The sequence below is a fragment of the Lissotriton vulgaris genome, chromosome 12 (genome assembly GCF_964263255.1).
Source record: "Lissotriton vulgaris chromosome 12, aLisVul1.2, whole genome shotgun sequence".
NCBI lineage: Eukaryota > Metazoa > Chordata > Amphibia > Caudata > Salamandridae > Lissotriton > Lissotriton vulgaris.
Genome location: NC_141700.1, coordinates 728,694,305 through 728,982,662, shown reverse-complemented (window position 1 = coordinate 728,982,662; position 288,358 = coordinate 728,694,305). Strand labels below are relative to the sequence as shown.

Sequence of the window (288,358 nt, the reverse complement as noted above, 5' to 3'; positions counted from 1 at the left end):
CCCCCCACCCCCCGACACCCTGGGGGCCCGCAAGGGCCCTCCAGAAGCTAATGTCCACATGCTTTTCCACGGCGGAAAATCTGCTGCGGAAAAGCATATTTACAAACCTATCGTAATTTGGCTGGCGGTGTCTTGCAGACACCGCCACCAAATTGCGGCCAACACCCCACGGATCAGCGGCGGACGGACCTGCCGTCCACCACTGATCCCACCGCCATCATAATCTGGCGGTGGGTGTTTTGAAGGTCCGCAACGGTGAGTCTGCATCCTCCGGGCCGGCGGTGGCTTCCACCGGCCCGGAGGATGCGGAATCACCACAATCATAATCGACCCCTTTGTTTGTGAATGGATGTACTTAGAAATGAAGTCTGAGCTGACGTGGGGGAAGGCTGCAATGTTGCCGCCTGAGCTGCCCTTGGAAATGGTAACTGTGGGGCTCAAAGGAATAGGTAATCCCTTGATTTTTGTATTCCTCGAGAAGACGGCTGACCCTGCGTCTTTTAAAAAGGTAAATTTAGATGTTATTTTTGGTTGAATGCTGGATGATTTGTAGTGAGCGGAGCCAGCTTCTTGCAAGTGCAAGTGGGAGGTGCTGACTATAATACTTCCAGATACGCTTGGCGACAGATCGAGTATCCGATCTGTGTCAACCGTGGATAACTCTAGCTTTACTCTCTGTTTTCTTTTCTTTTGTGGAACCGCGCCCCTTGGTTTCCCTGATCGCATCCTTTGTTTTGTCCGGTTTTCTGGCAAAAAGCCAAGGTACTGGGTCTTGGGGCTTCAAAAAGCCCGTAAAGACAGCGTTATGGTCAGCGTGGAAGTTTCGAGTGGACCAGGCGCTCTGGAGTGCTGAAGGGATGAGGATGAGGATGAAAGCAATGTTCACTACTGATTGGCTGATTAGCTGACCACGTGCGTGTAGGGAAGCCAATAATCACGCAGGAAACTTGTCAAGACGTCAGACGTCGCGCTGGTGAACGTTGATTGAAATGCTCATGCGCGAACCCTTGCGCGCGTACACTGGGAAAACAACACTCCTCGCGAGTCGAAGTTGGCAATTTCAAATAATGCCACCACACAAAAGTGAGTAATTTCCTGCCTTTTTTAAATAAATAAAACTTCCGCTTCCCAAGGAATTGTAGTAGTCTTACGCTGTTCTGTAGAAATCCTGAAAGCGCAATATCAATCTCAGAGAGGTAAAATTCAAGAAAGAAGAAAAAAAAATAATTCTCGTTCTTCTGATATCCTTGATGATGCAGGTAACGAATCCCGCCCGTCGCCAGTGTAGGGAAGCCAATAATCACGCAGGAAACTTGTCAAAGTTGGACGTGAGTTTATTCAGATCCTCTCGTCTCAAGTTGCAGGCTAGTAATGCCAATAACAGTTCACCACTCTTAACACCCCCACATTCTACATATTCAAAAGGAAACACAGTATCCCACTACACGAGCTTGTCACGAGCCACAGACATCTGTGATCGCTCGTGACCGCTCCCATGAACATATGTACATACCCAACAGTGCGGCTCACACTGGGTCGGTTGGGTTGGCTGCTCTCTCTTTTGTTTCTCTTTTCCCCCCGCTGGCTGCTTCCTGCACCCTGGCAGCTCTCTGTTGCTTGGCTATTCGCTATCAGTCACTGTCTGTTGCTATCAATTGCTGCTTCTGCTGCTGCTAGGTGGTTTCTTCCTTATCTGCGCACAAAGGCATATGCCTTCCACCAATCGCCACTTCACTCACCAATGGCTGGGTATCTAAGCTCTGAGTTCACAGTGATACTTAGAACAGATGGATTGACACCAGCCTTCTAAAAGCTAAAAGGCTCTTGTGAAGAGAATGGACTGCAGTAGAGTGTCCCACAGACGACATTTAAAAACTATCAACAAATTGCATTATGGAACTTGTAGTTTAACACTTTGCATTTTAAGTAGGAGTTGAAAAACACTCCAGCAAGCAAGGGTAGTTGGTTAAAAGGCCACGGCTGTGTGAATGTAAAACACTTGGCACAGGGCTGCTTGACAGATGTGCCTTTGCAGATTATATGTAAACATTAACAAAACATTGTAGATCATTTATGCCACTTACAGACTGCTGCATGCACAGAGAAACTAAATGTCCTGAAGCAGAATAGGAGGTTGTGACAACTGAGCGCTTACAGCGTAAATGAAAACATGTTACGGAGCAACACACAAGAGATACACGAGATGGGTAATAATAACTTAAGGAATATAAGAAGACGAGACAATACGTAATAACTCAAGCCATCCAATGACTAATGGGCCCAACCAGAGTTCTAGAGTGTCCTAGGGCAGGGACATTCGAGAGTAGTTCATCCAGCTCAGGGTATTTGCATTGCATTCTGGGATTTGTACTCCTAATGTTTTAATGGGCTCGACTGAACTACAAATCAGAATGCAAAGTTAAAGACCAGACTGGCTGAGCTATTCGCGCATGAAAGTAGAAGCCTTTGATCCGCAAATTAGTCTTGGTTTTTTGATTTGCATTCTGCAGGTACTTGTAGTACTGCATTTAACCCCTTCGATGCTGATGACGAGCTCAGCTCGTCATCACCCACGGGTGGCGTGTGCTGATGACGAGCTTAGCTCGTCATGTATCGCGGTAATTTTAAAATTGCCGCACAGCGCAAAAATCGCCGCAGCAGCGATGCGGTTAAACCGGAAAAATTCAAACTAAAGGCACCAGAATAAAAATAAATAAACGTTGGGTTCTATGGGTGACCTACTCGCACCACAGGTAGAAGCCCTAGGGGTAAACAAATTGGTATTACGTGCTCCTGTTATGAGGAACATGGCACTTGCCTTTGGCTGGGCACAATCTGAGCTGGCACCCACCACAACCCACATGCCCCTCTTACCTTTCACTGTGCTCTGCAGCTGTGGCCAGCACAGGACTCCCACAGCCAGGAGACACAGAGCTCTCATGGTAGCCGAGGCAATGGAACAGGTCCCATGGCTACCTGGCTGCTGCACTGGAAGTCATTTCTGGCCCCCACTGAGCTGCGCCAGGGACTAGGAGGGGAAGAGGAGGGACTGCGGAGGGAGAGGTAAGCAACAGCAAGCCTTTCTCAAACACAGCAAACAGACTCTAGTTGCAGGCACATAATACCCCTAGTAGCCACACTTCTAATAAATTAATAATCCAGACCTTTCCTGCTGCATTCAAAAATTGTCCTGAAGCTTTCCTATATTTCATTTCAAACAATCTGACTCATCGTCTGGCAAAGGACTCCACTCCTGCTCTGCCTCTTGGCCAGTGCACCAGAGGCCTAATCGCGTCTCTTTAGCTAACCCAGATGCTGCTTTCTTGTGGTTATGTTACCAATACATCATGAGAGCAGCGCCGGGATTGGCTCGGGCAGGCCAACTCAGCGGTCATTAGGAGACTGGGGGGAGGGGGGCTGGTGTGATTCCCCCTAGTTCACTAACAGCGCAGGTTGAGATAGGTTTCCAGTGCGCATGTTGGGCTGACCACAAAATAGCAGCTGGGACTGGGGAGGGAGAGGTAAGTAACTGCATGCCTTTCACAAATACAGCAAACAGAGACAAGTTGCAGGCATAAAATACCCCTAGTAGCCACGCTTCTAATAAATGAATCATCCAGACCTTTCCAGTTGCCTTTAAATATTGGCCCAAAGGACCTTCTCCCCCTGCTGCTGGATCTGGCTGTCGAGGCGGCGCTGCCTCCGCATTTTCTGGCGTCGGAATGGGACCTGACCCGCCAGGCGTTACTCCGGCGGTTTTCCGAGCCCGGGTGACGGAGATGTGTTTTCCCAGTCGGCGCGGCCTGTGAGGGTCCCAGAGCCGGGACCTCGCGTTAGGGTGCCGCCGACCGTGAGCGGAGCAACAACGGCTAGGAGGACCCGGATGTGCCGGTCACCCACCGGGGCGTATCAGCCTGCCCCTTATCGGAACCCTGGATCCCGCCACTTCATGCCTTTCCCCCCCTCGTGCTGGATGGACCCCCCACTTCTCTCCCTAAAGCTGCCTCGCGGAATGGAGGCTCTTTGTCTCCCTGCCCTTTGTCTTCCTGCTGCAGTCTGGCGCTGCCCGCCTGCGGCGGACGGGACCTCGCGCCTCCAGGGATTGGAGCCAGTTGGCCTTAGGTGATTTGGCACTGTTTGGCTACGCTGGGCACAATGTTTGAGACCATCGGCTGGCCAGTTTGGGACGGCTATCACGCTATATGCAAGAGGGGGTGCGACCGCTCGGTGCACAAGATGGCGGCTCCGATGAGGGCTCCGGCAGCTCTTGCACCCGCCGGGTGGTTCACCCCCCTGAAGGAGTTTTGTCCGCCCGCATGCTGCATGTATGGCGATGCACATCTCAGGAGGAGTGGTGGGATCGGACGCCCTCCCCCAGTATTCGGGCAGTACAACTTGAGGACTAAGTGTACATGGATATCAGACCCCTGCACTAGTGGATATAAGAGCGTGTATGATGTTGACGGCCTTTTTCACGTGACTTTGGTTCAGTGCCCTCTTCTCCAATTCCTGGTAAGGCCCGGATGGGTTTTTTCTACGAATCCCTTCATTTCGCTGATAAGCGTGTACTGTACGTGGAGCCTTCCCAGTCAACGTGGACTGACCATTCGTCCCGAACTGGACTTCGTCGAGCTGTGCGGGAGGCTGTTGTGGGCGATGATCGGCCCTCGGAGCGTGTGGGGACCTAGTGTTCTGCAAGATATCCTGCCTTCTTTTGGACATCCCCTATTAATGTACTTTCGGTACCTTACTAGCTGGGCCATGTACTGTATGAACTGAGACTCCCCCTTTTTTGACTCTGACCGGGTGGGTCTGGATGGTAGTGGGGCGTTCTCTTTCATTTGCTGCGGAGCGGGTGGGTTCATGTCGTAAGTAGGTGTCTGGGTGAACTGGCGCAACGACTGCTGCTTTGATACGGCGGGTGTCCTGAATATTTTGAAACAGCGCTGCTAGAATCGTATGTTATGCAGGGGGAGGGGGGGGCCGGGGGCCTGCACTGGGGCCCCCCAATATATCTTTTCCCTTTCTATTTCCCTCTACTACTATATTTCGGGTTCTACATTGGGCGACAGGCACGCTGCTAAGGGGGAGGCCGTAGCCGTAGGCAGGGGTGCAGGGTGGGGGGTCAGGGGGGGGGGGGTAATAATGTTTTTTCTTTTTCTGTTCCTAGGGCCTCTTTTTCTTTTCTTTCTTTCCTTTGGCTTTCTCTTTATTCTTTCTTCTTTTTCCTTTTTTGGGAACCGAGTGACGGGTTGCTCTCCGTGAGTTCGGGTGGTGCACATTGCAGGGGCGATTGCTTTTAAAATGTTTGTGTAATGGCATATACTGTACTGGTGGGCGAAATGTTTAGCTTATTGTCTATCCTGATTACTGTGTGTTCATACTTTCCCCTGCCTGCAGTGGTCCTGTCCGTAAATATCCTGGTCTTTGTTAACCCCTTGCTTTGGTATCACTTGACTATGCTGCAACAGATTCTGTTTCTCTTACAATTTTAAAAATGAAACCTCATTAATCCTGGTGCCGATTTGGTACGGACATTATCCTGAGCTACAATGAGCGTTTGGGGGGCGGACTGTTGACCTTTTATGGCTTGCCTGACTTATTTCGACCGCCTCTGTATTATTGGCTGGCTGTGCTGGTCTACGACCTGTGATTGTGACTGCTCTTTGTGACAATAAAGGTTTACCAAAAATTAAAAAAAAAAATTAAAAAAAAAAAAATTGGCCCAAAGCTTTCCTATATTTCATTTTATATAATCTGGGAAAGAACTCCACTCCCACTCTGCCTCAGGGCCACTGCACCAGAGGCCTAATCGCGTCTATTTAGTCAATCCAGATGCTGCTCTCTTGCTGTTATGTTACCAACACATCATGAAAGCAGTGCCTGCATTGGCTCGGCAGGCCGCCTTAGCATTCATTAGAACACCGGGGGGCAGCTATGATTCCCCCTAACTCACTAACCGCGCAGGTCGAGATAGGTTTCCAGTGCACATGTTGGGCTGACCACAGAAAAGCAGCTGGACAAACAGACATGCGCACTTTCAAGAGTGTGGAACTAGCTGAGCTTGAACATGACAGAGGAGTGTCTGCTGCTGTCAATTATGTTTAAGCCCCACCCCACAGGCCCCCACGCACTGCCCAACTCAGGACCTATAACTGACTGTCCCGCAGCTGCAAAATAACTGACTGCCGTGGCTAGAATAAAACACTTTATTATTACATATTTATTTACGTTCAATACAGAAGGTGCCAGGCGGGGGCACAAATATGGTGGGGCAATGCCTCCAAACCCTAATAAAGGAGCTGCCCCTGCCTCTAACACACACAAAGGGACCTGACATGAGTCTTTTTCTTGTTCCTTAGAGGACTGCCCTGCTGCTTGAGGCCTGACTTGTTACCCAGAGGACTGCCCTGCTGCTTGAGGCCGTCTTTGGAGTTCAGACGTTTGCTCTGCTGCTTGAGGCCTGACTTGTTTCCCAGAGGACTGCCCTGCTGCTTGATGCCTGCCCCGCTCTCTGAGAAAGAAGTCTGGACCTGCTCCCTTAATTCCAGACTAACCTGAATGACTCCAAGAGTCAGTCAGCTGACCTCCTGTTCTGAGCTACAAGGACACAAGCGTCAGATGCCTCCCTTCAACTGCTCAGCTGACTTTCTGCAACTGGACTTGCCTGGACCTTAAACTGGACCTGTCTGAGCCCCACTGGCCTCTGCTAGAGTTTGTCCCTGATCCCCAAGAGATACCAACCCAGGTACTAGAACCTCGGCTGGCATCAGTATTGAGCTTTTCATGAACGGGTCAGTTCACACAAAAGAATCTGCCGCCAGCGATGACCATCAACATGAAGCTCCAGTGAACCAGACTCTTCAGACTACAGCAATGACCGGCAATGCAAGATCTGCACTTCGCACTATAGCAACGACCTTCCGTGATGCCCGACTGGATCTTTGTGCTACAGTGATGGCCATCCTCAATGCCAGGCCTGGTCTTCATGCTGCAGTGATCACCATCTGTGATGCTCTCCCTGCTTCTCACTGCCTCCTCTACCAAGAACTTGACTCTTCGTGCCGGACTTTGAGAAGGCAACTTTTTCAGCGGGACATACCTGGCCACTATATCCGGCCCGCACTCCATCGTGGTCAACTTGAACTTGTGACTTTCCCCTGGTCTAGAATGACCAGATGACTGCAAGTGGTGCTTGGTGCGTTTAGGTGCTATACTTACCTAGAGATTTAAATTCAATATCTCTGGTTAAATTGATTGGAGTTTTGTTGTTTTGATTTCACTTTATTTATTAAGAATTACCCTAGTTTTCTAAGTGGTTTGGGGATTATTCTTGTGTTGTGTTTTCACTTTATTTATGTGCTTCATAAACTCTTTACACATTGCCTCTAAGGTACGCCTGACTGCATTTGTGCCAAGCTCCCAGAGTGTTGTGTAGTTCATAGGACTCCTCCAGGACATGCGCATTTTGGATGACCTAAACTGAGGGCTTGGTATTCAGACAGACTCTGGACACCACCACAGTATGAGTCAGCCGTTAGATCATCTAGCTCTTTGATGCCACTACCACCCCCCTTTATTCTACAGTGGTGTATGTAGTTTCTGGCAACCACTGAGCATGACAACCCTGAATCCTCAGGTATCATGGAAATCAATACGGTATCTTTTGCTAAGTCACTCGTGCTTACTTTTCTCAGAATACACATAGAATGACGATTGGAACGGTCTCAATAATTATTTATTGATCCAGTGTCAGTCTAGTGTGAAACATATTAGCTTCAACAATCAACCGACGGGAGCAGATAAATGTGATCACTAGCACCAAAACATCATAAATAGCAGATACATTTCTACCATAGTGCTAATAAAATGGATAAAACCAGATTAGATAAAACAATAGCATTGGGGTACTCCTATGATGCGTATCCTACCTAAATGTACCTAGCCTAGATCTGTAGGTGAAGCATGTGTATGTAAGTGCTAGGATATATCCTAATGGAGCCAAGAATCACCCAGAGAAGTGCTAACCTGATGGTTCTGAATGAAGGACCCCAACTCTGCGTTGAGGATGGCACCCTGCAAGAAATGTAAGGTGTCGAAGGATCAGCCTGCAGAGTCTTGGTCCAGCCTGGAAGGAATTCTCCTCTCTGTTGTGCGGGGGAGTGAGGATCTTTTATACTAAAGTGGTCACTCCAGGGTTTCTTTTAGAATTGATATGTTTTGAAAACATTCACTAATCCTTTGGTAATCATTTTCTAACGAAACATGATCATGCACAGCTGGCTGTTGGCCATGGATGAAAAAAGTGGTGAGCCTTATACAGAATAAATCTGCCTTGCCTGGAGACATGTTTGTGTTCGTCAGGTACAGGGATTAAGATAGGGTACCAAGAGCCTGATGTCTGAGAGAAAGAAGTAAGCTACTAGGTAAAAGGTCACCTGTGTAGGACCGTTATGTTGTGTAGATGGGCCAAAATGTATATAATTGGTATGTACATGAAAGGACTATCCTAAAGGGCATGACAAGAGGGCGCAAATTCATTTACTGTCTTTTGTGGTTCACCCTGACGAAGATTGTGGTTGTAGCTTGAGTATGATTTTCACCCCCCTCAACCAATAACCCAATTTCTTACACCGCAAAAAAATACCCTACAGTCATTTTCTACCACTTTGCTTGGTTTGAGGTGTTTCTACCTAAATTCTCCTTTGCTTTTTTACCCATGCCCATTCTTCCAAAGCTCTTTCTAAGTCCTTCACCCACACTCAAACCAATTTCAATGTAAAATGCTTTCATTGTTCAGGTTTGTTAAAAACGTAACACAGTACCTATACAATTTTAGTACATTTATATAAACACTTGACACATAGTGCCAGAGGGAACAGATAGTCCTAGTACAATAGGATGCAAAAAGGTCACATTTCCTCTTGTGGCACATCACACAACAAATATGTTTGAATGTCTTATATTTGCTTGATAACTGTCTAATAAGTAAAACTCTTAAGTCCTGGAACTTTGCACAAAATCAAGAGCATGTCCACCCGGCTCTACAGTGCACATTCGTATAAAAAACTTTATCAACAGTTTACTAGATTGTCCATTTTGGAAACATAAAAGGAATCTATAGTAAAAGAAAGATTTTTGGGAAGTGGGAATAGGATACATAAACTAAAAAGTGTTAATCATCATTCGCCTTGCTGTTCAATAACCTTCTGTAAACAATGTGCATAAAATATACAGTTTTGATACATATTTCATTAGTACATCCATCAATGTCTTTACCTTTAGAAACAGCACTTAATAGTGCTGTATCGTATTGCAGCAGCAACGTGACCATCCTATAACATAGTGATCCTCAAAGAATGGTCCTTTTGACTTTTACATGCGGCACCCTGGTCGACACCAGCACCGGTCTGCTGTTTACTTGACTATAAACGGGCTAGCATTTATTTATAGGTGAACCAAAGTAAAAGAAAAGAAGGAGTCCTACACCACTAAACTTTAAAAACACCTACATTTTTAGTGACATCTTTCAGTAAAAATATGATAATATGATAATATCACTTCAAAATTCAAAAAAAGTATGTCATTAACATTTGAAACTTTTCACCTTAGTACATCAGATTATACAGTGCATTGGAAAATATTTTTTAAGTGTTTTCAAACATGATTTTAGAAGCATTCATGCTTCTCCACACCCTGACAACAATGGCAACAGTGAACTAAGAGGCAAGTCAGTTTGGGTGGCCTGGTTTGCTATTATACATAACATTTATTTATTTATAAGTTTTATATAGCGCTGGCTAGACCCTAAGGTATCAGAGAGCAAGGCAATAACCCAGTCACTAAGTAAATGACGTGCAACAATCTTAGGTTCAAGTACCAAACAATGATAAATACACATAAAACGTATTAGGCAAAGCAGGTGGAATACATTGTGTACACAGAACAGAAGTTTAGCCCGGAGGTTACTGATTGCGGTCAAGTCACACATTTTAAACATTATAGTTTATTATATCAAAGATAGGGGCAGGTTTTGTACAGTGCCCATCCTGAAGGCATGCATTTTGATGTTCTCTTATATGTTATGATGATGAAAAAGGAGAGAAAGTGAAATAAAACAACTGCCTAGTATCACACAGTTTGGGTAAGTGGGATGTCAGGGATTGATAAAGGTTTTCTGGTTTCACATTATGCAATTCAGTCACTAGATGTACACGCTGCGCATCACTTACATTCTCCTTATAGTCCCCTGACCGCTCGACAGCCCCCATGCTGGCATCAATACGGCCCCCAGTAAAATCACAGACCAAACTTTTTGGCCCCTGGGAAAATGTTTATGAGTACCCATGTTACAATGGAATGAGGTGTATAGTTTCTGAGCCGAAAGATTCATTGTATTCCTTTCCATTTTGTTCAAGAGCTCTTTGCACTCCCCACAGGAGTAACTAAACTTTCACCTAAGATAGAATTAATTTTTGTTCAAAATACTTTTTGAACTTCTACTGGGGAAATAGCATTAATTCTGTAGAATTTCCCAATGCTACAGGCAACTCTTGAGCACTTTTCAATCAGTTCACTTATAGAGCGCACTACATACCTGCGAGGGTCTCAAGGCGCTAGGATGGGGGTGCTGCTACTGATCGAAGACCAGGTCTTGAGGAGTCTTCTGAAGGCCAGTAGGTCTTGGGTCTGCCGTAGGTTAGTGGGCAGGGTGCCCCAGGTCTTGGCGGCGAGGTGGGAGAAGGATCAGCCGCCCTAGGTCGTTCTTCGGATGCGGGGGATTGTGGAGAGGGCGAGGTCGGCGAAGGGAAGCTGGCGGGGATGGGGTGTAGAAATAGAGTCGTCTGTTAAGGTAGGCTGGTCCGGTGTTATGGAGAGCCTTGTGTGCGTGGATGAGGAGCTTGAAGGTTATTCTCTTGTTGACGGGGAGCCAGTGCAGGTCTCTCAGGTGGGGTGTGATGTGGCTTCGGGAGGGGATGTCGAGGATCAGACGTGCAGAGGCGTTCTGGATATGCTGTAGCCGTCTTAGGAACTTGGCCGAGGTTCCTGTTGTGCGTAAGGTGTCATCGGCATAGGAGATAATGTTGAGGTTGTGCTGTCGGGCGACGTGGGCGAGGGGTGCCTTGTAAATGTTGAACAGCATTGGGCTGAGGGATGAGCCCTGGGGTACGCCGCAGATGATCTCGGTGGCCTTGGATCAGAAGGGTGGGAGGTGGACACTCTGAGTTCTGAAGGAGAGGAAGGCTGTGGTACAATCCAGGGCCTTCTCTTTGATTCCGGCGTCGTGAAGGGGTGTTCGTGGAGTGCGGTGGCAGACCGCGTCGAAGGCGGCTGACAGGTCTAGGAGGATGAGGACCACTGTTTATCCGTTGTCCAGCAAGGTCCAGATGTCATCGGTGGCGGCGATGAGGGCTGTTTCAGTACAGTTATTGCTGCTAAACCCGGACTGGGATGGGTCCAGGATGTTGTTCTCCTCGGGGTAGCTGGTCAGTTGTTTGTTGACGATTTTCTCAGTAACCTTCGCTGTAAACGGGAGCATGGAGATGGGTCGGAAGTTCTTGAGGTCCTTGGGGTCCGCCTTGGGTTTCTTGAGTAAGGCGTTGATCTCTGCGTGCTTCCAGCTTGCCGGGAAGGTTGCTGTTTCAAAGGAGATGTTGATTACTTTCCGGAGATGGGGTGCGATGGCTTTGCTGGCTCTGTTGAAGATGTGGTGGGGGCATGGGTCTAACGGTGATCTGGAGTGGATGTGTTCATGATCTCGCGGGTGTCCTCGTCGTTCTGGTGCTGGGCATGGTCCAGGCGCGGATGGGTGCTGACGGGCTTGCCAAAGGCGCGCCAGGGGCACGCCCGCTGCGCGGGCCGCTATGCAGCCACCATAAGAAGGGGAGGTGGGAGCGAGGAACAGCTGGGTGGAGGGAAATGGGCAAATGGGAGCGGGGGCGGGAGGGCCTTCAAGTTTAATATATCTCAATAGATAATTCCAGGTACTCATAATGTCTAATGCACAACAATGGTCCTAGTTCTCATGGCAATATTCATTTGCTGGACTGTAAACATTCATGGTCGAAATTCGTTACCCACGGGATCTCTTAAGTCTAAAGAAAATCCTAAGATGTTTCAATCTATTGCCCTTTTAAAATAACAACCACTCTGATTAATACAAACAAGACAGCACAGACAGAAAATGTGTGAGAAAGCGAGATGGCACCTCACGGGCGCACCACCAATGGGGCCCCTGGTTGGTACTCACCAGGACGGCCCTGTTCTCATCATCGGTGCCATCAAGCTAAAACCAAAAAACGTGTCTCGAACCTCAAAATTAAAAAGACAGTGGATGGTGCAGTGGACACAACTTATATGTGACAAAACTAACAACATATAACATTTAACATATAAGTCACTGAGCAACTGGGGCCATAAACTTTATTCTCATTCCCTTCTCTGTTGCAAAACAGTGAACACACATATACTAAAAAAGAAGAGAGTAAATACTGCCTATCGATTCACTCTCTACTTACAGCCGACATGTTTCATTGCCTTGGTTTCTATCAGGCAATTTCTTCAGGGCAATACATTTTAAATGCCACTGCAAGAGACACTGAGGCTTGGGTGCTGTAACATAAAAAACAAACAAAAGTATGGTCACCTGGTATCCCTCTCTATGTTCTGCATATCAAATTGTATATCAAACCACCACGCTGTATTGGAAAATAAAGGTAAGTATTCCATTATTACCCTGCATGCAGCTATGCCTCTCATACCAGTGAAGAAGTAGTGCTAAAAACGGAATCCAGCTCCCTTAGGTGAGCATGGTCCTTACTCCCCGTTTCGAGAAAGTTACTAGAATGAAAAAACACAGCGCGTTCAAGTATTTCAGTGTTAGAACCCATTCCTACCTGGCGCTTTGTCTACAGCCTAAATACAATTAAGGTGGAAGTTACCGGTGTCAGAGTAGCGGTCGGCGTCCTCTCAACCCTCGAGCGCCGACCGAGTGAATCGATGTTTATTTACCGGCTTAGTGGGCGGGTGTTTGCACGCTGCGATTGGTCCATGATGTTCTATCACGTGGGCCAATACTGCCGGTTTCCCAGGACTCGGATTGGTTCCTAGGGTCGACTAACGCGTGTTTCCATTGGTCCCCAGTGTCAGGTGACACGGGGCACCGGCTGCCGATTTTCGGCAACTGTGATTGGATCTGGGTTCTATTGATACTCACTGCCGGTCTTCGAAGGAATGGCACGGCCATTTGTAAATGGATAAATAAGCCTGGAAGGGGCTGATATATGGCAATTGAATCGATGTATATTATTCAATCTGCCAATATTTATAGTTAATACTGTGCTTTTGAAATGACTCGACTTTCGAGAAACCGGTACAGTTAGAAGTGTCCCATGTTTACCTAAAACAAAATGTAAATGTTGACAATTTACACAGAATTGTAATGTATTTATAGGGGCGTCTTGCACCCTGTAGTGGGAGTGTGACGGTCCATGGGCGAGTCAGATAGTTGTAGGCTGATAAGGGCTTATTATATGATTAGCCTAGTCGGTGAGGTGAGGCATATATGTTCCTCCCTACGAGAGAGCTTAGAGGGACGACCGGTGCACCGACGGAGAGGTGAGTTCTATGCAGATCCTTTAACTATCGGGCTGCTTGTCTCTCGGGGTCGGACGGTGATCGGCTAATGTGTGAGCCGTGTGGGTCCGGTATTGAGTGACTACTGAGTTAGCAAGTCCGAAATAATTGGCAACACTGCCCCTGAGGCAGTGAACATAAATCAGGTGTAGTGTCCTGACATTTGCGGGCATGTGGCGTCAGGTGTGGCGCATGTTGAGACTGGTCAGACTAGGGGTGTGTATAGGTGTAGATACATCTATTTATTTGTTGTTTTTTTCATAGTGCGGTGCATCCACTACCTGAGCTCGTGCCAGGTGAGGTGGAGTTGTTCCTTCCCATCAAGTGGGTGAGTGAATTTAAACTTACAAATTTACTAAACAGTGGTTTGTGACCAACTTGGACGGTCTTGATGTTGGTCAGTAATCAGTTATGACTAGCATATAATACATAACTATAACTATGGCACATTGAGCATGTTATGTAATTTGTTGCATTTTCAAACATTGTACCCTTATATATACTTTTTCCTCCTATTTTTAGGATGAGAAGATGATCATACATACACTTTTCAGGTGATATGGTTTATGTTTGTTTTCTAATTTAGCAGTAGCACTAATGGTCCTGATGAAGCAGCAGGAGATCTCTAGACTCCGTCCGTCTGCAGAAACATGTCGACCGTACATCTTGTTTTAGTGGCCATTTGTTATACCACTAACTTGCACTGTTTTTATTAATTTAGGAGTGTGATGGTATATTAAATAGAGTTTTTCCTGATCACGACCTAATTTTAGAGCTTTCTTCTCTTTCTTTTCACATTACACCCTTTTCTAAGCACTGCTATTCAGTTCTCCACTAGACACGTCATTAGTTTCACATCGGCATCAATACTGTGGCTGCTTCTGTGTATGGTGTACCATCTGCCAGCACAGGCGTTTGACTCATGTATGTGATATACATATATCTGCATAAGAGATCCCAGATGATGAAGGGCGGTCTCGATGGAGGACTGATGGGAACTCGTTTTTGTTAAAACTACTCCCTGTTGTATTACTAGTGTATTCGGGTACATTGTTTGTTTGTCCAGACTCACTGTTAATCATAGTTGGTGTCAATTCTGTTCAGGGGGCTTAACAGTCAGGGTCTTAAAACTTACCTCTGGGGCCTTTTTTTGTGTTTCGTATACAACAACTTTACACATTGCCTCTTGGGTTAAGCCTCTCTGCTCTGTGCCAAGCTACCAGAGGGCGGGTACAGGACCCAGAAGGTGGTCTGGGCCTCGCTCTGAATAGTATGGTGGTCGCTGCTTGGCCAAGGGTGCATATCCCTGCCAATCAGAGACCCAATTTCTAACAGTGTGAATTTGATTTATGGGGAGAATGTGCCTGCTGGGTATTCTTTCTGCAGGGTCGCACTGGATTCTCAATAGCCATTAGCTCTTAAAATCAGAGTGGAATATGCGAACATAATTGTTTTAACATTCAATCCGTGTAATGACAATTATAGCTAGATATATGCGACCCATTTTCACAATCTCCATCCACTGCTGTTGGCACTCTGCAGTGTGCTAAAGAAGTGCTTTATGCACCCATCCTACCATACACATATCCATCCATTCAACCTTCCATCAAGAATCCATTCACCCTTCCGTTGAGGATCCATCCATGAATCCACCTCTTCCATCATCCTGTCCATCCATCTTGCCACCAAAACTATTTGTTTGACCATACATTCACTCATCATTCCATATGTCATCTTTTCATTCACCTAGTTACCCATCCTTCCTCAACACCATCTGTTCTTCTAATTCATCTATCCACCCACCCATCCACCCCTTTCTTCCCGCCGCCATCTATTTGCCCCACAACCTCATCCAGCCACCCATCCATCGATAACTCACACATCCATTTATTCACCTATCAGCATATTTGCCCATTCATCCTCCTCAAACACATTCATCCACTCACCCATCAATCCATCCACATCACAAGTCATCCATACATACATACATACATACCTGCATACATGCATCCACTAATCGACCCATCCACAACTGGCAAAGATCAAGTCAAGTTTATTGTATTTGATTTGGTTCTCCACTGAGAACCACAAATATTAAATGTACAATTTCAATTTAAACAGTTTAGTATAAAAAATGTCATTCTAATACAAAGTTAAAAATGGTTTTAAACATTTGTAAAAATTGTAACATACATATTCATTTGGCGGAGCTTTACATAAAATAATCAGTTCCTGTACTGAGTTAATTCTACATTTCAAATAGATTGGTTGAATAAACCTTTTCCTAGCTTTTACCACTCTCGCATTTGGGCAGGTAAACAGTAAATGCTCCAAGTCCTGCTCTCCGCCATTACACAAGTTACATATAACACTTTCTTTTAAGTACCACCTAGATGTAATGGTTTATACCGGAAGTATTCCGAATCGGAGCAAAACAATGGATCTCCTAGCTCCATGGTTTAGGTTAAAATTAATGTACTGTTGAGGTTTCTTATACTCTATAGATTTGGTGATATTTTTATATAAAGACAGTTTAAAACAGTGCTGAGAGTCAAGGTCAAAGCTGAGTCTTGAGGTAAAGTGCTTTAGAAAAAGTTTCAACTGGGCAGGAGTCCAAGAAAGTAACAGCTTGATATTAACCTCTGATAACTTAAAAGCAAATAGGATTTTTCTTGAAAATACATTCTTTGATGCTTCACATTCAAATGTTTCTATTGTTAGTAGGGATCGGAGCGTTCCTTTTTCAGCATGGAGGAGATTGTACGCCCACCTGATGATATTGGCGATTGCTCGGGCATAGGAGCTGGTTAGTGAAAACTCAAGGCGGAGAGCTTGCACTGGTACCGCCTGGGACAACTTCATTAGTTTTCGTAGGATCTTTCCTTCTTTTAAGTCTAGAAAGCTCCATTGAGTTATTGGTACATATTCAAGAGCGTATGACAGTACTGATGGAACCTTGGCACTGTATACCTTAAGCATAGCCGAAAAATGTCTTTGTCCAGATGCAGCGTAAAACTGTGAATGTGCTCCCACATGCACATCAGATTTCCGAGTCAAATTCAGAATATGGGGCCTATTTTGCAAAGTCTTGGTGAAGATTCTTCCCAAGTAGGTATATTCATTTACCACTTCCACTGTTTTTCCAACTAGTGACCAGATGAATTGAATGCTCCTTTTCTTGCCAGAGAATGGTACTATTTTTGTTTTCGAGATGTTCAGTATTAGATAATTTTCCTCTGCATAGTTGTGGAGTGCCCGAAGGCTTCTTTGCAGACCAAATGGAGTTAGATCTAATATAATAACATCATCTGCATACAGCAAAGTATGTATTTTGTGGGAAGCAATTTTTGGTGGAAAGTTGCAAATCTGCTGAAAACATTGAGGCAAGGCTAATCAACCCACCCACAACTGGCAAAGATCACTGATCGATTTCTGAACAATCAATGTATAAAACATTAAGGTATACCATGCCAGTGATTTAGTTCCTGTTTATATTTCCATGTTTTACTTAATTTTGATAGTGCTGAAACTCAAAGCTTTCAAACACTGTAAATGTATGTGCTTAAGTCCAAGGTGGTAGGTTAAGAGCAGTGATGCCTTAAGGCCTGCGAGGCAGTGGCAACTAGAAACCCCCTGCCCTACCCGTGTACCGCGAACCTGCTCCTGGGCCTGAGACGCTATCAATATATTCCTGCACAAGACAACTTCCTCTCACAGCTATTACAACGTTTAAATGACTTTCTAACTTGCCCTTCCCTCTTCTTTCATTCCTTTATCTTTGTCACCCATTTCTCTCTTTCTCCTTTCATTCTTCCTGTCCACCAATCACCTCACTTCTCTCCCTCATCTCTGAATCTTATTCTCACTCAGTCTCCCTTTCTCTCCCTCCATATTTCTTGTCTCTCTGTCACTGGTCTTTTTTCTTCTCCCACATATCTCAATGTTCCTTCTGTTTTCTTTCGTTTTATCTCCCACTTTATTTTATTTCTCTTCGCCATTGCTCCGTATCATACTCTTGATACAGTTTCCTTTCATACCTATTCCCTGGCATCTCCTCAGTGTTGCCCCCATACCCACGGTCCCCTGCCCCAATGCCTAGCCTACCTTGAGAACACCTCCATGCAAAGGCCCCTAGCTAACTTCAAAGAACTCTGGGGCACCAACCACCCTGCACATGCCGGGCACAAGTGACTGGTGCGGCAAGGGATGGTACAGCCTTTCGCTATTATAAGCCCCACTGTTGCCCAAATTAAGCAACCAACCAGCCATGTATGTAGCACCGACTAGTGCCAGGCACCGCTACGCTCAACCCTCCACCGCCTCCCCTCACCAGTAGTGAAGGACAGAGATCACTGGAAGGCCCCGCCCGTCCTCCTCCTCCCTATGTCAAGGGGAGGGGGGGCACCGTTTCATCCAGCCTCAACAAAACTTTGATAGGCACATTCTCCAGGCCTTTAAGACTGAGACAGGTGGGTTGTGGACAATGTAGCCTTCCGCCTCACATGCTCTGACCAATGTGAATCTTGCTCATTAGCGAGTCTGCACCCTGAAGCTACAGGCCGTACAATGTGCTGCATTGCTGAATCCTTATAAGGTCCCAAAGGTGAGACCCATTGCATTGCAAATGCTTGTTAAACTTTGTAACACTGTCTGGGTATTGGTTGCACCTCATTACTAACAGTTTAATACCCAAATATAGCAATAAGCAACAGGAAGTTGCCCAGATGAGCTTTGCAAAGGGCCTTTCACTGCTGTTTTGTACCATTTGAACGGCTTGAGCTATAAACAATTGTAGTTGCTGCTAATGAGGCAGATATTGGATTATGTGGCAAATACGGCAAATCTATAATCATGCGAAAATCACATAAGTCACACTGATGCATACTTCCAATGGCCTTACATATAGGGTAATCGGGCAGTGCCCGAAGGGCTAGTGTGACAGATCAATGTAATTATTTTTGCTGTTTTATGGTCTGGCGGACCGGTTTTCTCTGATATTACCTCATTACAGCATTGTCTGCCACAAGCACCAATGCAAAACACCTACAAAGGTTGACTTCACAAGTTTAAAACTATCCTCATTGGCGAATGTGGGTCCCTTTTTCAGCCATGTTGTTTTTTTACAGAGTTTTATATAGCACAAACTGGATCCAAATTGGGTATCAGAACGCTTTACATAGCACCAGTTGCATTACATGAGGACACGATTCATTAATGGTTTCCAGGTCCAATTTCCTGTCCCAGTCCGACTATGGATATGTCTCCTACTAACCCAGACTTGCCAACACTCTCTGATCAAAAGAGATAAGATTTAAAAAAAATTGTTAATTTAGTAAAACAATCACATGGAGACAAAGGGCCTCTGTCCATTAGCAAACCTGTGAGTGCGGTGTCAGTAACTCCAGGGGCCGTATTACAGATGGTACCCAGGGGGCGCAACGCGCGTTTGCGCCTACTCAAGTCAAGTCAAATAGTGCTTTATTCGAGTTATTACTCATAAAAGCATAGTACACACAGAAATGCAAAAGTGAATTAAATTTTTCAGGCAATCACAATGACACAGCACTATTGGATCTATAAAAATACATTCAGTTAAAAAAATTTTCATTTCAACAGTTGATAAATGGTTAAAAAAAAGATTAATACATTTAGTAAAAAGTTTTTTAAAGATATAGAATGTTGGCGATCTAAAAACAGTAGTAAAAAATTCAGAAAAACAAATATTACAGACAGAGAATAGTTATCTAACTAGCAGTCTCTGGCTGAATACAAAGTCATTAATAGATAAAGAGCAATAATATCAAATTCATGGGGACCAATTTTTCAGACAGAGAATAGTTATTTAACTAGCAGTCTCTGTCTGATCGCCCACGCCCAACCAACATATTTTGCTGTGGCTATCAAAATCCAAGTAACTGGGCTCGTACATATGATACGCATAGCTACAGAACTACATGTTGTCCCAAGGTTCCTGCACATAGGTGCTAACCAGACGCGTCTTGGCACAGAGTAAACTTTACAAGAAAACAAAAAGTGGCCCAATGTCTCCTTCCCCGTCCCACAAGCTGGGCAGATGTCACTTCCCCCTGTACCCCATTTAACAGTCAATGCTCTTATAGGGAGTGCACCAGCTCTCAGTTGAAATAAGAGCTTCCTGTCACCCGGCTTTGAGATGGTATCCCAATATGATTCCAAGGCTGGATACATTTTAGCCTCAAGGAAGCACATGGACATGGACCCAGTGCTAGAAGTGCTTAAGGTTTTGTTAGCAAAATTTTCCCCAAAAATATTTTTTAAGACAAGCTTGGAGGGGAATAATGCACCAGCAGGGTCCAGCCATAGAGAACTCAACCCAAGCTCAAATAATATAGCTTTCAGTGAATTAAGCCAGCTAATTTTGTGGAAGCCATCAGCCTTGATGACATCTACGAAACCCGCGGCATAATGTGAGAGCTCGGGAGTAGTCCAGAGTCTACGCCAGTACAAAATCGGGCGTAATCTGGCCAGATCCTTGATTTGTTTCCTGCCAAGATCATATCGGAGAGGTAACAACGGAGTGCTTTTAGGTGTACCAGTAAGTGCCCGTAGGAATTTGTTTTCTGAGGCTTGCAAAGAATTAAGATTTTCAAAGCCCCACATTTCTGCGCCGTAAAGTGCAGACCCAATTGCCTTGGCTTCATAAACTAACAAGGCTGGTTTAACTGGTTTAGTTAGGGACTTCCTATGTTCTGAGTTGATGGCGCCCGCTAATTGCTTATGTCGCAATATAGCAATATTTAAGTGCTGACTCCACCTGTTGTTATCAGCAATTTGGATACCCAAATATGTAAATGAGTTGACTAACTCTAGAGGCCGACCGCTCATCATGATTTTGGACTTAAAGCTGCGATGCGGCTTAAAAATCTTGAGTTTAGTTTTAGTAGTATTCACCTCAAGTCCATGCTCCCCACAAAAGTTCTCAAAAATCGACAGAGCACGCTGCAGACCACTAGGGGTTTTAGATAAAATTAGCGTGTCGTCCGCAAACATTAATATGGGGATTTTTAGGCCTGAAAGAGAAGGAGCATCAACTGGCGCAGGTACCAAACGGGAGACGACACCGTTTATGAACAAAGTAAACAAGGTAGGAGCCATTGAGCACCCTTGTCTAACTCCTCGCTCAACGGGGAAATCAGCTGTGACCATCCCGTGGCCGCCCCACTGAATTTTAGCAAAATAAACTCGTGGAGGCGCAATATCATGGTTAGCAGTTCCTTCGGGACCCCCAAACTATGCAAAACTTGCCACAGTTTGGCCCGCGGAACCAGGTCGAAGGCAGCCCGCAAATCGACGAATGCCGCATACAGGCTGCCCCCCCCCCAGCACCACGGTCTTCCACTGTAGCAATTGGAAGCGAAACACTTGGTCAACCGTGCTTGTTGCCCTTCTAAAACCCGCTTGGAAGGGAGATAAGATGTTATTATCCTCTGCCCATTCGAGGAGCCTATTAACGACCACACGACAGACAATTTTTTGCACAGTGTCAATGAGGCTAATAGGCCTGTAGTTACATGGCTGAGCACGGTCACCCTTTTTGAACACGGGGAGGATCACTGCACCTCTCCATGAAACAGGGACGTCAGCTCCCTTAGCAATAGAATTAATAAGCAAATAAATATATTTGCACCAGCGTTCCCTATCATTTAAAAAGATGTCAGCGGGTACTCCATCTAAACCAGGAGCACGCCCTCTTTTTACTGCACAAATAGCAGACATAATCTCTTTATAAGTGAAGAGGCTACCTTCGGAAAACTTCATAATAAAACTATCTTCATCTGTAGCCAGGGTATTAAGAGTATATTGTGAGCTAAAGAATTTTACCCAGGCCTCTTGTGAGACATTGTTATTTGGAGACTCTTCAGCTCTCTCAGTACCCCATTTTACAATATTCCAGAATACTCTGGAATCCTTCCTGTCGCTAGCCTTTTTCAATTTGCACCAATGTTGCTCATCCCACTCTCTCTTGGCTTTTACTATACATGCTTTATAATCCTTTCTGGCAAGACAAATAGATACGGGGTCTCTCCTCCTAATGGCATGACCAAGGGCGAGTCGTGCCTTCCTACAATCGGTATTATACCATCTTGCATCTTTGCGGACCATTGCCCCCTTTCTCTTATCAGGTTTTAAAAAGTGCACCTTGATCTTGGCGAAGAGGGTGTCGTGAATTTTAACCACGTCCCCCAAGCCAGAAGAAGAGGCACTAATCAATTCCATAGCTGAAATAGCTTGGTCAGTTTCGTTATTAATAGTATCAATAGCCTGTTGATTGTTAACTACAATATCCCATCTTAGCCTGCGCATATTATTCTCTGGGATGATCAGCGGTGGAACAAGATCATTCATACAGGTAGAATTTGTCTCAGCAGACCACCATTTATGTGTCACACATAAGGGGTTGTGGTCACTCTCTGGTCTCACGACAACCTCCATGTCACAGAGAGTTGGCCACAAAGGCAAACTACAGATTACATAGTCAATTCTGCTTTTGTGCCTCCCATTATCAAAAGTCGCAGAGCCACTTTTATCCCTCGTTGTTCTTCCATTCATAGCTCTCAGACCTTTTTCAAGACACATTGCATTGATGGCTATTATGTCCTCAGACCAGCGAGTAACTGGTTTCAGTTGTAACTCAGGAATACTCCAGAGAGAGTCCTCTTCAGCTCCGGTGGAGGCCTCTCCCGCAACCAAAGGCTCAAACATCCGGTTAAGGTCACCTGCTATAACAATGTTGTTCTCCTACTTTGCACGCCCGGGGTCACTTTGGTATTGTAGAAGGAGACCCAGACGCTAGTGCGTCCCCTTCTATTATACCAATAGCGCGGGCGCACTCAAAGCACCAGCGCTATCAACAGAGGGTGTTCCCTCTTTTGCATAGGGGTGTGCCCTTTGCAAATGAAGGAATTCCTTTGACTCTGCACCCGCACCCGATTAAAGATGCTGGCACAGAATCAAAGAAGCCCTCAGGAGGCACACTGACAGTGCACCATCCTGACAGCAGCACTCTGCAAGGGGTAAAGGGAATCCCATGGACCCCCAGACATCGCCTTGCAGGCAGGTGCAGTCACTGACTGCACCTGCTTGCAAGGGGATCTCTAAATCCCTTTAAAATTGTGAAAACACGTTGCGGCTGCTCCGTGTTTTCACATGAATGCACTGCCACCAGAGCAGCTAGAGTTTGTGGCTGCCCTGGGGGCAGTGCATACAGCATAATGGGGCGCATTCTCACTGTTTGCACCCGGCACACCTTTTGAAACAGTGATAATGTGGTATACTGCCCCAGGAGCTGCTGCAGGGCAGGCCTTTTAGCAGAGCTCTCAAAGTCTAAATACCAGCCCAGGTGTTTTAATTTGCATTCTGGGATTAGTAGTCCTTTTAGCCCGTTATAGACTCAGGACTAGAAGACCCAGAATGCAAACAAAATATCTGTACAGGATGAGCTACTCACACAAGAGCCTGTCAAACTGAACAGTAATCTGGTTCCTGCTCATGGGAAATCCTCCTCAGGATTGGCTCACTCCTACCAAAACATTCCACCCATTCAGAATTACTGCTTGGTATTGCTGTGCAGTCAAGTAGACACCTCAATTGTATATGTGTGAATTTGTGTGTTTTTTCGAAGACCATATTTAAAAACTGTGAGACCTTCTTTGTCTACTTACAGAAAAAGTTGTACTGAGATGATGACCACAGCCTGGCAAGGAGGCCTTCACAAGATGTAATGTGATGTCAAATGATTTGTAGAGTTCAGACTAATCACCCATGAGGGTCTCTAGGCGTTGAGTAGGTGCGGAAGTCCGGAGCATCAGTCGAAATGTAGAAACATGGGGCAAAATCGGTAGACAGTAGGGATAGATTTTCCATAGATTTTCAAAATCCTGCAAACTACAACTTAAGTGAAAGCAGAGGAAAAATAAAACCACCACACAAGAAAGTAAAGAGGGGTAGTTTCGGAGGGAGTGTCCAACAGTATTAATTTCTGTACTTAGGAGTCCCCGGGAGATGTCAGATGCAACTCAAAGTCAACATTGTAAAGCAACCTGATGCAATGAGAGGTGAGATGGAGAGAGTAGAATCCACAGGTCTTACAGCTCTGCAGAGATGGCAGCTGATGCAGGCTTGAAGGAATCTGACCAGGCTGGTGAGTCTGTGTGGTGGGGTGTCCATCACTTGTCTGCAAATTGATCCCAATTAAAGAAGAGTGCACATTAGCTTCTACACATGTCCTGTTTAATTTGCTTACCAAAGTTTGCCACAAGGTCCACCATGGAGGGGATTGTATTCGCCAGATACCACAGAGTTCTTTTCTAGGAGGATGTCACAGAAAATTGATGAAAAAGAAAATCAAGAGTTGCTAAGACAACTCACGCAACAAATTCATCCATTGCAGATACCTGTATGTGAGCTGAAGGTTTGAACATAGGCAGGTCCAACCAGCTGCTCGCCTATTTCAAGTCTTTGACCCAGTTGTTATTAAGTCAGGAAATATAAACAACTCTTTCTAAAGTACTTTGAGATTTGAGATAGCAAACCTTCTTAGCATCATCTGGCAACAAGATACTCATCAATGGTAGTGACAATATCATGCAGTCACTGCATTCCAACCTTCCTTTATTCTACTACTAGCCATGGACATATTGACGCCCATCATACAAGTCCGCTCTTAAAATATCAGTGTCATCTTCTAAGTGCTTACAATGTTCAGGTTTCCTTTTCAGAGACCAGCTGCTTTTTATTCCAATAGCTGGAGAGAGAGAGAAAAAAACCCTTCACGAGTCCATGACCTTTCTGTGGTATTATCAAAACGTTTGGTTCTCATCTTGACCTAATAGTCACTTGGGACAGATGAAAGAAAGGAACATGTCTACTTCATTTTGGATGATGATCTTCCCAGGATGGATGTCTTCCTTCAGATAGTGACAGGAGGTCATGTCCCACGCATCCACTATGGCCACGGGGAGCTCGGAGAAAATCTTCCTCAGGATGATGTCTAGCTGGAGGGACAGCCAGTCACTCCCATATATTGACTTATAGCTTGTGTTGGCAGTTTTGATGATCACTGTGGTCTTGGGGCTCCTCTGCAAGAGTTCTGCGATTGCCCTTCGGATGTTCCTCACCCGACGGATGTACACCTCCACTGGGTAAGTAGTGAAATGAGCCCAGATGGTGAACACGATGACCACGTTGGGCCCACCACCAATATTAGCGATGTCATTCGCCATGTAGTGGAGGTTGGCCGTCATGGTCTTATCTGTCCGTAGTGGGTTACCATGGGCTCTCCAGTGAATCATTAAGCCGTTGTCTGGGTCGACGGCCAAGAGGGGTCCAGAACTGTATCCCACGTGCAAGTCCATTTGCTTCAGAGCTATGGAATGAACAAAAAGAACTTTCAGAGCAAAGGCAAGAGAGAGCGAGTCACAGATAGAAAACTTCAGGGGAAGGAAATCAGAGAGGTTGGAGGTAAGGGAAGAAGAGGTTAAAGTGGAAAACTTTGAGTTGGACGGTAACAGAGGGGGATATGATAGCAAATTGATGCTGGAATGTCAAATTGATAGCGGCAAGATTCAGGGTATTAGATCAGAGCGGCAAAAGTTCACAGAGATAGCTCAGCGGCTATCTGTGTGAACCAGAGTTTGGTTTGTTTTAACCTTATATGGGGTCCTTTTCTAGTTTCACGAAGACTTTGATTATATTTTGTACTTGAGAAGTTAATGGATTTACACATTTCCTTTAATTTCTGAATGCATATGATTTTTTATTTTCTGGTAATACTGCTTTATTTTGTTATGTCATTCATTTGTCTATGTATGCAACTCTGGTATAGGCACTAATTTGTTTTTATTTTGTTTTGCTTTATTCTGCTCATATCTTCTAATGTATCCTTCACAGTTTCTTTGTTTACATGAGGATATTTGAATGTTCATCATTGCTCATGTAATTTTGAAAAAACTTAAATATAGAATTGAGATACAAAAAAAAGAAGAGAGGAAACCTTGGTGTATTTAGTGGGCAAGCCAGAGTGCCTGGAGAGGAGATGCCAAGGATACTAGAGAGGATGATAGCAAGGAAAAGGACTCACCTAAACGGGAGGAATGAGGCCAGGGGGTGGGATGTTAGAGCAAAAGTGGAGTAGCAGGTGAGATAGGAAGGAATTCAGAGACTGGAGTGAGGTCTTACTGAAAGGTCACAGAATGAGACAGGGTCACAAGAGGTGGTAAGGTAAAGTAAGTCCTCCAGTGAAAAGGTGTGAGTAGCTGGCGGTCTAAGGACAGAGGTCAGATAATAAAGACTTCCAAGATTATAGAGAGCCAGAGGAAGAGAAGCTTGAGAGGGAGGCGATCAGAATGGGAGGAAGTCACAGAGGTTGGCGTCAGATTATTCGGATCTTAAAAGGGAAGGAGGAGAGAAAGGGAGGGTATCAGATAAGGAGAATGTTAAAAGCTCAGAATGGAGATCAACGAGGAAGGGGAGAAGAAGGACAATAGGTCAAACAGGTGAGGTACCAGAAAATGGGAATAAATGAGAAAAGGATAGAAAATAAGGCACAACAGTGTTAAGTTTGCGGGGTCCCAGAGGGCATAGGTGCAGTTGAAATGCTTCAGAAGGTCTGAGTAAGGGGTTGTTACATGTGTGACATGATCATGTTTAGCAACATGTAATGTATGGCAGAACTGAGTGACATGTGATTATGTTTCACATCTACTGCTCAGAAAAATTTATATTTTGGAGACAAACCAAAGTTGTTAGAAGGGAGACAGAGGAAAACTTCTCCCTAAGCCCGCACATTTTTTGAGCCAAGCGCCTGGTTCCAAGATGCTTGTTTCTGGTTCAGGGAAAACCTGGCCTGGCAGTTTGGACTGGACTGTTCCGATGGGGAGCAGGGTCAAGACTGATTTGCATAAGGCTGGGTCCAAACTGGGGTGGCGTGGTGAGCAAAATAACTATGGCTTAAGCTCAGATCTGTGACTGGGGGTGAATGTTTGATTTGTTCGGCATTCCTTCCATCATGTGTTCCTTTTGCACTTGTGGAAAGTTGGCATTTTCTTGCCCTAAATATTTGGTGCCTCCAGCCTGTGTCATGGGTTAAATGGCCAGGTGCAGCTGGCAGATGGTCTTTGTGATTTGCTCCCATACAGTGAGACAAAGAGGGAATAGATGTTGGCAGGATGGGCCATATCTGACATGATGGGGGGGAAAAGCTGTCACCTGTTACATTTGTACATTACAAAGACTCTGCATCAGTGCACTGACAAAGGGTTTCACACCAGTCTATTGTGCTCCCAGACAAGCTGGGGCCAGGGCTGGGAGGCAGGAAATTCCAAACACCACTTGGGATGGAAGCCTCTAGAAACCTCTGAAACTTTGAAATTGGCACCCAGTATAAATTATGGACCCTCTGACTCAGCTCTTCTGGACAAATCTGGACCTGTGGAAGACTCTGAAGAAGGACTGCCGTGCTGCTCTGCAGCAAGAAGGACTGCTACTCTGATGCGCTGTTATACTGCTGCCAGAGTCAAAAGGACTGGGCCTGCATCTTGAACCCAGGACCACCAGAGTGGCTCCAAGGGTCTATTTGTCTGACCTCCTGATTAAAGCATCAGAGATAGAAAAAGCTCCAACCAGTTTGAACCCAGCACCTTGACTCTGTCTGCTAAGAGTTCTGCCCCCCCCAAAGTGGTTCCCCCAGTCCTGGACCCTTGGAAGTGGACCTGAAGGTGGTCTGCCAGCCCAGCTATGGTTCTAGTTGAATTGGCGCATCGCTCTGCAGCTCTCCAGAACTGCTGCTGCATGATGCATCTTGGCGAGGGACTTCGCATCACAGCCCTGCAGCTCCTTGGAACCGTCATTGTGTGATGCATCTCAATGCAGTACATCTAAGCCCATCGGAACCGCCGATGCACAATGCGTCCTCTACGTGGAATCTCACAACGCTTTGCAACCTGGATTTAAGGTATTTTGTTCTGCGGGTCTAACTTGGTCCCAATATCTGGCCCACACTCCATCGCAGTCGGCCTGAACTTGTGACTGTGTCCTGGTCCAGTGAGACCAGATATCCACAGTTTACATTATGTGCTTTCAAGCACTATTTTCACCTAAATATTTAAAGTTGATATATCTCCAGCCCTACTGATTGGATTTTAGTCATTTGAGGTCAAATAATTTATGAAAATGTACTCTATTTTTGTAAATCGGAGTGTGATTTTTCAGATGTGTTTTCACTTTATTACTGTTTGAATTGCTGAATACATACTTTACATATTTCCCCTAAGTTAAGCCAGCCTGCTTTTGTGTGAAGCTACCAGAGGGTTGAGTACAGGTTAATTTAAGGTTTCCTTGTGTCTAACCCAAACTAGAATTGCAGTTGCATTTGAGTAGGGTTTCACCTCTCTCAGCCAGTAACCTGTTTTCCTACAGTGGAGAAAATATCAATCAGCCTTGTTGTGGAAGGCAGCCTGTATGCCTCCTCTCTGTCTGAACAGCCAGGTGAGGTCAAACACATGTTGAGTTCTGGTTGAACTGTGCAGGCATCAGCTTGACCTGTTACAATAAGAATACTACCAGAATATGGTAGCAAAATATGGTGTGAAATGTTGTAGCCAAAATATTGACTACAAACAGTTTATGATGGTAAGTATACGTAGGTTTACTATTTTAACCCCACATGTATGTACCTTGACAATATACATATCTTCAGTTTACATGACTGTGGAATTAAGTGTTGTAAATCTAAAATTATCTTCACAATATTTCGTTCTCGATATTTAGGCCACAATATATTTGTGTTGCGATGTATCTAACCTTGATATGGTATACGCTTGAAGGGCGTAGTGAAGCATCCAATACACCTTCTTGGTCAGGGGTGAAAGTGGATATATTAAAATGTTTTATATGGCTCTTCTTTTTTTTTTTAAAACATCTTTTTATTGGCATTTGGATAGGACATCACCCAAAGGTGAACATGACTTCCTTGTAATAACAAAAAATGCCTTGTAAAAGCTCCACAATTGTGTAGTATAAGAACAAAGGTTATCCAGCAAGCAAAACAGGTTCGCATACAGCATGTATTGAAGTACAACCAACATCACATGTCAAATACAACCATGAGACATTCAGTTGAGCAAATAAATGAAATATGATGCCCATCCATAAGGAGTCAAACAATGAAGGATGACAGGCCCCCCAAATATAACAGGGGAAGGAAAGATGTAGGAAAGCCAAAAAAGCATTTAAACTAATCAAACCTGTGCAGGGATTACCCAAGATTGGTATTCTAAGGAACGCGAAAAAGGAATGTAAGGTAGGGAAGGGGAGGACTGTTTCATCTGATTGACAGCCTCAGGCATATGGGGGTGGTTCCCCTGTGATGGAAGCAGTGTGACAGGTCTGACGGTAAGGGGGGTGGGTTGGCTTAGTTCATCATATGGCAGAAGCAGGATACCTCAGTATGGGTCTCAGTGCCAACAGGAATCAATGAACATCCTCTTTTCTAATGGTAGGCCCCGGGGTCCATCACTATTTCCCCTTGGTGGGTTCTCCGTCTCATAAGAACCCCCCAAAATGCTCCATCTGGGTGTTCCCATGTATTCAGAATCTCAGCCCATTATCCTGCTATTGGACGTCCCCGCAGTCCCTGTGACTGCTCCTCAAGCAGCACTCTTGCCTCAGCCTGGGCCCACGGAGTAACATCAGTCACCCAAGTCCCTATCACTGCCCCCGTCCCAGACTTCCAAGCCAGTGCTATCTGCCAAGTCGAGAAATCTGGTACCCACCTTTCTTTTAGGTGGTCTAGGGAAGAGTCCCAACAAGCACACCTCTAAAGAGGAATCAACGGGACGTTCCAGTGTGTTGTCAAATGCAGACAGGACTGCATCCTAGAAGGGGCGCGGTCCGGGGCAACTCCAGGACTTATGCATGAAGTCTGCATTTAAATGTCTACACCTGGGGCAGCCCGTGGTACACCACCATTACAACCTGGAGTTGATGGTGAAGTCATATATCATATACAAATAATTTAACTGTATATTCCAGTCTTGTGATTCTCAAGACATTTTTGGGTATGCCAGGAGCTTATGCCAGTTGAGTCAGGAACTTTCCACCCAAGTATTTTATATGGCTCTTCTTTACTTTGAACTATGACTTTCAGGTCACAAGACTGAAGCAGAAATTAATAAATAACACTGCAAAAAGAACCTGACAAAAATGTGTGGTGGAGCCGTGGGGTGCCAAAGGAACCACAAGCTGTTACAGAAAGAAAAAGAAATGATGAAAATCATAAAGCAAATGTAAGTGAGAGACCAATAGAGCTATAACACAAAAGGAGACAAGAGGGAATGCAAAGAAAGAAATAAAGATGAAAAGGAAAAAGAAAGCAGGAAACAAAGAAGGTTGTAAGCAATGAAAGAAAAATGCAAAGGAGAAAAGAGAAAGAAAAGAAGACAGAAGAAAGGAAACTTTCGTTTTTAGGGAACAATTCCTGCAGACCTTCCTTATAAGGGCTGAGATGGCATATTTTGCTCACTCAGCAGAAGCCTTATAGTTCAAAGTGGAGAGTATGTTCTTTCTCTGGTTATTCCCTTTATACAGCCCTTACAATATGCGTTGAGTGGGTTTTGGGCTATATGGGGTTGCCCGGCGAACCATCTTAACTCATATGAATGCTTAGATAGAAATCTTTTATTCCTCAGATTTTTTCTTAAGGTATAATGGTGTGCTTTCCCTGGTAAAGAATTCATAGGTTTCGCTCACATCAGATCATTACCTCACCTCCAGTCTCTTCCCCTGGATTCTCTTTCCTGTACCATTGAGAAGAAGGCCAATCAATTCTCATTGCTCTGCATCTCCCTTTGAGTCTTCCTCAATTCCCCTGCACTCTACTTATTTGCAACATAGAGATTGAGGGTTTGCCAGTCTCCACTGCACTAGGTCCACAACTGAGCCTTTCTTCTCCTCTTTTACACACCCTGCAGGACCACCTATTTTCCCTCTCGTATTTCTCATTGGTCCAAGTCACATTGTATTCTGAGTCTTTTCCTCTCCATTGACTTGCTGGTCTGTTGGGTGGTCACCTCCACATAAGGATGTCACTCTGTACCCGGCCATTCCCCCATTTTCTGCATTGTTGGATGCTCTTTCTTTGGCCACCACTATTGAGGAACGTCTTATCCTGTTTTTCTTGTGCCTGATAAGGTAGGGTATTAACCACCCTATGACCATTGGCTTCTTGGACTGCCTCTCCTAACTTTCTTTCCTTGTTCTGCCGCACCAGTATGTGCAGAGTGTCATTCTTCCTTTTGATCCCAGACTGCTGCTTGAACCTCATCATGTTGCCTCGTTCCCTGACTGCAGTGTTAGTATGTAAACCTGTGCCCAAACTACTTAGGGCCTTATTATGACTTTGGTGGTGTGGCAGCGAGCAGCCATGCCAGAGCTCCGCTGCCAAACCACCAAAGCCTTATTGAGACGGCCTGCCAGATTCCGACTCATACTTGAGCCTTATCAAGGCACCACAATGGAAATGCCATGGCACACTCCTGCAGGGCATGGACTGTCAAGTCCATGCTTTTCAGGAACTGGGGTGCATGCATACAGGGGGTACACCATGTGCCCCGCTGCTTGCATCCCCTGGTGCAGAGGCAACAGGGCCCCCTTTGTTTTTTCACTGCCAAAGTTTTCGTGGTGGGCTCACCTTCATGAAAACTGTGGCAGTGAGGAAACTCCTAATATGCTTGGCAGTGCAGCAGCGGCACCACCAATATAAGAGGGGACTCAGACCACTGCAAGACCGCCAGGGATAACGGATCCCTGGCAGCAGCAGCAATCCCATGGTGGCTTGACCGCCCTACTTGTAAAAGGACTCCCAAACTCATAATAAGACCTAATACCAACATCAATGCAACAAATGCCATAACCACCAGCAGCACAAATATCACACCACCATCGCTACCAACATCACCACTAAGGATAGATGAATTTTGAACTGGAGACACCATTGACAGGGTATACAACGTTTACAACTAAGTTTTTACAACGCACTACAATTACAACGCAGGCATTACCACGCATACCATTACAACGCATTGGGCTGGGGGGGCGCTCTAGGATAGGGAATAAGTTTAATTTTCTATCCAACACCTTCCCTAGTGTCCACGGGGACTGGAGTTGGAATAGAAAATTATACTTACCACTATCCAGCACCTCTAAGCGCTATGCGTTGTAACGGTATTCGTTGTAAATACCGCGTTGTAAAGGTATGCGTGGTAAAAGTATGCGTTGTAACGTCATACATTCATTGACAGATCAAGAATGGAACCTAACCTGCGTGCGCGTACAGTTGTTAAGTATTAATACCCAATTACAATTGACACACTTTAGTTTCCTACACTATAGATAACTGACACCGTTGAAACTGTCAGAATATACCCAGGCAGAATGTGAAAATGCCCAAAATGCCGAGAGCAGAGCTGACTTTCCGAGTTCCTATGCGATTGCCCATTCCACAAGATCCTTCTCCCAGGAGTCCCTAGTTAGGCTCTGTGCATTAAGCGAAGCAATTGCTATCAGGCACTTTACTAAAACAAGTCCCAACAGAGCAAATGTATAGGCGATTTTCCCCGTCTTAGGTAGAGGTACTATATTGAGAATACTTTGCTTAATTGACAATTCAGTAGGTTTGCTTACAGTAACACCGTTTAGAGATTACATCATTTCGATATACTTGTAATTGGGCACAATTCGAAACCATTTGAAGAAAGTCAGCTCTGCTCTAATAGGAACTTGATGACAGGCAGCGACACATCTTCATTCATCCCCACATGAACAAGGACGGAAGTTTTTTAAAACATTTTTTTAAATTATTTTTTTATTTATTGCTTTGGTACATATCAAAAACCACACTTCTTGTTACATCTTGGTCAAAGGTTACATTGGTACAGCATAGTACAGCCTTATGTAGCAGCAAAGACATAATCACATTTATACATTCCTTAAATCTGCACGAGCTGACATCTGTCCTTGATATCATATCAATTTGAACAGTGCATTTCCCAGGTGCTCTCCCTTTGGCCTTCACAGCTATTTTCTATTGCTCCCCAGGGTCAGATCTTAAGTACTGTGCAAATGGGTTCTAGAACTCCCTTGGACAGGAGGATCGGTTAGCATTACTCCTATTGTGTTAGTTACGTCCTGCTAGTACCTGTACCTATGGACATGCCCAAGCTACATGCAGGAAATCTGCTTGTGCAGCATTACAACATAGACACCCATCAGTGTCACGAAGGCCACTGTGCTGGTGTGTAGTATGCCTATTGCAGGAACTTGAAGTGAATGATTCTAAGATTGGGTGTAAGTATCTGCAGGAGCACACAACAATATTCCCAGTCTTTGGTCAGTGCTATGCTTAGTATATTGTTCCAAATCTCCACTGCACGTTCATTTTGCCGGTGTTGTTCTCACTAAGCTGCGTTATAAAGTTTGGTTATTAGGCGATGTTGTGTAGATGATACTAGCAGTGTCTGCGGTGTATTATGTGTAAGGGGTTCTTGAGGAAATATAGGATAGGCGTCCTTTATTGCAGACCGCAATCTAAAAAAAGCAAACACCATTAGCGGTGTGCAGACGATAGCTGGCAGGGGATGGTGTCATAATGGCAACGCAGGGGCGTAAGTGGGGGACCTGTATGCCATGCCATTGTTGTAGTGGCTATTGGGTTTAACACAGCACGCTGTGTCCACCGCTTTAGTTGTGTCACCAGCGTAACTAATGGTGTTGGGTGGGCTATATCCGTCTCTACCACCACATGTGGAATATAATTGTGTGGCTGTAGCCAGTAGTGCGCATATTGTGCTTGAGCACACAAATATTAGAGTTGTAAGTCTGGTGCCCCAAACCCAAATTGCATATATGGTCGAGTAAGCTTCTCCCATCCCACGCTGGGTTGTTTTACCTGCCCATGTGAGTGTGGTCAGGCAAGAATGCAACTTTATGAAAAACTGTTGTGTAAGGACAATCGGTATGTTTGCAAATAGATAGAGAAACTGCGGCAAGACCACCATTTTTTTAATCGCAATTCTGTCGGCTAGTGACAGTGGCAGCCGGATCCATCTAGCCACCTGGGTTTTCAGCTTTTCAAGGGCTTTACCATTGATCACCCACACCACCAATTCAGGGTCACGATGTATCCAAATACACAAGTATTTTATTGGCTCCGTTTGCCATTGCAGAGGGAAATCCAATGGGATTTTTGCGTGGCTAGTGTTAGCCGAATTACCACTGATTTGGCCAAATTTATACTTAGTCCGGAGTAGTATTCAAATCTTGTTTATTCTCGTATTAGAATTTAGATTATCTTCTGGATATCGGTATATAGTACCATATCATCTGGCTATAGTGATATGCTAATAGAGCACAGTTGAAACTGCAAAGCTGTGCATGCATGTGTTTGTCTAATCTTGCACGCTAGTAGTTTAAGTGCTAGTGTGAATAATAAGATCGATAGTGGGCATCCCTGCCATGTTCCTCTAAGTATATATATATAGGGGGGCCATGGTACCATTTATCTGCACAGAAAGGGGTGGAGAGGAAAGAAAAGCATATACAGAGGTGAATGCAGAACTAAACGAATATAGGGACTACCTGATGAACTCAAAAATATCCAAACTAACCAAGGACCTTAAGAAGTTCTCTAGGGAAAAGGTCTACCCATACACATCAGATGCGTATGCCCAACAAAAAATACAGGAGAACATCAAGGGTACCCGACAGGGTAAACCGAGACCTTACACCACAAGTAGCTCAAGTGAAGGGAGTGATAATGAATATCCCCAAAGGAGGAGAGGGAGTGGACGGGGCTACTGGCGGGGGCCCAGACCACCGATGTTTCACCAACCCTTTCCACAATATCAGAACCAAGGTTACAACTGGCCAGCCACGGGATATCCCCCCCAACCTACTTTTAACAATGCAGCCTTTGAGGACCCCAGATTCCAGGGCCCCAGCTTCCAGCCCGCTCAATTTCAAAACTTTCAGGGGCCTTTTTCTAGGGAGGGGTCACGGCAAGGGGAAGGGCAAACAAAAAGGACAACAGGTCACCTGGAACAACCAGGACCAGGAGATTACACAACGTGTAACCAGGAGCATGGCCACAATCAACAACCGGGCACCAGCAGCAACAATCTTTAGTGGTTAATTTATCATCAGTTACACTTTCCCCACTTTCCCCAGTCCAGGAACAACTACTGAATAAGGGACTTGGATTTGTTCCTACAAATCATTTGAACCCGTTCCAACTACGCCAAGACCTTGCAGTATTTTTCCGCAAATTGCGGCTGAAAGTTTTCTTTGAAGATCAAGAATTTGTGGATCCCCGTCGTGGAGATACCCCGTTTCGCCCTAAGTCCACATTTATCCCTCAACTTTCATTTCTCTCCCCTGAAGTGGCAACCTTTGAGCAGGCGGTGACAAAAGATCTGGAGATACTCAGTGTATCCCAGCCCGGCAGTTCTTTCTCTAACATCTCGAATCTGGAGAAAAAGGCTTTGAGAGAATTAATGGAATGCACAGAAATCATGCTGAAGCCAGCAGACAAAGGTGGTGCAACAGTGGTGCTGGATAGGATCACCTACAATGACGAGTGCACCCGCCTCCAAGCAGATGAGCGAAACTATTCGAGACTGGCAGGGGATCCAACGGAGGATATTACTAGGGAGATTATGACAGTGGTGGAAGAAGCTAGATCCAACGATTGGATCTCAGAACATGAGGCGGAGTTTCTGATTAACAAACAACTGAAAACCCCTCAGTTCTACATTCTCCCTAAGATCCATAAACCAGTGAGACCCCCTCCCGGGAGACCCATTGTCTCCGGGATGGGGTCTCTACTGGAACCCCTGTCACAATTCTGTGACTTCTTTTTGAAACCCTTGGTACAAAAACTTCCAGCGTACCTGAGGGATACCTTGGATATCCTTAACTATCTCAAAGAGGTGCTGAGAACTATCCGTAGCATACAATCAGGTTCATCCAAAGACGTAGCTCGCCCCAATATTTTTAAAAACCAGGCTGAATTACTGGTAAACCATATAAGCCATATGGCTAAATTATCATTCCAAACGAGCTGCATTCCACAAGACTGGAAAACAGCGCAGGTTATCCCTATTAAGAAAAAGGCCAACCTCAGCATAACCCAACTGGACAACTATCGTCCCGTATCGCTCCTACCATTCTGCGCTAAAGTGGTGGAAAAGATAGTCAATGCCCAATTGATGAAGCATCTAGAAGCAGTCCACCATCTCCACCCTACGCAGTCAGGATTCAGAACATTCCATGCTACTGAATCAGCTCTTCTTTTTTCCACAGAGCTATTAAGAGGCAGAGTAGATGAGGGGATGACAGCTGCGCTCCTTCTATTAGATCTGAGCACGGCATTCAACACCGTCTCCCATCCCATACTACTCTCACGCCTTAGCGAGGCGGGAATTGATAGCTTGGCTCACGAATGGATGCGCGCATTCCTGGCTAATAGACAATTCCAAGTTAATTGCCCTCCCTTTAAATCGGAAGTTCGAGCACTCAGACATGGGGTGCCGCAGGGCTCTATATTGAGCCCCACATTATTCAACCTGTACATGGCACCCCTGGCTAAGATGGTTGAAGCATATGGGGTCGAGATAGTGTCATACGTGGATGACACCCAGCTAATAGTGACACTATCTCGACCGCCCGAGGAAGCCTCAGCTAGTTTCTCGGCATGCCTCAGCGACCTAGCCAGATGGATGAATACCAACTGTCTATGCCTAAATGCAAATAAAACTGAGCTTCTTGTGTTGGGGAAGACTCCGTCCATCTGGTCGTCTGCATGGTGGCCATCTGAACTTGGCGCCATACCAAAACCCTCCGAGCAGGTGAAAAATCTAGGGGTCAGGTTAGACTCTACTCTGTCTCTTGAACACCACACCAGAGGAATTGCAGGCAAGTGTTACGGAATCCTTAAGACTCTACGCAAAACCCTGGACTCCCTCCCCGCAACTAATAGGAAAACTCTTATCCATGCTCTAGTTACACCCCATCTCGATTACAGCAACTCACTGTACATAGGTTTAAGCAAAAAAGACCTTCAGCGTCTGCAGTGCGTCCAAAACGCAGCATTCCGACTGGCACTCAATCTATCTAGAAGGTCCTCAGGGAAACGTGCCTTAGCCACCCTTCATTGGTTACCCATACGTGAACGTATTACATTTAAAACAATGTGCATGACTCACCGTATTGCCCAAGAAAAAGGACCAATATACCTTCAAAAACTACTGACCAAGTACCAACCCAAACGACTCTTAAGATCCCAAGGCAGTATGCTATTTCAAGTGCCCAGATTTTACCGGTAGATCCTTCAAATACTTGGCCAGTAAACAATGGAACTCACTACCTACTGAACTCAGAATGTAACCATCAGAAAAAAAAATTCGCCAAACACTAAAAACATATCTATTCCCGAAAATATGAACCTTTTCTTTCTCCCTCCATCAGTTTTTCTCCCCCTAGTTTTCCCAGTCCAGCCCAGTCCTTGTTCATAAAGCGCGGGGACACACTGTTTTCTAGTGTAACCAGGCGCTATATAAAAGGCTTTTATTATTATTATTTCCCTCCATCGCCACAGGTGTCTACTGTTCCGTCAGTCTTAACACCTACGGCGGAGCTGTCAGCTGCTCCTTTTGTGCCTCCACCACCTGCATTTACTCAGAGACATACATCCATTCAGGTGCTCGCAACTGTGTATCCGGATGATGAGGAGGAGCACCCACCTGATCGAGAATATGGGGAGGTTACGGATGTGGATGCTGATGAGAATATGGTGGAGTGGGATGACTATAGGGCTCAAACACCGTCCCCATCTGAAGTGCCGCAAGGGGATTCTCCTCCAGTTGATATTGCGAGTTTCCATCAACTAATGGACAGAGCGGCTCAATGTTTTAAGCTACCACGTGTCCAAAGAGAGGAGGATTGTTACCTCTATGATTTTAAAAGTCAGCCATTCAAACAGGTTCATACTGTTCCAATTATTGATTTCATCTAGGCTGAAGGAGAAAAATTGATGAAAACACCAAATTCCTTGCCTGCTCAATTGCCAAGATTGGAAAAGAAGTATAAGGTGCCTGTAAGAACCCCAGCATGCCTCATTGGCCAGTCGAAGCCGGATTTGGTTGTTACACAGGCAGCCCAGCGGGGATCCCGGAATCCTGCATCCACTATCACTGCGCCACCAGACTGTGAGGGCTGTTGCCTTGACTCTATAGGCCGCAAGTTCTCCACGATGTCTTCCACCACAGTAAGGGGGGCTAATGCGATGGCCATTTTGGGTCGATACGACCGCCAGATATGGGCAGACATGTCGGCTTATGTGGCTATGCTTCCGGATGATTCTAAGAAGAAGGCGTTGCAACTTCTCCAGGAAGGCGAAAGGACATCAGAAGAACTGATTGATTGTGCAGTGGATGTAGCCTGCACTGATTTCCGACAGCTTGCGGGAGCAGCTGTCTTACGAAGACAAGGCTGGCTGTGCTCCACCTCCTTCTGTCAGGAGGTTCAAGCAAATATTCTGGACATGCCGTATGATGGCGAATCGCTCTTTGGGGCTCACATTGATGAGGCACTACAGTCCATTAAAAAGGATACAGACACCGCACGTGCCTTAGGAACCCTACAATTTGAGAAGCAGCCCTTTCGGGGTGCTCGAGGACGAGGCACCAACTCTAATTTTTGAGGAGGAAGCAATCAATATCGCTCCTATAATCAAACCAACCAGCGTTACTCCAATAACCGACAACAGTCGTGTCACCAACCGCCAGCCAAGACCTATAGAGGAAAATCCTCCTACAGGGGATCCTCTAACAAACGACAATGACTTGCCTTTAACCCAGCAGATTGGAGGTCGAATCTCCCTGTTTGGTTCTCAATGGTCCTCCATCACCTCGGACCGTTGGGTTCTAGACATCGTAGACAAGGGCCATGCGTTGGAATTCATTACCATCCCTCCTCCAACTCCACCTTCCGGACCGCCACCCCCTCACATCAAGGAACTTTTCCACCAAGTTCATCTTCTGATTCAGAAGGGTGCAGTAGAAGTGGTGCCCAGGACTCAAAGAGGGAAGGGGTTTTATTCCTGTTTTTTCCTTATCGTAAAGAAGAACAGGGATTGGCGCCCAATATTGGACTTGAGAGCGCTAAACAAGTATCTCAAGAGTCAATCATTTCGCATGATAACGCTTACAGAGATCTTGCGTTTGCTCTTAGTCGGAGATTTCATGGCAACTATCGACCTCCGAGATGCTTATTTCCATGTCCCAATACTCCAGCGTCATCGGACGTTTCTACGTTTTCGGGTGGGGCAGAAACATTTCCAGTTCAAGGTCTTGCCATTCGGCCTTCGTTCTGCCCCCGAGTCTTTACAAAGATGTTGGCGCCTGTAATGGCTTATTTACGTCTCCAAGGTGTCCACTTATTTCCGTATCTTGACGATTGCCTCCTGAAGTCGCAGCCTCGCACACAACTGATTCAGCATGCATCCCTTTGCCAGAGGGTGTTTCGTTCCTTGAGCCTGTCTCTCAATCTGGAGAAATCCCAATTGTGTCCAGCTCTTTCAAAAGATTTTCTAGGATCCACATTGGATACAACTTTGGCGAAAGCATTTGTGTCCCTGGAACGTCAACAACGGATTCTGCGTCTAGTGTCACTTCTACTGTCAAAACTGTGCGTTTCAGTCCGACTACTGAAGTCATTTCTGGGAATGGCGTCATCGTGCATCGCACTCATTCCTCATTGCAGATTAAGGACATGTCCCATTCAAGAAGAATTAAACAGACAGTGGCCTCAAATCACAGGTTTCTTCAACAACCTGATTTGCGTCACGTCTCGCATGAAAAGGGCGCTCCGATGGTGGGCACAGCCAGTGCACCTTGCAGCAGGGACATCATTCCTAGCCGTCAATCCAGATCTCACACTCACGACGGATGCCTCTCTGGAGGGATGGGGAGCGCACCTCCAAGACCTCTCTGTAAAAGGAAAATGGACTTTGCCACAGAAAGCCTGGCACATCAACAGGTTGGAGCTCATGGCTATATTTCTAGCGCTCAAGTCGTTTCAGCCCATGCTTTGAGGAGAGTCAGTTCTGATACAAACGGACAACACAACCTGCATGCATTACATAAACAAGCAGGGCGGAACAAAATCTCCAGTGCTGTCTCGACTAGCACAGTCAATTTGGGACTGGGCCCTCACGCACCAAATCACAATCACCGCAGTTCATCTCCCAGGAGTGTCCAACTCCTGGCGGATTCCCTCAGCAGCTCCCAGTCATCGACTCACGAGTGGGAGCTGCACCAACCAACTCTCAAAATGATTTTTCGGCGGTGGGGGCACCCGACGCAGGATCTCTTCGCAACACCAGAGAATCGAAAATGCCCATCTTACGCAAGTTGGCATCCCAACAGAGGGTCTCAGGGCAATGCCCTTTTGATGAACTGGTCCAATCTGTTTGCTTACGCCTTTCCTCCGATCCCTCTGGTGCCTCGGGTGCTCTGGAAGATGCGGAGAGAACCCTGCCACATCCTTCTAATAGCTCCCAGGTGGCCTCATCAAGCATGGTTCTCGGAGTTGCTTCTACTGTCCCAATGCGAGCCCATCCTTCTACATCCGCGGATGGATCTGCTCACCATTGACAGGGGTCTCATTTACCATCCGGACCCCTCTTCTCTGAGTTTATCAGCTTGGAGCCTGAACACTGTGAATTTGCCCATCTAGCCATTCCGCAAGATTGCCGAGAAGTCCTTGCTCAAGCCAGAGCTCCTTCAACTATAAAGACCTACAAGTTGAAATGGAAAAGGTTCTGCCATTGGTGTGCTGCTGCTGGTGTTCACCCCATTCGTGCAATGCCTGCTCAGCTCCTCCCTTTCTTCTTGCAATTGGCTCAGTCCGGACTGTCTCATGCCACTTTAAGGGTTTTTCTGACGGCAATTTCATGCTTCCGCCAAGATGGCTCCACCTCCCTCTGCTCTTCTAGAATCATACGTCAATTTTTCAAGGGACTATTCAGTAAATTTCCACCTATTCGGCGCCCTCCCCCTACTTGGCGCCTTAATATTGTCTTGGCACAACTAATGAAGTCACCATTCGAACCAATCCATAGTGCTGACTTAAAGTATCTCACCTGGAAGGTGGCTCTACTCCTTGCATTAACATCTGCACGTCGCGTGAGTGACATTCATGCATTCACGATCAATCCTACGTTTCTGCAGTTTCAACCGGATTGTGTGGCGCTTCGCACCAACCCTACCTTTTTACCTAAGGTGCCTTCAGATTTCCACATCAATGATCCTGTTCTTCTGAAGACTTTCTTTGCAGACCCACAGTCTCCTGCGGAACAGCGCTTACATTCCTTAGACATTCAGCGGTGCTTGAAGTTCTATATCAACAGAACTACTCCGTTTCGAAAATCTGATCAGCTCTTCGTGGTTTAGGGGCGTCCAGTTACCAAACCTACTATAGCACGTTCGGTGTCTTCGGCCATTGTTTTCTGCCATCAGAGGGCAGGTAAACCTCTGCAGTCTTCGATGAGAGCCCACTCTACCAGATCGATGGCGTCCTCAACGGCCTTATTTGCTGGTGTCCCGTTGCATCAAATTTGCAGAGCAGCCACGTTGTCCAGCAGGCACACGTTTACGAAACACTACTGTCTGGGTGCCATGAATGAAGCGGAGACCGCAATTGGACAAGCTGTGCTTCGTAATCTTTTTCAATAAGGTGAGCCTCTGTTTCTACCCTCCTCCTATTGTTTTCCAAGTATTTATTGACTGTTGCTATATATATGGCCAAATCTTTACCTTTGCACGAAAATATAACGCTACTAAAAGACAACAATATAGTAACAAGGGCAACAAAGATAAAGGAAACCAGGCTCAACAATCCACCTCAGTCACAGAATTGGGGGCGAATCAGGATGTGATCAATACAAGTTCTGATTCAATTTCATCCTACAGCACATCAAGTGGGCCAAATGATGATTTAGCTGCAACTGTCCAGACAGCACCCATTCTAAATGTGGAACAAGAGCTTGATTTTTTAGTAGAGGAAAGACTACGCACATTGAGGCCACGCCAAAAAAACGAGGCAATGTCCGCAGAAACAAAAAGAGACGCGAAAGAAGAAGCAAGCAAAAACAACGCTGTGCAAAAACAGAAGACAAAAAAACACTGGCAGAAGAGGAATTAATCAATGAAAGATCAGTTATTAACCTCTCTAATATAGTCCTCTCCAAAGCAGAACAACAACTTCTAGCTTTAGGCCTTAATTTCTGCCCTGCACAAAATTTCAAATATGCTTCTACAAGAATAGATGTATATTGCTATATTCGCAAATTAAAACTCAAAAAATTCTTTGCGTTACAACATCTGAAATCAAGTACGGATATTGCCAATCCAGCCAAGGCTAAAAGTTCAACCAACTATCCCCAGTTGGTTGCAGCAGATATTCCAACGCTCCTTGTTTGCCACGATCTTAATCAGGCAACGGACTCTCAACCTATGGGTTTGGAACAAGATCTTAACACCCAGAGACGATTGGAAAAAATCAACCTGGCACAGAAAGGAGCTGGTTTAACCCCCTTCAAGGGCAAATCTGACTTTGTACCACTCTTGACTAGAGATGCGGTAGATGTTTTTCAAGATTGCATCATCTCAGAAATGAAAGACTTATACAGGAACACCAACAACCGGAAAAAACAAAAGTTCAATCAAAATAAAGCCAACTATCATAAACTGATCAAAAAACTCAATGATAACCCTGATGTGGTGGTGAAAACTGCTGATAAAGGCGGCAACCTTGTTATCTGGCCTAAAGCCGACTACATCCAGGAGGCACAAAGACAGCTACAAGATAGTGTATGCTATGAAAAAACCAACTTGTGAGAATACAAAAATGCCAATGAGATCTTAAAAAAATTATTACTCAAATGGCACAGGGAAGGCCTCATCTCCGGTGATGAACTTAAATTCATGCTCAATGAATGTCCTGCCTTACCGGTCTTCTATCTAATACCCAAAGTGCATAAAGGAATATTACCGATACCCGGCAGGCCAATCATCTCTGCTATTAACAGCAGTGGGGAAAATGTTGGACGCTTTATAGATTTTTTCCTTCAAAATTTGGTAAGCGAACTGCCCAGCTATGTTCGCGACACAAGTGACTTTTTGGATAAAATAGAGGACCTGGAGTGGCAGGAGGACATGCTACTCATAACTTTAGACGTTGAGCAACTCTACACCAGTATTGCCCACAGTTGTGGTTTAAATGCAACTGCACATTTTTTGGGACAAAGGCCATCTGAATTTCACCAGCATAACAAAATGATTTTGAGTTTAATTGAATGGTGTTTACTTAATAACTACTTTTCGTTTGGAAAGGATGTATGGAGACAACTCCGAGGTGTGGCGATGGGGGCTTGCTTCTCCCCCAGCTACGCGTGTTTACACGTGGGCTGGTGGGAGGAGCGGGTCCTCAACGTCACACACCGGACTTGGGTCAAGGAAAAAATGGTTAAATTTTTACGTTACATCGATGACATCTTTATAGTTTGGCAGGGAGACGAAAAAGAAGCCCTACAATTCATTGATGAAATTAATGATAACACTCTCAATTTAAAATTCACGTCCCATATCAGTGCTAAACAAATAGAATTCTTGGATGTCAGTGTCTATGTAGATACAGACAATCGACTACAAACGACCCTACATAGAAAAGCAACTGCAGGTAATACAACCCTGCACGCTTCCAGTCTCCATCCCATGCACACCATTGACAATATACCTTTAGGAGAAATTCTCAGAATCAAAAGAATTTGTAGCTCCAATGAAAACTTTCTCAAATGCGTTAAAGATTTGAGGATACGGCTTAAAGCTCGAGGGTATTCTGATAGGGTGTTTGATCGGGCTCTGGCGAGAGCCGACAAAAGACCTAGATCCTCATTATTTCCTCAATCTACTGAAAATGTTTCTGACATTGTCAATTCTAATGCGGAAATCTCCAATGAATGCCCGAGATTCATCACTGCATTTAGCTGTCAGGAGAGAAAGATCAGACAAATAATCAACCGTAATTGGCCCACTATTCTGACTGACACAGTGCTAGGAAATATGTTACCAAGCAAACCATTGGTAACGTTCCGCAGAGCACACAGCATGGGGAAAGTACTGGATCAAAGTAGTCCTGAATTAAAACAAAAGGCAGTTTGGTTACAACCAACGCCGGGGTTTCGTAAGTGTTCCTCGTGTAGGGCTTGCCAATTTGGCACCAATAAAACCCACTACAGTACTCCATTTACATCAGTGGAGACTCCTATTGTTGGCAACCATACTTGCAAGACCGAGTATGCTGTATATGTCCTGACGTGCACCTGCGGCCTTAATTATATAGGCAGTACCAAGCAGCAGGTGCACGTCAGGATTTTGCAGCATATTAGGGCCATCTTACACTGTGACCAATCCTATCCGGTGGCTCGTCATTTTCAAAGCATACATAATAAAGATGTCAACAATCTATCTTATTATGTAGTAGCCTCAGTTCCCCCTCTCAGGCGCGGGGGTAATCGAGAACTCAAACTGAGGCAACTAGAATCTCGATTCATTCTTGAATATGACAGCAAATGGCCCAACGGTCTCAACAATACTGAAGACTTGAGAAACTTTCTCTAAAATCTCTTCCCCTGCTCATATACACCTTTGTTTTTTCCTCAGGTAGTCAGGTTCCCTGTTACCTAGAGTTGATTGCTCCATGAGCCTTGAGTTTTTGCTAACTGTTCCTTATTTTGTGCAGACTATTCCTATGTCCTAAATCTCCTGTATTCCGTGGCTAGTCAAGTTCCTTGTTAGCCTCGGACACAGCAGTTAATTACTCTTCACCTCCACATTTTAATCCACTTTTATCACTATTTAGAATTTTAGCACTTTTTATGGGTGTTGTTTATCTCTTTTTAACATGATAAAGTATTTTATACCTGCATAAAATGTTTTAAATTATGCTTTTTTTAAAAAAAGACAAAATTGTGATTTTTCCTAATTGTCAAATTAAGCATTAATGCATTTTTTTACACAGGTTCTTTTTATCATGTTTTTACAATATTTTATATTGTGGTTATTCCCTGTAGCACGTGTGTTGGCACTTTATGTACAGTTAGACACTGTTCTAGTTCAGCACTGTTATTTGCACTTTATCTTCAGCCTATTCCAATAACATTTAAATATTTTTACTACAGACTTAGAAATTTTGCATTATATGGATTTATCCAGTCATATTTTTCAAGATAACTGCTTTTAGTGACATTTTCATAAAAAGATTTTCAATGATGAAATGTCAATTTGCTATGGTTAAGTATTTAACTGGCATGTGTAAAATTTGTGTTTAAACTTACTTTGCGTATTTGCACGAAGAATGAGTATTTATACAAGATTTTTTCTGTCTATAGTCATATGACCGTTGGAAGGGCGGAGCTTATGTCACTCACCTAAAAACATTTAAAAACAAAAATGCTGCACTAGTTCTTTGCATGTGAACCAAGGCTCTTGAAGCCCGAAACGCGTATTGCCCTCCTGTTGTATCAACTGCAATAAAGCCAAGAACCTGTGAATTTCGTGGTCCGTCTCCTTCTCTGCCTGCCTCGCCGTTCTTGTGTAGTTCTGGAAGTGGCGTTTGTGGAGCTTCTATATATATATATATATATATATATATATATATATATATATATATATATATATATATATGTAGAAGCTCCACAAACGCCAGTGGCGTTTGTGGAGCTTCTACATATATATATATATATATATATATATATATATATATATATATATATATATATATATATATATCCCATATATATGCTTTTCAGTCTTCTATTATGCTTTGTAACTTGGAAAACTTTTGCTTGGTGCTGACTGCTCTCTATTCTATATTCAAGCATGTGAATCTATGAAAGACACCCTAAAACTGGAGAAGAACAATTGTTACTTACCTGTAAACAGGTGGTTCTCCAGTATTCGTGTCTTTCATAGATTCACATGCGACCCTCCCTCCTCCCCTCAGAGGCTCTCTTCTCCTCATAGACTCTTTGGTCACTCTTGTGCTACGAAAATCTGAGGTGCTGAGCTCTGAGTAGAAGGTTCTAGAGGGTTGCTGACGCCTGATTGGCTGCAGTTTGGACCAACATAATGACAAGGATAGACTGCATATGGTCTTTTCCTTTTCCCATGCATTCCTATGTAGAAATGTGGTTAGGCTGTTTATGCCTTTTTTCTAGTACATATTTCAGGTTTTATGCTATTACATATATATATTATATATATATATATATATATATATATATATATATATATATATATATATATATATATATATATATATATATAGTATATGATTGCTATTTTATTTACCGTGGGACTCCCACTCCGACGACAGAGAATATTCAAGCATGTGAATCTATGAAAGACACCAATACTGGAGAACCACCTGTTTACAGGTAAGTAACAATTGTTCTTTTGTTCAGTGTTACAGGTAATGGCTGCAAACACTGATGCTGAGTTGTTCATGTGCAACATCAGGGTTTTGAAGGGTATTTTCAACTCACTTTTCTTTTAGGTGGGGTTTTACATCTCTGGGGTCGATAAGCACACACACCACCAGGATTTCAGTACTCCGTCCTCAGGTTGTGGACAGCTTCACACTGCTCAGTTTCTCTCACCAGCTAGCATGAAAGTGTTAATTGTACAGTGTTGGACTTGTTTCATATAATCAGTGTTCCTGTGTACCCACCAGCATAGTGTATATAAAACAATACATCATGTGTGAACCTGTGCAGTACGCACAAAGTCCCACCAAATATGTATCATACATATACCAATGCATTTGCTATGGGAACCACTATGATTGATATCAACCAATTTGCCACATATGAAGGATTTTAAATCTGTCCTGTTTTTCACCTCGCGGACCAGGGCTGCCAGTGTAGCCTACAATGTATAGAAAATGTTGGGCATGGTGCTTGGGACTGCAAGACTTACTCATGCCTGTTATGAAAACCAAGCAAGGCCCCTAGCGCTATCTCTGAGAGACACCTCAAAGGTTGCAAATAGGAAGTTAAAGAGCATTGTCAAAAATTAAAACTACTCGATAGCATATTGTGAAGGCATATTTCCTTGTTTTTCAACCTTTCAATTTCCACCAGTTCTCAATCAGCTATGACTCAGACGTTGAGGCTTCTTTTGCCAACATGTTTACATCCATTATCTGCTTCAGAGGTTATTACATTTAAATACACTTAAGTTAGAGTGTAACTAAATATACAAGCTTCTTGATGAACATCAACTGATGGTTTGCGATAAGTGTCCAGGTTTGGACTGACCTATAGGCAGGGCCACTGGAATTTTTCAGCAGGTGAGGGCCAAATTATGTGACAGGGTTGAGTACATTTAGGGGCAAGAAAATGCAAATTAAGCAGCATAATGCAGCACATGTTATAATAGAATTACTCCATTATTTCAATTTTTTTAGGTTGAGCCTAGACAGCGCATGCGCTATCTGCAATTCATGCTGTATCTCTTCTGTGGGCTTTTGGCACGCCCGTAGATTGCCATTGTGTTTTTTTCCTGTGGCATTCTGAAATGCTTGCTGTTAATTGGTCTATTACTGCAATTGGCCCTCCTTTGTGTGGCTCGTACCTCCCATGGCGATTTCACTAATGGTTCTTTTTGGTTGTTCCACAGGAGGAAGAACTGCCTGGTGGGCGGGCAGTTTACTGTTTTTGGTGCTTCCCCTGTCGTCACTCCTCGCCACTCCCCCTCTGAATCCCAGTTCCTCCTGGTCGCCCCGATGGCGCAGCTCCCAGCTGCTCCTGCTTTTGTCTTAGCTTAATATTACAGACAGTAATATAACTGTCCTCCTGCCTCTTCTAGTAAAGTGCACACTGAAAAAGAGAACTGCCTCTGGGCACCCACATGATTTACAGATAAGGGACTGATGTAAATAGATTCGTCAAGGATGACGTGAGTTGATAAAGGGGTTCAGACAACGTTCTATTCATTGCATAGGTAGAAGTCTGGTCTTCTTAGTGTACCAGTATTTTGGAGACCGGTGTGTGTACATATCAGTGTCTAGAGAAGCAGGTCGTGTGTTGTATGTGGGGTTGTATACAGCAGCCTGGTCCACAGTATTTGTCTCTGTGTGTCAGTGCCTTTGGGTAGGAGCCTGGCTGCTCTTGCATTTTGCCGGAAGCAGAGTGAGGTCAGGGGGTGCGTCTGTAGGCAAGCAAGTGGGGTGCTGCGTGAGTCCCTAGGCTGTAAGCAAGCAGTTGTGGTAGTTATTTTGTTTTGTCTCTGTAGGCAGGAGGATGGGGTGCTACTGTAAACGAGTGTCTCTTGGATTACCCAGGTGCCTGTCACTTTCATTCATTCAAAAGTCTTTATTTCGATTGAATTTTTTACAATCATAAAAAGTACTTAGTAAAAAACATTACATCGGAACATGTAAAAAACAAATTGTCACATACACATTTCTGTCAAATGAGTTAAAAACATTTCGGAATAAGAAAAGACAGATTGATATCTATTAGATAAAAATTACGCAGTTAACTCAGGTAATTGTAAACGGATTTTCAAGCATGCTTTTAAAAAACAGGCTATTGACTTAGCAACAAATTGGGTTTCTAACAACTGTAAAGCCAAAAGCGCAGACCTACATCTTCTCAGGCCCATTTGCCGGAGAAGAGGAATGATCCAACGTTTGCGTGGGGTCTCATAGTAGCTACAAAACATTGTTACATGTAAGGTTGACTGGTGAGCAATTCCATCACAGGGACATCTAGTCAATTCGTGAGACCAGTTTGAAACCCCGGGAAAAGAAACAAGGCGAAAGAAGGTATCAAAACGAAATATAGTTAGGACGAACTTTTCGTGATTTGACAGAAAGAAAGACAAATATAACTGAATGCCAGGTGAAGTTTGTAACATTAAAACGTGGGTGTTTGTACGTTTTCCTATCTCTGAGCATAAGCGTAAATCTCTAAGATGATTTACACATAAGTTCTTCAAGGCCTTCCTAGATAAATCAGAAAGTGAAGAGGGGTCTGTAAAAAATGTTAAGCAGTTTAAATCTTTCAGAAAGTTAAAAACATACAATAACCATGGAATCTTTTTCCAATGAGCCAAAGATAAGCAATAGGTTATTAAAGACCGTGTAAGGTGGCATTGCTATTTAGTCCAAATACGGTGCCATAAGAGGATCGGCTGGTAACTGATGGTATCCGATAGATAATCCAAGCCGAGCTCAATATGACAACCGTAAATTGGGGCGCTTTGAGGGAGCGCGAGGATGTATTTTAGGAACCCATTTTGAATTTTTTGGAGCTCGTGAGAAGGGACGTAACCCCAGACTCCCGCGCCATAAGTTGCTACGCTGTGGCATTTAGCGTGGTAAATTTTGAGCAACTCGGCGGGAGCGGGTTTGCCCAGTTTTCTCGAGAAAGAAGGCAGCGCGGCAGTTGTTCGCTGGAATAACAACTTTTTACTCACAATGGCAGGTTTCCAGGTTATTCGGTCATCAATGAGGATGCCCAGGTAAGGATATTCCCTAGCATAATCTCGTCTAACATTTTCTACAAAAAGAGGTTTCGGTTTCTTCACTTTCGGGTCGATATGCATCACGAAAGTCTTGCTCTTATTAACTTTTAATCCCAAGGAGAGCATAAACTGGCAGTACTTATCCAGTTGTAATTGGAGCTGTTTTAATGTTCTCGCTAGGATGACAGAGTCATCGGCGTACAATAGGGCTGGGATAGGCCGAGTGTTAATGCATGGAAGGTCCTGGCTACCTTCCAGCAATGCCTGTTCTAACCCGTTAGTGTAGATATTAAATAAAAACGGGGCGAGAACGCACCCCTGTCTAACACCTTTTGTTACGCTAAATGACTGAGTTAGTTCACCGTTTGTACCATACCTCACGCACGCATTGGCGTCGGTGTAAAGTTCTCGGAGGAATTTTAAGAGGGGTGGTTCAACCCCCAGGTCTCTCAAAATTTCCCACAATTTGGAGTGTATCATGCAATCAAATGCGGCACTGAGGTCAACGTAAACTAAATACAAATTGCCTCCTTTTGCCCCTGCGTACTTGCCCATTAAGAGAGTCAGGTTGAGAGCCTGTTCTACGGTGCCCAATCCCTCTTGGAACCCATACTGGAGATCGGTTAGGATGTTCTTCTCTGAGGCCCAATGCTGGAGGCGCTCCAGGATTAATCGCCCGGCAGCCTTCCCCAGTGAGTCCAAGAGGGAAATGGGCCTGTAGCAGGCTGGGTTGTCTCGTTCACCCTTTTTAAAAATTGGTAGCAATACTGATGAGGACCAGGATTCTATTAGACCAGCCTGTGAGACTGCAAACATAACCTGTGTGACTATTGGGGACCAAAGATCGAGATTGCTCACAAAAATGTCGAGTGGTACCCCATCGGGGCCAGGCGCTTTGCCTGTCTTTGAAGAGGTTAGTGCAGCTATGACCTCTTTAAGGTCGAAGAAGATGTCAATTGGATAAATATTATCCTCAGTGGGGGCTTCTTCGTGGAAGTGTGCGTTTGAGGCTTCAGCGGAGGGGTCATCAAATATTAGCGAATAGTGAGCCACCCATTTATCAGCTGGGATCGCCACGTCTAAGTGGCGGACGGCTGAGGGATCTAATAAAAAGGGGGACTTCACTGTCCGCCAGAACAGCGAGCAGTCTTTACTCCTTGTGCTCTCATGCAATTGGGCCCATAAGTTTTTCTTTATTTCTCATTTCCGATTTTGTTGGGCCAGTTTATACTTCGTTCTGAGCATGGCTATTTCTACTACATCCCTGTCTTGTTTGTGTAATGCTCTTTTTAGCGCAGAGAGAGCTTTCCGGCAAGGGGCGTCGAATCACCCCAGCGAGTCCTTATCATGAGATTTATGGTTTCTGGTTAACTCATGTCGGATAACTTTTAGTATTTCCGAAAAGCTGGAAAGGATCAGCTGGGGGGATGAGGTCTCTGTTAAACAGGTATTTATAAAGGGGAGGGTTTTTTGGATGACCTTCCTAGTAATGTCTGCAGGGTTTATTTTAGACCATTTAACGGTGAAGCCGTTTTGTTTGGCTAGGGCCAGTGATTGCTGGTTTAACAAACTAGTCCTGTGGTGAGGTTGTGATGCAGAATTAATTGTAGTGCTAATGCTGTTCGAATAGTGATCACTGGAAATATCTGTGCCTGTTGTAAAGGACTTCAGGTGACCTTTCAAAGTTTGTGAGCACAAAATATAGTCAATAGTGCTGGAGAGGCCTCTGCCGTGGAAGGTCGGCTTAAAATCAACGGGGGGAATCACTAGTTCGTTGGCATACTCAAGTTCCAGTGAAAAAAGACATTCATTTAGAATATTACCAGTACTGGTGTGGGTAAAATGCGTCATAGGAGAATCGGATTCGTCTTGAAGGCCACATATACCTTTCTCATACTTATTGCACAAAGGAATGTTAAAATCGACCCCCCCCCACACAACATAACATAGCAACTGGGAGTGCTTTGCCCGCTGGTCATGGATAAATAAAGAAATTTCAGACAAGGTCGTTACACACTCAGCAGGTGAAAGGTTTTTGGCACGCCCATAGATTGCCATTGTGTTTTTTTCCTGTGGCATTCTGAAATGCTTGCTGTTAATTGGTCTATTACTGCAATTGGCCCTCCTTTGTGTGGCTCATACCTCCCATGGCGATTTCACTAATGGTTCTTTTTGGTTGTCCCACAGGAGGAGGCACTGCCTGGTGGGCGGGCAGTTTACTGTTTTTGGTGCTTCCCCTGTCGTCACTCCTCGCCACTCCCCCTCTGAATCCCAGTTCCTCCTGGTCGCCCCGATGGCGCAGCTCCCAGCTGCTCTTGCTTTTGTCTTAGCTTAATATTACAGTCAGTAATATAACTGTCCTCCTGCCTCTTCTAGTAAAGCGCACACTGAAAAAGAGAACTGCCTCTGGGCACCCACATGATTTACAGATAAGGGACTGATGTAAATAGATTCGTCAAGGATGACGTGAGTTGATAAAGGGGTTCAGACAACGTTCTATTCATTGCATAGGTAGAAGTCTGGTCTTCTTAGTGTACCGGTATTTTGGAGACCGGTGTGTGTACATATCAGTGTCTAGAGAGGCAGGACGTGTGGTGTGTTGTATGTCGGGTTGGGCAGGACGTGTGTTGTATGTGGGGTTGGGCAGGACGTGTGTTGTATGTGGGGTTGTATACAGCAGCCTGGTCCACAGTATTTGTCCCTGTGTGTCAGTGTCTTTGGGTAGGCGCCTGGCTGCTCTTGCATTTTGCCGGTAGCAGAGTGAGGTCAGGGGGTGAGTCTGTAGGCAAGCAAGTGGGGTGCTGCGTGAGTCCCTAGGCTGTAAGCAAGCAGTTGTGGTAGTTATTTTTTTTTGTCTCTGTAGGCAGGAGGATGGGGTGCTGCTGTGAACGTTTGTCTCCTGGATTACCCAGGTGCCTGTCACTTATGTTTCAGGAGAGGCAAGGTGGCTCTTGGCAAGCACAGCGTGACCATGCAAGGCAGACAGCAGCAGGTATAAGGCAGTTTGTGAGGGAGGAATCCAAGGGCAGACAAGTAAACTGTGGACTCTTCAAAGAGATTTCTCAGAAAAAGTATGCGCAATAGGGACATCATAAAAGACACAGCAGGAACCAGGCAGCGAGGGACAGGAGCCATTTAGAGTGGGCATGGTCAGTGTGTGAATTAAGAGAAATGTTTGCAAGCTACAGGCCTTCAGGTTTGTGGGTCCAAATTGTACATGTACACGGACTGCAGGTGGTGCATTAGCTCTTAAGCATATATTACTAGATTTGGATATGAAATAGTCGGGTTACACAGAGCTTTATACAGTCAGTGGCGCACTAACCCACTGACTTTGAAATTAACCTTTGACCTGCTCTGAAAACAGGTGTCTTTTGTTTAGTTTGGCTCGGTGAACATAAAAGTGCTTCGCTGCAGCAGGAAATGTGTCCAGGTTACAAATATGTTTTTGATGGGCAGGCATGTTAGAAGCTGCTTGCCAATTTGGTTTAAAGGAGTGAAGGTGAGACACAGCACCATTTTAGATGCCTGAGAGCGTGTGTCTGAATTTGATGGGGGGGGGGGGGGGGGGGGCTGGGACTGCTGGGTGTTCTTTCTGCAGGATCGGACTGCATTCTCAATAGCCAGCAGTTATTAAAATCGCAAAGTGCACTATGCGAACATAATTGTTTTAACATCCAATCAGATTAATGACTACTATAACTAGATACATGGTACAAGTTTTCACAATCTCCATCCACTGCTCTTGGCACTGTGCAGTGTGCTAATGAATTGCTTTATGCACCCATCCCACCATACACATATCCATCCATTCAACCTTCCATCAAGAATGCATCCACCCTTCCTTTGGGGATCCATCCATGAATCCACCTCTTCCATCATCCTGTCCATCCATCTTGCCACCAAAACTATTTGTTTGACCATACATTCACTCATCCATCCATGTGTCATCCTTCCATTCACCTAGTTACCCATCCTTCCTCAACGCCATCTGTTCTTCTAATTCATCTATCCACCCACCCATCCACCCCTTTCTTCCTGCCTCCATCTATTCACTCCACAACCTCATCCAGCCACCAATCCATCCATAACTCACACATCCATTCATTCACCTATCAGCATATTTGCCCATTCATCCTCCTGAAACACATTCATCCACTCACCCATCAATCCATCCACATCACAAGTCATCCATACATACATACATACCTGCATACATGCATCCACTAATCGACCCATCCACAACTGGCAAATAACACTGATCGATTTCTGAACAATCAATGTATAAAACTTTAAGGTATACCATGCCAGTGATTTAGTTTCTGTTTATATTTCCATGTTTTACTGAATTTTGATAGTGCTGAAACTCAAAGCTTTCAAACACTGTAAATGTAGGTGCTTAAGTCCAAGGTGGTAGGTTAAGAGCAGTGATGCCTTAAGGCCTGCGAGGCAGTGGCAACTAGAAACCCCCTGCCCTACCCGTGTACCGCGAACCTGCTCCTGGGCCTGAGACGCTATCAATATATTCCTGCACAAGACAACTTCCTCCCACAGCTATTGCAACGTTTAAATTACTTTCTAACTTGCCCTTCCCTCTTCTTACATTCCTTTATCTTTGTCACCCATTTCTCTCTTTCTCCTTTCATTCTTCCTGTCCACCAATCACCTCACTTCTCTCCCTCATCTCTGAATCTTATTCTCACTCAGTCTCCCTTTCTCTCCCTCCATATTTCTTGTCTCTCTGTCACTGGTCTTTTTTCTTCTCCCCACGTATCTCAATGTTCCTTCTGTTTTCTTTCGTTTTATCTCCCACTTTATTCTATTTCTCTTCGCCATTGCTCCGTATCATACTCTTGATACGGTTTCCTTTCATACCTATTCCCTGGCATCTCCTCTGTGTTGCCCCCATACCCACGGTCCCCTGCCCCAATGCCTAGCCTACCTTGAGAACACCTCCATGCAAAGGCCCCTAGCTAACTTCAAAGAACTCTGGGGCACCAACCACCCTGCACATGCCGGGCACAAGTGACTGGTGCGGCAAGGGATGGTGCAGCCTTTCGCTATTATAAGGCCCACTGTTGCCCAAATTACGCAACCAACCAGCCATGTATGTAGCACCGACTAGTGCCAGGCACCGCCACTCTCAGCCCTCCCTCGCCTCCCCTACCCAGATGTGAAGGACAGAGATCACTGGGAGGCCCCGTCCTCCTCCTCCCGATGTCAAGGGGAGGGGGTGGGGGGGCACCATTCCATCCAGCCTCATCAAAACTTTGATAGGCGCATTCTCCAGGCCTTTAAGGATGCCATTAGGTGGGTTGTGGACAATGCTCTTAGTTTAACAGCGCCTTCTGCCTCACATGCTCTGACCAGTGTGAATCTTGCTCATCAGTGACTCCTCACCCTGAAAGCTCATGGGCCGCGCAATGAGTTGCATTGCTAAATCCTTATAAGGTCCCAAAGGTGAGACCAATTGCATCACAAATGCTTCTTAAACTTGGTAACACTGTCTGGGCATTGGTTGCACCTCATTACTACTAGTTGGATATTAAACTACCAGTTTACTACCCAATACCGAAATATAGCAATAAGCCATAGAAAGTGGCTCAGATGAGCTTTGCAAAGGGCCTTTCTCTACATTTGTAGTAACTTTTGAACCGTTTGAGCTATAAACAATTTTATTTTGTTAAAATATGCTGATTATGAGGCAGATGATGGATTAAGTGGGAAATACAGCAAATCTATAATTATGCGGAAATACAGCAGCCACACAGTCGCATAATTCCAGTGGCCTAGTCTATACCGCAATCGGGCAGTGCCCGAGGGCTGGTGTGACAGATCAATGTATGTACTGGTTTCTTGGCTATTTTATCGTCTAATGGACTGGTTACTCCGATACTACCACATTACAAGCATTGCTTGCTGCGAGCGGATGTATGACGTTATAACGCATACCATTACAACTACCTACCATTACAACGCGACCATTACAACGCATACCATTACAACGCATAGCGCTTAGAGGTGCTGGATAGTGGTAAGTATAATTTACTATTCCAACTCCAGTCCCCGTGGACACTAGGGAAGGTGTTGGATAGTAAATTAAACTTATTCCCTATCCTAGAGCGCCCCCCAGCGCAATGCGTTGTAATGGTATGCGTTGTAAAAGTTGCGTTGTAATGGTAGGTAGTTGTAAAAGTTACGTTGTAACAGGTGTATACCGCTGCGAGCACCAATGCAAAACACCTACACAGGTTTGCTTTACAAGTTTACAAGTTTACAAGTTTAAAACTACTCTCATTTGCAAATGTGGGTGCCTTTTTCACCTATCTGATTTATTTATGGAGACCAGTTTTAATTGGTTCCCAGGGCTAATTGTCTGTCCCAGTACGACTAGGATATGTCTACTACTAACCCAGGCTTGCCAACACTCTCTGACCAATCAGAAGTAGGATTTTTTCATATTTTTAAGCTAACAATTAGTATAACAATTACATGGAGTCAAAGGACATGTATTCATTAGCAAGTGTGAGTGTGGTGTCAGTAACTCCAGTAGCTGCTGCAGGTCAGGCTTTAGAAGAGCTCTCAAGTGTCCCAGTTCCAGGCCAAGTGTTTTGCATTGCATTCTGGGATTAGCAGTCCTTTTTAGCCCGTTATAGAATCAGAACTAGAAGTCCCAGAATGACAAAATATCTGTACAGGATGAGCTTATCACGCACGATCCTGTGAAACTGAACAGTAATCTGCTTCCTGCTCATGGGAAATCCTCCTCTGGATTGGCTCTTCCTTTCCAGAACATTTCACTCATTTGGAATTACCATGGGGTATTCCTGTGCAGTCTCTCGCTGAATCTGAATCTGTACTGTATGATTACTTAAAATCTTACACAAGGCAATAGCATAAAAGCACAATAGATCTAAAAGCTGAAAGATAGCATAAGCTATGCCATAAAATTGTGTGATATAAATTTTGAAAAATTATCGTTACGTTTATCGCCAGGGGAAATTAACACGGTCAAAGGTGGGTTGTACATGCCGAGTGTGAGGGGGGACGACGCTTGCACCAAGTCCGAACTATGAGGTGCACGAGCATGCAATGTTATAACGTGCAAACATGCATAAGGTTAAGATGTACAGAGCAGGTGTCGACGATTGGTTCGACCAATAAAAAACGGTGCTCTACCTGACTTAATAAAAGACGAATGGTAAAATCGCCAATTCCATGCTCAGTAGAGTGTCGGTCCGTTTGGTGCATGGTTGTGCAGAAGGCCCCACCGTGAGATTATATAGGATTGCTATATCGGAACAGAACTGTGTGAGGGCCCCTAGAATGGTAAAATCGCCAATTCCGTGCTCAGTGGAGTGTAGAGTTGTCTGACGCGTGGTTGTGCAGACGGCACCAACAAGAGATTGTGTAAGATTACTAGATGGAAACGTAACCGTGTGCGGGCTCCTAGAGGGGTAAGACCTTTATCCGTGCAGGTATGTGCCAGTGCGTGCCCCGTGAGGTGTTGGACTTATTTGGTGAAAAAGGGCCTCGCAAAAGGTAGTCTGAGGAGCTTGATAGGAAGTCTCAACCATGTGCGGGCCTTTAGGGTAATCCGTGCCCCATGCAGGCCAATGTACACCTTCGGTATCAGAAGTGAATCGTGCGTAGCTAAGGTCGTCGTGACCAGTGCCTGTTGGGTGCAGCTCCATTTGATGGTCCCATGGCCATTAGTGGGCTGCGGACTATGAGTTATGGGCTTTGTCTCCGTTGGTTTGGTAGTTCTTAAGGTCCCTGCTACATTTGTGTGGGACTTGCCCTCGTGCGAGGGCCATTGGCTCTGTGATGGCAAAAATAAGCCTTAGGGCCTCTTTGCACGTTCTCACGCCGTTTTGCAAACACAGAGATCTTGGATATGGTCGTCTTTCACCCTGCACCAAATTACATGGTCTGGGACTGCCGGCCACCCCCGCCATATCATGCCAACAATAGTAAACAAAACTTATCAATGGAGAAACAAAATTCTTTGGAAGGCAGGGGGTCTCGCGACCCCCCCGGCCGTATTTATTAAAATATAAAACAAATCAAAAATTTTTAAAAATGACATTATTTACATAATTATTAAATGCAAAATTCAGACATTAGATTTACAGCTAGTTAGACAGGTATGATGGGCTAACCTTAACACATGACTAATACAGCGTGTTTCCTAACCGAATCTAGCATCCTACATATCAATTTTGCATTCTAATAATTTCTGGTCCTACGGCAAGGTCGTTAACTGGTGTCAAATCCTTTACGCAGCTACGCCCTCATGTCTGAGTGCGCATGCGCGACAAGGGCCTGGTTACCGGGAGAGTACGTACCTCTCCTGGTTACCCTCGTACGCACCGTGAACTCCATTAACCATAACAGGAGGGCCCTTACACTCGTGCCATTTGATGACATCATAGTGTATGTGCGGGGTGGGTACCAGCCTGAGGAAAGCGTGACTCCCTCCCCGCACCCTTCCAAGCAAGCAGACATCCTGCCCCTGAAGTTCTGGGAGAGACCAATGGCCCCTCCCCCTGGGCGACCTCATTCGATGAATGGTGCCGCCCCCTAAGGACCTTTAATTGCTGCTCACCGATTATGACCTTACCGCCACAGGCCAGCATAGTTGACCGACTATCTGGCCCCCCCAACTGCCTACACTGAAAGGTCATATCTTCCTAATAAAACCTTCTACCCCTGCTAGTATGTTCCCTATCAATAGGGCATTCCCTGACTCTGTCAAATGGACCCCATCCTGCAAGTAGAAACAACCCCTCCAACCATGGCCAACTATTCTTTGTCAGTAGCTCAGTACCTGTTCCCTTCAAGTGAACCCCACCCTGCTAATCGAAATTCTCCCTCTCAGTTGCACCCATGTGGAATATACTGCAATTGAGGTGTTTGAAATAATTTCTCAATCCAAGTGTTGATACTCTTTACCGAGTGATTCTTTACCGAGTGATTCAGTGCACTAACAGCGTCCTCCCCCCCTTTTCTGCAGCCTAGGAAACAAATGAGACCCTCCATGGTGCAGTCTGAGTTTATATTTTGCTAACCTGCTTACTACTGGGATTATCCCTTCCACCAGGACCCCCTTGCCCAGTTAAACCAAATCGTTGCTACCCGCATGTCAGATAATGACTGAGGGTGGTGGGGTGTGCCTATCGAGTACCTCTCCCTCCCCACTCTGGACGGACAGACCTCATCTTTGGGGTGCCTGTAGTTGCTGTGACTGGGGGTATCCTGGCCCTAGACGTGTACACCCGACCTACCTCAGTATCCTGTTCAAGTTGCAGGGTCTAAAGCTGGGGCTGGCTTACTCATAGGCACTTAACACCCCCTCTCGGTGCCGCTACCTGGCCTCCGGCGTCCGCATCATGGTGCACCGGACTTTACACTTCCCACGTCAATGCTAATTGCTGTTGATGCAACACTGTCATTGTTAGGCTAAGCCCTGCGCCAGCCTACCTTCTTATCATGGAGCCTCCTAACCCCACGCAGTGTTATTTATGAAAAAAGGCGCCTGCGAGCCCAGGCGCCCCCCTAGCCGTATCCATTTCCCAACGAGGGTGATGTTGTTACGCCCCCTCCGTGATTTGTGTTCCTGGTCAAACTGCGACGGCATACAGCTGACATGCATTGCCCTGCCCCTGGCAACCCAAATGAGTGACCATCACACACTACAATTATGATACATGGGTAGCACCTTTACCCGCCGGCACCGCTTTAACCGTTGAAATGGCCGCTCATCACACTTGATGCTTTTCTTTGACACACCCGATCCAGGTGTAACGATCCTCTTGGCTGCCCACCTCTTGCAGTTGTGGTGTGGAGCCCTTCCCAGGTATCAACCATGGGTCCGGTAACACATAAAATGAAAAAAACAAACACAGACGATTAGTGCTTCTGGCTTCCGGACGAAAGATACAGTACACATGCCCATACTATGTTGTTGTCACACGTTAAGCCTTAGCTAAGGTCTGCCCCGGGATGCATTTCCATCCAACCTGCAACCGCCAGTGTGTCGCATAGCATCCGTCTTGTGTCACCTGCGGAACATTTACATTAGGGCTACCGTAATGGTGCCTGGTAGTATGACCTTCATGAAAGCCTACACCTGTAGTCCACAGTGAATGCAATAGCCCATCCATGATTACTTCAGGACAATACACAGTGTGAAATGCCGTGCAATAGTGCTGTATGGTTAGGTAAGGTTTCTGGCTTCCTAACGAAAGCTGCCCCACACATGTCTGCATTCATCGTCCTCAGATGCTAAGCCTTAGCTGAGATTAACCCTAGATGCATTTCCCTCATTACTCGCCGCTGCGAGTGGTCAACATAGCATCAGTTTGTGACACATGTAGCGCATTTAGCTCAATGCTACCGTGGGGTGCCTATTAGTATAACCTTGCCTAAGAATAAGCCTGTAGGCTACAGTGAATGCCATAGCCCATCCATGATTACTTACTACTGTCAATACCAAAGCACACTACCAGCACATGGAGCCTAGGGCTTTAGACACCGGCCCCCCACTGCCTATGTGATGCCGCAATAGGGCGCCAGGACACCTTTGAAGGTATGACAACAGGGGCCAGGGTGTGTAGGAATATCAGGACCCTAAGAAAGAGGTCATTAGCGTGGAGAAGTTCCCACGCTTGTTGTAACTATCAGTTTGGTTGATGCCATTGATAGTAGTTCTAAAATGAGATGAACTTGTGAGATAAAAGCTTTTCCTTTGCGTGGGTCCCCATGTGTCACTACCTTGGGTGATTCCTGGTGGCCCCAGCAGTTCTACAGGCTCTAGGCCTTGTCTGTATGCTCATCGTTGTTCTTATACCACTTTCTTGATATATGGTTTGGTACGCCCCTAGGGCTCAACGTATATTGTGCTAATTTACTGTGTGTTAAATAAGTTTACTGGCTGTAATCTTTTACCTCTAGCCTCATAAAGGGACTAGAAGGATGTGTTTAGAATAAATACATATATTTTATATACACCTGGTGTGGTTCTCCTTTCATTTACTCATTCATGAGATTATAGACTGGTAAAACAAGCTGCTTTACATTCCTCCAAGACTTAGCCTGAAGGCTGCTCTCCACAGCTAACATTAGGATAGCTTTCTAATAAGGTTGTCTTTAACCTACCATCAATAAGGGTCGTTTGGACTGGTGCAATGTGCCCACTAGAATAGTGGACCGCATATGCCAGGCAACCTTCTCACACTATGCTCACATAATTTTCCCCAAGAACAAATGACACCAATTCCACAAGCACCTCAATGGCTACCTGGTCTGGCTAGATGATCAATGTTTAAGGCAATCTGCACCATCTACAGAGCATCCCAAGCAAAAGGAGTACCACTACAAACAAAATGTAAGCAATGCAGACAAAAACAGGGCTCTTCGCTCAGGGGTAGCACCTCAGATTCTCAAATCAGGTTTCAATAAGAAATCCACTGGAGGATTCACTTTCTTGGTCCAAGTGGCCAAGCACTGGAAGTCCTTGCCACCTAAGAATTGTTGCATTCAGTAATGCATAAAGTTCAGAAGAGAAAAGAAAAGTTGGATGTTCATGAGATAACCATGTGACTCACCCACCACAGGAATGAGCAATAATTCAAATATCAATACAAGAGCCATCCTGAGCTCTGGGCCCGTCCCAACTAGTAGACGAAGCAAGAAAACCAACACAGGGACTTGCTGCTGTTGTTGTTTCTAAAAATCCAATAAACTAACACTCCACAGCAGAATGCTAATCCATACTGATGAGAAGGGGGGCCTAAATGACAGTCCCTACCCATAGATCAACATCATAGTATATATCTGCGCTACTTCCTTCTTTCAACCGAATGAGGAAGGCGAGGAACTTAACATTTCAATGGTCCTCCTTGTCTCAATCTATTATAATCTCGGTGATATCACATACCAAATTGCTACTGGATCTCAATTGTTAAGAGGAAAGATGCCTGGCAATTTAAGGACACTGATACAACTAATAACTCAATAGCATTTAAGCAGGTTTTCTATGACTAGAAAGCTGGTACCAGCTGGTCACAGAAGGAAACTAACATAGTCCATCATGCAAGTTCCAAATAGTCACATACGCTAAGCACTGACGTCTTAAAACATCAGTGATATAAAGGATGAACACAATGCAGCGTTTCTTGGCAAATCATACAACTTGACTCCCATTATGCAATCAGATATTTGAGGACTGTAACACAGTCCTTCTAGGCAGCTCTCTGACTCACTGCCTACTTTCTCCACAACTCTTACTTCACCAAAATACAAAGGATCTCAGTGTGAATAATCTCTTGTAACAACTTGCAGAGGACACTGGATTGAGAACATAAATAAAGCTCCTCAGAGATAATAACAGGAGCTTTAGAGCCAACCAGAGCTACCAGCATTCCATCCCACAAAATCATAAATGCAGGCATATTTTACGCTAATGCATCGCAATGCCAAGCACCGAAACCCATACACGAGAACCGCACCTCAGTGCTCTTTCTAGACAACATGAAACACTTTTCACCTATCTCAAAACAAAGATAGCACCCTTAAAGTTGTGTAGTTTGCTCTCCATGCAGGCAAACGCCTCAGTCTCACCCAGGGGTAGTTAGCGCTATTGAAATATCTTCATAAAATACAAAACAACCACAGTACCATACTCTGTAACGAAAATGCTAAAAGTCCAATTATGAGTGGTGCGCTATATATAACCGCATATCATAATGAGGTGAGCAGGTTATCTGCCCAAGATCATACTGTTTGACAAATGATTTAAAAACAAGGTCTTAACTGCAGTACTAACCAAAGTACTTGTCCCTCTTTTATTACCAGGTTTGTGCTGTGCTCATCAAACCTTGAAAATACAACCAGTGCCTGGCCAGGTGATGCACAGAATCGAACTCTATTCAGAATCTAATCCTTCAGCGTTAATGATTCAATGTTTTTATAGCAGTAAAATATTTGATTAGGGAATTTCTCCTTAGCACGAATCTAGAAAGTCGACGAACTAATGGCGCCAGGCAGTGACTAGACCGCATCAAGTTGCACTGTTGCAGTGTACTTCCCCTTGTGTGACTCATTTAGACATTTTCTCAGCACTTCCTCCTTCTGATAGAGGGATTCATCCCCGCCCTACTTCTCCTTGTTTGGTAAGAGCCGCCACAGAATGTACACACAACACACAGGCGAACACGGCTGAAATTGATTTATAACATGGCTGCCGTCGGCATATAACAGCACTATACTGTGCCTGCCCTTTGAACTCTACGAAACCACCTTTACCCTCAAACTTTATCTCGTTAAAGTTAAGGAGTGGAAATTAATCCTGAAAGGGAAAGGAGATAAGCGTAAGGATGACGCTGACCACCGCCACGGCAATTATCATCCATTTTGCAGAACAGTCCTCTTTCATCTGATGGGCTGTGACGTTCCCTTCTAGAAGTATTTCGGGTTGATGCCCCATCTCTGCACTACTCACGCGAGGCTGTTTACAAAGTGCACTCCCTTATTTCACGTGCTGCCCCACAATCCGGGGGCTACTTCGTGATTACAGGGGGTGATTCAGATTGTCATTGTCGCGTCTCGCGCAGCATCAGCCGTGTTAGGAAAAGGGGGGGGGGGCACCGCTTGTTCTGCCTCGCACGTTCAACCGGCCGACCTCTACCACCAATTAAATGAGGCAACGCACAAAGTGCCCATAAACTAAAATGCCTGCCCCATGGCAGTATAATGCCCGGCAAATACGTGCAGCAGTATCCCTAACCCGTATGAGGATATTTACACTCCGGTCGCCACCCCAGGTATCGAGTACAGCTGGTGAACGAAGCTTCACGCGTAGTAACAGAGCCTCCCGATGTAATCTCCATTCCGAGACTGCTTCTCACCAAAACCTTCTCCTGACGCCGATGTTGATTGCGGGTCGGGCTCCCTCCTTGATCCGACGACGTACACCAGGCCCCTCTGCTCCACGAAACCGCGCCGACGGTCAACGCGAACTGCACCTAAAATAGAAACTAGAGAAAATTACAAGCCCCACGATGGGGCGAGGATGAGCCTGGGAAGCGCGGGACACAAAGAGGACGCCTCCCGCGCTCCCAAGGCTCTTAAACCCCCCCTTTGCTACGGGTCCCACCCCCTTGACCCGGAAGCGTAAAACCGCCTCCGGGTCAATGGCGGGACCCATGGACCAATCGGGGCGGGCGAAGGGGGCCGGCCCCAGCCGTGTGTGCATGGGGGCCGAGAGGCCCCCCCTTTCCTTGTGCACTGCTGTGAGGAGCCTAATTTTCAATATGCTTTCTAGGGCTGTCCTCCCCCGCCCTGCTTTCAAATAAGGTTGACTTACTGTGGTTTTGTATGACTGGATTTTTAAACTAAAAATTAGTATAACAATCACATGGAGGCAAAGGACATCTATTCATTAGCAAATGTAAGGGTGGTGTCAGTAACTCCAGGAGCTGCTGCAGGGCAGGCTTTTTAGAAGAGCTCTCGAGTGCCCCAGTTCCAGTCCAGGTGTTTTGCTTTGCATTCTGGGATTAGTAGTCCTTTTTAGCCCATTTTTTTTGTTGAAAATCTTTATTGTCAAGAAGGCATAAAAGTTATTCACATTGATACATTCGGTTGCCAGTTACACATCATCACAGGCTAATTTTAAGAGAGACGGATAAAACATATTACATTCTGGCAAGCGGCATTTATCTTTTCACTATGGAAATGGACGAAGTATTAGCAACCATTTCGCACAGACTCTAACTCACTTTCATACCATACCCTGTTTTCATTTCGTAATCTGCCCACTTATGGTACAGTTGTCAGTTTCCAGCAAGTTCAACTTAACAGAAAAAAATACAACAATAAAACCCAACTAATGTCATCACTCAATATAATGTTGTACCCGTTCATAGTCAGTTGTTAGCCATTGCACATGATCAGCACATTGTCAAAGGTAATGTCATTTTCTTGCTCCACCCCATCACAAACCAGAGTTCATTATGCAAGCCCGCCCTCCCTAATCTTCTTCCTCCTCTGACTCCAAGTCCTCGTCTTCCGGTAAGGGTTCACATGGTTCTCCCCTGTATTTGTTCCATGGCATCCACACCTTATTCCATTTACGGGGACAGGCCCGTAGCACGTATACCGCCCTTTCCTTCACCATTAGGAGGTCCATATTCCTAATCCATCCAGCCACCGTAGGTAACTCTGGGGCACCCCATTTTTGTGCAATGTCCCGCTTGGCCACTGTCACAGCCAGCGTGACCCACAGTTGTCCATATCTGTTCAGGTCATTAGGGTCCCAAATGTTCAACAGGCACTTACGGGGTTCAGGCAGGATTGACACCTCAAGGGCTTGGGAGACTGTGCGCATAATTTGCCTCCAGACGTCTTGGATCAATGGGCAATCCCATAGTGTGTGGAGTAGAGTGCCCTCCTCCCCGCAGCCTCTTAGACAGAAGGGGTGTGGTGCCCTCTGTATCCTGTGTAGAAGCGTTCTGATGTAATAAGTGCGGTGTAAAATCTTGAGCTGCACTAACCTGAACCTAGCCGAAATGCCCACTTTTTTAGCCCATTTTTGAATCAGGACTAGAAGTCCCAGAATGACAAAATATCTATACAGGATGAGCTTATCACGCACGATCCTGTGAAACTGAACAGTAATCTGCTTCCTGCTCATGAACAATCCTCCTCGAGATTGGCTCACTCTTTTCAGAACGTTTCACCCATTTGGAATTACCGTAGGGTATGTCTGTGCAGTCAAGTAGACACTTCCACTGTGTATGTGTGAATTTGTGTTTTTTTCCGCAGACAATAGTTAAAAACTGTGAGACCTTCTGTGTCTACTTACAGAACAAGCATTTGCAATGCAATAGGTCTTGCATTACTGAAAGTTTGAGCTATTGGCATTGCATTATTATTTGCAACACCAATAGGTCAAACTTGCATTAATGCGAGACCTATTGCGTTGCAAATGTTTAATCTTGATCTTACCTCCGGGATCTCATGATGTTTTTCAGCCGGCCAGTGGCCTGTAGAAAAGGGCCTAAATGATACTCCTCCAGATAACGACATGGATGGATGCTGCATTTGCAGAGGGGGGAGGGTATGCAAGCAAGGAGTCAAGAGATGACCAGAACTGGCCAAACAAAAGAATCAATTGGTGGTGTCCTCTTGGAGGGAATCAAGCACCGAAAGGGGGGACAGATGCACAATATTAACCAACCAGAGAAAAGGAATGTTCAATTCAATTCAGTTTTATTAAAGTTTTGGAACTCCAATGAGGTCCACTTAAAAAGATGCATACCAATTAATACATAAAATACAATAAAACCATGTAAAAATACAGAATGACAAGGTGGTCCAAGAACAACATTTTTCAGCATATAGCAGTATCGAAGGATAAAATTTAGAATTTAGCAGCCAACATGAGTAAACAGCAGTATCAAGGGATAAAATTTAGAATTTAGCAGCCAACAATAAAAAAGCAGATCATATCATGAATTGTGGAAGTAACAATTAGGAAGCAGCCGGGACACCATAGAGCACCTTCATGGATCAAAGTTTACAATTAGCAGCAGAAAATGATAGAATAGGGCATATCCAGAAATATGCAAATGACATGTAGAAAGCAACCAGTTCATGTGCAAAATTACAAATTAAAATTTTTAAATTAGATGAACACAGAACCTTTAGATTAGAAGACACAATAGTGCAAAATACGTTAAAAATTTGGATAAGATAAACCATCTACATAGAAGGTCAATGATTCAGAAATTAAACCCCACTAGGGAAATATACAGTTATAAAATGTACATAAATTCCTTTAAAAAGTTAACCAGTCACAGATCTGGGTTGAATCCATCATCCTTCTTTAGCTCACTTCGCCACCCCAGTTCATCTACAGCTATCAACCCATGCACTGTCGGGAGCTAGGTTTGAATCCTGATCTCTGCTCAGCAGAAGAATCCCCCCATAAGTGGCAAGGGAATGCCCAGACGTGGGTCCCATGCGCACCGTGCCACTGGAACCATGCTTCGACACCCTGCATTAAGAGGCCCAACAAGGCGAAACAGCCTTAAATTGCTTGTGTTCTGGTTCAGAGAGGACCTGACTTGGCAGGCCTCTTCCTGTTCAAGGCTGATCAAATCTGAAGTGGCATGGTGGGCAAAAGAACGATGGATTGGAATGCTAATAACCACCTTACCATTTCTCTAATTTGCTGGCATTTGTCCTGTCACTGCTCACTTGTAACTATTTTTTTGTCCATTTGCTTAAGCAAGGCATGAGGCTACATGTGTTTTCCAGCTCTGTACGTCATGTCATTCTATCCCACTGCCAAATACCCGCCCCAAGCTCCATATTGCTCTTTCCCTTGCGTTGCAAGCTCTCCCTTGAGTGTTTCCTCTCCAACAAACTCTCTTCCCCCTTGTACTCTGTGTTGCTTTCTAGCGCTTGTACTTTTTCTCCATGTTGCTCTCCCCTGTCAGCTGTTTTCCCCCTCCCCTCACCCACTCCACATTGCTTCTACCACCCACTCCTCTGTTGCCCCTCATTGCCACTGTCTTTTTTTTTATTTACATTTTTGTCATGGGAAGAACCAGGCAGCAAATTGATACAGTGAGCTGCACCTTAAAAAAAAATGTTTTAATGACTTTTTAATTTTTAAATTTTAATAAATGTATCAGTTCATCATGAACTACTAATTTTAAAAAATGGCACACGCCATTTTACAGGCATGCATGCGTAATGGTGCTTGCGTGTGCTTACAAAATGACACGATCACTGCAGCCACCTTATTGCGTCTTTTTTGCCCTTTCTTTTTGGCTATACTACACATTTTGCCAACGCTGTATTGCATTGCCAAAAGGCAATGCAAAGCCAAGAGGTCCCAAAAGCGAGACCTGTTGGCTTTGATGATGCCTTTATATACGGACAATAGTCATTCTCCATTTGGCAAAACATGCATTAAATGGACGGACATGTTTGTTATCCTTTACTGTACAAGCAAAAGGGGTATTTGCTATCATTCCCCCATACACAGTCCATACAGGGCTTTTTGGAGGGGTTAGCACCCCTCTGAGGTGTTGATATTGGATTGTATTTGGGCTAGTGTGCCAATAATGTCAGATCTACCCAGCGGCGCCCCCCCCCCCTCCCCCATTAGGGCAGAGGAGTGTTGCCCCCTGCTGCCAGTGCATCAAAAGTGAAAAATCAATCCATCAATTATTCTTTTTTGATCATATATATATATAGCATATATCATAATCATAAAAGATAAAAAATACATACATAAAAGCCATGTTAAAACCTTAAAATGCCCTATTAAACATTATACAGTACAGTTCATTCCAAGAAACAATGTGTGAGCATTTAAGGACCCTATAAACTTTTTATAAGAATTTGCAACCCAACCTAACCTAGGCACACATTATTTTATGCGCCAGTGTAAGGCACCTTTTAAATACTTAAAAACCACCAACATCACCTCCTGATCCGATAATAGCTGTAAATATAAAAAGGCATGGTGAAACTGAATAAAACCCCTCACTTTTAAAAGTGGTAATAAGTTCCTTCTATGTAAGAATTCATAATATTTACAGAATAAAACCAGCTGAATCAAGGTCTGGGGTGAACTGTCATCACAAGGGCAGGTTAAAAGAGCAATACAAATTTTACTGGCCCAGAGGGACACAGATCATTGAAGGTATAGAACCCAGACAGAATCTAGTAAGCAAAGGTCTATCCCTTGGATGTTTGACTGCTGTGAGATAAGGTTCAACACCAACAACGGATTTCAGCAGTAAATAGGCTCTATTGGAGTTTTTCTCCAGCGCCCAGACTTCCCTCTCAGTTTTAACTTATTTAAAATAAGTTCCTTAGAGAGACCACGTCGACCATTTTAAGTAGATATATCCGGTTAAAAAGATCCATGCAGTCTAAAGACCGGGCAACATATTTCATATAGGTAATCCATGGTATCTCATGGCCATATGTGCATTCCATGCAATCCTCAATCACACTCCTGTTGAACCTCAGTCTTCCATCTAAGTGAGAAATAAAATGGTAATAAAATGAATTACTGTTTTATTTTTTACTTTTCCTAGCCAGAGCAGTGTTTGGGGGCGGGGCATCGCTGCTGACTAGTAGCACCATAGAAGTGGCAGCGGGGACGGAAGCTTCATTTCGATTACTGCAGCGAAAAGCTGCTATACTATTAACCGATACTCCGGTTACAAAACGGATGAACGGACCAAAATACGTGCAACATCCCCATACAGAACCCCTTTGAGGGTTGGAATTATCACCTCAAGAAATAGAGAACGACATTTCGGAGAATAGTCTTGAGAAAGTCGTGGGTTGCATTCCCTAAAACGACGAAACACGTGTCGGCTGTGACGCCTCCAGAAATAAAACACCAACGACAACCCTGAATAAAAGGAACGGAAATTATTTCGAATGTATGGCTGATGTATGGTGGAAACACATGTATATTGATGAAACTGTAATACAAAACGTGTGCTAAGGAGTATCAAGCCTTGTCTTCTGACCTGGATGTTGTAGGCCAGCACTTCATGAAACCATCTTGGATGATTGGTGAGTAACATGGACGTGTATTAGACTGAAGGGTGCCCGTGTTTCTCCTGCTGTTCGCATGAATAAATTGACACTTTGATCTCAGACGTCTTGGTCTGGTGGCGGGGTCACGGACAGACCAATAAAATTGAGCGTTGATAATATTTCGTAGATCTTCCCTGGCAGCTTTTGTTATTGCAAATTTGATGTCTCCTTGACGAATAGGTGGTGAAGGGATAATGCGTACATCTCTGCATTACACGTGAATTATAGCCCATGGCACTTGTAATAAAGCGGACGGGGTATCTGCTAAGCATGGGCGAATTTTGTGAATTCGCAATTCGGGAATTTGCGGATTTGCGAATTTGCAATCCGCAAAATTCGCGAATTTGTGCGAATTTGCTGATTTTTCATTTTTAGGCGTGTTCGCGGGGCGATTTGCGTGTTCGCTGGTTTTTTTTTGCGAGACCGCTCGTTGTTGTGCCCTTCTGCCCTCTGCCCCACTCGTTTTTGTGCCATTCTGCCCTCTGCCCCACTCGTTTTTGTGCCCTTCTGCCCTCTGCCCCAATCGTTTTTGTGCCCTTCTGCCCTCTGCCCCTCTCCTGTTTTATTTTAGAATGGCGCCGGCAAGCTGCCAGCGCCATTCTAAAATAGTTACAAAGTTAGCTTCATCAGGAAGCACTAATAGATAAAATAAAGCAGGTGCTCGAATTCAGTTAAACTCGAGCACCTGCTTCAATTAGTGCTTCCTGTTGAAGCTAACTTAGTAACTATTTTAGAATGGCGCTGGCAGCTTGCCGGCGCCATTCTAAAATAGTTACAAGCTTGAAGCTTGAACTTTTGCACCCCGAATCCGTTCCACTTGCGGATTCGCGGATTTTCGGCAAATTCGCGGGAGTTCGCGGATTGCGAATTTGCCGAAAATCCGCAAAATCCGCGAGCGGAACGGATTTTGCACGCATGCTTAGTATCTGCCATGTTTGACAGAGTAACCTGTCTGTCAAACTGTACATCAGGCTCTTAATACCTTTCAGATGAAAGAGGCCGTTGATGATATCATGAGGTTTTGTGTCAGTGATGTGCAGTGCACTCCCACTGCGTGAAGCTCACACTTGGATTCCAAGAAGGAAGAAGGCGCTATCCATCACAGGACATGGCACTACATAGCGCCTGAATGTGTATCTGATAGCCCCAGGTCGGCAGGAGGGGCTTGTGGGGGTGGGGGGCTCTCCTGACTCGGACTCGACACGCTGTCCGAGCAGTGAGGAAGATGAAGGCGCCAGCGGGGCCGGCCAGTCAAACAGTAGCAGCCTCCTCGGAGGGCACCACGGAGGGTCTGTCCCCACTGTCACTAGTCAGGAGAACTGAGGCCCGCAGGGGGACAACTGCGCTCCCTGACGCCGGCGCGCACACCTGCACGCACACGGACACAGAGATACCGCGGCTACTGTTTATATCCAGTTACTGGCACAAGAAAGAGGGAAGGAGGCTTAAAATAGGGACTCGGAGCAAGCACGAGCAGATACACTGACAAGAAACAAAGGGGCAGATTTACAAGCCCATCGCGCCACTTTTGCGTCACTTTTCCCATGTTAAAAGTGATGCAAAAGTGGCGCAAGGGGCTTGTAAATCTGCCCCAAAGAGTCCTGCTGAGGGTGTATGCAAAGAGGGATACAGGCAGGGGCGGTCTTAGGCATGTGCAAGTTGTGCACCTGCACAGGGTCACCAAACTCCAGGGGCCACAACACCAATATATATTCTTAATATAATAATCCTCTGAGGATGGATACATATTTGCATGGCGGCCCCTGGCAGGGATTTGGCGGCCTCCGGCTCTGTTCCACTTCCAAACACCCTGACCCGCCCCCCCCCCTCTTCACTGGCCTCCGCGCTCTGCCCCGCCCAGACCCCCTCTTCCAGGGTCCCTACCTATGCTTACTGCCCAGGGCCACCAAGAGCTTAGAGCCGCCCCTGAATACAGGGAGGGCATCGCACGCACACACACACACACCACAGGACAGGCAGCACAAAGGCAAGCCGCCCATGAGGATGGGTTTCTATCACACGTTTGTTGGGTTAGAAGTGTAGAGCAATTGGTTTGGGCACAGTAGATTTGTGTCCTAACTGTGTCCTTTTTCTACACTATAGAGCGGGGCCTCATACTCCCGAGCCGTTGCCGGGTGAGGTGAGGTCTTCACCTACATAAAGCTGGGTGAGTATCACTGTGAGGAAATGCCTCTGTGTGATACAGCTAATATGCTTCCTTTGTAATGCAGAATGTAAACTATTCATGCAGGTGTTTTTCTACGCGGTTTCTGTGTATTCATGCGGTTGTATGTGTGTAACCTGGTGTTGTTGAAAGAAATCTTTTGTTTTTTGATAGGAAGAAGACATGCTTCTCTCCCTCCAGTGGACACATAATCGTTAAAGTTCCTGGTAGATATGTGACTTTTTCTTAGTACATTTTTTCTCACTATACACAATTTTTGTAGTTGCAGTAGCCATTCCATGTCTAAGGTCCTGAAGAAAGCCGGGGTAGCTCCCCAATTGGCTGAAACATGTCGACAGTCCTGCACAGCGCCAGAGGGTACTACTTGGCGTATTTTTAATCTTTGACACACAGACTTCTATCCGAACTTTTTTCTGAGTAAGAGTAGTCAATTTTATTCATCACTACCACTCGAGCACTGCACTTTATCAATACCACTCTACGATGGGTTTCATGGCTAGAGTACTGACATTCATTCCCGCACCGGCAATATATGGTCGGATGAGGTGTTGAATGATCAGCAAACCCCCACATGACGTAAACTCCAGCAAAAGGTTGGGCTGATGGGATTGGTTCTAGCTTATGTTTCTCAACGGCATTCGCTCACACATGCATCCAACTGTTTCACAGTTACTAGTATAGTTACACACCATCCCTAGACATGGTCTGCTCTGTTGTGTGTTTTGCATCTTGACAGTAGGGGAGCGAGCAGACAGGTCGTAAAATATTCCCCATGACCCTCCACACACTTGTTTGTTTTATTAGTATTAAGAGCAACTTTCAGTTGCGGGTCTGTTGTTATGGATACAAACGCATCTTTTGTTTTGTACCCCTATAGCTCACCCAACCTAATTGTGCATGCTGCCCCTATGCCTATCTCGCCTTACCCACTCCCCTTCCTTTTTGAAAATAACATCATACTTACTCTCTAGCAACATGTGGAGATATCCCATGGTAATAACCGTGATAATCACGCAGCTAGATTCGGTCTACCGCACACTGACTAATTACGATTTTTGGACCCTTGCTAATAATAAATGATCCTTTATGAGGTCGAGGCAATTTCCTTTATATAGTGACCCTTGCTGACTTTTCTAATTCCAAGTTTCAATTTCGGAGTATAGCCATAGCTACACCTCCTGTTTTCCTCCATATAAGCAGTTGATGTGGAGTTACTTCAGAATTAACGCCTCTTGACATACATGATTCTAGAAGAACGGCTAGGATGAACTCCATGTTTATATAATGAGACCATAAGATGTATCTCTTGTACTTCATGTAAATGTTGTAAAACACAATTAACTTTATGGTACCATTTTTGGTTTCGTAAGCTGGAGAGGCGCACTATTGATATTTTAAGATATGGAGCCTGGCTTAAGTGTTCTTTCGTGCGCATGCCAAGGGAACAGTGTTTCCTGTTTCGTCATGCGTGCGACTCCACGGTGGATGTTAGATCTAGAAGTTCGTAATATTTTATACGCGCGCCCCATCATTAACCTGGACTCCTTTATTAGCCGGGTTTTTCTGTATCGTTTTCAGCGACCCGGTAGGGTAGCTTTTGAAAGTCTTTCTTCAATAGCGAGGGCGATATGTGCAGAAACAAGATGCCACTATTCTTCGGCTCTTAGTTTCACTGCACATGCGCGAAGGAGCAGTGGTCTTCATCGCGCCTACATCCTCATTTTTACTTCACGTAAAAAACGCCCCTTATGGCTCATGATCTAATTGACGGTCGGTATTAAAGGGCGAAGGGCGGTACAAAGAGTTCCTCCCCTTCCGCTTGGTTCAGAATCGGGGGTACCGGCGGACAGGTGAGCCGCCTGTCAGCCTTTCTGTTCTCTCTTAGTTCTTGTTGAGGGGATATGACAAGAAGGAGTCTAGAGTGCCCTCTAACTTTATAGACTTTGCTGTTCATCTGGGACTCTGTTGATTCATGGTCCTTGACATCCAAGGGACTTGATGAATATCGCAGGATGTGTGTTCTCTAAGTGTCCTATGAGAACCCTGCTGTGGGTTAGTCTTAAGTTTTGGCGGATGGGTTTCTATCACACGTTTGTTGGGTTAGATGTGTAGAGCAATTGGTTTGGGCACAGTAGATTTGTGTGCTAACTGTGTCTTTTTTCTACACTATAGAGCGGGGCCTCATACTCCCGAGCGGTTGCCGGGTGAGGTGAGGTCTTCACCCACATAAAGCTGGGTGAGTATCACTGTGAGGAAATGCCTCTGTGTGATAAAGCTAATATGCTTCCTTTGTAATGCAGAATGTAAATTATTCATGCAGGTGGTTTTCTACGCGGTTTCTGTGTATTCATGCGGTTGTATATGTGTAGCCTGGTGTTGTTGAAAGAAATCTTTTGTTTTTTGATAGGAAGAAGACATGCTTCTCTCCCTCCAGTGGACACATAATCGTTAAAGTTCCTGGTAGATATGTGACTTTTTCTTAGTACATTTTTTCTCACTAGACACAATTTTTGTAGTTGCAGTAGTTATTCCATGTCTAAGGTCCTGAAGAAAGCCGGGATAACTCCCCAATTGGCTGAAACATGTCGACCGTCCTGCACAGCGCCAGAGGGTACTACTTGGCGTGTTTTTAATCTTTGACACATAGACTTCTATCCGAACTTTTTTCTGAGTCTGAGTAGTCAATTTTATTCATCACTACCACTCGAGCACTGCACTTTATCAATACCACTCTACAATGGGTTTCATGGCTAGAGTACTGACATTCATTCCCGCACCGGCAATATATGGTCGGATGAGGTGTTGAATGATCAGCAAACCCCCACATGACGTAAACTCCAACAAAAGGTTGGGCTGATGGGATTGGTTCTAGCTTATGTTTCTCAACGGCATTTGCTCACACATGCATCCAACTGTTTCACAGTTACTAGTATAGTTACACACCATCCCTAGACATGGTCTGCTCTGTTGTGTGTTTTGCAAGCCGCCCATGCCGACAGCAAACATCACACACAGACCGCTGCACTACTGCATCGGAGGTGAAACACACACACAGATCTGAGCTCTTGCGGGGCCCCGGGCCCCACACATGACCGACCCCTGCCTCTCCCTGGCACAGGTGGCTCCGCCCAGGGGCAGTTGGGGGAACTCCTTAACCCAGAAAGGATGGTTCTGGGAGGATGCGGCGTGGTGAAATCAGAGGATGTGAGAGGCTGGACCCGGAGTAACCAACCCTGCCTGCAGCTGAGAAGCCTTCTTCACCCCGCAAGGAAGAGCTGTCTGTCTGTTCAAAGATCCACGACCGGCTCTGGAGGTGCCTCAAGGCAGAAAGTGCCACAGAACACATTGTACGCGTTGCATCACGCACTGAATCTTCTTTTACAGCCAGTGCCTGAGACTGACAGAGGAAATGCAAAATGTTTTATTTCTAATGGTTGGCAATATTATCACCAAGCATAAAAGAGCTCTCACGGATGGGGGGTCGCAGTTCTCCCCCTGAAGTGAGATGTCAGTCCAGCCATCAGTGAGACAAGGAAGAGGTGCGAGAGACAGTCCGTGAAAAGTAGGCACTTGGGAGAAGAAGACGGGTGCTGCAACGCTAGGTTCGACCTAAAAAGTTGTAATGAGATGATAACCACAGGGATCACTGACATAATATAGAATGACAAAATATAGACTTACCAAAATATAGTCACCAAAATATAGAATGCCAAAATATCGAATTCCTATCTACAAACAGGTAAGTACAAAAATATCTAATCCAAAATATAGTCTGTAAAAAATATAGTCAGTCAAAATATCGAATTTTTTTAAATGTCTTAAAAGTAATTTAAAATTAATGAAATGCTAAATATAATTAACTAAAACATACTTAAAAATACTCAAATAACCTTAAAATTAAGATATAATTAATTTAGGTTATTAATAAAAAATGTACAATATTTTACCGTAGGATAGCAGGAGGGTAACATTTAATATTACCACTCCAGTGAGTGCAACAGTAGGGAAAGCGTTGGATAGCGTAGGGGTAAAAATTACTATTCCCACTCAAGAGAGTGCAACAGTAGGGAAAGCGTTGGATAGCGTAGGGGTAAAAAATACTATTCCCACTCCAGTGAGTGCAACAGTAGGGAAAGCGTTGGATAGCGTAAGGGTAAAAATTACTATTCCCACTCCAGAGAGTGCAACAGTAGGGAAAGCGTTGGATAGCGTAGGGGTAAAAATTAATATTCCCACTCCAGAGAGTGCAACAGTAGGGAAAGCGTTGGATAGCATAGGGGTAAAAAATACTATTCCCACTCCAGTGAGTGCAACAGTAGGGAAAGCGTTGTATAGCATAAGGGTAAAAATTACTATTCCCACTCCAGAGAGTGCAACAGTAGGGAAAGCGTTGGATAGCGGGAGGGTAAAAATTACTATTCCAACTCCAGAGCGTGCAACAGTAGGGAAAGCGTTGGATAGCGTAGTGATAAAAATTACTATTCCCACTCCAGAGAGTGCAACAGTAGGGAAAGCGTTGGATATTCGAAGGGTAAAAATTACTATTTCCACTCCAGAGAGTACAACAGTAGGGAAAGCATTGGATAGCGTAGGGGTAAAAATTACTATTCCCACTCCAGAGAGTGCAACAGTAGGAAAAGCGTTGGATAGCGTAGGGGTAAAAAATACTATTCCCACTCCAGAGAGTGCAGCAGTAGGGAAAGCGTTGGATAACGGGAGTGTGAAAATTACTATTCCCACTCCAGATAGTGCAACAGTAGGGAAAGCTTTGGATAGCGTAGGGGTAAAAATTACTATTCCCACTCCAGAGAGTGCAACAGTAGGGAAAGCATTGGATAGCATAGGGGTAAAAAATACTATTCCCACTCCAGAGAGTGCAACAGTAGGGAAAGCGTTGGACCGCGGGAGGGTGAAAATTACTATTCCCACTCCAGTGAGTTTAACATAAGGGAAAGTAATGATTTAATATATTATTAAAAATAAATTAAATATCAATCCCAATAAAAATTAATTGAAATTAATAACAAATTTAATATTATGTAATAATTAATTAGAAATACAACTACATATTAGTTATTAAAAATTAATAACATATTCATAATTATTTAACAACTAATTAATTTTCAATAACAAAAACTAATTAATAATACAAATTAATACCAATTAAAAATTAACAGTAAATTAATTATCAATACACAAAAAGTATTTTTAACATGTAATTAATTACAATTACATTACTTCCCACCCTATTCCCCTATAAACCCACATCCCACTACAGAAAATACATTAATACAATTATCATAATTATCAAATATTTAATTAATACAAAAAAAATACCAATTAATAAAAATTAATTGCCAATGAATAGAAATTAATTGCCAATTAATAGAAATTAATTACCAATTAAAAATTAATTAACAATAAATTTAAAATCAATACCAATGAATGAAAACAATTATTTACTTAATTACAATTAAATTACTTCCCACCCTATTCCCCTAGAAACGCACAACACGCTACAGAAAATACATTTAGAAAATTAACATAATTAACAATTAATCAATTAATACAAATTAATTGGCAATTAATAAAAATTAATTACCAATTAAAAAATAACAATAAATTCAAAATGAATACCAATAAATAAATAAAAATATTTAATTCATTGCAATTAAATGACTTCCCACCCTATTCCCCTATAAACCCACAACCCGCTACAGAATTAAAAAGCATAATTTAATTAAAAATTAATAATAATTGCTAAAAATTAATATTTCATTTAATATAATTAAATTACTTCCCACCCTATTCCCCTATATACCCACAACCCGCTACAGAATTAAATTACGCACAAATTAAATAACATAAAATTCATTACTTAAAATACATTAAACATACATTACAAAAATTAATATACACTTTTCACACATATACTAACATACAAAACACTTTAAAAAAATTGATATTATTAAAAAATCGATATATTTAATGCCTATATTGTATACTTCGATATTTTGACTTCTATATTTTGAAAATCGATATTACTTACCTTAAATTCGATATTTTTAACCACTATATTGTGTCCATTCGATATTTTGTCCATTCTATATTTTTACTTCGATATTATGTCCATTCTATATTTTGGAATCGATATTATGACTGTTTACCAACCACAGGCTGGCAGGAGGCCTTAACAACGTGTGAAGTGATGTAATGTAATGTAAAAGGATTTGTAGAATGCAGACTATTCCCTCATGAGGGTCTATAGGCGCTGAGTAGATGTGAAATGTCCGGAGCATCAGTCGAAATGTAAAAACGTGGGGCAAAATCTGTAGTCAGTAGGCATACATTTTCCATAGATTTCCAAAATCCTGCAAATTACAAATTTAGTGGAAGCAAAAGAAAAATAAACCTACCACACAAGAAAGAACAGCAGGGTAGTTTGGGAAGAAGTCTCCCACAGTATTAATTTGTTTCCTTTAGGAGTCCCCGGGAGATGTCAGGTGTAACTCAAAGTCAACATTGTAAAGCAACTTTATGCTATGAGATCAGAGAGAGAGTGGAATGCACAGGTCTTACAGCTCTGCAGAGATGGCAGCTGATGCAGGCTTGAAGGAGTCTGACCAGGCTGGTGAGTCTGTGTGATGTTGAGTCCATCACTTGTCTGCAAATTGATCCCAATTAAAGAAGAGTTCACATGTCCTGTTTAATTTGCTTACCAAAGATTGCCACAAAGTATATCATGGAGGGGATTGCATTCACCAGATTCCACAGAGTTCTTTTCTTGGAGGAGGTCACAGAAAACTGATTAAGAAGAAAATCAAGAGTTGCTGAAACAAATCACGCAACAAATTCATCCATTGCAGATATCTGTATGTGAGCCACAGGTTTGAACATTGGCAGGTCCAACCAACTGCTCGCCTATTACAGGTCTTTGACCCAGTTGTTATTAAGTCAGGAAATATAAACAACTCTTTCTAAAGTGCTTTGAGACTAGCAAACCATCTTAGAATCATCTGGTAACAGGACACTCAACAAAGGTAGTGACAAAATCATGCAGTCATTGTATTCCACCCTTCCTTAACTCTACTACTAGCCCCGGACATATTGACGCTCATCATACAAGCCGGCTCTTAAAATATCAGTGTCATCTTCTGTGTGCTTACAATTCTCTGATCTCCTTTTCAAAGACAAACTGCTCTTTTCCAATAGCTGGAGACCGGGAGAAAAAAACACCTTCACTTGTCCATGACCTCCCTGTGGTATTATCAGAAAGTTTGGTTCTCATCTTCACCTCACAGTCACTTGGGACAGATGAAAGAAAGGAACATGTCTACTTCATTTTGGATGATGATCTTCCCAGGATGGATGTCTTCCTTAAGATAGTGACTGGCGGTCATGTCCCACGCATCCACTATGGCCACGGGGAGCTCAGAGAACATCTTCCTCAGGATGATGTCTAGCTGGAGGGACAGCCAGTCACTCCCATATATTGACTTGTAGCTTGTGTTGGCAGTTTTGATGATCACTGTAGTCTTGGGGCTCCTCTGCAAGAGTTCTGTGATTGCCCTTCGGATGTTTCTCACTCGACGGATGTACACCTCCACTGGGTAAGTAGTGAAATGAGCCCAAATGGTGAACACAATGACCACCTCAGGCCCACCACCAATTTTAGTGATGTCATTCGCCATGTAGTGGATGTCTGCCATCATGGTTTTTTCTGTCCGTAGTGGGTTGCCATGGGCTCTCCAGTGAATCATTAAGCCGTTGTCTGGGTCCACGGCCAAGAGGGGACCTGACTTGTGTCTCACATGCAGGTCGATTTGCCTGATGGCTGTGGAATGAACAAAAAGGACTTTCAGAACAAGGGTGAGAGAGAGCGAGCCAGTCATAGATAGAAAACTTCAGGTGAAGGAAATCAGAGGGCAAGGAGAGGTTAAAGTGGGAACATGTTAGAGTTGGACTGTAACAGAGGGGATATGGTAGCAAATGGAGGCTCGAGTGTCAAAGTGAGAGCGGCAAGCGTCAAAGAAGGACTATGTCAGGGTATTAGGTCAGAGCAGCAAAAGTTCACACAGATAGGCCAGAGGCTGAGGAGGACAATACAATTTGGCTAATTTTAACCATATATGGAGTCCTTTTCTCAATTCACGATGATTTGAATATATTTTGTACATTTGCTGTTGATGGGTATACATATTTCCTTTTTTTGCCTTTAATTTTTTAATGCATATGATTCTTTATTCTCTGTAATAATACTGCTATATTTTGTTATGTCATTCATTTGTCTATGTATGCAACTGTGGTACTGGTACTAATTTGTTTTTATTTTGTTTTTATTTATTCGGTTCATAACTTTTAATTTATCCTTTACAGTTTCTTTATTTCTTTGTTAATATGAGGATATTTGAATGTTGATCATTGTTCATATAATTTTGAAAAAACTTTAATAAAGAATTGAGATTTTTTTTTTAAAAGAGAGGAAACCTCGATGGGTTTAGTGGGCAATCCAGAGTGTATGAAGAGAAGACGCCAAGGATATCAGAGAGGATGATTAAAGAAAAAGGTCTCACATAAACGAGAATGAGGCCAGGGGGTGGGATGTTAGAGGTAAAGAGGAGCAGCAGGTGAGATAGGAAGGAATTCAGAGGCTAAGGTGAGGTCTTACTGGAAGGTCAGAGATAGAGATTGGGTCACAAGAGGTTGTAAGGTAAAGTAAGTCCTCCAGTGAAAAGGTGTGAGTAGCTGGCGGTCTGAGGACAGAGGTCAGAAAATAAAGACGTCCAAGGGTATGGAGAGCCAGAGGAAGAGAAGCTCGAGAGGGAGGCGATCAGAATGGGAGGAAGTCACAGAGGTTGGGCGTCTGAATATTCGGATCTTAGAAGGGGAACGGGAGAGAAAGCGAGGGTCTCAGATAGGGAGAAGGTTAATAGCTCAGAATGGAGATCAAAGAGGAGGGGGAGCAGAGGGACAATAGGTCAAACAGGTGAGAGAAAAGAAAATGGAAATTGAGGAGAAAAGGTCGAAAATTAGGCACAAAAGTGTTAAGAGGGTGGGGTCTCAGAGGGCATAGGTGTAGTTGGAATGTTGCTGAAGGTCTGAGTAAGTGGTTGTTACAGGCATGACAAGATTATGTTTAGCAATATGGATTGTATGGCAGAACTGTGTGACATATAATTATGTTTCACACCCACTTCTCAGAAAAATGTCCATTTTGGGGACAAACCGAAGCCGTTAGAAGGGTATCAGAGGCCCAGCACATTTTCAGTTCCAAGTAATTGTGTTGTAACATTTATTTTTACCTCCTAAGGAAACCTGCCCTGTTTTTTAGTGATGGGCAGCTGTATCACCAGACGGTGTAAGATGCTGGCGCTGCTGTTTTCCTTTTCCCTGCAGGGTACGTTTTTATGCTAGAAACAGGTGATTATGCAATGTGCCCCACATGACATTTTGAACTGTGCGCTGCAAAAACCTGTGAAATGCCTGGGACACAATGAACACCAAACCCAATATGAGAACCATCCCTATATCTGTTCAAGCAGGTCGGGTGCTGGATGTGCAGGTAGAAGTGTAAAGGTGGAGAGAAGGGGATGTACATGTAAAACCAGACAAGACCAGGCGCAAAGCAGCAAAACACTATACACTAAAAACTTTAAAGTACCTGGCATTGCAGAGTAATACATTGCTCCACACTAAAACAACAAGGGGCACATGCACAAGCCCCTATCACCACCAGAATGTCACTTTTAGCTAAGTTCTGTTGGCGATACTCCCTTCTCCTTATTTACAAAGCAGAGTTAAGCCACTTAATGTGGCTTACCGCTGCCTTTTAATAAAGGCCCCTTTTGACGCTTCACTTAGCGTGAAAGGGGTGTGCAATGGGTGTTGCAATAGGTATTCCGCTGCAATCCCACTGCTTTTTGATGCTGCCCCATTTTTACAAGGCTGGGGCAGAGCCAAAAACTAAGACCATGAACAACCTGGGCTAAGACTGGTGATATTTTTTTCTCTTTCGCAGCACACATAGAAAGAGCAAATCACCTTTCAAGATTGATTATGTGCAGGAAGGTGTCCCTTCCTGCACATAATCATTATGCACATAAGACATTTTAACAATTCTGTAATCTCTTCCGATTGTGTCAATATTGTTACAGTAATTGTTTGTCTGAACTTGCTTTACAATTGTGTTAATGATGCAAGGGACAGTTGGCTCCCACTTTCTTTTTGCCTGATATTCTTTAATTTTTCTCTCTTTCCTATTTCTCTCACCTCTGAACCTTGTTCAAGTGTGCTCTGGATAGGTACAGGCTTGTACCCTATCAGCTTCTGAATCGGACCCCTCTGGTGGTCTCTCCTACCTTGGCTTATATATTTTGATTAAAAAGATTCAGGCCCGGCTGGGTACTGAAAAACTTTCTGATATAGTACTGATTCGAGTCTATATTCCATTGTATTGTTTTGAATTTCTAATCCTAAGGACCGTTGTTCTCCTTAATAATGTATTTTTTTTGTATAAGCATTGTTTATGGTTTTAATATATGTGTTACATTTTTAGTACTGATGAATTTTTGGTTCCGTAGTGGGTTGTGGGTGTATAGGGTGGTAAGTAATTTAAATATAATAAATTAATGATTATTTTTCATTTATTTAATTTAGATTTTATAGTTTTAATTGTGGGAAGTAATTTATGTGTTCTTATTAATTGTTTGTTAATTAATATTAATTGATTGATAATAATTATGGTAATTGCGTAATAAAGTAGGTGCGGGTTGTGGGATTTATAGGGGTAAAGGGTGGGAAGTAATTTATTTTTGATTAATTAATAATTTGTTTTTAATTTATATTAATTGATTGAAAATTAATTATGGAAATTGTGTAATTATTTTAGGTGTAGGTTGTGGGGTGTATAGGGGTAAAGGGTGGGAAGTAATTTATGTCTAATTAATTATTAATTCGTTATTAATTTATATTAACTAATTGATAATAAAATATGGTAACTGTTATTTTATTTCAGGTGTGGATTGTGGGGTTTATGGAGTAAAGGGTGGGAAATAGTTTATTTCTAATGAATAATTAGTTCTTAATTATTATTAATTAATTGAAAATTAATTATGGAAATTGTGAAACTAATTTAGGTGTGCATTGCTATGTTTATAGGGGTAAAGGGTGGGAAAAATGTATGTTTAATTATTTAGAAATGAGTTGATCATTGATATTAATTAATTAATTTATATTTAATTATGGTATTTGCATGTATTTGTTTGTGTGTTCGTTTTACTGTTATAGGGATACAGTGTGGGGAGTAAATTAATTGTACTTACTTTATAATTATTTGTTAAATACTATTAGTTTTTTAGTTGAAAATAAGTTTTAATTGTGTAATACATTTTTTTACAGTTTAATTTTAGCTGGGTTGTGGGGTTATATGGGTTAAGTGTGGGAAGTTAAATAATTGTATGAGGTTTAATTTGTTTTTTTAATTAATAATATTTATTTAATTGGTAATTAATTATGTTAATTAAGGAAGTACATTTTTTTTAAATTAGATGTGGGTTGTGAATTGTGCGGTGTTATAGGGTAGGAAACAAAAAAAGTAAATTTATGTCACAATTAATTATTTTGTTTAGTAAATATTTTTGTTAATATTTTGTTTGTTTTTAATTTTGAACTGACTGGAGTGGGAATATTTAATGTTACTCCTCAGCAATCCAACACGTTACCTACTGTTGCACTCACTGGAGTGGGAATTGTAATTTTTACCCCTTCACTATCCAACACTTTCCCTTTTCCCTACCATTGCACTCACTGGAGTGGGAATAGTAATCTTTACCCCTCAGCTATCCAACACTTTCCTTACTGTTGCACTCCGCTATCCAACACTTTCTCTACTGTTGACTCACTGGAGTGGGAATAATAATTTTCCCAGATTGCAGAGCAGACTGGATGCCAGTAAATTCTAAGATTTCATACACTGGGGAAGTGGCAGTATGAATATTTTACTACACAAAAGAGGGGGGGACGAGGAGCTTTTTATAAGGTCCAGGGTCCATGCTCCTTATACCAACGTCTATATCAACAAGAGGACACTGTTCCTATAGCAGGGTACAAAAAGTCACCCATGCATGAGGGTGCAAAAAGTCACCCGTGCATTTAAAAAAGAGGAGTGAAGAGGAAAGAAAGAAAAAAAGAAAAAAGGGGGGATTCTAGGTGACGGGGACCCACACATGAAGATGAAAGACCACTATGTGTCCTCTGATGCCCCCACACACCCCAAAGGGTGTTATGCTTCATTATTGTGCAGTTTCTCCTCGTAGGGCCGGCGCTGCAATCCCCTATGGGTCCCCCGAAGGGTCTCTTTATCCGAGATCTTTTATAGGACTACCAGATGGTGCATGTGGGTGTGTGGGGTGGGGGTCCAATGAGGGTGATGGAAGTGCGTGCAAGTGTAATGTAGAAGTTAATAAAGGGTATACATGCAGCGAATGTCTCAATTGTGTACTCTTAGCAGACTCAACTGCTAAACAAAATCTAGCCCCAACGGCATACTATGCCTGGGTTTTAAAGGTCATAGGTCAACATGTTTCGCGCCTGGGTCGCCTTAAGGGTTATTGGCGCTTCTTCAGGACCAGAACTATAAAATGTAAGGTGCACGTGAGAAAATTTAATTAAAATACCCTCTAATTCGAACAGGGCGGACAGTGCCCTGTATACAAATAATCTGGCTACAGCTGCATGATGTAAACCGCTCCTGAGTATGAATATTTTGCCACTGCCACACCCGGCCTATTAATTGTGTTGTCAGAGGATAGCGGAAACGTATAGGGTAATGCTTTCTCCATAGCACGCATGATATGTTTTGTGTAAGACGAACATTATAATGGGTATCACAAATTCAAAATGAGGGCAATGATGAAAAAATTTGGAGAGGACAAATTAATAGTAATTATAGTATATATAATCTATATTATCCGTTTACTATTTCAACAGATTGAGATGCCAACATAGGCCAAAACTTGGGAAGATGTTAACTCAGGCTTGAGACATACACCTAGTGGAATCGGGATTCACACCATCAGACGCGATAACAAAGGATAAAAAGGTACATTATGGGATCACTATCTCTACTCATGTAAATATATGAGCACCGCAAATTTAATTAAAATAATGAGTGATTAATGATTTTACTCTAGATCTTCATTGGAGCATATTCTGTAAAACAGAAGGAACACAGAGCATGCAATCACACAGACATGTCCGGCGCTAAATGATGTAAACATCCAATTAGGGTACCATTGTAAAAAATTGTTAAATTAAACACCCTAATATTTATGGGAAGGAAATTCCACATGTATGTAAATTAGAAGAATTTTACTTTTCTTATAATATCACTATGAAGGAATTTCTAGCTTCAATAGAAATGGTGAAGGGATAAGAAGGGTAACAAGAATATATATCTAAAGTTATTTGACTTAATATGTAATGATTATGGAGGAGACTGCTACATTTTTTATACTAGTAGTGGTCCTTCTAAGTATCATCAATCATATGCCAATAATGCAATGCTCCTTTCTCAATTGTGTAAATACATAACAATGTATGATGCAATTCATACAGTCACTATGTGGAGGTCCTCGCTTTCTCCTTTCTTCTGACCGTCAACCTGAATGGCATTACCTATAACCTGAATTGCTTAGCTTGCCCCATGATAATATAACTTTTTATTTTTATTTTGAAATATTTCACATATTGGTTGCACCCATTGAACTAACATTTAGATGAATTTGATAATGACCATGAAATATTTAAATATGTTGGTGATAATCATGTACTGGATTTTCATTTAATAGGTATTTTCTATTGTGAGACTTTTTTTAATAGGCAACAAGAATTGTACCTCGTGTTCTGGTTCTCGGTTTTAATGCTTTGTATATAATTTGTCTTGTAACCCTGAAGAAGTTTCTAGATTAGAGACAAAATGCATTGGCTACTCTTAAAAATTTGATCTTATAAAGATTTAAATAAAAAGTTTTAAGACACAAACAAGAATCTGTGGATGAATAATGTGCTACTAACATGTCTGAAACATTGAAGAACATGTATTCTAAGCAGTAAAATTGTGTGTGCTGGTCATTCTTGCTTGACTTGTTAGGAGTCATACTCTGTTTAGAAGAATAAGGAGACTGTTCCTCCTGACCTAAGCACCATATTTGAAAAAATTCACTATGTGTGACAGGTGGGATTTCAGTTGCCTCTGTCTCAATATTTGTAAATCCCTTATTTTATTACCTACTGGCGGTCGCCAGTAGCTAGTTATAGTTAGGACCTACTTTCCATAGTAAATCCACAACATTCTGTTTGGAATAACTTTTGCGCCGGTGAACGAATCTTCGTGAATTTCACCAAGAAAATGGCCTGCTTGGTTCCGCTCCTTCCCTGAAAGTTTGGGGGTGATTCGTCAAGTGGGGGCCGAGAAAAAAAGGGGGATCCCAAAACGTGTTTACCCCATGCAATTTTCCATAGGGACCTTTAGCCAGGGCTACAGCCCGAATGGCTGTACGGAATTACACGAAATTTGGCAGAGAGGTAGAGTTCTGTTCGCAGATTGTGCTTTTTGTTAAATGGTGTAAATCCATTCAGTAGTTTCTGAGAAAATCACAAGTAAATTCATAGCGATATCTAGAGACGGAGTTCAGCACACGTATGGAAATCTGTTCAATTACAAGCGCAAGCTGCATGCTGATTGGCTGTGAACTGTCTGTCAACGTTCGAAACCAGGAAGTGTTGGCGGCCATCTTGTGCCTCGCTAGAACCGAGTCACAAGAAAACAGTAAAGCAAAGTTGAGAAATAAGGGAAGGGGGTAGGCTAGAAACATTCTGACCCTCTAGGCTTGCTCAGGGGGTCGTACATGGATGTTTAGGCTCTATTTTTTATTTTTATTTTTTTAAAGGAAAACCGAGGCGTACGCGTATGCATACACATACAATTACAAGCAAGAGCTGCATGCTGATTGGTTGTCAATACTGCAAAACAGGAAATGTTGGCAGCCATCTTGTTTGTTGCGAGAGCCGAGTCACAAGAAAACAGTAAAACAAAGTTGAGAAATAAGGAAAGGCGGCAGGGTAGAAACATTCTGACCCTATAGTCTTGGTCAGGGGGGTGGTACATGGATCTTTAGGCTCAATTTTTATTTAAAAAAAAATAAAAAATGGAGGGGTACTCTTGCAGTACTTGCACGTGGTGGAAAAAGTGAAAAAAAACTGGAAGTCCGTTTTGTTTATTAGGTCTCGGGGGGGGGCAAATTACGGGGGCAATTTTTAGAGCTATATTTCTATGACAGTATGTAAAACTTTCCGGGTTTTTTTTGCTTCATCAGTTGTACTCTCTATGCATGTGCAGCCTTGTTTGCAAGTGCACTTTTTTTTCTTTTTCTTCAAGTTCGCCAAGCAAACCTCTCCTGATTTTAGGTATTAAATTTGCCTCTTTCTTTTCCCGGGTCATGTGTGTTATCCGGTGCTATACTTTTGTAATATATTAATAAACATATTGTATGTATATTTATTTTAAAAGTAGTTTCGAGGCACCAAACGTTGATTACATACTCCGTCCAATCGCCATTTTAGTAGTTTTCCTCTGTTATTTTTATTATACCTGTTACTTTCATTTTACCCTGTGCATATTTTCTCTGTGATGGATGAGATTTTGTGCCACAGATACCACGGTGTTTGTCCTTGGCCTTCGATCTTATCAGACTTGGTCACACGTATACCTAGAAACTAATTTGAAAGACGTAAGGCACATGCATTTCAAAAAGTGTTGGTCAACAAAAAAACATTATTAAGATTATGTATTTATCATGTGTGGTAAATGCATACTAGTTGTGAAAGCATGTGTGGAAAAGCGATATGCGTGCTAATGGTTTTGTGGTGACGATCACGCGTGCTTATGAACCGGGTCTGGGCGTGTTGGAGTCTAGGGTACCAGGCAGAGGGGCACGCAGCTGCACTCATACAATATAGAAGTAATATAGGATTTTTAAAACTTAAAAAAAAATTATTCCATAATTATCCTAGATTAAGTCTTCTGTTAGTATGTTCAATAAATATATGAATATATGCTTTTAAACAATTAAAACCATTCACGTCTCTTTTTGTACGGGGCGCCGTACATGACGTCACACGGAAGCTTTGATGCGACGCGTAACCTCGAAGCGTATTCGTAGCGTATGCTGAGAATGATTAGCAGTAAAAACTATGGTGCAATCACTCTCTCACTGTCAAATCAGAGCACAGGGCGCGCTATGATAATGGTTAGAAGTGGTCACTCATTGGAGATCCAATTCAGGTGTGTGGCTTATCCACAGTATCATAACGTTATTTTTTAACCTGGTGAAGTTTGAGGTTTGCATGAAATACTGTGCTATAGGCAGATATGGATGTTTAGGGAGCGGTTATCCCCATTAAGCTTGGTTATTATCATTTACATATAGGTGTCTAAGGGAGGGAAAAGAAGTCTATGTGAATGGGGAGGATTGCACAATAGTACCAGATCACTCCTTAATTTGTAGACACATACAATTGCATAGCTCTTGTATACAAGATGCGCCTAATTTGGACAGAGTTTTGAAAGGTAGTCTGACACCTGCTATCATAACAACATTCAGTTTACTGGAAACGGGAGTTATTTACTTTGAAGTAATGGAGATTGTTGTGCAATGTTAGCAGGCATCGCTTACATGATTACGGTAACTGAGCGTGTGGTTTGATTAAAAAAAGTTGTGTTAACTCCTCTGCATGGGAAGCTGGATGTTTCCATCTGGCTGTTGATTTCGACCTTGAAAGCAGAGTCAACCAAATGAGTCGTATAAGAGCGCTATTATCTCAAAAAGAGGTCGCTCTTATATCTGGTACAGAAACATTTGTCCTTTATGAAGCAAACACCCGCACAGAAGTGCATGATTTATTAAATACAGACGTGCTCTTGAATTTTGGGGAGTTAATTTAGAGTATCTTTAATGTGTCCTTGACTAAGGGGTTACCTTACTTTTTAAAAGTTAGAAGCAGTGGCCTTGTAACTTCTGTAGAAAGTATATTTGGTGTCTTTTTTGGGATTTTTTCATTCGATTTCTTCCAGCGTCTTTGGTGGATTGCGCGTAATACTCGCATTAGTTGCCGGTTTGCTTTTATTAATTTGTTTACATAAATATGGATGCACATCCTGCAGCAGACGATAATATGTCCCGGCTGTTGCTGCTCCGCAACCGAATGCTTAGTTACTATGGAGCGCTGCCTTTTGCTACATTGAGTGCAGTTTATGGATTATCGTTTCGATTTTCCTTTTTCACATGCGTTCAACCTGTGTTCCATTGCCTGAGCTGTGATTTCGACTGGGCCCTGGATTTGTGTCTCTGCAGTACGGTGTCTCCCAACGCGGATTATGACCAGCTGATGAGCCCTTTACTGGTTCATGACGTGCTCTGTTCTGGTGGCAGGATTATGGCCTTAGCAGCGACACATGGAATAATGGGATGTTGGAATGTTTTTGCAGCGGCGCTTGAGTTCTTGGCACGCAGTTACATTGAAGATGACCCGAGTTTTCCTCCGATGGTGATAGAGGCTCCGGTTGTTGAGGAACATGTATGTTCATTCCCACTATTGAATTGGATGGCTGAAATGTTTTCAGATGAGAACAATAACTTCCTCTTGGAGGCTGTTGCTACATACTGTGCTTACACGCTGTTGGATTTAGACTCTTTGATTTTTCGACATATTCTTTATTATTTAGTTACTGTTTTCTATCAAATAGCGAATAACTTTTTTTTGGAAATGTGAACTTGACTCTGCTTTTTAGGCTTGGACTCTGCGTTCCTAATTCGCCCACATTTATATCACGTGCTTTGATCAAGAAAGGGTGCCGTGGGGCTGAGCGTTGCACTCACACCCTGTTAGGTTAGCATGGGTTTATTAGAAGCTTAAACGCTATTTTTGCTTTCCTGCTCTGCTTTGCACACGACACGTACTTGTGATATTGTTTAGAGAAGGCTGAGTATTTTGCTTTATATGAGAATAATTTGGTATGCTAGATTTGTAAACTGCCTCGCTAGTTTTGTGTGTATAGTGAGAGCATGGAACATCAAGGTTATCTTGAATACTGTGTCTGTTATTCAGAATGATCCTCGCACGTTCGAGCCATAATACATATGGAGCTGTGGTCACCTCTGATACTTGCGCCTTTCATAATCCATTGTGGAGGCAAAGTTACATACAGTTGGAGAGCATTCGTATCTTGACAGTTTGTGGAGCACTGAATGTGATCCACTACTGCTGAGTACTAGAGGTATGGGTCTTTCCATGTAATCCTATGAGACTTTCTGTAGTTATAAACTAATCTGCTAGGTAGGGAGGGTGAAATGTAGGTATATTTTAAATTTGTTTACCTTTAGCATTATAGGATGCTTTTCTGATAATATGTTTGGTTGTATTTTCTAAGGTACTGTGCATGAGATTATGGCGTTAGAAATAAACATTTCAAAGTTGCACGTGTCTTTATTTACATCTTGTTTTTGACTGGTGTAAGAGTATATTGAAAGAGTGTTTTTGTTATCCACTTTACTTCATGTAATCTAAGTCGCATGTTCTGGGTTGACTAGTCATTGGTGTTTTTGCTCTAGGGAGAAGAACCAATGAGTCACTGATTGCTAGTTTGGTAGGGGGTTTGTGTAGTAAGGTGGGTTTTGGTACACCGTAATTCACTGAGGTCCTAAGTCTTTATGCACAGTTCTGTGTATGAGCAGAATTCCTGGAACAGTAGTTACAACAAAAAGGCTCGATAAAGGGCTTGCACTTTGAATATGAATATAAAATAGAAGAATAGTTGATAATCACAGCTAAGGAATGCAGCAATTAGATGTGTGTATGTGTGGAAGATGTGTAGATTGAGTGGAAGATTAAAAACATGAAAAATAAGAAAGGTTGGAGAGACGCAAACTACCCACTGCATTGTCAGTGAAGTGGATCTTTGGCTTTCCAGGTCATTACACAGATAGGGTGTTGGATTCCGCAGTGGGAGCAAGAGAAACTAGTACAACAACTAAGGAAGAAAGCTGGTGCATAAAGTACACACAGTTGAGCAGATTTACAAGGTCGTGGGAAAAATGATGCAAAAGTGGAGCAAGGGGCTTGTAAACCTGCTGCAGTGTGTGGTAGAAATGACGCAAGAAAGACAGAAGTGTGCAAATTACCCACTGCTATTAACGGGTAGTAGTTACCAAGAAGGCTGAATAAAGGGCCTGCACTTTGAATTTGAATTAAAGAAGAAGAATTGATAAGCTTAGGCAAGAATGGTAGCAAGTAGATGTGTGTATTTGTGGTTGTTGTGTTGATTGAGTGGAAGATGACTAAGGTCAAAAATTAGAGAGGTTGCAGAGATGCAAACTTTCCATTTCTTTATAAAGGAAGTGGTTTTTAGTTTTCCAGTGCAAAAAACACATAGGTTTCAGGCACGTTATAGTTAGGAATTAGCATTTAAAAAACCTTAGAAATTCACTGAAAAAAACATAGGTTTCAGCCACGTTATAGTTAGGAATTAGCATTTAAAAAACCTTAGAAATTCACTGAAAAAAACATAGGTTTCACCCATGTTATAGTCAGCTGGACATTTCTCTCATACAAAACCATTGAAATTCCCCAGTTATAGTTAGTTCAGCTAACTATAACTCGCATGCCCGCAATGCACTGCTGATGATGTCACATATCACATCACTCATGACATGGTCAGTGACATCACTCATCACATCACTGATGACATCTCAAATGACATCTCAAATGTGACCGTCGTGGCCCACCTCCCCGTCTGTCCCTTCATCCCTTGCCTGCCAGGCTGTCTCTCACCTTATTTTTGCATGGCTTCCCCTGTTCCTGTGCCTCTTCCTTCATGCCCTCCCTTTCGGTATATTTAGTAACCACCCCCTCCAGCATACCTGTCACCTTTGCTGTCCGTTTGTCTTTTCTGAATGGCTTAATCTAATCTGTCTATTTGCCTTTGTCTCGTGGGAAACTGCCACTCTCGGACTTCACTTTCTCTCCCTCACTGTGTCTGTCTCCTACCTTATACATTCCTCTACATGCCCCCTACTTCCCATGTTCCTTTATTCTCTGCTGGCCTCTTCTCCTCCCTTCGCTCTACCTGCAACAACCCATCGTTGACCAACCGAATGTAACTTTCTCTTTCTTCTTGTGTGTCTACACTCTGCCTATTTCTCTCTCCCTCCCAGCCAGTATTCCTCTTCATTTATTCCTCTTTCACCTCTCTCAACCTACCTCTCTCACACTCTACCTTTTTGTTCTACGTGTTTCCTGCTTATCTCGTGTCGCTCATCTGTGCTTGTTTCTGTTCTCTCTCTCCCTGTTTCCGTCTGCACTCAGCAGTCTCTCTCCCGCATCTCCTTGTTATGTTTTACATTCCATTCCATGCTCAGTAAATACAAGTGGAGACTGTGGATGCTGGGATGGAAGCCATGGGGTCAAGAGCTGGAAGTGGAGGTGGCACACATACGTTTGTGCTTATTCAGTGCCTATCCCTAAATAATACATAATCCGCGGAGGTGGACAGAGCCAAGGGAACCATGCCAAACCCATGAAAAGCCCTGGTCTCAAAGCGGATATTTTACAGAACAGAGACAATCCCAAGCCATATATTATTGAACTACTGTCTCATATGTTCATTGCATGCCTGCTTTCAGAGGTTTTTTTTTTCTATCATGACCTTGTAAAGCGCTCTGACACCTACGGGTCTAGCTAGCGCTATATAAAACTAATATAATTAAATAAAAATAAATACATAATCGAAACCCTACAGGCATTGCGGAGCCACCATCTTCATAGAAAACTGAGAGATTTGAGTGACCCATCAGGCTGCCCATAGCATGTAGCTGTCTGTGCCCCACCTCAAATAAACACCTATTTGTTAGACATTTGGGACACTTCTGAGCATGTCATCTGGCCACTCATTTCTGAGCTTGTTGCAAGCATGGGATTAGGACCTAAGCACCATATTTGAAAAAATTCACTATGTGTGACAGGTGGGATTTCAGTTGCCTCTGTCTCAATATTTGTAAATCCCTTATTTTATTACCTACTGGCGGTCGCCAGTAGCTAGTTATAGTTAGGACCTACTTTCCATAGTAAATCCACAACATTCTGTTTGGAATAACTTTTGCGCCGGTGAACGAATCTTCGTGAATTTCACCAAGAAAATGGCCTGCTTGGTTCCGCTCCTTCCCTGAAAGTTTGGGGGTGATTCGTCAAGTGGGGGCCGAGAAAAAAAGGGGGATCCCAAAACGTGTTTACCCCATGCAATTTTCCATAGGGACCTTTAGCCAGGGCTACAGCCCGAATGGCTGTACGGAATTACACGAAATTTGGCAGAGAGGTAGAGTTCTGTTCGCAGATTGTGCTTTTTGTTAAATGGTGTAAATCCATTCAGTAGTTTCTGAGAAAATCACAAGTAAATTCATAGCGATATCTAGAGACGGAGTTCAGCACACGTATGGAAATCTGTTCAATTACAAGCGCAAGCTGCATGCTGATTGGCTGTGAACTGTCTGTCAACGTTCGAAACCAGGAAGTGTTGGCGGCCATCTTGTGCCTCGCTAGAACCGAGTCACAAGAAAACAGTAAAGCAAAGTTGAGAAATAAGGGAAGGGGGTAGGCTAGAAACATTCTGACCCTCTAGGCTTGCTCAGGGGGTCGTACATGGATGTTTAGGCTCTATTTTTTATTTTTATTTTTTTAAAGGAAAACCGAGGCGTACGCGTATGCATACACATACAATTACAAGCAAGAGCTGCATGCTGATTGGTTGTCAATACTGCAAAACAGGAAATGTTGGCAGCCATCTTGTTTGTCGCGAGAGCCGAGTCACAAGAAAACAGTAAAACAAAGTTGAGAAATAAGGAAAGGCGGCAGGGTAGAAACATTCTGACCCTATAGTCTTGGTCAGGGGGGTGGTACATGGATCTTTAGGCTCAATTTTTATTTAAAAAAAAATAAAAAATGGAGGGGTACTCTTGCAGTACTTGCACGTGGTGGAAAAAGTGAAAAAAAACTGGAAGTCCGTTTTGTTTATTAGGTCTCGGGGGGGGGGCAAATTACGGGGGCAATTTTTAGAGCTATATTTCTATGACAGTATGTAAAACTTTCCGGGTTTTTTTTGCTTCATCAGTTGTACTCTCTATGCATGTGCAGCCTTGTTTGCAAGTGCACTTTTTTTTCTTTTTCTTCAAGTTCGCCAAGCAAACCTCTCCTGATTTTAGGTATTAAATTTGCCTCTTTCTTTTCCCGGGTCATGTGTGTTATCCGGTGCTATACTTTTGTAATATATTAATAAACATATTGTATGTATATTTATTTTAAAAGTAGTTTCGAGGCACCAAACGTTGATTACATACTCCGTCCAATCGCCATTTTAGTAGTTTTCCTCTGTTATTTTTATTATACCTGTTACTTTCATTTTACCCTGTGCATATTTTCTCTGTGATGGATGAGATTTTGTGCCACAGATACCACGGTGTTTGTCCTTGGCCTTCGATCTTATCAGACTTGGTCACACGTATACCTAGAAACTAATTTGAAAGACGTAAGGCACATGCATTTCAAAAAGTGTTGGTCAACAAAAAAACATTATTAAGATTATGTATTTATCATGTGTGGTAAATGCATACTAGTTGTGAAAGCATGTGTGGAAAAGCGATATGCGTGCTAATGGTTTTGTGGTGACGATCACGCGTGCTTATGAACCGGGTCTGGGCGTGTTGGAGTCTAGGGTACCAGGCAGAGGGGCACGCAGCTGCACTCATACAATATAGAAGTAATATAGGATTTTTAAAACTTAAAAAAAAATTATTCCATAATTATCCTAGATTAAGTCTTCTGTTAGTATGTTCAATAAATATATGAATATATGCTTTTAAACAATTAAAACCATTCACGTCTCTTTTTGTACGGGGCGCCGTACATGACGTCACACGGAAGCTTTGATGCGACGCGTAACCTCGAAGCGTATTCGTAGCGTATGCTGAGAATGATTAGCAGTAAAAACTATGGTGCAATCACTCTCTCACTGTCAAATCAGAGCACAGGGCGCGCTATGATAATGGTTAGAAGTGGTCACTCATTGGAGATCCAATTCAGGTGTGTGGCTTATCCACAGTATCATAACGTTATTTTTTAACCTGGTGAAGTTTGAGGTTTGCATGAAATACTGTGCTATAGGCAGATATGGATGTTTAGGGAGCGGTTATCCCCATTAAGCTTGGTTATTATCATTTACATATAGGTGTCTAAGGGAGGGAAAAGAAGTCTATGTGAATGGGGAGGATTGCACAATAGTACCAGATCACTCCTTAATTTGTAGACACATACAATTGCATAGCTCTTGTATACAAGATGCGCCTAATTTGGACAGAGTTTTGAAAGGTAGTCTGACACCTGCTATCATAACAACATTCAGTTTACTGGAAACGGGAGTTATTTACTTTGAAGTAATGGAGATTGTTGTGCAATGTTAGCAGGCATCGCTTACATGATTACGGTAACTGAGCGTGTGGTTTGATTAAAAAAAGTTGTGTTAACTCCTCTGCATGGGAAGCTGGATGTTTCCATCTGGCTGTTGATTTCGACCTTGAAAGCAGAGTCAACCAAATGAGTCGTATAAGAGCGCTATTATCTCAAAAAGAGGTCGCTCTTATATCTGGTACAGAAACATTTGTCCTTTATGAAGCAAACACCCGCACAGAAGTGCATGATTTATTAAATACAGACGTGCTCTTGAATTTTGGGGAGTTAATTTAGAGTATCTTTAATGTGTCCTTGACTAAGGGGTTACCTTACTTTTTAAAAGTTAGAAGCAGTGGCCTTGTAACTTCTGTAGAAAGTATATTTGGTGTCTTTTTTGGGATTTTTTCATTCGATTTCTTCCAGCGTCTTTGGTGGATTGCGCGTAATACTCGCATTAGTTGCCGGTTTGCTTTTATTAATTTGTTTACATAAATATGGATGCACATCCTGCAGCAGACGATAATATGTCCCGGCTGTTGCTGCTCCGCAACCGAATGCTTAGTTACTATGGAGCGCTGCCTTTTGCTACATTGAGTGCAGTTTATGGATTATCGTTTCGATTTTCCTTTTTCACATGCGTTCAACCTGTGTTCCATTGCCTGAGCTGTGATTTCGACTGGGCCCTGGATTTGTGTCTCTGCAGTACGGTGTCTCCCAACGCGGATTATGACCAGCTGATGAGCCCTTTACTGGTTCATGACGTGCTCTGTTCTGGTGGCAGGATTATGGCCTTAGCAGCGACACATGGAATAATGGGATGTTGGAATGTTTTTGCAGCGGCGCTTGAGTTCTTGGCACGCAGTTACATTGAAGATGACCCGAGTTTTCCTCCGATGGTGATAGAGGCTCCGGTTGTTGAGGAACATGTATGTTCATTCCCACTATTGAATTGGATGGCTGAAATGTTTTCAGATGAGAACAATAACTTCCTCTTGGAGGCTGTTGCTACATACTGTGCTTACACGCTGTTGGATTTAGACTCTTTGATTTTTCGACATATTCTTTATTATTTAGTTACTGTTTTCTATCAAATAGCGAATAACTTTTTTTTGGAAATGTGAACTTGACTCTGCTTTTTAGGCTTGGACTCTGCGTTCCTAATTCGCCCACATTTATATCACGTGCTTTGATCAAGAAAGGGTGCCGTGGGGCTGAGCGTTGCACTCACACCCTGTTAGGTTAGCATGGGTTTATTAGAAGCTTAAACGCTATTTTTGCTTTCCTGCTCTGCTTTGCACACGACACGTACTTGTGATATTGTTTAGAGAAGGCTGAGTATTTTGCTTTATATGAGAATAATTTGGTATGCTAGATTTGTAAACTGCCTCGCTAGTTTTGTGTGTATAGTGAGAGCATGGAACATCAAGGTTATCTTGAATACTGTGTCTGTTATTCAGAATGATCCTCGCACGTTCGAGCCATAATACATATGGAGCTGTGGTCACCTCTGATACTTGCGCCTTTCATAATCCATTGTGGAGGCAAAGTTACATACAGTTGGAGAGCATTCGTATCTTGACAGTTTGTGGAGCACTGAATGTGATCCACTACTGCTGAGTACTAGAGGTATGGGTCTTTCCATGTAATCCTATGAGACTTTCTGTAGTTATAAACTAATCTGCTAGGTAGGGAGGGTGAAATGTAGGTATATTTTAAATTTGTTTACCTTTAGCATTATAGGATGCTTTTCTGATAATATGTTTGGTTGTATTTTCTAAGGTACTGTGCATGAGATTATGGCGTTAGAAATAAACATTTCAAAGTTGCACGTGTCTTTATTTACATCTTGTTTTTGACTGGTGTAAGAGTATATTGAAAGAGTGTTTTTGTTATCCACTTTACTTCATGTAATCTAAGTCGCATGTTCTGGGTTGACTAGTCATTGGTGTTTTTGCTCTAGGGAGAAGAACCAATGAGTCACTGATTGCTAGTTTGGTAGGGGGTTTGTGTAGTAAGGTGGGTTTTGGTACACCGTAATTCACTGAGGTCCTAAGTCTTTATGCACAGTTCTGTGTATGAGCAGAATTCCTGGAACAGTAGTTACAACAAAAAGGCTCGATAAAGGGCTTGCACTTTGAATATGAATATAAAATAGAAGAATAGTTGATAATCACAGCTAAGGAATGCAGCAATTAGATGTGTGTATGTGTGGAAGATGTGTAGATTGAGTGGAAGATTAAAAACATGAAAAATAAGAAAGGTTGGAGAGACGCAAACTACCCACTGCATTGTCAGTGAAGTGGATCTTTGGCTTTCCAGGTCATTACACAGATAGGGTGTTGGATTCCGCAGTGGGAGCAAGAGAAACTAGTACAACAACTAAGGAAGAAAGCTGGTGCATAAAGTACACACAGTTGAGCAGATTTACAAGGTCGTGGGAAAAATGATGCAAAAGTGGAGCAAGGGGCTTGTAAACCTGCTGCAGTGTGTGGTAGAAATGACGCAAGAAAGACAGAAGTGTGCAAATTACCCACTGCTATTAACGGGTAGTAGTTACCAAGAAGGCTGAATAAAGGGCCTGCACTTTGAATTTGAATTAAAGAAGAAGAATTGATAAGCTTAGGCAAGAATGGTAGCAAGTAGATGTGTGTATTTGTGGTTGTTGTGTTGATTGAGTGGAAGATGACTAAGGTCAAAAATTAGAGAGGTTGCAGAGATGCAAACTTTCCATTTCTTTATAAAGGAAGTGGTTTTTAGTTTTCCAGTGCAAAAAACACATAGGTTTCAGGCACGTTATAGTTAGGAATTAGCATTTAAAAAACCTTAGAAATTCACTGAAAAAAACATAGGTTTCAGCCACGTTATAGTTAGGAATTAGCATTTAAAAAACCTTAGAAATTCACTGAAAAAAACATAGGTTTCACCCATGTTATAGTCAGCTGGACATTTCTCTCATACAAAACCATTGAAATTCCCCAGTTATAGTTAGTTCAGCTAACTATAACTCGCATGCCCGCAATGCACTGCTGATGATGTCACATATCACATCACTCATGACATGGTCAGTGACATCACTCATCACATCACTGATGACATCTCAAATGACATCTCAAATGTGACCGTCGTGGCCCACCTCCCCGTCTGTCCCTTCATCCCTTGCCTGCCAGGCTGTCTCTCACCTTATTTTTGCATGGCTTCCCCTGTTCCTGTGCCTCTTCCTTCATGCCCTCCCTTTTGGTATATTTAGTAACCACCCCCTCCAGCATACCTGTCACCTTTGCTGTCCGTTTGTCTTTTCTGAATGGCTTAATCTAATCTGTCTATTTGCCTTTGTCTCGTGGGAAACTGCCACTCTCGGACTTCACTTTCTCTCCCTCACTGTGTCTGTCTCCTACCTTATACATTCCTCTACATGCCCCCTACTTCCCATGTTCCTTTATTCTCTGCTGGCCTCTTCTCCTCCCTTCGCTCTACCTGCAACAACCCATCGTTGACCAACCGAATGTAACTTTCTCTTTCTTCTTGTGTGTCTACACTCTGCCTATTTCTCTCTCCCTCCCAGCCAGTATTCCTCTTCATTTATTCCTCTTTCACCTCTCTCAACCTACCTCTCTCACACTCTACCTTTTTGTTCTACGTGTTTCCTGCTTATCTCGTGTCGCTCATCTGTGCTTGTTTCTGTTCTCTCTCTCCCTGTTTCCGTCTGCACTCAGCAGTCTCTCTCCCGCATCTCCTTGTTATGTTTTACATTCCATTCCATGCTCAGTAAATACAAGTGGAGACTGTGGATGCTGGGATGGAAGCCATGGGGTCAAGAGCTGGAAGTGGAGGTGGCACACATACGTTTGTGCTTATTCAGTGCCTATCCCTAAATAATACATAATCCGCGGAGGTGGACAGAGCCAAGGGAACCATGCCAAACCCATGAAAAGCCCTGGTCTCAAAGCGGATATTTTACAGAACAGAGACAATCCCAAGCCATATATTATTGAACTACTGTCTCATATGTTCATTGCATGCCTGCTTTCAGAGGTTTTTTTTTTCTATCATGACCTTGTAAAGCGCTCTGACACCTACGGGTCTAGCTAGCGCTATATAAAACTAATATAATTAAATAAAAATAAATACATAATCGAAACCCTACAGGCATTGCGGAGCCACCATCTTCATAGAAAACTGAGAGATTTGAGTGACCCATCAGGCTGCCCATAGCATGTAGCTGTCTGTGCCCCACCTCAAATAAACACCTATTTGTTAGACATTTGGGACACTTCTGAGCATGTCATCTGGCCACTCATTTCTGAGCTTGTTGCAAGCATGGGATTAGGATAGCAATAATAAAATGTTGTTTCTTGTAAAGATTAATTATATTTTCAACCAAGTCCATGAGTAAGTCTGTTTTTTCCTGACGTTATGGCACATTATTGAACACACAATTGACCCTACACGATTTGTCTGTGCTGATTTGTGATTGTTGGCTGATAATGGCTAACACGCCAAGCCGACGTCAACACCATCTGACGTCCACTCATGGCTGTTGATTGTTGTTTGTGTGCACAGACAAGCCACATCTACCTGTGTGCACAAATTCCGAGGGTGCCTGTTTACTTAGAATATTCATGGATATATGCTGCCTGCAAGTGAACATTTATAACATGTAAATAAATAAATCAAGGCTTGCAGTCAACAATCATCTGACTACTAAAGATAGCATCTGCTGCCCTTGCACTGTATCTGCTGTAATTACAGCGCCATCTCACCAGCCCTGGCCATTGACCCTCTGACAGCCCTTCTAAGTGGACTGGAGAGTTTTTGTTGTTGTTTTGTTCGAAGATCCGACCCTCTGATCTGCTATGCCGGGTTTGATGTAAGCCCCCGGGACGGCTTGCAGTAGAAGAGGCTCCCTGCCCTGCACTGGGGTGTTAAGCAGCACACTCCAGACAAAGGCTACAAGGAGATCTTATCGAGGCCCTTTCACATTCAGGGACGCAGCTAATTGGTTTGGATTACTGGCTCAAAACAAATGTATTTAATGCATTTTTATAAAGTGTGGACTTTACCCGAAGTGTCAGAGCGCTGTACCATAGAACCAGTTACCTTACATGAGAGAAATGTTACAAAATAGAGTGTTACAAAAATATCAGGACACAATATTAAACACCAAAGGAAATGATGGACGAAGCGTTGACAATACAAGCACTCACCCCCAGTCAACTGATCTGGGTTTAATCCATCACCATTCTTTAGCCCACTCTGCCACCCCAGTTCACGCATGGCCATATGCAAATCAGTCTGACCCTGTGCCTCATGGGAACAGTCCAGCCGAACTGCCAAGCCATGCCTTCCCTGGACCGGAAACAAGCTACCGAGGACCGGTTACTGGCATTTCAGCCGTCTTCAGCCCGGCTTGCTTGAATCCAGTGGCAAAGTGAGCAAGGGACTCACGTCTGAGCATACCCTGCCAACTTATGGCGAACAAAGAAAAACCAAAGGAAATGATGGACGGAGCGTTGACAATACAAGCACTCACCCCCAGTCAACTGATCTGGGTTTAATCCATCACCATTCTTTAGCCCACTCTGCCACCCCAGTTCACACATGGCCATATGCAAATCAGTCTGACTATGTGCCTGGAGGCCCATAGGAATGAATGGCAATTACCGAATCAGTAAATACCGATTCGGTAATTGGGGGAAACATTGCAGGGGGGCAGGGTGTCACTTTGACACCCTGTTGCACCCCTCAATCGTGTATGGGTGCACATGTTGCAGACATACATGTGCTAAGGGCATGTATGTCTGCAACATGGCAGCTTTTGAAAAGCAAAAAAAATGCTTTTTCAGGGCTTCTCATTATTTACCACCAACTTCTAGTTGGTGGTAAATAACGAATTCTTAAAGCCCTTTAGCACTGATTACAGTGCTACCTACATCTAAAAATACAGATTCGGTAATTTTACCGATTTGGTAATTTTACAGAATCGGTAAAATTACCGATTCAGTAAAATTACGAATCTGTATTTTAGGTGGCCCTACATCTCAGTATCCAAATACCGGTCGGTAACGGCAGAAAATCGGTATTTTCGGCCGTTACCGACCGGTATTTGGATACCTACATCTGGCCCCAAATGCCCTTGCACTTGCACCATTTATTTTTTAAATGCTACCATTTAAAAATATTCTATTATCATGCTGCATTAGACTCCTTTTGTCTCTGTGTCCCGGGACACTTTGCTGGTCCTTCCATTTCCCGTAATACCATGTTATGTCATGTTATGTTACTTATGTTATGTTACAAGTTGATTTGTAGAGCGCACAGCTACTCAATTGAGTGTCCCGGCGCTTGAAGCAGGATGAAGTCAGAACCCGAAAAAGGAGCAACGCACTGAGGTCTACCTCTGGAACAGCCACGTCTTTAAAGATTTCCTGAACGTCAGGAGATCCTGAGTTAATCTTAGGTCAATGGGTAGATTGTTCCACAATTTGGCTGCTTGCACCTGGAAAGAGCTTCCCCTGATACGTGCCCGAAAGTATCTGGGGTACCGAGCCAGTTGCAATGCTGCTGACCTGAGGGCACGATGAGGGTGATAAAATTGAACTCTTTTTGTGATGTACCCTGCACATAAGTTGTGGGGGGCCTTAAAAGCCAGGACCATGGCTTTAAAATGAATCCTCTTGCGGACAGGGAGCCATTGAAGAGACTTTAGCTGTGCAGCTATACGGGTTCCTGGACCCTTATGGCTGTATACATGTCATAAACACATTTACATGCCCAGATTGAGTCTTGCAGGCTTACGTGCAGCCTCATTAGCCCGTGTATTTCCTTTTCTACTTGGCTGGCCACACTTGACGAACGAAGCACATATTGCCAATCAGTTTCTGCATTTATATGCTTGTTTCATATTGCCCCATGAATCTTCATGAATTTTTGGGGGCTATTTGTGTTTTGTGATTCACAATTTTCTGCTGTTAAATAAGATGATGACGTTATGAATTGGACCTGAGAATTTTAAAAGCAATACTAGAATATGACATTTGATGCTAAAATGGTGTGTACAACATTGGCAGCTTTTTGTATTTAGCATATCCGCTCCCAAGGACCCTTTGTGATATTAGTTGTATATGCATATAATAAAATGACCTTGTCTTTTCAAAACATCTCTAATTTGCTAATGTTGGACTAGCTATCAGCCATACTCTGGAAGTGCAGAGTCCCAGAGTAGAGCTTAGTTTATGAGTTTCAAATGCACTGCTTAATCTATTTTTTATTTTTCCGCAATACATTCCTCAGTAAAGTTGCTTGTCATCTTATTGTGATAAGTATAACTTGCCCCTGCCATTGATTGTTCAGGCTGTTCAATACTCTAGTGATGCAGTCACACCCAGAATGTTATCGAGGCACTTGTCTTTCTCTCTGTGCATTAAAAAGTCGTGGAATGTGTCCATAAATGTTTCCAGAGGCAAGCATGTGTTTCTGAATCAGACTGCATGACCCAGTGTGTAGTATTTGAATAGCTCTTCAATCCCTGGCAGCACAGCACCCAGAATAATGTGCTGCATGGCTTAACACTTATAGGGTCCAAAAGGTAATTTTCAAGTGGAATGGGGTAACACCTTTAACAATGTAAATAATGTCTCCTCTCTATATCGTCTGCTCACACATGCTACCTTCCTGTACTGTGAAATAGGTCTACCTTTGCCCCCCCTCCGGCACCCCTCCCACTTCTCCTTCTCTCTTATAGTCTCTCACACCTCTTTCCTGCCTCTCTCATATTGGTTCAATTCAGGTCTTCTAAGAACGTTTCTTTCACATGTCTTTTAAAGATTTCCGTCCCTCAAGCCCATGCTCTCCTCCTCATCTTGGGGTGTCTTCTGCGTACCTAGGAGCTCCCACTTTATGCATTTGTAGCATGCTCTCCCCTTCTTTATCTCTTACATACTCTTTCTGCTCCTCTATCCAGAGTTTACTCACCACTTCCTGCACAAGCTGCCAACCCCTCGCCATCTTCATTTCTATCTATTCAGTGCACCTCTCACCTCTAGCTATTCACCATGCCATGTAATCCTACTACACAAATCCACTACACACCACACAATTCCACAACTAACAATTCCAATTTAACCCACATAATTCCACTCCGATCCACATACATCCACTCCAAACCAACCCAAATGGGTAAAAGACATTCAGCTAGATTCATCAAGGTAAATTGCGCTCGCAAAGGGCCAGATTCTGAGAATCTGGCCCTTTGCGAGTGCAATTTTTGCATTTGGGATTCCTCATCCCAAATGCAAAAATCGCTATCTGGGAAATCGCATATTTGCGAGGAATTGGGTTTAAGGAATCTCTATTAGAGATTCCTTAAATGCAATTCATGAACCAATTTTAAATTGCGAATTCACAATATTTGGTCGCTATTTACTACGAAGTCTGACTTCGTGGTAAATAGCGAAAAAATTGAAAAAGGGGTTTTTATTATTACATCTATGGATCATTTTATTGTTACTTAACTTGGATTGATCTACAATAAATCAAACCTATATTTACTTACTGGATTCAAGAACTTTATTTGTTACAAGCACTTTAGTGCATTTTTCTCTGTTGCATGTTACACACACACATGTCCTTTGGACATGTGTGTGCGCAACACCTGTGTAAATTTGCATTTATGAGGTGCTACAGGGTGTCAGTCAGAATATCTTTATTCGACTTGTTCCAAGTCATACAAAGAAACAAAAACAATAAGAACCATTACATACAATGTCTATTCCTACATTTTCCTAGAGGACAGCAGTCTAGTTATACGATTTAAAAAAAAAAAATTTTTTAAACATAGTTAAAAAAGATTTTACATTTCATATCAAAAAGTGCCTAGTAAAAACCATTAACTTTAAGGTGAAATTTGGCCAACAGCTTTCGCCCTTGCAGCGGCAACCAAGAAATTTGCAATGCAGAAAGTAATGCAAGGATTGGGCAGAAGTTGTAAGAAGAGCAAAGCCGGTCGCACCTGAGTGAAGCCGGCTTCTTTCAAAATGGGAAGCAAATATTTCTTCCTCTGCTGTTGATACAAACTACAAAACATAACAAAATGCATTGTATCCTGCACGGAAAAATGGTCACAGCTACAGGGAGGGGCTAAATCTGGCTTCTGCCAACTCTTAAAAGAACCCAAATAAAAATGTAGCAAATTAAATCTAAACTTAGTTAATAAAAACCTGTGATAAGGAAAAGTAACAAAACTCAGATAAGGGGCGAGTGAAGATGAGCAGACCAGAAGGCTGTGTTCCCTTACCGCTGGTTTCAACAATTCGTGTTCCTCACAGCGCGCTTCCTGCCTTTCCCTAAATGACTTTTTTATAAAGTCTATATCCTGTACCCTAATTTTCTCTGGGGATGAAAAAAGTTCCGGGCGGCCCAGATCTGTAAATGTTTTAACTAAATAGGCCATCCATGGGATATTACTATATTTGTCCAGGGATAAGACGTCAAGCAGAATTTTATGGTTCAAGGGGAGATCTTCGTTCAACCACATTTTCAACCACAGAATCAGGGGGGCTAGACTCAATGTATCTGACAGGTAGGGTAGGCCCACCTCTTTGTGAATAGAATAAGTTGGGGTTGACTGTGGTACAGAGAGCAGGGATCTGATAAATCTATTCTCTGCTCTCTGAATTGGATCAAGATTTACATACCCCCACAAAGGGGAACCATATAGTGCTATGGCCACCGGTTTACTCATATAGATTTTTAGAAGGGCTTCCATGGGCCTAGCCCCTAACTTGCCAGCAAAACCCAAAAGTGCTGAGGAAGATCTAATTACGGCCAGCCTCTTTGCTCTTATCTGAGGGCCCCAAGATCCTTTCTGGTCGAACAATACGCCCAAGTAGGGAAATGTAGATACCTTGGAGACGGGAACCCCCCTGCAAAAAAATGTTTTATGTCTTTTTTTATTACACTCGCGCCCCATTACCATCGTATGTGACTTAGAGACATTTACCTTAAGGTCCAGATTTTCCATAAAAGAACCGAAGGCGTCCAAAAGATGCTGAAGGCCAACACCAGTGCGGGCAATCAACACAGCGTCGTCCGCATACAGGAGTGCCGGTATTTGGGCACCTCCTGCATACGGAACATCCGCTCCCTGGCCCCGCAGATGTCCGCCCAAACCATTAATGTAGATGGTAAAAAGCAAGGGGGCTAAAATACAGCCTTGCCGTACCCCCTTTAAAGATTTAAACAATGGGGTACGTCTACCATCGTTTGTTACTCGGACAGCTGCAAAAAGCTCCTAATGCAGGGTGGCCATGAACGCAACCAATGCCTTGTCAATACCCATCTCCAACAAGATCAACCACAGTTTTGTCCTATTGACCAGGTCGAATGCCGAGGAGAGGTCCATGAATGCAAGAAACACGGAACCCTCCTTGGCGACAGTATATTTAGAGATAAGTAAGTGCAGATTTATGCATTGTTCAATGGTCCCTTTTCTTTCTCTAAAGCCATATTGTAGTTCAGACAACCCACCACAGCTCTCAACGTTCTCCCTTAATCTGAATAAAAGTACTCTACCCAAGATTTTTATGGTTGAGTCCAAAAGGGATATAGGCCTATAACATGCGGGATCATCCCGCTGGCCTTTATTTTTGAAAATAGGAACGATGGTGGATGTGGCCCAAGAGGTAGGGGCTTGGTTACCATTAACTGCGTTGAACACATTTGACAAAACCTCTGCCCACAATTTAGGTGAGTACATAAAAAAGTCAGCAGGGACACCGTCAGGGCCAGGTGCCTTATGTTTTGTGGTTGCCAATAGAGCTTTTTCCACTTCTTGGGGGTTAAAGATGATAGGGTGTGCAGCTACAGTGAGCAGTGGGACACCTTTGGTTCCTTCGTCCTCACCCTCATAGACATTTTTAAAATGAGACAGCCATTTTTCATCGGTGATCACGCAGTCCATGGATTCATTTTTGTCTTCAGAGACACCCCTGGCACCCTTGAAATCGCTATCTTATTTGCGATTAGCAAATTGCTAATCGCAATAAGGAATACTCCCCATTCATTCCTATGGGCCTTTAGGCCCATAGGAATGAATGGGAAGTAATTCCTTATTTGCGATTAGCAATTTGCTAATCGCAAATAAGGAATGTGTAGACATGAATCCTGTTTTGCTAGTCTGTATTAGCGATTCCTTATGAATCACTATTAAAGACTCGCAAAACGGGTCTTTGATGAATCTAACAGTTAGTCATTTATAACGCCAGTAGCTCTTGGCACGTGAGATCGATTGCACTGTAAATGCTTGTAAAAACACAATGCAAAGTGTATCGCCTTTTATTTCGGCTTCCCACGCATAGATAAGGCTGGAGTTTGGCCTAATTGATCAGCAATCAGCCAAGATAGCATCTCTCCTCAAATATTTCCTTTCCTATAGGCAAGCAGAAGCAGCACCATTCGAAGCTTTCATTTGGAAGGAGATGCTACTCGGGCCAACGCAAACTTATGAGGGTCGTCAATTACCTCGGGCCTTCGAGGCTGGCAGGTGGAATCTCTGGGGGAACAAAATCTATAGTCTAAGAGGGGTTCAAAACACTGAGCAACAAACAAGTAAAGTGGATGTCTTTTTCTAACGACAAAGACAGATTCTGGGAAAGCAGTCACGCTTGCATGCCAATCAACACACGTAAGCATCTCCAACCATGAACCTACCTCGCTGAACGTTTAAAAAACTATTCAAGATGAAATTCCTACAACTGAGCTTTGGGATATTATCGTGTTTCTCGGCCAGCTGCCAGAATGGTTAGATAAGACTGGTGCCCTCAGTTGTGCTTATTAAAATAAAAAATAATAATGTATTTACTTTACACAGTTATAATAAACGAACGCAGTCATCGGCTTTGCTCTGTGTTTAATCAATTAGGCATCAGAACATGACGCCAAGCAATATTGTTTGTATGGGGTATGATTTTCCAACTGTTACTGCCAGGTTTGTCAACATTATGGACCGGATACTATTCAGTAAATAACGCATGGAAACCCTTCAACTCAAAACTGGCAAGGGGCAGCCTAAAGAACAGCGGAGGTTGCTAGAAACGTAGACACCTCGGCCCGTAAAGCCTTATCTTCTGGCTTGGCATGGAGCCAATCCGTACACAAATGCTAAATTATGCTAACCCTGCTTTTTATTGGTGATAACATTTTTCTAGCCTGAGGTTTTAGATTTGCACTTTGTTTGAATAACCGCCCTTCGTTTGTGTGTCAAACAAGGACAAAATGTCGGCACTGGGCACTTTTTGTCCTCATGCACTGCCAGTGCTATGTAGAATGTTATATGGTTTTAATTAATTGGAATAAATATGTATTTATTAAAGCTTACCTAGAAAAAATATTATAGGAGAGATTTTTGAACGCGGCACCAGCGTGATGGGCACTCGTAGGTATGCGTAGATATGGACTTCATTTATTGTAGATTGACAAACCGCCTCAGCACATATGCACCTGCAGAAACTGCCTGTGATTGGTTGACGAGATGAGTTGTTGAATTTGGTAGTGCGTTCACACATGTTTGAAAAGTGAAGGAAGATAACTGAGTGGCCTGTTCATAACTGCAGCTATAGCGTCAAACTGAAGGTTTCAGTATTAACGGTGAACGCCAACTTGAACCTATATCGCGCAATGTGCGTCAAGCCATGCACTACATCCCTAAGACCTAGGAGCACACCCCTACTACATATGTTATACCTCAGCAATCAATCGGGGTTCTTATAGAGTGCAGCTATTCACCCGTTAGGGTCTCAATCAAGGCTGTGAAGTAGTGGGGGTAAGGGTGGGCGGTCCACCCCAGGTGGCACAAGATTTGGGGGCGTGCCCCCCTGCTCTTACCTGCAGTCATCACGGGGCAGCAAACTCAGGGACCGTCTCAGCCCCCCTGCTCTTACCTGCAGCCGTTGCCGTGCAGCAAACGGCCTGACCACCATGGGCGGCAAAAGGTGTAGCTAAGCCACTGTCTCAAGACACGGGAGTAAAGGGGTCTGCAGTTCAGTCGAAGAGCCAGGTCTTGAGGTCCTTCCTGAATTGAGGCAGTGAAGGTGACTGCCTGAGATGTAGAGGTAGAGAGTTCCAGGTCCTCGCAGCGAGGTAGGAGAAGGATCTTCCTCCGGCCGAGGTCATGACAATTATATTGCATCCACTACATCATCATGCCAGGACATTGCAAGGTAAGTAAAGTGAGTGAACACAATCGTTCATAGGGTTAGGTAAAAGATGCAAAGGTAAATATAACAGCAGCTTACAGATGTTCTGTATGTAATATAATTCTAGGTCGGTATTATAGACCTCTTTATAGTATACAACATCTGACCCAGGGTCTGCATGTTTTCAAGATGTTATTGCTTGTTTTGACACTAGAATATCCCTACACAAGTGAGTCACTCACCCATAGACAGGATCCTCAGAGTCAGGGTGAATTCAACAAATATATTGAGGGAGCAATGAACTGCGCCCTGGGAGTCAGCAGTGTTCTAAACTTCGATTTTTAACATAGGGGTTGTTCCCTATGACTTTTTTTCTAATAGAGTTTTATATAGCGCGAGCTAGACCCAAAGACCTTAGACCTCTACCTTTGGTAGGGTAATATATTACGGGTTTTTATTGCAAAAAATCTTAGTTATGAAAGCTTGCGGGTTCCTGATGCTTTCAGACGTATGCTGTAATCCATGCTTTGGGAATAGGGAGCTTAGGACAATTATGAAACAGATTTCTTATTGCGAGCATTGTACCTTAGAAGTGTACAATCGCAGGGATATTCTGGGTAACAGGTATTGATTATTGACACATTTTTATTTTATTTGTATTCATTGTAACACCATGTATGGGGATCTGAACACACTTCTGTAGTATCTCTGAAGTGAAGCCTCAGCTGGTATGATTACCTTAGAAAATGGTTCTAGCACTTCTAAGGACATGGACAAATCTAGTTTCTAATCTGCCTCTTCCTCAACGCTCCCTTCTGAGCTCGGACCACAGTAGTGAGAAGGACTGGTTCTGATTGCAGTAATCTGTATTATGTGAATTTATTTTATTTTAATTCATTTTATTGTTTATGCATGCGCTCCATGATGCTTTTCATGACCTCAGAGTGGTTTAGTTTTGGGTCTGTGAAGGAGATGAAAGAACCAGACCACTGAGCTTGGGCTGAGGGAACTTTGAGACTGTTGTTTGATACAAAAATGGTGGGTAAACTAGAAGATGAAGGATCTGTGTGCCTACAAATACTCCTTTTGCCCCTACATCAGCCCACTGCTTAACCTGCCCCCTCTCTAGATGTCTGTCCCATCACCAACCTGAACAGCACCATGACATAGCTTGCCTCACTACTCCTGCCAACCAAAATAAAAGGGAGCAATCGCCATTAGCAAAAGTTTATAGCCTTTTTAAACCGTCCACAAGAAAAAAGAAAAACAGCTTAAAAACTCAGGTCCCACAAACCACGACATTGATACCCTCACCAGGGCGACTCACTAAAGTTACTCGCTTGGCGAACTGAACTGCATCTACCATGATGCCTAGGGTCGAATCTGCTGGGAGGTGAAGCAGTGTGCTCCCTCACCAGTTTCTCACTGAAGTAACCAGCACCATTTGCCCACCGGAGGCCATTATTAATGACCACGAGGAAAGATGTGAGCCAGAATCATCTCACCGTCAGGGAGCAGGATGTAATGAAGTCGCGCACTCAGGGAACAATGAACCAAAGTCATACAACAATTCACAAGGTCTCTGGGACCCACCAACGATTAACCTGGAGCACACATTAGAGGATAATGTCACCAGAAAAAGTTTAATCCATGCACAGCAGAATGATCTTTCTCAAAATACACATTGGTGTTCATCCCCAAATACACCTCAAGGGGACCTCAAGACATCCTTAATAGAAGTGTGTTACTCAAACTATTCAATGCCCTTCCTTCCCTGACCTACATCAACTCAAGCAACCTAGACAGCATAGAGTTCAAACAAAACCCATACCAGGGGGGGTCAAGAAATCACCAGTTACATTTTTTGACCCCTTTTTCATTGGGCAGATCTGGCAACAGAAGGACTAATTTGCTAATTGGGGTATTGAGACTCAGACTGCATGACCCAGTGTGTAGTATTTGAATAGCTCTTCAATCCCTGGCAGCACAGCACCCAGAATAATGTACTGCATGGCTAAACACTTATAGGGTGCAAAAGGTAATTTTTCAAGTGGAATGGGGTAACACCTTTAACCCTTTCGCTGCGGCTGCTATTCCGCCGCAGCGCTAACGGGGCGGGGCGGGCGCGCAGCGGAGGCATGTTGGTGACAGTACCGCTCCGTCACCTGCCGCGGTTGAGCTGTGCTGGTGACGGAGCGGTTCCGTCATGACCCGCCCCGCTCAATACAACTGCAGCGCAGGTGCGAAATCAGCGCCGCGCAGGCGCGGCGGCCGGGCCATGACAGAACCGCTCCGTCATCAGCACAGCCCAACCGTAGCTGATGACGGAGCGGCTCCGTCATCAGCAGGGGAGGGGTTAACAATGTAAATAATGTCTCCTCTCTATATCGTCTGCTCACGCATGCTACCTTCCTGTACTGTGAAATAGGTCTACCTTCGTACCCCCCCCCCCCCACCCCCCCGGGCACCCCTCCCACTTCTCTCTCTCTCTTATAGTCTCTCACACCTCTTTCCTGCCTCTCTCATATTGGTTCAATTCAGGTCTTCTAAGAAAGTTTATTTCACATGTCTTTTAAAGATTTCCGTCCCTCAAGCCCACGCTCTCCTCCTCATCTTGGGGTGTCTTCTGCGTACCTAGGAGCTCCCACTTTATGCATTTGTAGCATGCTCTCCCCTTCTTTATCTCTTACATACTCTTTCTGCTCCTCTATCCAGAGTTTACTCACCATTTCCTGCACAAACAACCAACCCCTCGCCATCTTCATTTCTATCTATTCAGTGCACCTCTCACCTCTAGCTATTCACCATGCCATGTAATCCTACTACACAAATCCACTACACACCACACAATTCCACAACTAACAATTCCAATTTAACCCACATAGATCCACTCCGATCCACATACATCCACTCCAAACCAACCCAAATGGGTAAAAGGCATTCAGCTAGATTCATCAAGATAAATTGCGCTCGCAAAGGGCCAGATTCTGAGAATCTGGCCCTTTGCGAGTGCAATTTTTGCATTTGGGATTCATCATCCCAAATGCAAAAATCGCTATCTGCGAAATCGCATATTTGTGAGGAATTGGATTTAAGGAATCTCTATTAGAGATTCCTTAAATGCAATTCATGAACCAATTTTAAATTGCGAATTCGCAATATTTGGTCGCTATTTACCACGAAGTCTGACTTCGTGGTAAATAGCGAAAAAATAGAAAAAAGCACTTTAGTGCATTTTTCTCTGTTGCATGTTACACACACACATGTCCTTTGGACATGTGTGTGCGCAACACCTGTGTAAATTTGCATTTATGGGGTGCTACAGGGTGTCCTTTGGACACCCCTGGCACCCTTGAAATCGCTATCTTATTTGCGATTAGCAAATTGCTAATCGCAATAAGGAATACTCCCCATTCATTCCAATGGGCCTTTAGGCCCATAGGAATGAATGGGGAGTAATTCCTTATTTGCGATTAGCAATTTGCTAATCGCAAATAAGGAATGTGTAGACATGAATCCTGTTTTGCTAGTCTGTATTAGCGATTCCTTATGAATCGCTATTAAAGACTCGCAAAACGGGTCTTTGATGAATCTAGCAGTTAGTCATTTATAACGCCAGTAGCTCTTGGCACGTGAGATCGATTGCACTGTAAATGCTTGTAAAAACACAATGCAAAGTGTATCGCCTTTTATTTCGGCTTCCCACGCATAGATAAGGCTGGAGTTTGGCCTAATTGATCAGCAATCAGCCAAGATAGCATCTCTCCTCAAATATTTCCTTTCCTATAGGCAAGCAGAAGCAGCACCATTTGAAGCTTCCATTTGGAAGGAGATGCTACTCGGGCCAACGCAAACTTACGAGGGTCGTCAATAACCTCGGGCCTTCGAGGCTGGCAGGTGGAATCTCTGGGGGAACAAAATCTATAGTCTAAGAGGGGTTCAAAACACTGAGCAACAAACAAGTAAAGTGGATGTCTTTTTCTAACGACAAAGACAGATTCTGGGAAAGCAGTCACGCTTGCATGCCAATCAACACATGTAAGCATCTCCAACCTGAACCTACCTCGCTGAACGTTTAAAAAACTATTCAAGATGAAATTCCTACAACTGAGCTTTGGGATATTATCGTGTTTCACGACCAGCTGCCAGAATGGTTATATAAGACTGGTGCCCTCAGTTGTGCTTATTAAAATAAAAAATAATAATGTATTTACTTTGCATAGTTATATTAAACGAACGCAGACATCGGCTTTGCTCTGCGTTTAATCAATTAGGCATCAGAACATGACGCCAAGCAATATTGTTTGTATGGGGGACGATTTTCCAACTGTTACTGCCAGGTTTGTCAACATTATGGACCGGATACTAAGCAGTAAATAACGCATGGAAACCCTTCAACTCAAAACTGGCAAGGGGCAGCTTAAAGAACAGTGGAGGTTGCTAGAATCGTAGACACCTCGGCCCGTAAAGCCTTGTCTTCTGGCTTGGCATGGAGCCAATCCGTACACAAATGCTAAACTATGCTAACCCTGCTTTTTATTGGTGATAACATTTTACTAGCCTGAGGGTTTAGATTTGCACTTTGTTTGAATAACCGCCCTTCGTTTGTGTGTCAAACAAGGACAAAATGTCGGCACTGGGCACTTTTTGTCCTCATGCACTTCCAGTGCTATGTAGAATGTTATATGGTTTCAATTAATTGGAATAAATATGTATTTATTAAAGCTTACCTAGGAAAAATATTATGGGAGAGATTTTTGAACGCGGCACCAGCGTGATGGGCACTCGTAGGTATGCGTAGATATGGACTTAATTTAAAGTAGATTGACAAACCGCCTCAGCACATATGCACCTGCAGAAACTGACTGTGATTGGTTCACGAGATGAGTTGTTGAATTTGGTAGTGCGTTCACACATGTTTGAAAAGTGAAGGAAGATAACTGAGTGGCCTGTTCATAACTGCAGCTATGAAGGTTTCAGTATTAACAGTGAACACCAACTTGAACCTATATCGCACAATGTGCGTCAAGCCATGCACTACATCCTTAAGACCTAGGAGCACACCCATACTACATATGTTATTCCTCATCAATCAATCAGGGTAAGTGAAGTAGTGGGGGTAAGGGTGGGCGGTCCACCCCAGGGGCACAAGATTTGGGGGCGTGCCCCCCTGCTCTTACCTGCAGCCATCACGGGGCAGCAAACTCAGGGACCGTCTCAACCCCCCTGCTCTTACCTGCAGCCGTTGCGGGGCAGCAAAAGGCCTGACCACCATGGGCGGCAAAAGGTGTAGCTAAGCCACTGTCTCAAGACACGGGGGTAAAGGGATCTGCAATTCAGTCGAAGAGCCAGGTCTTGAGGTCCTTCCTGAATTGAGGCAGTGAAGGTGACTGCCTGAGATGTAGAGGTAGAGAGTTCCAGGTCTTCGCAGCGAGGTAGGAGAAGGATCTTTCTCCGGCCGAGGTCATGACAATTATATCGCATCCACTACATCATCATCCCAGGACATTGCAAGGTAAGTAAAGTGAGTGAACAGAATCGTTCATAGGGTTAGGTAAAAGATGGAAAGGTAAATATAACAGCAGCTTACAGATGTTCTGTATGTAATATAATTCTAGGTCAGTATTATAGACCTCGTTATAGTATACATCTGACCCAGGGTCTGCATGTTTTCAAGATGTTATTGCTTGTTTTGACACTAGAATATCCCTACACAAGTGAGTCACTCACCCATAGACAGGATCATCGGGGTCAGGGTGAATTCAACAAATATATTGAGGGAGCAATGAACTGCGCCCTGGGAGTCAATAGTGTTCTAAAAATTACGATTTTTAACATAGGGTTTGTTGCCTATGACTTTTTAGGTCGAGCCTAGACGAAAGCAAAGCGAAGCTTTGCTGTCTAGGGCTCGACAACTTATGTAATCACTTTCAGGGGAATGTGGACAGCAGACTATCACGAGCGTCTCCTGCCGGAGATTCTACCTCGTGAGCGCGCACGTCGCCGTGCCTCATTTTCCCATTCTCAAACAAAGCCACACTCACGCATGCGCACATACACACACTGCATACACACACACGCCCCCCCCTTAAACAGACACACGCTGCATACACACACGCACCCCCCTTAAACAGACACACGCATGCACGCACAAACACACTCCAACATACACACGAGCGTACACCCCCACCCTCAACCCCACTCACCGGGCTCCTCTCCCCTTACGCATGGGAAGGCACTGTGCTAGAAGGTGCGCTGTCTCAAATCACCGCCGCCTCCCACAGCGGCATTGTATGGAAATTAAAACTTGCCTTCCCGTAAACACCGCCGCAGCCCGGGAACTCCGGTAGCCTTACAAATCCCGAGCGCAGCTCCTCTGACGTCAGATGAGGAGCCGCGCTGGGATTGGTGCTGGTGGGGCCGTTGCCTGGCAACGGAAGTGACGTTGACGCCGGGCGGGACTTCGACGCCGGGCAGGAGTGGCGGAGCCTGATGGAAGCCTGAGGCGGCCATGGAGCTGGGCCTCCCGCTGCTGCTGCTGGGGAGCTGCGGCCTGCTGCTGTTCGCTGCCGGTGATGATGCGGTGACTGGCCATTCGACCGGACTTTACCTAACAAGTGATTGATCATCTTTATCAGTAAATGATGTCACCAATTCTTTACCTGGTGCGCACTATCGAGGTCGGTGGTCAAACTGTAAAAAAGTAAGCAGAGAGTTCTAAAGTTGTCTGAGGTGCTCCCCGCTGGCCCTGCCGAATGACAGGGATGCTGAATACAGGACTGGCTATATATTCTCTGCTCAATCTCATGCCTCTTTCCTCCACCGCCCTTTGAACACTCTCTAGCATGTTCTTTCCCACCCCTTCTTTCTCCCCTTTCTCGCTCTTTAGCTCTGGGTCAAAGCCTTATGATGAAAAACAAGTTCCGGTTCTCAAAAATGAGCGGGTGGTTCCTTTCACTGACTCCAACATATTAAGAATGAATGTCACGCATGCGCTGGTAGCCTAAATTTTCTAATAAACTTGACATTTGACTGATATGGCTAGCTTCCACAGAGCAATAATCCGTTGACTCACACACCTGAGAAAAGCCATCCCACGGCTGCCAGATCTCTGAATTCCTATCAGAAGACATTTACAGGACAGGAGAATGTTTTTTTATTTTTTTTATGGAGAAGTTCCTTCTGTTCCTAGTTGAGTCTTGGGGGTTGGATCTCTAGGTTCAGCTGGGCTTTTCCACCCCTCTCAGAATCAGGTTAGCGTTTCCTTTGCGTTGTCTGCGTGCCGTCCATGTTTCCTGAGGTCAGGGCTACACACCCAGCCGGCAGCCGCCCACTACTGCGGTTAAACCAGTCCCTTGAAACCGTGAGGCAGGACAAAGGGCGGACACTACAGTCTCAATCAAAAGTGCAAGCCTCAAACATAGGGAGGAAAATGCAAACTTTCCTATAGGCAGATAAGCGTCAGTACTAAGGGGCTAATTTGGACTGGTCGAGTTTCCTATAGAGCGAGTACACTAGCTCCTCTCAAAAAAATTAAATCGGCCCGCCCCCATGACGCTCACAAGTGGTTTTCGAGTGACCTTAAATCCCTGAAATTAGAGCTCAGGCGCTCGGAGCGTCATTGGCGTCGCAACTACTGCCCTACCCTTCGTCTTAAATACAAAGCCCTCCTCAATACCTACAAAAAAGCAATTTTAGCGGCCAAATCCAAATACTTCAATGAGCGTGTTGCCCTGTCAGCCAACAAGTCCCGTGAGATTTTTGCACTTGTTCACAGTCTTGCTACCTCCCATCGTGCTTGTCTCTCCCCTGCCCCTTCTCAATCTCTCTGTTATTCTTTGAACGATTATTTTATCAATAAAATTATCACCATTAAAGCCAATATTCCCATTGTGTCCCCTCCTGCTCTGCCTGACTATTCTCACCTTTCTTCTTCTGTTTTGGATCATTTTTAACCCATTTCTCCTGAGCTTTTCCTTGACCTGCTCGTCAAGGTCAAGTCGGGCTCTCCTGCAGATTGTGCCCCTGCACGGATCCTCAGAACTCTTTACACTAGCTGTCTGGCCCCCCCCCTCACTTTTCTTAACACTTCTTTGGCCTCGGGTTGTGTTCCCCCCTCTTTTAAATCTGCTATTGTTTTTCCTATTTTGAAAAAGGTTGGCCTCGATCCCTCCCTCCCATCTAACTTCAGGCCGATTTCCCTTCTCCCCTACCTAGGGAAGATTCTTGAAAGTTATGTAACATCCTGCCTCTCTGCCTACATTGAGGAGAATCATCTTCTGGCCTCCCACCAGGCGGGATTTCGTCCTGGCCACTCCACTGAGGGAGTGGTCCTCGCGGTCCTTGATGAACTTAAGGGCAAGGCCGATAACAACCTCCCCCAGGCCTTGGTCCTTTTGGACTTGTCCGCTGCGTTTGATACTGTCGATCATGCCATCCTTCTCGACCGTGTCAGCGCAGCGGGCATCCAAGGCACTGCCTTCTCCTGGATCGCGTCCTTCCTCCAAGGCAGGTCACAGGCAGTCCACCTTTCTGATTTTTCTGCTCCCCCACTCCCGGTTACCTGTGGGGTCCCCCAGGGTTCTTCCCTTTCCCCTCTCCTCTTTAATCTTTATATCCGTCCCCTCATTTCCTCTCTTCTCGAGCTGGGGGTCTCTGTGTATAATTACGCTGACGACCTCCAGCTCGTCTTCGATCTTTCCTCCCCAGCTGACTCTCTTCCTAAATTCTGTTCTACTCTCCTTTTTATCTCCCAGTGGATGAGCTTCAATCATTTGAAGCTCAATCCCGATAAAACCGAGCTTGTCCTTACCGGCGGCTCATCTAATCCCTGGTCCTCTGCCCATTGGCCCCTTTCTTTTGGTCCCCCCCCCCTCTCCTGTTCCCTCAGTCCGGACTTTGGGCATCAAGATCAGTAATGATCTATCCATCCACGCCCAAATCAGTTCCGTTGTGTCTTCTTGCTTTTCTTCCCTCCGCCTCATTCGCAAGATCTCCCGTTTTTTTTCTGTTGATGCCCTCAAAACCATCATCACGGCCCTTATTACATCCCGCCTGGATTATGGCAACGGCCTGTACGTAGGCATCCCTGCCTACGAAACTCGCCGTCTCCAGGCCATCCAAAACCAGGCGGCCCGTCTTATTCTTTGTCTTCCCAAATCCTCCCACATTACCCCAGCCCTCAAATCCCTCCATTGGCTCCCGGTTCTTTTCAGGTCCCGGTTCAAATTAGCATGTCTGGCTTTCCGAGCGCATGCTCGTTCTGCCCCGCTTTTCATTAACTCTCTTATCTCCTCTCATGCCCCCAGTCGTTCTCTCCGCTCTTCTTCTCTTTCTCTTCTTCATGTTCCCCGCTTCCACAAAACCCGAACCGGGGGCACCCGCTTCTCTGTCCTGGCCCCCCAGATCTGGAACAATCTCCCTCTCTCCATCCGCTCTATTCCCATTTTTTCCCACTTTCGCAAAGCCCTTAAAACTTTTCTTTTCCTTCAGGCTTTTCCCGACTAACCTCACATGGGACCCTCTGTAGAATCTGTTGTGTTCCTCAGCGCCAGGAAGCCGCTTGGCCGCAGTGCGCTTTAGAAATTTCTTTTTCATTTCATTTCATTTCATTTCATTTCACCACTCACGATTACATGTGTTTCCGGCCAGGAATTATTTTGTCTGCAAACGTAGGGCCCAGAGTGATACTCAAAATGCGGCCCTCCTGACCTTTACATGCGGCCCCTCGTTAACTGCGGCACTGAGCGCTATTTACTCCTCTCAGCACTAACACAAAACAAGCATTTACAATGCAACGGTCTCGCCTTTGCAAAAGTTAGAGCTAACGGCATTGTAAATGACAATGCCATTTATTTATCTGTTTTCAAAACCAACACATAAATAACAAGCAGTGCATAAAAATGCACTTTGTACTTATAGTCCTTGCTTATGAAAAGCAAGGCTGGCAGTCTCTTTTACTGCCAGCCTTGCTTCTCGTGAGCAAGGACTATAAGCACAGCTTGCACGTTTTCAAAACAAATTAATAAAAGGCATTGTCATTTACAACGCCAAGAGCTCCAACTTTGCAAATGCGAGACCTATTGCATTGCAAATGCTTGTTTTTCTAATAGAGTTTTATATAGCGCGAGCTAGACCCAAAGCCCTTAGGCCTCTACCTTTGGTAGGGTAATATATTACGGGTTTTTATTGCAAAAAATCTTAGTTACGAAAGCTTGCGGGTTCCTGATGCCTTCAGACGTATGCTGTTATCCATGCTTTGGTAATAGGGAGCATAGGACAATTATGAAACAGATTTCTTATTGCGAGCATTGTACCTCAGAAGTGTTCAATCTCAGGGATATTCTGGGTAACCGGTATTGATTATTGACACATTTTTATTCATTGTAACACCATGTTTGGGGATCTGAACACACTTCTTCAGTATCTCTGAAGTGAAGCCTCAGCTGGTATGATTACCTTAGAAAATGATTCTAGCACTTCTAAGGACATGGACAAATCTAGTTTCTAATCTGCCTCTTCCTCAACGCTCCCTTCTGAGCTCGGACCACAGTAGTGAGAAGGACTGGTTCTGATTGCAGTAATCTGTATTATGTGAATTTATTTTATTTTAATTAATTTTCTTGTTTATGCATGCGCTCCATGATGCTTTTCACGACCTCAGAGTGGTTTCGTTTTGGGTTTGTGAAGGAGATGAAAGAACCAGACCACTGAGCTTGGGCTGAAGGAACTTTGAGACTGTTGTTTGATACAAAAATGGTGGGTAAACTAGAAGATGAAGGATCTGTGTGCCTACAAATCCTCCTTTTGCACCTACATCAGCCCACTGCTTAACCTGCCCCCTCTCTAGATGTCTGTCCCCATCATCAACCTGAACAGCACCATGACATAGCTTGCCTCACTACTCCTGTTAACCAAAATAAAAGGGAGCAATCGCCATCAGCAAAAGTTTATAGCCTTTTTAAACCGTCCACAAGAAAAAAGAAAAACAGCTCAAAAACTCAGGTCACACAAACCACGACATTGATACCCTCACCAGGGCGACTCACTAAAGTTACTCTCTTGGCGAACTGAACTGCATCTACCATGATGCCTAGGGTCGAATCTGCTGGGAGGTGAAGCAGTGTGCTCCCACACCAGTTTCTCACTGAAGTAACCAGCACCATTTGCCAACCGGAGGCCATTATTAATGACCACGAGGAAAGATGTAAGCCAGAATCATCTCACCGTCAGAGAGCAGGATGTAATGAAGTTGCGCACTCAGGGAACAATGAACCAAAGGCATACAACAATTCACAAGGTCTCTAGAACCCACCAACGATTAACCTGGAGCACTCATTAGAGGATAATGTCACCAGAAAAAGTTTAATCCATGCACAGCAGAATGATCTTTCTCAAAATACACATTGGTGTTCATCCCCAATTACACCTCAAGGGGACCTCAAGACATCCTGAATAGAAGTGTGTTACTCAAACTATTCAATGCCCTTCCTTCCCTGAGCTACATCAACTCAAGCAACCTAGATAGCATAGAGTTCAAACAAAACCCATACCAGGGGGGGTCATGAAATCACCAGTTACATTTTTTGACCCCTTTTTCATAGGGCAGATCTGGCAACAGAAGGACTCATTTGCTAATTGGGGTATTGAGTTAAAAAAGGTCACCCCCCCTCTATCCTAGCCCACTGCAACCGTCAAACCACCCAGAGTGCCTATTACAGGGAGTCAAAGGCCCAGAGCACCTTAGCTCAGCAAAGGGCATTGACTACACAGCAAGGAAAATCACCATTACCATCGATCAGCCAGAAGCAATCAAGCCTCCGGGCTCTCAACAGCCGAACATAGACGGCACTACCCTCGCAGCACCATGAAGACTCCGATCATCAGCCCCCAAATCACATTGGGAAGTAACGGATGTACCATGTTACAACGCATACCATTACAACTACCTACTGTTACAACGCGACCATTACAACGCATACCATTACAACGCATAGCGCTTAGAGGTGCTGGATAGTGGTAAGTATAATTTACTATTCCAACTCCAGTCTCCGTGGACACTAGGGAAGGTGTTGGATAGTAAATTATACTTATTCCCTATCCTAGAGCGCCCCCCAGCGCAATGCGTTGTAATGGTATGCGTTGTAAAAGTTGCGTTGTAACAGTAGGTAGTTGTAAAAGTTGCGTTGTAACAGGTGTATACCCTAAGTATAACATCCTTCTCGCCCAGGAAACATGGCAGATAAATCCTTCTCCGATCGTAGGGAATAAAGATCTTTTTATTACTTGTCAGCGATCAACAATATATATGGGAGAGCAAAAGGTGGCCTTTCCACTTTCATTTCTACTTACATTCCATGCAATCGTCAGCCTCAGCAATAGACCTAGAATCATTCTGAATGCAATGTACAAAATTTGAGTACCTGTCCACCAATAGCTTATTAATATTGAACATCTATATACATCCTGCCTCCAATCAAAAGAGGTCAAGAATTGAGAAATTAACATCTACATTAGAAACACTCCAACTCGCTTTCTCAGATACTAAAATAATACTTTCAGGAGATTTTAACATGAACCTACTGCACAACACCAAAAAAAGTACAGTAGGCAATTTATCAGCCCCACATCGAAGTGATAGACATGGCAAGAGATGCTCGCTGGTCTAGAGGAACTCTCAATCTAGAAGCTTAACAGACAAGGTCAGATTGATCGCCCCGCGGCCTTCACCAGGGTATCTCAAAAATCAAGATCTATATAGATTACACATTCGCGGACAAGGAACTGATTTGACACATCACAAATTTTCAAATAATTGACAGGGCGGAAAGTGATGACCTACCACAAACCTTCATGCTGCATAGAAACACGGAAACTCCAGTTAAAAATAACACGATGTCCCACTTTTATTTATTTATTTATGTGCTTGTATAGCGCCTGAATAGACCCCCGAAGGGGTATCTCCGCGCTTTTGCTAGTGGAAGGAGACTATACCGTACCAGGTCACTTCAGAGGTAGCACAGGCATGAAAAGGTTAACTAATGGTGAAAAGGTGGGTCTTGAGGGTTTTACGAAAGGATAGATGGTTTGTAATGAGTTTAAGTTTAGGGGGAAGAGAGTTCCAGAGAGCGGGTCCAGTGTGTGCCAGAGCACGACCTCCCTGACGAGACTTTTTTATTTTAGGGACCTGTAGTAGATGGAGATTACTCGATCGTAAGGAGCGGCCTGGGACGTAGGGTTGGAAGGCCTTAGTGAGATATTTAGGGCCCTTTCCTGTCAGGCATTTGTGGATAGTGCACAGAATTTTAAACTTAGTGTGTTGCCGCACTGGCAACCAGTGGAGTTTAACCAGTAGAGGACGGGAGGGAGTTCTAGATGGAACATTAAGGACTAACCTCGCCGCTGTGTTTTGGACTACTTGCAGTTTGTTTAATTGGCCTTCATTGGTTGACAAAAGAAGGCCATTGCAGTAGTCCAATCTACTGATAACTAGTGCCTGGACTAGAGTCTTCCTGTGATTGTCAGGTAAATAGGGGAACACCCTTTTCAACAGTCCAATGGCCCTAAAACATGTGCCAGCAACTTGGTTGACATGATGTTTAAAAGTCAAGGCTTGATCGAATAACACTCCTAAGTTTTTCACAGTCTGCTTTGGGACGGGTACTGGTCCCAGTTCTGAGGGCCACCACTCACCAGACCACAATGTCACCGCTTCCCCAAATAGTAGGACTTCTGTTTTGCCCACATTACATTGTAGGCAGTTCTCAGCCATCCACTTTGACACAGCCCTCATGCCTTCTGCAAAAGATTTTTGCAAGGCAGGTGTAAAAGTTTTAAAAGGGAACAGAAGTTGGGTGTCATCGGCGTAAGACACCGGGGTAAACCCAAAGGACCTCACTAAGTCGGCCAGGGGGGCCACATACACATTAAATAATGTGGGGCTTAGGCATGAGCCCTGTGGCACACCCCTGGTGAGCTCCGCTCCCTGGAGATGGATTTATGGGAGCCCAGCCTGACTTCTTGAGAGCGGCAGGAGAGGAAGCTTTCCACCCAGGACAGGGCTGCACCTCCCAGCCCTACATCCCTCAGACGGCCGAGAAGCACTTTGTGAGACACCGTATTGAAGGCAGCGGACAAATCCAACAGCACCAGAATCATAAACCCCCCACTTTCCAGTGTCATCCTGATGTTATTGGTCACTGCTAGTAGGGCTGATTTGGTGCTGTGATTTGGCCTGAACCCAGATTGTGAAGGGTCCAGGCCTTCCGCTGCCTCGATATGATTTGATAAGTGGGTGTTCACGTGCTTCACTTAACCCAAAGCTACAATCTTAAACGGCTAACCTGGAAATGTGAATGGATCGACGATATCATGTGACAATGCATCAGCCTCTCAAATAGTGTCATAACAGAAGCATTGTGCCCAAGGTACTGGGAGTCTTTCATTCATGAATTACACAACAAATTCCCGACCCTGACTAAAGGCCGCAAACCGGAAGACAACCAGGGGCACCTTGGTTCACCAACAACTTGAGGAAACAAAAGCAATGTTTGAATAAATATATAAGTAAAGAAACAGGAATTTAGAATCTTTCCCGGAAATTCTGTTACTGATATCTTGAACAAAAAAAGACTTAAAACAGGACATCAGGGGTGCCAAGAAAATGTACAATGAACACACCTGGGCAAAACTCCTCCAAACTAGCAAACAATGAGATTCAAAACTCTTTTGGAAAACCATCAACCAAATAATAAATGGCAGGCACCGACATCACAACTCGGATGTAATGGAGGACACCTGGAGAGCCCACATCGAACATTTTTATAATGAAACTCCATCCCCAGGCATTCCAACTCAAGGAATACTAACAGGAGATTTCAATGCTGGACCAGTTAATGACACCCCAAGTCTAAACACATCCGACCTTTCTCCGTAGATATCACAAGAGCAAGTCTTTAAAACTATCAACAAGTTGAGAACGGAGGGAGCACCAGGTCCTAATGGCTTGCCAAATGCCGTTTCATCACAACCCTTCATTTTGGTCCAGTCTCCTGACCTCTCTCTTCACTCAAGCCCTGGTATCCGGTACGCTTCCCGACTCCTGGTGAGGTAGTATCCTAAATCCAATCGACAAGTCAGACGCACGCTCAGACCCAATCAACTACAGGCTTCTGCATTAATCGATGTGGAGGCAAAAATGTATGCTTCACACCTGTTGCTAGACCTAGAGGATTGGGTTCGCCAGTCAAACCTTATTCCTACCAATCAAACTGGATTCAGGGCAGGGATGGGCACCCTCACAAACATCTCTGCAGTCATGCTCTTACCTAATAAAGCCATATCAAATTCAAACACCTTGTACGCTTGCTTCGTAGACCTCAAAGCTGAGTTCGATAAGGTATTGAGGGCCATACTATGGGCTAAGATGCAAAGCTGGGGGGTACCAACAAAGCTTTTGGCGACCATCATCTCGGACACATGGGTCCAAATAAGGAAAGGAGATGGGTGCAGCGTAACTAGTAAGATTGCAACATCCAACGGCCTAAAACAGGGGTGTTTATTGGCCCCCTTTGCCTATTCAACATTTATACCGCAGACCTAGATAAACCCCTTCAACCTGTTCAAGCTGACCCCCAAGATTGGGCAAAATTCCAACTCCAAGTCTTCAATACGCGGACGATATAGTCCTATTAGCACAAGCCCCACTAGGTCTGCAGCGACTAATCTCCAAACTTGTAGCCTACGTCACTGCAGTTCAACTCACTATCAACCATAAAAAAACTAAGGTGATGTGCTTCTCCAAACACCATTCCACAAGTAAAAAAACTAAATGTATCTGGAAATTAGATGAGAAACCATTGATCAGAGTGTCTTCATATAAATACTTAGGCTTCCAACTGGACTGCCACCTCAACTACACACAACATCTGGACCAAGGGCGCTCGAAAGCCAAACAACCACTCTTTGCATTTAAAAGTCTACATCAAAAGCTTTCAGGTTGTACAAATGGGCACTTGCTCAAAGTAATCGCTGCTAAATTTCTACCCTCCATCGCATACGGCTCAGAAATATTGAATACCAAAGACGCCATAGCACTAAACACAGCGCAATCCACCCTTTTCAATTGCTTGTTTTCAATTCCCTGATATATCTCGCAAGCCCAAATCCGACTGGAATAAGGATTAAAAAACCAGCAACCAGCCAGACAAGGCACACTAGTTAAATATTACTGGAGGATGAGAGCTGCCGAAGAGAACACTTTAGCACATCGCTGTTTGGTGGAGATTGAAATGCAAACTAGGCTAAAAAACTCTATTACATCAGTGTTACAAAACTCGCTTCAGGCACTACAGTTAGAGGAGGCTTGGTTGATCATCAAAACGTTTTCCGGATTTAAAAAAATTGTGAATAATAATACGATCCAAAGAACATCCCTACTAACCGATAAAACGTCTATCGCAAAAATCACGCTTGGGTAGTGATACAATCGTACCAGATTCTAAAACCCCAACAGTACCTGTCTGCACATTTCTCATATTACAAAAAGCATTATTTGACATTGCTGAGGCTGGGGGTATACCCTACGAAGGACCTAACGCCCAAATGAAAACACACATGGCCAACTAAAGCATGCCGGCTATGTGGACAAGGGGACGAGTCTTTGTTGCACCTCCTATGTATCTGCCCCGTACTACTAGCAATCAGGAAATCGGTTTTGTGAGAGGCACTAGGAAATGCACAAATAAGGACATGCAGAGTGGCAGTTATAAAATGCCTCGGAAGGACGTCTATTCAATTGCCCAGTAGAGCCATAAACGTTCGGAAAATGGCGGCAAAAGAACTGGACAAAAGTAGCGATTTAACACAAGCAGCTTGAAAATAATTGTACACAGCTATTTATTTGCTCTGATCATATAATTTTTTTTAATGTATTAGCAGCTAACTGTCCAGGACGGCTTCATCATGTTACAAACTTTTGGAAAAGGAAGCATAAAAATGCATAAAATGTTTTAATTTCTTAACAAACCTCTTCTGTCTTTTCACCCTCTTACAACTCTTGTCTCTATTTAACTTCCAGCTTTAAAATGTTGATCTTTGGTTTTATGAAACATGGTGGTGGTCCACCCTTTTATGATTTTAATGAAATCAAATAAAAGTTTTTTTTTATTGATTTGATTGATTGATTGATTGATTGATACTCCTGCCATGCTGGTTACACCCCTCCTAACATGCCTAATAAAGTTGTCAGAGGCTTTTTGAAATAACTTCTTAGAGGATGGAAGAATGGGAGAGGGTGAGGGGTGGAGGACTTGAGAAGGAGGTGATCTGAGAGGGCAGGGACATTGATTGGTAAGTGAGGGGTATAAGGTGTCATTTTAGAGTACATTAAAGCTCTGTAAGCCTGTTGGTGATTATCTGGCTTGCAAAGCCATTGTTACTTACAAGGAATGAAGCTCAGAAGATATTCCCACCATTGCCTTAGGGTGGAGTCCCCGAACATGTAGACTATCTTCCCCCTGAGGCAGGCGCTGGCCTCAGGTGGTGTGTGGAATGTCTGGTGGGAGCACGCCAGTGTTGTCCAGGTGTCATTATAATAGTATCCAGAAGGTTGGGGGACTGGCTGTCCTGGAGCACAAGCTGGCAATTTCTTTGTATCTGTAAATGATAAACACAAAAATTGAGCCATTTCATACAAAGCCAATTATAATGCTTCTTTCAGACCGGACAAGTGAAACAACCGCGGCAGAAACAACAACGATCAAGTAAAAGACAAAGACGCACACTATCACAGGAAGGCACACCCACACAGCTAAATCCAAACACAGGCAGCAGGCATATAAACAACCATATGTATAGTAATCAACAGAAGAGTGTCAAAATACAAGAAAAATTGAATGACAAAGGAAAAGTCACAAAGCCAGTTTGTGTCAATAGACAGAATAGGAATTACCACCATCTAGAAATACTGAGATTTAGTAAAGAAATAGGGTGCACGTGCTCAGTGAAGAAAAAGAACCCTCAGGCACCGACTGTAGAGGTCAGTAGCCAATTGTCTTCATTGGGTCCAAAAGGTTGGAAAAAACGGAATTTGTGATGGAAAAGTGCCTTAAAAAGAGTGTGGGCTTACTCTCCTGTGCGGGTCAACATGTTTCGGCCCAGGGTCAGATCCCCTTGTCACTCACTAATGTCTTACCACAGTAAAAGTACATACACCTTAATATTTACTACTTTTACTGTGGTAAGACATTAGTGAGTGACAAGGGGATCTGACCCCGGTCCGGACGAAGGGGCATAGCGCCCCGAAACATGATGACCCGCACAGGAGAGTAAGCCCATTAACTTGCTTTGTCTCTCCGAATCACTTTTTTTAACAATGCCAGCCAGTGTCTACTAAATAGTTTTTTCTACCACTAGGCCAGGTATTTTATAACATCACTTATATATCACCCCTGACCCTACTGACACTCACTCCTATTCACTCACATAGCACCCACATTAAAAGGTGCTCCAGCGTAGTCGCTTGTCGCAGCACTGCCCCGTCCCGCAGCGGGGCGAGAAGACCCCAATGATGAAGCATGACACCAAGGGCCCTTTTGGTGTGTGAGGGGTATTTTAACACACATTGTGTATTCCATGAACATCAGGATACACACTGACTCTACGTGAGGTGGACCTTGTTGATAAACTGTACTTTCAAGTAAAGAATTAGTCAGGGTTCATCAGGTACCGGAAAGGAATCTGAAGAGAAAAAATCCTTAATGGAAGCTCACAAGGCTTCTTAAATTCCTTGTACAAATTTGACAGTGAAGGCATAGGAACTTCAATGCAAGTCTATCAAAAGCATAAGCCAAGATCGAAGATGAAATGATCGAACACTATGAATTCTGACAGGTCTAGAAAAAGTATCAGGTAAAAAAAAGACAATATCAAAGGACCGCTTGATCATTTAGAAGCAATTTGAAACCAACAGGCTCCTAAATGGCAAGAAGATTTAATCCATTGTAAACTAAACCAGATAGGGATATTTACTCCTTTTGGGACATTTCTAAAGCCTCTGGGGAACTGCTGACACGGCGCTCACTGTTGCACATAAAGGAAAGCTTTGAGGGCATTGTTTGTACGGCGCTCGATTTTCTAACGCTAATTGACATAGCGCGACCCTACTGCTAACACAGTCAGTCACCTGAGCCCCAGCCTACCTCCAGTTGCGTTTCTCCCCACGCTGCCGCCATCTTACACGTGTTGTTGTTTGTTGTTGGTGCCTCAGAGCCTGACCCCCACAGCCCGCCCCGCCTCCCTGCTGACCCTCCCTCCCACAAACTATACTGCCTGCCCTGACCCCGCTCGCGCCGTGACCGTCCTGAAGAGCTCAGAAGCGGTCGCTCCCTTTACCCTGCTGCCTGCTCCTGCCTGGTATCGTTGCTCAGAGCCGCATTGTTGTGTGATTTGCCTTTGCCATTGATATTTATTTAACCCACTACTCTGGTTAACGCTGCAGCGCGAGGGATATTTACTCCTTTTGGGACATTTCTAAAGCCTCTGGGGGACTGCTGACACGGCGCTCACTGTTGCACATAAAGGAAAGCTTTGAGGGCATTGTTTGTACGGCGCTCGATTTTCTAACGCTAATTGACATAGCGCGACCCTACTGCTAACACAGTCAGTCACCTGAGCCCCAGCCTACCTCCAGTTGCGTTTCTCCCCACGCTGCCGCCATCTTACGCGTGTTGTTGTTTGTTGTTGGTGCCTCAGAGCCTGACCCCCACAGCCCGCCGTGCCTCCCTGCTGACCCTCCCTCGCCCCTCCCCCTCCTCCAACCATAGATGACAGATGCATTCTCGTGCAGCGTTCACGCGCAGCGGTCGTGCCCCAGTTGCGCTGAAGGTGCGCCAAAGGTAAGCCCGTCTACGCCCGTCCGCGCCAGGACCGCGCCCTGCGCCAGACCTCCTGGTTCCCTTAAGTCCCAGCCCACCCGCATTACATACGATTCCTCCTCCCTCCTTGCACTAAACCCCGGCCGACTCCCCAACTGCGCCCAAGCAGCACCTGGACACACCCATGGACCCTTCACATGCAACTCCTGCAAGTTTGACGGCACAAAAACCAATTCCTCACCCACTAACACAAAACATAGATCTGTCACCAACCACCTAAAATGCATCCTACTCAACACCCGATCAGTCCACAGCCACGCCATCGACCTTTGGAATCTACTAGACACCATCTCTCCAGACGTCGCCTTCCTAACAGAAACTTGGATGAATGCCTCTTCAGCCCCAGACATCACCATAGCCATCCCGGAAGGCTACAAGATCATCCAAAAAGATCGCACCATCCAAACAGGAGGAGGCATCGCCATCGTTCATAAGAACTCCATCCGCATCTCATCCAGCTCGGACGTCAACCTCTCTAGCGCCGAACACCTTCACTTCCAGATCCACACCGACACCAAGACCACACTCAGAGGCACCCTCCTCTACAGGCCACCAGGACCCCGTGCACAATTCACTGAAGACATCACTGATTGTATCACCCAACACGCCCTCTCCTCCGAGGACTACATCCTATTGGGACACCTCAATTTTCACCTGGAAAAGGGCAACGACAACAACACCACCACCCTTCTGGACAATTTCGCCAACCTCGGACTCAAACAACTTGTTAATACCCCCACACACCACGCAGGGCACACTCTCGACCCTATCTTCACCTCCAGCAAACATATTTCCTTCAGTCAAACCACAGTTCTCCAATGGACGGACCACAGCTGCGTTCACTTTGTTTACAATAAGACCACAACCCACAACCATCCTCAACCTACCCTGCGAAGAAACTGGAACAAAATCACCATCGACCAGATCTCCACATCGCTTCTTCAAAACCCCCCTGCCTACTCATCGAACCCCAACCAAGCAGCCATTAACCTCACTCAATGGCTAAGCAACACTGCCGACAACCTAGCACCTTTGAAAAAACGTCAAATCAAGCGGGGCAGCAAAAACGCCCCCTGGTTCAACGAGGATCTTAAGAAATCCAAGAAACTCTGTCGCTCCCTTGAGAAGGCCTGGAAAAAAGACCCAAACACCAACACCAGGGACGCCTTCAAAAACGCCACCCGCATACACCACCAATTGATCCGGACTGCCAGGAAAACCGCATTCAAAGACCGACTAGTCAAAAACGCCCACAACAGCAAGGAATTATTCAACATCGTCAAAGAGTTTACCAATCCCACTGCCAACTCCAACGACATCACCCCCTCTCAAACCCTTTGCGACTCACTAGCTTCATTCTTCCACGACAAAATCGCAGACATCCACAACAGCTTCGACAACCAACCCGAAGACCAACCCACCCAACCCTCTGCCGTACCTTCACCCCCCTTGAATATCCTTAATGACTGGAACCCAATCACCACTGAGGACACCATCCGCCTAATGAACTCCATCCACTCAGGATCCCCCACAGACCCATGTCCTCACCACATCTTCAACAAAGCAGACTCCATCATAGCACCACACCTCCGAGACGTCATCAACTGCTCCCTCAACTCCGGCACCTTCCCAGAAAGCTGGAAACACGCCGAACTCAGCGCCCTTCTGAAAAAACCCACAGCTGACCCCACCGAACTCAAAAACTACCGCCCCATCTTGCTCCTTCCATTCCCGGCCAAAGTCATCGAGAAAGCTGTCAACAACCAGCTCGCCGCCTTCCTCGAAGCCAACAAATCCCTCGACTCCTCACAGTCCGGCTTCCGAGCCAAACACAGTACTGAGACCGCACTCATCGCAGCAACAGACGACATCCGAACTCTACTGGACAATGGAGACACAGTCGCCCTCATCCTCCTCGACCTCTCCGCAGCCTTCGACACAGTCTGTTATAACACCCTGTTACAACGACTCAGAAACATCGGAATCCAAGGAAAAGCACTGGAATGGATCACCTCATTCCTTGCCGAGAGAACTCAGAGAGTACGCCTCCCACCATTCAAGTCAGAGGCCACTGAAGTCATCTGCGGCGTGCCACAAGGATCTTCTCTCAGCCCCACCCTCTTCAACGTATGCATGAGCCCCCTCGCGACCATCGCACGCCAACACAACCTCAACATCATCTCCTACGCTGATGACACTCAACTGATCCTCTCACTCACCAAAGACCCAAACATCGCCAAAACCAACCTACATGAAGGAATGAAAGAGGTAGCCGAATGGATGAAGCATAGCCGTCTGAAACTGAATTCAGACAAAACAGAAGTCCTTATCTTAGGTACCTCCCCCTCCGCCTGGGACGACACTTGGTGGCCAGAGGCCCTTGGAAAAGCACCCATCCCGAAGGATCACGCACGGAATCTAGGCGTCATCCTGGATTCCTCACTCTCGATGACCAGACAAGCCAACGCCATCTCTTCATCTTGCTTCAACACTCTTCGCATGCTCAAAAAAACATTTCGCTGGATCCCCACCGAAACTAGAAAAACGGTCACCCACGCACTGGTTACAAGCCGCCTGGACTACGGAAACACCCTCTACGCCGGTACCACCTCAAAACTTCAGAAAAAACTCCAACGCATCCAGAACGCATCAGCCAGACTCATTTTAGACATCCCGCGTAAAGAACACATTTCTGGTCACCTGAAAAACCTCCACTGGCTCCCCGTCAATAAGAGGATAACTTTCCGCCTCCTCACCCACGCACACAAAGCTCTTTACGAACTTGGACCCAAATGCCTCAATACACGTCTTTCCTTCTACACTCCACCCCCCGCCAGCTGCGCTCTTCCAACCAAGCCCTCACTGCTGTTCCCCGCGTCAACAAAACCACCATGGGAGGAAGATCATTCTCCTACCTAGCAGCCAAAACCTGGAACTCACTTCCCATGCACCTTCGCCTCACTCAAAACCACCTAGCATTCAGAAAGCAACTTAAAACCTGGATATTCGAGAAGTAATTCCCCACCCCTCTTCAAGCGCCTTGAGACCCTCTGGGTATGTAGCGCGCTATATAAATGTATTGACTTGACTTGACTTGACTAAGAGTTGCTGGTACAAAAGAAAAGATGGGGTGGAGTCCACAAGATCCAGAGGAACACATCTGACAGGATAGTCATTGTTTCATGTTCTTTCTTTCCCCAGTCTTAGCGGCACTCCTAGTCCAGGGTCCCTGGTCTTTTAGTGACCAGCCCATTACATCTCCACCTGTCTTTCCTGCAGTGACCTGTGCAACTAAAGACAGAGTGCCATTGGTGCAGGCAGCATTAAACACCAGGCAAAAAAACAGTGGCCAACAGAAGGACACACAAAGTTCACAGAGCTTCCGACAGTGCTGCACCACTGACACATTGGCACCAACTTACCAAGGCTGCTGTTCCTGGTGATGACGTGGACTGGTGGGATCTTTATAGGTAACTCCTGATTGGTTAGTTGTCTGTAAGTCACAAACAATAGAAGCGAATAAATGACAAGTCAAAAGCCACTTAAAAAAACAGTACATCCATCCTTCAACACATGCTTGTCCCAGAGATCCTACTTTGTCAGAGGGAATAATTTCTCCATATGGATCTTAACAGCTGAAAGGGGGGTGAGGAAATTAACCATGCATCCATACACACACATAGCAATCTAGCACCCCCTTAACAGTTGGAGGGTGCCTTCAGTATGCATGCAAGGCCCTCACCAGGAGATTCCTCTTACCAACGCCTCTCCAAACTACGGCTAACTACCGAAGTTCTTTAGAGATGGGTAGATACATAAGTATTCGTAATGATATAACATGAACACATATGAAAAGCAATGGAACGATGCACAATAATGTGAGATATGTTTCAAGATCATTTATCGGCAGAGATCATCATGGAACAGAGTAGGTAGTTGGAGGTTTGCCTCTAGGTAGAAACCATGGGGCAGGAAGAATGGTATGGGGCACTTAGAGGTTGGTAGATATGGGCCATTCAACAAAACATATCACATGCCTCATCCTACTGCCTCACTGTCCCACTGCTTATTTTAAAGTTGGGTTTACTTCATGGTTTCCGTCCGTGGATTTTCAGCCAATTCAACCGATGGAAACCCTTGACCCGGCAGCCTGTCCGACATACGACTGCTGGGTTACAATGATGGTTGCACTGGCCTATTCGAGGGTGGCGACTGTCACCTGATATTCCTGCCCGGACCAGTATGCGAGGCATGGCAGTAATGGGCAGAGGAAATAATCAGTGGCCTTGATGTATTGGCAGATAATTACCTGTGCATCAAGGCCACTGATTTATTTGCATTTTACAAACAAACTCCATCTTTGAGAGTTTGTTTATGAAATATAAATAGTTTCCAAGCAGGTGATTAAACACATGCCACTGAGCATTGAGCACAGCCATATGTAAGCCGGTCACTAGCCCGAAGATTCTCTACTTTTAGGATCTACAACCTATGCATCCTGTGCTTCCACAGTAGTGTGATGGCCTTGATTCAGCTGTCTTCTATTTTCCTAGGTAGACACTTGACATATAGAAAGAGATTACCAGGTAAAGAGCCAGATGCACACAAATATCCTAAGGGAATGGGAGGAACCATTAGGGTGAGAGACACCAAATCACTATAATAAGCATGGCTGAGCCAATAGGCACATATATTACCCATCTATGAGCTTGTCTTCTGCTGCGTCTGTGACCTTCCTGTAGCCTCCAAAAATGTGGTAAACCAATGAGTCGCACGGGAGGATCTTCGGCCTCACACAGACCCAAGTCTCTGCAATTCTTTGGTCTCCATAAACACACAGTGGTCTGTCTACTATTTCCAAATTGCACTCAGTATTCTCCTCCGTTCCATTTCTTTGGAAAATACCAGAAAAATACACTTTGTCCGGCCGGGATTCCCTGGCTTTCCTGATGACCTGGACAGCTTCACTGGAGTGAAAGAGGCGGATGGAAATGACCACATCGCCCGGCCACAGCAGCAAGAAGGAGATTGTGTATGTCCCGTTCTGGTGGTCGGTCACCAACCCCCTCACTCCAGCCTTTAGCTTGGGGGAATGAAGCTTGGCTCGGAAAAAGTCTCCACCATAAGTCTTTGATTGATTCCAGTGGTCTTTGGCGGTGAGGACCACCTCCAGGGTCTCCCCTACAGAATAGTTGTATTTGGGGTGCAGGATTTGCCACTCGCAGTTCAATGGGCTGGTGGATGACTTGACAATTCCTTGCGGCTCCGGCCATGTCAACAGATCCATCAGCGCCATCACTTCCGCATCCTCTGGGGAGGGGCTGGTGACGGGGAAAGGAGATGACGTAGTGGGGTCAGTCACGGAAGAAAAATCATAAGCCTTGGGTATCCACTCCGTTTTCCAGATTTTCACTGTCATCTGTTAGGGGAAATAAAATCGTTGAGATGAAACCATTAGTCGAACATCCTGAAAACACTAAGAAACTGGGTCATTTGCACATAGGTTAATCTAGCAATGATAACTGGTTGCGCCAAGGCCCGAGGCAAGAAGCGGGCAGATGTTATAGTGCATAAGATAGATGGATAGATAATTTTTATTGCACAATTAATTAAAACCATTGCAATAAGAGCACACATAAATATACAGTATCAAATAGTGTTCCCTTATTCTGCAAGATTAAAAGACAGGTAGAGTCAATCATTTATGCAAAAGTTAAGAAAAAGAGAACCCCGTTTTGGTTACTATAAGCATAAAAACATTAAAAGGAGTACTTAACATAGCACAGCTTTACAAGTTAGAGTTCTATATGGTGGGGAGTCTAGAAAGACCATCAAATTTTTCAGGAATCGGGCCGCCAGTTGCACTGATTCACCTTTCATGTACTCAATTAAGGCGGTGTGACATGTTCGAATATTTATAATACGCCAGATTGGACGGAGCCAGTATATTCTCAGAAGACGCAGTTTCAGGCAAATACACAATATATGAATTAGTGGTTCCTCCGCTGCTCCACAAGCTCGGCACTTGCTAACAACAGACTCTTTATACCCTTGCCCGTACTTGTATGCCAACAGTGGGATCAGACCGAACAGCAACCTCATTAGTTGTCGCTTCAGCATTGTTTTGAAAGGAGAGGACAGGTAATATGGCAAGGACATATCGACATAGAGGATTGAGGCCCAGCTTCCATGCCTTAAATTTTTAATGCTTGCATATCACAGTCGGCAGACAGTAACTTCGCCTGTTTCGTTGAAAGTCTTGAGGCCACTGGTGTGGATATTGAGGCTGACCATATTTCCTTTGCATCCAGTACCTCAACACAGTGGGCTAGATATTCACACCATGTGGATCCTTGGGTATTTATCATTGTTCAGATTTGTTGTTTCAGGGTATTTTCCCCCAGCTTGCTTGGCCTTTAAACAGTATGCAATAAATCGTGCCTTCTGGATCAATTTTTGGCAAGAAAGATTGAATTCTCTCCGAATTTGAGCATTGGCAGTCAGCAAGAAAAAGACTTCACGAAATCAGGCTGACTGTGCTCTATCCAGCCATGTAGTCATCTTATCTTTGAAGGCTACTGCTCCATGGGCGACTTATGGTAGAAATGTTGCCCCCATTAATTGGATTAAGGGAGTGAGGTCAGGGGAGCTCATGGCTTTCCTTACTCTACAAAAAATGCCTTCCAGAGATTGGGTTGTACCTTGCATTGCAGTAACATGGGCAGCGATCCGTCCATTGTGGTCGATCCACACACCCAAATACTTATAGGTGGTCACAATCTCAATGGGATTACCTTCGATGTTCTATGCACCCTTCTTTTTTAATCGTCGCAATATTATCATTGCCTTCGTTTTTGCTGTATTCAGTTTTAGATTGTTATCTCTACAGTATAGAGATAATGCCATTAACAGCCGCTGCAGACCAATCTGGGTTTGGTTGAGCAATATCGTGTCGTCTCCATATTGGAGTGATTGGATTTTGGTTTCAGCTATTTGGGAGGAAATGCTCATGATATAGCTAACAGTTCCGGCAAATCAGCCAGATATAAGTTGAAAAGCATTGGGGCTAACAAGCAACCTTGCTTTAAGCCCTTATTAGTGTGAATTTTTTGGGTGGTTGAATAAGTGGTCGTAACTCTGATCTTAACCCAGGTGTCTGAATGTAGGTCAATCAGTGCTGTTAAAAATGCGTTATCAATGCCCCAATTATTTAGTTTCATCCATAATCGCTGGCGGGAAACACTGTCAAAGGCAGTTTGAAGTCAATGTAAGCAAGGTACAGGGCCCTGCCTTTTCTTGCCAGTGTTGTTTCAATCAGGTTGGTAATGCAAATCAAGTTGTCTTCAATGTGTGAACCCTTTTGGAACCCTGTTTGCGTGTAAGGGATCAATTTGCACTTTTCATCCCAGGCCGTCAACTCTTGCAGCAGAATGCTAGCATAGCACTTCCCATCCACATATAGGAGTGCGATCATTCTATATTTTTCCTGGGTGGATCTTGAGCCTTTTTTATGTATCGGGACAAGCAGGGATCCCTCCACGACTCCGGGATACTTCTTCCCAACCTAAACTCTTGGAATAGAGGCGCCATAATTTTAGCCCACTTATCCGCTAGCCCTTTGAAGACCATGGGAGGGATTCCATTGGGACCTGGAGCCCCTCCAGAGTGCATTTTTAGGTCTCGCGACCTATCGATGTGCGCAAGCGCATCGAGCGGAGAGAGAATTCAAGTGGCAAAAACATCGTCAAACCAAAGGGCTTTCAGCCCCGCGGTTTTCATGCAGTTCACGTGTACATGCACGCGCATCGCATGCAAGCCCAGCCTCTCGCAAGCCCAGCCTCTCGCATTCCCAGGCTCTCCCGCCCCCATCCGGCATCAGGCTTCTCCTCCCCTAGCAGCACTCCTCCCACACCAGCAACTCCCCCCTCCAGGCTTCTCCTCCCCTAGCAGCACTCCTCCCACACCAGCAACTCCCCCCTCCCACACCAGCACCTCCCCTCTCTCTGCCCGCAAACACAGCCTTGCCCTCTCCCACACCAGCACCTCCCCCCTCCCACACCAGCACCTCCCCTCTCTCTCCACGCAATCACAGCCTTTCCCTAGCAGCACTCCTCCCACACCAGCACCTCCCCCACCAGTACCTCCCCCCTCCCACAACAGCACCTCCCCTCTCTCTCCACGCAATCACAGCCTTGCCGCACTGCCGAGCCTGTCCCAACAACACAACCCAGCTCCGTCACATGGCTTTTGCTTTGCTCTTCTTCCACCACCTCTCCTAACCACTGCTTTTTGGCGCTCGATACATCTCGCCACCCGACCCCCTCTCCTACCATTCCTAGCTACCCCACTTTCGCTCTCCTCGCACACCCCACCACTTCTCCAACCCCTGCCCCAAAACCACCGCTCCCACTTTCCACTAACCCCACACTCTAAAAATGAGAAAGCCTGCTCCCCGCTTGAAACGGAGTATCGAACGCAATAAGTAAAATGTCAGCTCGGCTTAGCAAAACCACCGTTCCCACTTTCCACTAACCCCGCACTCTAAAAATGAGAAAGCCTGCTCCCCGCTTGAAACGGAGTATCGAACGCAATAAGTAAAATGTCAGCTCGGCTTAGCGAAATGCCTCGGCCAAAAAAAACAAGCAAGCACCGTCTTCCGAGGTCATTTGGAGCCGCAACGGTAACAGCTGTACAACAAGCGTCCTAGGTTGTTTTTAATTGTCTCCCCTTTCTCCAACAGCAGTAATTCTTGTTTATATTAGGAGGACGCTTTCGGCGCAGCAGAAGCGCGCCATACTTCGGGGTCACGTGCTTAACCCCGGCGCATGGTTACAATGCAGGAGTCCCTCTTTATTTTCATTAATGTGTAGCGCTCCTAACCACTGCTTCTTGGCGCTCGATACATCTCGCCACCCGACCCCCTCTCCTACCATTCCTAGCTACCCCACTTTCGCTCTCCTCGCACACCCCACCACTTCTCCAACCCCTGCCCCAAAACCACCGCTCCCACTTTCCACTAACCCCGCACTCTAAAAATGAGAAAGCCTGCTCCCCGCTTGAAACGGAGTATCGAACGCAATAAGTAAAATGTCAGCTCGGCTTAGCGAAATGCCTCGGCCAAAAAAAACAAGCAAGCACCGTCTTCCGAGGTCATTTGGAGGCGCAACGGTAACAGCTGTACAACAAGCGTCCTAGGTTGTTTTTAATTGTCTCCCCTTTCTCCAACAGCAGTAATTCTTGTATATATTAGGAGGATGCTTTCCGCGCAGCAGAAGCGCGCCATACTTCGGGGTCACGTGCTTAACCCCGGCGCATGGTTACAATGCAGGAGTCCCTCTTTGTTTTCATTAATGTGTAGCGAAGTGCTAGAGAGGGAGGGCGCCAGACAGCGGCGCTCACAAGGCTTAAATAACTTATTGTAGGGGGTGTTACAAGGACACCATATTTTTTTTTGTCTCCCTACCACAATTGTTTAGCATTCGCCCGGCGCAGCCGACCGCAAACAAGTGTGTTCATTTGTCCACGAAGCGCATTTGTTTGTACCTTTTTGTTCCTCTGACCTGCCGTACTCTTTGCTGACCTTCCGCATTGACGAGAAGAAGGACAATCTGTTCTCCCCTTTGACTGCTCATTTGTTCAGGAGAGTGCAGTGGCACAGCGTGAGCTTTTAAATAGCTACACATTCCGGGTTACAAGGAGACACCTGTCGCTTTGGTGAACCAGAACATTACAAGGGTTGCAGTACTTTCCCTGAGTGATTCCAAAGTGCTCCGTGCTGTTTTATAGTCATACTGCTACTCTGAAGCTCTAATCAAAAATTTGTTGCCACGCCTAGCCAATATTCATATCTAACAATCACAATTTGATGCGAAATCTATGTTTGAAAACTGAGTTTCAAATACGACCAAAATGTATTATAATTCTTTTTGTTAAATGGCCTTGTAATTGGAGTGAAAAATGGTTTGTCTAGAATGATTTTGATTACGTTTTTACACTATGCATGCAAGCTATCCCGTTTGGAATTGTTTTGATCAGTTATAAAAAGTTTCTCACAGATCATTGGAGAAGTGTGGCTCAGGGGTTAGAGGCGGCAGACCCGGAAGCTGAGATCGGTCCTGGACCAGGGTTCAATTCCCCGCCTCGGCGGGTCTTGGGCTAAAAATTCCACGGACTCGATAATTCTCGCTCCGGTGCCTTCTCGACTCACGGGCTCACACTCTGCGACTCTGGGCAATAGCTTGCTTAATCTCCACAACGGCCCCTCGCGGCGGGATGCCTGACATTCACCTTGTGGATACCCGCTGGGGCTATCACACAGGGGAATATCAGGACGGGTTCCCTAAGCAAGCGCCGGGACACCCACTGCGGGTAGCTGTGCGCTATATAAGCTCAACTACATTTTACATCATCATGTGCCCTAGCCATTTCTGGATATCTGACTATATATGTGTGTTATGTTTTATGTCTCTTAGTGGTAGCTCGCCTCCGGGCTCGTGGTATGGGACATCGCTTGCGTTCCATGCTCTCGTGCTCTATGTTCCATCTAACGACAATTGGCAGTTGTCAGGTTGCCTGGCCCTGCCGGTTGGGTGTCTGCGCTGCCTCCTGGAAGTAAAGTACATCTTTGTTCATGAAGAACTGCCCCGAGTTATTTATCATAATGTGTAATAGAACAGGGGAAATGGCACTTGTTTAAAAAATCCCAACTGAATCAAATAAATAATAGCAACTGAAGTTCCCTAGATGTTCAAAACCTCCTATATCAGAAACCAGATGCAAAAACGTAGGCACCCATGGTTAAACAATCGCACATCCCAAACAAACCAACGTTGGGGTCAAGTAACAAATTCCAACAAACAGTCAGTAACAAAGTAACTGTGCACACATGGCATCCTGCAGACTGCTACCAATAGGGTGTAAGCTGATCATGAACTAGAAAGTTCACAATCCAACAACACAAAACAAATGATACCGAAGCGTACACAAAGTGTAGTCTATGTGGTTACATGAAGAGTTGTTACAAAATTGGCTCATAAGCTCCATTAGTTTATTTCCAAATTGTCCAAAATTTTCACACAGATCTTGATTCTGAATTTGTACAACATCTGCAGCCGGTACCTGTTTCATCTAAACTCAACTTTTTCAAGGCTGCAATGATTAACAAGCACTGGCGTTGCCAATAGGTCTCGCAATAGGAAAGTTGGAGCTATTGGTTTTGTAAATGACAAAGCCCTTTATGTTTTTAAAATGAAAACAAAAATAAAAGGCATTGTTATTTGCAATTGTAATAGCTCCAACTTTCCTACTGCGAGACCTATTGGCAACGCCAGTGCTTGTTGAATAAGATGCAGGACTTCACCTGATGTAATTTCCTTTTGGCTGCCAGACTGAGCCTGTGACTCCGAACTCAAATGCTCGTTGTTGATATACCTCATGGGGGTAGTTATCAGCTGCTGCGGGCAAAGAGGACTGTAGCACCGAATCTGCTTACGAACGTGAAAAAGAAGTGATCTGCAGTCGCTTGAAGGAGCGAGGGTATAAGAACATCACAATCAGACATGCATGCAGCAGAGTAGATGCTACTGTTAGGAATGAGCTTCTTAATCCAAACAAAGTAGATGAAAGTGAAGAAAATGTGAGGTTTAAAACCACTTTTTCAAGACATGCCCATGAAATCAGCAGGATTTTTAAGAAACATTGGCATGACCTTTTGACAGATCAACATTTGAAACCATAGATAGATGAAAACACACAGATCACTTTCAGAAAGTGTAAATCTTTGAGAGAGTGGATTGTGGAATGTTAAGTATCCTCAAACCATGTATTGTGTCTATGTATTGATCTGTCCATGCAACAAATGGTATGTGGGCAGCACAATACATCGAGCAAAGAAGCAAGTGATGGAGCATGTACGTGCTATCAAAAACAACCAACAATATCCCGTAGCACGTCATTTCTTTGACTGCCACTTTCAGAATGAGATATTACTGAGGATGGTGGTCATAGATATGGTTGACTTGGGAATCAGAGAGGGTAACAGGGAGTTAGCTTTGCGTAAATTGGAGTGAAGATATATAATTGATTTTGACTGTATGATCCGAATGGTTTAAATTCAAGCGAGGAATTGTCAGTGTACCTCATAGAATGATATACTTATCATGTGAAGTTTTCTGTGGTCTGCTTTCTGATTTTATGTTTTTAATTTTTAGATAATTATGGAAACAGTTTGATCATGGCACTTAATTAAGTATACAGCATTGGTTTGAAGGCTGAAATCATGAACAATGGCCCACTTGGGCAGTATTGAGTATATGGTACAGTAGGTCTCACTTAATATAAGCCCACTGGGGCATGGATGTTTTTCGCTTTTTGACTTTATCTTGTCAATATGTCTGTGAAAACGGAGGTAATATAATGAAATATATGCTGTGGCGTACGGACGCTTTAGACGCTAGTATTGTTCAAAATATGAGAACTTTATCCAACAGAAGGCGGACAGCAGTGGAATTATTTCGATATCTTCTGGTGCTCATATTGTAAATGATTGTGAGACACAAATTGCCATTTACAATTAATGTGCTATAATTATTGGCGTAATATGCATTATTTGAATTTGTTTTTTCAGTCATGAAATTTTACAAATCTGTTGGAGTTTTTTATATTTATGTTAACTCTAATTTGGTGACAATGTGAATTAACTTTATATAAAGCAAAGTATTTGTGTACAACATGTATTATTCTATACAAAGTTGGAATTACTGTATGTTATAATAGTTATCAAGATGTGATAAGATGGCCGCCTTGATCGCTGTCCGTTTCCACACGTATGGGGTGAAAGTCCTATGTCGATTTTGATGTATGATAAATATGGTCACATAACATTACAACGGCTGAAACGTGATCAAGTCGTAAGGTGAAACGCGTTGTTTCCTGCCAATAAACTATCTTGCGCACTAGCAACTGGAAGTGTCTGAGTATGTCTGTTTTTCCTGAACTGAGTGTTTTTTGGATATATTTGGGTGACCGGACCTCGGACCGCCCTTGAGCTGGCTTGGCGTGATCCTGATAACCCGAGCTGCTGCGAGATATATATATATATATATATATATATATATATACAAAACAGGTTTTTTTATATATATCTATACTACTATTATAAAGAGAGAACTGTGTCCTTTGAGCCAGGAAAACGCGAAAAGTCCACCACCAATCCAAACACCCAATACATCTTTGAAAATGTCAGGGCAAGCAGAAGGACATAGCCTATATTATTATTATTATTATTATGTTTCTTATATAGCGCCTGAATCGACCCCCGAAGGGGTATCTCTGCGCTTGCCTTGGGAACCCGTCCAGGCTTTTCCCTGTGAGATAGCCCCTACAGGGCATCTCCAAGGTGAAAGCCAGGCATCCCGCTGCGGGGGGCCGTTGTGGAGATTAAGCAAGCGTAATGCCCAGAGTTGCAGTGTGTGAACCCATGATTAGGTCAGGCATCGAAGCGAGAATTATCGAGTCCATGGACATTTGAGCTCAAGACCCTGCCACGTCGGGAATTGAACCCTGGTCCCGGGTCTGATCTCTGCTTCAGGGTCTGCCTGCTCCAACCAGTGAGCCACACTTCTCCACACCAGTGAGCCACACTTCTCCACGAAAAACAAAATATATATGTTAGAAGGGAAACGTAATTTTTAAGGGAAAGTAGTCCCTTAGCGATAGCGCCAGCTAACGACGTGCGTGCTGATGCGTGCTAACATCACGGGGGAGCGCGGAAGCCGGAAGCAACACCCTGCGAGGAGCGGACAGGAGAAAGGAAGCGACACCCTCCAAGGTCCGGAGCGTGTAGAGGAGGGTGGACATGCCCAGGGGAGCGCAGAGTAAGAGCGGACAGGAGAGTCGGCAGAAGCGGCCAGGACCAAGAAAACGAGCGCAGAGAAACAGCGGACACGAGCGTGAGCAGAAGTGGCCAGGACTAATAAAACGGGAGCAAGGAAACACTGTAAGTATGCTCTGCTGCTCCCGGCCGCTCTGCTGCGCCTCTCCTGCTGCAATGCTGCCCCCAGCCCCCTTCTGCCCCAGGCAACGCCGGGGCGGGCTGCTAGTATATATATATATAGCAGGTTATTATTACGATTGTAGGGGTGTTAGGTGGAAAGTTTATTAAGTATAATTAATTAATAATTAATTATTATTTATTATTGATGATTAATTATCCACATTGTGTAATAATTAATTTTTTCATTAATTGTAAGGTGCCGGATGCTGGGTTTGTAGGGGTATGGGGTGGGAAATGAACAAAGTAATAATTAATTATTAATCTATTCATAATTATTTAATTCATTATGAATGATGTACATTTTCCAATACTTATGTTTTTAAAGTTATTTGTTAGGTGTGGGTTGGTGGGTTTGTAGGGGTATTGGGTGGGAAGTTAATTATTAATCAATAAGTATTACTTCACTTAATAATTCATTGATTAAATAATAATTAAATGTTACTTTATTAATTAATATTTAATTAGTTATGTTACTTGTGTTACATTTATTTATTTTAGTTATATTTTAAGTGTGGGCTGTTAGATTTCAGGGGGTGTAGTGTGGTATGATAATTAAGTAACAAATAATGACCAATTTGTTATAAGAGATCATTTTTCAATTGGTTAATAATTACTTTAATTATTTAATTTATTTTAATTTTTTGGGGGGTTACTTAATAAAGTTTTATTTGTATTAAATTGATAGTGTTATGTTTCATACCTGTTATGTGTTTGAAGTTCAGTATTTTCCCTATTGTTACATAGACTAGAGTGGAAATAGATTTTACTGTTTCAAAGACCAACGCTTTCCCTACTGTTGCACAGACTGGAGTGGGAATAGTAAATTTTAACCCTCGAGATTCCAACACTTTCCCTACTGTTGCACAGATTGGAGTGGGAATAGTAAATGTTACTCTCGGAAGTCCAGCGTTTACCCTACTGTGCACAACTTTATATCTCTTTATTACTTGCCATATACGTGTATGCCTTTTTTAACCCCTTCGCTGCGGGGGTAATTCCGCCAAGGGGGTAATTCCCCGCCGGTGCGGGTGGGGGGGGGACGCTGCGGTGCTCATGACGAGTCTAGCTTGTCATGCTGCCCAGTGGACCTGTGCTCATGACGAGCTGGACTTATCATGACTCCGCCCACTCCAATGGAACGCCCACACAGGCGTGGAATTCGCTGCGTGTGGGAGTGCCGCTGCGGTTATGACGAGCCCAGCTCGTCATGAGCACATCTCCACTGTGCTTCATGATGAGCTGGGCTAGTCATAAGCATGCAAGGGGTTAAATAGTTATGTCTCTAAATACATATCATTTTACACCCACTGTTGGAAAAAAAAACTTCTACTCTCTACAACACACTACTCTATGTCTCATCCTATACCTTTTTCAATATATCCTCAACTTCCACTCTCTGATTCATCCTAAACCTCATTTTACAACTCTGATCTACAAATAACCCTATATAGACTCTTCTCTCCTGGCTCCCTTCTTTGACTCATATCAAACCCCTTCTTACTACCATGATCTCCCAAATAAAACCTTCTATACTCTTCCCTCTTCTATCCCTCCTTTAGCCTATTCAATCCAATTAACAGACTCACATGTCAACTGCTCCAATTAACAACTTATATTTGCCATAAGTGAGGGTTTTGGACCCTCTGAGCTCGCACCCGACCAACCTAATATGGCCGCCAAGGAAGACGCGACGGAAGTGTGGTCGGCAGTCGAGTGGCGGAGGAAAACACAGGTGCAGAAACGGATAAAAGGCGCGGCGGGCCGGGAACTCAGGGCTCGGCTGGAGGAACACTGAAAGAAGACGCGGACGTTGAGGAGTGGAAGGACCCTTGAGGAGCACAGAGCGAGGCTGGACTGGAGGGCGAGAAGCAGCAGGTCAGCGGGGAACCAACGCGGGACAGACGCGATGCCGGACCTGAGCCAGCTCGGGAGAACCGCTCTAGGAGCACCGCGCCCGGGACCACTACTCTCCCCAACGAGGAGGAGGCGGGGTCTCCCTCAACCACAGCCCCGGGGGGTCGTGGTAGCAGGCAAGTGCAACGTGCATGCCCGGGGATTTTACGGGGCCTGTGGGAGCGGGTCAGAGGTCACTGAAGCTCACCAAATGTTTCCCCCACCTAGACACAGCACGATAGGAGTTTGGTGACGGTACTCTACCCCTCCCTATTTTTCTCTGTGTCACTAAAGGACAAAGAGCCTGAGCCTTGTTTCTTGTTTGTTGTTTTTTTTTTGGGTACTTCCAAACAACCGACCGGGAGAAGGACGTCGGAAGAAGAGCCCCCCCTTTTTGAAGCTCACATTGGGAAGACAGCTCTGAATTATATAGGGTGCTTATTTTGCTTTAGACTCAAGAAAGGCTACCTAAAGACTAACGTGCAACCAAGAAATAAAAAAGTCTTAAGTACAATCATTTAGTTTGGACTGTAATTTAGATCAGGGAATTGGCAACCTTACCAGAGGGTTAGGAGAGCCCGACCACATCATACTAATCCACCACTAATCCACTTTGGGTTCTGGAGTAGCATGCTACTCCCCGAAAAGCACTTTGTCTGGGGTAGGAAACAGTATATAAATACAATTACAATCTTACAATTACATTTCCTGTGTATTCACACACCCAATAAAACTAAAAAACGTGACATTGGACATTCCCAAAAGCTGAACTGGATTATGTAGATATGAACTACCAAGAACTCTGCCCAAAAAATAACAAATACAGATACTCAGATTTCCCTATCTTTGTGTGACTAATGTTTACCAAAATCCAGGTACACGTGTAAGTCGAGTTGAAATAACACAAGTTAAGTCATCTTTCTAACTCAATGTTCCAATGCCTCTCTCCCAAGAATACCCAACAGTTTTAACAGTCCAATTCCAAAAGATGTTTGAAGCCGGAGTAATCATAATATTGCCTACCTACCCGGTCCTAAAAATGAAAAGCTTAAGGGTCAAGAGACGTTTTCAAACCTATACCTGTCTCGAACCCCATAAACCTTTGATGTCATCATAGGGAATACCCGTAGCAAAGACTTGGTGCCATAGCATCAACCACTACAAATGAACAGAAAATCACAGATTCAAGACTAACATATTCACTTATTCAATACTTAAAATTAATTTTATGCAACAGTTCCCAGCACTCGATCTTCACTGTACTGCAATCAAAGGTCTCAGATAGGATTTGATAACAGTAAACTTCCCATGGGCCTCTTATCTCCACAAAAGAGGAATATATATAACAACTCAGGAGAGAGCCACAACATAGTGTGTAGTTCCCTATCTATGTTCAATCTAAAGCCAATCGCCTCAAAGTTTCAATTCACCAAGTTTCCTTCATACATAATTTGAGCTTCCTATCTTCTACTCTATGGTGTTCCTTAATGTGGTCTATGCCAATTGCTATCTTTGTTATTCTCTCAGATCTGCATTCACCTTGGAAATATAGACTAAGTGGGTATTTAATGTCTCCCCTTTTAATTGCATTGATATGTCTGTTAGTCTTTCTTGCAATGGACATACAGTTGATCCTACATATTGTTTGCACAAGGACAAATGATCATGTATACCCAGTAAGTGGAATTACAATTGATGAATGATCTAATTTGAAACATCTAACTTCCATCATAGTTGGAGAGCTCTTTAGTTTTATCAGCAATATATTTGCAACAAATGCAATTACTACATTTGAAACAAACACTAACTTGACTCATAAGCCAATCCTTAGTTTCTTAACCTTAAATATCAGTATCATTAGGACTGAGAATATTCTTCAGTATTTCGGTACTCCGATATGTAACCAATGGCTTCTCTGTTATGATCTTACTGAAGTCTTTATTAACTTTGAGAATATCCCAATGTTTTTTCAAAGCATTATATATCTTGATGTTCTCCACACAGTATTTAGTTATAAATCTAATGTGTTCAAATTTGTTGATTTTACTCTTTTTGTTGGTTTTAGCCATTAACAAGGTCTGTCTTGGAATACATGTGCTTTAGTTTTTGATTGCATAAGAAACATTTGTGGATAACTGTGGTCTTGAAGTCTCCCTAGTATTTCACCTTCCGCCTTCAAATAATCATCATGACTCGTACAATTTCTCATGTGTCTATAATCAATTCACCAAATGGGATGTTCTTTTTTTATTGTAAGGGTGACCAGAACGAACACTATTAAATACTATTGCTGGCTGTCTTTTTCTATGGGATGTAGTCATTCATTTCTGTTCCAAATCGAAGAAAGTGATAGTAGTACGATGATATTCAAGAGTCATTTGTACATTAACAGCATTGTTGTTGAAATATCTATGTCAATCTTTCAATTCTTCCTTATCATAGTTTTTAAAAGAGGAGAAGAAATACATACCCTGAGAAAACAAATTATAAGGATGTTCAGGAATGGGAATAGCAAGATGTTGCCAGGCGCTCTAGCGCTAGAGAGCATAGAGGTGAGCACCTTCACTTGGGTGCTTCATGCCACATAAGCATGGGGCATCGGTGATCCAATTGGATCCAATGGCAAAAAAAAGCTCATGTCTCTAACACTGGATGAAGAAGTGGGGCTTAGACGACAAGAGGCTCACTAGAAGTCCCTGTCTGTAGGAGGCTCTAGCCAGTTTGTTAGGTGAGAGGAACCAGCGAAACACGTTTCGGAGCTACAACACATGAAAGATGGATTTCAGAGAAGAGGCATATAAAAAGGGACAGTGAGAGGGCTGTACAGCTGGCTGTATATTTTAGTAGCACCACCGCGGTCTTCAAGTGTAACATTAACAACAAATGCACTTGGAGAAATGGGGCGCCTATGACCTAAACATAAAATAAGCCTGGGGTTAACAAAAGGTAAATGTTAGAAATGGGGTTATTGGCTGAGGGGAGTGGAAACTCTACTCAAGCAGCACCGACATCCCTTGTCAGGGTGAACCACAAAAATCACTAAAATAATCTGTGCTTAACCCTCTGGTAGGTTGGCACAAAAGGCTTAATCTAGAGATACTGCATTAAGTATTTAACCAGCACACAAACAGTAATAAATTGAAACACACCAATTTAGAAAAATAGTTTACATTTTAGTTTTTTTTAAATGAGACCAAAGCAACAAAAAAAAGTGTAGCGCCTAAAATCACAAAAAGCCATTCGTGGTCATCTAGTCGTGCTAGACCCAGGGAAAATCACAAATGCAGGCAGACCACAATAGAGCGCGGGTCAGACATATAGACCAATCAATCAATCAATCACTTGTAGAGCGCTCTACTTACCCGTGAGGGTCTCAAGGCGCTGAGGGGAAGGGGTGCTGCTATTGCTCGATGAGCCAGGTCTTGAGGAGTCTTCTGAAGGCGAGCAGGTCTTGGGTCTGCCGCAGCTGGGTCGGGAGGGTGTTCCAGGTCTTGGCGGCGAGGAAGGAGAAAGATCAGCTACCGGCGGTCGTTCGTTGGATGTGGGGGACGAGGGCGAGGCTGGCGGAGCAGAGCTGGCGGGTGGGGGTGTAGAAGTTGAGTCTGCTGTTCAGGTAGACTGGTCCGGTGTTGTGGAGTGCTTTGTGTGCATGGGTGAGGAGCTTCAAGGTGATCCTCTTGTTGACGGGGAGCCAGTGCAAGTTTCTTAGGTGGGGGGTGGTGTGGCTGCGACGAGGGATGTTGAGGATCAGGCGGGCGGAGGCACTTTGGATGCGTTGAAGTCGTCGTAGTTGTTTGGTCGGGATTCCTGCGTAAGTGCGTTGCCGTAGTCCAGCCTGCTGCTGATGAAGGCTTGGGTCACCGTTCTTCTGGTTTTGGTCGGGATCCACTTGTAAATCCTGCGGAGCATGCGGAGGGTGTTGTAGCAGGAGGAGGCGATGGCGCTGACATGTTTTGACATGGACAGGGAGGAGTCGAGGATTAATCCTAGGTTGCGTGCGTGGTCCATGGGTGTCAGTGCTGATCCCAGTGTGGTCAGCCACCAGGAGTCATCCCAGGGAGAGGGGGCCGAGGATGAGGACCTCCATCTTTTCCGAGTTCAGTTTCAGCCGGCTGCTCTTCATCCACTCGGCGAAGGCCTTCATTCCCTTCTGGAGGTTGGTTTTGGCAGTGTGCGGGTCCTTGGTGAGGGAGAGGATGAGCTGGGTGTTGTCGGCGTAGGAGATGATGTTCAGGTCATGCTGGCGGGCCACTTGGGCGAGGGGGGCCATGTAGATGTTGAACAGGGTCGGGCTGAGGGATGACCCCTGGGGTACGCCGCAGATGATGTCAGTGGCTTCGGATCGGAAGGGTAGAAGGTGGAGGTGGACTCTCTGGGTTCTGCCGGAGAGGAGGGACGTGGTCCAGTCCAGGGCCTTTTCCTGGATTCTGGCTTCCGGGAGGCATGTCCTTAGTGTGCGGTGGCAGACCGTGTCGAAGGCGGCTGACAGGTCCAGAAGAATGAGGGCTGATGTTTTGCCGTTGTCTAGTTGGCGCCTGATGTCGTCTGTGGCGGCGATGAGGGCTGTCTCTGTGCTGTGGTTTTGTCTGAATCCGGACTGGGATGGGTCTAAGATGTTGTTGTCCTCGAGGTGGCAGGCTAGTTGCATGTTGGCGATTTTTTGGATGACCTTCGCCGGGAAAGGGAGCAGGGAGATGGGCTGGAAGTTCTTGAGGTCCTTGCGGTCCGCCTTGGGCTTTTTGAGGAGGGTGTTTATTTCTGCGTGCTTCCAGCTTTCCGGGAATATCACTGTCTCGAAGGAGATGTTGATGATCTTCCATAGTTGGGCTGCGATGGTTGTGTCTGCTTTGTTGAATACGTGGTGTGGGTAGGGGTCTGACGGTGATCCTGAGTGGATGGAGTTCATGACCTTGCGTGTCTTGTCGTCGTTGACGTAGGACCAGGAGGTCAGGCGGTTGGTGCAGGTGGTGTTCGTGAGGGGGAGGGGTGGAGTCTGTCGTGGTCGGTGTGGAAGCTGTCGTGGATGTCAGTGATCTTGCGATGGAAGAAGGTGGCCAGTGAGTCGCACAAATCTTGCGAGGGCGGAATGTCGTTGGTGTTGGCGCTGGGGTTGGAGAGTTCCTTCACTATGCAGAATAGCTGTCATGTGCGTTGTTGTCCAGGCGGGCTTTGAAGGAGGATCTCTTAGCTGTTGTGATGAGTTGGTGATGTCTGCGGGTGGTGTCCTTGTGGGCTGTGTGGCTGTCCAATGTGCGATCGTGGAGCCGTTTCTTCTCCAGCATGTACGTTTGGAGGTCCGGAGCTCTTCAGTGAACCAGGTGGCTTTCTTCCTGGTGGGGTTGTAGGAGGGTTTCTTGAGCGGGGCGAGGGTGTTGGTGCAGTTGTCGATCCACTGTCTGAGGTTGTGGGCGGCGTCGTCTGGTTCGGTGGGGTTGGTGGGTGGTTTCTGTGCAAGGGTGGAGGTCAGTTGGTCTTCGGTGACTTTGTTCCAGCAGCGGCGAGGCAGCTGTTGGGTGTGGTGGTGCGTGGTTGGTTTCTTGAAGGTGAAATGGATGCAGCGGTGGTCGGTCCAGTGGAGTTTGGTGGTGTGGTTGAAGGCGACGTGGGTGCTTGTGGTGAAGACGGGGTCAAGCGTGTGGCCGACGGCGTGGGTGGGTTCGGTGACAAGTTGTTTAAGGCCGAGGTTGGCGAGGTTGGCGATCAGGGTGGCGGAGTTGGTGTCGGTGTAGTTCTCGAGGTGGAAGTTCAGGTCCCCGAGTAGGATGTAGTCTGTGGAGGCGAGTGCGTGGGTGCTGGCGAAGTCGGCGATGGAGTCGCTGAACAGAGCCCAGGGTCCGGGGGGGCTGTAGATGAGTGTTCCTCTGAGGGTCGTGTTGGGGCTGGTGTGGATCCAGAAGTGTAGGTGTTCAGCGGTGTTGAGGGTGTCATCAGCGTGGGTGTGGACCTGGAGGGTGGACTTGTGAACGATGGCTAAGCCTCCTCCAATTCCGTTGGTGTGATCTCTGCGGTTGATCTTGTAGCCGTCCGGGATGGCTATGGCGATGTCGGAAGCCGAGGAGTCGTTCCACCAGGTCTCAGTCAGGAAGGCAACATCTGGGGTGGAAGTGTCGAGCAGGACCCAGAGCTCGATGGTGGTTTGTGTGTGGAACGGGTGTTGAGGAGTATGCAGCGAAGGTGGTTGGGTCTGGTCCTTGGAGTTTTGGTGGTTCTGTCGCAGGTGAAGTTGCAGGTGTGGCAGGAGAAGGGCCTGTGGACGCGTTTCAGGGCGGCCTGGAAGCAGTGGTGGTCTCGGCCGGTGTTGAGAGCGTGGAGGGTGTTTGGCATCGTATCGGAGTCTGGGGTCGTGGCGTTCTTAAGGTCAAGGGTTTCTGGTGCTGGGCATGGTCCAGGCGCAGACGGGCGCAGACGGGCTTGCCTTTGGTGGGCCCTCGTCACCCCATCGGCGAGGGAGAACATGCAAAGTGTGCATGATTGTTTGGCCGGCCCAAGGCGGCAGTCCAAACCGTCATGTGCACTTAAGGTGCAGCAGCAGCCACTCCTCCTCCCTATGACGCGGGCAGCCCGACCTCAGCTACCCTAAGTTTACTCAAGCGCCACTAAAAATAAAATGGTAACTTCTGTTATCATTTTATTTTTACTTTTACACTGCTCCGAGAGCAGTGGGGCTCCATGCTCCTCCGCCTTAGCGGAGGTGCCGCCACTGCAGGTATTACTTATTACAGTCCCTTGTATTGGTGGGAAGTGATACTTTCGGGCTTTCTTTCTCCTCAGAATTCTTATTGCGTTCTGATTCTATAGAATGTGCCGCTAAGAATCTGGGATTGTGTTGCTATGAACATGGTTAAATGTGTTATGCTGTCATTATTTCTGAAACTTGTTGGGTGATGGCTGCTGCTTTTATTTAGCAATATACTCAAGAATTCAGTAGTCCTTTAGGTTATTTCTTTTTCCTGGAAGGTTCATTGTTACAGGGGGGCAAACATCGGGAGTATGAGCTGCTACATCGTACCTACCACTAGCACTCCAAGAGAGTTGGTTACAAATGTTCATGAACTTTGACCCCACCCACAATGGAGCAGAATCTGTAAATATTAAACAACTACTTTCTGCAAGAAAGCAGCGAATCCAATAACTCAAAAAAAGGCATGTGCCACATCTCACAGGAGCAGATAATTTTGCTTTGAAGACTAGTTGTTTTAGCAGAAGCACACTAAGATGGCTGCCGCCTGCCACCTATCTACAGTCAGGTCAGCTTTGGTCTCATGCCCAGCTTCATTATGCTGCTCTTTCCTCAGCCCCTGGTTGAAGTTAAACCCCAGTAATGTGTGCTTCCAGCTGCAGGTGGGTACAGACACACGTAGACCATAAACATGTTATAAATGGTATCCCCGCTCTATTAGTAACTAAGAGAATACGAGACCGAACGTACCTGTGGCTGTTTCAGTATCAAGACGAGAGAGATCCATTAGAGTACCCACTATCCACAATCCGTTATCAAGAGGGGATTGGTGGCCAAGTAACAGAAGGAAAACCACTGGGACGGGAACACCCTATATAACTGAAGGGGTTCCACCAATATAATAGAGCGAGGATACACCCAGAAGCTTCATAATCGGCGTTTAATTAACGACATAAAGGGCGAACGAATAACCAAAGAAATAACTTCTATAAGCCAGAAACAATGATCTAACAGAGCAAGTATCTAACCGACTAAGTCCAGTGTCTGGTTATGTGAGGAAACAGTCCAAAACGAATACGGGAAATTCAGAATCCTGTATAAAGAAAGGATACCTGTTATAACCCCAAACTAATTTGATCTGTCCTGATGAAGGTGTGACCACATCCATGGGCCAATACACCGAAACGCGTCAATGCTTTTTTTAATAGAATTCAAGCCTAGGAGATTCCTGATATTTTGCAAATTGTAATACTGGAAATCCGAATGAATTAATGCATAGGCTGTTGAATCTGACAATCTGTAACAACAAGAGGTGTTTGATTTAGAGTAGGGGTTTCTTTGTAGAAAAATGTGTTTTCTTTCTTAATTAATTTTCCTTGTGAACAATGGTAGGACTATGTTGATAATTTAGAAACTGTATTCTCTTTTTCTCCTTGAAACACTGTATAAATGTGATTATGTTTTAAACTCCTTTTTAATTTATTGTACAATATGAAATGTTTTTTTATTTCACATGTTTTCAGTATAATCTTATTGACTTCATACTGAAATTTTAACCTATATGTTTTTTAATAAAAAGACTGTGAACGGTATAAACTAGTTTGTGACCAGTGATTTGAATAGTAATTGGAGTATATATTATGAGTGAGTGAGATAGTTTTCCATCATACTACCTCTTCCAGGGATAGCCCGTGACTTCTCGGTGCTTTATGCACCGCCTGCCACAATGCTATAAACTGTAAAACAGTGAAGGTATTGGATCCAACGTCTGCCCAGCCTGGATCTCAACAATAGGAAAAAACAGAACAAGGTGGCTGGACAGGAAGATTTGACAACACAACTAGATGCCACGTAGTCAATATATACCACGTGAACAAGGGGCAAGAATCCCAAAAACAAATTTATTTTTCTTTTTTGAACTCAAGTTTTTTAAGATTTAGGGACACGAGCACAAACAACACAACTGTTACGACAGTGGTTTCATGGAAACAATATCTACAAATGTACAGTTTTTTTACAAATTTACAGCATTAACAAACATGAATCAAGCAACACAGTTAGGCAAGACACACGAAAAAACAATACAAAGTTCAGTGACCAATGTGAATTGTGATACTATACAGTGCAAAAACTTCAGGGTTTAAAGAAAATATGTAACCAGTCCATCGGACTATGGGACCATGGGACAGGCGGAGGTGGTAGAACAGAGAGCCTGCCTGTCAAACCAATCCTGTGGTTCTATATTTATAACCGGGTTGCTCAACTAGGATCCAAAATATTTGGCACAGTTCTATCCTAGGGGCACCCCTGGTGTTTGCCACAGGGAGGAAATGTCGACGCGTTTCGAACCGGCTTGATTTCAGGTTCTCTTCAGGACGGGGACTGGGGGTCGTGATTCTGTAAAAAACATGTAGAGTGGGTGTCAATTGTATCTATTGTAGAACTGTTTTAAGATTCACCTGACTCCAAGGGGCAAGGAAAAATGGTTACCTGCACGTTGGCCAGCGATAGGCCGTGTAGTCGGTAACTCTCAACGGGACACAGTTTCTGAAACAGTAAGTGAAATGGTAGGCTTAGCGCGGTTGCACACCAGGGAAGAGCACTGATACAATTGGTGAGTTAGAGCCATGGTATTAACCAACTCCTACCTGTACTTCACCCAGGAATGGGGCTGGGGGTGTGGTGCCCGGGGTGCGGCACACGGACAGGGTGGGCGACAGCTCACATAATGCGGCGTATGTCTTTGAGGCTAAGGAAAACCATAGGAAGTATAATGCCCGTGGTTAGATTATATTGTGCGACATGATAACATTAATAATGAAGACCGGCATGTATCTCAGGGGACAAAAGCCTACCTGCAGAAACGTCCACGCCAGAGAGCTGTTAATCGCTTCTACTGGGACCTGTCACGGAGGTAAGTGAAGACTGAAATTAATGACAGGCTCGGGAGGGACACAACTCGAAAAGGAAGCGGAACAAACGGCGCTTTCAAAAGCGCTCCGCACTTACTTGGAGAATGAATCACTCCAGCGTTCACGACGGCGGGGTCTAGCACTCGGGCAGCGCGTTGGGAAGCTTAATTTGAAACCCGCCCGGTTAGAAGGATAGTGGGCGTGGCGGCGGTAATGCGACCCCTAAGGATCCTGGAGGCTGTAGTTTACAGCGGTAGAATTACGAAGCACCGTTATGTTGAAAACGGGCGCGTTACCTCGATGTAATCAATATTTGGGGACTCAGGAAATGTCATCATCTATTGTGCACCAACATGTAAAAACATATTTTTCCAAAGAACATAATACTCAAAGGACAATTGTTAGTTAGAGCACATGGGACAACCTGTGTTCTCATAGCAATTGAAAACAAACATTGGTAATGGAAATCTACAGCAGTATACATATATCAATAAACACCAAATACATGTGCGTTGCAAATGCATGAAGACTGACAGGCCCGCTCGGGCTAACGAATTACCTATATACCCATGTCTTGACCCCAACCAGGCACAGTGGGATATCTGCGAGTATTGGCCATGGGAATGCCAGCATCCAGCCAATACATATCTTGAGTCTCATTATGCACGCCTTATATCATCACACCCCTGGTTGCCTCTACGCACTAAACACACATGGAGGTTAGGACAAACAAACCAAGTGAAATTCTGAAATTGTAGAAAAGGAAGTAAAACAGAAGACGCACAGCCAAGCTCAGCCGAAGGATACAGTTCATAAGTTGGAAGATTCAGTCATTCAGGTGAATCTTAAAACAGTTCTACAATAGATACAATTGACACCCACTCTACATGTTTTTTACAGAATCACGACCCCCAGTCCCCGTCCTGAAGAGAACCTGAAATCAAGCCGGTTCGAAACGCGTCGACATTTCCTCCCTGTGGCAAACACCAGGGGTGCCCCTAGGATAGAACTGTGCCAAATATTTTGGATCCTAGTTGAGCAACCCGGTTATAAATATAGAACCACAGGATTGGTTTGACAGGCAGGCTCTCTGTTCTACCACCTCCGCCTGTCCCATGGTCCCATAGTCCGATGGACTGGTTACATATTTTCTTTAAACCCTGAAGTTTTTGCACTGTATAGTATCACAATTCACATTGGTCACTGAACTTTGTATTGTTTTTTCGTGTGTCTTGCCTAACTGTGTTGCTTGATTCATGTTTGTTAATGCTGTAAATTTGTAAAAAAACTGTACATTTGTAGATATTGTTTCCATGAAACCACTGTCGTAACAGTTGTGTTGTTTGTGCTCGTGTCCCTAAATCTTAAAAAACTTGAGTTCAAAAAAGAAAAATAAATTTGTTTTTGGGATTCTTGCCCCTTGTTCACGTGGTATATATTGACTACGTGGCATCTAGTTGTGTTGTCAAATCTTCCTGTCCAGCCACCTTGTTCTGTTTTTTCCACAATGCTATAAAGGCATAAATGCATTTGCATAAACAAAGCGGCAGGCACAGCGCGGTGCCTGCCGCTTTGTTTATACAAATGAAGGGGGGTACCACAGGTACCCCCGTGTGCAACCCCCACCCCTCCCTCACTCAGGGGGTCCGCAGGAGGCCCCCAGAGTGAAGACTGCATGCCTTTCCGTGGCGGCATTGCCGCCACGGAAAGGCATTAGAAAAAAGGCATCCTAATATGGCACGCGGTGTCTGACAGACACCGCCATCATAGAAACCCTTTTCCGCTCCGGTCGCCTTGCGACCTGGGCGGAAAAGCGGCGGACGGTCTTTCCGTCCCCCGCGGTCCCACTGCCATTCTAATATGGCGGGGGAATACTGGAGAGGATGTCGGGCAGATCGCCCCTGCCAGGTCGGCGGTGGCTACCGCCAGCCTGGCGGGGGCAATCCGCCCAACATCCTAATGGGCTCCATTGTTTTCATATTGAAAAACAATGTATCTGTGGGGGGAGAGCCCACCACATCCCAATTTACCTTAAATGCATGGTATTGGCATGCATTGTAAATGCATATACGCAGTAAAAAACATGCGTGCTAAAAATTTGTGGTAAAGGCACAACGAGGTAAAAACTTTGCTGTAAAGGCTGTTCCCAAGTATATTAGGTAACAACATTGATTAACAATCTAAGTGTCTGAAGAACAGCAAGGATGGGAACTGCATAATGTGAATGGGATAATGTTGAGAATCTGAGCTCATGACTGTCTCATTCTCCCTTTAACATGTTTGCTCCAAACCATGTGACCTAATTGTACTAATTGGGGGTAGGTGGCTTATTCTTCCCCATTGTAGGCAGCACCATTGTGGGCTGACCACTGGATTATAATGTATTCACTAGAACCAAACTCGTTTCGTTTCAAAATGCTTTATTCGGTTTGTACAAGTACAACCATGTAGCAACATACATAAATACAGTTTCAAATTCATATTTATGTGAGTTAGTGTAGAAGACTAGAAGTTTTAATAAGATTCCAGAGAAGGAATATATTCCAAGAGAGGTTTATTGGTAGGTTTCCAATCACAGGAGGAGCGCCTCATCAGCCAGGAGTCCAAGCAGCAACTGAACATACACAACGGACGCCTGGCTTCTGAAGGCGCCCTTACATTCAAAAGAATACATGTGTACATTCTGTGCATGCGCTCATACATGCGCTCACGAGATAAGGAGAATAAGCACGAGAATAGAACAACAAACAATAACATTACACTACATCACCTTCCCCCTTATGCAAAAATACAGAAAAAGAGTAATAATAAAACAATTTAAAAGGAAATAAACTCGTTATATCTTGCAGGGGGTTTTCTGATACGACCACTGCGACTACAAGACGGAACTGCAGGGGAAACTACAGAACCTTGTGTAGGAGAGGAATCTTTAGAGGAAGTAAGTGAAGTAGGAATTAAACCAACATTTGATTGAACCACATTTGGTTGTAACCAATGCGACCAATCACATCCCTCCTGAGTAGATAAATTTTTCCTCCTAGAAATGAGGGCTGCTTGATCTGCAGTCAACTTTGCCAATTGTCTCACGTTCCACCAGCCTTTGTCCCCCAGAAAAACAGCATTCTTGCTGACTTTAAGAATTTGAACATAACTTGAAAACATAGACAAACCTTTCGCAATTTTATAGGGTTTTTTGATCATAACCCAATCCCCCACAAACATTTGAACGTCCTTCACGTTTTTTACCCTGTCAAAATTCTCTTTCATTACTGTCTGCTTCTGCTTAACCGAAAAGTCAATGTTATCCCTAATTGAAGAAAATTGGTTGCCCTCCACCTTCCTTAACCAAGCAGGAAATAAGGGAGAATGAAGTTCCCTACCCAGCAACAATTGAAAAGGGGACACTTGAGACGTACAATGAGGAGAGACATTATAATTCCAAATTTTCTTTTCCAAAAACTTAAAAACATCCACACCAGATGCTAGGGCCATTTGAATTCCTTCTTTCAAAACCTTATTACCACGCTCTACCAGTCCATTAGAAGAGGGCGAATAAAGCGCCACCTTCAGCTGCTTTACATCGTGGATTTTCAAAAATTTACACATTTTGTCTGAGACAAAATGGGTCCCATTGTCGGTCACTAAGATTCGAGGGGCTCCTTCCAACAGGAACAATCTTTCCAGAAAAGAAATAGTATTATTTGAATCCGGAGCCTCTACGAACCTATAATACATCCACTTCGAGAAATAATCGATTGCTAAAATAAGGTACCTCTTCCCTTCAGGAAGAACTTTATACGGACCGGAGAAATCTAAAGCAACCTTCTCCCAAGCCATCCCCGGAAATTGAGAAGGTTGTAATGGAGCCTGATGAGTCTTCCAATGTTTATCAGACAACAAACATTCCTCACAATTGTCAACGGTAGCCCTTACCTGGGAATCAATACCCAGCCACCAATAATGAGCTTTGATTCTCATACAAGTCTTGGTCACACCAAGGTGACCCTCATGGGCTAACTTGACAATAGTGTTTCTTAATCCACTGGGAGGAACGAATTTATCGCCTCTCAATAAAACTCCATCCTTGACTGAAAGTTCCTCTGCCACCTGAGCAAAATTCCTTAGATCCCCAGATAGATTTATAAACCTCTGGCCAAACATTAGCGGAAAACTTCAAAGCTTGGGACAAAATACCATCCTTTTCACTAGCCTCCTTCCAATCCTTTTCAGACACAACCGAATTCCATTCCTCAACCGCGTCCACCACTGACACACACTCCACGTCTTCCTCCACCATGTCATCCTCATCATCTTTGTCCATCAACATCCTGGACAAGCAATCTGCTCTGAAGTTTTTCCCCCCAGGAATGTGCCTTAACTCAAAGTTGAATTCCTGAAGTTTAGAGACCAGTCTAGTCAGCCTAGGAGAAAGACTATTAGTACCAGAAACTTTGCTAAAAATAAATGAAAGGGGTTTATGATCAGATAGAATCACAAACTTGCGACCCCAGATGTACATCTTAAACTTTTGAGCCGCCCACACACAGGCCAACGCCTCCCTCTCAATTGTGCTGTAGTGCTTTTCAAAATCCTTCAAAGATCTAGAGGCAAAGGCTACAGTGTGTTCTTTGCCCTCTACCTGTTGACATAACACAGCTCCAAGACCTTTCATGCTTGCATCTACCGCAATAATGCACATGGAATCATCCCTAAACGCCTGAAGGGAACGTGCAGAAACAATCAAATCCTTGACTTTAGCAAAAGTCTCATCTAAATCTTTGGTCCAAACAAACCTTTGGCCTTTTTTAAGGAGTAACCGCAGTGGTTCCACCACCTGAGCATACCCTTCTACGAACCTGGCATAGTACTCTGCCAGTCCCAGAAATGAACGCAGAGCATCCTTATCACTTGGGGGTTTAGCTTCCGTCAGCGCCCTAACCACAGAAAATTTAGGTCTAATGCCAGATTCCGAAATTGAATGACCCAAGTACTCCAATTCGGACACCCCGAACTTGCATTTGTCCTCTCTGACGGTCATACCTCTACTTCCCAGAATGGACAAAACTTTTTTTAGTAGGATATTATGTTCATCCATTGTCTTTGCAAAAATCAAAATGTCATCCAAATATGCTTGTACCCCCACCAGATCCCCAAACAAAGAGTCCATTAACCTTTGAAAAACGCTAGCCGCTGAAGCTACCCAAAAGGAAGCCTCAGAAACTTAAAAGCTCCGAATGGCGTAACAAAGGTTGTTAACTCCTGAGAATCTTTAGACAAGGGAATCTGATGGTAAGCGGACTTTAAGTCCAACAATGAAAACCATCTAGCTCCACCTAGATTTGCCAACAGCTCTTGAATTTTAGGGAGGGGATGACAGTCAATTTTGATTTTTTTATTGAGACCCCTGAGGTCCGCACATAGCCTGATCTCATTATTTTTCTTGCGTGCTACGACGATGGGCGCAACCCATTGAGAAGATTCTGAAGGTTCTATAATTTTGTCTTTAACCAAATCCTCAAGCATCTTTTTAAGTTCAGCCCTGACACTAAGAGGAACAGGGCGAACCTTATGGAAAACGGGAGATGCTCCCGGAATAAGTCTAATCTTGTGTTCCGCCCCTTTCACCAGGCCAATTTTGTTGCTAAACACATTTTTAAACTCATTTAAAAGATCAGCTCTATCAATTTTTGCATCCTCTACAAAACAGATAGGGAACTCTCGCACCTTAATTGGATTCTCATCACCCGGGACAAGATATAAGCCCATCTTAGCAAGGTCCTTCCAACCCACTATATCTTTCCCTTTAATTGCCACATAGACCTTTGTAACGATGGATCTACCTAGGACTTGAACGTTAGCTAAGAAAAAGCCTAACATGTCAATATCTTTCTCACCGAAAGCTTTTGAGTTAACATCTGATTGATTTAATTTCATATCATTTCCCCATTTATCAAAAAATGTAGAGTCCCTGAGGATAGTAATGGGAGCTCCAGAGTCGGCCATTACTTGTAACTTAATATTGTCAATCATGGCTTCACATAAAGGCCCTTTAATAGGTACGGAATCCTCACACTCCACCATCAACATCAGATTATCAAAGTTGTCACAACATTCATCCATGTCCACATAGTTGACCTTAACAGATTTCTTTTGGAACCTGCAAACCTTTTGAAAATGCCCCACTTTTTTGCACAAAACACAGCGTTTGTTCATGGCAGGACACCCTTTAAAATTCCCAATGTGAAATTTGGATCCACATCTAAAACAAAAATTTTGTTTATTCAGGTTACCATTAGTTTTACTTTGCAATTTCTCTTTAATTTCTTTACTAGAAATAGCATATAGACCTTCCTCAGACGTTTCATCCGAAATAAAATTAACTTTAGTGGCAGTATCTACTGACATGGCTTTGGTAGAAGTTATTGATCTTTCAATACTAAGGCTAAGGTCAATAACTTCAGACAACGATGGATTCTTACAACTGAGGATTCTTTCTTTAACCTTGGTAGAGGAACAATTGAACACGAATTGATCCCGAATATAATTATCTAGCAAAGGGCCAAAATCACAAGTAATCGCTAATACCCTTAATGCCGAAATATATTCATCAATTTTTTCATCCTCCTTTTGCTTTCTTTTATAGAAATTGTGCCTCTCCAGCATGATATTAGGAGACTCCTCAAATTGTTTTTTTAATCTGGCAATAGCCTCTATATAAACATTCCACTCGCTATCCCCAGAATCAGCGGCTGGAGGTGGAATGGGTACCAGACTCTTAAAAATGCGTTGAGCAGCTAACCCAAGACTGCCAAAGAGAAGAGCAAACTTCCTAGGAGGAGAATAGTCAGATGCGTCAATTGCCAAAATGTGATTTTCAAATAAGCCAAACCACTCAGACCATAACAAAGTAGGCTTTCCCGGCTTTTCCAGGAAAGGAGGAGGTTGAGTGACTTCCCTAACAGAAGCCATGTTATGAATATTAAACAGTAAATGCTTAGAAAATAAAATACAGAATGTGCAATATTAGAATTAGCAAATAAACGAAAATGCAAGACTTATTTCACAAAAGTAAAACATAAAACCTGCATTGTGACACGATTTGCTGAAAAGAAAAAGGCTTCATTAATAGCTCCAAATACAGCTTCCCAATACAGCTGTTAACACTTGTCTGTGAGGCGTGTGAATCGCCGAGGAGGTCACACGCAGTTAATAAAGAAAGACGTGTGAATTTGTCAGTAAAGTGCAAGCGCCAATGGTTGAAGCTTCAGACTTCACTAAAATGGCCGCCGTACGTAGTGCGTAGCGTCGTAAGCGTGACGCGTTGTGCGTATCCCAGAATTCCACGCGAAGTCCAGATTCGAGTTCCGCCTTCGCGCAAAGAAGCTGCGATGCCGGTGTTCTGAAGATGCGATGCCGGCGTTCCAAGAAGACCGGTAAGCGCATAATTTAAAATGCGGGCATCGTCGGACTTTCTTTCTTTCTTTTCAATGATGAAATTGACAATCCAAACACAGTCTTTAGATTCCGACCAACATCATCGGCACAAGGTCGGTCGAATGGAAGTGTCGAGAAACCAAACTCAAATCCGCTCCTCCAAAGTATAAATCTCGACAAAACAATCCACTTGACAAAACAAACCACTAGAGTCTGAAATGAGCGTAAAAGAATGGCTCGTGCAAATCCAAATTTGACGGGAAAGATTTTTTTTTTTTTTTTTTTTTAGATCCAAAAATGTAAAATCCGCCAAAAATAAATCCCTTTGCGTGGGTCGGTGATGGAAACAATCCCGATCGTCGCCAATATGTAGAAGACTAGAAGTCTTAATAAGATTCCAGAGAAGGAATATATTCCAAGAGAGGTTTATTGGTAGGTTTCCAATCACAGGAGGAGCGCCTCATCAGCCAGGAGTCCAAGCAGCAACTGAACATACACAACGGACGCCTGGCTTCTGAAGGCGCCCTTACATTCAAAAGAATACATGTGTACATTCTGTGCATGCGCTCATACATGCGCTCACGAGATAAGGACAATAAGCACGAGAATAGAACAACAAAGAATAACATTACACTACAGTTAGATAATGAAACAGTTAAAATTACATCAATATCCATACCGGTCTTGTTTTAGTTCAATTGTAATACAAGGTGTGTCTCATTTGAGTACAAAGTTAAATTTGGTCACTATATACGTTTTAGCAGCAGTTATTATAGAAAGAGTTAGTGCAAAGACGCAAATGTAAAGTGCAAAATCAAAAGACCTATTAATGCATAAAGTGCTATTGACATGTGCAAATATGCAGAATTAAGAATAAAGTGCAAAATCTGTTTGATCACTTTAAACATTTTAGCAGCAATTTGTTTACGATAAAGGTTTGTGCAAAACGCCAGTGCAAAAATGCAAAAACCGGGAGACAATCATTACCATAAGGTACTTTCAGCAGGTGCAAATATGCAGTATAAAGTATAAAGTGCATTGCAAATAGATACACGTGCAAACAATGTATCTCGAACAATAAATCATAGACAGGATAGGACACATTCGTGACATAAAATGTAACAGCCATGGGGGTATTCGGGGGGGAAAGAATATAATGTATTCACTAGAACCAAACTCTATTTGCTTCTGTTTAAATATTTCTTGTATTTCTATTCTGACCTTCACGCTATTCTCATGCTTCATGCTATTTCTTGAAATAAATGACCGAATGACTGACTTCTAACCATTCAATTTGCCTTCTGCAATGATTAGTTAACCTTTATGGTTTTATTATACCATTTGGAAAAATTTTATTGGAATGCCTTTATTGCTTTACAGCTTACATTATCATTTCGTTGTCAAGATTCAGTTTAGGAGCCACAAAATCCTTGAGCGATTAACACTGCTCTGAGCACATCCGGAGTGTTGCATTTGACTAAGAAGAAAAACCCACAAAAATCACAAAGAGTACTATTGTTACATCGAGGTATCTCTCTCACAAATTGTGTAGGACCCTCAACAACTATGTTCGGTCAGTGGCATGTTGTCTCACTGGTGTACTGATGAGAGTTAGCATCATCATCTGACCTATCCTCCACCGGGCAGAGATATCTCTCACAATGGAGACAGCATGGGATCCGTTTCATACAGACTGTGTTCTAAAATTATCTCCTGCCCAAAAGAACAGTGAATTTATGAAAAATTATGGTAGTAGTAAGGTTAAAAGAAAAAAAGATATGTATGGGGAAGAGTTAGATATCCCGCACATCTACACAAATTTATGATCAACATGTTTTCAGCCTACTTGCACTAACTAGGGATGATGGCTTTCATCTATGGAACCCTTTCGTAAGTCAGGCAGGACACTTTCCCCTGGTTTCTGCTATGCTCTGTCTAATGAGAACTCAGTGAATACTTGGAGGAGAATGTTTGATTTGCTCTGCATTCCCTCCATCATCCGTGTGTCTTTTGCTTTCTCGCCCTAAGGGCGCCAGGTATGCCCAGATGTGGATGCCGGGCTCACTGTGCCACTGGATTCAAAGTAGAATGGCTGATGAGGGGTGATGCCTCGAAACTGGTCCCAGGATGCTTGTTTCCGGTCCAGGGAGGACACAGCTTAGCAATTCTGTCTGGACTTTTCCCATGAGGCACAGGGTCAAGACGGGTTTGCATATGGCTGGGTCTAAACTGGGATGGCATGGTGAGCAAAAGAACGATGGATTTAACCCGAGTCTATTGACTGAGGGAGAATGTTTGATTTTCTCTGCATTCCGTCCATCATCTGTGTGTCTTTTGCTTTCTCGCTCTAAGTGCACCGGGTATGCCCCAATGTGGGTCCCGGGCTCACTGTGCCACTGGATTCAAGCTAGCTGGGCTGATGAGGGGTGATGCCCCAAAACCAGTCCCAGGATGCTCGTTTCCAGTCCAGGGAAGACCTGCCCTGGCAGTTCAGGATGGATTGTTCCCAATGGGCACATGCTCAAGACTGATTTGCATATGGTGGGTTCCAACTGGAAAGGCATGGGGCGCAAAAAAGCAATGGATTTAGGACCGGATCTCTGTACTGGGGTAAATGTATGACTTTGTTCTGTATTCTGTCCATCCACTGTTGTTTTTGCATTTGTCACCCAGAGTGGGACGGGTATGCCCAGACGTGGGTCCCGTGCTCGCCATGCCACTGGAGCAAAGCTGTCCTGACTGATGAGAGGTGAAACCCAGAAGCCTGTCCTAGGATGCTTGTTTCCAGTCCAGGGAGGATCTGGCCTGGCAGTTCAGGCTGGACTGCTCCCATTGGGCTCAGGGACAAGACTGATTTGCATAAGGCTGAGTTCAAATTGGAATGGCATAGGGAGCAAAAAAAACAATGGATTTAGGCCCAGATCTCTTTAATGACATTGTTCGGCATTCTGTCCATCAACTGTTGTTTTTACTTTTATAAAGGTGGCATTTTCGTTTCTTAACCATGTGGTGTCTGCTGCCAGTGTCCTGGGGCACACAACCCTACTGTTAGGCTTTCGTGAATTCCCCCCAGACAGTGAGACAAAAGGGCTTAGGTGTGGGAAGGACGGCTCTGTCCGCACACATCCTGTTAGGATGGCCCTATCCTAACAGGATGTGTGCGGACGGAGCTGTTTCCTGTCCCACTTGCACTCCGGAACGGGCTGCCTCCTGAACACACAATGAATCCTAACACTAGTTTTTTTGTGACCATAGACTTCCTAGAGCCTAGACAGGAAAAATAAGGATCTTTCCAGAATCAGATGTGGGGAGAGTGCAGGAGTTTCCCCCACTTCAAAGGCTGGTCCTAGGTACAAAAATTGAACCCTGAGTCCAACTCTTCAGTATACTCCTGGACCTTTTGATATTACAGAAGAAGGACTGCCTTGTTCCCCAGCGAACTGCCCTATTGCTATCAGAAGAATGCCCTGCTGCTTGAGGCCTGCCATGCTCTCTGTGAAGGAAGACTGGGCATGATGCCTTCATAGCAGGTTAACCTGAGTGACCCCAAGGTCAGTTCTGAGCTACAGGAACAAAAGCTCCAGAGGCCTTCCTACAACTGTCCAGCTGACCTTCTGCAACTGGACCTGCTAGGACCTGTAACTGGACCTACCTGAACCCTGCGGGCCTCTGCTAGAGTCCCGGATCCCCCAGAGATGCCCTACCAAGGTCCAGGCCCATTGGCTGGCATCAGAGTGCACTCCTCTGTAAATGAAAGGGGAAATCCTGTCGTTATTCACAACTGCGAATGAACCCATTCATCCTGGCACTCTGCTGCCTGCTTAGACTGCCAATCTGAAGCTCTGAAGAACCTGACTCTCCGTGATACAATGACCACCAAAGACGACCAACAACGCATGATCTGCACTTCGAGCTACAGCAATGACAGCCCTTAGTAACCCCCGAAGTTAAGCTCCGGCAACGACTGTCCAGGACCCCCAACCGGGTATGCCCGGCGTGGGTCCCTTGCTCACTTTGCCACTGGATTTAAGCTAGCCTGGCTGATGAGGGCTGTTAGCCCGAAACCAGTCCCAGGATGCTTGTTTACAGTCAAGGGAAGACATGGCTTGTCAGTTTGGGCTGGACTGTTCCCATGAGGCACAGGGTCAAGATTGATTTGCATATAGCTGTGTCTGAACTGGGGTGGCAAAGTGAGCTAAAGAATGATGATGGATTCAACCCAGATCTGCTTTTTTTGCCATGCAGAAACTCGGGATTAGAACTAATACGTGGAAGTAAATGGCCACATCATAAGACTGGAGGAGTGATATCGATGAAAATTACAATCCATGTGTAAAAAGAGAAGTTTCCAGTTTGCGACTAAATAGAATTACCTACGAGTTTGCGCTTGAATAATAAGGAACAACAACAGTGATACACCTCTTCACTAGTTTTTACTAGGAGGAGACATGCTTTTTAAACAACGAAAGGACATTAATAAAATAAGGATACCCCTGTGTGGCAATAAGCAAAAATGTAAGAGGAATTAATATTCCTTGATGTATACTGAGACCATTGAAAAGATGAATATCGCCAACTGAATTTTAAAGAAGTCTGTAAGGCATACGCCTTGCGAAAGAATAATTCCCTGGCTTTTGTTGTGTTAAGAAATGTTTGTATCTGCATAGGTCCTGAAGAAGGTGGTACAGAACCCAACGAAACGCGCGTCGACCTTGCGTGGAACCCATTTTTTACATCTTATGGTCATTAATCTAGGCAGTAGAAATTCTAACTCTGCCTGTTTATGTCAAGATTTGTTCAGATACTGCATTTTTTATATGGAATGTGTGGATGGTAATAGAGTTTGAATGAATGTGAGTGCATGATTGGTATTGCATTTTCTGGGTTTGTATAATCCAGGGTTTGTTTCTTTCTCCTCTTTCTGTAACAATTTTTTGTATTTGTTGTAATATGTATTTTTCACAAAATAATATATACCAAAAAAAGATGAAAATATTTTTAAGAAATGAAAATGAATAAATAAAAAATTATGAATTTATAAGAAGTAAAAATGACAAACAAAAGAATGATGAAATAAAATACTAAAATGAAAATGAAATTCATTAGTTCTATTGTTATTGTAGTGCATGAACAAAGTAAATTTATGTAAACTATGTTTATAATGAAAAGTATATAGGTCTTGAGGGAATTTCTTTAGTATTGGTTACTTCTCTTTCCCCTCTTTTCCCTGACCTCAAAGTAACATTAGAGGGGTCCCATCCTATAGGTATCTATCTTCAACCCAGATCTGTGCCTGGGGGTGAGTGCCTGAAAAGATTCAGCGCTGTGTCCATCATCTCCTTGTGTTTGCTTTGTTCGCCCTAATTTGGCAGGGTATGCCCATGCGTTGGTCCCTTGCTCACTATGCCACTGGATTTAAGCTAGCCTGGCTGATGAGGGCTGTTAGCCCAAAACTGGTCCCAGGATGCTTGTTGCCGGTCCAGGGAAGACATGGCTTGGCAGTTCGAGCTGGACTGTTCCCATGAGGCACAGGGTCAAGACTGATTTGCATATAGCAGTGTCTGAACTGGGTTGGCAAAGTGAGCTAAAGAATGATGATGGATTCAACCCAGATCTGTGACTGGGGGTGAGTGCCTGAAAAGATTCAGCGCTCCATCCATCATCTCCTTGTGTTTGCTTTGTTCCCCCAACCAGATCTAGCCTGCTCTTTGATCTATAGTGACATCCATCCTGCTCCTCATGCCTCCTCCACCATAAGCGGAACTCTTTGCGCGGGACTTTGAGTGGGTAACTTTTTCAGCTGGACCAACCTGGTCCAACCCGAGTGACCCCTGACCCTGATTGCAGGCCAGGTCGCTCCCCTACTGCCGCACAGCTCCACCTGTGTGTCAGCCCCCACTGCCGCTCAAAGCGTGAGTTCGCTCCTGCTGCGCCCCCTGCTCGCCTCTGCCTGCCGCTGCGCACTTTGGTCTGCTTTCAGTTCTGTGCATTTATTTTCCTGAACTTTGTGCATTTTGTAGCGTTACTGCCGTCGTTCTCTGCCCAGCTCGTCCCCCCCCGTTTTCTCTTCTGTGCCCTGTTTTCCCCCGCTGCCCCCTGAATACCTGTTCTATTATGTTTTACCATTACTGTACCTTTAATTGCTGGGGTTCCAGAGCTTTGACCTTGGCAGATTGTCTGTTGTTGCTGTAACTGACAAGAGCTGCCCCCTGTTGTCTTGGATTAAACTTTCCACTGTATTCTGTGGTTTGGAACTTTTTACCACCCTCGCTACTCCATTCTATAGGGAGAGCTGTTGTATTCTTTTTATGTTTGGGTTGGAAACTTGTGCTGGTCTGTTTTCTATAGTTAATGTGTTTTTTGTCCCAGTGGAACCTTCACACAGTCAGTTGGTGCTGAGTGGCTTCTGAGGTACCACCGGCTGGGTTGCTCGCGTTATTTACAAGTATTGTGTGTTAGATTACAAGTATTGTGTGTTAGAGGTTTATTTCAATGTTGGCGGTGAGCGGCTTGCCACAACTCGTGCCAGTCAGGTGAAAATACCAGCAACCCAGGCACAGTCGCAGCCGGCATGAATCACAGGTGTGGAAGGGGCAGAGGGGTACATGGAGGGGGGGTTAATTTAATAAAAATACGAATAAAATAAAAGCGTACCTTCACCTCCGGTCCCGGACTGTGGCGTCGCGTCTCCTGCTCTCTGCTTACAGGAAGCAGAAGCAGACAGCCTCCCTTTCTTCCCCTAAGCCAATCACAATGCTGCAATGGCAGCGTTGTGATTGGCTAGGACGCCGTCCTTACAGGCGTCTACGGGGAGGCCAATTTCCTCATGCAGGCTGCGCAGCAGCCTACATGAAGAAAACAGAGAGTGCTATGATTGATTTGGTCGGCCCTGGGGCAGACCAAACAGTCAGCGCCCATAACATTGGGCTAGCCACTCCTCCCTGACCCGCCCGCCCCCAACCAGGCATACCCTTCTTGTGAAACGTAAAATGGTATTTATACCATTTAAGTTTCTGCTTCTTGCACTGCGAGAAAGCAGTGGGGCGACGCTCAGACGCCCATGTGGAGGAGCCGCCCCTGCCGGCCAGGAGACGAAGGGGAAGGCAGGACATCGGTAAGCCCGTGTGGAGAGCTGGAGTTACTTCTCAAGATAATCGATCAGCAAAGAGGTATCCCGTACCCCGAGGGAGCGCTAATTGAAGTCAGAAGCAGTTGAAATCTAGAAGTGCATGTAGCCATGTACTCAATATTTAGAGTATCTGTTTGTTTCAGAGATGTGCTGGTACTCTCCCTGTTAAAATTAAATCCAGGAATCAAGTAAAAATTAGTTGGAGTTTATTATTCAGCACAGAATTCATAAGCTCACAGCTTCAAGGCCCAGATGCAACTGACCTCTCCTTACCAACCACCTTCAGAATACAGAATCTTATTAGAACATAAACATGGCTCATGGACAGTAGCTCAAGAGCATCATGATGTCACCTACCCAGATGATGATAAACATAGAAAAGGTGTGATACAGGATGTAACATATCCCCCTTTTCCATAAACAAGCATGTTGTTCAGACATAATCACTAAACCTAGTTGGTCTATTTTTTACACGAACATTTTTCTTGATTCTTGAAGCTACTGTGTCATCAATACTTTGTCCTAAAACTTCAGTGTTGAGTTTACATCTAGAGCTAGAATCAGAAACAAAATTATTACACTTAGCAATTCTTCTTATATTCCACAATTTTCCATCTTTAGTAATAACAGAATTAGTAAACACTTTTTTAATCTGTATAGGTTTACCAAATTTACATGACCCCTTCATCATCAGACCTGGTCTCATAATTCTTACCCAATCTCCCACAACAAAATTATGAGTCCTAACTTTCCATTTCCTATTGTACCAATTCGCAGTTTTGTCTTGCTTCATTTCTACTCTCTTAGCTGTATCATGTACTTATTCTTTAATATCTACTTTACCTTGACACTTGTTCTTAAACCACCATGGACATATTTTTGAAGCAGGATCTCTTGCTTTGAGTAGTTTAAAAGGACTACGTTCAGTTGTTGTATGAGGTGTAATTCGATAGACCCACAATCTCTCTCTTAACTCATTCATCCATTCACCACGGGTTTTCACCACATCTGTTATATATGACTTCAACACCCTATTAAATCGTTCCACCTGGCCGTTCTCATGTGGTTCATATAACGATGTACACTTGTGTGTAATGCCATGTTCCTTTAAATAATTCTCCATCTCAATTGATTTCAATTGTACTCCATTGTCTGTAATTAACACAGAAGGACAACCTTCTCGAGCAAAAATTTCTTCAAAAAACACAATCACTGCATTTGTAGTAGCATTAGGTACAAATTTTACTTCCGGCCATTTTGAGTGGAAGTCAATCAAGACTAAGGCATATTGTGAATTTTCTGGTAGATTCTTAAATGGGCCTGAAATATCAAAAGCTAACTTTTGCCACGGCATGTCCGGCCACTTAACCACCTTTAAAGGTGGAACATAAGTCCTTAACATTCTCTCACTCGACACACACTCTTCACATTCCCTTACTACTCTATCTATAAATGCATCCATTCCAGGCCACCAAGAAGAAAGCCCTAATCAACCTTTTCATTGACGGTATACCCGGATGTGTTTTATGAGCTAGCTTAAGTATGACCTGTTGTACACCTTGTGGTGGAACACATTTGCCAGACTTAAACAAGAAACCATTCTCCCATTCCAATTCTTCCGCTACCTTCGCAAAAGGTAAAAGCTCCTCTTTGATCAACTCTTTTTTAGGCCAACCTTCCATAATGTACTTTTTAAGAAAACTCCACCTATCATCCATCCTTACACAACTGTCCCACTTCTCTTCTGTAATCTCCTGAAACTGATCTCCCATTACATCAGCAATGGTCACAATGAATTATCCTTTCTTAACTACATCCACCTTGTCCAGCTCACAGGGCAAACGTGATAGGAAATCTGCAGTAACATTCTTCTTCCCTGGAACATACTCCGTGCTAAAATTGTATTCTTGTAATCTGGAAGATAACCTCCCAATCCTGGCAGTGGAGTGCCAACCACCACCTGTAGACAATATATTAACAAGCGGTTTATGATCTGTACTGAGGATAAACTTGCAACCCCATTTATATAACCTAAAATGTTCCACCGCCCACACACATGCAAGCAACTCTCTTTCAATTGCTGCATACTTCCGTTCACACTCGTTCAATGTGCGGGAAGCAAAAGCCACGTTCCATTCCTCTTTACCTTCCCTCTGAGACAGAATGCCACCCAACCCATATAAGCTGGCATCCACTGTGATAATACACTCTTTTTTGATCCTAAAAGGTTTCAATGTAGGAGGATTCATTATATCCTTCTTTATGCATTCAAAAGCTTCCTGTTGCTCACTTGACCACACATACTTTACATTCTGCCTTAATAAAACCTGCAAAGGTTCCATTTTTGTAGCAACATTTTCCACAAATTTACTGTAATATTCACACATACCTGTAAATGACAACAATTGATACTTATTTGTTGGTGATTGGGCTTTAACAATTGCATCTACATTCGTTTTTTTTGGAACAATTCCATTCCCAGACAATGTGTGACCCAAATACTCGACTGTACTTTTAAAAAGTTTACATTTATGTGCTTTCAATGTGAGGCCATTGCTCTCTAACCTTTTGCATACTTCATTCAAATGAAAGACATGTTCCGTTTCATTCCTTGAGAAAATTAAGATGTCATCTTGGAAGCATTTGACATATTATTATTATTATTGTACAGTCTTATATAGAGCTCGACTTACCCTGGAGCATCTGGGCACTTGCCTTGGGAACCTGTCCTGGCTTTTCCCTGTGAGATAACCCGTACTGGGAATCCCCAAGGTGAAAGCCAGGCATCCCGCCGCGGGGGTGGCGCTGTGGAGATTAAGCAAGCTAATGCCCAGAGTTGCAGAGTGTGAACCCATGATTCGAGTGGGCACCGAAGCGAGAATTATCGAGTCCGTGGACATTTGGGCTCAAGACCCTGCCGCGTCGGGAATTGAACCCTGGTCCCGGGTCTGACCTCTGCTTCTGGGTCTGCCTCCTCTAACCAGTGAGCCACACTTCTCCTCATCCAAATCCCTAAATATTTGGAACATCACTCTCTGGAAAACTGACGCCGCCGACGCCAGACCAAATGGCATTCTAGTATATTGGTATAGGCCAAAAGGCGTAATGAACGCTGTAAGTTTTTTTGATTCTTCCTTAAGTTCTATTTGGTGATATGCAGATCGCAAATCTAACGTTGAAAATATTTGGGCTCCCTCAAACATTGACACAACTTCATTAATATTTGGCAATGGGTGACAGTCTATGACAATATTAGAGTTGAGAGCTCTAAGGTCTACACATACCCTCAATTTTTGGTCCGGCTTGCGGACCAAAACAATGGGAGAAACCCATTCAGCTGATTCAATGGTTTCAATGATTCCCTCATCCAATCACTCTTTTAGCATATCTTTTAATTCTTGTCTTACACTTATTAGAACACCCCTAATTTTTTGTTTGATAGGTGTAGCATTTTCTTTCAGAACAATTTTATGAGAGAAGTTCTTTAATTTCCCTAACTTGTCACAACACACATTCTTGTAACTGTTCACCAAAACTTTCTCTCTATCATTACAGTTGTTATTGTCGCCAATGGTAGCAATCTGATTATATAGTGTATCATCACATAAAGTGACTGGCTCTTTGGCCCTTGGATTCAATATAATTCCAAGTTTATACTGATCACGCCAACCTAGGACATTCACCCCTTTTTTTGCAATGTACAGCTTAATTTCAGAACATCAATGCTTAAAACAGATTTTTACTCCAAAATAACCTTCAACATCAATCTGATTGCCTTCAAAACTCTCAGCCAAAATATCAGAAGGCAGTAAATTCTCAAAACTTAATTTATTATTTAGTTTCTCAAAAAGATATTGACGTGTGATGATAGGCCATGGAGACCCTGAATCCACCATCAGAACTATATCCACTCCACACACTTTAAAATCACTATTAGGGGATTTTTTAATATGATCAGGAATTCCATCAATAATGGAAACAACAAAGCCCCTATCAACTTCATTTGTTTCATGCGCAAGATTGGATGAATTTACTTCATTATCCGCAACAAATGACACTGCACCTCTGGCTGGTGTGACACTACGTCTAATGTCCCTACACACACCTGTGAAGTGCCCTACTCTACCACAATTCCTACATTCCTTGTTAATTGCAGGACTAGCTGGAAATGAAGCTAGATGAGATTTACTTCCACATCTAAAACAAACCGCATTATTTCGTGTTGAACCCTGGCCATACCTGTACATATTCGTGTTTGAATTTCCCCTATAGTTGTGTTGGAAACGTGTAGGTTGTTGTTGATGGAACTTAGAAGATTGCTGTTGCATAGTGTTCTCAAATTTAGGTTTAAGATAACAAACTTCTTCCTCTGCCGATTTTTTATTAGAATTATCTTTGACAACCTCCATCCATTTCTCTGACTGTTCTAGTGCCTTTGCTTCTGTAATTGCCTCAGTCAAACTGGGGTTCCCTAAAACCCACAATCTTTCTTGTATTTTTTTATTCCTAACGTGTACAATAATCTGATCTTTAATCATTTCATCTGTTAATGTTCCAAAATTACAATGTAACGATAAAGATCTTAATCCTGTGAGGAAATCATCAAAACTTTCATTGTCTTTTTGATCTATGGTATAGAATTTGAATCTGTTTAAAGCAATACTTGTAACAGGCTTAAATCTTTTTTCTAATCTTACTAAAGCCTCATTATATACATTTAAATTATCACCACTACCATCACTCTGGGACGCGATTTGAGGCAAAGATCTAAAAATAACTTGGCCTTCTGAACCCAAACAGTGCAACAATATACTTTTTTTTCTTTCTGCCCCCATACGTTCGCCATCTATAGCTTTCATATATGTGATAAATTCTTCCTTCCATCTTGCCCAAGGCATAGGAGGATAACCCTCGGACTGTAAAAATTTTGCTGGGGGGTCAAATTGCATGTTTATACGTTGAATTAAACAAAAAGTGAAACCAGGAAAATTAATAATATCATATATACATCAAGCAAGTATAACTGTATTGTAAGAATAAATAAATAATACCATTATGCTATAACTGTTAAAATATTAACTTCATTTGAACATATTGAATTGTTTTTAAATTTAAAAAAAATGTGAGGTTGTAAACAAACCACAGTCAGTAGTTCCTTTCGTTAAACAAGTCCATATAACACCAGGAATAAGGAAAATATCGGCAAGTTGGTTTAAAAAATAAAGTAAAATGAAATATTATAAGTTGTGTGATATTCAAATGTAGATCGCCGAAAATCTTCGTGTTTTGTTAAATTCGGTTGCTGGGGTGATGAAAAATGGCCGCCGATGACGTCAGACGTAAACACAGAGCGTAATGACCACAGCGTAGCCTTGTGAAAATTGTAGCATTGCCCTGCGTGGCGTCTTGATGGAAATCAACACGGTGAAACAGCGGTTGCCATGGAAGTGGAACACTGAGAAACCACTCGGTGTATAACGTGAGTAAAATTTAAATGATGCAAAAAGCGCAAAATGTATAAAATATGGTACAAGGTATTTCAATCGTATTTCAATCGGAATGGTCTTCAATGTTAAGGCAGTTCAGTACAAGGAAGACGCTTTGAGGTTTTCAACGGCAAGAATTCTGTTAAAAATAAATCACACGCTTTGAAGGTAAAGGCTCCGTTGAAAACAAATCACCACAAATTCCATATTCCAGCGGTAAACACGTTCAATAATAAATTGATTTAAAGCTTCACCAGCGCACCGAACACGACGATAGATGTTAAATTAATGAAGTAACATCAACAGTCACTAAGTGGCAGCTTCTTTCCACTTCAATTGTTTCAACATTAAATTCAATGGCAGGTTAGGAAAAAGCCAAAACGGTCTTTTGTAAATGAACGAAATAATAAAATATAATGGTTAAAATACAGCCGCAGGTGCTATCAGTGCACAAATAATGTAAAATAATGTCCCAACTGCCGCTGGTGCTATCAATGCACAAAAGTAATTAAAGGTGAGAATTTGAAACACTCCGTACTTGTGCTGAAAGAATGACTGGAGTGTGACTTGGTTCTTCTCCCACGTCGCCAAAAATGTTAAAATTAAATCCAGGAATCAAGTAAAAATTAGTTGGAGTTTATTATTCAGCACAGCATTCATAAGCTCACAGCTTCAAGGTCCAGATGCAACTGACCTCTCCTTACCAACCACCTTCAGAATACAGAATCTTATTAGAACATAAACATGGCTCATGGACAGTAGCTCAAGAGCATCATGATGTCACCTACCCAGATGGTGATAAACATAGAAAAAGTGTGATACAGAATGTAACACTCCCATTAAATATATAGCAGCAGTGCTAAGAAGTGCAGGTACTGAGCACCGGACAGCACCTGCCCATTTAAAGCACTGGACTTTAGCAGGTTTTTGTAATTCAGTGTTCTAGACCCTGCAGAGTCAGCAAGACCTCTCTCTACCACTGCCACACGCATCACACGCACAGCAGCTTGATGCGCGGTGAACAAGTTCTCTTCGATGGCTTCTCATTGAGGCAAGATCTATTTACAAAACTGCCTGCATCACCCTAAAAGTCTTGCACACTTCCTCCCCTTGTTACCTGACTAATAAATTGAAATTGTCTGGAGGCTCTAGACCTTCTCGCAATGCGGAAAAGCTCCTACTTGAGCCCCCCTCGTTCAAAAGGGAAAGATCGATGGTGCAGACGTAAACACAGAGCGTAATGACCACAGCGTAGCCTTGTGAAAATTGTAGCGTTGCCCTGCGTGGCGTCTTGATGGAAATCAACACGGTGAAACAGCGATTGCCATGGAAGTGGAACACTGAGAAACCACTCGGTGTATAACGTGAGTAAAATTTAAATGATGCAAAAAGCGCAAAATGTATAAAATATGGTACAAGGTATTTCAATCGTATTTCAATCGGAATGGTCTTCAATGTTAAGGCAGTTCAGTACAAGGAAGACGCTTTGAGGTTTTCAACGGCAAGAATTCTGTTAAAAATAAATCACACGCTTTGAAGGTAAAGGCTCCGTTGAAAACAAATCACCACAAATTCCATATTCCAGCGGTAAACACGTTCAATAATAAATTGATTTAAAGCTTCACCAGCGCACCGAACACGACGATAGATGTTAAATTAATGAAGTAACATCAACAGTCACTAAGTGGCAGCTTCTTTCCACTTCAATTGTTTCAACATTAAATTCAATGGCAGGTTAGGAAAAAGCCAAAACTGTCTTTTGTAAATGAACGAAATAATAAAATATAATGGTTAAAATACAGCCGCAGGTGCTATCAGTGCACAAATAATGTAAAATAATGTCCCAACTGCCGCTGGTGCTATCAATGCACAAAAGTAATTAAAGGTGAGAATTTGAAACACTCCATACTTGTGCTGAAAGAATGACTGGAGTGTGACTTGGTTCTTCTCCCACGTCGCCAAAAATGTTAAAATTAAATCCAGGAATCAAGTAAAAATTAGTTGGAGTTTATTATTCAGCACAGCATTCATAAGCTCACAGCTTCAAGGTCCAGATGCAACTGACCTCTCCTTACCAACTACCTTCAGAATACAGAATCTTATTAGAACATAAACATGGCTCATGGACAGTAGCTCAAGAGCATCATGATGTCACCTACCCAGATGATGATAAACATAAAAAAAGTGTGATACAGAATGTAACACTCCCATTAAATATATAGCAGCAGTGCTAAGAAGTGCAGGTACTGAGCACCGGACAGCACCTGCCCATTTAAAGCACTGGACTTTAGCAGGTTTTTGTAATTCAGTGTTCTAGACCCTGCAGAGTCAGCAAGACCTCTCTCTACCACTGCCACACGCATCACACGCACAGCAGCTTGATGCGCGGTGAACAAGTTCTCTTCGATGGCTTCTCATTGAGGCAAGATCTATTTACAAAACTGCCTGCATCACCCTAAAAGTCTTGCACACTTCCTCCCCTTGTTACCTGACTAATAAATTGAAATTGTCTGGAGGCTCTAGACCTTCTCGCAATGCGGAAAAGCTCCTACTTGAGCCCCCCTCGTTCAAAAGGGAAAGATCGATGGTGCAATCTTTCTCAGGTACTGCGGTGAGAATCTGGAACTCGCTTACCCCATTGATCCTTGCCACCTCATCTACCCGGATCTTTCAAAGCCGACCTCAAATCTCTTCTCTTCCAAAGACACTTTTAGAACTAATACTTTCTTTCTCAGGCCCCTCTAGGAGGTTCGCTCATCATTGTAAATTTGTAATTTTTTTCTGGTAGACTCCTCACCCTTGCTTACTGTGTTGGATCTTGTGTTTGTGTACCCTACCTTTTTAGTCTCCTGTTTATCTATTTAATGTTCTATTGTGTAATACTTTTCACTTGTTACGTAACTGGTTCTATTGTACAGCGCTCTGACACCTTCGGGTAATGTCCTTGCTTTCTAAAAATACACTAAATAAATAAATAAAAAAACGAGCACGTCACCTGACACGCAGCAGAGGACGGAGGCGCCTCGCGCCCTTCGGGCAATGGGCATCGATACGACTCACGGAAGCGCGGCCCCGCCTTCTCACAGCCTTTCCTAGAAAACACTTGGCAAGATGAGATCGCTGCTGAGTGATGGTTCATTTGTAATCTGTTGGCAAAGCCACCTGCCAGAAGTCCTCCTAGCAATGAAAATGCGAGTAAATAAAGGAAAGGAGTGCCCCGCGCGACAGCAGGAGGTTGGTGTGTGACAGCAGTGATTCTCAATCATGCAAAAGAAAATACATAACAATAAAAGGGGGTACATGCGTCACACAGGTAGCAAAAAAATCACTTGTGGTGGCGACTATTTTGTTTTGGGGTATATTATGTGCGTGGCTGTTCAATTATTGGGAAGCATGAATATAACGCTGTAATAATAAAATGTACTAAAGAACTGTTTTTCTCGCTAATTAATTTGCCCAGGGTGTGACATTGGAATGTTTGTGTTCAACTTATTTTGTGAGCGCGTGAAATACCACTTCTATGTGACAATTGTAAATGGCAGGGCAGGCCTTCAACTACTTTTGTTTTGCAAAAATAAATTACTAAATTGTATATTTCGTATCATGTTTTCAAACTCTCTTGGATAAAAAGCCAAATATTTTAGAGACCATTTTGAAGGGAGGCTTAGAAAATGTATCGAAATGTTCAAAATCTCCATACTGCCCTCCCATCTGCAGTAGAAAAGTAGTTACTTATTAAGAGTCACATATTTGTCAGGAGTACTATATCATTTGTTTGCGGCAGCGAAGAAATTACTGGCATCTCAAAACAAGCATTGGCATAGCCAATAGGTCTCACCTTTGGAACCTTATAAGTGTTTAGCCATGCAACAGTTGATGTTGTTGCACCATGGATATTGCGCTGCATAACTAAACACTTATAAGATCCCTAAGGCGAGACCTATTGGCTATGCCAATGCTTGTTGTCTAATGCCCTCATCACAAGTGCCCCCTTCACTTCGCGGAGGCCAGTAAACAATGTACCGGGGCCTGCACCACGCATGTGCCTGAGTCCTGCACATGCTTGGTTAAGGCAGACACAGGATGGGTGGGGAGAGGAACAGGATATCGAGAGTGGAAGGACCAGGACGTGGCTTGGTAGGTAGTTCTGGGGGTAATTTTCAGTGGAGAGTAGTTGTCATGGAGCAAAGGGGTAGCTTTAAGGCTCAGGGCGGTGGGAGGGGCAGTTTTCAGGGCTGGGGGCCATTTTAGGACTCAGGGCGGGGGGCAGGGGTTGAGGTAGTTTTTTGGCCTGGGGCTATTTTTGGGCTCATAGTGGGGGTCGAGGGTTGGGGTTGTTTCTTTGACTGGGGTGGGGTGCGTTGCAGGGCTAGGGTCTGGTTTTAGGGTTCAGGGCAAGGGGTCAGGGTAGTGTTTAGGGATGGGGGATTGCAGTTCTGTGGGCCTGTTTTTAGGGCTCAGGGCAGGATGGCTGGGGTGTGATCTTTACCACGTATGCCTTTACCAATCATGCCATTACAATGAAATTTGTTGTAAAGGCATAAGTGGTAAAGGCATGCGTGGTAAAGACGCAGGGTAGAGATCGTGGTTGAGACATGCGTTGTTGAAGCATACGTTGTTCCATCATACAACCCACTGCAGCAGCTAACTTAGTGGAGCCATCAAAGGCCCAGTGTGGCCAGTAGGATGTGCTGTCTACTGTGTACTGTTGCTTTGAGTTTATCTCCCTATGCACGGCATTGGACTGTAAACTCCTCTGCCCAAGAGTGCATTACAAATAAGGCTCCTATAACATTTTGTGAATCGAAACAGCAAGCACTGAAGTTGCTCAGTTTCACTCTAGAGGACAAGTGAAGTTTCAAGATTTAAACCAGTTTCAGGCAGTTCCTGTCCTTGTCCAAGCATCAGAATATTAGACACAGAGTGTGCTGAGAGTTTTTCAAGACACTCTTGGCCTTTGCACCACAGTAAACAGGATGCAGGGTTTGTTTACTTCTGTTGTGACCAGGATCAATCTTTGCAGCACATTTCACATTCATTTTGCAAAACCCAGAATCGCGAAAAGCTGAACGGAAGAAGAATTCTTGAAATTCAATGCCTCCATTTTGGAAGTTTTTTCAATTGTTTGGAAATCTAATTGTATTATAGTGGCATTGATATAGGCTTCATATGAATGCGTACAGGTAGCTTCACCGCAGAGGTATAACTACCTGCAATGTGATTTATGTGGGCGGGGCCTGGTGTGTGCGTCAGTGTCCGGGAGAGTGCTCTCACCTGGGCTGGGCTGTGGTCTCAGCACTGAAGCATGTAACAGCAGTAACACGCTTGAGGGAACTCGTGCAGTTTACGTTCATGGTCTGATGCTAATGATTTCCAGGAACTCTCCAAAGTCCACCCAGGAGCGACAGAAGCAGAGCTCACGTGCGCACTGGGCACAGGCTCATGGGGGATGCTTTCTGTAGTCTCTGGGAGCTGCGGTTGAGTGCCCTACATGCTGGCACTGGGTACAGCCAGCCAGGGTGAACTATCTCAAGAGCGCCAAGGCCTACAAACTTAGGAGTAAAGGACTTGTATGACATAGTGGAACAATGAAGTGAAAGGAGGAGCAGCAGGAAAGAGGAGCAGGGACAGCCTTTTTTCCTCCCCTGAAGTGTCATTACATTCTTCATTGTACCGCCAGTATTCAGAGGCACATTGGCAGGGCTTTAAGTGTGATGAAATGGGATGGGGTGCACAAAGGGGGCGTGGTCTATATAATTAAGAGCGTGGCTTAAACATATAAACTAAAATCCCCCATAGAGTGCCACCCTACCCACCCTTTTGTATACAATCACACTGCCTTTAAACACAACTCAATTGTGCCCGTTATAAACACCTGATGGGACTTATTTCAAAGTAGGCATACACTACAAGAAAAAAAAAAACAGAAACACTGCCTAAATCACATGATGGCAGAGAAAACGAGCTGAAAACAACTATAGAGAGTGGATTTTAGCTAGTTTGCGGAGGCTGTCAGCAGTCGATGTCCATCCATGAAGAGGTGTGAAAACACCCCAGGATATCAGGACAGCCTCATGACCCCTTGTGCTTGGTGAGGGGCAGAGTGCCTCTTAGAAGCTCTCACACCTGTCCCCGCCTCCTCCTCACACAGAGAAGTGATTTTGTGAGTTGTCAGGTATGGTAAAGAGTCAGTACATAAGGTGAAAGTACAGAAGGGTGGTAAGGTATTTTAAAGTATGATTCAGAGACACTAGTAACTGCATAGTTAAGCACATCATAAACCTGTAGCGCCTACGTGCTTTCGGTGTACGAGCAGCGTGCTATTCCCTCGGTATGGATTGTCAGCGTAAACTGGGTTGAACGAGGACTTTGATTTTCTACCCATGCGGATAAAAAACACGCCCCTTTGAGTGCCTCCTTTTCCAGGGACTGCATGCACCGACTATTGAAAATGTTTGTGTAGTTGCTTCCTACATCACTACCTTAAAAATATACAAATCAAGTAGAGCACAGGTGAGCTGATGTGGTTTGACGGCTAGTGCAGGCGACTTAGAAGCAGAGGAGCTAGGTTGGAGTCTGCGGAGTTTCAAACACCCTGTGATTCGGCGCAAATCGCTTAATTCCCCGGTACTTAAATGAATGTGTCCGTCTGTAATGCAACGGGAGCTCATATAAAGCGCTCTGATACCTTCGGGTCGAGTTTGCGCTACATAAAACTGAGAAACAAAAAGTGCTTGCTGCATCGTGCAAACCTGACAACAAAACGTAGAATGCAAACTCCGCAAATAACATGCTGTGACAAAGCAGCAAGACACTGTTTAAAGAGCAAAGTCTACAATCAACCCCGGCCCCTCCCTGTTACTTTCTTTCTCGGGGCGTTGAATGTGGATGTGCCTTAGTAAAAGTAAAGTTACAACTAACAAGCGTCAACTGGCCCCGTGTCATAAGAGTGCAATGCAGTCAAGTTGTGTCTCTTTAAGAAAAGGCAGTACAGTGCATGTTGGTATTTGTAGTCCCAAGCTATTACTGTGACAGTTAAATGTCAAGCCTCGGCGTGCTCGGACGGTATTGTTGGCTGAAAACACATTATTCCAATGAGTTTGGCGTGGCGTACGTATGATGAGATGCTTGCTGGACAGACCCCATATTTACCGAGGCACTGTCTGCTGGAGAAGATGTTGGACACCCATCATGTGCATTAAAACCAGGTGGTTTGCTATTTTAAATAAATAATACTTTCAGAAGAAGGTTCAATATAAAAGGCAGAAATCTTTGCCGGGGAGAGCATTCAATGGGACATTTTGTGAGAGGCGAGTGTTATGGTACCTTGACCGTCATTCCCCCTGGTTGTTGTGAAGGAAGGTCTACTAGTAACTAGACTCTAGTTTAAAACACCTTCACAGCGTATGTTCTATACTTCTTTTAAAAGGCAATAGTGCCCCCAAGCGGTCATGTAGAATATGGCGCCAACAATACTGACAAGCGTGAGCGCCTAAAAAAAGTGTCGGCAAAAGTTAAAGCGTTTCTCTTGCGGGAGCGAGCCAGGAGCACCATGTGTTTGTAAGTTAATTACAAACATATGGTGTCAAGCGTTGCCATTGAAGGCAATGGAACGCGTGCACGTTTTTGAGACAAAAAACCAAAGTGATTGCTAAACGTCTTTTGCCTATGCAGCGCATGTGCGCTGCTAGGCAAGACCTAAAAAGACAAGATCACAGCAAGCATCTTCTGAGTAGGAACTTGCACAGGAGAAGAGACATGCAATAAACACATTAGAAGATACAATAGTTATGACACCAAATATGGAGATTGTCCATTAGGATACATGTGGCAAGAAAATATGGCCATCAGCATTATCATGCCACAGAATAGTGTAGTCTGAAATATTTATGTTATGACAGTGTGGACCAGTTGATGTTCAGAGAGAGCATGCTACCAGTTACTTTGGTGGTCCACCCGATACTGTGCATCAGAATGACTGAGCAACAGTTAGCGAACCTCAGAATGTCTGATCTTTATTTATTGAGCCTACTGATGACAAAGCTGTCAGCTGTGCTGTACGTGATTGGTGGCATTCAAATGTGACTGCTCCATGAGTTGTTGTGTAACAGAATGCCATTGTGTTATATGACGCTTGGGCTCTGTTTCCTTTTCACGTCTCTGTCTTGCTCCGTCTCGCTTTCACTCCCTTGCATCCCATCTATGGCTCCCCAGGGCTTTAAGTGGGCCGGGTCCTTCTGGTGCTCAGCACCAGCAGTTTTTAAAAGCAGGTGCCGAAACTGGTCCCTATGGGGCTCTCCATTTTTACTCTCAGGGTGGAAAAGAAAAGCTTAACTCGCCGATAGTACCATCCGTTCCTGTTTTTTGATGTAACTTCAAAGAGACACATTGTTCGGTATTATATAGAACAAACTTGGAGCAAACATGAGCACCAGTTATATAACACAAGCACATATACATGTTTTGAATCACAGGATGTTGAGCCCACTCAAGGTTCGAACCTGCATTCTCAGCTCGAAAGTCGGCAGCTCTAGTCTTACGTCTCAACCAGGCCAAAAGAACTGAAGTATTTTAATATTATATAAAACGAAGTCATAGTTGTTGCTTATTTATCTTATGCAATTTGCAAACATTGACAATAGTCCGGGCTTGTTGTAAGCGTAAAGTTACGTGTTGTGTTAAATAGCTGGATAAACAGACAGAAACAGCAAAATACCAGTGGGGCAGCACCCTATTCCAAGTGCAGATTGTTAGCTTTAGTATGTTATGCCACGCCATTAACTACATCAGCCACACCCCTATGAGAGCCCCCCCACACCCCCAGATTTTTCATCCCACTTAAGACACTGTCATCCCTTAACATATGTCACTACCAGGGCTTTAAGTGGGCCGGGTCTGTCCGGGTCTGAGCACCGGCAGTTTTTTTGGGGGGCCCTCGAAACGGGTCTCTATCGGGCTCTATTTTCGCGGCTGGCAAAGGTAGTCCTTTCTTTATTTTTTTTCCAGACCCATTTCGAGGGCCCCAAAAAAAAACTGCAGGTGCGGCTCAGACCCGGACAGACAAAGCCCTGACTGTGCCCAGGCAGAGGATGTCTGCAGCCTGTGTGCAGTGCAGACGTCTTCCTCTGACTGACGTTGCACGTGCATGCCCCTTCCAGTCACTGGCTCCAGCGCGCGGTTATCTTGGTCTGTCTCAGGTCTTCAAGGCTGACTCGTATCAGCTGCTCCTTTCTCGCTTTCTGCGCTTTTTCGACAGTAAGGTTGGTGTCTGAAGGCTGGAACCGAGAGCTAGCCATACAGAATGCCACGGAGCTTGGCGAGGGGGACAAAGAACAGCCAGAGGGTTCTTACTCCTTGGGCATGAGGTCACAGAGTGCAGCCAGGGGATTTCAGCTGCGCCCATGCGGGCGAGAAGGGGTAAAGGGTAGATAGAGGTATCTGCTCTCAGCTCATATCAGGGTCCCGGGGTAAAGAGAATTCAGGTGGCCTCTGAGCTCTGCCCACGAGCACCGAGGTGGTCGACAGTAAAGTGTGGGGGTAAAGAGCAGCTGGAGGGCACCAAGGTTCTGGATGCAGGATCTGAAGGGGTAAAGTGCAGCTGGGGGCAAGCCTCCCGTAACCCCAGGGGGTACGCTATCTGGAAGAAACTATACTTCAGACCGGCTTTAACAGCAGCCCCACACTGCCACCTCTGCACCGCAGCCCTAACAGAGTGAATTATTGCCTCCTGTGGGAGGCAGGATTGCCTAAGCAAGCCCAAGAATAAAAAAAAAAATGCTCTTCCTATAACTCGCCCCAATGCAAGGCTCCCTTTCGTGTTACAATAAAAGGGCCCTGTGTCCTCCACTTTCCATGATAACTACTAAGTCTCATTTATGCTTGGTACCAGTACATGGCTATAAGGCCGGGGACTCCAGGGTTATGACGAGCAAGACCTGGGCTTGGAGAACTGAAGCTTGACAGTAGTTTATCAGGGCATAGATGCACAATTGCTAAAGCTTATAGTGGTCCTTTCTGTGAATTGTAGAAAACACTAGGCAAAAAGTTCAATTCTCTGTGTCTGTTAAAGTCCAACCGGTCAATTTCGGAGAAATATGTGGGAGATCTTTCAAAAAGGCTGTAAGCCTCTATAAGTATTTCTGTATTCAAGATGGACAGCTAAGGGGGCTAAAACGCGATCTCTGAACCTATGCTACTGCAGTTAGAGCTCAGTTTCCCCACTGAGAAGTGGTCACGGCATGACGTGGTGCCAGCCTGGGACGATGAAAAACTGAAGAGGCAGAGGACCACGCCCCTACTCGGATAGGCCACACCCCTTTAAGAGATTTACCACGCCCCTTTTAGAGCACCCCCAGTTTTTGACCCCCACTTAAAGCCCTGGTCACTACTCACATTTGTTATCTTCAGACATCACACCATCGGCTGTACTCTCAATCTTTCTTGCTTAATTATTTCGTCCGCACATTCTTTAATTTGCCCCCCTTCTCTGTCACTCTCTTTACCTATATAACCCGGTCTGACGGCTAGATTGCTGACTTTGATGCTGGAAACCAGGGTTCGAGCCTCGAGGTCGCGTCCGCATCCTGTGATTCGGGGCAAATCACTTAATCTCCCTGTGCCTGAACGTGTCCGTGTGTAACATAACGGTGCTCATGTAAAGTGCTCTAATAACTTCCAGACTGAAAATGCGATATATATGGTGGGGTTTATTTACAAACCCCTTGCGCCGCGGGTACGTCGCTTTTTTCCCATTTTAAAAGTGGCGCACCGGCTGCGCAATAAGCCCCGCTCTATTTATCTCTCCTCGTTACCTCAAATGTAATGTTTTGTTTTGTAAGTTTGTGCACGAGGTTAGCATTTTGCAGGCCGAAGCCACATGAAAGCTCGACCCAGTCTGTGGTGGAGGTTCCAAGAGCAGCTCGAGCTTTCAGCGGCTCGCCTCGGACGGTGAAGCTGAAATCTGCTCCCTTTGTGGACACGTGCACTCGGACAGACAGAGGCTTCATTTGGGTCGGACTCACGCGCTCGCCCCTCCATGGCCGCCAGCGGCTCTGGCCTCATTATACTCCGTCATTCTGACACCTGCGCAATGATTATTATTTACCCGCAAGTGCTGTTCTCACGGAGCTCCGGAAAAACAGTGGTTAACTTTAATAACCGTTCCTTCATAGGTCTCTCGGGCGAGCTCTATCTTAGAAGAGAGGCGCGGGGCATTTTGAACTCTATTGCAAACCATGCAGCTGCAAAAGAACCCCAGTCCGAAGCATTCAAGACTGTTTCCCATCGCGCGCCCCCCCCCCCCCCACCCCCCCCCCCCCTTGGTCAAGGCATTTAGCGTGTGTGTGTGTGTGTGGCTGGGGTAGGAGCACCTGTGCCCCTCCACACTTGGACAGGCCTTCTAGTTATGGGGGCTCCTGGGTTCTGTGGGATTTTGTCCCTCGGCACAGACAGGCTTACTTCGCGCCATGTTGAAATCTCCACCCATCCACACTGGTCCCACGGGTCCTGTAGTTATGCGCAGTGCTTAATTTGTCAAAAAACAACAACAAAAAACAAGTGCCATGGCTCGCCTCAGGAGGCCACTGCAGCTTGCGCAATTCATTACCACTCTGCCAGCGCTGCCAATGTCAGTCCCAGCACAATTACTAACCATCACATTCTTATAAGTGTAACAATTCATACTAATTGAGAGGGCAAAATATATATGATTGGCTTTGGTGGCAGGTATGTTATTGTTAACCCCTTGTGTGCTTATGACGAGCTCAGCTCGTCATGAGGCACAGTGGAGCTGTGCTCGTCATAACGGCTGCGGCCGGCCCACGCGGAGCTAATTCCCCACCTGTGCAGGCGTTTTACAGGAGTGGGCAGAGTCGTGACAAGCTCAGCTCGCCATGAGCACAGCTCCACTGTGCAGCATGACGAGCTGGGCTCGTCACGAGCACCGCAGCGCTGTGAGCGGCCCCTCCCGCCATGCACCGCGGGGGAAATAGCCCACGTGGAAGGGGTTAATGCATATTGAATTAATAAACAGTTGCTGTTGTGCTCATCCCTAATGTTGTTAGCATTCACATGACTCGCAGAGACTTCCGCTGACCACGACAAAAGTTTGTTACAAAAAATTTGAAGCATCAACTGCTGACAAAAGAGAAAGGAAGACGACTGGTCCACGAATGAAAAACGTTTAATTAGTCCTGGGGGCAAAAAATACCAGATAAAGACCAGGACCGCCAATAAGAGTCATTTGACCGTCTACAATACTACCAAGGTCAAATATGGACTTCATAACAGAAAGGGTCACTGCCAAATGCACACTTTGTTGTCCTGAAGATGGTCTGAAGGATTAAAACAATAGAAGACCAAAACGTCGACTACATAGTCCATATCTTCATATGTCAATGTATTTATAAGTGACTGTTTTATTCAAGAAAGATATATGTCACTTTCTGTTTTTATTTGGATTCAACTTTTTTTCAGATGAATAATAGGAAGAATGATCAAACTCCTTGTTCATTTGTATGCATTGAAATCAACCTGAACTTTTGAAATGTACCCTATGAATTTATGAAAAATATAAATAAGAAAAAAAAATTCTCAAAAGATTATCCTGTGTTGATTTTTATCTTGACTATATTTCTTGAATAGCTGTTCGTTGTATTGATTACTAGAACATAACAATTTGATCAAAGTCGTAGTAGAATGAAATTAGATTGATTTAAAGTCTGTAGGAATTGAAACTCAATTTTGAATCTGAAAACAATTCACCTGAACAAAATCCCTTGCAGGCACTTTATATCCAATATTATCGATATAGCCCAAGCCCCCAAGGGTTTATTGGGTTTTCCCACATGTAGGAGAGTAGGGTCTGCAATCCTATGATCACCCAGATTTTTTGCTTTTGTTTCACTGGTTTACGACTTTCTCTGGCTGTGGGCCTGCTAATCAGACCCACAGCCTGGCTGTTCTCTCTCTAAATTACAACATGTACCCTAGGTGCATTTACCAATTGGTACTGGGCCACCTTATCAGACCCCGTAACGCAGGGCATAGGTGTACCCAGGGCCGCCAGGGGCTGCAGCATGTATTATGCCACCCCTGGCTGGCCTCTTAAATTTGACACAACTGGCTGCACGACAGCTGGGGCGAAGACGTGTAACCACCCTTCGCTTTAGGTATAGTAGCCCTATATCTAACCATACAATGGACACCCGAGTCCCTATCAGTCACTCCTATGGCAGGCCTTATCAATCCTGAAGGCAGAGTGCGTGGGCTCGTGTGAGCTAGGTTCAGGCCCGAGCCGAGCCCGGCTGCAGCTTGCGGAATCAAGACCCAATAGCTGTTCCATGATAACGCGTACCATATCGGTAACTCCGGTATCGCGTTATCAAAGCATGTCGAGTAAGGTGTCATACGAATCGGGGTGCTGCCCTCTCACCAATTCTGGGGATGAGGTTAGCATCCCACCCTTCTAGAGGGACACGACATGTACGTAACTGTGAACCCCGGTTAAAGTTAACTGAAGCCTCAGCTCCACAAAATGGATGCTGCCACCACAGACACAAGTCTGACCTCCTGCTGCTGGGAGTCCTTCCAGCGAGGAGCACTTGGACAAAGGGTTTCCTGTCGAGGGCGCTGTTCGCACCGTCCCAGACAGGGTTTGTGTATTCTGGGTAGGTAGGGCTTTGGCGTGAAGGTGACTGCTGAGTGGCACCCCGGTGCTCACTACGCATCTACCAGTTAGAACCAGTTCCAGGGGCGGCAGCCCTGGCCTGGGGAAAGTCCGGCAGGGGAGAGGGGCGTAACTACCCCCCTTCCTGGTCCCACCCTTAGGGCAGGACCTAGTCATGTACCCACCCCTTTCTTTAGGATAAAGACCGGAGCGGGGACCCTTCCAAATTAGATCATCTTTGAATCAAGAACTACTTTCTACGAAAGGACACTCAAGACTCTTCTCAAGATTTCTCCCTTGTGGCTAAGGAGTAGTCACCCTGCATCAGCGGGCACCAACTAAGAACTCTGCGGTTTGCTGCAAGTCCTTCCTCAAGGATCCGACGGCCCAGCTCGACGAGAACCGGCTTCCCTGGCACCTCTGACCTCTACCCACGTCATCAGCTCAGCTGTGATCTGTGGGTGCGACGAGACCTCGAGGGACCGGCCATCATCAGAACCTGCACGCTCTTAAAAACCAGCACGACCATCGAGGTAACTCTCTGGTGAGTGCTCTGGGGTCCGAGAAGCCCCGACCCTGAGCTGCTCTAGCACCGAAGTGCAGTCTCCCAGCATCTCCACGATCTGCGTGGGGCCCTTCTGCTCGCTGCTCAGCACGTTGTCTGGTCACTCGCCGCTGGCTTGTGCCCTTCTGTGACGACATCCGAGAATCATCACTGCTGGTCTGGTTGCTCCAGACTGGCCCTTGCTTCCATCTTTGCGAGAAGCACCCCGGACCCTCCTGGTCCACTCAAGACGCCATCTTAGGCCCACCCCGTGGCCCTGAGATCTGCCAAGGCTTGTTGCCCCATCCTGGGCCCAGCGACGCCGACAGCATCATCCTTCGTGGGACAGCTCGCACCTCCACCGTGGTCGCCGACAACGCCTCCTGGTCCGTGAGACTGCAGAGCCTAGCGTCGCCCACTCACCTAGTCGAGGTGACGGCCAACCGGTGCCTTCCTGGTACCCTCTGACTACTGGCTAGTAGTACGAACTTGGTCCCCTCTGCTTTCAGGTTTCATCAATCTCCGATCCAGGCTTGGATCTCTACGAACTATTCAGCACTGGTCGCCGGCCAGCAACTCCTTTCTTCCGGCTCCTGGCTCGTCAGCGAAGACCCCGACGCCTGTAAGACTTGTGCAGCCGCAGCCCTCGTGGCTAGGTAACTCGGCATTTCGGTGCCTGCATAGCCTCCTTGCTCTAGGGTCCCGAGTCCCTCGCTTCCGACTTGCCTTATCGGGTCCGCCCGAGACCTTAACCTTTCCGTGTCCTCGGACACTTGTTTTAAACTGTGCACTTGAAGTATTTGCTAAAGAGATTTGGTTTGTGCTTAGTACCCTGTCCTCATAAAGAGTACAGGGCTGTTGTGATTCTTAATAAATATCCTGTTTATTTTCATAACACTTGTGTGGTGTCCTTTCACTGGGTGTTCAAGGGGTACATGTGTGGTAAACAGCTGGCTTAACACGCCCTCTCGAGTCTTTAGCCTTAGACCGCTCGTATCCACGCTACTAGGATAGCTGGTCTATAGGTTGACTTACAACCAAACACCATAAGGGTCGTTGGAACGATACATAGCGGTCGCTAGAATAGCGAACGTTGCATATCGGGCCAACTTCTCACATTGGTGAGCAGCGGTTGGGATTTGAGCTTGCTGTTGTTTTACCACACGTATCCTAAGAGTATCTTGTTGAAAGATCGCACAAGTACTGTTAGTACATATAACTAAAAGCTTAGAATACTCTGAGTTCTACTGAACCAGCTGTTGTAGCTCCTCAAGGCTTAGCACACCTTGGCTACAACTCTTAGCAAGGGAACAGTAGGTAAACACATAGTGTAGGTAGGTGCATCACTTACACCACACTAGAAACAGTATGTCGGACAAAGGAGGAAACTCTGGGTCTCCCCTTGTGTCAGTTGACCCTCCACAGGTCATCCCTTCAGGATATACTGTGCTGAGCTTCAAGGAGTTGAGACGGTTGTGTCACTCCAGGAAGATTCAGCAGGGGTCTAACCCCACAACATCCTTTCTGATTGGTCTCTTGGAGACTTATGATGCCAGAAGAGCTGAGAAACTTCGTAGCTCTTCTAATCCAGAAGGAGACATGCCTCCCCTCGAGGGAACCCGGGACGATCCTGACCTCATCCACCTCGCAACTGAGAACGAAGATGTGGAGGAGGATGAGGATGAGGATCTCTCTGGGGATGAGGCAGATAAGGGACAGGTAGAAGTCGTCAGACTAAGCAGGTCCAACTTAAGCAAACATGATAGCGGTACTGGGGGACCCCTGGGGCCACTATCAGGTCAGCTTAACATTGGGAATGGACGAGCCAGATCTCTGTCAAGAGGCTCTGGCAGATCCCTTCAAACCAATGGCTCTCACAACTCGTCTCAGAGAGGGATGACGTCCCCCCAGAGGAGAGTATACGAAGCTAAGGAAAGGGCAGCTAATCTAAGGATTGAAAGGGAAGAACTTGCCCTGGCCAAGGAGAGGCTTGCCTTTGCAAGAGAGCAACAGTTAAGTGGGGTAGTCCCCACTGGTGGCAGCAATGTACCTAGTAATAGGGAAAAGAGTTTCGATACGAAACACCTTGGTAAGATAGTGCCCCCCTTTAAACAAGGGGACGACATCCACAAATGGATTACTGCTTTGGAGAGGGCCTGCACTGTGCAGGGCGTTCCCCAGAGTCAGTGGGCAGCTATCTTGTGGCTCTCCTTTGAAGGAAAAGGGAGAGACAAGCTCCTCACCACAAGGGTAGAGGATGCTAACAATTACCAAATCTTGAAAAATACGCTCGTTGAAGGGTTCGGCCTAACCACTGAACAGTACCGGGTGCTGTTCAGGGATACCCAGAAAACGCAGTCTCAAGATTGGTCTGATTTTGTCGATTGTGCCACTAAGGCTTTTGAGGGCTGGTTGCTGGGCAGTAAGGTTACTGATTACGAAGGATTGTATAATTTGATGATGAGAGAACAAATTTTAAACAATTGTCAGAACCAGTTGTTGCATCAGCATCTTGTCGACTCGGATCTGACCTCTCCCCAAGAATTGGGAAAGAAGGCAGACAGATGGGTTCGTACAAGAGTTAAACAGAACCAGGGCCAGAATCAAGGTGGTCAGAAGAAAGCAGACCAAAAGGGTAAAGATTCTAAAGGGGAACAAAGTGACCAGAAGTCTTCGACAGGTCCCCAACAACCCAAAGATGGTGGGGGTCAGGCTCCCCAAAAGAAGAAAGAAGGCCAATCCAAAAGATGGTGCCAGTACTGTAAAAGTAAATCTCACTGGTTTAGTGAGTGCACCAAGAAAGGAGGAGGGCAGACTCCTGCCACTGCAGCCCCTAAGGCACCTGTGCCCCCTAGTACAGTCAGCAGTGGTAGTGCGCCTCCCAAGGGTTTAGTAGGGTTAACCCTGGGTTCTGAGGGGCGTGACAACTTAGTTGGCACACTCACTCAGGCTGTCCTTGTCAGTACAGGGGACGTGGACGTGTCCCCTGACGTAAGCCCCAATTCTTTGGGCAAATACCGACAGACGCCTTTCATAAATGGAAAGATGGCTCAGGCCTATAGGGACACTTGTGCCAGCATCACCATGGTGACGCCTAACTTTGTGGACCCTGGACAGATCATGCCAGGTACAGACTTCCTGGTGACCAATGCAAGCAATGTCACTACCAATCACAGTATGGCAAGTGTAGCTTTCTCCTGGGGAGGGGTAACTGGCCAAAAGAAGGTTGTAGTTAGTCCAGACCTCCCAGTGGATTGTTTGTTGGGCAATGATTTGGAGTCGTCACAATGGTCAGAAGTGGAGCACCGGACTCACATGGAAATGTTAGGTTTGCCAGCACATGTGTTCGCCGTGACTAGGTCACAGGTCAGGAAATGCCCCACTGAACAGGTGCTGGATCCTGGAACAACGGACCAGACACCTCCCAAGAAAAAGAGCAGTAGGGTTAAGGCTGCGCCTTCCCCCTTGCCCCAGGTCGAGGATCAAGTCTCAGAGGAGGCTGACCTACAGGAATTGCGGGAAACTGAGCCTAGGGAATTCGAACTTGATCAAGTTGAATTCTTGGGTTCAGGGGGACCCTCAAGGGAAGACCTGGGGAAGGACCAGTTAGACTGCCCTTCTCTTGAACCCCTCAGACAGCAAGCTGCTGCTGAGGCTGCTGGGAACGCCACAGGTACCCACAAGGTATACTGGGAAGATGGACTCCTGTACACTGAGTCAAGAGACCCCAAGCCTGGCATGACCAGGAGGCTGGTTGTACCCTTGTCTCAGCGTGGTTTCCTACTTACCTTGGCCCACGAGATTCCCTTAGCAGGTCACTTGGGCCAGACGAAAACGTGGGACAGGCTCGTCTCACACTTTCACTGGCCTCACATGAACGAAGATACCAAGGAGTTTTGCCGCTCCTGTGTCACTTGCCAAGCCAGTGGTAAGTCAGGTGGCACGACAAAGGCCCCCCTTATACCACTGCCTGTGGTGGGGGTACCCTTTGAACGGGTGGGGATCGACATCGTCGGTCCCATGGAACCACCTACAGCATCAGGGCACAAGTTTATACTGGTGGTAGTGGATCATGCCACCAGGTATCCTGAAGCTATTCCCCTTAGGACCACTACAGCCCCTGTTGTGGCAAGAGCCCTAGTTGGAGTGTTCTCCAGAGTGGGCTTCCCTAAGGAGGTCGTCTCCGACAGAGGTGCAAACTTTATGTCGAGCTACTTAACTGCTATGTGGAAGGAATGTGGTGTTAACTACAAGTTCACTACACCCTATCACCCACAATGCAATGGGCTTGTTGAGAGATTCAACAGGACCCTAAAAGGGATGATTCATGGACTACCTGAAAAGCTTCGGCGTAGATGGGACGTCCTGATCCCCTGCCTCTTGTTCGCCTACAGAGAAGTCCCACAGAAGGGGGTTGGCTACAGCCCTTTTGAACTTTTGTACGGGCATCCTGTAAGGGGACCCCTGTGTTTGGTGAAGGAAGGATGGGAGAGACCTCTCAAAAAGCCTGCAACCAACATAGTGGACTATGTGCTTGGCCTCCGCTCGCGGATGGCTGAATACATGGAAAAGGCATCTGAAAACCTTAAGGCCAGCCAAGAACTCCAAAAAGCTTGGCATGACCAAAAGGCTGTCTTGACTGTTTACCAGCCCGGACAGAAGGTGTGGGTGTTGGAGCCAGTGGCCCCAGCAGCACTCAAGGACAAGTGGTCCGGGCCCTACACCATCCTGGAGAAAAAGGGAGAGGTCACCTACCTGGTCGACCTGGGAACTCCCCGGAGCCCCCACAGGGTGCTCCATGTCAACAGGCTAAAAGCATATGTCGACAGGAAGGACATGAGTTTGCTCATGGCCCTAGATGAGGGACAGGAGGAGGAGAGTGACCCTCTCCCCGACCTGCTCACTCAGAATCCTGACGATGGATCGGTAGATGGTGTTGTCTTTTGTGGCAGCCTCTCCGAACATCAACAGAGCGACTGTAAACAGGTTCTTCAGTCGTTCAGACATATGTTTTCTCTAACACCCAGCCAGACCGATTGGTGTACCCATGAGGTTGACACTGGTGACAGCTTGCCCGTGAAGAGTAAAATCTACCGGCAGCCTGATCACGCTAGAGACTGCATCAAGAGTGAAGTGCAGAAAATGTTGGAGCTGGGAGTCATTGAGCCCTCGGATAGCCCTTGGGCTAGTCCCGTAGTTCTAGTGCCGAAACCTCACACCCAGGGTGGTAAGAGAGAGATGAGGTTTTGCGTAGACTACAGGGGTCTCAATGCAGTCACTAAGACTGACGCCCACCCAATACCAAGGGCAGACGAGCTTATCGATAGATTGGCTTCGGCCAACTACCTAAGTACGTTTGACCTGACAGCTGGGTATTGGCAAATCAGGTTAGCTGAGGACGCCAAACCTAAAACCGCATTTTCAACCCCTGGTGGGCATTATCAGTTCGTGGTGATGCCCTTCGGTCTGAAAAATGCACCTGCCACCTTCCAACGGTTGGTGAATCAAGTCCTTACTGGGTTGGATGACTTCTGCGCGGCGTATCTTGACGATATCGCTGTCTTTAGCTCCACCTGGGAGGATCACCTGGTCCACCTGCGGAAGACGTTAGAGGCACTGCAAGCCGCAGGTCTCACTATCAAGGCCACCAAGTGCCAGATAGGGCAGACACAGGTTGTATACCTGGGCCACCTTGTAGGTGGAGGCCAGGTTCAGCCACTGGAGAGCAAGATACAGTCAATCAGGGACTGGGCTCCTCCAACCACCCAGACTCAGGTTCGAGCTTTCTTGGGCCTGACTGGATACTATCGGAAGTTTGTCAGGAACTATGGTTCCATCGTGACACCATTAAACGAACTGACAAGCAAGAAAATGCCAAAAAGGGTTCAGTGGACAGCGAGCTGTCAAAAAGCATTCGATGACCTAAAGCAGGCCATGTGCACGGCGCCTATCCTCAAGAGTCCGGACTACTCCAAACCATTCATTGTCCAAACAGATGCTTCTGAGTTGGGTGTGGGAGCTGTTCTTTCTCAACTGAATTTTGATGGTCAAGACCAGCCCATTGCTTTTATAAGTAGAAGGCTGACCCCTAGAGAGAAGAATTGGTCAGCTATTGAGAGGGAGGCCTTTGCTGTGGTTTGGGCCCTGAAGAAGCTGAGGCCATACCTGTTTGGCACTCACTTCAAGATTCAGACCGACCATAAGCCCCTCTTGTGGCTAAATCAGATGAAGGGTGAAAACCCCAAACTGCTTAGGTGGTCCATTTCCCTACAGGGGATGGACTTTACAGTGGAACACAGACCTGGTACTGATCATGGCAATGCCGATGGGCTCTCCAGATATTTCCACTTAGAACAAGAAGACTCACCTGGTCAAGGTTAGCTTAGTGTTCCGACGTTTGGGGGGGGGTCATGTAGGAGAGTAGGGTCTGCAATCCTATGATCACCCAGATTTTTTGCTTTTGTTTCACTGGTTTACGACTTTCTCTGGCTGTGGGCCTGCTAATCAGACCCACAGCCTGGCTGTTCTCTCTCTAAATTACGATATGTACCCTAGGTGCATTTACCAATTGGTACTGGGCCACCTTATCAGACCCCGTAACGCAGGGCATAGGTGTACCCAGGGCCGCCAGGGGCTGCAGCATGTATTATGCCACCCCTGGCTGGCCTCTTAAATTTGACACAACTGGCTGCACGACAGCTGGGGCGAAGACGTGTAACCACCCTTCGCTTTAGGTATAGTAGCCCTATATCTAACCATACAATGGACACCCGAGTCCCTATCAGTCACTCCTATGGCAGGCCTTATCAATCCTGAAGGCAGAGTGCGTGGGCTCGTGTGAGCTAGGTTCAGGCCCGAGCCGAGCCCGGCTGCAGCTTGCGGAATCAAGACCCAATAGCTGTTCCATGATAACGCGTACCATATCGGTAACTCCGGTATCGCGTTATCAAAGCATGTCGAGTAAGGTGTCATACGAATCGGGGTGCTGCCCTCTCACCAATTCTGGCGATGAGGTTAGCATCCCACCCTTCTAGAGGGACACGACATGTACGTAACTGTGAACCCCGGTTAAAGTTAACTGAAGCCTCAGCTCCACAAAATGGATGCTGCCACCACAGACACAAGTCTGACCTCCTGCTGCTGGGAGTCCTTCCAGCGAGGAGCACTTGGACAAAGGGTTTCCTGTCGAGGGCGCTGTTCGCACCGTCCCAGACAGGGTTTGTGTATTCTGGGTAGGTAGGGCTTTGGCGAGAAGGTGACTGCTGAGTGGCACCCCGGTGCTCACTACGCATCTGCCAGTTAGAACCAGTTCCAGGGGCGGCAGCCCTGGCCTGGGGAAAGTCCGGCAGGGGAGAGGGGCGTAACTACCCCCCTTCCTGGTCCCACCCTTAGGGCAGGACCTAGTCATGTACCCACCCCTTTCTTTAGGATAAAGACCGGAGCGGGGACCCTTCCAAATTAGATCATCTTTGAATCAAGAACTACTTTCTACGAAAGGACACTCAAGACTCTTCTCAAGATTTCTCCCTTGTGGCTAAGGAGTAGTCACCCTGCATCAGCGGGCACCAACTAAGAACTCTGCGGTTTGCTGCAAGTCCTTCCTCAAGGATCCGACGGCCCAGCTCGACGAGAACCGGCTTCCCTGGCACCTCTGACCTCTACCCACGTCATCAGCTCAGCTGTGATCTGTGGGTGCGACGAGACCTCGAGGGACCGGCCATCATCAGAACCTGCACGCTCTTAAAAACCAGCACGACCATCGAGGTAACTCTCTGGTGAGTGCTCTGGGGTCCGAGAAGCCCCGACCCTGAGCTGCTCTAGCACCGAAGTGCAGTCTCCCAGCATCTCCACGATCTGCGTGGGGCCCTTCTGCTCGCTGCTCAGCACGTTGTCTGGTCACTCGCCGCTGGCTTGTGCCCTTCTGTGACGACATCCGAGAATCATCACTGCTGGTCTGGTTGCTCCAGACTGGCCCTTGCTTCCATCTTTGCGAGAAGCACCCCGGACCCTCCTGGTCCACTCAAGACGCCATCTTAGGCCCACCCCGTGGCCCTGAGATCTGCCAAGGCTTGTTGCCCCATCCTGGGCCCAGCGACGCCGACAGCATCATCCTTCGTGGGACAGCTCGCACCTCCACCGTGGTCGCCGACAACGCCTCCTGGTCCGTGAGACTGCAGAGCCTAGCGTCGCCCACTCACCTAGTCGAGGTGACGGCCAACCGGTGCCTTCCTGGTACCCTCTGACTACTGGCTAGTAGTACGAACTTGGTCCCCTCTGCTTTCAGGTTTCATCAATCTCTGATCCAGGCTTGGATCTCTACGAACTATTCAGCACTGGTCGCCGGCCAGCAACTCCTTTCTTCCAGCTCCTGGCTCGTCAGCGAAGACCCCGACGCCTGTAAGACTTGTGCAGCCGCAGCCCTCGTGGCTAGGTAACTCGGCATTTCGGTGCCTGCATAGCCTCCTTGCTCTAGGGTCCCGAGTCCCTCGCTTCCGACTTGCCTTATCGGGTCCGCCCGAGACCTTAACCTTTCCGTGTCCTCGGACACTTGTTTTAAACTGTGCACTTGAAGTATTTGCTAAAGAGATTTGGTTTGTGCTTAGTACCCTGTCCTCATAAAGAGTACAGGGCTGTTGTGATTCTTAATAAATATCCTGTTTATTTTCATAACACTTGTGTGGTGTCCTTTCACTGGGTGTTCAAGGGGTACATGTGTGGTAAACAGCTGGCTTAACACGCCCTCTCGAGTCTTTAGCCTTAGACTGCTCGTATCCACGCTACTAGGATAGCTGGTCTATAGGTTGACTTACAACCAAACACCATAAGGGTCGTTGGAACGATACATAGCGGTCGCTAGAATAGCGAACGTTGCATATCGGGCCAACTTCTCACACCACCCCTTTGCTTTTTTATCCCTAATTAAGACAGACAGCACCACCATGTGGCAGATTGTCATAAGCTCCGGTGCTGACCAGCAGAAACCACCGTCTCACATTAACCGCATCGCTGCAGCGGCTTTTCAAATTACCGCGTTACATGACGAGCTCAGCTCGTCATCAGCATACGAGCGCCGTAGCTGATGAAGAGCTGAGCTCGTCATCAGCATCGATGTTGTTAAGAACACGTTATGCGAAACCCCTGAGCTCTTTGACTCTCTAGGCGAATATAAACACACAGACACCTGCTTTGACTTCAAGTGAAAGCATGAATTGAAAATATCTGTCACATACAAATGTCCATAATGCTTTACAGTAGCACAATAATTTGTTTCTGTTATGCAGGTGCATAGTGGCTCCTTGCATTTATTTATTTATTTATTTAAGATTTGTAGAGCGCCTTGTTACTCCAAGGCGTGTCCCCTCGGTAAGCAATAGCATTGAATCATAGTCAGAAAGGACAGAAAACAGATAAGGCCCTCTAGTTCTACTGACTCTTCCTAAAGAGCCATGTCTTAAGTTCTTTCCGGGACCTTCCCTCTGAAGATTTGAGTCTCAGGTTCAGTGGCATGAAGTTCCACAGTTTGGCTGGCCGTAGTCTGAACAAACTGCACCCCAGTTGCAGTCTGCACACTCTGGGAATCACTGCCAGAGCTGCTTCACTGGATCTAAGATGTCTGGAGGGGATATAAGATTGAAACAGGGGGAAAAGATAACTATGCTTTAAAAGACACTCTGAGGCAGATTTACAAGCCCCTTGCGCCACTTTTCCGTCACTTTTCCCATGTTAAAAGTGACGCAAAGGTGGCAAGGGGCTTGTAAATCTGCCCCTCTGTGTTTAATGAGGAACCAGTGTAGTTCAGCAAGACCCAGACTGATGGTATGCCATTTCGGAATTTGTAACAACATCTGAGATGCTGCTTTCTGTACTCTTTGAAGCATTCTCAGTGTGCCTTTGGAGACCCCCAAATAGAGCACATTGCAATAGTCAAGCCAGAACACCAAAGGGCTTGTATTACCGTTTGATTTAAGCTCAATCCAGGATAAGCCTTAGAATCGTCCGCAGCAGCCTCAGCACACCAAAACAAATGCCCACCATGGCCTTGATCTCACTTTCAGATGGGCATCAAAAGAAATGCCAGGATTTTTCGGTTTGGGGATCGGCACAGGACCCAGTCCACAAGGCCATTGTACGGTAGGCCAAATTGAGGTTTGCCTCCCCACCACCATGACCCCTTTCTTGTCTGCATTTAATTTCAGCCAGCTAGCCTGCATCCAAGCTGCAAGGTCGATCAGGCAAGATTTAAAATTTGCTGCAGCACTGCCATCATCTTGTGCCAGTGTGATGATTAGGTGAGTATCTTCTGCATACAACACCATTCTCACGCCATGGCGTTCGATTACGTCCCGCCAGAGGACGGAGATACAAATTGAAAAGAGTTGTAGTCAGTGCAGAACTATGTGGCACTACCTGCTGAAGAGGAATAGTGTCAGAGGTATAAGGCTTCTGAATCACCTGGAAAGAGCGTTCATGCAGGAAATCTGCAACCCAGTCAAAAGCTCTTCCCCCACGCCCAGTGCCCACAGGCGTTCCAGCAGCGCAGCATGCAAGACAGTGTCAAACGCTGCACTTAGGTCCAGCATAATGAGAGCAGCTGTTGTCCTTTCATCTGCCACCCTTCGCAGTGTTTCAGAGGCTAAAAGCAAAGCGGATTTGGTGCTCTATTGTGGCCTGAATCCTGATTGAGTCTCACGAAGAAGACTATTCTCACCAATGAACTCCATAAGCTGAAAGTTGACATGCTTTTAAGCCATTTTCACCATAAATGGAAGTAGGGAGATTTGAAAAAAGTTCTCCAGTTTAGAGGTGGCCAGAGAAGTTTTTTAGAAGGGGAATGACCATAGCTTTCTTCAACTCAGCTGGAAGTAGGTTGGCTTCAAATCATAAATTAAGCACAGTATATAGAGTGGGAGCAAGGGCAGTAAGCCTGTGTTACTCAATAGTCAGGGGCACCGGGTCTAAAGGAAATGCCAGCTGGAAATTTCTACAGGTATATTTAGGCTTTCAGCTGATGTTTTAGGTCTGCCAAAAAGTTGCTTTAGCTGTGCTAAATGAAGCTTATTATAAGAAATTTGAGTATTTGCTGAAGAAAGAGAGAAAGCACTTCAATTACTAAGCTCAATTCTTGTCAGCATAAGCCACTAAAGACACTACAAATTAACCTGTGCTTAACCCTCTGGTAACTTGCCATAAAGCAGTCAGGCTTAACTTCGAGGCAATATGTAAAGTATTTATGCAGTACTCAAATAATATTAATGTGAGAACACTACACAATAAAAATCCCAAACCAATATAAAGAAATAGAGGATCACTGAAATAATATCTACTACCAAAATATCGAGTTCCCAAAATATCGATGACAAAATATCGAGGGACATAATATCGACTTTCTATCTTCACTAAGGTAAGTACAAAAATATCGACTTTAAAATATCGAGTGTTAAAAATATAGACTGTCAAAATATCGATTTTTTTATGTCTTTAAAATAAGTTAGAACTATTATAATATTACATATATTTAATATAAACATTGTTAAAATTATTAAATACATGTAACATGATTACATAATTAATGTAAATTTAAAAATTAATAATAATAATACATATATATATTAATACATGTTATTAATAAAACATTTAGAATATATTTACCGTGGCATAGCAAAAGGTTTAAATTTAATGTAACCACTCCAGTGGGTGCTACATTACAGAGATCGTTGGATAGCGTAGGGGTAATAATTACTATTCCCACTCCAGTGGGTGCTACAGTAGAGAAAGCGTACGCCTGTACCCCAAAAACTCAAAACTGACCCTGAACCCTAAAAATACCCCTGTACCCCAAAAACCCAAAACTGACCCTGAACCCTAAAAATACCCCTTTACCAAAAAACCCAAAACTGACCCTGAACCCTAAAAATACCCCTTTACCCAAAAACTGAAAACTGACCCTGAACCCTAAAAATACCCCTTTACCCAAAAACTGAAAACTGACTCTAAACCCTAAAAATACCCCTTTACCCAAAAACTGAAAACTGACCCTGAACCCTAAAAATACCCCTTTACCCAAGAACTGAAAACTGACCCTGAACCCTAAAAATACCCCTTTACCCAAAAACTGAAAACTGACCCTGAACCCTATAAACACACAACCCGCTACAGAAAATAAATTAAAAAAAATTAATTATTTATCAATTATTTATTTTAAATTAATTACCCATTATATTTTAATTATTTACCAATTATTATTTAATTAACAATTAGATTAAATTTACATAATTAATTAATTATAATTAAATTACTTCCCACCCTATTCCCATATAAACCCACAACCCGCTACAGATTTATATTACTCACATATTATTAAATATTAATAACTTACCTTATTTTCGATATTTTTCTTGTCTATATTTTTTCTAGTCTATATTATGTCTAGTCTATATTTTTGATTCGATATTTTGGCTATTCTAGTCGATATTAGTCGATATTTTTGTTGTCTATATTTTGTCTAGTCTATATTTTGTCCAGTCTATATTTTTTACTCGATATTTTGTCCAATCGATATTTTGGACTCGATATTATGTCTGTTTACCAGAAATAGAGTAAATTGTAATACATTAAATGACACCAAAATGACAAAAATCCAATACGTAGAACCAGAGATATTCATTTTAAAAGTTTTCAGTAGATATATTTCCAAAAAGCACAAAGCGGCAACTGTGGATATCTGGTCGTGCTAGACCGGGTCAAAGTCAAATATTAAGGCCAACATGATATATCGTCGGTTGGTTAAAGGGAACCAGATTGGTCCCTGTGGAAAGCTTACCTTTGGACTTAGAAATTTATATGGAGTGAAAGTGGTCGTCAACGAGTCATCGGCAGGCCAAGCTGTAATCTAGATCCAAAGCGGGGCTAGGAAATGGCAGGGACATAAAGAGGGGGGGTCTTGGTGTGGCTGTAGAAAATAGCGGGAAAGTTCAAAGCGAGTGAAGTCCGAGGTCTGTGCCCAGGAATGCCTCAAGTCAACAGGTTGCTGCTCAGTGTCGGTGCTGATGAAGCATTGTGTGTTCAGACTTAGAAACTTTTCTGAAAGTCACACCTCCTTCAGTGGGGCAAACCAGCAAGTTAAGGGCATCCGCCGATATGACGTTGACAGCTGCAGCTACAACAGCGATCCCGGTCTCCATCAGTTCTCCATACAGAAAGTTGGCAAATAGATTTTAAGTACCATGTTTTGCAGTTTGGACAGGAGGAGCACACTCTAACATTAGCCAAGGGTGCAGGACTTGGGGTCACCACTTGGGGATTAGGAGTCACTCTAACAGAGGCCAGCAGCAGGATCCAGGGTAGGTCCAGTTGGTAGTGGTCAGTTGGGCAGTTGCAGGGAGGGAGGCCTCTGGAAGCTTGTTGTGTGGCTGTAGTGTAAACAGGAGGTCAACTAACTGACTCTTGGAATCACTTCTGGGGTCCTAGGTTCAAGGCAAGCAAAGCAGGTCCTGTCTTCCTCCAGGTTCTTCAGATAGCAGGACAGTCCTTCATCTAATTCTCCACAGGCTCAGGAGTATTCTCAGAAGAGGTCTGTGGGGTCCACTTTCAAGCCCAGTGCCAGCCAGTTCTGTTCAGTTCTTCGACCATTGCTGGGTTCAGTGCCAACCTTTACTAGAGAGACAAAAGGGAGGCAGACCTAGGAGTGAGTTTCATCCGGCAGTGACAAGGTAGACATCATTTGAAGCTCAATAGGGGCTGAGCAGTGACCCCAGGCCATCTTGCCAAGGAGGAAGCCTCCCTCCCCAAACCCAGAGCCCATGGTCTACTATGTAGGAGCAACACACATCTTAGACAGGGGAGCTGATAAAGGGAAAGCTAGACACTGGCATGAAAGCCTTTTGGTTTAGGACATACAAATGACAACTTTCTAAAAGTGTAATTTCCAAAATAGTAATATAAAATCTGACTTTACTATTACATTGGATTTTATACTACTATTAAAATGAGTCCTTAAACCATTTTTCTAGCTGCTCCCAAAATAAATTTAGCACATATTAAATATAATAGTGTAAACCAATGTTAACCTTTGGGAGATCCAGCCTTGCCACAATGAAAACGACTTTGGAGTCCTATTTTTTAAATACCAGTCATCCTTCCCAATGTCCCGATGTGCTTTTAAGGTCTACCCTAGGTGTGACTTACAAGAATGAAAAAGGAAGGTTTAGATTGGAAAAAGGTTTATTTTGCTCAGTCAAAATGGCAATTTAAAACGGCACGATCTGGCTACAATGGTAGACCTTAGACATGTTTTATAGTGTTACTTTACTGGGTGGCACAAAGAGATCTTCAACCCATTAGTAGCATTTACTTTACAGGCCCTGAGTACAGGTAGTAACATATGCTAGGGACGTATAAGGAAATTAAATGTGTCAATTAGTTCTCTTCCAGGGGATCCTCATCAATAGTCGTAAGCACTGAATATTCCCGCCCATGTGCGGGACCCCGGAAACAATATAAAAATATATATGTAAAAACACATATATCTCGCTCCACATATATGTACGTACATATATTATTTTTCTCACACCAATGCAGCTCCAAAACGGAGGCTAAAACAATGTAAACACATGTACATGTACTGCAATTAGTAAGGAAACAAAAAAACACATTGGGTCAAATATCCCTTGAACTTTGTGTTTTAATGAGTAAAATCACTCATAAATCCTGAAAATTGCTAATAAATAGACATTGTTAGCCCTCAGGCTGCATTGTAAAACAATAGCATAGAAAATGAAACAATTTTCAACAAAAACTGGCGCCGTGCCTTTAAGGCAGCCATGACCCCAGGCCTCCCATCATGCCTCAGGGGTGACAGTTAGGTTAGTTGTTCTTTCCGGCTCCTTCAGTCAGGACCCTGGTGAAACAGCTCCCTTTCTTTTTGAGTTTCTGTCAAAAAATATTCCTATTTACCTACATTTTCAGCTTTCACTCGACGTCTTTTAGACTAGGGTGTTCTGCTACCTTTTTTAGGCTTAAAAAATGTTATTTTTCTGTCAAAATGCCTTCCCTCTTTGGCAAATGCCCTTCATGTGGAAGGAAAATGGCCAAGACTGACACTCATTCAGTGTGTATCCTGTGCCTACCAGACTCTTATTCTTCATAATCCTGTGAACACTGCCAGGTTTTATCGTCCAGAACTCTCAAAGACAGAGAAAGAATTCGCATTTATGGACTTTCTGAGAGAGGAAGATCTCCCAAGAAGCAGAAAAGTCGCAGGGCGCGGTCGACGTCGAGAGGAGTCCCGACTTGTTCACCTTCGGCGTCGGGATCGGCGTCAAAAAAGCAGTCGAGGGCGACGAAGAAGACGTCTTCAGCGTCGAAAGGCAAGGTACCTCCTCTACAGACAGCGTCGAGGGATAGGTCGCCGTTGAAGCAGAGGAGCTCGAAGGCGAGCCAACCGGCGTCGAAGCAGCATCGTCATGCTGTGACGTCGAGGCATTCTCCGTCGACGCCTGGCCACCGGCGTTCGACATCGAGACAACCTCCGTCGACGACTAGTCGTGGTCGTTCGACGTCGAGGGAGCCTCTGTCGACACATCGTCGATCGACGTCGAAGCAGCCCACGTCGACGCCTAGTCAACAGCGTTCGACATCGAGGCAGCCTCCGTCGCAGTCAGTCCAGCGTTCGACGGGCAGGCAACCTTCAACGGCGAGACGCTCTATGTCGAAGGACAGTCATAGACATTCGACGTCAGAGCAGTGGCGCTCGACGTCGGAGCAACCTCCGCCATCACACAGGAGATCGGCGTCGAGGAGATCATGGTCGATGTCGAGAGGGCATCCACCCGCTCGGCGTTCGACGTCGAAGCAGCCACCGTCGACCGGTCAGCGGAGATCCAGGGAGTGGGGCGACTCGAATTCAGGGAATATCTCTCCTACAAGAACATAGGGGAGGTCACCCTTGAGGCAGGTGGTGCAAGAGATGGAGAGTCAATCATTGGACCAGCCTCAGGCCCTGAGGTCTCAGCAGGGTTCCCCAAGATCAGCATCGGCTGCGGAGGGGGAACAATCACTGATACAGGATCCTCCTGTCAAGAGGAGAAGGGTCTCGGATGAGAGAGGTCGGTCGAGGTCTTCCTCTAGACGGTCTCTGGTGAGCCTGTCCTCATCCTCCTCGGCATCTTGAAGTGACAAATCTTCGGGAGAAGTCAGCTCTTCGGACAGGGAGAGGTCCAAGTCCCCTGCAAGGTCGCATATTGAGAACAAGCCTCCCACCGCAAAGAGCGATCTCCCTCTAGAGTGCGCTCAAGTAAGAAAAGATCTAGCTACAGGGAGCGATCTCGTTCTAGAGCGCGCTCAAGTAGGAGAAGATCTAGGTCCAGGAGCAGAGGGCGGACTCATAGATCTTCAAGTTCTTCGAGGTCATGCTCTCACAGGAATTACTCTCCGACTCTAACAGACAGCCCGCAATCGAGAATATCTCCAACTGAGGATATTTTCTCGTTCCAAGACATCTTGGGCAGGGGAGCCCTGAAGCTAGGAGTGCCTATGACAGCCCCGCAGGTCAAGACGACGGTCATCTTTGAAACCCTGAAGCACAGATCGGCACCCAAACCTTTACTACTGTTGGTCCTGGGTATCATGGATCCGGTGAATGAGGTCTTCCTGACTCCGGCTACGGTGAAGTCAGTCCCAGCGAGGATTCTCAAGAAATATCTCTCTCCTGAAGAGGATCCCCTGTTCCTCAAGTCCGACCCACCACCAGATTCAGTAATCATTGCGGCGGCTAAAAAATCCAATGCGGTGGCCTCCTCATCCACGGTACCGCCGGATAAGGACAGCAAGTTACAAGACTCATAGGGAAGAAGAGTGTGTAACACCTCAGCCTCTTTCCTCAAGGTCGCCAATGCGGAAGCTCTGCTAGGCAGATACGACAGATCTCTGTGGGACTCGCTTCAGAGGTTTTCTGCAAAACTTCCTCAGGAAGATAGAAAGGACTTTGAGGAGATTCTGATGGAGGGCAGTCAAGTCTCCAATCAGATTATATGGGCGGCGGCAGATGGAGCTACTCTGGCTGCACATGGTTATGCACATGGAATCACAGCGAGGAGATCCTCATGGTTGCGCCTAACAGCATTAAAACCCGAGGCGCAGGCCAGAATCCTAAACCTTCCTTTTTCGGGCACATCTCTCTTTGGGGCGAGTGCTGATGAAGAGATGCAGCAGATGAAAACGGAGTTAGACACCCTTAAAGCCGTGGGGCTTGAAAAGAAAAAGGAATTCCGGAAGAAGTTCCATTCGGATAACAAGGGCTCTTCGAAGCAGAGGGTTCAAACCCCTCACTGGCAGAAGGGCCAGAACCAGCAAAGCCAACAAAAATCGCAATATAAAGGCAAGCGCAATTCCAAAGGAAGTGGGAATCAGCGCCAAGGCAACAGCTTCAATAAGCCTCAGCAGAAGCAATGAGTCTTCACTTCCCCCAGCGCCGTTGTCCACTCCAGTGGGGGGAAGCATTGCACATCACAGGACAGAGTGGCAGGCCATTACAAAAGATCAATGGGTGTTGTCTACGCTGCAGAATGGGTACTGTCTTCGTTTTCATCGTCTACCTCCCCTCGTTCCTCCGATGCCAACGTCAAGCCACCAGCTACAAATGCTAAAGAAAGAAGTAGCGACTCTCCTCGAAAAATCAGCCATCGAGAGGGTGCCGGTGGCTCAAAGGGGGAAAGGAGTCTATTCGAGGTATTTTCTAGTCAGAAAAAAGGGCCAAAAGGCAGAATACAGGCCCATTCTGGACCTGAGAACACTCAATCTACATGTCAGAAAAGAAAAGTTTCGCATGTTGGCGCTTCATCAAATATAAGGGAACAAAGAGTGGTGGAGGGCCCAAGGGGAAAGTATTTTTATAGACCAACTGGTACCTTGTCCCCCAACTAGACAATTGAACACACAGAAGATACCAGAAGTCTGAATTAGTTAGGATAGTTGGAACCTATATAGTGTCCCACATGGATAATAGGACCAAAAAGTTAGTCCAGAAGAAAGACATTGATAAAGCTCTCATAAAAAGATGAAGTTAAATCATCTAATTCAATGGCATTCATCAGCTCTATTGCCTCTAATGGTGGTTAAAGCAGTGAAGTAGCGATGTGCTAAAAGCTATGGGTGATACCTTCTGAGAAAGGACCCTCTCTGACAGTGGTCCTGACGAAAGCCTATAAAGGCTGAAACATGTTGACCAGATAACACTCATGGTGAATAGCAATTCCTTGCATGCTATTATCACTCTGCTTTTAATTATACCACCTTGATGGACAGACCTAATAAAGTTTTCTTATGACATCAAGATAGGTATTTTTAACCACTTGGATTATGTTCCTTTCCTTTTCATTTTTCTCAAATTCTGAGCACTGCAACTTTGCCCCTCTAGCCTATATACTGTCATCTTCTTTGGTTGAGGGTTCAACCATTGGGTCCAAGAACAGCTAGCCTCAGGTTCGTCTTGGGGAAGAGCCTATTGGACACCAGTTTCCAACGTGAAAAACCCAGATGACGAAGTTCCACTAATGAGTGGGCTGATGGGTACACTCTCTAGTTCCGTATTCTGTATCTTTTCTCCTGGCTCTTTTCGCTGTATCAATGTCTTTCTTCTGGACTAACTTTTTGGTCCTATTATCCATGTGGGACACTATATAGGTTCCAACTATCCTAACTAATTCAGACTTCTGGTATCTTCCGTGTGTTCAAGCTTCATCAAATATATCCACATCTCAGGAAGGGGGATTGGATGTGTTCGCTGGACCTTCAAGATGCATACTTTCATGTTCCGATACGGCCCGATCAAAGGAGATTCCTTCGATTCCGGGTGGGGACCTCCCACTACCAGTTCAAGGTCCTACCGTTTGGGTTGAAGTCGGCCCCCAGGGTGTTCAAGAAGTGTGTCGCAGTGGTGGCGGCAGCTCTGCGCCACAGGGGGGTCTTCGTATACCCATACCTAGACGATTGGCTGTTGAAAGGTCCTTCTCCAGACAACGTAAGAAATCAATTCCAGACCTGCCTAGATCTCTGTCAGCATCTAGGCCTGCATGTCAACTACAGCAAGTCTGTCTCCCAACCCACTCAGAAGATTCACTTCCTAGGAGCTCTGCTAGACTCCGAAGTAGGAAAAGTGTTTCCTTCGGAGGAGAGAAAGTTTTCGATAACGCTCAAGTGCCAGCAAGTTCTTCGCAACAGGACTCAGAAAGTGCGAAAGATAACCTCCCTCTTAGGGTCGATGGCTTCATGCATCTTCTTAGTACCGAAAGCCAAACTTCGGATGCGTCCTCTTCAGTAGGATCTGGAGGACAAATGAGACCAGCAATCAGATCGCTGGGACGATCAGATCACTTTCTCAGAGGTAGCTCGAGCTTCCATCCCGTGGTGGACAAAGAAGCAGAACATGCAGGTGGGAGTTCTCTTCCATCAACCTCCTCCTGCACAAACGATAATCACAGACGCGTCTTTACAAGGCTGGGGGGCGCACATGGGGCCTCTCCAAGTGCAGGGTCTGTGGTCTTCCAAAGAAAGCACTCTTCACATCAACTTGCTGGAATTGAGAGCAGTCCACCTGGCCCTCAAAGCGTTCCTTCCCTCGCTTCAGGAGGCAACGGTACTAGGACAAACGGACAACACCACCACGATGTACTATTTGAACAAGCAGGGAGGAACACGCTCAAGGATTCTATCACTGGAAGCTCAGCGCATCTGGCATTGGCTTCTGGCTCGCAAGTTGTCTGTTCAAGCAGTCCACCTCCCAGGAGAGCAGAATGGGAGGGCGGACGCACTAAGTCAGCACTTCGAAGACAGAGAGGACTGGGTTCTCAACGACGAAGTGCTAGAAGACATTTTCCAGTCTTGGGGTCGTCCTTCCATAGACCTCTTCGCGGACGACGTAAACAGCAAATGTCCAAGCTTCGCCTCAAGGTTCTACCGACCAGGAACGAGAGGGAATGCTCTTTTGATCGACTGGTCAGGGAAATTTGTGTAAAATTGGCGCAAAAACCTCTGGAGTTTACCCCTAAAGCGCATTCCACTAGAGGTAGAGCTGCCACGGCGGCTTACCTGCATAATGTGCCCATGTCTGAGATTTGTAAAGCGGCGACCTAGAGGTCTGTCCATACATTTACCAGACATTACTGTCTAGATTCTGACTCGAGAGCAGATACCCAGGTGGGCCAAGCCTCCCTGAGGAATTTGTTTAACAGCTGAGTTATTGGCTGTTATGATTTAGTTGGGTCATGTACTTCTCATTTACCTGCAGGTGGTTGATGGGCTTGCTATTCTATTCAGTGCTTATGACTATTGATGAGGATCCCCTGGAAGAGAAGGATAAGTTACTTACCTGTAATTCTAGTTCTCTTCCAGGGGTATCCTCATAAGCAACCCACCCGCCTCCCCAGGTAAATGAGATTCGGTACTATTACAATCCTATGGTTGAGCCCTGTCTTCAGGGTTATGCAAAGAACAACTGACCTAACGGTCACCCCTTAGGCATGATGGGAAGCCTGGGGTCATGGCTGCCTTAAAGGCACGGTGCTAGTTTTTGTTGAAAATGGTTTCATTTTCTATGCTATTGTTTTACAATGCAGCCTGAGGGCTAACAATGTCTATTTATTAGCAATTTTCAGGATTTATGAGTGGTTTTACTCAATAAAACACAAAGTTCAAGGGATATTTGACCTAATGTGTTTTTTTGTTTCCTTACTAATTGCAGTACATGTACATGTGTTTGCATTGTTTTAGCCTCAGTTTTGGAGCTGCATTGGTGTGAGAAAAATAATATATGTACGTACATATATGTGGAGCGAGATATATGTGTTTTTACATATATATTTTTATATTGTTTCCGGGGTCCCGCACATGGGCGGGAATATTCAGTGCTTATGACTTTGATGAGGATACCCCTGGAAGAGAACTAGGATTACAGGTAAGTAACTTATCATTGTATGCCAATTTTAACATGTTTGAAAGGGAGAGCACCAGCACTTAACCATTGGTTAGATGGGGAAGAGTTTGCAGAGTCCTATGGCCAACAAAAAGATGCTCGGTAAAAAAAAGGCAAAAAATCTGCAATGAACTTGCAACACAGCAGATTTCCAAGACTCATGTTGCTACAAAACAAGCATTGGTAGAGCCCGTAGTCGATCTATGCTATAAGTCATCCTATTTTCTTATTGATTGCCGAGTTTGCATTGGTGTGTTAAGTGGAGGGGTGCATGGGTAATTGTGGGAATGCATTAATGGCTGCATGGGGAAGGGAGTGCACGCATAAAGGACAGAGATGCATGTGTCATGGATAACAGGTGAGTGAGTGCATAGATTAATGATAGGGTAACTACATGTCCTTGTTTTGCCATGATAGCTCCAGTTTTTCAAGTTCTGTCCTGGAGTCCCGATGACATTGTTTGCCACAGTAAATACATGCCCCAGGTCAAATGGTGTGTATGCTCACATTTCCATAGGTTTATGTCAGAATATCGTATACAGCAGTGGTGGCTGGCATCGACAGCGGTGGTGGGTGTTCAGGCACACGTTTGAAAATAATAAATCAACAAAAAGCTAACACTTACCTGAAGATGAGCACAACATCCTTCGCTACGGACCTCTTCTTCCTGGATCTGGATACTGCAACTCCCTTGACCAATCCTGGCGTGGCTCTAACCAGCATGAGAGCTGCACCTTGATTGGATCAAGCGGCCTCACTCAGCGCTCCAGAGCGCGCTGGAGACCTGCTTGTGATCTAACCCAGCTGTCTCAAGACAGCTGGGTTAGAGATGTTTAAAGTGCACATGTTTTGCTGGCCGTCGCAAGATGGCCGTCCAAAAAGACATGCACACTTTAAACAGTGCATAGACAGCCCACCCATCTCCTTGCTGATCTCACTCAGCAGGCCCGCCCCGTCCTGACACTGTTCGGGACAAGGGCATGAAAAAAAATGGTGCTGAATTACCATTCTATTTTTCATCTCTGGGGGTACTTTAAGTGGGGCGACGCTCCTCCCTCCAATGGAGGAGCTGCCCCTGATACACAGGAAGATCGCCTAAATATTTTGTTCTAAATATCATTTACAAAAACAATGTCCCACTAGATGTATATTTTCTTTTATGAACTCCAATGAGACAATGTTTTTGTTGACTATATTTAGGGTACAATACTTAAGTCAAGCGATATTCTGGTACCAAACCCATTTCCTCTGGCCTTTTCTTTTAAATAATACTTGGCAGAGAGCATAATTTCTTTGAAGTGTCAGCTGCCCATCCTCAATTATGCACCACAGCAGGTTCAAAGACAAGTGAATCAGCATACAAGGAGGCCATTAGAAAAGGCCCATTTTTTTGGGGCTTTGTCTTTCATCACAGCATGGAGGTCGGATTATTTAATTAAAAAAAAAATACTTTGCACTATTTTCATCTGATAACTTTAAGGCCATAGAAAGTCTAAAAAATATGCTTCATGTGTTCTCATTTTTTGTTTCACTAATAGGGAATGCAAATAATTCCCATTAGAAATCGCCATAGGATCAGGCCTTGAAAAATCTACTTTGTATGTATTCTTTGTTTTCTTCAGTATGGCAGAGGCGTTTCCCTCAGTATGGCAGACGCGTTACCCTCAATGCTAAACTACAACAGGCCTGATCCTACGGCGAGTTGAAATTGTCGTCAGTATTACAACTAGAACCGACGACAGAGCCTTACAAGATTAAAACTCTGACGACCTGGCTCATTGACGTGATGCAATTTGGGGAAGCATCAACGTCATTTTCAGTTGTTTGAGTTTCGTTCGAATTCAGAAATAATATACCTGTCTGATTCAAGCCACAGGAATAAGAAACAAGAAAAAACCTTTTGGTAGTTTTGTCAACTATTCGTCCTGAAGTTGGTCTGACGGTCTCATCGCCATCACAGACCGAAACGTCGACAATGGCATCTTTTTCCTCATACATTGATTGTTTTGAATTCCTGAAAAGATGTCAACATAGTTGTTGTATAGGTTAACTAACGTCACCTTTCAAGCTATGTTTGGTTGCTTTTTATCTTTTTCCCTGACCAAAATTTTGACCATATATTAAATATATGATTATTTTGAAGTAAATTTTCACCCGTGTGTCACTTTTGAAATTGTCATTTAATATCTGTTATTTTTCTAAAATGTGTACATTGACTGCTTTTTGATTGAATCTGCTGTTCACCACTGATCATTGTGTAACCTTAAGAAATATCGTTGAGAGAATATCTCTGAAAAGTATTTGACAAACAAAATCCCTTGTAGGCAGACTTCTCTTTTTTCATATAGTCAGATACTGCTGTAACTATAGGATCACTATGAGGCGAAGAAGGAAAAGTTATTGGATGAAAACCGAAGGAGGAAAACTGTGAAATCTTAATGGCAGCGATGAACCACGTTATTATAGAAAACACTTGGTTGCTGGTAGATAAGAAGCCAATTCTTCTTGGAATCATACAATAATAATGACAATACAGTTCAAGGCTCTGATTAGTTGCTTGTTTGCCCACTGGTCTGAGGATGGTAACCAGAAGAGAGGTATTGTTCAATCATACAGCCTTGGAAAAAAATTCTTACCAAAAATGTAATAGATATTCCGTTCCTCTACCATAAATTACAGTATGTAATAAACCAGGAGGACGAAGTATATCTGTCAAAATAACATTTGGTCATTTCTGTAGCTATAGGCATTTTTTTATTTATTTAAATTATTGGTATAGTGCAAGCATTTACCATTAAGGTATCTTGGTAATCCAAATGTTCCAAAATGCAGAAAGATATACTATCTACGCTGTAAATAGCAATAGTAAATAGTAAGAAGGCTCAAAGTGATTCTTTCCCATTCTTTGACAGACAATAAATGTAGTAGTAGAGAATAAACACCCCAAATGGTACGACAGCGCCTGATTCAACTGGTACAGCGAAATCACACTGTCAAAGAGGGAGAAAAGAACAAACAGCTGTTTTGGCAAAAATTGTACAAGATTTATGGTACCGAAATGGCACTGACGAAAGATTAACCATTGTAAGGTATAAGTGGTTGTGCAACCTTTATTTTCTCTATAAATGACCAATAACCCCTAAATGCTTAGCAACGGTCATCAAAACACTGAGATGATAAATATTGTTCTGGCTGCCCAATTGACATAATGCCAAGGAATTCCAAAGACTGCATAGTTGGGAGAGGCTCTTACATCGAAATAAAGAATTTTTCTATGGTCACCCAAGAGAGAGAGTTGTTGTAAGTGGAAGTGAAGTCGCTTTCGTTGGCCTGTAGCTGAAAGTGTACTATCAACAGTCTGAACTAAATCGGAAATCTTTTTAGCACTGTTTAGCATACTCTTAAGAGCTCAATCGTAATCAAACTTTCCATATGCTTCATTATCCAATGGCGCATGAGCCCTGATAATCTTTCCTTCAATGGCTGAAGAGGGATACACATTGTCCCACTCTATGTATGCTCTCCGTTGAGCTCATCCAAAACAAGAAGGACAGTTTCTGCAAGCAATGGCTGAAGAAGATTTACCAACATCTTCTTTCACTTTTTTTTTTCTGTTCATGACCTGAACTCTGACAGACATCTGAATGGGTGTTTATGCCAGACCTTATGCTTTCCAGTCTTCTGTAGTGCTGAAGGCGGCTACAGTCATCCTGCAAATAGAATCTGCATCTGTTTAAATATTAAACCAGAGCCCTCAAGTCTGGAGTTTCATGTTTTGGGTATGCTGTATTACCAGAGTGACATCCCAGCAAAACAAAAAAAGTAGATTGCGTTAATGGCGTGGTCTGCTATCACTTTTGATCGGTGTCAAGGGTAAAAAAAAACTTGAGATGAGGGTGGCCTGCCCAGACTGCAGGCTATGTCCCCAACCCAGAATGCATCCAAACACCTATATACCAACATCCAGAGCCCCCTTTCTCCCCTCACTTCATCCAGCTTCCACTGGGGCCGATTGGGGGTTTACTGGACACCAGGGAAAAAAAGGTAGGGGTGGGAGTGCAAGGCCCAGCAATCAGGTAGTACCCAAACGAGAATGGGCCCAACAATCATACTGCCCTCCCTGTGGCAAGATTGGGGGATTTATTACAAATCTGCCCTCAGGAAAGCAGAAAACCCAATAGACACCAAGGATATTTTTTATTTTAGGAAATAAAAATATGAAGTGTGGGTGGTCCATTCAGGTATTTTGGCCTATCCTCCCCTTCTAAACCCCGAACAATCTTCTGGGGAGTCCAATGTGCTGTGACTTGGGTGGATCCCACCACGTTTTATAGTTCACAATGTAGCCCCACAGATACCAGGGGCCTCATTTATGAACAGTGACGCATTGCTGCGTGAAAACAGCGATGCGTCACTTTTCACTGCGCCCTCCTTGCGACACCAATGATGCATCATATTTACAGTATGACGCATCATGGCACAAGGAGTTAGATGCGTCAGTATTTCTGACGTATCTGTATGGCGCAAAAGTGACGCATTGCTGGAGTGTGTCACAAAAGTGACGCAACTCCAGCAATGTGTCCTTTCACATGGGGCAAGCCCCATGTGAAATGGCCTGTCAGTCTTACGCCTGCTGTGAGGCAGGCGTAAGAAATTGACGCATTTGTGTCCTAGAAGTGGCACAGTGAAATCCTAAAGATTTCACTACGTCACTTCTATGACCCTTTCTTGTGTCAGAACGCCCCCCTGCATACATTATACCTGGCATAGGTATAATGTAGCACAGGGGTTTACAAAGTGACGCATCTACCTAGATGCGTCACTTTGTAAATATGGTGCAACAAGGCACATTTTTTAGGCTGCTGGTGCGTCACAAAAGTGACGCACCGGCGGCGTAAAAGGCACGCACGGCCTCATAAATGAGGCCCCAGGTTTCCGAGGATCCAATCAGGTTGCACCACCTTGGACTCAGCTGGTGTCAAGTTTTCAGAAATGTCTGGGCTTGTTGGTTTGCCTGGGTGGCCGCTGAGCCCAGACCCAACTCCTGCAGCTACTCATATCGTCAAAAATAGTTGTTTTTCATGCCAGATATTTTGTCTCCATGTCGCTTTTTGTGCCTTTCCTGTCGTAGGTGCTAAGCCCAGGCCCTTGGGGTATATTTTGTTTTCAGAAGTGTGGGCATGCTGAGTGATATGAATTTTAGTCATCCCAGCATATTCCAGAATTTTTCCTCTGATATGTGAGGAGAATGCATGATTTTGGCAAAGTTTGAGGTTTGAAAGGCATTCTGAGGAGGACTTAGAAGGAACCATGCAAGTCACACCACCCTAGACTCCTGTTTATGTCTAGTTTCAGAAATGTTTTAGTTTGGTAGGTCTCCCTGAATGGCAGTCCAGTTTAGTCCCAACATAATCAGCTTACATACCTCTCAAAAAGATAGTTTTCATGCCAAAAACTTGATGTCTCAAGGTCACATTTTGGGCCCTTTCCTGTGGTGGGCAACAGGCTTATCCATACAAGTGGGGTACTATTTTCATCAGGAGAAGTGTGGGTATACAGAGTAGTAGCACATTTGTTATTACCAAGTACATTTATCTCCAATTTTGGCGTCCTATTGTAAGTGAGTGTGCAATAAAGAACACATTTTGCGTAATGACCTCTGATTCATATGGTAGTATTGGTAACCCCCATATCCAGGGATGTCAAAATACCCAATATTTATAAACTCAGGGGCATATTTACAAGATAATGACGCAGTGCGACTCTGCAAGCCATCTTGCTGCACCGAGCTGCATCATTTGGAAAGTGTTCGGGTGCATTGTATTTACAACAATACGATACATCCTTGTTCTTTCTTCTGCGCTGGCGCTCCGTAGGCTACCTGGCACTAACACAGGCACCTTTGCTCCATGGTGCAAGGGCGTCTGCGTTGCGGAGATAATTGTTTTTGTGCAGTAAGGGATACCTTCCTGCACAAAAACAATAATTGATTGCATTTGCCTCCTTCAATGTGCAGAATGCAGCACTCATAGAAAGAGAGGAAATAAGGCGAAATAAAGGTATTTCTCCTTGTTCCGGCACTTTTACGCATTCCATGGGGTGGCATTAGAATCTGACACGTTTCCCGGTTTAAAAAACCTTGTAAACCTGGGAATGCGCTAGAATCCATGGATGTTGCCTGGGAAAAGCTACAGCAACACCCATGGAACACCTCTTTCACATAGAGTAACGCCATGGCCATAGCCAAGGCCATGAAAAGCCACGCAGGTTGGCTTTGCATTGCATTGCCTTGTAAATATGGGCCAGTACACTGCGCCACTAGAGCATCAAAAAAAGTGTCACTCCGGTGGCAGAAGGGGCTTGTAAATATGCCCATCAGTGTCTTGTGCACAATTCATAAATACAGATTCCATTCATACCCATGTTTCCTTCATTAGATGATACAATATGAATTGCTGCATAGTCAATACTCCATGAAAAATCATTACAAGCTACTGATCTGTTGTCGGCTCTGGGTATCACAGGGTTTTGGCAACCAATAAATATTATATATCTCTGTGACCAGATGGATCTGACGGCCGTAACAGAATGTTAGTTTTGTAAATCAGTTATCGGTGCAAAAAATTACAGATGAAAACGTTGTCATTAATTGCTAATTTATCCCACAAATGTTCATTATTCTTTATATATAAAATGTTGTTCCTGGGAATACCAAGAGCAATCTACACAAATGACCCCTTACTGAATTCAGAATATAGTCAACCTTTTAGAAATGTAGGGGGCTTGGCTAAGCCAAGCTGCAAAATCGCTGCTTAGAAAAGGGCTCTGCAGGCCGAGCATAAAATCCAAGATAAATCCTGTTTAAAACCACCCATCCTGAATATGCTGTGCTGAAGATGTGCTCATAACGTCAAGCTGCACACAAATACCTGCTTTCCGGAGTGAAAATTGCTGCTGAAAAATACCCGAACGGTTGCTGGCGGTTGACGGCCTGGCTGCAGGTGGAGAGAGGCAGAGCTGGACACCACGGAGCTGCCGGACCTGAACATAGTCGGAGGCTGTGGAGGTGCATTTACAGCCTGACCGCGGCGCCCACAGAAGCAGAACATCTTGTGAATTGCCAAAGTTACCACGGTGAGCAGGGGAGATGGTGTGGGGACTCAGAGGTGCATCAGGGGTGCGACCGGCTCCTATCGCGGCTGAGGAACCCGCAACGGAAGAAAGGCCTGCAGCGAGGAGAGCAGAGTGTAGGCCTGAGTGCTCCACTCGCGCGTCAGGGGTTGCAAATAAGCGGGACGACGGCTGTTCTCTGCCACGGAGGACAAACTACTCGGATCACTGCTGAAAACCCCCAGCGCCTGCCGGAAAATATCATCCCGGCCTGGGGGCCGCAAAAATCCTTGTGAGATGCGACGAGCCGGTCGTCTCTATTTACGCGCGGGGCGGATCACCCTTGACGCTGCAGTCGATACGAATTGGAAAGCTTTCCTGCTCGACCCCTACATACTCCGACGAGATACTGGAGCTGGGGAGAGTCTTGTGCGGGTGAAGTTGTCTCGCAACCTCTGCGCTATACCACCCAAAATGGCGGTCACCGCCGGCTCTGCCCCCGGCTGCCGTGCATAGATCTGGTTGCGGACTGGGTGTGGCTGCCCTACGCACAGACCGTGCTTTTGTTTTCATGGACCTGAAGAGATCGGGGAGTTCTTGTGATAAACTCTGAAGCAGGGCACGTATCTGGTCTTCGAAGCTCTGGGAACAAGGCCTGGTACACAACACACATTACTCTGTGTCCTTTTTGCTCGCTGAGATCGCAGCAAGAGTGAGGCACCTGCATCACCTCATTGACATTCAGCCCATTCTACTCTCTTCCTTTGTCACCACGCTCACCACAAATGGTATTGCTGCAGCGCAAGTCTACAATAGGGAAAAGCAATAACAAACAGTCAAAACTCACTTTCGATGGGCGATCCACCCGCCACGAGGAAGGCGACACCATGTCGCAAACTGTGGTACCAGAAACACAGATGGAACACGACCAAGAAGACAATGTTAAAATGATGCTACGCGAAGTAAGAGGCTGCTTAAAAGAAATCGACACCAAAATAGACTTGCTTGCAGTCCGCATGGACCATGTTACGCACAAAGTTGACAAACACGAGGCGCAGTTAACGGAGCTGGAGAAAAGAGTGTCGGACCCTGATGACCATCAAGCTGAAACACACAACCATCTACTGAAGATGGACAAGGTTCTGTAGGTCATAAAAGCACGGAATGAAGATTTCGAAGCCCGCTCACGGAGGAACAACTTTCAAATAACGGGGGTGCCGGAGTCCACGAACATATCACTAGAGAAATACTTTGACTCTATAGGGCTGGTATGGTTCAACAATCTTCACGAGAATATCTTGCTATACCATTCATAGAAGATGTGCGGCAAGTGATTGGTGAAATGAGAGGGGACAGGACACCGGGGACAGATGGTCTCACTGCACAATTTTATAAAGAATATGCTGAAGAGCTTGCACCCGCCTTCTAGGGGTGTATCAGGAGGCGCTGGAGAGTGGAGTCCTCTCCGCATCGATGAGAGAGGCGATTATTATTGCCCTCCTCAAACCTGATAAGGACCCCCAGAGTAGCGAATCTTACCGTCCTCTTTCATTGATTAATCTGGACCCCAAGATCTTTGCGAAACTCTTAGCTACTAGACTCCAACCACTGCTCCCAACGATAGTCCTGTTGGACCAATCCGGATTTGTGCCGGGCAGAGCAACTTCGCATAACATCATTACCTTATTTGGGCTGCTCCACTACTTAGCGCCAAACCTACCCACTGCCGCTGCGCTACTAGACGCCTTGAAGGCATTTGATTCACTGGAATGGGGGTTCCTTTTTCCCCTGCTTAGTAGAATAGGATTAAGCCCGACCTTTATAAAACAAATGCAACTCCTTTACAAACAGCCCACAGCACGTTTAAGGGTCAACAGGTTAATATCGTAACCGATAGCCATAACCCGTGGCACCAGGCAGGAGTGCCCTCTGTCGCCCCTACTATTCGCGATCGCGACTGAACCCCTAGCTGCGCGCCTGCAACATTATGCCAACAGGGGAATTGGCTTCACTACTAGAGCCCTTACTGTGTCTATGTATGCGGACGGCATTACGCTGTTTATGGTAGGCCCCGAAGAAAACCTGGCCCCAATTGATTTATTTTTTATTTTTATTTGTTTATTTAATGCAAATTTATATAGCGCAAACTTTACCCGAAGGTGTCAGAGCGCTTTACATAAGAACCAGTTGCAAAACATAAGGCCTAAGGATTACATGCGTTACATAAAAGATACAAACAGAAAAAATTGCAAATGTATAAGATGTAAAGTCACACAAAGAAGAGATACAAACAGAAAGAAAAATTGTAAATGTACAAATAGTAAAGTCACTCAAGGAAGAGATACAAATGGATATACTCTAAGAGTCACATAGGAATGGTAGAGAGTACAAAGGTCTACTGCATATACTAGTGATTAGAGTTATCTCTATATACAGAAAAGCAAAGTTCCATTAGGTGGGGTCGGAGGGGGAATGCAGTCACAGCACCAAGGGAGGTTGGGAGGGATATAAGGGTATGGAGAAAAGGCAAATCAGAAAAATGAAGAAACATTTGAGGATCGTCAAGGGGGAAACGAGGGGAAAGGGTTAAAGGACGAGGGAATGGGCAAGAAGGAGGGTCAGGGTCCAGAGAAAAGCGGCCGAGAGCAGCAGCAAAATGGTGGCAAGGACAAAAGAAAAAGTAAAGAAGTCCAGGAGAGTCCCTGGTGTAGTTTCTTTCATTCGAATGTGGCTGCAGGGCTGCTGCCTGCATCTGGTGTTTTCACAGCCCGCTGCTTTGTTTTGCGGAGGCGTGTGTGTGCCCTGAGGGGTGCTGCACACGGGCCCTTTCTAATGGCCCAGAATTGCGGGGGCTGCTGCAGACATGGGGCTCTGCTTGCGCTGGTTGCTGAGGCAGAAGGTGTAGATCTGCTTGGGCTGCGAGTTCTCGCCCTCCCGGGCAGGGCTGCTGCCTTGCTGGTGGTGGTAGAAGGTGATGGTGTGGCACGGCTGCCCGTTGCCGCAGGCCTCGCCCACAAGCAGCACGTTGCCCAGGTGAGAGATGTAGCTGGAGGCCAGCTGCAGCGTCTCGATCTTGGAGAGCTTGCGGTCGGCGGGCTCAGTGGGGAGGAGGGTGCGCAGGGCGGTGAAGGCCGTGTTGATGCTGTTGGTGCGGTCGCGTGGCTCCCGGTGCAGCTGGGGCCCCTTCTTGCCCGAGCGCCGCTTGCCGCCCTTGACCGGGAAGCTGTTGGGGTCCAGGTGGAAGCTCTTGTCGTCAGAGCTCGAGCTGTCGCTGCCGTTCTCCTCGTCCTCGGACAGCATGCTGATCTCAGGGTACAGGTAGCGGCTGGGGGCCGAGCGCAGCATGGTGAAGGACATGTCCGGCCGGGGGAGGGGGCAGAGGGGCAGGGGCAGAGCCGACACCGTGACTGCACACCAGGCCGGGCCCCCACTCACGATAGAAACGGGGATCTGCTTTGTTGGGCTCTCAGGAGTACACATCAGTTGGAACAAATCTGTGATACTCCCTCTCACGTCTGGTACACAGAAATTCGAAACTGAATATTCGGTGACGTGGGCCTCAGAACCAGTCCGATACTTAGGAGTGTGGCTAACCACTGACCAACGGGAAATCTGAACTGCTAATTATGGGAAGGTGGTTGCATGGATTGAATATAGGATCAAGAGATGGAAGACACTTTCACCATCACTGGTGGGCCGCATAGCGATAGCAAAAATGATAATACTGCCCAAACTATTATACCTTTTTATAAATTTGCTGCTCCCACTGCACTTCTTTAGAAGATTGTGGTCACTCATGATCGAATAGGTGTGGGCAGGGGGTCAACCATTCATCGCATGGGAAATTTTGACACTACCGCAGGAACAAGGTGGGATGGCAGCCCCGGATTTGGTGCTATACGCTTACAGTTTTCTGGCACAGTTTATGTATTTCTGGGCACATCCCACGCCCTACCAGCCACACGTAGCAATAGAAATAGACCACGCATCTCCCCTACCAATCTCTATAGCGCTTTATCGACCATACAAACATCCGCAAGGGAAAATAGACTCTATACAAGTTATGAGATGGGCATGGGAAGGTTTCCACAAAAGAGCTCATTTTGAGATATTATACGCACCATCCATACCACTTTTTACCAATCCCATGTTTCCCCCCACACTGGAGCGGAAAGTTCAAGAACGCGCAAGCACACATACCTTAGTAATGGGCGGCGACCTTTACCCTAACGATACATTCTTATCACTTCAACAAATGTACTCCCCCGCTGAGCCGACGGCACTAGACACGCTGTTGTATTACCAGCTCCGCACGTCCTGTAGGAAGAAATTCCCCACATTTCCAGAATCTCTGCCCCCCCCCTGCCGGCGCTAGGAAACAGGTCGGGATGGAAACTCAACTCACGTATCTATAAACACAGTCAAAAAACCTCCCCACTAATAGTCCCCCTCCCGTGTTGCTTGGGATGTGGAATTGGATGCCCACCTCACAGATATGCAATAGAAGCTGAGTTGCCAGCAGCTAGAGCACCTGATGCCCAATTATCGCCTCCAGCTCATACACTTCAAATTCTTACATCGTCTATATCGCACTCCCAGACACCTGCACAAACTGGAACTACGGGAAGATGAAAGGCGTACAACAGACCGCAACTCCACTTGCGACGAAAAGCGTAGCCGAGGGAGTGCCACCTTGGAATTTCCAGCGCGCAGAACTGATGACATTGCGCATTGTCTTCGGTGGCAAATAGATCTATCCAAGGCTCTTGCCACTGCAAAAAGAGACCTTGCACCACTTCCGAGTTCAGATGCCATTTGTGATCCATCAAGCACCAGTGGCTGAGTTTGTCCTCCCTGGCATTCAGAGAACCTGCCAGGTGTCGAACCACCAAGGTGATGCCTTGATGTTCCAGCCATGTTCAGAGGCACAAAGCCTCCTGAGAAAGGGCCCACGACCCCACCCCACCCTGTATGTTGCAATACCACATGGCTGTGGTATTGTCTGTGAATACCTGCACCACACTCCCCCGGACAGAGGGAAGGAGTGCCCTCAGTGCAAGTCGGATCACCCGAAGCTCCAAAAGGTTGATATGGAGCCGGTATTCCTCCAGAGACCAGAGGCCTCTGATATCCGCCTCTCCCAAGTGGCCTCCCCATCCCAGGAGGGATCCATCCGTCACTACTGTGTGCTCCAGTTGGGGAAGGGAGAGGGATCTGCCATTGACCGAATCGCAATATGTGAGCCACCACTGCAATTGTCGTGCAGTGCTCTCCGAGATCTGGACGTGATCGGACAGGTTGCCCTGATGCTGCGCCCACTGGAACTTCATGTACCCAATGTAGAGCCCGCATGTGCCATCTTGCATGTTGCACTAACAGGATGCAGGAGGCCATCATGCCCAGGAGCCAGAGGGTCATCCTGACTAAAACCCGGGATAGAGGTGGAAAGATCGGAATCATAGCCTGAATATCCCGGACTCGCTGCTCGGGAGGATAAACCTGAAACCGCGTCAAATCCAGAACCTCCCCGATGAAGGGGAGCTTCTGAGAGGGACTCATGTGTGACTTCGGTACGTTGATGGAGAACCCCAGCAAATGCAGGACGTCGGCCGTAGTCTGAAGGTGGATGACAACTGCTTGGGGTGAGCCCTCCTTCAACAACCAGTCATCGAGGTAGGGGAAGACTGACACCCCTGACCTGTGCAGGTGAGCTGCGACCACCGCCATCACTTTCGTGAACACCACAGGTGCACTGGTAAGGCCGAAGGGGAGCTCAGCAAACTGAAAATGCTCCTGGCCTACCATGAACCGCAGGTAACGCCAGTGGGCCAGCAGGACGGGGACGTGAAAATATACGTCCTGCAAGTCCAATGCTACCATCCAGTCTCCAGGGTCGAGGGCAGCCAAGACCTGAGCCAGAGTCAACATCTTGAACTTCTCCTTCCGGAGGAAGCGATTAACGTTCCTGAGGTCCAAGATGGGGCCCAAGCCCCCTTTTTCCTTCTTGGGGACTAGAAAGTAGTGGGAATAACAACCACGTCCTACTTCTGGCCCAGGAACGCGCTTGATGGCCCCCTTGGCTAAGAGGGCCATAACTTCCTTTTGGAGAAGCGCAAAGTGATCCCCCGACATGCGGTGGAACTGTAGTGGCATGGTTGGGGGGGTAGACTCGAAGGGGAGGGAGTAACCCCTCCGGACGAGTTACAGCTTCCACTTGTCAGAAGTGACAGAACGTCAGTGGGGAAGGTGATGTCGAATCCTGCCGCCCACTGGCGTGTGGTGCATCCCAAAGCTCGGACTAGGAAGGCTGTAAGGCGAATGTTGCGGGAGCGGAGGAGGACTGACCCTCACGCTGGCCCCCTGTGCCGCCACGGCAGCCTCCATGCCTACAGCGGCGCTGAGTTTGGTTCTGCTCAGGCTTCTGACTGAACGAGTAGATAGGGGCGCCCCTTCCGTGGCCACAAAAGGAATGAAAGGTAGACGTTTCCGGGCGCGTGGTGGAGAGACCCAAGGACTTGGCCGTAGCCCGAGAGTCCTTAAAATGCTTCAGCGCACTGTCGACTTTATCGCCAAATAGGCGAGTGCCATCAAAGAGCATGTCCATGAGTGAGCTTTGGACATCTGGTGAGAACCAGGTAGATCTCAACCAGGCATGGCGACAAAGCGACACAGTTGTAGAGATTGCCCTACATAGTGAGTCCGCGGTGTCCAAACCACACCGAATGGTGAACTTAGCCGCATCTTTACCCTCGGCAACAGCTTGGGACAGCACAGCTTGGACCTCTTTAGGACTCTGAGGCAACACCTGTGCAACCGTATCCCACACAGCGTGGGAATAGCGGCCCAAGAGGCATGCAGTGTTCACCGTACGCAGCCCTAAGCTGGCCAAAGAAAACAACCGCTTGCCGAACTGCTCCAGCTTCTTAAAATCCTTGCCCGGCGGGGTCGTGGGAAAGGCACTCTGGTACGTCGAAGCTTGGATAACCAGGCTCTCAGGCATAGAATGAGTGGTCAGAAAGGCAGGGTCCCCCGGCGCCGGAACCCTTCTTATCCACAGGGGCCCCAGTGGCTGGCTGCGACCAAGTGCCCAATAAGACGTCAGTGAGGGTATCATTAAATGGCAGCAGGGGCTCCAACGAAGGGGAAGTCATCTGGAGCACCTCAGTGAGGAGATTAGTTTTTAGGGCCACCGTAGGGAGATCAAGGTTGGAGGACCTCAGCTGCCCGATGGAGCACCACCGTGTAAGAAGCGCCCTCCTCCATGGTAGGTTAGGGAGAGGCAAACCCCGGGTCAGAGGAGACATCAAGGTCGCCGGCCTCCTCTAAGTCATCCGCCTAGTCCTGCTCAGAGTCACACTGACGAGCAAGAGGGTCCTCGGACCCCTTCCAGTCGTTCTCACCTCCGCCGTACATGGTACAGACCGCGGCAGCAGGGCAGGGACAGCAGAAGGAACAAATGGCGCCGGGAATGGCGCCGGACGGGGCCGAACCGGCACCGTGTCCCAATGCGGATCCCAGGTAAGGACAATATTGTCCTGGAACCGGGGCAGGGGCGCAACAAATGGCATTCCCTGTAGCGCCGGAGGTGGAGCAGAGGGTGGCGCTGGGGCCGGTGCCGGCAGTGTGGGACCTTGTGGCGCCATGGCTGGAGCCAGGGGCGCAGGATCCTGCGGAGCCAGGGCTGGGGCCGAAGGCTTGACAGGATCCTGATACAGGGCCCAAGGGCACGCCGACAGGAACACGAGGTCTAAGCATGCGGTCCATTGTAGCAAGAAACTCTTCCACCTGTGCGGGAGTCGCAGACGGACCCGGATAAGGTGGGGAGGCCGTGGGAGTCCCGGGCTCCGATGGAGCTGCAGGGGCAGAACCCCTGTCCACCTCGTCCGCATCCGTGTACCGAGGGATGGGACGTCAGAGAGTGACAACGCTTCTTCAACTTCTTTTGTGTAGTCTCTTACCCCAATCCGAAAGTGAAGACTTGGAGCCCGAGGAGCGATGATGGTGGCCCCGCGAGCCGGACCTCAAGTAGATTCCGGCCCGCTCCCTCAAGACCTTCGGCCATGGCCAGACAGTCAATACAGGACAAGAGTCGTGGTCACACTCCAGGCTGGAGAGACAGACGCCGTGGGGGTCCGCCACCGACATATTGCCAGTCCAGTGATGGATGCGGAGCCGCACAACGCCACCTACCGATGCGCAGGGGTACTGCTGATGAAAAAACTTTCTGGATCCAGTCTGACGCCTGGGGATATTCTAAGGTAAGGAATCTATCACTAACATGTCTCTTTTAGATAATATATGTTTACTTAAGGCTAAAGTGCAAAGTGCCCCAAACATCATAGAAAGGGCTCAGCACTATGGGTGGAAAAGCCTCATACGCTAAGGGCATAAAGTGCACACACTGGTGATTTGAAGGCTGATTTTGACTGACCTGGTGTCTTAATGTAGCAACAAAATGTTTTGAGGGATAAAGTAGTGGCACTTCCTTTTGTTCAGGTGTCTTGTTTTCCTCCAACATGTTGTTCATTTTCCTAAAAACAAAATACACTCCAAACCAATGTAAAAGAAAGCAAACAATTCACAATATGTGTTATGGTTTAATCTGGAAATATTATTTTATTGCATAAACTGCATGCAAGCCTTCTCTTTGCTAGGACCGAAGGAGGTATTTGAAGTTACTTTAAGGAGCCACTTAACCATGGTTCCTACAATTGAGACTCTTGCAGAAAACATGAACATGGTAGTTCAGTTCTATGACAGCATGAACTAACCTAAGATCAAACAAGGTGACAGATCCAAACAAATAGGTCTGGCGTTGGCTGCCAGCCTTGTGGCAATTCTTGTTTTGCTTTTCATGGTATTTGCAAATCTTCATTATTGGGAAATATACTGGGACCTCATCAATCTAAAAAATTATTGTGCTACCAACAAAAACTTTTTTTTGTCTAAAAAAGCTTAGTATACCATTGTAGTCCCTGGCACTATAAGGATCTACTTTGTGTGTGGAAGTGTTCCCCGGAAAAGGGCAGCATGCAATAACTAACAGTGAAGTCAGCCAATCGCTGATGTGGGCTTACCCATTTCTCCTGGATGCATGCTGGAGTGGATGAAAAATGTGAATGACACCAGCCACAACTAATGGATGAAGTCTGGCTGAAACCCCATAAGTATCTATCTTATATACATAAGAGTAGTAAAATCAAAAGGTCTTGGCTAACACTTTAAAAAAGTCACTTAGTCTGGCATTGGCTGCCAACGTCTTGTCTTTTAGAGAGAAAGAAATAAGGAAGGGAGAAGAATGAAAGAAATCAACCATGGAAGCTAGAAGACAGGCAGACAACAAAGAGGAGAAAGAAAGAAAGAAAGAAAGAAAGAAAGAAAGAAAGAAAGAAGGAAAGAAAGAAAGAAAGAAAGAAAGAAAGAAAGAAAGAAAGAAAGAAAGAAAGAGAGAGAAGGAAACAGAAGGAAAGAAAGAAGGAAGGAAGAAAAAAAGGAAGGTAACAACAAAAGAAAGAAAAGAGAAAAACAGAAAGCAAAAGGGAGAAGAAAGGAGACAGAAAAAAGATTGGAACAAGGCAAAAAAGAAAGGGAAAATGCTAGAAAGAAAGAAAGGAAAAAGAGAATATTTTCATGCAGAATAGATTCAAATGGACACAATCTGATCTGGTATACTGTAAAATAGCAGCAGTCCGAAAAAGCATTGGCAAGAGATGGGATCTGATAAAGATGGAATGTGCATAAGAAGTGTCCTGCTATCACTTCAAGCTCAAAACACAAAGGCTACACTAAAGTAATTATAAAGTAAAAACAAAAACACTGGCATTGAAGGGAACTAGCTTGAGTATGAATGCGCTCCTCGTGAGAGAGCAAATGCAGTCACTCAAAGTGAAGACAACCAGTGGCTAAGTTGGTTGACCCACTGCCCCTTGCTGTATGTTGCGGAAGCATTATGTAGATGACACAACAACAGACAAATAGATGAAGAGAGGTGGCTGAAAGTCCCTGCATGTAAGTATATTATACATATTTTAGTCAAACCAAAAGGTCTTGGCAAACGCCAGGTCTAAAAACACCCATATAGGGATGCATTTACTAAGCCAAATTTGCAAAGCTGTTGTTCCATATGCGTGAGTGCTAAAGCCAACAGCCCTCTACAATATTCTTACACTGAATACAAAGACTAAAAGTCAGATTTAAAGGAATGGGATGGTCCTCCAACAGACAACATGGCAGTGAGCGACCACTGCACCCAGATTGTTAGAATAAACAAACTGTCCTACCACGCTCCAGCCAGTGCTACGAGCAAGGACATATACACTGATAACCTTAGGCACCTCAAATGGAGTGACAACTTTAGAGGCAATATCAAAGCTGAATGCATAAGTCTCACTGCAGAATCAGCCACAGGCAACACTTCGCTGATCACCGTGTGGAGAAATCTTATTGCCCGACTACTTGCTAAATTCTCAGGGCCAGCCACAAATTCCACCCAGTCGTACAGTCTCACCAAGTCATTTACCGCCACAACAACAATTCAGCGCCTAAAGAAAGTTAGTAACATCACTATGAGAGGAGTTCAAAGGAACCCTAGGAAGAAAGAGCAAATAACAGCATTTAAGTTGGCCCAGAAAAATTATAGGCAAGCAGTTCAACCAGAGAAGCTAAGCCGCCAACACCGCCTCTGGTCGATTCTCTTATGTGAGGGCAGGAAAGCTAACTCTAGGAACTTCTGGGACCGGCTGTGCAAACATCGCTGAATAGAAATGGTCAACCTTCCTCTCTGTGCTCTTTTTGTCGACTGAAGATTCAGGTTGCAAAACGGACGGGAGCTCCGCGAGCTCAAACGCAGCTATCATCTTAGCCACACCCCAAGACCAAGATCGCCTGTCCTCCCCTCCCGTGGATTTACTATCATTGTTAAGTCGACTGGAAACAGGTTATGTTGAAAGCAGAGACGGACGGGGCCTCTGGGCCAAATGGTTTCTTTCAGGTCCTCTTCAAGTACGATGTCCCTATCTGGGTAGGCAAACTTTTTTTAGGTCGAGGACCGAAGGCTGCGCTTGCGCAGTCTCCGGGAGGAGATTTAATGATTTGGATTATGGGTGCTTGAACCTGCCTCTCTCCTCCTCTCTCCTCCATTGGCTGGCTTCCTAAACGGAGGCCAGCCATTGGAGGAGACAGGCGCACTCCAATAAAGCCCCGTCTCTTTCGGATTCGGGGGCATGGCTTTTTTCGTTCTTTCGACTGTGACGTCACCCGTCACTCAGAACGCCAAAACACGCCCCCAAATCCGAAATTTTCGGATGCTTGCAGTCGCCATTTTTTTTTCTTGTTTTCAGCCTCCGGCTCAAACAGGATCAAACGAGGACGCCTCCCTGCAGGGCGCTGCCAGGATGCCGAGCCAGGGAGCAGGCACACTGGGTGAAGAGGAAAAGGAGAGACGCAGGCAGGCGAGGCGGGAGCGGCTGACTCACTCCACTACTGCTCGTTTTTTTCTTGTTTTCTTGTTTTTTCGCTGGAGCGGCTCACTCACTCCACTGCTGCTGGGCCAGGCTACTGTGCGGTGTTAGTGTGAGAACGATTGCCAGGTGAATATTTTATTTTTACTTAGTGTTTCAATGGGGCTGCGATAGGCAGGGTGGTTGTTACCTGAGGCGAACAATGAGCGTCGGGAAGAAGAAGCGGAAATGACACAAGAAAGGTATGAGAAGTGTACGTGAGTCAGCAGGTGTGTGCGTGAGACAGTTGTGGTACGAATGTGTGAGTAGGGGGGCGGGACCGCGTAGTTATACCCTCATGCCCTTCGCAATTTCTGCCAACACTCACTCACTCATCTAGGCTTAGGGTGACCCCTATGCAAAGTTTCCCTGGACAGTCGGTTATATGAGACCGAAATCCGTTGCCAAAACCTACTCCTTTAACGGACATCTTATGTCCCGTAATTATGGCGAGCCAGGTCAGGAATTATGGAATTGAAAGGGCTCGCCACCAAATCAGATAATTGAATACATACTCAACGATGTTGTGGATAAGTGCAACGATCTTGTATTGGCTTTGGGGAATCACGTTCATAGGATAGGCTTGTGGTCTTCATGTTGGACGTTTTATTGGCTGAGGAGACCAACCAATGCACAGTTGCTTACCTGATTGGCCAAGGGAACTGTTAACAGTTGTTCATTTGTTGTGAGGCCCCGTACAGTGCACATGACTTTGTCGCTTTATTTTAGCTGCTGCACGACAGGGAAGGTGGTCTACCTAGCGAGAGTGCAGAGATGTTGACTCTTTACTGACTGTGAGTGTTCTTTAGCCGGCGCCATGGTCTGATACGCACCCGAGTGTGCCCTTTCTTCGGTGTTTGTGAGTAGACGGCCAAAAAGCTCAGTCAATGTGATTAAACTACTACTTGGTCCCGACGCGAAGTTTCTTTGGCTCAATTGGTTACCGTAAGCCACTCGGTCCGTACCCGTGTCATGGTTTCTTCGCGCTTGTCCTCTTCTGAAGGTCCCTACCGAAGTGCTTCGATTTGCAAGTGAGAGTTACCTTGTGCTGCAAGCAACAAAGATTGCATACTGTGTGTGTATTGAATTGGCCGAATTCTGTGATTCCTCAGTGACACCTTTGCAAGAGCACAAGAAGGGTGCCAGAGCCAAATCCCAGGAGCCTCAGGGGAGGGTCCTGGAACAATGACATTGGCACCCAGTTAGTCCTTCGGGCGTTTGTGAGCCTGAACAACCAGGGGCTTGCCTTGCTACGCTCCGCCCTAAAAGGGGCGCAAGTAATAAGGGACCAATGTGTCAAATGATCCAGTAAGGGGATCACCCTTCAAGGGGAGCGCTGATTGGGGTTTCCACAGTGCTTGGCTCATCAGGCGGGCAGGGTAGCATAGGTTAGTTTGGCTACCTGCCCTTGGATCGCCCGTAAGATAACCCACCATAATTTGCATACTGTTGTATGTAATAAACCTGCAGCCATATTTTTCTCCAAACAAAAGTTGTCTGGTGTATTTATTTATGCATGCCTTTGCTTATTTCTTATTTGGGGGTGGGGATCTCATGCGCCGATAATGCAACTATGCGGCTGCCGGCTGCCCCGCAGGGGGCCACCTCAGAGGGTGGCCACCATTAGTTGCTTTTAGGCACCTCCCCACCCAAGTTTGGGACTCGAGAGGAGTCCCCTTACTGGGCGTGCTGAACACGTCACGTCCGGCGTGCCCAAGTTGGGGAGGGGTATTTAGCTCTCTCCCCGCGATTGCTGGGCCTCTTTGCTGCCCCTCGCGCCGTCTCCCACCCTACTGCGTACCCGGCTTGGGACAGTCTAAGGGTGGTTGGAGGACATTATAATGTTTTCTTTGTTTTGCAGGCGGAGTTACAGGGCGATCTGAAAGCAGCCAGGTACAGAAGGACACCCCTGCAAGAGCACAAGAGGGGTGCCAGAGCCAAATCCCAGGAGCCTCAGGGGAGGGTCCTGGAACAATGACGTTGGCGCCCCGTTAGTCCTTCGGGCGGTTGTGAGCCTAAGCAACCGGGGGCTTGCCTTGCTATGCTCCGCCATGAAAGGGGCGCGAGTAATAAGGGACCAATGTGTCACATGATCCAGTAAGGGGATCACCCTATAAGGGGAGCGCTGATTGGGTTTTCCACAGTGCTTGGCTCATCAGGCGGGCAGGGTAGCATAGGTTAGTATGGCTACCTGCCCTTGGATCGCCCGTAAGATAACCCACCATAATTTGCATACTGTTGTATGTAATAAACCTGCAGCCATATTTTTCTCCAAACAAAAGTTGTCTTGTGTATTTATTTATGCATGCCTTTGCTTATTTCTTTTTTGGGGGTGGGGATCTCATGCGCCGATAATGCAACTAATGTCTGTGGTCACAAGGCTGGCAGAGAGAGCACAGCAGCGCTGGGATCCACTGTCAGCGGTGGGAATTCGCAAGTGGCGCGGTCGGGATAATAACGTGGTTTATTGCTACAACCACGCATCCCACTGGGACGGGCTACAGAAGCCTGAGGGTCTTTAGTAGAGATAAAATGAAGAGTTTTTACATTGAACCAGTTATATCGTAGAGGAATCATATTTCGCTGCATTTTCTTTTATTGCGCGTTTCTTATAGTTCAGCAGCTGAGTGTACCTAATTAATATACTTAACTAATTGGCTTATAAGTGACAATTTTCATTTGCGCACCGAAGAGAGACAATGGTTCCCATGAGCACGTCCTGCACGTGAGAAACTCCACTGCCTTCACCATAAAATGCAGAGCTGTCATTCGAGCCCTGCTTTGACCACTATCCACAACCTGTTGTCACACAGACACCTAGAGGCCACTTCTGCCCAAGGTGGAAAGTGGAAACTGTGAACCCCACAATGGGAGCAGTGTTTTATCCTTGACAGAAACGAAAATAGGTCTGCTTCTTTGCATGATTTTAAGGTTGCGCATCTTTTAATGACACTCCAGCAGCCCTCGCGCTCAGCTGCCACTCACTTCTCTCCTCGACTGCCTCCTCTACCCCCCTCCTCTTATTTCAAGGAACGCGCCTTTTTAACAACACACATATAAAGAGGGAGTGCCCTATTTCCCCGTGGGTTGCCCTCACTCCACCACCACTCACTTTGCATGTCATCATTCATTCTTTTATGACCAGGTTCCAGTACGTTAAGGGAGCCATGTTGCTCCTGCTTACATTTGACATGCTTTCTTTTATCTTGTTTTTAACAGCAGTCTACTCTTTTTCACTTTCCATATATGGGCGTCGGATTGTTCCACTGCCCGCACACAACAGTTGGGATATGCTCTTCCCCCCTCCACACGGACAGAGAGTGCGAAGGTTGAACCACACAACGGGAGCCGTGTTTCCTTCCTTGCCAGCGACTAAAATAGGTTTCTAAAGTTATTGTTCCTCGGTAGTTGTAAAAGCCAAGCATGCACCATCATTCGCCCACTTTAACAGCCCAATACTGCATTGTTTCTCTACTCCAAACGTCATTGTGCAGATAAATCAATTTGCTGCTTTGCTTTAATGTAATTAATTCTCAGCCTTGCTCTCTTGTTTTTTATCTTGTTAGCGTGTATTTGTGTATGTGCTTTCATAGTGCCCCAAGCTCCCACACCATTTCTCTTTTTTAGCACCAAAATGCACCATCTACAGATCCACGTCACGTTCTAAAACTGCGCTGTCTTCCCTTCTACCTTGTCCCCAACCCACAAATTTCCACTGCAAGCGATGCCACATAATTCCAATCAAACCACACAATTCCACTATACACCATATACATTCACTCCATAACACATAGGTAAAAGATATTGTCATTTACAACGCCAATAGCTCTAACTCAAGAAAATGCGAGACCTATTGCAAACATAAACTAATTAATACAAATATATGAAACATTAGCAAAGCAAATTGCTTTAACTTAAACAATTGCAAGATCTATTGCATTTCCAATGCTTGTTTCTCTTTTGCTCTGAATCTGTGGAGGAAAAATAAGTGCTGGTTCACAAACTTGAGTGCTGGTGGGCCCACCTGCAGCCACTTGCTCAAATTAAGCATTGCGAATAAAGTTAAATGAAAGGAGAGCAATTAGCCAGAACCAGATGAGGTTCTTCCAGCCCAATCGCTTCTTATAGCCAACTCCCAATTCTCCACCTAACCGTGCCACCATTGCAATTATATTCTGCTCCCTACATCACGCTGCTCATCTCGCTTATGATCATTTCAGGTACCCTAGCACACGTAAAGTTCAATACAGTCTAATTCAGACATGGTAAATGCAGCAAAAGGTGATGAGTCTTATTCTTTCTGCTCTTCTCGTTTAATCAGACATCCCGGAGTTCGGGGTCCATGTTTTCCAAGCCAACAAGTGTTTAGTCGCTTCTTGTACAGATAAGAACATGCGACTTGTTCACGGCTAGGTTAAAACATATATGGTGTATTGTCAGGATTTTAGTTATTTCTTTGAAAAAAACCACAATTGTGAGTCATTCTAATAAATGTGCGCCCCAGCGGCAAAAGAGCACCCAGTGTTGTCCTTAGTTCATTTGTAACCACACTGGTCCAAAACGCTATTTGGACGAGTTAAAGTACAAGCAGTGCAGTATTATGGGGTGACTGAATTTATAACATGAAAAGTCACCATGTGCTCGTGAACAGTTTGTATATTATGTGTTACCGTATTAGCAGAACATGTTAACCTTCCTGTACCATAGAGCAAAAGCAAATCATGCTTAGATGGACCAATGTCTCTAGGATGAGACATTGTAGCCTTAAAACTCTCTAGATCATTAGACACCAATGGTTATGTGACTGAGCTGAGTGTAGCTCAAAAGGCACTAGAGACCAGTGAAAAACAAACATACACTGACCTGTATATATGGTCATTGGGGTGTTTCTGTAGGATTCCAAGAAAAAACAAACTTGTATTGGTCTTGGTTGGTTAATCATAGGCCAAACAATATACCAGTGTTGTCAGTCTATATTGGGACAGGTAGCAAAGAGGTGCAATTACCTTTCATATGGCGATAATTACAGGCCACACAGTCCTGTGGCGTGTAATAACTGAATCCCTGAAGGATGTGGCGATATATTTAATGGCCCAATATCAGCAGTCCAAAATCTAAACATAAAATGAATTCCCAAATTCAATTTTAAGGAGGCAGGTGGTTCTTGTAGGAGAGTAGGGTCTGCAATCCTATGATCACCCAGATTTTTTGCTTTTGTTTCACTGGTTTACGACTTTCTCTGGCTGTGGGCCTGCTAATCAGACCCACAGCCTGGCTGTTCTCTTTCTAAATTACGATATGTACCCTAGGTGCATTTACCAATTGGTACTGGGCCACCTTATCAGACCCCGTAACGCAGGGCATAGGTGTACCCAGGGCCGCCAGGGGCTGAAGCATGTATTATGCCACCCCTGGCTGGCCTCCTAAATTTGACACAACTGGCTGCACGACAGCTGGGGCGAAGACGTGTAACCACCCTTCGCTTTAGGTATAGTAGCTCTATATCTAACCATACAATGGACACCCGAGTTCCTATCAGTCACTCCTATGGCAGGCCTTAACAATCCTGAAGGCAGAGTGCGTGGGCTCGTGTGAGCTAGGTTCAGGCCCGAGCCGAGCCCGGTTGCAGCTTGCGGAATCAAGACCCAATGGCTGTTCCATGATAACGCGTACCACATCGGTAACTTCGGTGTCGCGTTATCAAGACATGTCGAGTAAGGTGTCATACGAATCGGGATGCTGCCCTCTCACCAACCCTGGCGACGAGGTTAACATTCCACCCTTCTAGAGGGACACGACATGTACGTAACTGTGAACCCCGGTTAGAGTTAACGAAAGCCTCAGCTCCACAAAATGGATGCTGCCACCACAGACACGAGTCTGACCTCCTGCTGCTGGGAGTCCTTCCAGCGAGGAGCGCTTGGACAAAGGGTTTCCTGTCGAGGGCGCTGTTCGCACCGTCCCAGACAGGGTTTGTGTATTCTGGGTAGGTAGGGCTTTGGCGAGAAGGTGACTGCGGAGTGGCACCCCGGTGCTCACTACGCATCTGCCGGTTAGAACCAGTTCCAGGGGCGACAGCCCTGGCCTGGGGAAAGCCCGGCAGGGGAGAGGGGCGTAACTACCCCCCTTCCTGGTCCCACCCTTAGGGCAGGACCTAGTCATGTACCCACCCCTTTCTTTAGGATAAAGACCGGAGCGGGGACCCTTCCAAATTAGATCATCTTTGAATCAAGAACTACTTTCTACGAAAGGACGCTCAAGACTCTTCTCAAGATTTCTCCCTTGTGACTAAGGAGTAGTCACCCTGCATCAGCAGGCACCATCTAAGAACTCTGCGGTTTGCTGCAAGTCCTTCCTCAAGGATCCGACGGCCCAGCTCGACGAGAACCGGCTTCCCTGGCACCTCTGACCTCTACCCACGTCATCAGCTCAGCTGTGATCTGTGGGTGCGACGAGACCTCGAGGGACCGGCCATCATCAGAACCTGCACGCTCTTAAAAACCAGCACGACCATCGAGGTAACTCTCTGGTGAGTGCTCTGGGGTCCGAGAAACCCCGACCCTGAGCCGCTCTAGCACCGAAGTGCAGTCTCCCAGCATCTCCACGATCTGCGTGGGGCCCTTCTGCTCGCTGCTCAGCACGTTGTCTGGTCACTCGCCGCTGGCTTGTGCCCTTCTGTGACGACATCCGAGAATCATCACTGCTGGTCTGGTTGCTCCAGACTGGCCCTTGCTTCCATCTTTGCGAGAAGCACCCCGGACCCTCCTGGTCCACTCAAGACGCCATCTTAGGCCCACCCCGTGGCCCTGAGATCTGCCAAGGCTTGTCGCCCCATCCTGGGCCCAGCGACGCCGACAGCATCATCCTTCGTGGGACAGCTCGCACCTCCACCGTGGTCGCCGACAACGCCTCCTGGTCCGCGAGACTGCAGAGCCTAGCGTCGCCCACTCACCTGGTCGAGGTGACGGCCAACCGGTGCCTTCCTGGTACCCTCTGACTACTGGCTAGTAGTACGAACTTGGTCCCCTCTGCTTTCAGGTTTCATCAAACTCCGATCCAGGCTTGGATCTCTACGAACTATTCAGCACTGGTCGCCGGCCAGCAACTCCTTTCTTCCGGCTCCTGGCTCGTCAGCGAAGACCCCGACGCCTGTAAGACTTGTGCAGCCGCAGCCCTCGTGGCTAGGTAACTCGGCATTTCGGTGCCTGCATAGCCTCCTTACTCTAGGGTCCCGAGTCCCTCGCTTCCGACTTGCCTGATCGGGTCCGCCCGAGACCTTAACCTTTCCGTGTCCTCGGACACTTGTTTTAAACTGTGCACTTGAAGTATTTGCTAAAGAGATTTGGTTTGTGCTTAGTACCCTGTCCTCATAAAGAGTACAGGGCTGTTGTGATTCTTAATAAATATCCTGTTTATTTTCATAACACTTGTGTGGTGTCCTTTCACTGGGTATTGTGTGGTAAACAGGGGTACATGTGTGGTAAACAGCTGGCTTAACACGCCCTCTCGAGTCTTTAGCCTTAGACTGCTCGTATCCACGCTACTAGGATAGCTGGTCTATAGGTTGACTTACAACCAAACACCATAAGGGTCGTTGGAACGATACATAGCGGTCGCTAGAATAGCGAACGTTGCATATCGGGCCAACTTCTCACATTGGTGAGCAGCGGTTGGGATTTGAGCTTGCTGTTGTTTTGCCACACGTATCCTAAGAATATCTTGTTGAAAGATCGCACAAGTACTGTTAGTACATATAACCAAAGCTTAGAATACTCTGAGTTCTACTGAACCAGCTGTTGTAGCTCCTCAAGGCTTAGCACACCTTGGCTACAACTCTTAGCAAGGGTACAGTAGGTAAACACGTAGTGTAGGTAAGTGCACCACTTACACCACACTAGAAACAGTATGTCGGACAAAGGAGGAAACTCTGGGTCTCCCCTTGTGTCAGTTGACCCTCCACAGGTCATCCCTTCAGGATATACTGTGCTGAGCTTCAAGGAGTTAAGACGACTGTGTCACTCCAGGAAGATTCAGCAGGGGTCTAACCCCACAACGTCCTTTCTGATTGGTCTCTTGGAGACTTATGATGCCAGAAGAGCTGAGAAACTTCGTAGCTCTTCTAATCCAGAAGGAGACATGCCTCCCCTCGAGGGAACCCGAGACGATCCTGACCTCAGCCACCTCGCAACTGAGAACGAAGATGGGGAGGAAGATGAGGATGAGGATCTCTCTGGGGATGAGGCAGATAAGGGACAGGTAGAAGTCGTCAGACTAAGCAGGTCCAACTTAAGCAAACATGATAGCGGTACTGGGGGACCCCTGGGGCCACTATCAGGTCAGCTTAACATTGGGAATGGACGAGCCAGATCTCTGTCAAGAGGCTCTGGCAGATCCCTTCAAACCAATGGCTCTCACAACTCGTCTCAGAGAGGGATGACGTCCCCCCAGAGGAGAGTGTACGAAGCTAAGGAAAGGGCAGCTAATCTAAGGATCGAAAGGGAAGAACTTGCCCTGGCCAAAGAGAGGCTTGCCTTTGCAAGAGAGCAACAGTTAAGTGGGGTAGTCCCCACTGGTGGCAGCAATGTACCTAGTAATAGGGAAAAGAGTTTCGATACGAAACACCTTGGTAAGATAGTGCCCCCCTTTAAACAAGGGGACGACATCCACAAATGGATTACTGCTTTGGAGAGGGCCTGCACTGTGCAGGGTGTTCCCCAGAGTCAGTGGGCAGCTATCTTGTGGCTCTCCTTTGAAGGAAAAGGAAGAGACAAGCTCCTTACCACAAGGGTGGAGGATGCTAACAATTACCAAATCTTGAAAAATACACTCGTTGAAGGGTTCGGCCTAACCACTGAGCAGTACAGGGTGCTGTTCAGGGATACCCAGAAAACGCAGTCTCAAGATTGGTCTGATTTTGTCGATTGTGCCACTAAGGCTTTTGAGGGCTGGTTGCTGGGCAGTAAGGTTACTGATTACGAAGGATTGTATAATTTGATGATGAGAGAACAAATTTTAAACAATTGTCAGAACCAGCTGTTGCATCAGCATCTTGTCGACTCGGATCTGACCTCTCCCCAAGAATTGGGAAAGAAGGCAGACAGATGGGTTCGTACAAGAGTTAAACAGAACCAGGGCCAGAATCAAGGTGGTCAGAAGAAAGCAGACCAGAAGGGTAAAGATTCTAAAGGGGAACAAAGTGACCAGAAGTCTTTGACAGGTCCCCAACAACCCAAAGAGGGTGGGGGTCAGGCTCCCCAAAAGAAGAAAGAAGGCCAATCCAAAAGATGGTGCCAGTACTGTAAAAGTAAATCTCACTGGTTTAGTGAGTGCACCAAGAAAGGAGGAGGGCAGACTCCTGCCACTGCAGCCCCTAAGGCACCTGTGCCCCCTAGTACAGTCAGCAGTGGTAGTGCGCCTCCCAAGGGTTTAGTAGGGTTAACCCTGGGTTCTGAGGGGCGTGACAACTTAGTTGGCACACTCACTCAGGCTGTCCTTGTCAGTACAGGGGACGTGGACGTGTCCCCTGACGTAAGCCCCAATTCTTTGGGCAAATACCGACAGACGCCTTTCATAAATGGAAAGATGGCTCAGGCCTATAGGGACACTTGTGCCAGCGTCACCATGGTGACGCCTAACTTTGTGGACCCTGGACAGATCATGCCAGGTACAGAATTCCTGGTGACCAATGCAAGCAATGTCACTACCAATCACAGTATGGCAATTGTAGCTTTCTCCTGGGGAGGGGTAACTGGCCAAAAGAAGGTTGTAGTTAGTCCAGACCTCCCAGTGGATTGTTTATTGGGCAATGATTTGGAGTCGTCACAATGGTCAGAAGTGGAACACCGGACTCACATGGAAATGTTAGGTTTGCCAGCACATGTGTTCGCTGTGACTAGGTCACAGGTCAGAAAGTGCCCCACTGAACAGGTGCTGGATCCTGGAACAACGGACCAGACACCTCCCAAGAAAAAGAGCAGTAGGGTTAAGGCTGCGCCTTCCCCCTTGCCCCAGGTCGAGGATCAAGTCTCAGAGGAGGCTGACCTACAGGAATTGCGGGAAACTGAGCCTAGGGAATTCGAACTTGATCAAGTTGAATTCTTGGGTTCAGGGGGACCCTCAAGGGAAGACCTGGGGAAGGACCAGTTAGACTGCCCTTCTCTTGAACCCCTCAGACAGCAGGCTGCTGCTGAGGCTGCTGGGAACGCCACAGGTACCCACAAGGTATACTGGGAAGATGGACTCCTGTACACTGAGTCAAGAGACCCCAAGCCTGGCATGACCAGGAGGTTGGTTGTACCCTTGTCTCAGCGTGGTTTCCTACTTACCTTGGCCCACGAGATTCCCTTAGCAGGTCACTTGGGCCAGACGAAAACGTGGGACAGGCTTGTCTCACACTTTCACTGGCCACACATGAACGAAGATACCAAGGAGTTTTGCCGCTCCTGTGTCACCTGCCAAGCCAGTGGTAAGTCAGGTGGCACGACAAAGGCCCCCCTTATACCAATGCCTGTGGTGGGGGTACCCTTTGAACGGGTGGGGATCGACATCGTCGGTCCCATGGAACCACCTACAGCATCAGGGCACAAGTTTATACTGGTGGTAGTGGACCATGCCACCAGGTATCCTGAAGTTATTCCCCTTAGGACCACTACAGCACCTGTTGTGGCAAGAGCCCTAGTTGGAGTGTTCTCCAGAGTGGGCTTCCCTAAGGAGGTCGTCTCCGACAGAGGTGCAAACTTTATGTCGAGCTACTTAACTGCTATGTGGAAGGAATGTGGTGTTAACTACAAGTTCACTACACCCTATCACCCACAATGCAATGGGCTTGTTGAGAGATTCAACAGGACCCTAAAAGGGATGATTCATGGACTACCGGAAAAGCTTCGGCGTAGATGGGACGTCCTGATCCCCTGCCTCTTGTTCGCCTACAGAGAAGTCCCACAGAAGGGGGTTGGCTACAGCCCTTTTGAACTTTTGTACGGGCATCCTGTAAGGGGACCCCTGTGTTTGGTGAAGGAAGGATGGGAGAGACCTCTCAAAAAGCCTGCAACCAACATAGTGGACTATGTGCTTGGCCTCCGCTCGCGGATGGCTGAATACATGGAAAAGGCATCTGAAAACCTTAAGGCCAGCCAAGAACTCCAAAAAGCTTGGCATGACCAAAAGGCTGTCTTGACTGTTTACCAGCCCGGACAGAAGGTGTGGGTGTTGGAGCCAGTGGCCCCAGCAGCACTCAAGGACAAATGGTCCGGGCCCTACACCATCCTGGAGAAAAAGGGAGAGGTCACCTACCTGGTCGACCTGGGAACTCCCCGGAGCCCCCACAGGGTGCTTCATGTCAACAGGCTTAAAGCATATGTCGACAGGAAGGACATGAGTTTGCTCATGGCCCTAGATGAGGGACAGGAGGAGGAGAGTGACCCTCTCCCCGACCTGCTCACTCAGAATCCTGACGATGGATCGGTAGATGGTGTTGTCTTTTGTGGCAGCCTCTCCGAACATCAACAGAGCGACTGTAAACAGGTTCTTCAGTCGTTCAGACATATGTTTTCTCTAACACCCAGCCAGACCGATTGGTGCACCCATGAGGTTGACACTGGCGACAGCTTGCCCGTTAAGAGTAAAATCTACCGGCAGCCTGATCACGTTAGAGACTGCATCAAGAGTGAAGTGCAGAAAATGTTGGAGCTGGGAGTCATTGAACCCTCGGATAGCCCTTGGGCTAGTCCCGTAGTTCTAGTGCCGAAACCTCACACCCAGGGTGGTAAGAGAGAGATGAGGTTTTGCGTAGACTACAGGGGTCTCAATGCAGTCACTAAGACTGACGCCCACCCAATACCGAGGGCAGACGAGCTTATCGATAGATTGGCCTCGGCCAACTACTTAAGTACGTTTGACCTAACAGCTGGGTATTGGCAAATCAGGTTAGCTGAGGACGCCAAGCTTAAAACCGCATTTTCAACCCCTGGTGGGCATTATCAGTTCGTGGTGATGCCCTTTGGTCTGAAGAATGCACCTGCCACCTTCCAAAGGTTGGTGAATCCAGTCCTTACTGGGCTGGATGACTTCTGTGCGGCGTATCTTGACGATATTGCTGTCTTTAGCTCCACCTGGGAGGATCACCTGGTCCACCTGCGGAAAGCGTTAGAGGCCCTGCAAGCAGCAGGCCTCACTATCAAGGCCACCAAGTGCCAGATAGGGCAGACACAGGTTGTATACCTGGGCCACCTTGTAGGTGGAGGCCAGGTTCAGCCACTGGAGAGCAAGATACAGTCAATCAGGGACTGGGCTCCTCCAACCACCCAGACTCAGGTTCGAGCTTTCTTGGGCCTGACTGGATACTACCGGAAGTTTGTCAGGAACTATGGTTCCATTGTGACACCATTAAACGAACTGACAAGTAAGAAAATGCCAAAAAAGGTTCAGTGGACAGCGAGCTGTCAAAAAGCATTCGATGACCTAAAGCAGGCCATGTGCACGGCGCCTATCCTCAAGAGTCCGGACTACTCCAAACCATTCATTGTCCAAACAGATGCTTCTGAGTTGGGTGTGGGAGCTGTTCTTTCTCAACTGAATTTTGATGGTCAAGACCAGCCCATTGCTTTTATAAGCAGAAGGCTGACCCCTAGAGAGAAGAATTGGTCAGCTATTGAGAGGGAGGCCTTTGCTGTGGTTTGGGCCCTGAAGAAGCTGAGGCCATACTTGTTTGGCACTCACTTCAAGATTCAGACCGACCATAAGCCCCTCTTGTGGCTAAATCAGATGAAGGGTGAAAACCCCAAACTGCTTAGGTGGTCCATTTCCCTACAGGGGATGGACTTTACAGTGGAACATAGACCTGGTACTGATCATGGCAATGCCGATGGGCTCTCCAGATATTTCCACTTAGAACAAGAAGACTCACCTGGTCAAGGTTAGCTTATTGTTCCGACGTTTGGGGGGGGGTCATGTAGGAGAGTAGGGTCTGCAATCCTATGATCACCCAGATTTTTTGCTTTTGTTTCACTGGTTTACGACTTTCTCTGGCTGTGGGCCTGCTAATCAGACCCACAGCCTGGCTGTTCTCTTTCTAAATTACGATATGTACCCTAGGTGCATTTACCAATTGGTACTGGGCCACCTTATCAGACCCCGTAACGCAGGGCATAGGTGTACCCAGGGCCGCCAGGGGCTGAAGCATGTATTATGCCACCCCTGGCTGGCCTCCTAAATTTGACACAACTGGCTGCACGACAGCTGGGGCGAAGACGTGTAACCACCCTTCGCTTTAGGTATAGTAGCTCTATATCTAACCATACAATGGACACCCGAGTTCCTATCAGTCACTCCTATGGCAGGCCTTAACAATCCTGAAGGCAGAGTGCGTGGGCTCGTGTGAGCTAGGTTCAGGCCCGAGCCGAGCCCGGTTGCAGCTTGCGGAATCAAGACCCAATGGCTGTTCCATGATAACGCGTACCACATCGGTAACTTCGGTGTCGCGTTATCAAGACATGTCGAGTAAGGTGTCATACGAATCGGGATGCTGCCCTCTCACCAACCCTGGCGACGAGGTTAACATTCCACCCTTCTAGAGGGACACGACATGTACGTAACTGTGAACCCTGGTTAGAGTTAACGAAAGCCTCAGCTCCACAAAATGGATGCTGCCACCACAGACACGAGTCTGACCTCCTGCTGCTGGGAGTCCTTCCAGCGAGGAGCGCTTGGACAAAGGGTTTCCTGTCGAGGACGCTGTTCGCACCGTCCCAGACAGGGTTTGTGTATTCTGGGTAGGTAGGGCTTTGGCGAGAAGGTGACTGCGGAGTGGCACCCCGGTGCTCACTACGCATCTGCCGGTTAGAACCAGTTCCAGGGGCGACAGCCCTGGCCTGGGGAAAGCCCGGCAGGGGAGAGGGGCGTAACTACCCCCCTTCCTGGTCCCACCCTTAGGGCAGGACCTAGTCATGTACCCACCCCTTTCTTTAGGATAAAGACCGGAGCGGGGACCCTTCCAAATTAGATCATCTTTGAATCAAGAACTACTTTCTACGAAAGGACGCTCAAGACTCTTCTCAAGATTTCTCCCTTGTGACTAAGGAGTAGTCACCCTGCATCAGCAGGCACCATCTAAGAACTCTGCGGTTTGCTGCAAGTCCTTCCTCAAGGATCCGACGGCCCAGCTCGACGAGAACCGGCTTCCCTGGCACCTCTGACCTCTACCCACGTCATCAGCTCAGCTGTGATCTGTGGGTGCGACGAGACCTCGAGGGACCGGCCATCATCAGAACCTGCACGCTCTTAAAAACCAGCACGACCATCGAGGTAACTCTCTGGTGAGTGCTCTGGGGTCCGAGAAACCCCGACCCTGAGCCGCTCTAGCACCGAAGTGCAGTCTCCCAGCATCTCCACGATCTGCGTGGGGCCCTTCTGCTCGCTGCTCAGCACGTTGTCTGGTCACTCGCCGCTGGCTTGTGCCCTTCTGTGACGACATCCGAGAATCATCACTGCTGGTCTGGTTGCTCCAGACTGGCCCTTGCTTCCATCTTTGCGAGAAGCACCCCGGACCCTCCTGGTCCACTCAAGACGCCATCTTAGGCCCACCCCGTGGCCCTGAGATCTGCCAAGGCTTGTCGCCCCATCCTGGGCCCAGCGACGCCGACAGCATCATCCTTCGTGGGACAGCTCGCACCTCCACCGTGGTCGCCGACAACGCCTCCTGGTCCGCGAGACTGCAGAGCCTAGCGTCGCCCACTCACCTGGTCGAGGTGACGGCCAACCGGTGCCTTCCTGGTACCCTCTGACTACTGGCTAGTAGTACGAACTTGGTCCCCTCTGCTTTCAGGTTTCATCAAACTCCGATCCAGGCTTGGATCTCTACGAACTATTCAGCACTGGTCGCCGGCCAGCAACTCCTTTCTTCCGGCTCCTGGCTCGTCAGCGAAGACCCCGACGCCTGTAAGACTTGTGCAGCCGCAGCCCTCGTGGCTAGGTAACTCGGCATTTCGGTGCCTGCATAGCCTCCTTACTCTAGGGTCCCGAGTCCCTCGCTTCCGACTTGCCTGATCGGGTCCGCCCGAGACCTTAACCTTTCCGTGTCCTCGGACACTTGTTTTAAACTGTGCACTTGAAGTATTTGCTAAAGAGATTTGGTTTGTGCTTAGTACCCTGTCCTCATAAAGAGTACAGGGCTGTTGTGATTCTTAATAAATATCCTGTTTATTTTCATAACACTTGTGCGGTGTCCTTTCACTGGGTATTCAAGGGGTACATGTGTGGTAAACAGCTGGCTTAACACGCCCTCTCGAGTCTTTAGCCTTAGACTGCTCGTATCCACGCTACTAGGATAGCTGGTCTATAGGTTGACTTACAACCAAACACCATAAGGGTCGTTGGAACGATACATAGCGGTCGCTAGAATAGCGAACGTTGCATATCGGGCCAACTTCTCACAGTTCTCCTCTACCTTATAGCACCGTCAATAAATAGTGCCAGATTACACGAATAATTATCAGTGGACTACTCATCATCGCCTAGAAACCTATCAAAAATACCACCTTTCTTTCTCCAGAAAAAACATCTCGCTTATGATGCTCGCAACATTCTACGTGGTGTTCCCTACTTCAACACCATTCAACAATGCACAAAATTATCTCCATAGTTTTACGGATTTGCATTCGCTGAACTATAACTAACTTTTAACTGTGCTTATACATTACATTTGTATGCTTTTTATACTATACATTTTTCAAGGCATTTTATTCTCTAGCCATGTACCCATTTTGAACTGCACACCACCTTTGGCTTTGAGCAGCAGAGGTTGGACGCAGGGGCCACCTTACTGCCACATCCTGTGGCCAATGTCCACTGTGGAGGCCCAAACTCCTTCGAGTGAGCAAGCCCTGCAGGGCACAGCTATGCACACACTGGACTGGCTGCAGGCCCTGGCCATCAGTCAGGCACTGCACAGACCTGTCCCAATTGGCCAACCACAATGTACGTCCTTTGACTGTGTACATGAGGTATTTTCTTCCTTTTTATTTTATTTTTTACCCTTTTAAAATTGGGATTTTCATAAAAATGCAATTTTCTTAACAAACTGGTGCCTTTTTGCTTGAATATAAAATGGTGGCCATTTGAGTTTCATTAAAAAAAAAATCGCAATATAAACGCACAAAATCATATTTTGGGTGGGTTTTTTTTAAACCCCTTTTCAATTGCCCTCCTATTTTCCTTTCCCCTTTTGGTGGGGCATCCAATAAAAGCACTATTGTCCAATGAGATACCATAACATTGGGGAAGACTACTATTACAAATGAGAGTCTCTAGTTGGCAGGTTTGTACCCTGTCCAAGTAGGGACCCCTCCTTCTGGTTAGGGTAAGGGAGTTACACTTCTAAAATAACCCTTCCAAAACGAAGTCTGGCATACCATCCAAACAGGAGGTCAGAAAGCAAAAAGACAGGGGAAACACGCCAAAAGATGCCAGGTGTAACAACTAAAACATAATATCTTAGTACATCCAGAACTGACACCCAATGTCTTATTACGCCGAAATTATAATGGTTTTCGTTACTGTTTTCTCTGTCGCTCAGCATACCTTGCAGAACAGAGCCTCAAGCGGGAAACATCATTTACTACGAAGGAAATAACACGCATAACGTTTACCACGCGTCACTCACCACGCAAAGGTCTTTCCCACGCGTATGCCTTCAACGACCGTCTTTACCACGCGAGTGGTATTCCTTCCTGTCGTTCTGCCAGTACGATCTGCGTGGGCTTGGGGGGGGAATTTAGGGGCGGGGGGCTAGGGGGGGGGTTGGGGGGGTCTCCCCCCCCCAAAAAAAATCAAGCGGATATAAATAAATAAATAAGAAGAAACCTTAAAAAAAACGCACTACAATGCCTCAAAACGAACAAGGAAAGAGCACGTCATAATAGAAGTCCTTTATCAGTTTTGATAGACGTGTTTTGACGCTTGTTTCCGTGGTCGGTGGAAGAAAGGGCTGATGGTGAAAGACTACAGGGGTCAGAAAAGAATCAAAACTTTGTAAATTAAGGTATTATTTAAGGGCATTATGAAAAAATGAAAAAAAAATGTATGGGAATATGTTGTTTTTTATTGTTTAAAACATCGATCTTTTCCTTCGTACTGCATGTAGCCTATCAGTATCATTATGTAAATTTAAAGGGGACGTGAGATGTTTCATAACGTTATTATTGCGGAGTAAAAACATGCGTTGTCAATTGCTGCGTGGTAAAGACACATGCGAACTAAAATTCGCGTGGTAATGCCATGCGTGGAACTTGTAATCGTGGAAAAAACATATATTCGCCTCAAGCTATAGACAGGGATCACTTCTATTGCACGACACTGCTTCGCCAGTTGTGGCAGCAGCCGCAAACACCTGGTCCCAGCCCAGGTGTGCGCACGCTTATGTTCTTTCCTATTCGTTATCCTAGTTGAAGTTTATAGGAACAGAAATTATTGTGACGTGATATTACACACAGAGTCGAGCGCTTTGAGGAACTGAAATGAAGGTTATCTTATAGCACACAAACACACAGGGGCCAATGTTCTGAGAGACAATGAAATTGAATTAATCTGGTAGAGAACACAGAGGCATAGTTTACTAGGCATTGTAATGAACGAATGAATGTGATACAAATTTAGATCTGATACAACGTTCAAGGGCTGGGTCTTTTTTATGCACTGAAACTAGTCTCATCCAGGGAACTAAAATGAAAATGAGCTGATATAGCCTGCAGACTCATTGGCGTCGATTCACAAATGTGCCAGGGGCAGTCGGAATGACATCACATAACCACCCTTTGACCAAATGACATCATAGGGTCACGTCATATGATATCTGACACTGAATCCTCCCAAGAAGTGATGTCATATGAGCTTAGTAGTGTAGTATGAGTGAAGTAGTGTGGCTCACTGGTTAGAGGCGGCAGACCCGAGAGCAGAGGACGGCCCGGGACCAGGGTTCGATTCCCGGCGCGGCAGGTTTCTGGACCAGGGTCAGCGGACTCGATAATTCTCTCGCCTCGGTGCCCACTCTGATCAGCGATCACACTCGGCAACTCTGGGCATTAGCTTGCCTCATCTTCACTAACGGCCCCACCAGACCGCCGGGGATGCCTGGTCTCACCCTGGAGATACCCATTAAGGGACCATCTCTCAGGGAAGCCAGGAAGGGTTTCGCAGCGGTCGAAGCGCCTTGGGACCCTACGGTAGGCGTGGGCGGAAAATCCGTTCCGCTCGCGGATTTTGCGGATTTTCGGGAAATCCGCAATCCGCGAGATTTGCGAATTTCCCGCAAAATCCGCAAATCCGCGAGCAGCGGATTTTGCTCGCACTGCTCGCACTGTTAGCGTGAGTTCGCGCCCCGCGAATAAGTGCAAAATTGCAGAAATACGATCTTGGCAAAACTGAAAGTAACTACTTACCAGGTTCAAAAGTTCAGGCACATCATTAGTAGCCATTTCCTGTAGTGCTTCCTGAGGGGCCCCTCCAGAGTTCAGTTGCCAGTTGAAACTATTATGTGACCCTGCTCTGAACCTCAGAATAGTTACACATATGCCACAAAGGTCCTGAATTACAGCTAAGGGAGACAAGCAGGAGCCAGGCTGGAAGTTAAAATCCATTAATCAGCCCCTAATTCATTATTGTCAGTTGGGGCAGGGCAGGTGTTGTAACTAATTTTGCAACAATGAAAGCACTTAGCAAGTGCAAAAGATCACTAATCAGGGCGCACTAAGGAAGCAGGTGCCAGCTAAAAAAATATTCTGTGACACATTAATCAGCCCCAAATTAATTCAGGTCACTTGAGGCAGGGAAGGTGTGCTTTGCCGAAAATAATGTACACTGGACAACCAGAGGGTGTAGTGATGAAACAGAGGGTGGCATGGGTGGGCCAGAGGGTGGCATGAGTAGTCAGAGAGTGGCAGTGGTGACAGAGAGTGGCAGTGATGAAGAAGAGTGTCCCAAACAGGCTGGACACGTAGAAACAACAAGTTCGCAAAACTTGCGACCCGACAGGTAAGTTCGCAAATTGCGAAATTGTAAAAACCCTCGCGAACTGGCAGAAACACGGGCGAACACAAAAAAAAAAATCCGCAAATTCGCGGGAATTCGCGGATTTTGCGGATTGCGAATCCGCAAATCCGCAAAATTCGCGGATTGCCAATCCGCAAAATCCGCTCATGCTTACCCTACGGGTAAGTAGTGCGCTATATAAATGCCAATACATTTACATTTACATTTACATATTCCTGAAGGCACCGCAGTCACTACTATATTGCTGACGGTTAGAGGCTGTTAAACGGACGAATATATAACAATACAACAGTTACTAACATAGATAAATATTCATTTTATATACTATCTAGACTTTAAATAAGGTGTGCTGACATGGTAGGAAAATTACACATTTCTCATTCTTAAGTGCAAAATTATGTGTTTGTTGGAAGCTGAGAATACAGTACCACAAAAAAACAGAAAACAGCATTGAGACGCCAAATTATTTATTACAGTCATGATATAATTGCTTTCCTGCTGTATAACCAAAGCATAAAATGAACTGACAAATTACAGAAAAATAAGCAAAAAGATTTTTTTTAAAACAATAGTGGTGTATTACTTGATGTACACCATTTACTGAATGTGAACAGATATTGACTTAAATTATTCCTTAGCATTTTTAATCATGCATTCACAGCATAGATGAGTTATTTATTCAAATACATAATTTCCACGTGTTCACAATATCATAATCCAGAAACATCTTGTTTAGGAAGTGTATTTTTTATTTAATTTTTTATTTTATTTTAGGAGAGTATACATTGCACTCCTATAATTATTTGTGTTACAGAACAGAGTTTAATGCCTCGGCCACAGCTCGAGCTGCGGAAAGTAAACAGTGCACATCACAGCACTGTTTACCTTCTATGTCTGGCATTGCATTTGCCACCACTGAGGTCAGAGGTCGGTCGCAAAGACAGTGTTAGGGGTAACAATGGGCAAGCCGGGACTGGGGAGGGGTGGGGTTTCAATACACATGCAGGAATGCCACTAGACACCAGGGATGTCTCTTCAGGAAGGAAACCCCGGTGCAAAAGCCTACCCCAACCCCCCCAGTGGCATATTAATTTGCCAAAGACGTTTAGTTTCTCCCAGGGGCCATGATTGCGCCTCACCCACATGGCAAAAGATGTCAGATAACTGATCAAGTCGGGGGTCGGCTCCTTCTTCGCATGCGCCAACGGCCGGGGTATATATTTTTGTGGGCATTCAGATGTTTGCTTTCCCCTGGGGGTGCAACCGTGCTCACCAGGGGATAAAAGGCATCTCCATAGCCACAAAACTGAAAATGACTTTGTGTAAGGCAGAGGTCTGTTAACTTTGTGATGCCGAGACCCCCTTATAAAACCTTTTTAGGCGTAAGGACCCCCTCCAACAAAAGTTTCTAGAAACTGGTACTTCTACATCATCAACTTTTGACAACCATAAATGCGCCTGTTAGACCTCATCACATCCCTCAATCATTCATGCACCCACACTTTCACACATCCATCCATCCTCCCTTTCATCCTTCCATCCATACATCCTTCCTTCCTTCATCCATCCACCCTTTCATCCTTCCATCCATACATCCATCCTTTACCCATCCACCCTTCCATCCATCCACCCATCATTCATCCAGCCACCTTTTCACACATCCATCCATCATTCATCCATGCAACCTTTTATCCATCCATACATCCATCCACCCTTTCATCCTCCCATCCATACATCCATCCTTCATCCATCCACCCTTTCATCCATACATCCATCCACCCACACTTTCATCCATCCATCCACCCATCATTCATCCCCCCCACCTTTTCACACATCCATCCATGCATCATTCATCCATGCAACCTTTTATCCATCCACACATCCATACATCCACCCTTTCATCCATCCATCCTTCATCCGCCCACCCTTTCATCCTCCCATCCATACATCTATCCTTCATCCATCTATCTTTCATCCATCCACCCTTTCATCCTTCCATCCATACATCCATCCTTTACCCATCCACCCTTCCATCCATCCACCCATCATTCACCCAGCCACCTTTTCACACATCCATCCATCATTCATCCATGTAACCTTTTATCCATCCATACATCCATCCACTCTTTCATCCTCCCATCCATACATCCATCCTTCATCCATCCACCCTTTCATCCATACATCCATCCACCCTTTCATCCATCCATCCACCCATCATTCATCCCCCCACCTTTATACACATCCATCCATGCATCATTCATCCATGCAACCTTTTATCCATCCATACATCCATCCATCCACCCTTTCATCCATCCATCCTTCATCCGTCCACCCTTTCATCCTCCCATCCATACATCTATCCTTCATCCATCTATCCTTCATCCATCCACCTTTTCATCCTTCCATCCATACATCCATCCATCCACCCTTTCATCCATCCATTCATCCATCATTCATTCACCCATCTTTTTACACCTCCATCCAGCCATCATTCATCCATGCAACCTTTTATCCATCCATACATCCTTCAGCCATCTACCCTTTCATCCTTCCATCCATCCACCCTTTCATCCATCCATCTACCCTTTCATCCATCCATCCACCCTTTCATCCTCCCATCCATACATCTATCCTTCATCCATCTATCCTTCGTCCATCCACCTTTTCATCCTTCCATCCATACATCCATCCATCCACCCTTTCATCCGTCCATTCATCCATCATTCATCCACCCATCTTTTTACACATCCATCCAGCCATCATTCATCCATGAAACCTTTTATCCATCCATACATCCTTCAGCCATCTACCCTTTCATCCTTCCATCCATCTACCCTTTCATCCTTCCATCCATCCACCCTTTCATCCATCCATCCACCCTTTCATCCATCCACCCTTTCATCCATCCTTCATCCGTCCACCCTTTCATCCTTACATCCTTACATCTATCCTTCATCCATCTATCCATCTCCCATCCACCCTTTCATCCTTCCATCCATACATCCATCCTTCATCCATCCACCCTTTCATCCATCTATTCACTCATCATTCATCCACCCATCTTTTCACACATCCATCCATTATTCATCCATGCAACCTTTTATCCATCCATACACCCTTCTTCCATCTACCCTTTCATCCTTCCATCCATCCACCCTTCCATCCATCCACCCTTTCATCCATCCATCCACTCTTTCATCCATCCATCCACCCTTTCATCCATCCATCCACCCTTTCATCCATCCATTCATCCATCATTCATTCACCCATCTTTTTACACCTCCATCCAGCCATCATTCATCCATGCAACCTTTTATCCATCCATACATCCTTCAGCCATCTACCCTTTCATCCTTCCATCCATCCACCCTTTCATCCATCCATCTACCCTTTCATCCATCCATCCACCCTTTCATCCTCCCATCCATACATCTATCCTTCATCCATCTATCCTTCGTCCATCCACCTTTTCATCCTTCCATCCATACATCCATCCATCCACCCTTTCATCCGTCCATTCATCCATCATTCATCCACCCATCTTTTTACACATCCATCCAGCCATCATTCATCCATGAAACCTTTTATCCATCCATACATCCTTCAGCCATCTACCCTTTCATCCTTCCATCCATCTACCCTTTCATCCTTCCATCCATCCACCCTTTCATCCATCCATCCACCCTTTCATCCATCCACCCTTTCATCCATCCTTCATCCGTCCACCCTTTCATCCTTACATCCTTACATCTATCCTTCATCCATCTATCCATCTCCCATCCACCCTTTCATCCTTCCATCCATACATCCATCCTTCATCCATCCACCCTTTCATCCATCTATTCACTCATCATTCATCCACCCATCTTTTCACACATCCATCCATTATTCATCCATGCAACCTTTTATCCATCCATACACCCTTCTTCCATCTACCCTTTCATCCTTCCATCCATCCACCCTTCCATCCATCCACCCTTTCATCCATCCATCCACTCTTTCATCCATCCATCCACCCTTTCATCCATCCATCCACCCTTTCATCCATCCATCCACCCACCTTTTCACACATCCATCCATCCTTCATCCTTACATCCATCCATCCACCCATCATTCATCCACCTACCTTTTCTGTGCCTCTCTCATGGGGGGTACAGTATCTCTCTGCGTCTTCTTCCTTCTTCTTTCCCGCTCATGGGAGGGCATCTCTGTGCCTCCCTGCTGGGCGGGTGTCACGTGTCACGGGACCCGCAGCTCCAAGCGCGCAACATCCATTGAACTCAAAGGGCTACACTACAGCCTGCTCCCCCAGGCCCCCCTCTCAATTTGTAGTCCATTCATTTTTTCTATGAAATTACGTACTATTGCTATTATCTACCAGACGTGCTGCAAAATAGACTTACTTAGAATATCTGTGTTCCTTTTCAGATCCAACATTCATTGATTTTTTTTAGTTACCCTTTGACATTACTATAACTTTAAATATGCTACAATACAAGAATTTTCAGCAATCGAGGAAACATTCTGTTTTGCCACTGAAAACCTTTTAATACATGGACAATGTGTTCGTATTTTTTGGGGGACTTTTGCTGTTATTTGGCACCACCACTAGATAGCGCCTGTAGTCTGCTGCCTTACCCCACTATATTGAGGCACCAACCCTGGTTATGTGGAGGAAGAGTGACTAATTGAACAATTCAGTAGTTCAGCACAGAAGAATAAAGATTATCCCAAACTGTTAAAGCTTCCTTTAATATCAGGATAATGCGTTGCATGATGCACACTACAGCCTGCTTCCAGCCCCCAAACCCCCCCCCCCCCACCTCCTCCTGCCCAGCTCGTGTATGTGAGCCCGGCTGAAACAGCTTCAGGGACATACACACAGCCACACCCGAGTACTTGACAGGTATTTAAAATACCTTTTACTTGTTAATGAGGCTTGGATGTTTTTCACACCTCGGTGTGAATTAGGCCTCCGCCGTGAGCACCCTCGATCAGCCCAACGCCAGGAACTGCACTCTGCAGAATCTGCGACCCCCTTTCAAGGACTCCACGACCCCCCTGTGGGTCGCGCCCCACAGATTGAAGACCTCTGGTGTAAGGTAACTGGTGGTCATGCAAGCACACCAATACCTTTGAGTTGAGTTAGTGTGATATATATTAAAAACGTAACTGTGGCCGGCTCCTAGGGGACATATTTTTTGGGGCTATGAAAATGTATCCTATCCCCTGGGTGGCGCACCGGTACCCCCCAGGTGATAGCAAGCATCTCTGTAGCCAAGGAATTGAAAATAACTTTGTGTAATGTAACTGGTGGTCATGTAAAATAAATCAATACCTACGGATTGAGTTTGCGCAACATAAAGCTTTGAAGGACAAAAAGTATTAGTGTATGGGGGTTGGCTCTTATGACATAGGGGCCTATCTCTCTGGGAAACCTATATATATATTTTTTAATACGCTTTTCCCCCTGTGAAAACACATATTTCCAAAAAGCACGTTAGGGGAGCCAAACTTTCTGGGAACTTGGTTCGACCCTCTTTGGGCCCATAGTCTCCAGCAACAATGAAGTTTTGCATAAGCCGTGACAAAACAAGCCCCTGCAAATGGATCTAGGGATCGTTGTCATCCTTTTGGATATGCAAATGGTTGGTTAAGTATCTGATTTGCCATTGGGGGACCCTTATTGTTGTACCCAAGCCTAGTTTGTCTGACCAGTGCTTTAAATGGAAAAAAATAAGTGCAGGTACTCATCAAAAGGAGCAGTGGGCGGAGTTTAGGGTGGGGCTAAGGGGGAAGAACAATTGTTACTTACCTGTAAACAGGTGGTTCTCCAGTATTGGTGTCTTTCATAGATTCACATGCTTGAATATTTCCCGTCGTCGAAGTGGGAGTCCCACGGTACATAAAATAGCAATAAATGCTAAAAAATATATATATGTGAGAACACAACATAAGAAAAAAAACAAGAAGTAAATACATAACTGAAACTCTAAAACAAGTCCTCCATAGGAATGCATGATAGAGGAAGAAAATACTTGTAACATATCATTGTCATTATGTTAGTCCAAACTACAGCCAATCAGGCGCCAGCACCCTCTAAAACTTTCTCCTCAGAAGCTCAAGCCCTCAGATTTTCGTAGCACCAAAGTGATCCAGAGTGCATGAGGAGAAGAGAGCCTCTGAAGGGAGGAGGGTGGGTCGCATGTGAATCTATGAAACACACCAATACTGGAGAACCACCTGTTTACAGGTAAGTAACAATTGTTCTTCTCCAGTATTAGGGGTGTCTTTCATAGATTCACATGCTTGAATAGAATAGAGTATTTACAAAAAGGGGTGGTGAGGGACAGAGTCTCTGAATTAAACAGAATACTCTCACCCAGTCAAGAGATCAGGGCTAGATCCAACACCGTTTTTTAGCTCACTGCACCATCCCAGTTTCAGAACCTGGCTGTATGCAAATTAGTCTGTTCCTGTCCCAGTGCATGATGGGAACAGGGCAAACCAAACTACATAAGCCAATTCTTACACTGGGAAGGAAACAAGCTACCGGGGACCGGTTTCTGGCATTTCAGCTTCTTCGGCCCGGCTTGCTTGAATCCTGATGGTGCAATGAGCAAGGGACTCACATCTGAGTATACCCTTCCACGCTTAGGGTGGACAAAAATATTTACAAAAAGGGGTGGTGAGGGACAGAGTCTCTGAATTAAACAGAATACTCTCACCCAGTCAAGAGATCAGGGCTAGATCCAACACCGTTTTTTAGCTCACTGCACCATCCCAGTTTCAGAACCTGGCTGTATGCAAATTAGTCTGTTCCTGTCCCAGTGCATGATGGGAACAGGGCAAACCAAACTACATAAGCCAATTCTTACACTGGGAAGGAAACAAGCTACCGGGGACCGGTTTCTGGCATTTCAGCCTCTTCGGCCCGGCTTGCTTGAATCCTGATGGTGCAATGAGCAAGGGACTCACATCTGAGTATACCCTTCCACGCTTAGGGTGGACAAAAATATTTACAAAAAGGGGTGGTGAGGGACAGAGTCTCTGAATTAAACAGAATACTCTCACCCAGTCAAGAGATCAGGGCTAGATCCAACACCGTTTTTTAGCTCACTGCACCATCCCAGTTTCAGAACCTGGCTGTATGCAAATTAGTCTGTTCCTGTCCCAGTGCATGATGGGAACAGGGCAAACCAAACTACATAAGCCAATTCTTACACTGGGAAGGAAACAAGCTACCGGGGACCGGTTTCTGGCATTTCAGCCTCTTCGGCCCGGCTTGCTTGAATCCTGATGGTGCAATGAGCAAGGGACTCACATCTGAGTATACCCTTCCACGCTTAGGGTGGACAAAAATATTTACAAAAAGGGGTGGTGAGGGACAGAGTCTCTGAATTAAACAGAATACTCTCACCCAGTCAAGAGATCAGGGCTAGATCCAACACCGTTTTTTAGCTCACTGCACCATCCCAGTTTCAGAACCTGGCTGTATGCAAATTAGTCTGTTCCTGTCCCAGTGCATGATGGGAACAGGGCAAACCAAACTACATAAGCCAATTCTTACACTGGGAAGGAAACAAGCTACCGGGGACCGGTTTCTGGCATTTCAGCCTCTTCGGCCCGGCTTGCTTGAATCCTGATGGTGCAATGAGCAAGGGACTCACATCTGAGTATACCCTTCCACGCTTAGGGTGGACAAAAATATTTACAAAAAGGGGTGGTGAGGGACAGAGTCTCTGAATTAAACAGAATACTCTCACCCAGTCAAGAGATCAGGGCTAGATCCAACACCGTTTTTTAGCTCACTGCACCATCCCAGTTTCAGAACCTGGCTGTATGCAAATTAGTCTGTTCCTGTCCCAGTGCATGATGGGAACAAGTTTGAATAGAATAGAGAGCAGTAACCTCCAATGAGAGCATGGAAAAGCTCGAAGACAGTAGTAGTACAGTCATGGAAGCTTAAATAGCAATCATTGAAAAATATAAACAGAGGCTCACCTTATTTGAAAAGATGACGAAGTACTGCCTGTCCCACTGCGGTATCCGCCTCATGGATGGCGTCCAAGCAGTAATGCTTGGTGAAGGTGTGCCTGCTGGACTATGTCGCTGCACGGCAGATCTGATGAAGTAGCACACCAGCAAACAGGGCGGTGGATGAAGACATAGCCCTTGTAGAATGAGCTCTCACCGAAGACTGCAAAGGCTTGCCAGCCTGTTGATAGCAGAAGGCAATGGCCGAAGAAATCCAACGGGCAATCGTTGGTTTGGTAACTGGATGTCCCTGACGCAGTCGTCAATAAGCAATGAACAGTTGGTCGGACCTGCGGAAGGAGGCAGTTCTGCTAATGTAAAATTTAAGGCATTGTTTGATGTCCAAGGAATGCAATTGCTGTTCAGCCAGAGACTTTGGCTCAGCGAAGAAAGTTTTCAAGAACACAGGTTCATTTAAATGAAAGTCCGTTGGCACCTTAGGTAGGAAAGATGGGTTGGTGCGAAGCACCACGCCATCAGGTTTGAATTGAAGATAAGGCGGTTTGATAGTAAAGGCGTGGAGGTCACTCACACGACGAGATGAGGTCAGAGCAAGAAGAAGAACAACCTTCCAGGTGAGGAACTTAATGGCGCCCTATGGAAGGGCTCATATGGTGATTTCATAAGTTGCGACAGAACAACATTGAGATGCCACGGTGGAGGAGGGCGCCGAATAGGTGGGAACTTCCGGAAAAGCCCTTTCAAAAACTGGTGGATAATTCTGGAGGAGCAGAGGGAGGAGGAGCCATTTTGTCGGAAGCGAGAGATTGCAGCTAGGAAAACTCTCAAAGTAGCATGCGAGAGTCCAGATTGAGCTAGACTCAAAAAGAACGGAAGAAGCTGCTCCCGAGTAGAATGGATTGGATGGACATTTGCTGCCATGCACCAATGACAAAATCTCTTCCACTTGAGTTTGCAAGTTTTGATGGTAGACGGAGCCCGAGCATGAACGAGGATCTCTCTGCAGTCTTGCGAGATATTTAAATATGCGAACTCAAGGTGCTCAGGTTCCATGCCGACAACTGTAGAGTGGATGGATCCGGATAGCAAACCTTGCCCCAGTCCATCGTCAGGAGAACGAGGACGAAGATGAAAGGGCTCGCACTGGGACAGAAGGAGCAACTCCGAGAAACACGCCTGTCTGGGCCATCGAGGGGCGATCAATGAAACGTGGCAGGGCTGCCTCCGCATCTTCCACAGCACCCGTGGTACTAACGGGATCGGCGGAAAGGCGTAAGCGAATAGATCGCACCAATCTATCAAAAGGGCATTCCCGCACGATCTGGGGTGGGGATGCCAACTTGCGTAAGACGGGTATTTCCTATTCTCTGGTGTCGCAAAGAGGTCTAGAGATGGGCGACCCCATCGGTGAAACACAAGATCCAGAGTTGGTTGATACAGCTTCCATTCATGTGTCGATGATGTGGACCTGCTGAGGGAGTCTGCCAGGATGTTTGAAACCCCCGGCAGATGTACCGCTGTCAAGGTTATCTGATGACGGAGAGCCCAATCCCAAATCAACTGAGCCAGTTGAGACAAGCGTTGAGATTTGGTCCCTCCCTCTTTGTTCACATAGTGCATGCTGGTGGTATTGTCCGTTTGAATAAGCACTGACTCCCCTTGAATTACAGGAAGAAACAACTTGAGTCCCAGAAAGATCGCCATCAACTCTAGCCTGTTGATATGCCAAGAGCGTTGGGGTGGAGACCATTTGCCCTTGATGGAGAGACCTTGAAGATGAGCACCCCAGCCATCCAGAGAGGCGTCCGTTGTGAGCGTGAGGTCTGGCGCGTTGACGAGGAAGGATGTTCCAGTCGCCAGGTTGGTTGGCTGTGCCCACCAGTACAGACCCTTTTTCATGCGAGCTGTAACTGCCACGTGGTCGTTGAAAGATCCGGAAACGTAAGGCCACTATACGTCCAGTTCCTCTTGAATGGGACGGGTCCGCAGTCTGCAATGTGGGATCAGTGCAATACTAGATGATGCCATCCCCAGAAATGACTTTAAGGTCCGGACAGAGACGGACTGCCTTGATCGAATGAGAGACACCAGGCGGAGGATTTTCTGTTGTCGTTCGTGGGAAACGAAAGCCGTTGAAAGCATTGTGTCTAAGATCGCTCCCAAGAAATTCCTGGTTTGCGCTGGTGCAAACTGTGACTTGTCGACATTGATGGCCAAGCCGAGGGATTGAAACACATTTTGACAAAGACGAGTGTCTTGGCTCAGTTGATGGCGTGATTGAGACTTGAGGAGGCAATCGTCCAAGTATGGAAAAATTTGGACGCCTCGGAGGCATAGGTGAGCCACCACAGGAGCCAACACCTTCGTGAACACACGAGGGGCGGAGCAGTGACCGAAAGGCAACACCTTGAACTGATAATATGTCTGTACTTTCCATGCTGTTGAAGAATTGGGACAAGAAAGTATGCGTCCTGAAGGTCTATGGTGGTAATGAAATCCCCGCTGGCCAGAAAACGCCGGATCTCCAGTAGTGTCAGCATGCGGAAAGATTGGCTCTTTAGGTATCTGTTGAGAGCCCTCAAATCCAGAATTGGTCGCCAATCTCCCGTCTTCTTGAGTATGAGGAAGAAACGAGAGTAAAAGCCCTCTCCTCTCTGAGACACTGGAACCACTTTGACTGCACCTTTCTGAACAAGAAGACGGACTTGATGGTAAAGCTCCTTGAGATGGGGAGGAGGCGGACCAGACGGTGGAGTATGAGTAGGAATCTTGATGAACTCTAAGGTATGACCTTTCAGCACAATGTCCAAAACCCAGCGGTCCGAGGTGATGGAAGACCACTCAGAATAAAACAGAGAGATTCGACCTCCAACAGTTTGGGGATGACAAAAGTCATTGGCGTTTGGGAGTGGATCCCCGATAGGATGACTTTCCCCTATAGGGCTTTGAGGACTGTTGTCGATTTGATTGCTGTTGATTGGAAGAGTAACGTTGGTTGCTCTGATTGTAGGAGCAATATTGAGATTGTCCTCCTCGAAAAGTGGAAGAAGTGCCTCGTCCGCGTGCACCCCGAAATATCTGCTTCCGAAATTGCAAAGGGCCCAGTGAATTAGTCGTATCAGTGTCCTTCTTAATGGACTCCAGAGCTTCGTCAATGTGGGACCCAAACAATGATTCACCATCATATGGCATATCAAGGATCTTGGATTGAACTTCCTGCCGGAAGGAGGTGGCCTTCAACCAACCCTGGCGCCGTAAAGCAGCCGCACTAGCAAGCTGGCGTAAACCAGTGCCCGCAATATCGACTGCACAGTCAATCATCTCTTTGATGCTCTTGGTCCGTCCTGGAGGATTTGCTGAGCGTCCACTTTGGAAGCGGTTTGGGAGGAGGTCGACCAGGACAGATATGTCCGACCACATCTGCCGGTCGTAATGGCCCAAGATGGCTAAGGCATTCGCCTCCCGTACTGTAGTGAAAGCCATGGTGGAGAATTTACGTCCAATGGCGTCTAGGTGCCGACCTTCTCTATCCGGAGGTGCGGTGATTGGAGACGCTGGGTTGCGAGCCCGACGCTGTGCTGCCTGAGTTACAACCGAATCCGGCTTAGGGTGAGAGACCAGGCATGCTGGTGAACCAGTTGGGGCTTATATTTCTTTTCAAGGCACGGCATTTGGGCAGGTAACGAATTCGGAGCCTGCATGAGTTTAAATCCCTCCTTCCATATAAAATCGATTATTGGAATCGTGTGGACTTGTTTGAAAGGCTGATTTTTGAAATCGTAGAGGAAACAGTCCTCCTCGCTCTGTGTCCTTGGCAATTTAAAGTGCTGAGCCGCTCTATCCATCAACAGCTGAAAACTGGCAATATCTACTGGAGGGGAATCTCCAGATTCTCCTGGCTGAGGGGAGGGCGTCTGCATTTGGTAGTTGTCCCACTCTGCCATGCCGTTTGAGGCATCATCATTATCCGTGTCATCGTGGACCTCTCCGTCCTCCCGTTCTGGAATCGCCTCATCATCCGCATCCTGTGGATACACAGTTGTGTGAATCTTGACCGACGTTTGAACCTGGGGTGAAGGCGTCGATTGCAAAGGTGGCGGAACAGTTGGCGGACCCGTCGCAGTCGCAGCAGGTGACGGTCTAGGAGTACCTTGTGGCATCAGTGGAAAATGCCGGTTGTAGTCGTCCAGCATATGCTGGAAATTTGAAATCAAAGACAAAGGCAAAGTAGCCATTGGAACTTGGACAAACTGATCCTCAGCATGAGACTCTTGGTCGCAGCCTTCGTCGTCACTGCCCGAATCTTGACATTTGATGATGAGATCAGACAGACTGGGGGCCGCCCGAAAGTATCAACCACATCATTAGCATAGTCCGAGTCAGGCTCAGACGTAGTGGCAAACATAGGTTAAGGAGGCTGCGGATCAGGAGCAGACAACTGGTGGCATGGCGTTGGACGGCGATGGTGTGACAGATCGGTGCCGACAGATACAGAAACTGAAGAAGGTAAAGGCACAAGAGACAACGAGGCAAAAGAAGATGGTGCCACCGTCGACGGTGCCGTCGACGTTATCGTTGACGGTGCTGAAATGGCCGTCTATGAAAATGACTTCGATGAATCCAGCGTTGACGGTATGCTCGTCGACAAAGCCGTCGTCGACTGAGCCGTCGTCGACGGAAGTTTCTTAGATGGTAAAGCCGCTGACGAAGTCGTCGATCCAGTAGACACCCCTGTAGACGGAGCCCTCGTCGACGAAGCTTCAGTGGACGGAGTCTTCGTCACCTATGAAGACTTTTTGATGGATTTCGTCAACAATGCTGGTTTCTTCGTCGACGAGGTGATAAAAATCGTCGACGAGACAGTCTGAAAGGCCAATGCAACTCTCATCGATGTAGAGGCCGTCAACGAGACCGTCGTCGACGAGCTAAAAGCTGTCGCCGTCGTCAGTGCCGTCGTCGTCGACGATGTATACACTGCAGATCTCGTCGTCGGAACGCTCGTAGACGCTCCCGTCGACGACTAAGCGTGTTTAGGTGTGGAAACACGCTGTGAGGCAGCAGAAGGTGCCTGAGAGCCAGGTCTCGTGGGGGCAGCAGTAGTAGGAGCTGGTGGGGACACCACAGAGGCCAAAGGCAGGGCCAGTTTCTTTTTTTTTAGAAAAGGAGATGGCAAATCCTGCACACTACCACGCTTAGAGGCTGCAGAGGAGGGTCCAGATTGGATACTCTCAGCATCAGACAGAGCTGAATCCTTGTCTTTAAAACGTTGGAGCCAAAGGAGGAGACAGCCTTCTCTGTCCTTTAGAGTCTTGTTAGAAAAGGTTCTACAAAACTTGCAGCTGCCAACTTCATGCTCAGGGTAGAGACAATAAATACATTTCTTGTGGGGGTCCTCTTTAAGAAGACGCAACTTCCCACAAGAAGAGCCAGGTCGGAATAAAGACTTCTTACTTGGCATGTTGAAAGTTCAGGAAACAAGAAGCAGTTGAGGAAAAAACTGAGCAGAGCTCAGGTGGACTCCCTTCACACGACGTGCAGTAGAAAATCTGAAGGGCTTGAGCTTCTGAGGAGAAGGTTCTAGAGGGTGCTGGCGCCTGATTGGCTGTAGTTTGGACTAACATAATGACAATGATATGTTACAAGTGTTTTCTTCCTCTATCATGCATTCCTATGGAGGGATTGTTTTAGAGTTTCTGTTATGTATTTACTTCTAGTTTTTTTTCTTATGTTGAGTTCTCACATTATATATTTTTTTGCATTTATTGCTATTTTATGTACCGTGGGACTCCCACTTCGACGACGGGGAATATTCAAGCATGTGAATCTATGAAAGACACCCCTAATACTGAAGAACAAGGGGGGTTAGCTTTTTGGCCATACCATGGTTGTATGCACGAAATCTGCATGCATTTTATCAACCGCCTATGGATTACTTGCTGCTTCAGCCTGCCTTAAATCGAACCGGTGGCCTACAGCCCACTGAGCCATCTGTCCAGTACTGGTACTCCTTTGTAAAATGCACACGTCACTTTTCTCTTGTAACATACTGTTTGCTACCTCTTACATTTTGTTTGCTTTAGATACTTGCGCAAGTGCCACCATTGCCTCATGTAACGTTTGTTCTTGTGCTGGAGTGTCTGCCATTTATTGCAGTACTATACCTCTACTTGTACTTTGTATGCTTTTGTAACCTGCACACATATCACTTTTTCCTCCGGTAATGTATCGTTTGCTACCTCTTGTATTTTGTTTGCTCACAATTGTCACTTTTGCCTCATGTAACTTAACATTTGCTTTTGTAATTTGTTCACTTGCAATTTTTCTCCTCATGTATCATTACTGTTCCTATTGTGAAGCGCTCTGACACCTTCGGGTAAAGTCCACGCGCGCTGTATAAAAACGCATAAAATAAATAAAAAAGTCTCTCCTGGAACATTTGTAAACAGGAGTTAGGGCCAGAGCTGACAACGTCTGTACTGGGGAACCAGGTGCCAATCTCCACATTTTTGATTGGTCTTAAGGTCTGTCCAAGGTCGATGAAATAGGAATCAGCGAGTGTGGAAGTGGAAGTGTGCAAGAAAGCAATTCAGATGTGTGGCGACTGTAAAAGCCTTCCCAGATCTATATTATTGCTCAACACAACACAATCAAACAATTATAACGCCCTAATACCGGTCCATTGCATATCCAAAAACATTTGGGGACCATATGAGGCATACCTAGTGCGGAAGGCAGCAGCTGAAGGGGAACTAACACGTTTCAATGAAACAGTAATTGGATAGGGTACATCCAAAGGCAACAATGCGCATGCAGTAGAATTTGCCAGTAAGAGCACCATCAATGTTAGCAAATGATCACGCAGCATGATGCGGAGTACACACATAGGCACTTGACGAGCTGCCGCATTAGGGGCCCAGGCAAGACTCATGTGGTTGTAAATTCTCTATAAAATTTGGTTTAAATGTGATTGACTTAGATTTCATGACGTATACCTGCAGCCGTTGTAAAATGATAAATGTGTATTAGTTTACTGGTTGTTATATATCTACATAAAAGTATAAATAACGTTTAAAAAAAACTCTGCATGGCCCTTGGACACTCAATCAGTCTCTTCTACACATCAGTCAGCTCGTTCTGTAATGTATTGTTTGCTACCTCTTGTATTTTGTTTGCTCACAATTATCACTTTTGCCTCATGTAACTTAACGTTTGCTTTTGTAATTTGTTCACTTGTAATTTTCTCCTCATGTTTCATTACTGTTCCTATTGTGAAGCGCTCTGACACCTTCGGGTAAAGTCAGCGCTATATAAAAACGCATAAAATAAATAAACAAGTCTCTCCTGGAACATTTGTAAACCGGCGTTAGGGCCAGGGCTGACAACGTCTATACTGGGGAACCAGGTGCCAATCTCCATATTTTTGATTGGTCTTAAGGTCTGTCCAAGGTCGATGAAATAGGAATCAGTGAGTGTCGAAGTGGAAGTGTGCAAGAAAGCAATTCAGATGTGTGGCGACTGTAAAAGCCTTCCCAAACGTTCTTTTGTTATTTCCTGAACAGTGCCTCCCACCGCCACCCATTAGATTTTACAGCCCCCTCTTGGCGCCCACTTTGAAAGATCTTTGGATAAGCAAATGACTCAGAAGACACACCCCTGCTCTGATTTACAAAGCAGCTCACGCTGGGTCCTGGTAACGAACTCCATTGATTGATTCCGTGCAGTGCTTGAAAGGTGCTGCCGTAGTATAACTTGAGGGATAAAGGGAGCGCACTGCCTCAGTTAAAGTCAGATCCCCAGGAGTACCTGCATGTCAGTGCTATAATAACCGAACAGTCAGTGGCATGAGCCGACTCACCCCTTTTACTTTGAAGTATGCTGTGATGTGTATGTTGCAAGGTGAAAAAATATGTTTTTTTTCTATTTCTTTAGAATCTTTGGAAACCCTGCATTAATCAAATAGGTGTGTTTGCTTTTTTACTTTCGCACACATCTCACAGTCATACACACACATCCATTGATAAGTGCTTTTACACTTTGTTACACACTCACAGTTACACACACCAACAGACTGATTTAGAACCATTCTTCTGCCTTCTACGCAGACAATTGTTTTTTTGAAGGAAAGTTTTAGACACCAGCAGGGACTTCATCTGGATGGATGACTGCTACCCAAGCCAAAACTCGAGTTATGGAGGACAGCTCTAAGGAAGGATCAGAAACTGAGACGGCATCTGAGGCAGAGGGGAATGGAACAGTATTTTGAAGTGATTTTTTAGTTGGCTGAGTTCCATCCGACATATTGATTCTGAGGGGCTTGATGATGTCAGTCGTGCTGTCCCTTCGCAAGCACCATCTGTGCAGTCGAGTGACCATACCAATGTTGATCAACCCAGAGAGTAGGCACGTGTGGTGACAAGCACAGATGGAGTGATCCCTTGGCAGCGCCCCAATTTAGAGCAGCCCCAAATTCTGCTGTTCAATGGTGAAGCTGAATGTAAAGTTGAAACAGCCCATTTTATTACTATGTCCATCTCTTTTTGGATGTTGACTTCCTTGAGCAAATTGTGCAGCAAACAAATCTGCATGCAGAACAATTTGTGAGGAGTATGGAGGCACTCTGGGCCTCGTTCTAGTGCAAACCAGTGGACTCCCTCTTCACTTGAGTATTTGAAGATATTTTTGGGCCTAAACATTAAAAATGGGGTTAGTGCACAAAAGCTTGCAGTCCTACTGGTCTACTTGTGTGATTTGGGTAACACCCATCTTCATACCACACATGAGCAATGATCATTGTTTGGTCCAGCCTGGGCAGCGCATGCACTGCACTTCGAGGCATGCTGTATTGGAGCATAGACTTGAAGCCCCGCCCACTTTCCGCCCATATTTGTCATGGGCTTGTGTCATTGTCCTTCGTAACTGCTGGCTTCCGATTCGTTAATAGGCTTGGTAGTCCCTCCTTAGTACTGCTGTGTCTTCATTTGTAACCTCCCATGAGGACTGGCCCTTTCACTTCGATTGTTACACTGTATGTCTTATTTTGTTTATTAGCACTATTTTCTTTAATGAGTTTCTCCTACTGCAGGCACAACATTATTTCCTCCAACATTCAGTGCGCATTGCACACTTTCATGGGGAGCTTTCACAAAAAAATTGATTTTTCAACTTGACAAACACATGCTTTTTTTTGTAAAAGCACCTCATACCGCGCTTTCACTTTTTTACCACCCGCTGACCTTTCTTTAGACATTGTTCATCTAAAGAAAGGGTTGTGGCCTCTATTAACGTAAAAGCGCAGCATGGGAAACTTGGAAACAACAAGCATTTGTAATGCAATAGGTCTCGCATTTTAGAAACTTTGACCTATTGGTATTGTAAATGACAAAGCCTTTTTATTATTGCAGGTTTTTTAAACACATTAATAAAAGGCATTGTCATTTACAATGCCATTTAGCTCAAAATCTTACAATTGCAAGACCTATTGCATTGCAAATGCTTGTTTGCTATTGCAGTGTATGCTGCATTGCAATGATAATTCTGCTGCATTGCCCCAGGACAATCCAGATCATGACAGGTTGTTCAAAATTCTACCTGCTGTGGAACATTTGTCTGCCATGTTTTCAGAGATTTATACTCCTGGAAAGAATATAGAAATTGATCAGTCCTTGATCTTGTACAAAGGGCGGTTGCTGTTCAGGTAGTACATTGTGAGCAGAAGAGCTTGCTATGGCATCTAACTGTACATGCTGTTTGAGAGCTCTACCAGCTATGTATACAACTTGACAGTATATACAGGGAAGTAGTCCAGTCTAAACTCTGTAGGTTGCCCCCCCCCACCGTAGGAGTCACAGGAAAGATTGTACGGGAGTTCACCAATCCACTCCTACACAAAGGTTATAACCGGTATGGGGATAACTTCTATATGGGAGTTGAGCTGTTCAGTGAAATATACAAAGATGTCACTCTGGTATGTGGTACAGTTTGTTGTCGCTGCAAAGGATTCCCACAGGAGCATGTCTGTAAGAAGCTCCAAATATCATGGAGGGCTGCGTTGCATTCCACTGAACTGATCACGGTCAATTCCTCTGATAGACGTGATGTGTATGTGATCACTAAAATCCATAATGAGAACACTTCTCGGTCACCTTTGGGGGCAGGTGGCTAAAGTTCACAAGTCCACTTTTATACTTAACTACAGCAAGATATTTCCCATGGTGAGAGGGGCATTTTCTCTTTGTTTTAAAAAAGAAATTCCAGCTTTGGGATTTTGTTTTTGAAAATGTAAAAAAAATACATTAATGGATGGCACTGTTATGTTGATGGAGCCGTGCATTAAACACAAAAGAGCATGGCCAGGAACCATCATGAGTGGCTCCTGCCAATGTGTTTGAAATGACTGCCAGCTTGGCAGTCATTTCTAAATTTGGCGGGTGGAGTAGTCTCAGTATGACGGACATTAAGTCTTCTATCAGGCAGACAAAGTCTCCTCTGTTTGCCAAAATGTACATCTGGCCCTTAGAAGTAACGCCTCTTTTTAGGTCTTGTCTCTCTACTTTGTTGGGTTACAGCCGCTCTTAGGCTTCCCATTGCGGACATTATTTTTGCTCCATTTACATTTTACCCATTTATCAAGAACATTCAAATGTAATGCCTCTTCCAGTGTTTAGCCCTCCCAGAGAGCACTGACAACTACATTAAAACATACCCAAGGGCCAATTTCATCCATTGTTTCAGGGCTACTTTTTAATTTTTTTAAATGGGTTATCAGTCTTGCCACACGTTAGGAGTGCTGGTGTTTCAATTAGCGACAAGCGCCATTTTTGTTTTTTTAATTCCATGCCACTGCCTGGCTCATGTTTGCCCCATGGCTGCACCCACAGGGGCTGCAGCTACTGCTTCCTCCTCCTGTGGTTCTGGGACCTGCAGATTCCAGTGCTACCCCATCCCATCGTCCCCAGCACCGCGCCTCCGCAGGGCTGCTGTCAGCAAGGCTGCTGCTGTCACTCGACTTGCTGCTGCTCATCCTGGACTGATGCATGGTGGCATTCTCCTTCAAGACACTGTGCCTCAGCAGCTCCCTTCTGGGTGGGATCCTCGGTGAGTATTCTTCACCATAGTGCCGCTCCCCCAACCCTCCCTTCAGTAATATCAGGGAATTTCAGTAAAGAAACAAAACTTATCAGGACTAAAACAAAATCCTAACTTCACTTTCTTCCTCTTGCAAGGCACACACCGGATTGTAGGTTCCGGTGTACAAACTTGCTCCCCAGTTTGTTTATTTTACATTCTTTCAAATATTTTGTACAACTATTCCCAATAGTCAGTTTGTCTTTTTCACATCTTTCTGCCAACCTCTCTAAACATACTTTAGGTAAAGAGACATGTGTTGTTTACATTATTGTTTCTTGCACAGCTGAGCGACAAAGTATGTATTTGAGCTCAAACAACAGACAAAAAACATCTGAATCTCTCTTATAAGATGGCTGTACTGGGTATTGATTGTGTGACATTTCGTGATAGTAAATAATTTGATTGGTGTAAAAGAACTGACCATGCACTGTTAGCGCAGTTAGACACAGAGGAGTAATGAACAACTGGTTTACCATTGCATCTTTACCGACCGGTATTTGGGCTCCTACATCTGGCCCTAGGTTTGGGGGACTCTTGGGAGAGAGAGTAACTGCTGACAGAGAATGGGGTACGGCTGGGTGAGTGAGTCTGGGCTCTGCTTGGGCCTCAGGCAGGAGACTTGCAGCGCAGAGAAACAGGGCAGTGGACAGGAGCTCTTGAGGTTGCTGGAAGAGTCAGTCTAGGAAACTGCTGTGAGAGTAAAACCCCGGCACTGCTAGAGAGTATGGTCCAGATGTAGGTAATCTTGATTTACCTACTCTTAAATAACGAATCATACCGATTCGGTATTTAAGAGTAGGTAAATGGGATGTAGGTAATTTCACTTTTGAAATTACCGAATCGGAATGATTCGGAAATTACCTTGAGGCCCATAGGAATCAATGCCAATTACCGAATCGGTAAATACCGATTCGGTAAAATTACCGAATTTGCAAGGGGGACAGGGTGTCACTTTGAAAAGTGAGCCACCCCCTTTTGTACCGCTTTTGGCCGCCATAAGTGTGGCAGGGTATGCTCAGACGTGAGTTCCTTGCACACTTTGCCACTGGATTCAAGCAAGCCGGGCTGAAGACGGCTGGAATGCCAGAAACCGTTCCTCGGAAGCTTGTTTCCGGTCCAGGGAAGACATGGCTTGGCAGTTCGGGCTGGACTGTTCCCATGAGGCACAGGGTCAGACTGATTTCCATATAGCTATGTCTGACCTAGGGTGGTGTGGAGTGCAAAAAAACGATGGATTTGGGCCCAGATCTTTGTACTGGGGTGAATGTAAGATATTGTTCTGCATTCTGTCCATCAACTGTGTTTTTTGCAATTTTCACCCCGAGTGGGCTGGGTATGCTCAGACGTGAGTCCCAGGCTCTCCACATCACTGGAGTCAAGCTATCCAGGCTGAAGAAGGCTGATAGCCAGAAACCTGTCCTTGGATGCTTGATTCCGGTCTAGGAAAGACATGGCTTGGTAGTTCGGGTTGGACTGTTCCCATGAGGCACAGGGTCAAGGCTGATTTGCATATAGCCAGTGTCTGACCTAGGGTGGTGTGGAGTGCAAAGAAACGATGGATTTGGGCCCAGATCTTTGTACTGGGGTGAATGTAAGATATTGTTCTGCATTCTGTCCATCAACTGTGTTTTTTGCAATTTTCACCCCGAGTGGGCTGGGTATGCTCAGACGTGAGTCCCAGGCTCTCCACATCACTGGAGTCAAGCTATCCAGGCTGAAGAAGGCTGATAGCCATAAACCTGTCCTTGGATGCTTGATTCCGGTCTAGGAAAGACATGGCTTGGTAGTTCGGGCTGGACTGTTCCCATGAGGCACAGGGTCAAGGCTTATTTGCATATAGCCAGTGTCTGACCTAGGGTGGTGTGGAGTGCAAAAAAACGATGGATTTGGGCCCAGATCTTTGTACTGGGGTGAATGTAAGAAATTGTTCTGCATTCTGTCCATCAACTGTGCTTTTTGCAATTTTCACCCGAGTGGGCTGGGTATGCTCAGACGTTAGTCCCAGGCTTTCCACATCACTGGAGTCAAGCTATCCAGGCTAAAGAAGGCTGAAGAAGGCTGAAAACTGACCCTGAACCCTAAAAATACCCCTTTACCCAAAAACTGAAAACTGACCCTGAACCCTAAAAATACCCCTTTACCCAAAAACTGAAAACTGACCCTGAACCCTAAAAATACCCCTTTACCCAAGAACTGAAAACTGACCCTGAACCCTAAAAATACCCCTTTACCCAAAAACCCAAAACTGACCCTGAACCCTAAAAATACCCCTTTACCCAAAAACCCAAAACTGACCCTGAACCCTAAAAATACTCCTTTACCCAAAATTAATTAATATTATTTAATTACCAATTAATTATTAATTAACAATAACAATAAAGTAAATATATTAGCACATTAGCTGTAATTAATTTAATTTAATAATTAATATTATTTTTCCCAATTAATTAATTAACAATAACAAAAAATTATATATATAAAAAAATTACTCTAATTAATGTAATTAACTAATTAATATTAATTAATTACCAATTAATTACTAATTAAAAATATGTACAAAATTATATTAATTCATTAACTAATTAATATTAATTAATTACCAATTAATTATTAATTAAAAATATTTACAAACATATATTAATTAATTAATTATTATTAAATTACTTCCCACCCTATTCCCCTATAAACCCACAACCCGCTCTGATACTAAAACGCAAAATGTAAACAAATTTACAAATTTTTAAACATACATTACATAACATGTTTAACAAACATATAAACAACATAATAAAATACATAACACTAAACAAAATTTCGATATTAGTAAAATTTGATATTAGTAACATACATACCTTAAAAAAACGATATTCTGTCTGTCGATATTTTGGACATCGATATTCTATACTGTCGAAATTAAAACATCGATATTATTGTATATCGATATTTTAATTTCGATATTTTGTCTGCATACCCAGTGTCTGACCTAGGGTGGTGTGGTGTGCAAAAAAACGATGGATTTGGGACCAGATCTTTGTACTGGGGTGAATGTAAGACATTGTTCTGCATTCTGTCCATCAACTGTGTTTTGTGCAAGCTCCACAACACACAACACCATTACACACAGTGGCGGCTGGTGACATTTGAAAGTAGTGGGGCGAAAAATTACTGTGATACTAAAATTAAAGAATTGCGGGCACTCAATGTGTTTATGGGCTTTCAATTATCCATTTATTAACAATATAACTCTGCATGCATTAGCCCCACACTCCGGTCTGTCTCTTGTACAGTTTTATATCGATTCGTTTGCACAGTTCACACGCTGCTGCGGCTGCTCCCACATTAATAAATCAAAGTAAATGAGGAACAGTGAAGCAAAGAGATTTGCCTAATATCACACAACGCTGCCCTGTAACGTCCCCTCTGCCCTCTTTCCCGCATGGAAAAAACGCCACTGTTCAATTGAGATATGCACAGTATGTTTCAACATAGAAGAGGGCGAAGCGTTGTACTACTTCATTTACAGTCACACACTTGTAGTAACATGAAAGAGGGCGAAGCGTCGTTCCTCTTCATCTAGGTTTGCGCACTTATAGTTTTGATGAAACTCTTTAATTAACACAATCAGCAATCCTCTTCCTTCTGTAAATGCATGCTAGTTGTGCTGTGATGAAAAATCACATGTGCGCAGCTCTCAGGGGAAATACCACATCAGAGAGCAAAACACTGCTCCTCCCAAACTGCCTTTCAAATATAATGGGTTAGAGGGCAAATAGTCGTTCCTCCGAATCCCATAAAAGAGAAGACACATACCTGGGTAAATCTGTGTGACCGCGAAATAAACCCCCAATGAAAATGAGATGTATGCAGCGCCACAACTTCAACGTAGCACCGCTTCAAAACACACGGAAGCCATGTAATCTTTGAAATGGATCCAAAACTCAAGACAACAAATGCTGACAAAAAATGGAGTTTAAACTTCAACTTAGCACAGCTTCAAAACGCACGGAAGCTTAGTGAAATAACTTACATGTTAAGTCCAGACTTAGACTCGAGACTTGCGACTCCCGCCGTCGCTGCATTCGAATTCCTAGGGCTGAGCTCGTCATCAGAAGGCGGCAGGCAGCCTCCCTCCCCTCCACAGCAGCCAGCGCTGTGATTGGTTCGGCCGGCTGCCCTTCTGAATTAATTTCTCTCTGTATGCTGCACCACAGCAGCATACAGAGAGACGGGGAGAGTGGGAGGGGTTACTCGAGGGCAGGGGGAGCGGCTTGCCTACTGTGTTAATACTGTCTGTTTGGGTAGCCTCTCAGGCTGCCCAAACAGACAGTATTACCAACAGTGGGCAAGCCGCTCCCCCCTGCCCTCGAGTAACACCGCCCAGTGCCCAAACAGAAAATATTGCTTTCTCGCCCTACGAGAAGGCAAGGCAGAAACAAATGGTAGTAATAATAACTATCTTTGTTTGCCTTCTCGCACGGCGAGAAAACAGGGGGGCGGCGCACAAACGCCCCCATGGACCAGCCGCCTCTGATTACACATAATAAACTCCCTAACACAATTCGACTCTACATAAATCCAATACACTTAATACTATTTAATTACTATCCACATAATTCCACAGCACACCATGCCACATATTTCAACTACACAAACACACAATTCCACACCACACAATTCCACAACAGAAATTCCAATACAACCCATCTTTCCCACTCACGTCCACCAACCCTGTCATCTCTCTACTACATCACTGCCCCTCTCACTGCCACTACCCCCTCTCATTTTATAATCACACTGACCCTTCTAATCTTCACACTCCTCTCTTCTCTCTATACTGCCTGCTCACACCTGCTACCTTCTTGTACCTCCTAGCTCTGTGCACTGGTCCACCTCTGGCCTCCCCCTCACTCTGGGTACCTCTCCCACTCATTCCTCACTCTTTTCCTCTCTCTCCTACCCCTCTCTCTCGCTCTCTGACACACTCTTTCTTTCTCTTTCATGTGGTTAACTTCAGGTGTACAAGCACAATTTCTTTCCCCTGCCTTTTCAAGGTTTCTGTCCCTCAAACCCACGCTCTCCTCCTCTTCTTGAGGTGTCTTCTGAATACACAGGCGCTCTCTCTTTATGTGTTTGTGGCCTGCTCTCCCTTTCTTTCTCTCACCCTCCTTCTACCCCTTGATATGGAGTTTGTTCACCCCTCTATGCACAAACTACCTATCCCGCTCTATCTTCCTTTCTATTCTGTGCAGCTCCATGCCTATTTCTTCACCATACCAAATAACTCCACTACACAAATACACTACTCACCACTCAATTCCACCCACACAATTTTAATCCAACCCACTTAATTCCACTACGCACCACTTATATGCACTCCACTCCAAAATACATGGGTAAAAGACATTGTCATTTACAACGCCAATAGCTGTAGCTTTTGCAAATGCGAGACCTATTGCACAGCAATTGCTTGTTCTGTCTGTATACGTCACCATATGAATTGATCTATACTTTGTATACAGTGAAAAATCTTTCCACGTAGCAGCTCAGTTGTTGGCTCTGGTCTAATTGGGTTCTTATACAATTTACAAACCCTTTATATCCCTGCAACCAAAAGGGTCTAGCGGAAGTAATGGTATTCATTTTATAAATGGGCTACCATGAAAAAAGTTACAGAGGAAAACATTTCCACAAATGGTCATTTTTCCTACTCATGTTCAATATTTTTTTATTTCAACATCTAGGACCCGATTATGATGTTGGGCGGAAACCCATCCAACAGGTTGTTGGAGGTTTTCTGCCCGACATCAATGGTTTCCCTCTGACTGCCGTATTACAATGACGGCGGTCGGAGGGAAACTCGTGGGGGGATTCAGCTGCACTGAGCCCGTCGGAGCGCCAGAAGGCATCACAATCCCTTAATGGCGGCGGAGCTAGCCTCGGCTACGCCGTCAGGATTATGATGTCACTTTCACCCATCCTTTCTGTATCGGCCTTTCTGACATGGAAAGGCTGTCAGAAATGGACTTTGGGGACCCTAGCAGGGCCCGCTTCCCTGCTGGCCCTCCGCTATGGGGTCTGAGGGGCACCTGCGGTGACCCCCTAAACATCTCTGCACCATGTGGCAGGCAGGGATGTTTACAGGCATTCATTTTTCAATGGCAGCTTGTGTTGCAGGCCTTTTTCACCGGCCACACAAGCTGTCATTGAAAAATTCATGTTTCTGACTGCCCATAGGGTGGTCGCATCCAAATTCTGCAGTTGAAACTGCCGACCTATGGTTGGGTGGTTCTAGTCCGTGGCGGTGTTGGTCGGACGCAAGTCCAACCAACATCATAATCAGCCCCTAAGTTTCTTTGGGAAAACCTTGAGGGATCTACACATATGGCCCCTTGCTGAATTCAGAATTTTGTCTACTTACATAAATCTATAGCGTTAACTGGAGTACCCATGAGTTTCACACCGGTTTCCAGCACAAACTAGAAGCAAGTTGAAAGCACAGAAAGTAGGAAAAAATAGCTACCTCTTTGAAAAATACCAAAACTGGGTTTTAAATTGCCTATTTGATTCAGCTCTGGATGTTCCTGAAAGCTTGGAAAAGTGACACTTTTTTGTTGAGTACTTTTTTCCTTTTTTTACCAATGAACTCAAAATATAGCTACATTTTGCCTATTTTCTTGGTCCCCTCCAGGTGAATTAACAAATTCTGCGTACCTTGATAATCATCAGGATGTTGGGAAAAAACAATGCAAATTTGGCATGGATACCCTGTCACCGGTCAAAGTGCATTAAAAAAACGTTTGGGAACTGTGATGCTGCATGCAATGGGGAGGGGTCAGTGAGCGTGGGTACGGGGCCAAAGATGTGACTAAAAAACACATAATATTCTCTACTTTTTTTGGTCTTTGACTTTCAGGTAACTACATTTAAAATAGCGTGCACCTTAAATGAGAAATACATTTGATAAAGTTAAGTTAATTAGTGGGAAATGAACTGTAGTACATTATGAAACCTCTATTAGTTAATAGACTGAAGAGGTCTGTGTGTAACCAGAGAGCCACTGAATTAAATCCTTTATTCAAAATTTACACTGCTTGATTTAAAAAACAACGGGATGGGTAAACTGTACTTTAGAGGGGTAGGTATTGTCAGGTAGAGTGCAGTTTAAGGGTGGTAGAATGCACACCGATTTTCTTCATCGTACTCAATGTTTTCTTTCTGTTTCTAATCTTTTATTCACGCTTGCGTGCTGACTGGATCCGTGCCTCACCTCAAAGCACGGTTTACATAATTCAAAACACTTGCAACGTTGTGACGCTCCATTTCCAATCGCACAGCCTAAAGCAATAATTGCGAAATTCCTCATCTTTTAATCCATGTTTATTCCAGTTTATCCTTAGTTGATCAAACTTTACTAGACAGTACACGATAAAACTGATAAAAGTCCCAATTTTTTCAAATGAAACAATTATGCCCATCCGGGCCTTTTACTGCTTCACGTGGGTTCATACAATTCATTTTAAGCAGCTCTGATTTTAAAACATCCAATGCATTTCGGGCATTTCATTTGCCCTTCGTCAGGGATAGATGTTATACGACCATCGGCCTCGGAGCAAAACACAGATGGCTCGTTGTTTCCTTATCACGAACTGAACACAGTCTTTCTCGTGACGCTGTTGTTGTGTAGTCATAGTCCAGTTCAAACAATTAGTGCTGGGTGCAAACTGCCGGTTGTGAGGTAAGAGTAATTCTAAGCGTCACGAGAACGACTGTGTTCAGTTCGTGATAAGGAAACAACGAGCCATCTGTGAAGCAGTAAAAGGCCCGGATGAGCATAATTGTTTCATTTGAAAAAATTGGGACTTTTATCAGTCTAATCGTGTACTGTGTAGTAAAGTTTGATCAACTAAGGATAAACTGGAATAAACATGGATTAAAAGATGAGGAATTTCGCAATTATTGCTTTAGGCTGTGCGATTGGAAATGGAGCGTCACAACGTTGCAAGTGTTTTGAATTGTCAGGTAGAGTGCCACATTCCCAAAATCTGAAAAAAAGAGTGTACCAGCACTTTTCAGTACTGATACAATAATGTTAGTGGGAGAGCACTGGTACTTCTCAGTACTGATACAATAATTTCATTATGAGAGTACCAGCACATTACAGTAATGATACAATAATTTAAAGAGGAGAGTAGTGGCACTTCTCAATACTTATACAATACTTTTAATAGGAGAGTAGCTGCACGTCCCAGTACTGATACAATAATGTTATTAGGAGATTAGCACCACTTCTCAGTACTGACACAAAAAATGTATTAGGAGGTACCGGCACTTCTCAGTACTGATACAACAATTTTAATAGGAGCGTACCAGCACTTCTCAGTACTGTTACAAAACTTTTATTAGGAGAGTAGAGGCAATTCTCAGTACTTATACAATACCTTTATTAGGAGAGTAGCCGCACTTCTCAGTACTGATACAATAATGTTAATAGGAGACTACCAGCACTTCTCAGTACTGATACACTAACTTTATTAGGAGAGTATCTACACTTGTCGGTAGTGATACAATAATTATAATAGGAGACTACCAGCACTTCTTAGTACTGATACAATTGCAGGTACCAGCCCATTACAGTACTGATACAATAATGTTAATAGGAGAGTAGTGGCACTTTACAGTGCTGTTACAGTAACTTTAATAGGAGAGCAGTTGCACTTCTCAGTACTGATACAATAATTTTGATAGGAGAGTACCAGCACTTCTCAGTTCTGATACAATAACTTTATTAGGAGAGTAGCGGCACTTCTCAGTACTGATACAATCATTTTAATAGGAGAGTACCAGCACTTCTCAGCACTGATACAGTAACTTTAGTAGGAGAGTACTAGCACTTACAGTACCGATACAGTCATTTAATATGAGGGTAGTGGCACTTCTCAGGACTGATCCAATACTTTTATTAGAAGGGTATCGGCTCTTCTCCGTGCTGATACGGCAACTTTATTAGAAGAGTACCGGCGGCACTTCTTGGAAGCAAACAGGTACTCTTGGCTAGCGGGGGCATGTTTTTCCAAAGTTGAAGAGCTGGGACAGATACACACAGCATGCTCCCTCGTGAAACGCGCGCACACAGAAGACCGTGTAGATACCGACCGCTCCTGGGGCATGAAGACCCCCTCGGGGACCCCCAGACATAGAACGCCAGAGGCTCAGCCCCGGAGGGAGTCTAGCGCCGCAGAGGAACGGAGCGCCTCTTAGGGACTGAACCCCCTCCATTTGGCAGACACCGCCCAGCCGAGGAACCGTTTTCCACAGGTGCAGACGGAGGCGCGAGGGACGGGGCCCCCCTGAGGAGCAGGGCGCAGCTGACAGGCTGACCCTGCGCGCGGAGCTCGCGCCTGCTGAAATCTCCTCAGACTTACAGAGACCCCCTCCCTCCCTATGAGTAGAAAGCCTCGGGCCCCCCGCCTGGATGTTGTGAGCCGGAGCAGTAGTTCGGGCGGGGAGGGGGCAGAGGGCTGGACTCACCGGCAGCAGGAGGCAGAACGCCATCCACAGGAGCAGGTAGCAGGTGGGCGCTTTGAAGAGGCGAGCCATGCTGGGCGCGCGAGCGGTGGCGAGTGAGGGTGACGGAGACACCCGGGTCACGCCAGAGAGGCGGCTGCGCGCGCCACGGACACCCTGCGCAGCGGTGCACTTGAGGGTGAGGCAGCGCCTCGAGCTATCGGACACGCAGATAAGTGTCAGTCATGCTTCATTCATTGATTAGCAGCCCTGCACAGAACTAACTCCATAGAGTGCCGCATTTAAAGTGCAGCAGCCCTGCAGAGAACTAACTCCACATAGCGCCCCATTTAAAGTGCAGCAGCCCCGCAGAGAACTAACTCCACATAGCGCCCCATTTAAAGTGCAGCAGCCCCGCAGAGAACTAACTCCACATAGTGCCCCATTAAAAGTGCTGTAGCCCTGCAAAGAACTAACACCACATAGTGCCCCATTAAAAGTGCTGTAGCCCTGCAAAGAACTAACTCCACATAGTGCCCCATTAAAAGTGCTGTAGCCCTGCAAAGAACTCCCTATAGTGCCCCATTTAAAGTGCAGCAGCCCTGTAGAGAACTAACTCACCACAGTGCCCCATTAAAAGTGCAGCAGCCCTGCAGAGAACTCCCTATAGTGCCCCATTTAAAGTGCAGCATCCCTGCAGAGAACTAACTCACCACAGTGCCCCATTAAAAGTGCAGCAGCCCTGCAGAGAACTCCCTATAGTGCCCATTAAAAGCGCAGCAGCCCTGCAGAGAACTCCCTATAGTGCCCCATTAAAAGTACAGCAGCCCTGGAAAGAACTAACTCGACATAGTGCCCCATTAAAAGTGCTGTAGCCCTGCAAAGAACTAACTCCACATAGTGCCCCATTAAAAGTGCTGTAGCCCTGCAAAGAACTCCCTATAGTGCCCCATTTAAAGTGCAGTAGCCCTGTAGAGAACTAACTCACCACAGTGCCCCATTAAAAGTGCAGCAGCCCTCCAGAGAACTCCCTATAGTGCCCCATTTAAAGTGCAGCAGCCCTGCAGAGAACTAACTCACCACAGTGCCCCATTAAAAGTGCAGCAGCCCTGCAGAGAACTCCCTATAGTGCCCATTAAAAGCGCAGCAGCCCTGCAGAGAACTCCCTATAGTGCCCCATTAAAAGTACAGCAGCCCTGGAAAGAACTAACTCGATATAGTGCCCCATTAAAAGTACAGCAGCCCTGCAGAGAACTAACTCACCACAGTGCCCCATTAAAAGTGCAGCAACCCTGCAGAGAACCCCCAATAGTGCCCCATTAAAAGTGCAGCAGCCCTGCAAATAACTCCCTATAGTGCCCCGTTTAAAGTGCAGCAGCCCTGCAGAGAACTAACTCACCACAGTGCCCCATTAAAAGTGCAGCAGCCCTGCAGAGAACTCCCTATAGTGCCCATTAAAAGCGCAGGAGCCCTGCAGAGAACTCCCTATAGTGCCCCATTAAAAGTGCAGCAACCCTGCAGAGAACCCCCAATAGTGCCCCATTAAAAGTGCAGCAGCCCTGCAGAGAACTCCCTATAGTGCCCCATTTAAAGTGCAGCAGCCCTGCAGAGAACTAACTCACCACAGTGCCCCATTAAAAGTGCAGCAGCCCTGCAGAGAACTCCCTATAGTGCCCATTAAAAGCGCAGGAGCCCTGCAGAGAACTCCCTATAGTGCCCCATTAAAAGTGCAGCAGCCCTGGAAAGAACTAACTCCATAGAGTGCCCCATTAAAAGTGCAGCAGCCCTGCAAATAACTAACTCAATATAGTGCCCCATTAACAGTGCAGCAGCCCTGCAAATAACTATCTCCATATAGTGCCCATTACAAGTGCTGCAGCCCTGCAGAGAACTCCCTATAGTGACCCATTAAAAGTGCAGCAACCCTGCAGACAAGTGCAACCCCTGCCACCAGTAAAAGTGTCACAGCCCTGGAGAGAACTCCCTGTAGTGCCCCATTAAAAGTGCACCAGCCCTGGCTGCGGAGAGCTACCAGTTGTACAGTATTAACAGTGCCGTAACACTGCATAGAGCTCCTAGCACCGCCCTCATTAAGAGGAGCAGCGCTGCAAAGGACTCTCAGTACTAACCATATTTAAAGTGCAGCAGCCCTACAGAGAACTCCCAGTACTGCTCATTAAAAGTGCAGCAGCCCACCGAGAACTCCCAGTATTACCCCATTAAAAGTGCAACAGCCAAAAGAGAACTACCAGTACTACCACATTAAAAGTGCAGCAGCCCTGCAGAGAACTCCAAGTACTACAACATTAAAAGTGCAGCAGTCTTGCAGAGAACTCACAATACTAACCCAATAAAAGGGCAGCAGCCCTCCAGAGTCCTCCCAGTACTGACCCCTTAAAAGTGCAGCAGGCATGCGGAGACCTCCCACTACTGACCCTTTAAAAGTGCAGTAGCCAACAGAGAATTCTGAGTACTGCCACATTTAAAGTGTTGCAGCCTTGCTGAGAACTCCCAGTACTGACCCCTTAAAAGTGCAACAGCCACCTGGAGACCTCCCAGTCCTGACCCATTAAAAGTGCAGCAGCCTTGCAGAGAACTCCCAGTACTGACCCATCAAAAGTTAATCAGCCTTGAAGACAATGCAACTCATGCCACTGTTAAATGCAAAGCAGGCCACACCAAGCTTCCAGTACTACCCCTTTATAAGAATAGCAGCCCTGCAAATAACTCCCACTACTAACCCCATTAAAAGTGTTTCAGCCCTGCACAGAACTGCCAGTATATACCATTAAAAGCGCAGCAACCCTCCAAACAGCTCCCAGTACTGCCTGCATTAAAAGGGTCACAGCCTAGCAGATGCCTCCCAGTACCACCCCATTAAAAGCGTAAGAGCCCTGAAGAGAACTCCCAATACCACTCTATTAAAAGTGCAGTAGACCTACAGAGAGCTCCCAGTGCTGATCATTAAAAGTGCAGTAGCCTGGCAGAGAACTCCCAGTACTGCCTCATTAAAAGTGCAGCAGCCCTACAGAGAACTCCCAGTACTGCTCATTAAAAGTGCAGCAGCCCGGCAGAGAACTCCCTGTACTTCTCATTAAAAGTGCAGCAGCCCGGCTTAGAACTCCCAGTACTGCTCATTAAAAGTGCAGCAGCCCTACAGAGAACTCCCAGTACTCCTCATTAAAAGTGCAGCAGCCCGGCAGAGAACTCCCAGTACTCCTCATTAAAAGTGCAGCAGCCCGGCAGAGAACTCCCTGTACTTCTCATTAAAAGTGCAGCAGCCCGGCTTAGAACTCCCAGTACTGCTCATTAAAAGTGCATCAGCCCGGCAGAGAACTCCCCGTACTCCTCATTAAAAGTGCAGCAGCCCGGCAGAGAACTCCCAGTACTCCTCATTAAAAGTGCATCAGCCTGGCAGAGAACTCCCAGTACTGCTCATTAAAAGTGCAGCAGCCAACAGAGAACGCCCAGTACTACCACATTAAAAGTGCAGCAGCCCGGCAGAGAACTCCCAGTACTCCTCATTAAAAGTGCATCAGCCCGGCAGAGAACTCCCAGTACTGCTCATTAAAAGTGCAGCAGCCCTACAGAGAACTCCCAGTACTGCTCATTAAAAGTGCAGCAGCCCGGCAGAGAACTCCCAGTACTGCTCATTAAAAGTGCAGCAGCCCGGTAGAGAACTCCCAGTACTGCTCATTAAAAGTGCAGCAGCCCGGCAGAGAACTCCCAGTACTGTTCTATTAAAAGCGCAGAAGTCCGGCAGAGAACTCCCAGTACTTCTCATTAAAAGTGCAGCAACCCGGCTTAGAACTCCCAGTACTGCTCATTAAAAGTGCGCCAGCCCTACAGAGAACTCCCAGTACGCCTCATTAAAAGTGCAGCAGCCCGGCAGAGAACTCACAGTACTCCTCATTAAAAGTGCAGCAGCTTGGCAGAGAACTCCCAGTACTGCTCATTAAAAGTGCAGCAGCCCTACAGAGAACTCCCAGTACTGCTCATTAAAAGTGCAGCAGCCCGGTAGAGAACTCCCAGTACTGCTCATTAAAAGTGCAGCAGCCCGGCAGAGAACTCCTAGTACCGTTCTATTAAAAGCGCAGGAGTCCGGCAGAGAAGTGCCACTACTGCCCCCATGAAAAGTGTAAAAGACACACAAATGATGGACGGAATGCAGAACGAATCAAACATTAGCCCCCCATTAAAAGTGTAACTCCTCCCCCCTAACAGCCCTCCTCCCCCTAAAAACGGGAGAGACCATCCTGCTCACATGAGAATGAAAAATAACCATGTCAGAGGAAAACCACGCTCCCCTGGCTTCCAGGAAAAAGGTGCCAGTCGATCCAGACAAGGTTCAAGTCGGGGTACCACATGGGTGGACGGCGTCCCTCCACTTATTTTACCGTGTTTTTACCAGGTGGACGCCGTCCCCGCTGCCCTAAAGATAGAGCCGGTACCAGAGTCTGCACCTGTGAGCGCTCAGCACTCACCAAACCTCACCTCCTATTGTCGAGAGAGGGCAAACAGAGTTCTTTAAGTTGTTTCACCATGATGGAGCCGTTCAGTATGACAGACCCGTGGTCGTATATTAGAAAAGGTCAGTATGTAATCACGCATTTCAGACGGAGACTGGTAAATTTACTGTGAGTAATAAATAGGCTCCGAACAAGTGCAGCTTTAATTTCCCCGTTCCTTTGAGTGTCAATACGGTGACGAATTCCAACCAACCTGCCCCCATCGCCTTGTAACCTTTGTTAATTAGAGGGGACTACATTTTGTGACATCACTTCCTGTTGTGACATCACTTCTGGTGACACCACCTAACTTGGGGCGTCCCCCCACTTCTTTTTAGGTCGAGGACCGAATGCTGGCTTGCCAGCCAGAAGTCGGAGATTTAATGTCTTTCAGCAGGGTGCTTAAACCCGCCTCTCTCCTCATCTCTCCTCCATTGGCTGGCTTCCTAAACGGAGGCCAGCCATTGGAGGAGAGAGGCGTCACTCGAAAGAAGCTCCGTCTCTTTCGGATTCGGGGGCGTGTTGGTTCTGTTCTTTCCACTTTTAAGCCCCGCCTGTTTTTGGGACGGCCAAACACGCCCCGAATCCGAAAAAAATGGCCGTGTGTTTCTCCAAGGCATTTCTGCCTCGCCTCGGAGAAACGTGGTCATTTGGAGCGCTACTCTCTCACCGAAGCACGAAGCACGGGCGCGGTACTGGCTGAAGGCTGCAGGTGAGTCACGCAGCTTCCAGCAGCTCTTTGTGTCGCCCTCCCCCCCGCCCCCTCCTTTCTTCTCGTCTATAGCAGCCTCGACATGTCTCCCCACGGGATTGTCCCCGACATGTCCCCCCCAGTCGGGCGGCGCCTCGCCTCATCACCGTCTTTGCTCTATAATAGGTTTAGGTCAGAGCAGGCAGTAGAGCCTCGCGTGCCTGCGTGGAGTGTGTTTGAGAGGTCGCGAAGGGAGGGTCTGAGGCTGCGATGAGACACGGCGCCCGAGCAGCAGCGGCAGCTGGGAGAGGAGCCCGAGCAGCGCCCCCTGCCACGTACCCAGGACTCCGAAACACAGCTCCAGGTCCGTGCAGGACTCGCAGCCAGAGCTCTCTGGGGAGGCTGCTCCCTTCACCGTGTATTTTCCGTCTATTTTTACCCCGACCCAATTCATATTTATCTTTTCTTTGCCCACTTCGGCACGTGGCAGACGGTCACCCCACATCAGCCATTGCCATCACTGTGAGTGACTGGGTAATGGAAATAGACACCACCCGTAGGCACGGAGGGGGCCCCAGTGCCAGCTCACAGCTCCCTCCTTTCACAGCCTACAACAGTGTGGGCCGTGGTGGCAGCTCAGCCCCTGGCATTCGTAGCATCTAACATCGGGGCCCTGGAGGCACCTCGCAGCGCTGGCATTCTCCTAGTCTCCTGGTGTAATTCACAATTTCTAGCGTTTCCAGCATGCACCCGTGAGATGCCGGGTTGAAGGAAGATAACACTTTCTGTATTCTTTTCTCGTGGCGCCCCTTGCGGCAGCGCACGATTCCTGCATTCTTTTCTACTTGTGCCAGCTCACGATTGTTAATAATTCCAGTCAAAATGTACATAAATTACCACACCAATAACATTATTTTCACAATACAAGACTTTACCCATGCAGCATATGTTCCCATTCAGTCCATGGCCTCTCTATAGAGGTAGCTAGCACCTCAGTGGTTCACTGCTAACTTTAAAGCTCTTCACCGGGGTTTAGGTGGACCGGTTCGGTATTCATGTATGGGGTTAAGAGAAGTTCAACTTTCATTTTCCTCACGTTTTGGCCTCAGTGCTTAACAATGACAGATGCCCTCAACAGGAAGTGCAGTGATGGTTCCTGCCCACACTCCAGTGCTCGATCATGAGAAGTCCACACAGGATGCCCTCAGAGGGGAAGGCGCGATACATCTGTAAGCCACGTGCGCCTTGCTTGGCATGCACTCTGCTGTATGGAAACGTCTGAAGCACAAATGAATGTGTAGCAGAGATGGCATGCTGATTACAGTAACAGCGCGCTGTGCTCCCCTGTCCCACATACAGACCGTGCTTTTGTGCTGTGCCCTGCTGTGGTTCGACAGGGCATTCCAGGGAGTGGCTCAAGGATCCAGCTGTTTATCTGGCATGATTGAAAGGCATTTACACAGCCTTCCTCATGCGTGGGCACCAGCAGGTCTGCCCCAGGTGGAGGGGTAGGACTTTATTTGCTAGTGAAATGATCTCCTCAGAGATGAGCATTGCTGTGTAAGCCTGTAGATTATTGATTGTGGTCCAGGGACAGGGGAATCCTTTAATTGTTTCCTTTTCCTCCTCAGCCATTTACCAAAAGGCCATTTTACAGATAACGACCTGCTCAGCGAATATGACATTGTAACAATCTCTGAAAGTATGTGATCTGGCATTTGGGAAGTTGAAATGAGCAGATAATACCTATTTTGTGTCGGGGGAGGGGGGGCTCAGAAGTGCTTACTGTCACTAGGCTAGTGTGTGGCTCTGTCTGTGTGTGGCTCTGTCTGTGTGTGGCTCTGTCTGTGTGTGGCTCTGTCTGTGTGTGGCTCTGTGTGTGTGTGGCTCTGTGTGTGTGGATAGCTTTTTTTGTGGGTGGCTCTGTGTGTGTGGATAGCTTTTTTTGTAGGTGGCTCTGTGTGGGTGGCTCTGTGTGTGTGGGTGGCTCTATGTGAATGACTGTGGGTGGCTCTGTATGTGTGTGTCACTGTGTGGGTGTAAATGCAATAGGTCATGCATATGCAAGCGATTAAGCTATTGGCATTGTAAATGACAATGCCATTTATTTAACGAATAAGCTATTGGCAATGTAAATGACAATGCTATTTTTTATGATAAAAATAAAGTCATGAGCAATGCCAATAGCTCTACCTGTAATAATTCCGAGACCATTGCATTGTAAGTGCTTGTTTTAGGACTTGTGCCCTGGGTCCAAACCGCATTTCCGGCTTTCCCAAAGAGCCAAAACAATGGAGCTCCCAGCTAAACAGAAGTAAAAAACAGCCTTAAGACTCCCATACGCCCCTTTTGAGGTCTCAGCTGAAAAGTGCCAAATATGCAAAATTATTTTGATGTGAGAAGCGAAGGTGCTGTAAATACTCACTGCCAACTATAAGCCCACCATGCCAAAAGACAGATGGTTTGCATACCAGAGGGCCTCCCCAAAACGACGCCATGAACTGAGCTACAAAGGAAAACAAGACATGAACAAACACCTAATTACCTAAGACAAATGTACACCATCTGGATCAAAAAAGTGTTCACCTTTAAGGCAAAGGTGTGGAATGGACCTCAGACACACTCTCTTGAGCAATCGTAAAAGACTACTGTTCAAGCACTTAATCAATTTATTAACCGCCCAAACAGTTACCCCCTCTCCAAGCTCCCCTGGGGGTAATATGTGACCATACAACCACTGCTTCTGGAAAACCTTGGGTCAACCACGCCAGCTAATGACCAATAAATCAGCCAACTCCCTCCAATCACATTGCGTAACGTCATTACCACAAAGTGCAGGCTGCAGCAGCCACATCGCCAGAATCTTCTCGATTACCGACGTCTGAAATTCCTGTTGCCGAACTCCCAGGACATATTGTTTAGGGTCAAGGGCTTGAAGTTTTCAAGTGTAACTTTTTTACTGATCTGTGAACAGGGACATCTTAAGGATTTTGGGGGCCCTGGGCCAAACATATTTTGGGGGCCCCTGTTCAGAACAATCTTTGAATTTCCACTTTTAGCCCCTGTTTCCCACACAGTTTCTGCTTCATCAGCTGCTTTAGTGATCCAGTTTGCATCATAGGCATTAGCCTATATATTTCTGATGTAAATGGATGCGGCAGCTGACAGCGGTAGGATTTGGTGTTTCCTGCCCTGCTACTAGGTTTTTCATATTTTTTAAACTGTATATGTGTGGCTGAATTACTCTGTGCTTTTTAACAATTTCTCCTACCCACGCGCACTTGAACTTTACTTGATTCTGCTTGTCTACATCTCCTTAGCTGCTCCGATTTGCACCTCGCTTTTACTCCAGTCCTGGTCTGTTACGGCTGATATGCCGATTGTACGGAGGCCTGGGGCTACTATCGGGCTCCTCACTTCCGCCCTCGCAGTTGCCGCTTCCTCAGCTGCGTTAGTGATCCAGTTTGCATCAGAGGCATTAGTCTATATATTACCGATGCAAACGGATGCGTGCAGCGGGGCGCTGCTGGCGCGCTAAAGGCAAGCCCAGAGGCGTCCGGCGCCTGCCATGCTGCCCCTACGGTGAGTTTCATCCACTATATTACAATAGGGAAAACTGCCTAGCCTTAGGAGGCTTCCATTATGTCAGTGTACAGTGGCTGATCCGAGCTTGGAGGTACACTTTTGATGCAATTAGTACAACTGGTCTCTCCCCCAGCCCAGGAATCTCACACCCAAGATCCTTCCATGCAACAATAAGTATAAAAACAATGAGAAAACAGAGGACTTAAAGGCCACCCTTATAATTGTCGCTCTATGCAAAAGCATGAACCACACATTTATGGCCTACTTTTAGACGAACAACCTGATTTTTTATTTCTCACTGAGACCTGGCTGTCTGAAGCCTCCAACCCTACTATCACCTCAGCCATCCCTACAGGTTATAAAATCCTTAGGAGGGACTGAGTGAGTGGGAAGGGTAGTGGTGTCGCCATAATTAACAATAAAAAACTAGACTGCTTCTCCATCCCGATGGAAAACATCGAGGGTGCAGAGTCCTTAGGCTTCCGCTGTACCTTAACCCCCCAACATTGCATTGCTGTTTTTCTGATTTATAGACCTCCCAATGCAATTGGACATTTTATTACTATGCTTAATACATCCACCACCTCCCTGGCCTTAAAATACAACAACTGCATTATTCTGAGAGATTTTAATATACATATGGACAATGGAAAAGACCCTCAAACAATTTACTAGTTGGAGAAGCTGCACACCTGCAACATGTTTCAATCTATTTCTTCTGCCACCCATGAGAAGGGCCATACCCTAGACCAAATCTTTTACAACTTTGACATCAGTAAGCCTACCTCTTCCCATTAACTGGTCTGATCACCTCCTTTTAAAATTCATCATTTCCAACTCTGCTACAGCCCCTCTGGCTAACGCAGGGCAGAGGTTCCCTAATTACAGGACATTCCATAAAATATCCATCCTGATGTTAGCAGACACCCTCGGTTGTTCCTCACCAGAGCTGTCTGGCTGTTCCAACTCAAGTGCCCTCTCAATAGATTCATGGCTCCGAACCAACATTGATGCAGCGCTACTGGTTGTTTCCTGCTCCTCAAAGAGTTTGGCCCCATCAGCTCCATGGTTTGATTGCCTCAGATCTAGCAAAAGAAATTGTAGAAAAATGGAACGGAAATGGCGTGACTCCTATCTACCTGAGGACAGGAAGGTGTCTAAAGACAACTTAAAAGCTCATTACATTCTTGTGTGGGCAGCCAAGAAAAACCTCTTTCAAACCAAGATAGAAAATGCCCAAAATAAGAGTAAGGAAATCTTTAGTATAATTAAATCTTTTACCGCCCCAAAAGCCAGGAACAAAAGAAGAGCCGTGCATTGAAGAATGGTCCAAGCAAATAGCTCAATTCTTCCACAAACAGATCTCTGTGATCCATCAAGCCTTCACTAACATCTCTGAGGAAGAACTAACCTTCTACCTTGGTTCTAATAGCATATTTCACCTCTTGGATCCTGCATCTTTACTAGCTTTCCCTGAGTTTCAGCTTAAAGAGTCACTGACCCTTCTCCAAAGCATTAAATCTGGCTCTCCTACCGACCCATGTCCAGCAAATATCCTGAACGTATTAGCTCCCACCATAAACCCCATGGTAAACCAGCTCTTTAATGCTTCCCTCTCCTCAGGCAACATGCCGAAATTATGGAAGAATGCTAAGATTCTTCCACTGATAAAAAGTCTAACGACAAACCGATGGACCCTGCCAACTACAGGGCAATCTCCCTTTTTCCAGCCCTCTCCAAAATATTAGAGAAGCATGTAAACAAGGCCCTCCTAAAACACATTGAAGATGGGAAGCTCCTTCATGAGTCACAATCCAGTTTTAGGGCTAACTACAGTACGTAGTCCGCTCGGCTGGAAGTGACTGAATTTTTGAAGGGTAAGCTGGACCAGGGAGGCAAGTCTGTTCTGATACTGTGCGATCTGTCAGCGACCTTCGATATGGTCCCACATGAGAGACTCCTGGGGAGACTTGCTAACATCGGCCTGGGGGAGACCATCTTAACATTGATGTCATCCTTCTTGGCAAATAGCTCTCAGGACATCTGACTGCCCCCTTTCTTATACCCGGTTCCGGCCATGAATGTAGGTGTCCCTCAGGGCTCCATTCTCAGTCTTGCCCTTTTTAATATATATCTATCCCCCCTTGAATTTCTGGTAGAGGAAGAGGGTGCGAAAATTGTTTCCTATGCTGATGACAACCAGCTGATTTTTACGTGTGAAAAAGGAACCAACTTTGACAGGGCAATGATTAGATCTTGCCTCACAAACATTTTTACCAGGCTTAAGGTCAATCAGCTGAAGTGCAATCCTGACAAAACTGAAGTTGTTTTCTTTGGTAATCCAGAAATGCCTGACTGGAGCTCAGGTGGCCAAAAGATCTGCCTCCCCTGCCCGCGGAAAAGGAGAAAGTAAAAAACGTAGAAATAGTCATAGACAATACACTCTCCATACGCTTACAAATCCAAAATCTAACTGGTGCTTGCTTTGGCATACTCCGGATGCAAAAAAAATTCCTGCCACTTTTACCACTTGAGAGCAGAAAGATTGTGGTGCAGGCGCTGGCGAAATCAAAGCTTGACTATGTCAATAGCTTGTACCTCGGTCTTCCCAAATCCCTTATCCAGCGCCTACAAGTGGTACAAAACTTGTCCGCCAGAGCCATCCAGAGACCTAAACCCGGATCTAGTATGACCCCTATTCTTAAGTCTCTAAACTGGCTCCACATAAAAGAATGGATCGACCATCATCTTTAACTCTTTACCAGGCTAAGGACCTGGCTACCTAAATAGGCAGGTTAACCGCTACAAAACATCTAGACCCCTAAGATCTTCCAATACCAACCTGGCCATCATGCCTAAAATATGCCGTGCCCGCACTGGAGGCAGATCCCTTGGGTTTCTAAGATGCAAAATTGTAGGACAGCCTCCCTGAGTCTCTGAGACTAACCACAGACCTACTCTTTTTCAGGAAGAACTTAAAAACCTGTCTTTTTAATAACTGATGGGTCTGTTACATATGTTTTCCTCCTGCTGTTGCGTGCCAGGACACTCTAGTCTGAGTAACTAGGTGCTTTATTAAATACACTATTTCATTTCATTAGGTCCCTGACAGTGCAAAGGAACACTCGTTCAAATTCTAAGGGCCTTATTTATGAGGCCTTGCCTCACTTTTATGTCGCCGGTGCGTCACTTTTAGTGGCGCACCGGCAGTGTACAAAATGTGCCATTTTGCTCCCTATTTGCAAAGTGACGCATCTAGGCAGATGCGTCACTTTGTAAACCCCTGCACCACATTATACCTGCGCCAGGTATAATATATGCAGAGTGAGTGTTCCCAGCAAAAAGTATCGTAGAATTGGCACATTGAAATCAATGAGAACACATTGCGCCACTTCTAGAACGCCATTGCATCAATATCTTACACCTGCCTCAGAGCAGGTGTAAGACTGATGCAGGCAAGCCCCATGTGAAATGTCACATTGCTGGAGTTGCGTCTATTTTCAGACAAACACCAGCAATGCACCACTTATGCGCCTACAGAAATGTCAGAAATACTGACGTATCTGTAACTCCTTGCGACATGATGCGTCGTACAGTAAATATGATGCATCCAACATGTCGCAAGGAGGGCGCACTAAGAAGTGACGCATTACTGTTTTCACACAGCGATGCATCACTTCTCACAAATAAGGCCCTAAATGTGTTTACATCTAATATTCATGGATAGTTATGTGTGTTTTCAATATGTAACACAGCAGCAGCTCACCAATATTACTGCAAATAATCTCTGTGACTCCCTCCCATTTCTTATGTAGGCCTTGTTTTGATCTAAACAAAACTTTTTTATGTATATTGCATGAAACAAACACAACATTTCTCTGCAAAATGGCTGTACTAGACTCTCACACATCAGGTACATAAAAAATAAATTAAAGGAAAACAGTATCTGTTAAAGCAATATTCAAGGTCATTAGGGCAAAACTCTGGAGAATGGAGCTGACTGTCAGGGGGCCCCCTCAAGGGCTGGGGCCCTGGGCCAGAGCCCACTTTGCCCCTGTGTTAAAACGTCTCTGTCTGTGAAAGGATTGTCTGCCATTAAGGCAAGATTTGCAGTTATAAGGGCAAATGTCTCAAACTTGCATTTATGACTGATTAATGCAAAGCCTTTATTTATTGGGCCAGTGCTGTATGGAAATATTGTGAGCTCAGTTTGCATTACTGCGAAAGACACACAAATAATGGACGGAATGCAGAACAAATCACTTACCCCCAGTCAAGAGATCTGGATTAAATCCATCCTTCTTTTGCTCACCATGTCACCCCAGTTTAGATCCAGCCATATGCAAATCAGTCTTGACCCTGCTCCTCATGGAACAGTCCAGACCAAACTGCCAAGCCGGGTCCTCCGGGACCAGTTTGCATTGCTGGTGGTTCAGTAAAAAGCGCAACCACCTTTGCAAAATGTATCACTTTGAGGCACTTATAATGCTCACTGAATGTTCCCTCACTATTTGCAGAATCCTGAAAGAACGATTGGTGATATTTGCTTTCAAAATAAAATGTAAATATAAAACACTGGAAAAAAGAGTTATGCTGAACTGAATTTCAGAAACCAATTTTCTGAGGCGTTTTAGTAAAATGTGTTTGGTGCCTGTCATTATCAGTGTAAAGCCATAATGAGGAACAAGAAAATAAGTTAGGGGCCTAATTTTTAAAGAAAGG

The 288,358-nt window shown here is 45.3% G+C and overlaps 1 protein-coding gene and 1 pseudogene across 1 annotated transcript; both read right to left on the bottom strand.

Moving 5' to 3' along the window:
- Positions 1 to 77,138: 77,138 nt before the first annotated feature.
- LOC147678401 (NXPE family member 3-like) lies at positions 77,139 to 274,956 on the bottom strand. Its single transcript, XM_086946576.1, has 5 exons — positions 274,877 to 274,956; positions 132,511 to 133,232; positions 131,236 to 131,306; positions 125,322 to 125,534; positions 77,139 to 78,970 (listed from the first exon to the last, which is right to left on the bottom strand). Exons 1-5 carry the CDS (start codon positions 274,943 to 274,945, stop codon positions 78,438 to 78,440), a joined length of 1,608 nt encoding a protein of 535 aa, XP_086802702.1. The 5' UTR covers positions 274,946 to 274,956; the 3' UTR covers positions 77,139 to 78,437.
- LOC147678402 (basic helix-loop-helix transcription factor scleraxis pseudogene) lies at positions 218,514 to 219,041 on the bottom strand (annotated as a pseudogene).
- Positions 274,957 to 288,358: the final 13,402 nt, after the last annotated feature.

Excerpts from the sequence above, each read along its gene's own strand:
- LOC147678401 (XM_086946576.1), bottom strand. The coding sequence starts at position 274,945 with ATGGCTCGCCTCTTCAAAGCGCCCACCTGCTACCTGCTCCTGTGGATG. Across the intron at positions 131,307-132,510 it reads GAAGACAAGCTCATAGATGG|ACAACTAACCAATCAGGAGT; the intron begins GTAATATATGTG and ends TGTGACTTACAG. Across the intron at positions 125,535-131,235 it reads CACCAGGAACAGCAGCCTTG|ATACAAAGAAATTGCCAGCT; the intron begins GTAAGTTGGTGC and ends TATCATTTACAG.